The sequence below is a fragment of the Micrasema longulum genome, unplaced genomic scaffold, assembly GCF_059751315.1.
Source record: "Micrasema longulum isolate JH-2025_06_02 unplaced genomic scaffold, ASM5975131v1 h1tg002312l, whole genome shotgun sequence".
Classification (NCBI taxonomy): Eukaryota; Metazoa; Arthropoda; class Insecta; order Trichoptera; family Brachycentridae; genus Micrasema; species Micrasema longulum.
This window is the reverse complement of record NW_028279464.1, coordinates 8,409-250,053: the sequence shown is the minus strand read 5'-3', so window position 1 is coordinate 250,053 and position 241,645 is coordinate 8,409. Positions and strand designations below refer to the sequence as shown.

General features: G+C 32.7%; 4 protein-coding genes across 4 annotated transcripts; 2 read left to right on the top strand and 2 right to left on the bottom strand.

The window, feature by feature from the left end:
* The first annotated feature begins 1,874 nt into the window (after positions 1-1,874).
* On the top strand, positions 1,875-7,128 carry LOC148272509 (peritrophin-1-like). Its single transcript, XM_088239958.1, has 3 exons — positions 1,875-2,020; positions 4,974-5,164; positions 6,597-7,128. Exons 1-3 carry the CDS (start codon positions 2,014-2,016, stop codon positions 6,651-6,653), a joined length of 255 nt encoding a protein of 84 aa, XP_088096084.1. The 5' UTR covers positions 1,875-2,013; the 3' UTR covers positions 6,654-7,128.
* Positions 7,129-10,806: 3,678 nt separating this feature from the next.
* On the bottom strand, positions 10,807-15,563 carry LOC148272508 (uncharacterized). The gene is made up of 3 exons (XM_088239957.1): positions 15,498-15,563; positions 12,903-13,093; positions 10,807-11,140 (listed from the first exon to the last, which is right to left on the bottom strand). Exons 1-3 carry the CDS (start codon positions 15,502-15,504, stop codon positions 11,009-11,011), a joined length of 330 nt encoding a protein of 109 aa, XP_088096083.1. The 5' UTR covers positions 15,505-15,563; the 3' UTR covers positions 10,807-11,008.
* Positions 15,564-29,757: 14,194 nt separating this feature from the next.
* Positions 29,758-37,685, top strand: LOC148272507 (peritrophin-1-like). The gene is made up of 3 exons (XM_088239956.1): positions 29,758-29,814; positions 35,903-36,090; positions 37,275-37,685. The coding sequence occupies exons 1-3, from the start codon at positions 29,781-29,783 to the stop codon at positions 37,506-37,508; spliced, it is 456 nt and encodes a 151-aa protein (XP_088096082.1). The 5' UTR covers positions 29,758-29,780; the 3' UTR covers positions 37,509-37,685.
* Positions 37,686-44,503: 6,818 nt separating this feature from the next.
* On the bottom strand, positions 44,504-228,959 carry LOC148272506 (uncharacterized). Its single transcript, XM_088239953.1, has 20 exons — positions 228,889-228,959; positions 224,256-225,478; positions 222,797-223,189; positions 218,977-219,162; positions 218,068-218,421; positions 210,559-210,806; positions 208,393-209,123; positions 112,988-113,110; positions 110,083-110,185; positions 64,721-64,837; positions 60,449-60,615; positions 59,661-59,845; positions 57,219-57,405; positions 56,072-56,238; positions 55,404-55,695; positions 52,448-54,135; positions 51,726-51,818; positions 50,511-50,698; positions 50,199-50,357; positions 44,504-49,866 (listed from the first exon to the last, which is right to left on the bottom strand). Exons 1-20 carry the CDS (start codon positions 228,957-228,959, stop codon positions 49,780-49,782), a joined length of 6,762 nt encoding a protein of 2,253 aa, XP_088096079.1. The 3' UTR covers positions 44,504-49,779.
* Positions 228,960-241,645: the final 12,686 nt, after the last annotated feature.

The following is a 241,645-nucleotide window of genomic DNA, read 5'->3' as shown; positions in this document are numbered from 1 at the left end:
TGTGCACCTATCATACATCGTTTTACCACATATTCGCCTGAGAGATCGCATTTCGACAGCATTTAACCTGATTTCATAATTATTTTTCCAATTCCATTCTTCGCTCCCATACATTAGGGTAATAAATAAATCAAAAAATATAATTAACATAGGACATATACAACCTATTGTTATTTTAACCAAGTTTTAAAAAAATAGTTTTATTTTACCGCATTAAACAAATATAATGATATAATTACAATAATTTCAAATATGTACAAAATATTAGTATTTCAACTGAGTTCGATAAAAACAATTATTTTTTTTTACATTGAACAAATCAAGACACATAATTAATTAAAAATAGGTGTAAAACATTGTTTTTTTAACTGAGTTCTATAAAAATAGTTCAGATTTATTACGCGGCTAAGGTTCAGAGAGGTTTTGGCTAGTTTAATATTCTTTCACAAAATAATTTATAACTACGAGATTAATTCTTTAATTAATAAAATAAATTTATTTATCTTTAAAACACACAAAACTACCCATTTATAAAAGTTGCTTTGACTGTCTAAGTAGGGTTATTCACCCCGTTCTAAGACACTAAAAAAAGTATACAAACAAACAGTAATCAATACACAGAAAGAACAAAAATAACGGTAGTAGACAAAGTAACAATATGGTAAAAAACATAGTGAAATAAATAGTAAAAATAAAGGGGTAAAAATAAAGTAAAAGACACAGTGTAAAACCTATTTTAAACTCCAGTAAAATACATAGTAAAAACAAAATACATAGTAAAAGATATAATAAACTTTTAAAAACATTGTAAAAACAGAGCAAAAGTTACGAGGATCTCCAAAAATTCAATCAACAAAAACAAGAGGTATATTTATAATTCAAATAAGAACATGCATTGGCCATTTAACAGCCACCTGCATTTGAACGTCTTTGTTTTTAATACTTATATTTTATTTTTACTACCGACCGTTTTCAAAGCTACATAAACTTATTTATCATGGTATATATAACTAATTAATTCTATCTTTTTTTTTTTACCGTGATGACTAAATATTACATCGAATATAATGAGAGAATAAGTCAGTCTTTTTGTTATGTGGTTTTTCTACAGACGGAAAGTGTGAAGAGAAATGGGCACGATCTTTCTACTAGTCAGGAGTCTTCTTCTTCTTTTCTTATCTGCCAAGGATCCTCAGAACAGTTTAAAAAATCTCATTAAACAGTACTGTGGATGTGCTCCTACAGCAAAGGCAAGCATATAAGAAACAAGAGGTGTTATCCCTTCTGACTTGAGATGACACACTTGCCATGCCTGCATAGATCAAAACGTTTCACTATACGCCCAACTAACTGAGCAGGACAGAGACAGGAGATAGCTTACGACTAGTAACATGTTAATAAATATTTTTTTAAATATTAAAATAGCTATTTTTAACAAGTATTGATTAACATAAAAACATTGCTTACCGGTGAAAGGTTATACCATTGCTTTTCCCATCTTTTTCAGATAGATTTGTGCAGTATTTTAGCGTACATAATATGGGCATTTTAGTAATTACGAGAAGAAAAGTAGCCGGGAAATGCTCGCAACAGACTAAATTTCGTTCTATCAAACATTTGCCAACTGGCCGCAAGTTGAAAGAACATATTTTGAACGATCATGTTTACTCTGATTATATACCTTAATGGGTATACGGCGGTTCAATTTCATTGCTAACATTGAAGTGGATTTCAAATTAAAAAAATCTACTCACTTTTAATATAGCTATCACAACTCTCTTTATTCATATTTTTAAATAAAAATAAAATAACACCGTTAAACATTTAAGAACACCTTGTGTTTATTATTTTATTATATACATTTTATCAATACACATTGTACTTAGAATCAGTTATGTTTGTAGGAATTATGCTATTATTTGCAACAAACTGCTATAAATAACGATAGAAAAAAGTGTTGCCATTGCTAGTTAAGTTGCCTATCTGAAGTGAGTCGGTGCTTCATCTAAAAAAATGAAAAGTAAGTTTATTTATGTTTTTATTATACGGCATATTATATAACAGAAGAATACTTTGTGCCCGACAGGACAAGACTCCAAATTAGATTCGATTTGCCGATACCCAGGACAAATTCAAGAAATAATGTTTTTTTTATAGAGCATGTCATTGTTACTATACCGTTCTCTCCGGTCAGGCAGACATTTTTCATCTTTCCTATACTAAATATAAAAGATTCCTTATAGGCGTTGATAATACGTAAGTATAATTATATAAGTATGTCATTCTTCTTCTTTGTATGGTTCCTCTCCCCGATGGAGGTTGGAAATCATCGTTGTGATTTTTACTTTATTGGCAGCTGCCCTGAACAAAGACTGAGTGTTGCAATGGAACCAGTCGCGCAAGTTCTTAAGCCGAGAGATGCGCCTTCTACCTGCACCGCGTCTTCCTTCAATCCTTCCCTATAGAATGACTTGTAAAATTTTATATTTTTCGCCTCTCATCACATGCCAAAAGTACTCAAGTTTTCTTTTCTCTATGGTCTTCAGTACCTCTTTATCTTTTTCCATCCGTCAGAGAACAGCATCGTTTCGGACTCTATCCACCCAGGAGATTTTTAATATCCTCCTGTAGCACAACATTTCAAAGGCTTCGATCTTTTTTGAAGTGTTTTGGGTGAGTGTTCACGTTTCGACGCCGTTAAAAAGTACTGAGAAGACGTAACATCGAGCAATGCGCATTCGGAGGTCTAAATTAAAGTGTCTACTGCAAAGAAGGTCACGCATCCTGAAAAAGCAGTCTCGCGCCATCTCTATTCTGACTTTGATCTCTTGCGAGTGATCCCATTTATCATTCAGCCAGCATCCTAATTATTTATATTGATGAACTAGCTCGATAACCTACGCTCCAAGTTTTAAAGTCATTAGGAAAGTTTGTGGCTTTTCCGAATAACAATACATTTAGTCTTAGAAATATTCATTAAATAGTCATTAAAAAATGATGTTCATGTTTATTTTGTTATTTTATTTTTATTTTATTTTATTTATTATATATATGCCCCAAGTCAATTACAACAGCTTCACGAAGAAACATAAATACAAGAAACTGAACAAAAATATTGTAAAACTACTCGTATGTAGCAAAGACAAATACGGGCAATACAATAATGGTATACAATATATTCATAAAAACAAAAGAACTAAGACTTCGAGCTAAACCATCTCATTCCAACTTTATCCCACACTGCTTTAGTCGCGAAGAGATCTACAAAAAGCCGGAAAATCTGTTTTGTTTTGTAGCTTCTTCAGTATTTTTACACAAGTTGTTTTTTTATTTTTAAAATATATTAATAAATGTACTTATTTATTATACATTTTTTTTTTTTTTTTATTGTTGTTATTATTTTATTTTTTTACTTTTATTTACTACATTTTTATTATTATTTATTATATTTGCATATCTTATTTGCAGTTTCTGAATTACTAACATTTCCTCTTTTTTTTTTTTAGTTTATTACTAGGTTATAATAATGAGTCCGCTTGATTTATAACTTTTGTAGCCGTGGAAAATTATTATTGACTGTTTAAACAATTTAAGTATCAACGTACCCTTTTTCCATATCTATTATAATGTAAAAACTGTTGTTTTTTTCAAATAAATCAATAATGAGTTAAGTTATTCAAAAATAAAAATCAATATAGAAACATGTATATATAACAAGAAAAAAATGTGTATTATATGAACGTCAGCATACAAAAGATATTAAAAAAGTCGGTAAATTTTGTACCTAAAATAAGTTAACAGTGGTTTGTTAGCAAAAGTGCTTTTGCTTATCAATTGTTAGCATAGAAAATCATAAAATATTTACACAGAGATGATTTAAATTCCGAGACTTAAGTTAAGAATGTCGATATCAGATATTAATGTACAATGTACATTCATTCCCTAGTCTGTGTATACGCGGTAAAAGTGAGTGACAAAGAAAGTTGGTTTGAAAGGGGTGACAATAATACATAGTGTTTTTTACGTGTCGGTATGTTAATATTTATTAAAGGAGTTCGCAACATCAAATTTAGAATCAATGATATCTATTTCTTTTTTTTGTATTTAAATTTAATTAATAAACCCTTACGGGTTACATACATTTAACAAAATATTTTTACTTTTAAAATTCACATTCTACTGTTAATAATAATATTTTTAACATCTTTTGTAAAGGTTGTCTGAGTCTTTGTTTGGTTTTGTCTGGTAGTTTATTGTATAATTTCAGTCCATGGTTTATTTGTCTCGATTGTCCTTTTCTCGTTTTAAAAGGTTTTATATGATATTTTTCTGATATTCTCGTATTGTGTTCATGTTGACTACAGTTTTTTTCAAGTTTTAATTCTTCGTCTACAATTACATCAGTGGCTAATTTATAAATACATTTTAAGGATTCTAGTTTAAAGAGTTCAATTACATTTAATTGTTGAGTTTTTTTAAAAAGTTCTTTAGTTGCTGTTAGATAGGGAAGGTCATATACTAACTTTAATATTTTATTTTGCTGTCTTTATAGTCTGTTTATGTCATTTTGATTTCCTGTTCCCCATAGTAGTTGCATATAACATATTTTAGTTTTTACATAGGCTTCCTACATTAAAAAAAAATTCCTTTTTGGAACAAAGTTTTTGATTTAAAAAAAAAACTCGATAAAGTCGCCACTTTGCTAATTAAATTGTTGATATGAATTGTCCATGTCAATTTTCTGTCTATTGTTAGTCCTAAGTATTTAAAACGTTCAATTTCAGTTTCATTTTCAGTTTCTTAATTTTAGCTAGTGACATTTTAATCGTGATTTAAATGTAAATAAAGAAGGGGCGCGTCTCTAACATTAGTGGGTAAACTATTCCACAAGCAGCTACTACTGTGAAAGAGGAAGCAAGATTAGAGCGGTCATGGAGTATGTCAGTAGTTAAATAAAAATTATTTCGTTACAGTTGCTATTATTATGTTGGCTGTTTTGGGGGTGGCTTCGGCTGTCGTTCCAACTTGTCATCTGCCAGGAGAAGATGACCTTGCAGTCCAGTTTCCCAACCCCGCTGACTGCACCAGCTTCTACAAGTGCCTCGAGCTTACACCAGTTCTACACCAATGTCCAGCAGGACTGTGGTACAATCCAGAACTTCAAGTATGTTATATTTGTTCAGCTAAATAAAATATCTCCAACCTGTCTCCATACAGAATGCATAATGCATGAACCTTTACCTTTATCCTATTGTATTTTCATAAAAACTGTTTGTTAATTTTATAGATATCTTACAGATACCAGAGTGAAAGAAATATTGAAAAAACTTGTTTAGTTTTATGTCGACAAAGTCAGAAATCCAACCCACATTTGAAATAATGGAAAAATGTATTGTGTTAAGGAAAACAAATAGTTTTTTTCTTAATTATTTTAAAGGAGTTATCAGGGAATGTTTTAAATCTAATAACTCATGCTAGATTGCAAAAGAACGTAAGATAACAAAACCAATAACAGCAAAAACAATATAATAATTCCCTTGTCCGGGCTAAATTAAGATAAAAGTTCACAGATGTTCATCAACGTGGTAATAACCGACGCGATAAAAATCTCTCATCATGATTGTTTATCATTTTAGCGAATAAAATGTGTAGGATTTTCTTGTTGAGGGTTGGAGCTCATACCCCAGTTAGAGATTGACAGAAGGCACGAGGTTGTTGTTTGATGTTTATTTATTACATGGAAAATAAATAATAGATTGTGTTGCGCGAGTGTTACGTCGATGCTGGGTCAAGACTGCACTTGAACTGCGTGCTGGAACTGAGTGACTTCGTCGAGCTGGACTGACTGACTGGTCGACTGAACTTGTTGGACCGACTGACTGGCGTTGCGTCCTGTGATCTCTTTATAGACCACGTTTCTTTGTTGTTCATTTCTTCATGGTAGAGACGATGTGAATGTACTGCAGAAATATACTCCCGATTTATGTGCAATACTGTTAGAGTTGCATTATAATTTTGAATTGAATTCTATAGAAAATGATGACATTGCTCTCTTCGGTCATCACACATTTCAGGTGAAACAATTTAGCACGTGTGTGTCATCGATCATACTTTTTTTTTAAGTTTTAATTATTATTTGTGCATTATTAATCATGCGCTACCGTGGCCACGTGACGTTTGACCATGTGAGCACGATAAATAAATTATGTTCATTGTGATCAGTCAAGTTGCCTTAAGACTATTTAACCACGTTGATACACATATGTGATAGAGTTACTGGATATGAAATAGAACAAGGACCCTAGACGAATGTTATTGACAAGTTTAAATCCTGAAAAAGGAAATAAAGTAGAGGTTAGTCTGCCTCATAATTGGTTCCTGCCTAAGGTCTCAAGTTTGATTCCTAGCAAGGTTGACATGAAACATGTAGTCAAATTAAATTTTTGTCTTAATTCGTTACAACCTTTGTTTTATTTTTTTAAACTGCAACAAAAAGTTATCATATAGAAATATCAGTTAGTAAATATATTTTTTTAAATTTGCAAATACAAAAAAAAATAATTAAAAAAACATAATTAAATTACTTATTTTCCTAGGTATGTGACTACCCTTACAACATCCCTGAAGGAGCGTGCCAACCACCCTCAAAGTAGACAAACATCCTTCAAGGAAGACAATTTTTGATAGCATAGGCACATAGAAATTGTGGATAAAATTATTTTAAGAATAAACTAGGTACTTGATTTATACCAATCAACTTCAGAAACAGTGGAATTAAATAACAATAGATTAAATATATAAACTAAATGCTTATTATTATGAATATATAAATTCTCCAAAACGAAAGCTGCCTTCAGAAAGAATAATTTTAATTTAACTGTATCCAATTGAAGAGGCTACTAAGCAAGACTGCTGCCAGACAATGCATAAATTAAATTATTTTGATTCTTAAAATATTACACATATTCAATGTGAGTTCGAATATTATTATTTAAAAAATATTTTAAAGAAGTACTCTTGAACATTAAGGTTATTTTTTAAAATACTTCTTATTTTGTAAATATTATTTTTCGAATTGCATAAAAATGACTCTTTTATAAAAAATAAATAAATGAATTATTCAATTAACGTTATTATTCTTATTTTTTTATGGTGTTATGTGTCTCAACTTTTTTATTTAGTCCCAATAACAATTATAGATGTATTGATAGCTCTAACCATTTTATATTAGCATAATATACATATTAACATATTACAACAGAGATGAAGAATATTAAAGAGAAGGTAATATAGAATTCTAGGTATCAACAAGGCTTATGACCTGTCAATGGCTGGTTTAAGTGGCCACTTTACACACTGTGTAACATTCACCATTCTGCCCATATTTGAACATTTTTATTCGTTCAATTCTTATAAAGCCCTGTATATGCCTAGACTACTATATTTCTTCTCTTAAATGTTCTTTATCTCTGTCGTAATATAATAATATAAACAGCTCCCCAGGGAGTTAAATCCAGTCCTCGTCGTCAAAAATTTGGACAAACTCAAACTATTGTTAATATACATATGTTTAAAGATGATCATTTTTTATTTAAATAAATCCAACAACATCATTTTCATCATTATCAACATTGTAAAACCGTGACCTGGATTCAATTTAAACAATTGAAAAAAAATGGTTCCTGGGTTTAGGTCGAGAAAAATCGGAAAATTTACTCAAAATACATTCGTAAATAATAAATGGTAAAAATTAATATTGTATAACTGTATAGTAAATTAACTAGTAGATAGTAATATTGTAGTTTATTTTTGCACAAAAATGTCTGCCTTAAAACCGGTTGTACCTAGTTAGGCAGACTAGACATGATCCAGAGAAATCTATTACCTAAGTGTGTGTGTAGTAGATAAAGTAATTGTTATTTTGTTAATAAACTATGATTATTATTATTATCATTATTATTCCCTTTCCGCACCTAATGGTGCATAGGGCACTGTATTAGAACACAAATCGCAGCGTATTTTGATCATTTTTGTTACATGAAGGTAAGATGATCAGTCTTACGCTTCAGGTGTCAGTCCAGGGGCTATGAAATATTTTAGTGTAAAAACACCATTTTTATTTGATATTTCATATCAACCATGTCGGGAATCGAGCCCGAGACCTCTTGCATGGTAGAAAAACGCGCTGATCATTACACCACGAGGCCGACAGCAAAAAACATGAATAATGTTAAACACATTTTTTTTCTTCAATAAACAGAATTGTATATTATAAAAATGTTTTTTTTTTTCATGTAAGAACCTATGCATTAACATATTACAAAAGAGATGAAGAACATTTAAGAGAAGGTAATATAGAAGTCTAGGTATCTACAAGGCTTATGACCTGTCAATGGCTTGTTTAAGTGGCCACTTTACACACTGTGTAACATTCACCATTCTGCCCATATTTGAACATCTATTTTCCTTCAATTTTTTCATCTGTTGATGTTTGTGAAGTTAAAGAGCTGAAACCTTTATTTATGCGGGTGAGATTCATCTAATATAATTATTTCACCTACATACTAGGCAACGCCTGAAAATGTTATTTTTTCAATTTCTATACTTCTTCATGGACCAGGTGGATTTATCAACAATATTTTGAGTTTTATCAAAAATTTGGACAAACTCAAAATATTGTTAACCTATACATTATTTGAACTAAAAACTATTTGTCCCCTCGAACTAGATTTGGAGTGTAAGACCGATTATTGTCTAGCCTCCGCGTATCAAATGATCGCAATTCGCAGTGAAAGGAGTATTGATTATTGTCTCTATGTACAATATTAAAAAATATTAACATTTTCCCTTCCGGGGATGTTTTCTTCTGGTTGTTTCTCTCGACACTGATCACATTTGCTCACCCCCTCTTCAACATTTACCGGGTAATCACAACCCTGTAAAACATTAAGAAAACCTAAGTTAAGTTACTTGGAAAAGCTATGGTTTCCTTGGAAAGCGGTGCCATTATCTAGCGGCCGTAATATTTAGTGATGCGGTGAGTGTTAAAAGGCGGCCATCTCAACGGTGCGTGTCTAGACAATATGAACATGTAAGCTAAGAAAGCGGTGTCATCTAGCGGGCGTGAAGGCTAATCTGTCAAAAATACGCGATTCATATTTGTCATTTTTTTCAGTAGTCATATTAGACGGCCTCCATGGTGTAGTGGTTAAGATGCTTGACTCATACAAGGAAGGTTCCGGGTTCGATTCCCGGTGAGAACACAAAAGAAATGAAATGTGATTTTTCTCAAGCCTGGGTATTCTGTGATGTAATTCACCACTGTTATTGGGCCTCCTGGCTTGTTGTGGTGCAAATTAAGTTTGCCAGTTTTTTTTTTTTTTTAATTATTAAGTCATGCTTGAAATTTGATGCATGAAAATCATGTAATTTCGTTGTTATTTACCTTTTTGTACATACCAGTAACTCAATCACAAATAACTATCGACGTGCTTAAAAACATGCTTAGCATTTGAGCGATCACAATGAACAATATTAAACATGCTTAAGCTATCGCAATCATAAGTCAACGCGTGTGTAATCTCTAAGTCAACGGTCGTGTCAGTTTTTTTTTGTTTTCCTCGTAAATAAATACAGTTCACTGGCAAAAATTCGGCTATTACTATAAAAAATAATACAATATATTGCATTTGCAAAATAAAAGGGAAAATCAAATTACAATGGCGACTGCTTTTCTTAATATTTGGATTGCAATAAATAGCATGATAAATAATTAATTAATTTATTAAAAAATCTGTTTTGGAATATTTTTTATATTTACACTAATGAAATTTAAATATGTGATTAGGCAGCAGGATTATACGTCACTAAACGTAAATATTTAAGTAAGTACATTGGTTTGTATCGACGGGTCTAGAACCCCTCGATTACATTTATCTACGCATTAAAAGTGCCAAAAATGTAAATTTTGAAGCCGAATTCAACTTATTACGTTACTTCATAAATATGCAACAAGATGATCTAAAAGTATAATACTAGAAAAGAAATCAAAACCAATGTCTCAGAACTGCCTTATGAACAAGGGAATACAATTATTTGAGGAAATGCCAGAAAGCATAAAAAATGAAATAAATGTAAATATATTTCAAATTGAATGTAAAAAGTATATGTGTGTAAAAGATTAGGTAATATATAGTGTGAATAGTGAATATAATTAATGGAAATGTACATATGAAACAGTGAATATTATAAATTAGGATATTAAGTGTATAATAGTGATAAATAATGTTAAATAAGTATAGAATAAGTATAGATGAAAATATTGTGTTGTAAATATATATTAGACTATGTTTATCATAGAACTAAATAAAATAAATAATAATAAAAAATATAAAAAAAATTGTCTTATATTTTAAGTTTAAAGTTCATTCATTTAATTACTCTCATTAATTGACCCTTACTTATCTACTCTGTTGTGCCAATCAATATTTCCGCGTGCATAATAAAATTTTAGAGAAATTAACAGATTGCTTTTTTTACCTTACATTTGAGTTAAAATTATATTTTTTTCCATCGTGCAACATTACGCGGGGACATCACGAATGCGAGCGGCGAAAGTCAGGCATAGTGGAGGAATTATTGGACACAGTCCGATGGATTCAAATATGATTCTACGCTCCTTCTGGACTATTCTTAATTCTATGGGCGCACGATTTTTTTGTTTAGTTTGATAGTCAATTTTTTAAAAATGAACATTATAATAATAATAATATAAATAAATAAAGGGGGCGATTGAATAAACACATACAGTTTTTCGTAAATTTTATCAATAAATTAAAACATATTTTAATTGGGACATTTTATCTCATTTTGGTTTAGTAATTTCGTTTTACTTGAAATTACTATATTCCCGCCAAAGATAACTTGAACTTTTTGGAAAATTCAAACAGTCGCGTCAATTCAATATGCTTCATGATCGCTGGGATTGTTACTTATATTCAACTAGGAGTTATTGAGTTGTTAGTATATCTACTGGTGTTGTAGATACTTCTTGTGGTGTAGTTTGCACATTTTCTGTTGTAGTTTTTTCCACTGGTGGTGTACACACTCCTTCTGGGATGTGATTGGGATAGTCGCAAACCTAAAAAAAATGCAATAAAAAACATTAGATCACATCTACTTTGTGAACAAATATTTTGCTTAATTGTGAGGGATATAATTTAGCCATCTTTCTGTTTCGAACTCTTGAAGTTTACTAATTTTATGACCTGTAACTTTACAACGATTTACTTAATTACTTTATTTATTACTGGTATAAATATAATTAAAAATGGTGGCTAACTCCGCTGGAGCCAATGGTATAAAATCAAGGAACTTTAGACTTTTATAAGAATTTCTAGAAAGAGTCGTAAACTTTGCGCTCCAATTTGTGACATTTCAATTAACTCCGAACATAGGCGCGTGTTCGGTGTGACCGATACAAGAAAAACTAATATTAAATAATAAATAAGTTCTTAAATATAAATAATAAAAAAAACAATCGCATTTCTTTAGAAATATTTTTTTATTAATATTATTAATTCACAGTTTTCATTAATAGAACATTTTTTGAGACGGAAGTTCCAACTCCATGGACCCAAAGTCCTGTGTTGAGTTGGATCAAATAATTAACTAAAAGAACCGGTCACAACAAATATTATTCAAAATCAGAAACATAATAAAAACATTAATATGGGAAGAACGAAGACAAACATTTGATTTATATAAAAAAAATAAAATGAAAGAAAAAACTAAATTATTTGAAAAATCATTAATTAGTTTCCTACTTAAATCCATCCCGCTAAAGAAAATCCAGCCCTCAACCCCGCTGTTGAAAATAGGTTTTATCCTTGAGAGCTTAATTTGCTTTTCTAAAATATTTAACACTCTCGGTGTGATAGAAGAGAGGTGTCTCTGATCAAAAGTCATACGGGTTTTCGGTTTAACATAATTCGTGCTCTGAGAAACTTCGTACGATCATTATACTGAGATCTCTTCTTATTGTTCGACCAGAAGAAGTGTATCAACGCTTCTTTTAGGCAGAGTTGTCTCATATATATCATAATATACATATAAAGAAATGATTGAAAATGTTCAACGAATTTTTTTTAAATACCTAGATTATAATAACAATAAAACGCTTTGTACTTACAGCCAATCTGCCAAACAAAATGGATTTTTTACCCTTGAAAATAGACGCACTGTATCTGAATTATGCTATTTACATCAATTATTAAAAAATAAAGTAGAGTCTTTTAACTTCAATATCAATACATAGATGGCGCTCCAACACGCTTGTGAATGGTTTCTCATTTAATAACATATATACAAAAATCAAAAAATGTTACCTGTGTCGATATTCGCTAATAAGCGGAATGGGGAATGTTGTAGTACGTAAAGTGGCTACTTAACCCAGCCAATGACAGGTCATAAGCCCTGTAAACGCTCGAATATCCATAATCCTGAATTTGAAAAAATTCTACCTCATCTCTGTAGAGATATTAATAAAAAATAGAGTCTTTTAACCTACTCTCCAAAACTAATTCTTAATGTCCCCTTTCGCGTGACAAGAAATAAGTATTAATTCCATCTGCCAGTCTGTAGCACTAACTATGCACAACACTCTTCTCTCTATCGTCCTTGCTTTAACTATAATGCTTTTTTTTCATGTATTGATATATTTTACATCCCCCTTAATTTATTTAAAAATAAATTAATTAAACCGCTCTCCTGAATAATTTACCAAATGTGACTTCCAGCATTTCAGCTATAAGGTACAAATATTAGTATGGATCTGTAATTTCGATTAGTACAATTTTGTTCGCTATTACAGGTACACAATAAGAAAAGAAGGCGGGACTCACTCCAATATCAGGGTTGAACCAGAGTCCAGGGAAGCAGTCCATAGACACTGGATCTAGGTCGAAGCAAAGGTAGAATTTAGAGCAGTCGTCCTTGTTGGGGAGAGAGATAGCGTTACCGCCTGGGATGGGCTCGGGACATTCGGGAACATTCGCCAGAGCCAATCCGAATAAAAGGGACACAACGAAAGTAGCTGTAAAAAATACATGAAAATTTCTATGAATGAGGAAGTTCAGTGTCTTTTTTAAATTTTTTTATTAAACTAAGCCAATTATTTTATATTTTTATTTTTATATATAGTATTATCAGCGCCATGATTTTTAAAGTTTTAAATTTCTGAAATAACTCCGCGTGTGACGTCAGAGGTTGTTCTGTAACAGTTCTTCCGATTGGTTCGTTTACGGCGACCAAACCGGATATCCTTCAATGCCCTCAAATCATTGGATGGTTCATATGAACCATCACTGGTTCACTGGTCATTCAAAGTAGTGCGTTTTTATTAAAATATGTATTATTATTTTTTTCGTACATTTTTCTGAAATTTCAGCGTACAATTAAATGTTTTATTTTTTACCGCTCGCAAGAAAACATTTTTTGTAGTCAATTTCCCGTAAGGCTGAAGTTCCTCATTTAAAAATTATGTCAGATTAATCGGCATGCGTGCATGAAGAGTTAAATATATCAAGCTATGATCGCCAAAATGTCGTAACCGACAAAAAAAAAACTTTATCGACGAATATTTCTGTTTATTTTTTGAGGAAAAAATTAAGGGCTAAAAGTAACTTCCTTGGAAAGTAAAGAATAGGGTTGTGGTCCTGCGGCTAGTGTTGCGGACTCACAGGTCCGAGGTTCGAACCCTACTCTACCCCAACTCGATTTCCAATTTCTAATAGTGAGTAAAAACTCGTTGAAAATAGCCACCAAAATTGAAATATTTTGGTAAATTATAAGAAAGCTGATTTTTATTTTTATTTTTAAAAAAAGACAAAATCAGTGGAAAGACGGCTTAATATAATATCTCACTTTTTTGAGAATATTGAGTTATGTAAACACAAGAGCCAGACTCTTTTTTAGCAAGTTCAACCTTTAGAGTTCCATTTTTTTTATGTATGTATTTTTTTTGCTGATAAAGGTTTTTATTTTTAAAAAAAAATATATATATCAACAGATTTGTCTCGATGGAAATGAAAATATTTAATAGGCTTAAAGAAAATTAGCCGTGTCACTTAATTATTTGTTTTTTAATATTTTCAATGAATTTGAGATATGTCACTTAACAACAGACGTGAAATACTATCTTTAGAAATGGAGTAATAATTGACAATTTATTATATGTTTAATCTTGCCGTCTTTGTTCTAGATAGCAAAATATGAAATATCATACATATCTTGTTGTGTCAACCATTACTCTATTTCTGAAGATGGTATGTCATGCATGTTGAAAGATGGCTAATTATGGTATGTCAAACATATTTACTGTGCAGTTTTTGTACTAAATGGCTAAATATGATATGTCAACCATATCTTATTTTGGCGTCTGTTTTAGGTGGCAAAATATGATCTGTCAGGGAAATCTGGATGAAAATTTTGGAAAAATTATTGTTCAATGCATCTACTGACACTAGAATTAGGCTTGTAAACTAAAATTTAGATTTTTCTGGGCTCATTAAACTTTAAAATTCCTCTTCTTCAAAATCTATAAGAAGCGACATACTCGTATACCCACTAAAATATTTTCCCGTAAAACATTATGTTTGTCGTTTACGATGTTTTGGTGATTATGGCTAGATATGTAAGAGGTGTTTTTTTTCGCGTGATACAACATTAAAAATTGAAAACTCAAACAAATTAATGTCTGTTAAAATTTGGAATGAGTTTTTTTTATTGTTTCCTAAAATAAACATGAATGAATGAATGAAAAATATTGTTCGTTTCTTTTTTAAAAAATAATATTCGACAAATAATGGTAAAAGAAGCAAACTTAGAAATCTCCATTGAAGGAGTTACTGAGATATTTGCGAAAAACTTAGAAAAAATAATATAATTGAAATCTGTGATGTGCCAAGATTTAGAGACGGCATTACGCTATTATTTAGATAAGTAGACTTTTATGCAGAATTTATTTTGGCATCAATTACTAATTTTCCGTTTTTGGTGGAAATTTCAAAGTTTGCTTCTTATACCCTCCAAACGTCGTCTTCGACTAGAATTTACGTTGCGCTTTTGTCGTTCGACTTTTCAGGTACATTTTTCAACAAATTCGGCGCTATTTCCAAAATGGCACATCCTCAAGAGTTATTGCTTTGGTTGCATCAGAGAAAATGCGGTGACAGATAAATTTGATGAATTCGTACATAGTTTTTCTGTCACTTTCTCGCAGATGTCTCCTCGATATTGTACAAAAAAGGCAACTGCACGTTGGACTAATTATGCCTAACATAAATCGAAAATTATTGAGGATTCGTTGTCCCGTTTTCCGAACCACAAAATTGAACCGATTTGGTTATTTTTTTCAAGAAAAAGTATGAAAATCAAATTTGCTGTGTCGGCATTTTTTATGTTTTTCTAAATTATATATTTTTTCTAAAAATTCTTACCTTTCATTATTGCGGTGATAAGTAATTTTTCTTTTAATTTAATAAAGTTACTATGGGTAATTAATTCAAGATTGATACTTTTATACAAATTATGTAAATGATTCATTCATCAAATGAAATATGGATGAAATAATTACGAGATGTGTTGGAAAAATTAATGATATGTTAAGTCCTTTCTCATAAGACTTTTTTTTTTAATTAATTATAATTACCTAACCTACGGAGTTATTTAAAAACTTTCGAAATCATTTTTTTGACAAATAAGTTTTGAGTTATTTATCGTTATTTTAAAATAACTTCGGTTGCGAGTGGTAAAAAAGACTTTAAAAATAAATCAAACATTTTTGAAACCTTATAAATATATTTTTTTACATAAAAAAAACAGAAATAAACGATTCCTGTTATTATTATTAAAACATTTACGTATACTTACCATACCAAAAATGATAATGATATTTAAAAAAAATGCTTTTACAGGAAACAGCTCCTACTTGAAACAACTCCCACGGATGATAAATTTCAAAAAATGCAAACAGGGCAGTTTGTTTACGATACAAAGTTTGCTTGCAGTAAACCAGTAAAAAAAATACGCAATTTCTTTGCAAATTATTTTCAAAGTTCGAGTTATTTTTTAAAAATTAGTTTTTTTTTTGGAATTTTAAACTCTCTTCAAACAGTCAACAACAATACAATGTGACAAACGTATTATAACAACATGTATGAATTTATTACATTGCTCCCTGTATTTTGTTGGTTTTCAAAATAAATATTTTCACCCTTTTCTTTTCTTGGTTCCTCTTTCTCTCTCCTTCCAAACTCAATATCTGATTCCACATTATTCTTCCTTTAATATGTATGGTATAATGTATTTTTTAAAAGTTAATATTTATGTGCGAGCCTTATCTTCCCATTAAAAAACAGCGTTTTTTAAAAATTAATTAAGCTTGGTTTTTCTCTCTCTTCTTCAGACAGTTTTGTTTTTGGTTGGCTGGAAGATATGGTTTTTACCAACCAATTACTTATTCCATTGTACTTAAAATTTTAAATAAATAAATAAAGATAATCGACAGTCCGTTCAGTCAGTTCAAATCCCAACTTGCATCTCATTTCTTTAGTTTATACCCTCAATATTAAATCAGAAAATATAATATGTCAGTTTAGCTTAGTTAGAATGCAAATTTAAGTATACAATTGTAAAGCGCCTTTGAGGCGATTTTTCACAAAAATGGCGCTATATAAATCAGCCAATTATTATTAATGTTATCATAAAACAAAAGAATGCTCTAATTGGTAGAAAAATTAATCGCTTTATGAACCATTTCGTCCTGAAAAGGGGACAATGTTGAATTTAGAGACCTCTTTTGATTGAATTATGGAAAAAAAATTATTTAACAGTGTGTCTCGATGATTTTTTTCTATGTCTGTACTTCAGAAAATTATACCTTTCGCTTGTGGTAACACAACTTTACATCACTGCGTGTGAAGGAATTTTGTAGCACAGCCCTAAGAGTTAAGACAGTTTTTGAGACATGTGTACCTATCCATTTATTAATATATCCATGCATTCGGCCTTGATTGATAACAGGGTATCTTTTGAATCAAATAATTGATTAACATTATGACGATAAGTTAGTAGATAATCATTTTAATGAATCAATTTTGCAACCATTATTACCTGCACAAAAAAGATTTGTTTTACAATATTTTCGACGTATATTTTTCCAATTTATTTTATGATTAATTTTAAATGAAGATTAAATAACAATTATTGCATTTTTTTTAAAAATTCAAGATAACGTACTTGGAGTTGATACCCGGCAGTTCTTAAAGTACATCGGGCTGAAGAAAAAGACTGCCGACTTTGTAGAGCGTTGTTTCTGTCGCACGAGTCCGGTAATCCGGACAAAGACGAAGCTCCGCAAAGCCAAAGTTAGCCGATTAGACTGGCAATTAAAGTAGTTTATTTATTGTAGAGTACTGTACATTTGGTTCTGTAGATATGGAATGTACTTCTCAAACGTAAAATAAATAGGAAAAGTAAAAGAAAGAAAACGAATACATAAATAAATAATAAATACATTTTAAATCATCACCTTATACGAACTGTTGGTGCATAGGGCACTGAATTTAAGTACCAAATGTAGCTAATCTCCATAGCTTGTTGCATAATAAAACTTTTTTCAGTAATGAAAGAGACATCAAAAACATTATAATTCCACGGCACAAAGTAATGAAAATAATACCCAAAACAAATGTTTATTCAAATTCAGAAATACCATAATCAGGTTGTGGTTCTGTGGCTAGTGTCTCGGACTTACGGACCAAAGTTCCGTGGTTCGAACCCTACTCTACCCCAACTTGATTCCCATTTTCTAATAGTGAGTTATTTACAACTCATTGAAAATGGCCCTAAAAATTAAATATTTATAATGATGCAAATATTCTATTCAAAAAATAAAAAAAAACAATTATAATATAAGGAATTTAATTATCTCGCAGTAAAGCTACAAATAAAATATAATGTTGCAATTTTCATTCATTAAAAAAGATAATTAGATTTAAAATCATCAATGTCATACATACGCAACTAGAGATAACAAAAAACGATGAGATTACTAGTATCGAGATAAGCAGTATTAAAACTTCATTTCTTGTAACATTGGCCTTCTTTAAGTGGCCACTTTACACACTGTGTAACATCCATCATTCTGCCCATGTGTAAATATCCACATTTCCTCAACTCTTCCATCTGTTGACTTTTGTGAACTAATGGAGCTAAAACCTTTATCACGTGGGTGAGATTCATCCTGCTGAACCAATTCACCTACTGGGCAACGCCTGAAAAACAATTTTCCATTTCTCAATAATGTTTTCCATCTCTGTTGTAATTCGTTAATCTTAATGACTCTCTCTAGGGGGTGAATCCAGTATTTTGTCCACAAACATTTGCACAAACTCAAATTATTGTAATAAAACCAACTGGTCCAAGAAGTTTAAAAATTTGAAATTTGTTTTTAGGCGTTGCCTAGTATGGAAAATAATTCGAACAGATGACTCTCTTCGCAATAATAAAGGTTAAATAAAGGCCAGTTGACTACTGCCAACAGGCCAGCTTCTCTTGAAGAGTTTTAAGTGGTTTCCTCTCCACGTGAGCAAATGCTGAGAAGTTCCTGATTAGCCCACATTAATATATCCCTCCTGATTCCAACAGTTAAGATAAATTTTAAGATATTTAATTGCAGAAAAATTAACTTTTTAAAATATTAACCTTGTATATTATAAGCAAGGTAAATAATAAAGCAACTCCCACCTAAAAAAATAAAACAATAATAGTTTAAGCTCTTTAACTTCACTAAAATCAACGGATGGAAGAATTGAAGAAATATTGATGTTTAACATAGGCTAAATGGTAAATGTTACAGTGTACAAAGTGGTCACTTAAACTAGCCAATGACAGGTCATAAGCCTTGTAAATACTTAGACTTTTATATTCCCTTCTCTAAAATGTTCTCCATCTCTGTTGTAATTTGTTTTTGTTATTTTTTAAGGAATAACCCGCTAAGCCTCTAAGGCTTGTCAGTAGGTGAGATAGAGGGGATATGGAAGGAGGTGATGATAAATACACCACAACACCCAGACCAATTGAGGAAAAAAAAAAACATTTTTTTTCTTGCAACTAGCGGGAATCGAACCCGCGACGCCAGTTTTACAGTTGACTGTCTAACTAACTGCACCACGGCGCCAGTCAAAATGTTAATATCATCTTTACCTTTTTCTGTGTAAATAAGTTTATCTAAATTGAGAAATTTTGTTATTTTGTATAATACATATATATATACAGAAGAGCCAATTAATGTTTTTTTTAGTAACAATAAAAAAACTTATTTATTGTGTATGCAGACGATTGGTAGAATTCCATATTAAATTTGGTAATGTATCCAAAATAAAACAAGTTTATTGGATTATAATTCTACTGTCGGCCTCGTGGTGTAATGGTCAGCGCGTAAGCCTGCCATGCAAGAGGTCTTGGGTTCGATTCCCGACATGGTTGATGTGAAATATTTATTTAAAACGGGTGTTTTCACACACGAATATATCATTGTCCCTGGACTGGTACATGAAGCGTAAGACTGATCATCTTACCTTCATGTGATTGGTGTATGAATGCAGTGCCCTGTGCACCATTAGGCGCAGAAGGGGAACGATGATGATGATGATGATATTTTGACGCGATTTGTTTTGTGACATTTTCAAACAAACTCTATTCTCATTACCAAAAATAAAAAAAAATAATTTTTTAATTAGGTAGGAATCTCGCGAAAATAATGCGTATGTGTGAGATTTTTTTGTTAATAAAAAATAAAAAAAAATTTAAAGGGCTCTTCAACAGAAAAGTTACAAAGTTGCTACATATCGCCTGGTTACTTTTCCTTTCCAGCGCAGCGACGACATTATTTAATTTGAATGCAAGGTTTGTAAAATTTGTTGTAAAATAATGAGATGAGTCAAAAACTGATAGTATCTTCACCGTATCCTGCACAATATCAAGAGCAGCTTTGGCAGCTTTATTCCCTAGATTAGACGCGAACAGAACGAGGTGTCGAAATTGTTCACTTTCGTTTACTTGACATTCGGTTTTGAAGGCTTGTAATCAAATAAAATAATACATGTGACGTATGAAAATACAGCATCTCGTAGAGCAGAAAGACTTTTCCCATTTTACATTTAGTGCTCATTTTTTAATTTGTAAAAAAAACGAACACAACTTATGTTAACTCCTAATAGATTGCCAGAAAACAAAATCCACTTGTGAAATAAAACTCTCGTTCATTATAAGCAAGGTGCTGTAACTTCCACATAAAAATCTTGATTATTGTTTATGGCCGGATGAATGGAGAACACAGTCTTGCGTGAGAAATAGAACTAGAATTTTGGACAAGTGTTTTCGACTGGCTGGTCTCAGATGAAAATTCTAAAATAGAAAATCGAATGGTAAAAAGTATGTCTCGTAATGTAGTGGTTGGCACGTTTTCCCACTATGCTTGAGGTTCCGGGTTCGATTCCTGAAAAGGTCAACTTAAAATATTTTTTTTAAGGTGGTTTCACATTGAATTTGCGCCTGAAACGCAATAAGATTGATCAATGTATTTATTAATTAAAAATTATTTTTTTTATTTATCTGTATAAACCAGGTTGTGGTCCCATGGTAGTATTGTGGACTCACGGGTCCGAGGTTCAAATCCCACTCTAAAGCAACTCGATTTCCATTTTTCCAGCACAAGTTATTTACGACTTTAAGGAAATGGTCTGAAAATTTAAATATTTTAGTTAAAAATAAGAACACTCAATTATTCATATTTTTTCCATAAAAAAAACCTATTACTCCGCTTTATCATTGATTGATTTCGGAAAACTAGTGACGTCGTTCAAAGTAGTTCATTTTTATTGAAATAATTTTTAATGATTTTTTATACATTTTCGAGATCAGTCATTCGCCTAGATTTATACATTACATTTAGGAAATGAATTCTCTATCTTTGCCAATCAATGTGTCAATCCCATAATCATATAAGAAAGTTCTTATTGGTTGCAATGGTAGATTTAAAGACTTAAAATATATTTTTAATATTTTGTAATTAAAAAGATATTTTCATTATACGTATAAGTCATAGATGAAGAATGTATTTTACTGATTATAAAGTATTGGGAAATAAAAATTTAATTAAGATAAGATAATTGTTGTTAGTTGATAGAATTGAATAAACCGTAGAGCGATAGATTCTTTTTTTATTTGTAAAACATTTACCAAATTACAAACTTGATACTGATATATTAAAAGTAAAAATTTACATAATTTTTGTTTGGATAAAGGCCTCTTCCAAACGTCATGGAGACATTCCTTTCTGTCACCGGCTTTTTTTTTTGAGCAAACAAACAGTATGTACACAAATATTGACAATTTCTTTGTATATTAGTGTAGGACACTCGTGTGTGTGAAAATTGTTCACACTTTATGCAATAATTTAATTTATGTTGAATATAGCAAATGTAAAAGAAAAGAAAAAATATGAAAATAATAATAAAGTTAAATATCTGCTTCTCTCAACATTTCTATGATTTTTTACCTAAATTTACATACATCGTCATTGTAGAAACCTCAGGCAAAACTTACTCTTTCATACCGATAACCATAGAACTAACTATGATTTTCATTCCCCTATGCCCAGAATTCTTAAGTCTGCCAACAAACATACCAGTCTTGATTTCTTTGAAAACAAGTTGTCTTCTTTCAAACGATCACTGAATCAAATTCACAAAAACACATCTCTCCCGCTTCCACTCCCACAAAGTCTACTATAAACCATCGAGTCTTTCTTATTTTGTTGTAATAATTTTCTATGCATAAATGTGTCCATAAAAATGCCCATTGGGCGTATATGTTAATTAACAAAATAAAATAAACTGTAATCCTCAAATTATAATGTTTTTTTAAAAAATCTATTGATATATTTAACAGGCCCCTTAATTGATATAAAAATAAATTAAGAATTATGCTTTCTGGCTGCGATACGCTCTCACTTGCTATTTAATTATGCTCACGCTAACACACACCAGAACTTACTTTCATACAAATACACACAAACGCACCCTTTTGTTGTACCACAATTTAATATGCATTATTTTTATTTAGAAACTTCGCTGGTCTGTCTTTAAACCATTTTTTTTTATGTTATTCCATCATTTATTAAACTTCAATCCACAAATTTGTAATATCCATTGACTGGATTCATTATTTTATATTCAAGTGCCAAGCCATTCCTTCCTTTGATTCCGGTGGTCCTTGTTTTGAATCCCAATGTACCTACTTCTCCCTGACGGCGAGTCAAGAAAGCAACGCGTGACAACACAACAATAAAACACAACAACGAAAACCGTACCGCGAGCGTGACAGTGATTTCGAATCACCAACATACAAGGAAACGTTCAAAGTGACCAGTGCAAACGATAACGATGTTTTTCTGGACCAGTGCCAAAGGGAGGAAATCGTAAGTCCTTACTCCTTTCATTAATTCCAGGATTGACACTCAAAACCATAACGTCAATTAGTTTACCTTAAATCAAACGTTCCCTGTTTTCTTCGAACACGCGTATCGCGAGAGGGCAGGTCGTGTTTACAGTCCGGAGGTCGAAGGTATCGAGCATCCAACATTGGGTCTATCTTGCGAACCGGATAATTAATATATTCGGACATTTTGCCCTTTCGCGACACGTCGTCGATGAAAATAAACCTGCATTGGTTAACGATTAAATTCTAATCGTATCATAACATATCATTAATTTATATTTATATATAATATATTATTAACCTATAATCATCATAAAAACATTAACAACATTCATTTACATAAATCTCTGTGAGCCTTTTCGTCATTCTCTTTTTTTATTTGCATCAAAACTTTTAAACTACCTTCTTCGCGCGTCAATAATATCCCGTCCCGCAAAGCAAAGGATAATTTTTAGCATTAGCAACTTCAAAATCATTTTCATTCATTTAACTTAGAATCATGGGTGTTAGCGTAAATGTCCATACAACTAGGCGAAATCACGCGCTAAAAAGATTGAAGGATGCTTTACGATCGGGGAAAAACGCTATGTCCGATCCAGAAAACATTCCACGTTTTTTATCGTGGTGCGAGCGGCTATATCCAATAATGGATATGTTTAACGAAACGCAAATAAAAATTTTGTGTGAAATTTCTGAAGATGAAGTTGCCGTAAGGGAGAACAATGAGATACAGGAACAAATGGGTGAAATCGTGTGTGAGATTTTCAACATCAAGCGACTGGTTTTCCCACAATTGAAAAAAAAATCCAGTCCGAATCGTGTGAAAAAAAGCACTACGCAAAATTGTCGTTAGTAAAATTACATTTATGTACAGGTAAAATAAAAGAGTTTCCTGCGTTTTATGATTCATTTTTAAGTTTAGTGCACAGTAGAAACGACTTATCGAACGTGGAAAAGTTCCAATATTTAATATCGTCACTATCAGGGGAGCCTGTAAACATTATGCGAGCATATCCAATCACGGCTAATAATTATCGTGATACATTTGATGCGTTAGTAGCGCGATATAATAATAAACGACATCTTGCATTTTTATGTTGGGAAGAGATTTTATATAATAAACAAATTACTACTAATACTCCTCAGGCGTTAAGAAAAATTCTAGACATTTTCATGGAAAATATTTCTATCCTAAAGGGATTGGACTTCCGACATCTGACTGGGATTTTATTCTCTTTCACACTCTTTTGACTAAACTCGATAAAAATTCACGCGAAGCATTTGAATTATCCATTAAAGGGATAGATTTTCCAGTGTTTTCAACATTACAAGAGTTTCCTGTAGAAATATGTCAGGCTTTGGAGAGATCGCGTCTTTCCAAAGATCGTTTGTAATACACAAACGTGTCCTTTGTGATTGGAAAATCACTTTATATATTCATGCGAACGGTTTAAGAAGAAACCCACGAAAGAACGTTGGAAGGTCGTTAAGCAACTAAAACTGTGCGTAAACTGCCTGAGATCAAATTATAACGTATCAAATTGCAAATCAACTTTCAATTGCAAAAAATGCAATTCACGTCACAATACAAACTTGTGTTCTTCAAACGTCTCTAAGTTCATAATTCACCAGAAGTTATCACTTCCACTTCTAAAAATATTTATATCATTCCAGCTATTTATATATTTATTTATTTGACACTTTATATACATATACAATAAATATACATATAAGGGCGGGCATATTGCCTTAAGGCAATTTCTTCCTACCTACCCAAACCGTTCAGTTTGAGAAAATTATAAATACATGGACATATTACGAATCTTACAATTTTATACAAAAATTAAAAGCATAGATTAACAAAAATAAATATATTTAAAAAAAAAAAAAACACTATACTATGAAGAGAGGAGAGGGGATGGGAAGGAAAGAAGAAGGATAAAGGAACAATTGAAATATTTAGATGGTGACATTTCAATCTTGACTTAAATGTCCGTGAAGAGATAGTCCGTGTTTTGAAAGAGGTTAGATGATCTCTCTCTCTCTTTCCTTAATTCAGAGACACCATTATTTGTCAATTCTTATTCAATTGCCCTGCGGCGATTCTATCATCTTGAAAAGCGGCTATTAAAAAATCATATTTTTTATAAGGCTTACAATGATCATATTTATCAAGCAATCATATGAAGTCCATTCCTCTCGGTGAATGTCAATCCTCATCTGCATATTATATTCCTCACCACGTAGTCGTGAAACCCGAAAGTCTTACGACAAAACTTCGCGTCGTTTTTGATGCTTCGGCCAAGGATGAGCGAGGTTCTTCATTTAACAACACCTTGTTGACAGGGTGTAAACTACAAACAGATATCGTAGAAATCCTTTTGAGATTTCGTCTTCACGCAATCGTCTTCCTGGCGGACATACGTCAAAAGTATCGCCAAATCAAAATGACTAAAAGTCATCAAGATTATCAACGTATTCTATTCCGTTGCTCTTCTAATGAACCCATTCAAGAATATCGACTCAAACGAATTTTTTTTGGAATTTCTTCGGCTCCCTTTCTTGCTATTAGAACTATGCATCAATGAGCACAAGATGAGAGAAGTTCGTTTCCCCTTGCATCTAGCGTAATAATGAAAGACCTGTATGTTGATGACGTAGTATCGGGCTGTGATTCGCTAGAATCAGCTCGGAGTCTCCAGACTCAATTAAACGGTATCATGTCTTCTGGAGGATTTGAGTTGAGAAAATGGTCAAGTAATGAACCACAGTTTCTGAATGCTATACCCGAAGAACACAGAGCTTCGTCACTACAATTCGATTCTAGTCGTGATTTTATCAAAATTTTAGGACTTGAATGGAATTCTGTAGAAGATCCATTTATTTATCACATCAATCCGCTTAACCGATCATGCACAAAATGGACTATGCTTTCAGAACTAGCCCGTATATTCGACCCCCTAGGATTTTTATCGCCTCTAACATTCTTGGCCAAGTTATTAATACAACGACTTTGGCTGCTCGGGGTCTCTTGGGATAACCCCGTCCCGAGTGACATACATAACCTATGGGTAAGGTACACTACGCAATTACCTAATCTTACACAAATTAAAGTAAACCGACGTATAACTAACAACGGATCTCATGAATACCAAGTTCATGGATTCTGTGATGCCAGTGAATCTGGTTATGCCGCAGTTGTTTACTTACGCAGTTCGACAGCAAATTATCATCACCAGGTGGCACTTGTATGCGCCAAATCTCGAGTATCGCCCGTGAAGCGCATGACGTTACCGCGTTTAGAACTCAGTGCAGCTTCATTATTAGCTGATCTCATGCACTACATTCTTAAAACACATTCGGAAATCAGCAATATAACAAAAGTATATGCATGGTCAGATTCAACTATAGTATTATCTTGGATTCAATCACAATCAGCCCGATATAAGGTTTTTGTTGGAAATCGAATTTCCAACATTCAACGTAAGCTGCCGTGTGCTGAATGGAGGCACGTGCCTACCAGTCAAAACCCAGCTGATTGTGCTAGTCGAGGCTTGTTGCCAGATGACCTAATACACTTTGGTGGATTGGCCCCTCATGGCTGAAATTGGAGCTTAACGATTGGCTGAATTTGATAATTGGTAAATCTAACGACAGAACAATAAATATTGAATTAGAAAAACGACCTAACGTACTTGTTAACGACTCATGTCAGCGTCCATTAGAAGTGCTAATCACACGTTATTCTTCACTAAGAAAAATACTACGTATCGTAGTATACATATTACGTTTCATAAATTCTTCTCTTATAAAAGATAAAGCACTTCGTCAACCTACAGATCAGGAAATGCATAAGGCTTTGGTGTATCTTGGAAAATCTGTTCAAAACACCCGCCTTCATTGGGGAAATTCAGAATCTGAAACTGGGAAAAGATTTACCGAAATCAATGAGAAAATTAAATCCCTTTATTGACAGTGAAAGTATATTGCGGGTCGGTGGGAGAATAAAATTTTCAGATTTATCAGATATTCATACGACGCAAAACATCTAGCTTTATTGCCTCGAAAACATCTTATAGTATCAGTGCAAACAGCAAGTGGTTTATTATTGTTATCAAAAACATTGTTCACTTTGTGGTGTGACATTTTACACTTATTTGTTTATAAATTTGTATAATTTTTTTTTTAAATTACACTTCGACCGGTTTCGAGGTTACTACCTCATCGTCAGGAATTTAACTAACTTATAATTACACGCGTTGCTATTTATATAATAAAATATTGTATGAAAGAGACAGAAAATTGAAAGAAAGAGAGAAAGAAGATAAAATAAATCATAACATTAATTCATTTTCTAATAATATAGCACAAATTATTTTTTTAATACAATGCTTGAAACATAAATCAACATTAACATATAAAATCAGCTTTAAAGCCAAAAAAAAAAAACTCATTTTTAACGACGTTCTTACAAGGTTACATTATTTTGCAAAAACGTTAGAGATAGGACAAATTAATCAATGTAAATTGATCGAATAAAAAAATAATTCATTTGATGTTGTTCATTAAAAAAGTACAAATGTCTCATTTTTACGTAAATAATCGTGATAAACACACTATAATAGGCTTGTTTCTGCGTTTTTTATATCAATTTTCGGAAACAGAGTTTCATGATTGCATGAAATTACTGATAAAATCGATTTGATCAGTGATTAGCAATTTCCCATCAGTAATGAAATTAGTTTGACAGCTGTCATTCTAATCAATCTATATTTTAAGAACTATAGACCATGATTGTATATGCTCTATTATGCGTGTTTTAAATGCTCTACCCGTTTGTCCTACGTAGCATGTATTATATCATTGTTGACTATTTGTTTCTGTAAAATAAATAAACATATTGATGATTTTAAGAAAAACAGAGATTTCCATAGGTTTAAAACCAGAAATAAAGATATGCTAGTTGTGCCCACTACTAGACTACAAAAAAATCATAATTCTTTTGCCTCAAACTGCATATGTATTTATTTATTTATTTAAATGTTCAATGCAGCACTACTGCCAATTACAATATTTATATATTATACAATTAGGTATCTACGAAAACATGATTAAAAAAAGACAATATACTGTTAAGGTCCATATAAACAACCATATGATTCTACAACAAGGTACCTCTTGAAATTCAGGTTTTGCCAACAATTTTTTTTTAGATTTTGTCAAGCACAGGCTGTTTAGAAAGAGCTACTATAGAGTCGAAGAATATTTGCAAGACAAGACAGCTTCGAGTTAGATTCGTGTTTATTGATTTTAGTCTGTTGATTTAAATTTCATCGCTCATTTAAATTTATTCGTTTGTTAGGTTAAATTTATTAGCTATTGAATTGCATTATTCAGTTTTAATTTATTGACGTTTTTAAGTGATTCAATGAATCCTTAGTAAAGATGTACTAAACTAAACTAAAACAAAGATTATGAGTCCAACGAGGAAAGATATTTTCATTAACAATAGTAAAATCGAAGTGGTTGATGGACACATATCTAAGACACAAAATCAAACTTGGTAAAGTGGAGTTGCTTTCGGCAAGCCAAAGTATATTTTTGAAAATAAGAAGTCCCAGTTTGGTTAGAAAGACAAGTTTATGAATCGTGTTGATCGCAGCATAAAACAAATAACAAAACAAACAAACAAACAAACCATCACTCCGTTTCCCCGTAGGGATTTACAGAGAGGATAGAACGCCACATGACTCTGTCATTGCATACAGATCTCGCTTCTTCTACATTCATACAACTTTTCACGAACGCGCGTCGATTATTCCTACTCTTGACATATCCATCTTCAAGTATTTGGACTTGATCGTGAGATGTCTTTCTCGTTTTCTGCATCTATCCTTCCCATGGTAGATCCTTTTAGCTGTTTTTTCGCTGCCATTCGCTCTACATGTCCAAACCAATGCAGCGCCCTTTTCTTGATTCTGTCAATAATGCTAGTCTCAGTCTTACGTAGATCACGGATCTCGACATTTGTGCACCTATCATACATCGTTTTACCACAAATTTGCCTGAGAGATCACATTTTGACAGCGTTCAACCTATTTTCATATTTTTTTTTCCAATTTTATACTTCGCTCCCATACATTAGGGTAAGCACTAAAACTCTATTGTGAACTGCTAGTTTTGCCTGCTGCGATAAAAAAATATTTGCCAAAGTGGATTTCTATGCACCGTTCTATCGTTTTTTGTTTATTTTATGCAATGAACTTTTGTTTTTTGTTAGTTTAATGAAATGAACTATCTTTTTTGTTTATTTAAAGTAATTAACTTTTGTTAGTTTAATGTTATGAACTATCGTTTTTTGTTTATTTCATGTAATTAACTTTTGTTAGTTTAATGTTATGAACTATCGTTTTTTGTTTATTTTATGTAATGAACTTTTGTTAGTTTAATGTTATGAACTATCGTTTTTTGTTTATTTTATGTAATGAACTTTTGTTAGTTTAATGTTATGAACTATCGTTTTTTGTTTATTTTATGTAATGAATTTTTGTTAGTTTAATGTTATGAACTATCGTTTTTTGTTTATTTTATGTAATGAACTTTTGTTTAAATTAACTTGTTAAGTTAAAGTTCAGCCGGATGAATTTCACCCACATGATAAAGGTTTCAGCTCATTTACTTCACAAAAGTCAACATATGAAATAATTGAGGAAACGTAAATGTTTAAACATGGGCAGAATGGTGAATGTTTCAGTGTGTTAGGTGGCCACTTAAACCAAACCAGCCAATGACAAGTCATAAGCCCCGTAAATGCCAAGACAGCCATATTACCTTCTTTAAAATGTTTTCCCTCTCTGTTGCAACAAATTAAGATCTAAATAACCATCTTAGGAGGATATCCAGCATGACTGCAAACATTTGGACATACTCAAAACATTGTTGTTGAAAAATATTTGATTGACGACCTGCTTTTAATTCATTAAAACTTTGTTTTAAAAAAATAATCACGTCACATTTATTTAGATAATGATAATAATATAAGTATTTAAGTTTTATCTAAAACACTATGAAAGTATCAGCGATTTTTCAAAGGCATTATTAATAATCATTATTAATTAACTACCTCAATCAGGTGAAAAAAATAGATAAATTAAAGATAATTCTAAATTTAGTCATATAAATGTCCGACTAAAATATTTCTAATCAGTTTTGTGCTTATGTCTCGTGTAAATATAGTCAACAAAATGAAAGGTATTTTATCTGACATTTATATTTGAACCACTAACTTTGTTGTCATTCATTATATATTAAAATAAAAACCGTTCGCGTTTTATCATTTAAATATTATTTATTTTATTATCTACAATATACTACTTGCCTTGATTCATTTCCGCCATTTTTTTTTATGGGAGTTTTAGGATCATTGGCCTTGCTCATAATGTAAAAGGTTTATATTTCACAAGTGGATTTTGTTTTCTGGCAATCTAAATATAAGAAGCGTTGGGAAAGAGAGGAAATTTCGGAGCTGGACGTGGACCTTTATAGGAACTTCTCCACATTTGTATAATGAAGAGAAAACCACCTAAAACTCGTTCAAGAGAAGCCAGACTTTCGACATACATCGATTTATCAATGCAACGTCCGTGAATACCTAATATTAAATCACATATTTGAATTTCACTTGTTTAAAAAAAGAAAAAATCCAAAACTGCTATTTTTATTTATTAATTTAATATTTATCGTGCTATTTATTGCATTTAGCCGGCGGTTGGCAAGCTAAATGTCGAGAAAAGCAGTCGCCATAGTAATTGTAATTTAAATTTCACTTTTTTGTATTTGATGCTGCTTTCATTATTCATTCATTATTCCTTTTCCGCACCAAATGGTGCATAGGGCACTGCATTGGTACACCGATCTCGGCGTATCTTAATCATTTTTGTTACATGAAGGTTAGATGATCAGTCTTCCGCTACAGGTACCAGTCCAGGGGCTATGAAAATATTCTAGCGTGAAAACACCCTTTTAATAAATATTTCAAATCAACCATGGAAATCGTTAATGAATACGTTAGTTTTTTTGTATAACAAACAAGAATCTAATTATGTGTTTGACCAGTTTTAATGATTTTTAATGTACCGTAAGATTTTTCTAGTGTTGTGGGTGTTTTCTGCAAATTCAGAAATGCCATTTTTGTGATCGACGCTATTTTTCAGAAGGTGATTATTACTGTTTTTTTTTGTATGAAAGCGGTCTGGTTGATTTTAGCAGAACATAGAATTGACCTAACTGCACCCGATATCATCAATATCATTTTTTTCAAAATTGTTGACTGGCTGCTTTCTGCATAACTACGTTCAATTTGTATGCAGGATTTTAGTACAAAAAATATTTTTATAATGCGAATAATAATTTAAAATTGAAAGTGTCGCGAATACAACAATAAATCTGTCTGTATAAGAGAAAGCACGAATCATTCCCATCATTATCATTACCTTTCCGCAATTAATGGTGCATAGGGCACTGCATTGGTACACTGATCGCAGCGATCTTGATCTTTTTTTTGTTACATGAAGGTAAGATAAGTCAGTCAGTCTCATCAGTCTCGGTCCAAGGACCATGAAATATTTTAGTGTAAAAACACAAATATTTCATGTCAACCATGTCAGAAATCGAACCCGAGACCTCTTGCATGGTAGGCATTCGCTCTGACCATTACACCATGAGGCCGTTTAAAACTCTAAAATAATAAATATTTTTGAAAAACCAGCTGAAACCTTTTTTTATCGGGTCAGATTTTTCCGAATTATTTTACATACTGGGAAATGCCTAAAAACAAAAAAAACACACACGTTTATACGTTATATCTTCTGTTTCCTATTTCCATAGCAAAAAATAATTATTTAAAAAATCTACTATTTCATTATCTTTCCCATGTTATTGAACTACTCTCTCATTATTATAATGCATGTTGTTTAACTAACCGCTTTGTGCGGCATTTACTCTTTGAGAAATTTGAAAAACAAAAGCGTTTTAAATTACAAACACATTTTCAGAATTAATTGTACTCGCACTGCAACCCTTTGGACTCTAGACTACGTTTCGTACTCATTTTAAAGATTACTTTTTTTTTTTTTAAATAGTTACAGTAAAAATTGGAAAATTGTTTTTAGGTGTTGCCTAGTAGGTATTGGTTCAGCAATCTCACCCACACGAGGTTTCAACTCTTTTACTTCACTAGTCGATTGTTTTGTTGGGTGTTTTTTTTTTTTTCTTTTTTCGTTTCTCTTCTTGAATTAATTTATAAGTACGAAATATTTCTCTTCATCATTTTTTTTACATCATTATATATTTTTATACATAAATATATACTATTTACCTAAGTATTTGTTTTAAATATCAATACATTTTTTTAAATTTTATTTTAAATGTTATTCAAAATAGTTTTTTTAGTTTTTTTTAAAATGGTTCAAAGTATTTTTTTTCCAAATTATCATTTTTTTTATCTATAATTCTATAACTGGTAATATTTTATTATTTTATATACCTAGTTTATCTTCTTTAGACTTTGAATTTGTTAATTAATAATATTGTTTTAAATGCTCTGTATTACTTATGCTTACATGTATGTATGTATATTTAATTGTATTTGTAACTAATATGTAAAAGGTACTAAGTGCCGTTTATTTCAATAAAATAAAGTCATGAGGACGAATAAACATAGGCAAAATGGTGAATGCCACACGTGTGTAAAGCGGCCACTTAACCTAGCCGGACCGAAGGGAGGAGTGTGGATATTATCCATGGCTTTATCCCACTGAGTTTCTCCAGGGTATGCTCGGTTACAGCAGTTTGAAGACCAGCAGGAATGTGGATCTAACTACGCACTTCTTTCTATTGTTACGCGGTGTTATTAACAACCCTGAAATTATGCGGAGCATTAGCTTTTATGTTCCGGATACTTTCGACAGCGTCAGAATAGACTGTTTCACATTCCAATATACAGGATCAACCTGCCAATGGTTATGCCTGTTGGAAGGGCTATCTCTATGTTGAACAATATCGCTTTGGACATTGACATTTTTCACGTCTCTGAGGGAGTTTTCGTTACAAGATTCTCTTACTATTTTAATATATTATTATCTTGATAGTATATATACTCATGTGTTGTTTTTTTTATATATACCAAATTATACATAATAATTTTAATTATTTTTATATGTACGAATTAAGATATTCCATTTTAAAATGTACATAAATATGAATAAAAGAAATTGAAAATTGAAAAATTGAAATGGAATTCGCATTTCCCATAGACCAATTTTAATTCGATAACTCAAGTATTATTAAAGCTATTTGCCGTATATTTTTTGTAATCGTGAAATTAATAGATACAAGCATTTTCCTGTTTTTGTTTATAAATTTTGAAATATATATGTATTTTTTTTTAATATTAAAACTAAAAAGACGTAAATAATATAAGGGTCAATTTCACTTTATGTACATAAGCACTCGGCAAACCAAAAAAAAAAAAATACATGAATGAGTAAAATATGTGTACGCGAAAACATGAATAAATTATTGCACGGCCATAAACACTTCCAACGTTTTATTCTCCTGACGCCATATAAAAGTAGGCGCTGGGGTCGTTTGGTCCCCCGTTCGGACCATGTGTAATTTTTGGATGCTTAGTGAGGGAAAGGTTAAACCAACCAATGACAGGTCCCCATACTTCTTAAAATGTTTTCTCTCTCTGTTGCAACAAATCTAATAATAAAAAAATAGTACCTATTAAAAAAGTGACATTTCTTCTAGGAAAGTTGCAGTGATAAAGAAATTATTGTGGTGTTATGGTCAGCGCATTTGCCTACTATGCAAAAGGTCTCGGTTAGATTCCCGACATGTTTGATATGAAATATTTATTTAAAAGGGTGTTTTCACATCAGAATATTTCATAGTCCCTTGACTGGTACCTAAAGCGTAAGACTGATCATCTTACCTTCATGTCACAAAAAATGATCAAGATACGCTGCGATCGGTGTACCAATGCAGTGCTCTATGCAACATTAAATGTGGAAAGGGAATGATGATGATGATAATACTCAACAGGAAATAGCCAAGAAGACACACGTTTTGCTAAAAACTGTCAACAAGACGCTGAACGCATTAAACACGTCTGTATTATCATATCTACGATTATTTTAAAGATTTGTATTTTTTTCTCTTAAATAAGTTGTTCTAATTGGTGGGTTGATTAACTCCCGGAAACAAGAAATCTATCTTTTTTTTGCCAATCAACAGGCTTAAGTAAACCTTAATAGATAGGCGTTAATAAGTAAAACTTAATCTTAAAAGTCTTAAAATCGACTTAAATTTACAAAATGTATAAATATGTACAAAGGGTATAAATATGGCAAAATCTAGGCGGAAATGGCAGGGGTGACATCGCGAGTCAGGAGAGACAATACCGTTTGCTTCTTAAATGCCTATCACAACACCATATCATTGGTTGATTTAGAAGAACTTGTGACGTCATTTAAAGTAGTTCATTGTTATTAATTTTTTCGTACATTTTACAAAAATTTCGCCTTATAATTAAATGCTCTCATTTTTACCGCGTCGATGAAAACATTTTTTGTATCCAATTTCTAGTAGCACTGAATTTTCTCATTATCTCCAATTGATTCCTAATTCAGGATTCATACTTGAGTTCAGTATGTTCATCCACCTGGAATTTTCCTGGAAAATTTCGCCGATAGACAGCAAAGGGTTAAATTTCATTACAAAGCAAAAATCTCGTAGCAAACATTTCATAAAAACGGTACATTACTGCATAGGGATATAGTGTTGCCTTTCTAGCCCTCGTTTTTTAAATTGTCAAAAGTAGTACCTCAATCTTTTCTCTGTGACTTGATAACCTTGGTGATGTAAACAACCTTTAAATAGGCGGTGCTAAACACATGGTTATAGAATTTGTATTTTGGTGAATTGTATGAAGGGCGTCGGAATGTAATTTGGTATCATTAAATTTATAAAAATACTGTAATGGACATAGATTTTTGAAATTGAATTTGATACAAGAAAACAGTATTCAAGAAAAAAAAGTAAGCACATTCTTTTTTTTGTAATGCTTTTCCATGTCGTTTGCAAAACGCACAGTGAAAGGGGCAGTGAAAGTAATAAGAGTTAAATTCAATTAAAATTGCGATGTACGAAACTAAAAAATTTGTATGAGTGAAGCCAATAGGAAGACCCATGACAATGGGTCAGAAAGACATTCAAAAAGATTTTCAGGTATCTGCAGGACGTACTTTCTTTGGTACTTCATCTCGGATTATATGCATTCATTTGCGTATTTGCATTTATGCAAATTTAGGGTTCCTTGTCCATAATTGATGACACACACGTGCTAAAAAGTTTCACCTGAAATAGTGTGATGGCCGAAGAAAGCAATGTGATCAATTTCTATAGAATCCAATACAACATTATAATGCAACTCTAACAGTATCGCACGCGAAATCGGGGGCATCGTTCTGCAGTACATTCACATCGTCCCTACTATGAAGAAATGAACTACAAAGAAACGTCGCCTATAAAAAGACTATAGGGTGTGGCAACGCCAGTCAGTCGGCCCGACAAGTTCAGTTCAGTCAGTCAGTCCAGCTCGACGAAGTCACTCAGTTCTAGCATATAGTTTAAGTGCGGCCTTTTCAACTCCTAATCGCCGTAACACTCGTGCGACATAATTCATTATTTATTCGCCATGTAATAAATAAACATCAAACAGCAACCTCGTGTCTTCTGTCAATCTCTAACTGGGGTAGGAGCTCCAACCCTCAACTACCGAAATCCTACATAAATATAAATAATCTGATTTTTGTGACAGTGGATAATTGAGCTAGGTAGAAGTAAAATGGATTGTCTCATTGTCCCAAACCAATATTGAATCAACTGCTCCGCAAGTGTATAGCTTATGTTGGGTTTGTGTTATTTTCATTGTGCGTTTTGTAATATAAATAATATAGATGTACAATATACCTAGTTTTTAAAACTGACTGAATATTTTGTTAATTTATCTCTGTTTACTTAGTTACTCTTCTTTATTTATGTTTATTGTATATTAATGTAAAAACATTTCAAAAAAGTATATTGTTAATTGTCCTCGGCACGGGGTAACCCAGTAAGGTAACATTATTTTTATCATTTATTGTAGTTTGTGAGAGAAAAATTTTAAGAAATAAAATAAAGGTAAAATAACTTCAACCTGCTAACTACTCTTTTTGGCGTGTGAATATTTAAGGAAGTTTGAGTTGCTAATTGAGTTGTGTCCATTGCATTTTAGTATTCCTTCTCTTGGTTTTGATTGGCGTGACAACAGGCCAGGTGCCCACCTGTCCTGAGCCTGTAGAGGGCGAAGGGGCCACATACCTTCCCAACCCGAGCGACTGTTCCACATTCTACATCTGCAGTGGACAAATACCCATTCTACAATCCTGTCCTCCCGGTCTCTGGTTCAACCCTAAAGAGAGTGTAAGCCAACTGTTTTCTTCACATCTGTATTTTTAATATTTCTAAAATCTTGCAGAAAATTCCTCTTAGCATTCTGACTCAGAGGCTTAGGAAAAATGGGAAATTAAACACTGTTCTTCAGAAAAAAATACAATTTTATATGTAAAAAAGAACCAGCATACTGGATGGTGTTTTCGACTTTATGGCTACGTAATGCCGAATCAGAATTAACGATGTCGTCACAGATTGGTTTGAGGTCACCACCGGAGTTTGCCAAGGTTGCGTCCTTGCACCGTTCCTTTTTATGATCCTTATGGACTTCATCTTTAGAAAGTCAATTCCACTAGATCGCGGAATATCCATCTCCCCCTCCCAAAAACTCTGCGGCCTAGAGTATGCCGATGATGCGGTTATAATTGACGATTCAATCGGGGGTCTTCAAGTCACTGTAGATAAGGTAAATAGGTACTCGACATGCATGGGTTTAAAAATCAATATTGCAAAAACCCATGTACTGTGTAATACTTCGTGCCTTGATGCTCGAAATCCCCTGACTCTATCAAACCAAATCGTCGAAAGGGTCGAGAGTTTCAAATATGTCAGAACTTCAGGACGAGAACTTGACTTAGGAGGACGCAAAGGAGATAGCAGTCGTTAAAGATGCACTTCGTGAATAAATAAAAACATGTGTTTGGTGATCTGATCTGACCTAATAAAAATGTCCCTATCTTATTTATCAAAGTGCTTTTGCTAGGTTTTTTTTCAATCTAATAATGACTCGTTAAATAAATATATCGTTTAAACTTAAAATAATTTATTTTTTAACGCTTTTTTTTCATAGATTCTCATAGCTGAAAGCCTTCGGTATAATTTTTAGCTCAAAATTTGGTGCTTACTTCGAAAAATACGAAAGTATCGACGAAATACTACGAAGGTGTCACAATTTATATTATTATTTTGCAATTTCCCAAAAAGTTGTTTTTTTTATTTGAGTCGTTTTTGTCCTAAAGGTGCAATATGAACCACGGAAACGCACGAGGTACCGGCAAATTTCAAAAGGCGTAACTGTATCAATCTACTAATCTATCCACTAATACCACTAAAATAATTAGCTCTTGGCAGAGATCCCAACAATGATGGTGAATTTGAATGCTGTCTTACATACTCGTAGTAGCAGTTAAATGTAATTTTCTTTACACTTTCAGACATGTGACTTTCCTTCAAATGTGCCTGAGGGAAGTTGCATTCCACCTGAAGCAACGACAACCGCGGAACCTCCAATAACCACGAAACCCCCGGTAGACCCAACCACGAAACCCCCGGTAGACCCAACCACGAAACCCCCGGTAGACCCAACCACAAAACCCCCGGTAGAAACAACTATCATACCCATACAAACAACCACAGGGTTACCAAATCCTACTACGGATGCACCTTAAAATCCGACTACGGTCAAACCCAAGTGAACAAATTATTTCACTTTCATCAAACCTCCCAAGAACATCACTAATTTAAAAAGAACATGCAATACTATTTTAAGTATGCCAAATCTTTGGACATGGAATGAGAAAGTTTAGTGGTTTTTTTTATTATTTATTAATAAACTATAAAACTAAGACGATTTTTCATTTAAATATTTTTACGTATCTTATGATAATAGGAAACTTCAGCCCTACGGGAAATTGGATACAAAAAATGTGTTCTTACGCGCGGTAAAAATAAGAGCAATAAATTTCTTTAAAATGTACGAAAAAAATAATAAAAAATATATTAATAAAAACGCACTACTTTGAATGACGTCACTGGTTTAATGAACCATCTAATGATATGAGAGCTCTGAAGAATATCCGGTTTGGTCACCGTAAACAAACCAATCGGTAGAACTGTCAGAGAACAACCTCTGACGTCACAGGCGGCCTCCGTGGTGTAGTGGTCAAGACGCTTGACTCACGCACGGAAGGTTCCGGGTTCGATTCCCGGTGAGAACACAAAAATTAAAAAAGTGATTTTTCTCAAGCCTGGTTGTTCTGTAATGTAATTCCCCACTGTAATTGGGCCTCCTGGCCTGTTGTGGTGCAAAAAAAATGAAAAATGAAAAAAAATAAAAAAATGAAAATGAAACGAAAATGAGATATTTCAGAAATACAAAACTTTTAAAAACCATAGCGCTGATAATACGATACATAAAAATAAAAAATGATAAAAATAAAATTTAAAAATCATTGCTCTGATAAGCGCAATGATTTTTTAAAGTTTTGTAATTTTAAAATTATTTCGCACGTGACGTCACAAGAGAGTGTGAGTTTACACAATTTAGGCTGGTTTAAAATAAATAAATAAATATTTCCTGAATGCAGGAATCGTTAGATAATTTAGAAATCTTGGCATTGACAGGACTTATGACCTATCATTGGCTGGTTTGTATCACCTTTCACACTGTACAATCTCGGTTGAGATATTCATAATTAACATTAAAAAGACCGATTTCGTAACACGGCTGTTTCTTTATCAAGGCGTATAAATTAAGTGTATTTAAATTAATTTTAATCAATCGACATTTGTCACATTCCATCTTATTTTAAACAAATACAAAAACCAATTAATAAATAATATGTTTTTTTTTTAAAATAAATAAATGGTTACCTACATAATTATTATTGTTATTTTTTCCTCTACCCATTTTGGGTGAAATCTAGCGAATTGGATCACAATTTTACCGATTTGTAAAAATTTCAATTTTTCCCATGTTTTTTTAAAACTGTTTATTCGTCCTCTTTATAATATAGGCAATCCACTTATAAGTGAATAAATACTTTTTTTTTATTTGTTCAGAAAGCTACTTTTTCTGCTATCTGCTTATTAATATAAATGCCCACTACTTACCCTTCGGCCGGACATACGTAGATTAAGTATTGGTAAATAGTGATTTCCGGTTATTTTCAAAGTTTTTTTTTATATTTTAAAAAAATAAAATGGCTTTGCATAGTAAATTGTACGCTTTTGTCAATGTCATGTCAAATTATTTTATAAACAAACTGGTTCGCAGTACGCAACCAGCAACCAGCAACCAGCAACCGGCACAACCGTCGGGTCTGCAAGCAACATAAGCATAGGTAAGTTTAATAGTTCCGAGAAAGTTCTCTTCTTTCTCGTTTCTAAAACTATAAAAAAAAGAACCCCTCCACCAAATAATCAATCCACCCATACTCATGCTGCTGTCGCTGGGTCACCGATCCAACAACAGACCCCAGTCGAGAATAAGGTTGTATGGAGATGGATTCCTGCTCGCCAAGATGAGTTGGATATTTGTAGGAAGAGAAATTAGTGGGGCCAAAGTCTTGAAAAAGGTTGACATTGGTCATTTATTGGGCAAACAAAGGATAAGCGGTTGAGATCTTCTTCTTCAAAACGACAATCGCAAATAGGGAGTCACAGACACCGATTATCAAGGCAAGTGCCAGCCGTTAGTCCAAGGGGGCCGCCTTTGGTTTGATAAAAAAAACCACGAAAAAAGGGAAATTTTGCAATGAAAAAATTTAGGAACATTTTAATACACCCCCCTCCCCCCTTCTTCCACCCACCATTCCCTAATAGGACATTGAATCTACCCAGATAGCAATTTAAACTTGCCTCAAGCTTGTATCAAGTTTGAAGTATCAAGAGTTCAAGCTTGACCCAAGTTTGAGATTGCAGCTCTGTAAACTTGAGGCAAGTTTAAAGCAAACTTCCTAGTTACCATCCAACAAACTTGCATGATGTTTGTTTTTTACAAAAAAACAAACATCCTGCAAGTTTGGATTTATTTAGAAACAAAAACAAAAAAATTAAAAAAAACAAAAAATTTGAGAAAAAAAAAAACAAAACGAAAAAAAACACAAACCAAAAAAACAAAAAACACTAAGCTTCTTAAAAATATTAATATTAAATAAAATATCTTTTTATTATTACTCGGTATATTTATTTTGAATGAATAATAAAAATTACGGGCTATTTTTGCCAAGAAAGTCAGATGATGTGATGTCAAATAATTCATGTCAATTGACTGGAGATCAGATTTCGGTGCATTATTTTGTCTCTCAACCCTGAAACAAATAAATAAAACTATTTTATGACTTACTCGCATTTTGACTAACGGGATTTCTCATGGTAAAAAGTATCCGATATTCAAATCAAAATTTGTTGCAACAAAGGGAAAACATTTTGGGAAGGAAATATGGAAGTCTATTTGGTAAGGTATTTACTGGGCTTATGTACTGTCATTGGCTGGTTGAAGTGGCCACTTTACAAACTGTGTAACATTAAGCCTACGTTTAAACATTTTCATTTCCTCAACTCTTCCATCTGTCAACTTTTGTGATGTATAAGGGCCTCTGGGGTTAAAGTATTGGTTTATTATATCGATATACTATCAAAAGCCTGTAGTTTCTGTAAATAAAACATAATTCAATCGATTCAATTTAATAATAGTATAATGTTTGTGATATTTAATAATTAGTCAGTTTAAACTATTGTAAGCACTATGCAGTGGATGATATATTAATATCATACTTACTTTTAAAAAGCTCTTGACAAGACGGTTTTGTCGAGTGACAGTGCAACAAAAACTAATTTTTAATGTTTTTTCCTCAGTGGCATATCAATAGTTTATCCTTTAAACTGAACAATATTAAAAGTTTTAAAATCGCCGGAAAAACGTCCAATGATAAATGCGTAATTAAAGAACCGCGCATTAAAATGACATGAAACATGAAACCCACGGACAAAAACGGTGAAATATATAATTTTTCCTTGACTTTGATAGTATTGCCAATTTGAATGTTGTTTGGAATTAACCACTTTTTTGGATATTTGTCATGCACTAATTTAATTCGGCGGCCTCCGTGGTGTAGTGGTTAAGACACTTGGCTCACACATGGAAGGTTCTGGGTTCGATTCCTGGTGAGAACACAAAAATTAAATGTGATTGTCTTAAGGCTGGGCGTACCGTGCTGTAATTCACCACTATAATTGGGCCTCATGGCCTGTTGTGGTGCCAAAAAAATGTTTTTTTAGAAAAGTCCTGGGATTAAATATAACAGTTTATATATAAGAAAATAAAAAAAGAAATTCTCTCTATATTTTTATGTATATGGCAATGTGTTGATCATCACAATATGACTTTCGGAATCTGAAATACCATTCTTGACATAACAAGTTTTGTCACTTGTCTCTTCAAATTTGTCATAACAATATTCCAGCAACTTTTGATAAAAACTTGTCGCGTCAAATTTTCCTTTTCAACCTTCCATCAACCCTTAATCAAGTTTGTACTAAGTTTCACTTCTATCTGGGTACCGATATATTTTTTGTATCTACCGATTTTCGCATGATGGATGTTGGCAACGGTGTCAATGGAGCCTTGTTACTCCATGGGGTAAATGCGTCAAATAACACTGGTCCACAATGATTTTGTTACATGAACTATTGTCGCTGATTCTTATGAAAGTTTTCCTGCTAAATCCGAATATGTGTATCACACTTTGTTTTTTCGTATTTTTTTTCTCTCAAGTTACCGTATCTCGCCTCTCATATTTCATTTGTATAATTTTATCACAAAAGGTTTCTAACAAAAATGAATTTATAATTTCAAACATTTTAATACTTTCTGCATTCTCAACTGCTCAATATTCAAACATTCTGACATACCTAGGAATTGTAAGTAACATTTTTTAATAGGTAGGCAGAGAGGATAGAACGCCATTTCACTAAGTCTTTAGACAGACCTCGCTTCCTCTACATTCATACTTCTTCTCATTCACGCACGCATTATTCCTACTCTTGACATGTCCATCTTCAAGTATTTGTGGACTTGATCGTGTCATGTCTTCTCGGCCTTCCTCGTTTTCTGCATCCATCAGCATTCGCATCGCAATTCCTTTTAGCCGTTCTTTCGCTGTCCATTCGCTCTACATGTCTGAACCAACGCAGCACCCCTTTCTTGATTATGTCGATAATCCATGTCTCAGCCTTACACAGTTCACGGATCTCGACATTTGTGCACCTATCATACATCGTTTTAACACATTCGCCTGAGGGATCGCATTTTAATAGAATTTAACCCACTTTCATAATTATTTTTCCAATTCCAAACTTCACTCCCATACATTAGAGTTGGCACTAGAACTCCATTGTGAACTGCTAGTGTTGCCTTCTGCGATAAACATTTGTTTGCCAAAGTAGATTTCAGTGCACCCTTCACCCTATAGTCCTTAAAATGTAACATGATTAGAATGACAGTTGTCAGAAAAAGTGACGACATAACTTTGTAGTAACGTCAAAGTAGTTATTTATATTGACACACGAAAAATCATTTGTATCTGGCGTGTTAATTTATTTTTTTAATACAATGCTTGAAACATAAATTAACATTTATATATAAAATCAGCTTTAAAATTAAAACAAAACTAAAATAAACCTAATTATGAAGGACGTTCTTACAAGGCTACATCATTTTGCAAAAACGTTAGAGATGGGACAAATTGATCGAATAAAAAAATAATTCATTTGATGTTGTTCATGAAAAAAGTGTATGTCTAATTTTTTGGTGAATAATTGTGTTAAACACACTATAATAGGCTTCTTTTTGCGTTTTTTATATCAATTTTCGGAAACAGAGTTTCAAGATTGCATTAAATAACTGATAAAATCGATTTGATCAGTGATCAGTAATTTCTCATCACTAATGACATTAGTTTGACAGTTGTTATTTTAATCAAGCTATATTTTAAGGACTATACATATAATAATAATAATAATAATCTTTATTTTGTTAACCATAATGTTAAAACAGTGCTTTATCTTTTCGTTTTTTTATTGCTTACTTCTTGGCATGAACACTTGACAACTTTACTACTATGTTGTATCTTTACGTTTATTGTTTTAAATTTATTGATATCATTTAAAGTTGCTAGAATTCCACTCGTCAATGTGCTTTGTAGCTGCACGACGATTGGTAATCTAGGTAGATTGGAAGCTTCCATATGTAAATGTTATCAACTATAAAATACCTACATTTTGTAAATGGGGTCCAGAATTTCAACCGTCCGTGCGCTTAGTAGCTGCAAGACGTGCTGTAATCTTACTCTGTTTTATTATTTACTTTTTATAAATTTCATTAATACACTAAATTTCTTTGTCAATTTAAAAAATGTGTGAATGGGCGAGAGGTTTCTTACCCTCCATGCGCTCTGTAGCTGCAAGACGTGCTGTAATCAAGCTCCTATCTGTTATAAATTGATCTTAATCGGAAACGAGGACCAAGAATCCCAACCGTCCATGCGCTCTGTAGCTGCAAGATGTGGTGGGATATTTAATTGTTGTACAGCGCCCTTGAGGCGATTTTCCCCAAAATGGTGCTTTATAAATTATCTAACTATATATTAACTAACCAAATTTGTGAACCACTCAAACTACGTGCAATATATTGTTTACCGTTACAATACCATGTAACTGTGTGAATAGTCCCGACGTCTATTGCGAAGTGCCTGAGTCACAAAAAAAATGTAACCTCACAATTTACTTAAGTTATGAACTGAACTTCGGGTGTAAAATTGGAGATCAGGATAAGATTTGGGTCCCGTGTATCTGCTGCTCACCATGTGTTGAGAGATTTCACAGAGATATCAGTCATATGGAACCGCAAACTATTATTGGAACCATTTATTATTCCATTATTGGTTCAATTGATTGTCCTGAACCACTATGCAAATTCTCTATCAATGTTCCTTCCAAAGTACTAAGGAATAACCTTCTTCTTCACGTTCCTCTCGTTTCATCTAATTATAGACAAAATTCATATTTATGGCGAACATTTAATAATTTTAATGTAAAAATTAAATCATTATACATAGATTTATTTTCAAATAATCATAATGACGTGGGGCGTTTGCTTTCCAAACAATTTGTAGTGTTTTTTCTTATCTTTTCGATTTACATTAGATTACTGTTTATTTTATGTTTGAGAATCTTTCTTAACTTACTGTGATGCTACTTGTGAAAACCTGTAATTGGCTTATTAGTAATTTGTTTTGTTTTATATGTAAGATAAATGTAGCTCTTGGTTATCCGAATAAATAATAATTAAATAAAATATGGCAAAATCGAATAAAAATATGTTTAAATAAATCATATTGTACCATTATTTCTGAAAAAAACTATTTTCTGAAATTTCTAACACGTTTTACTCGAAAACCTTACGTGCGTGAAAAAATTTAAACACCGATTCGGAATAAGCAGAAAAAATTCAATAAGAATCGTCTTATTTATTTCTTGCAACATTCAACGATTTTAATTTTGTCATTCACTGTAATAATCATAAATTATTCTAGAATAAAACTGCATTTCTCCAAAATAGGACAGTAAGAGACCGGGTAAAACAAATAAAATAACGCTGTTGTCAACTTTAAAAAATCCAATTTTATTTACGTACGTTCCATTACATTGGTACAATATCCTGGAAACAAAATAATAATACAATTTGCAAATAAAATTTGTAAATACCAGTCACGATTATTACAAGCACAACATAAATGTATCGTAATATATTATTACTTCATGTTATCTAATTACATGGAAAACATAAATATGCACTAACTGAAGAAGAATCACGTTGAATAATTGAAGTGACAATTTTCTTACAACAGTTGAAAAATTTACAAACCATTGCACATACAATAAGTTAACTATATTTACATATTCTGGTAGAAAAAATTAGTAAGTCTTAATTATGATAAATTGTATCCACTGGTTTTCCAACACAGAAAGCACGATGCAACTTCTTACATTACATTTGATTTGTTTATATTATTTACGAAAAGCATTTAAACCTCTATAGTAAAAGGGTAAAAATTTTAGAACGAGTTTACATGTCATGTTTTTATTAACCTTACTTCAAAGCGTGTTTTAAAAAGATATGTATAAAAATATTCATAGAACGAGATCTAATTTCGTTATCAAACTACAATCACCCAGATAGTAAGCATTTTATGTTTGCTATCGGTAATTTGGATTGGTTACTCAATTCCAAATTCATTGGCAAATTCCAAGAATAAATATAAGTATTCTAAATTACCAATAGGGTCATTTCGCAATTAGGATGTTAGCAAAATTATTATTTTTTCTCTGCGATGTCGGATAAATTTTCTACAAATACGAATGTTCAATTAGCTGAAAACTAGACGTTTCGCGCACAAACATGCACGCAATTTTTGTGGATGATGAGTGACATCAAAGTAACATGATGCCAACTGCGAGCCATTTTGTATTTGTGTGCTCGTTTTTAAACCTGAAAATTATTAATGATATAATAATTAGAATTGTAAAATCTGCTTTAATATGTTTTCAATGTTATTTCCTATTTGCGAAAACACCCCATTGAGAATATTTTAAATCCTAATTTAAAATCGTAGTTTTTCAATCTCGTTCATCTTGAATTTTTATTGATTAGTTAGTACATAATAAGTAGGTATATATTAGATCAGTTAAAATTGTAAATGTCAATTGCCCAGTTTATTAATCGAACATCTTTAAATTGCATGTTTCACGAAAATTAGAAAACAAATATTTAACTGGCTATCTGATATTTAAATACACCGGAACCTCTTTATCATGGTTTTAAAATAACGCCGTATAATAATTCATTTAAAATTGCTTCTTAAACATTAATTCAACAATGTGAATTGGTAATAAAATATAATAAATTTTTGGAATTCCGTACATCGCCCTTTTACTTCTTTTTTTTATCGCAGAGAGGTTTGACCACTTTTATGGCTCGTAACCAAGAGTCATACAAGAAAACAGACACAGCGATCAATAACCAATTTTTTGTTAAAATCCTACTATATCAAAAATTTCGGTGCAAATATTGAACAAGCAATATCTCGGGCGATGAAAGTGATGTCGAATCAAATGTGCGTAAACGAATACGTCTGTCGTCTAATAGTGATAGTGAATAATCTATGCTATGATTATTAAAAGTATTTGGTGATCATTTTCTATTATTTAATCAAATTAAGGTACAATAAAAAATAAATAAATCTCAAATTGATTTTACCACGAAGAAACCTATCTACCATTGATGTTTTTTTAGTACACGGTACTGGTATAGAGCGATTCCAGTGTATTACTGATTTGTGTCTGATTTTATCAACAGTGATGAGCATTGGCAAAATACAGCTTTATATTTATAAATTTTTGTTGCAATTTTTTGGCATAAGATCGATCAAGTTGCCTTTTGCAATTAATTATTTAAGTGAAATTAATCAAATAGAGGATAATTTTACGTAAAACTGCATAGCAAACTGACTTGTCGGACTAATAAACCAGACAATCGATGTATTCAAATCTCTTTACTGAAAGTTTTTATAAAATACGTTAAGATTAAAAAACGTTTTTAATGTTAAGAATATAATGTAAATAACTTAAGATTTACTGCAGTAAGTATTTTAGCCCATTTAAACTAAAGTTTTTTTAAGAAAGCGTTGAGACGGACATGTTGTGCGTATTAGGTGACACAATAAGCATCTATGTAAAATTATTTTAGAAAATAAATTCCAATCCGCAATCAATTCAGTCAAAATCCCATTTTACTGACCATGAGTGGATAATCCACCTGCTTCGGGAATAAATCACCACCTTCAACTAATTAATTTACACTTGAATTACTTTTATTAAGATTCTATTGATAATCATAATTTAAATAAGTTTATGAAAATATCATTAATTGTATTGAGGCGGACTTTTAAAACACCTATGTGAAATAATACGCATCAATGGTGGATTTTAGTAGAATGGAAAACGCTATAATAAAATGGCTTTCAATGCACTAACAAACATATAATGACTTTAAATTGCTAGTAAATGCCACCTGATGATAATTTTGCAGAATCGTGGTGCAGTGGTTAGCTATTTGCCTACCATTCGCGAGGTTTGTTTTCCAATTAGACTGACCCATCGCAGGTGAAGTGAACCGACTGACATTTTAGAAAAAAAAGTGCTAGATGAGTTTTGACATTCTACATATCCTAAAGTTTTGTAGTGGTAAAGTGATCCAAGTGGATTTAAAAAACGCATATGACTTGTTAGGAGCTGGAGTGGTGAATTTGTCAAAGTAGTTTGCTTACTTCACCATTTTGAATGACTCGACTGATTCATTGTCAGCCAATAGAAGTGAATACAGCTAACATGCCGGCTACGGTAACAGGTAGCACATACGTAATAATATGAGCCGAGTAACTATGATTACAATTTTTATTGTAATGTTCCAAAAAGGTTAATATGACAGAGAAAATTTAAAGTAAGCCGTGTGACATTAATAAGCAAAGGAGAATATGAGTAATATGCTAATATAAACATGTCGATCGAAGCTAGACTGGCAGTGCACAGTGGGATTTTAACCCCAGCGCTCATGTGTGGAAGTGAAACATGAAATTGGCACAGGAAGGATGAAAGCAGAGTGAACACGGTCAAAATTCGGTCTCTTCGATGATTTCTATCTGCGGGAAATCAATGTATGACAGGGTTACAATGATGAAATCAGGCGGGAGTGCAAATCTGGGCCCCGATTACAATGGGATGTTAACAGAGTTGTCTTCGGCTGTCTAAAAAGTAAAATCAAAATTGATGTACTTAATTTGCGATATATTTGCATGAATTTTTTTTACATCTTCATCGGTGACATGTAATTGAACATGTTTAGGAAAAAAATATTTGCACAAGCTATTTTTCACACAGAAAACTTAATTTTACTTTGTAGATAAAATTGAAGATAACAAACTTCCCATTGCAGTCAGGGCCCTGAGACTGCTATAATTGATAAGATCAAGAAAGGGTCGTTGAGATGATTTGGTCATGTCTACGGTTCTAATTAATGGATGATGAAAGAATGATAAAACAAATATATATGGGGAGAATGGATTGTGACGTAGGACAAGAACGACCAAAGAAGACGTGGCATGATCAGATAAACCAAAAACCAAAGTCTGGTCATGTCAAAAGCAGACTCAGTTGCCCGAAGGGCATGTATGACAAGATGTATGAATGTGGAAGAAATCTATGTCCGGATAGACGTGTGTGGCGATCCATACTCTGCCTACCCCTGCGGTGAAATGCATTATGGTAGTAGAAAGTAGTAAGGAGTAAAGTGAGCTCAGCGACAGAAATAACGAAAGGTGAAGTAAATGAGTTTTTTCCTGGTTATTTACGTACAAAACATCCACGTTAATTAAATTTAAGTTAAAAGCTCGTGGAGTTTTGAATACAAAAGTGTGATAATTTTGTCAGTTGGTTCACATACCTGCAATGGGCTCTTATATGAAAGAAAAAACATTTAATTATAATTTCATGCAACATAAATGATTGGTAACAACAATATATATTATAAAATAGGTTTACTAAATAATTTGAGCGTAAACTCAGATTAATAATAATTGTCAAAAAAATAAAAACAATGCAGCATTTCCGGATAAAAAAAGACCAAAGATAGAAACACAATATTACGCTAATCTTTCACAGAACACCTTTATTTTATACACAACTGCATGCCTGCATGCTCGTCTCATATTTACATGGTGTATCTGCCTTTAGCGATCAAATTGTCTTCCACGATCCATAATAATTGATAATCAGTTATACATGAATTAATACAACATTCAACATCATAATATTAGGAATACCTTAATTTAAAATGGCATAAACTTAAGTTGTTTTAAGGTGTTAATTACATATATTAAAAAATGGCAAATACGAAAAAGGCATTTTCAGAAATCGTTTTTTTTTTACAACAGTTTGAAATTACATATTTCATTAACAGATTAGTCTTTAAAAACGTTTTAAATTTTTGACAGCCACCTCTTAAATTTGCATCGTATTAATCATTTTTTTTTTTAAATTTCCATTTACCAATGAAAATATTATTTGTAATATAAATATAGTTACACAACCAGGGCTGTCTTTAATTAGAATAAGATAAATATTTAAATATATATTAGTAAATTTCGATTAAATTATTGATAGGAAAGGCAAACATGAGTGGCAGTTACAATAAGTCACCTTCGCAACTTCTTACAACAGTCGCAACTCTTTACAACAGGTGCAACTCTTTACAACGGTTACAATCCTTTGCGATATTTGCAACTCTTTGCAATGGTTGCAACTCTTCGCAAAAGTTGCGTATCTTTACAAAAGTTACAACACTATACTAATATTTTCAACTTTTTATAATAGTTGCAACTCTTTGCAACAGTCTCAACTTTTTGCAACACTCGCAAAATTGTTTCCATGAAGTTTCAATTATTGCATACAGCAAGAACAGGAAGGCGATATGCTCCTCTCTTGGTCGTTGAAAGGTTGGCGTAAAAACGCGCGAGTGATATGACTCCTTTTGCCCCTAGTAAATTTAGAAAAACCATTGACAAAACAGTACCGACTCGTCGCGAAGACGACCATGTCTTTTTTACCATCGTTCTTATGCACTGCATCGTTGACGAGAGATTTAAAATCATCCGCATTTTGGAAACTGGATGATACGGGGAGCTTGGTTTTAATGTCAGACTTCCGAAAATTTAGACTTTTGGAGCGCGGTGTTTTTCTCAGTGAAGCTTCGTGGCAAAATCCTCCCCTATCGCCGGTTTGGTGATAGTCAGGGTCATGGAAGACCAGGTCGTGTGGGCTGGGTCAGAAGAGACCGAGGTCTCTCTTGATATTGGCTTGCTTCCACGCTGGAAGCTCGTAGAACTCTTCCTTTGTCATGTTGAATGTTTCCTAGAAATTGAATAAATATTACAAAATAAATAAAACCAACTTTGCTTTTAAACACTTATTTTTTATTTTTCTACCGACCGGTTTCAAAGATTTTTACAGCTACGGAGTTCCGCTTTCAAAAATCAAGAAAATTCACCGATGAAAACTGGCGAAGCCACGGGAGAGTGATTTCAAAATGACAAAATTCAAAAAAATCATAGCTATGAGAATACGATACACAAAACCTATTTTTTTGGCTTAGTTTAACAAATATTTTGCTTTTTAAAAAACACTGAACTTGCTGATTGGAACCCTCTTATTCCCAGGTGACTAATAAGTAGGTGTGTGCATACCTGGAACTCATCAGCGATGAGATATTTCTCAATATGAGCCGGGTCAACGGCCTCCGGCAGCGGCCTCTGCCTCAGGACGGCCAGGGGGAAGCTGGTGCGAGAAAGGCGGCACAGCTCCACGGCCACGCTCGTCTCACCTTCTGCCACCTTGTGGCCGTACTGGAAACCAACAGAATTGGTAAACAAACAGCGTGCACAAACAGATTGTTTGTATTACAAGTGCGGGGAGCTTAAATTGAAATGTCATCTTGTGAACGCTCGTAACGTGTCCATTTCATTATACATCATCGGTTTCACGATGTCAAGACTTACGGCGATATTGAGCTCCGCGATGTCGTCTCGGTCTCGCCAGTCGTCGAACATGTTGGTGAAGGGCAGAGGTTCGAGCCCAGCCACGGCGAGATACGCCCGCGCGACGGCCGCACTCGGTCTGGACAACTTCCAGTACTCGAGGACGGTCTCCATGGCTGCGCGTCGACAGGCTTGCCACCTCTGGGTGCCTGCAAACAACCAAACACCATCTTTAGACAATTACACTTTGATAACAAAATTGCATTGAACATTTTGAAAACTATGAAATTGACATCATTATTATCATTAGTTTCTGGCTAGATTTCTAACTGTCCATGCGCTCTGTAGCTGCAAGACGAGCTGTAATCTAGCTCCTATATATCATGATCACTTTTTAGCATGAACACTTTAAAAATTGACTATTACGCTTAATGTTTATTTTGTAAATTTATTGATAATTTTAAGTCGCTAGAATTTCACTCGTCCATGCACTTTGTAGCTGCAAGACGATTAGTAATCTAGCATGAATAGGTAAATGTTATCAACTATCAAATGTCTTAATTTAGTAAATGGGGTGTAGAATTCCAACCGTCCATGCGCTCAGTAGCTGCAAGACTTGTTGTAATCTAAGTTCTATTTTTATTTTAAAAAAAATATTTCATTTTTTAAACTTCATCTAAACTCATATAAACTTCATTGTCAAAAAAATAATTTTTAAAAGTAAATATGGGCTAGATTTCTTACTGTCCATGTGCTCTGTAGCTGCAAGAAGTCCTGTAATCTAGCTCCTATATATCATAATTGGAAGTGAGGAACTAGAATCCCAACCGTCCATGCGCTCTGTAGCTCCAAGACGTTCGGGGATAGTTATTTATTGTATAACGCCCTCCTTGAGATGGTTTTCACAATAATTTGTTTTTTAAGTTAGTCTTCTTTGTTTTATTCTCAAATGTAATTTCAAAAAACTAAATTGTTAAGTGTCCTCGGCATGGGAAACCCCAGTGAGGTCACATTATTTTTATTATTAATTATAGTTTGTAAGCGAAAAATGTGAATAAATAAATATAAATTATCCAAATATATATATATAGATAAATATGCAATATTATGCACAAATAAATATTTTATGTCAACTTTGACAGGAAGCGAACATAGATCCGCAAGTATGACATGCTTAACCATTTCACCGAGACGCAGACGAGAATGAAAATACATTTTTTGAAATCATTAACTTACCAGAACCAGTTTCAATACTCTCAGAGTCTTCTTGCTGCGGCCACCAGCCCTGCCACAACCATAGTCTATCTCCACAGTCTAGGAGATAAAGACCTGAAAAATATTCAATTTAAGGATGGAAAAAATCAGCGCAAAAGAAAGCACCAAGTTGTTTATTTGTCAAATGAATGAGAAGCTCACATTACATCTTCGCCGAGAAAGCCATGTCAATAATTTATTTGATTAAGAAAGCATTCCAAAATATTACTCCAGAGATATTCCTTATACCAAGTATGCAGTCCATACTTCACTAAAGACGTCGAGCTACTGGGAAAAGCCCAAAGATGTGCTACGAAAATCCAAAAATTACTCAAAAGGATGCCCAACCACAGTAGATTAAAGGCACTAGGACTTACATCATTGTAAGAATGACAGAAGAGAGGGGACTTGATATAAATTTATAAGATACAAACGTACCAATTAAATACCAACATTAATTTACTGGGTCATAACTGGAAGCTCTAACGTCCACAATCTCAAGAAAAACTACCTTTCCAGCGAGGTGGTTTCAGACTGAAATAAGTTGCTAAACCTTATTGTCCGTTCCATTTCAGTCAACTAGTTAAAAAAGCTTTTGGATGCTTTATGGATGGAAGAAAAATGCAGACAAAAAGCAGTACACGAGGTGCAGACCAGCAAAGGCTGCCTAGATATAACAAATAATATTAATAATGATAACTTACCTGGTTGAGAAGCTGAGTATAGCTCTTGCTGGGAGAACGGATAAGCGGTCACAAGAGATTCATGCCTCAGTGGAGAGAGGACTTCTATAGCATCAAACTGGCCAGAGAGATCCGTGAAGTGGAAAAGTCTAGGTGTCGTTGCGACTTCCATCTCTTCAGTCTTATTCTGTTTGTTCACAAGGGAATGGTACAACTCTCTATTGGCCCCACCCAGAATATCTATCACAGACTTGGGTTCATCGTCTTCCTTCACCTCTGTCACCTCAACTTCGGACACATTGGAATCGAACAATTCGGAATTCTTCTTCAACGCCATTTTCTTAGCAGCCTCTAGAGCTATAGCCCTCGTATGTTTCAGGCTCTTGACTCCGTGCCAAACGTATATCTTGCCAGATTCAGATTCGACGATGATCATTGAAGCTCGACTTCTGAGTTGCCTCATTGAACAAGCCACTTGGACAAGATGAGATTCACTTTCGATGTTACCACGGACAGCGTACAGTCTGTGCTTGCTTTTCTCTAAGCCTTTCTTTCCTCGGTGGATGACTAGAGAACCTTTGAATAGGTTCAAGAATGCCAGAGGTTCGCAGCTTTGTGTGACGCGAACTTGAGGTCCTTTTTCGTGGTCGAGCTCCACAGTCAAGAGAGCTGCTGCCCCTTTTTCGTTAGCTGTTGCATCCTTTCCTTGCCAACAGAAGTATGCGCATCTATCTCTTCCGGTCAGGTTGTGTTTGGAAGGTTTACCGTTAAGTTCTCTTCCTGTGACAGTAATCTGATATTCCCACCTGATGATATAACTATCACCAGAATAAAACTCATTCAAATCTTCGGGATCAATTTTCACATAATCATACTCTTGAATTATCCATTTGGTAACTGATTTAGTTTTCACTTCGAAATGCCTCATGGTTTCTTTGTCATAGTAGTGAGTTCCCCTTCCTACATGAGATCCTTCTAATACGAGACTCGGATCTTCGTATTCTCTATTCCACATGACATCAACATTGCACGGCTTTATTTCGGCTGCACCTTTGAATGAATCTTCCTCTTCTTTGACTCGAATAACCCTGGTGAAGTCAGGCCAGTCCAAGAACTTTTCTTTAAAAAGAATAGTCTCCATGTGCTGGGTGACTTTGGTAATCATAGTCCAGGGCGGCCTCTCGGTATCTTTTTGAGATGTTTCCTTGAATTCTTGTCTGGCTCCGAGAACTTGATGAATATTTAAAGGACAGATGTGACAATCCTTATAATCATATCCTTCGTCCCACAGTTCTTGGGCAAGTTGAAATGCTCTCCTTCTGTTCTCGAGGATGGTGTTTTTTCCATTCCAAACATAGAGCTCTGATCCAAAATCAAAAACTAATATTTTTGATGGGTCGAGCATAGCAATCTTGGGTGTTTGTCCCCAATATTCTTGGATTGGAACAAGCTCGTCATCCGAGACTTCGTAACACATGTTTGTAGACATAATTCCAGTTTCGAAAATCTCATCTTCGTCCGCATTGCCAGCTGGAGTCGGGACAAAGTCCTCCACATCATTCTCGACTCCCAGAAGATTCCAGAACTGCTTCCACTGCCTCGGAGAGCGATGCTTCACCTGCTCATCTAGAGTAATGATGCTGGTGGAATTAACGCATCCCAGATCTTTCTTAGTGTGGATATGAAGGGCAATGTCTGAAGCGCGAGATCTAGAAATAAAGACAAAAAAATTCAAATAGAGTTTTTTATTAAAAGGTATGATATAAATGGATACAAGACAATAGTAAGGATATTATTATATTTTCCGTGCAACATCGGATAAAGTTTAAAATACGCAATTACTGAAAACAAGACCGCTGTGTTCTATGGGATAAACTGCGAGAGATTTCAAATAGAAAAAAAGAATATTCATAGGCAATAGGCTCTTATTATTTATAGTTCAAATCAAAAGTGGTAATAATTTAAATCTAATTGAAAAAAACATGAAAAAAATCACTCATATAATCAGTTCCCCTTCCTACATGAGTCCTTAAAATATAGCTTGATTAGAATGGCAGCTGTCAAACTAATTTCATTAGTGATGGGAAATTACTGATCACTGATCAAATCGATTTTATCAGTTATTTCATGCAATCGTGAAACCCTGTTTCCGAAAATTGATATAAAAAACGCAAAAAGAAGCCTATTATAGTGTGTTTAACACAATTATTCACCAAAAAATTAGACATACGTTTTTTTCATGAACAACATCAAATGAATTTTTTTTTTTTCGATCAATTTACATTGATCAATTTGTCCCATCTCTACCGTTCTTGCAAAATGATGTAACCTTGTAAGAACGTCGTTAATAATTAGGTTTATTTTAGTTTTTTTTATAGTTTTAAAGCTGATTTTATATATTAATGTTGATTTATGTTTCAAGCATTGTATTAAAAAAATAAATTAACACGCCAGATACAAATGATTTTTCGAGTGTCAATATAAACAATTCTTTTGACGTTACTACAAAGTTATGTCGTCGCTTTTTCTGACAACTGTCATTCTAATCATGTTACATTTTAAGGACTATAGCTCACGCAGCGCGAGCGAGAGAACCTCCCCTAACGAAGCTCAAAGAGCTACTGAGAGCAACTGGCAATAGTACTGGCTGTTGGCCTATGTGATGTGTTATGAGACGTAAAGAGTGTGTGAGACAATCGCATATTCGGTATTATTTTACTTCATCTAGCGCGACTTGCTACACATAAGTTGAATTGGTGATTTATTTCCGATTTCTAATATTTAATGCTTTTTCTGTGCCCAACAAGTATTTATTATTTGGTAAAAAATTGTTTTAACCAATATGTAAATGCATAATGGAGGAATACCGAAAATTTTAACCCAGTATTTATTGCAAGGAGACAGTGACAGAATATTGGATAGGTTTCATAAGAAACAGTGCGTATCACTTCAAGTTACTAAACTCTAAATACGTTACCTTTCGATGACATTGGAGTAGAGTCCAATATAGTTGAAGACTTGGTCCGGAGTAACCAGCACAAAGCAGTCTCCACTATTGACACTGTTGGCCACCGGCTCCACAAGGCGAACTTGCACTCGGCGCCTTCCCTTGACATGGATGAGCAGGATGCTCCCCGCGTCCCCGCCTGATCCCGCCACACCGAGTGGGAAGACTCCTGACGCCGTCTTCTTCAGGTGGACGGCGGTGAAGTCTTCGCGACTGGCGAGGCCGGCGAGGGCTTCGACTGCCATCGGAGAATTAACAGCGACTGAAAAAAAAATGTGCGAGAATAAAGTATGAGTTTTCCAGTGGTGCATACGGCATTGAATTTTCACTTCAATTGTAGTGTATCTGGATCATTTTTGTTTTCGACCAGTTTCAAAGCTACACAAGCTTCTTTATCAAGGTATACTTGACTAATGAATTCTATTCTATTTTATTTTTACAGTGATATTACATTATTGATACATATTATGGAGCTTATAAGTCAAGTGTTTTTGTCATGTTGTTCTTTTAATGACGGGAAGTGTGTAGTGAGATGGATACGATCTTTAAAACTAGACAGGGGTGGACTTGAGGAAATATTGTTTATTTGTTTATTTACAAAATGTGTGATGATGAAGTAAAAAATATTTGAGACTTACTCTTATCTTTTCTAAGCCTGGCGGCTTCCTTGTCGGCTACTCCGGTGGCTGGCGGCTCGGTGTACTCCTGGCGCAAGTCAGTACGCGCGGCCAGGGCGCGGAGCGGATTGCGTGAACCACCAGCGCGGCGAGTCGCGCGCACTCTATTCACCCCGGTCACGCTCAATCTGAAAACGTATTTCATATTTTATGATATTACTACTGTTTTGGTGAACAGTATTAGTACAGTTCCTCTGCTTGCACTTGTGTATAACATTGAAATATGTTTAGTCTCCCACCAGTCTGACGATGTCGGTCACGATGAAACCCGGTCACTGGTAAAATTATAATTAAGAGAGGAATAAAACTATATACGTATATTTATTATTCAAATTAAAATGCAGTTCTACCAAGAAATGTCAGTAGAAAAATTTTATCTATTTAGTACCATAATTTATACATTTCCTTAAACAAAATATTCGACAACGACTTTTTAAGGTACTTGTCGTTCTTGTTTCATAGTACAATAATAAAGTTCAGTGCTACAGGAAAATGCTAAAAAAGGTTTTCCGACGTGTGAAAAAAATTGGAGCATTTAATTATATTGCGAAGTATCTCAAAAATTTATAAAAAAAATAATAAAAATTAACTACTTTGAACGACGTCGGCCTCGTGGTGTAATGGTCAGCGCGTTTGCCTATCATGCAAGAGGCCTCGGGTTTGATTCCCGACATGGTTGATATGAAATATTTATTTAAAAGGGTGTTTTCACACTAGAATATTTCATAGTCCCTGGACTGGTACCTGAAGCGTAAGACTGATCACCTCAGCTTCATGTAACGAAATTGATTAAGATATGCTGCGATTGGTGTACCAATCCAGTGCCCTATGTACCATGAGTTGCAGAAAGGGAATGATGATGATGAATGACGTCACTAGTTCTCCGAAATCAAAGGATGATAAAGTGTTGTGATAGATTTCCGGTTTACGGGAAACCAACCCACTAATCAGCAGAACTCACCGAAGAGAACTTGTGATGTCACAGGCCAAGTAATATCAAAATCACAAGACTTTAAAAAATCATAGCGCTAATAATAAGATACATAAAAATATTTTGCCTTAATTTTTTTAATAACACTGAACTTCCTCATAAGCTTATTAAACTTACAGTTGCCTGGCTCCGCTGTCGATGGCATCCAGATCAATGTCCTCGGCGATCTGCTCCGTGTTGTTGTTATTGTATGGGATGAAGTTAGAAGCAGGAGAGTCCACCATAGTCTGGGACGCGCTGGTGAAGAAGGAAGTAAAGGTCTCGTCATCAGCCCGAGGCACCGGAACCGATGGGGCCACGCGACCTACAAAAATTATAAACTGTTTTACAGACTTCCTCATTATACGTTTCAGTTTGTCTCGATGGAGCAGAGTCCAAATAACACTAGTCAAGCTGTTGCTTCGCTTGAACAAATTTGAAAATGACAAAAGTAGCGTCATTAAAACCACTGTAACTTATAAAATAAACATTGGATTGTTGTGACATTTCAACACATAGTATTTAAAGGTTGGTCGTTTCTTAAAATCATATGCCTCTCACTGCCTCCACCTTCCATGGAATCATTTCTCTACAATACCGCAGAGTGTGTGCGGACCAACTACTGCTTACAAAATTATGACAGGAATGGTTGACTGTACAGAGCTGCTTGGTTTAATAACAATACATGTGCCAGCTAGGATTTGTAGACGGTACCACCTGTTTCATGTACCAATGAGTAAAACATCGTATGTTAAAAATGCTTTTTTTCGTAGGACTTTTTCAATGTACAATACAAAATTTAAAAATATAGATTACACAAACATCACTCTGTCAGATTTAAAATTTACACTAAAAATGTATTATGTAACTTAGTAGACATTATAATAATAAATATGTACATCTCCCCTCCCCTCCTTATCCTCTCTTCAAGCATTTTTGTCCTTATACCGCCCAATTTACAGTAACTTAATGTTCTTAAAATTAATATTTAAAAAATCTTTGATTATTGAGTACATGAAAATAACATTTTGATATGTATAAATTGTATGTATTTATTTGAAATGTAATATATTTTCTTTACTAACTTTGTATACTATGTGGAAATCTGTTATTAGTTCTGAGTTTATACACTATATCTGTTTGTTTACTAAAAATATGTATGTAGAACTGTTGATTTCCCTAATAAAATAAAATAAAAATAAAATATGGATTTGTCGATAGTAGCATTATTATTTAGTACAAAAATCAGATTTCAAGTTATTCAGAACAGAGGTCTGAGAAACATCCTTGGAATGAAATGAGATTCCCATGTCAAGGATATTTACCGACAGACAAAAATACTTCTATTCAAGGTAATGATGGCACTGCATGGCATCACCAACACTATTTTGATTATCATGAACTTTTCTGCTCACACAAATTTAAAATACACATTTAATCATGATATTCACAACCACAATACAAGAAACTCAAAAAAACTTCATGAATCTAAATTTTGCTCAAAGAAGTTCGGAACAAAATCTCTTGAAAATATTGGCCATTCCCAATTTACTAAAAATCGAAAAGTCATATAGTAAATCTAAAAGTGTAAATTAAAAAATATTACTTAAATCTTTAAGATAGCGATAATTTCTATAAATAGTCTAGACTATTGTGTTTTACGTTCCTAATATTAAGTTTTCCTTGTTTATATTTCATTTAAAATTGCTTTATTTTTTTTTTTTTTTTTTATTTATTTACACCTTTTATCAAAAATACAATTTTACATTCACTTTGCCAAGCCAACAAGGGTACATACCCCGTTCCAAACTAAGCAATTACATTCCAATATATGATTACAGTTAACAAATTAATAGAGAGCACAGACTAATAAAAAAAAAAAAACATACTCGTATACACATTTTGATACATATACATCCACACATACACATATACAGGGTGTTCTTTAAACCCTGTCACATCCGAAACCACGATGATCAGTATGGGCAAGAAGACATATTGGCATTTTTAAAAAAATATTTAGAACGAAGAAAATTTGTAAAAATAAAATATTAAAAAGAACAAATGGTTGCTAACTTCTGCAGGGGAGAAGCGAGAGGAGCGGTGTTAATGTTAACACGGTTAACGGTGTGTCAGACTCCCTCCTCCCTCCTCCTCGTTTCACTCTAGCAAAAGTTAGCAACCATTAGCTTTTTTAAATTATTTTTTTAAAACTTTATTCATTCTAAAAATTTATTTTAATGTGCCAATATGTCTTCTTGCTCATACTGATCATCGTGGTTTCGAATGTGACAGGGTTTAAAGAACACCCTGTATACACATATATACATATACACACATATATACACATGTACATACACACACACGTACATACACCCATGCGCATACACATACATACATTCATAAAACATAAGACAATTTATTTATAATGCGAAACTTCATGGTTACCATCTGTATATATATTTTTTTTAATTATTCTTTATTTTCATATTTTTTTTCGACATCCAGTAAGAATCTTCAATCCGTGGCATGCATCAGCTTTTCTTTATATTTACTACATTTAATTATTTTTAAAATTACCTCCATCAGATTTGGTCATATTATCACCAACACTATTATCGGTGGCCATGTCATCCACACCAGATACCGAGATGCTCCTCTTGAAGTCTCCGATTCCCGGTTTCTTGGGGGAAACTGGTTGGGACACGGCCGCTGTGGATATGGACTTCATCAGTCCGGCGGACATACCCTCGGCTCGACGGGACCTGAGAAATGATTCAGAATTCAGAAAACCATTGGATGACCAATAATCCAATATTACTAAATGTTATTAAATATTTATATATGACCACTTAACGACTTTTCTATGTCTACTGGTTTCGAGACGCACCCGTCTCTTAATCAGTGCATGTGCTTATTAAAATGCATATCGTGTTGGTTATATATGTTTGTGCAACAACTATGGTGAATATTTAAATTTGTTGCAACAGAGAGGGAAAACATTTTTGAGAAGGGGATATGGGAGTCTAGGCATTTACAAGGCTTATGACCTGTCATTGGCTGGTTTAAGTGGCCACTTTACACACTCTGTATGTAACATTCACCATTTTGCCCATGTTTGAACATCCACGTTTCCTCAACTCTGTTGACTTTTGTGAAGTAAATGAATTAACTACCTGGTGAAAGAAGAAGTATACAAAATTGGAAGATTGTTTTCAGGCGTTGTCTAGTAGGTGAATTGGTTCAGCCAGATGAATCTCACCCGCATGATAAAGGTTTCAGCTCTTTTACTTCAAAGTGAGCGGAGCTTCTTTTTCGTCTCTTTCAGCTAACGTCTGTGCCTATTTGTCGATGGTCATATCCTTTACCTGAATCTGTTGGCTTGTGGCGTTTTCTTCTCCTGTGCCGTGGTGACCAGGGCCGGGGCGAGGGGCGAGGAGGCCAGCACGCTCGGCAGGGAGGGAGAGTCCTTGCCCATGCGGCCCGCCACCGAGAACAGGGTCGCGTCGTGCGGTCCCACTCGCTTCCTCCATCCCTGCGGGGGAGAGAAAGAGACAAGACGTTAGACCCACAAAGGTGAAAAGTACATGAATCAGAGGTAAAACACATTTTCGTAAAGTTAAAGAAAAATCATTCATTTATATACAAAGAAACGTGGAGACGTGTCTAAACTCCGTAAGACTTGCACTTGTCTTATTAATTACTAGTATAACTAGTTTCGAGCTAAATAAGCAGACGATTATAGGACTTGCTCATCAAAAATCAAAACTTTTAAGTGTAAAAATGTGTGAACTTTATTTCTCCTTTTTTATAAATTCGCGGTATTACTTTTAACATTTTTGATACTTATAGCTGTATTGCTGTGTTTATTTGTTTTTTTATGATAACTTCTCAATATTTTAATTTGTATTTTAATTTTTTTTTTTTTAATGCACAAAATACACAATTTTACATAGACACAATTATATGTTTTTTATATCCCGACTTGTTAGAAAATTCCGTGTTGAGTCGGGACTCTTCGATATATAAATCAAAAATATTTATTTACATATTAAAACAATATTACAATCAAAACAATATGCAAAATAATCAAAACAATATACAAAATAATAATAGAAAAATAAAAATAATAAAAATTTATAATACATGTCGAAAATGGAATCAAAAGTTATGTAATAATACGTATGACAGTGATGACATACATATATACGATATACGTATATGGATAATAATGAAAATGAAAACAGCAAAAATGTTGACAAAGATTAAAAAAAAAAAAAATTAAATGGTTAATGTGTAATAGAGCATTATATTGATTATCATTTAACGTCATCTATTTTAATTTTTATAAATAAATTTTGTGTGAAAATTAGGTATGATTTTAGTTCTTAATTATGTTTATATTACTTTTTAAATTTATATAATTTCTCTAACGTTTCTCTTTGTAAAGGAAAAATAAGAAACCTGCTGACAAGCCAATTTCGCGGTTTAGTGGGTTTCATTATTTTTCCTTTTATATTTTTCTGTACATGTTTTTACCTTCGTAAATAAAAAAAAATAAAAACAAATATTAGAAATGCACGGATAAACTTCGGAGAAAAATCGGAAATTTTTCTCAAAATACATTCTTAAATCGGGGGCTTAGGGTCATAAGGGCGAAACTACAAAAAATGCTGTTTTGTGTTAAGTACTAATCTGATATCCAAACAAAATATCCTGTTAGTGACAAAAAGATGAAACTCATCCGATAAGTAGTTACCTAGATAAATTTGTGTGAAACTACAAATGAAGCGTTTTGTCTAAAGTCAGAAGAATAAAACACCTTTTACATCATTTTGTTAATTTACTAATGTAAGCGCAAGTTAGGGTCATATAGACGAAAGCGTAGTTTCATATTTTTGTCTCTAAAACATTTTATGCTCTATTAACTGTATTTTTTATTTTCTTTATTTGTTACCCTTAAAAGACAGTATTATTTTTTGAAAACTGTTTTATCATTTATCTCAAAACTGTGTTTTTGTAGTTTCGCCCTTATGACCCTTAACCCCCGAAATAATAAATGGTATACATTAATATTGTTTAACTGTATAGTAAATTAACTAGTGGTAGTAATAATATAGTTTATTTTTGCGTAAAAATGTCTGCCTTAAAACAGGTTGTACCTAGTTAGGCAGACTAGACATGATCCAGAGAAATCTTATTACCTATTGTGTATGTAGTAGATAAAAAATTGTTATATTCGTAAATAAACTATGATTATTATTAATATTAAGGAGTGAGACATACGCTTAAATTATGGCTTATTAAAAAAAAATAATGTATTAATGATAGTTTTAATTTGTAATAATATAATCAAATGTAAAATATGGTATAATATACTATGTTTTTTTTAATAAAATAATTGTTAATATAGGTTATGTATGAAACATCCGAAGCAATATATAAGAACTTGCTGACGAGTTGTATGCTTAAAATTCGGCAGGACTTTCATTTTATAATTATTGTCTAAAAAAAATTAAAAAATTTAATACATACACGAACAACGTTTGATGACACACACATGCCTAAAATTATTTTACAAAGAATCTAGAGCGTCGACCGAAAAAAGTAACAAAGCATTTTCTGTTTAACACAATACGTAATATTAATGAATTTTTATTTATTCAATTTTACAATACACCCAGGGGGCATTTACATAAATAATACAGGTAAGTAAAAACATAGTAAAAATAAACATAATAACATTTTTAACAATAAAGTACGCTGCAATCCAAAATAAAAAGTAAAATAAAGCGTTACAAAAAAGAGAAAAGATAGGTAAATGCAACATTATTAGTTATGTACAAAAAAATGCCTTTTTTTAAAAGTAGGTATACAAAGTGAGCACAAGACCGTTCCAGATGGAGAAAGACTGTTCACACAGTTCACAGACGAGCCATGCCTGGAGTCAGGCGTAATCACCATCCTCAGACATGAGGCACGGATTGAAGAGATATAAAGTGGAGAAATATTGTGCAAAACAAATTTATTTCAACAGGACGTTGACTTTTTAAATTCTTATTTAATTTTTGTGGGTGAGGGTCAGTGTCATGTAAGTTCCTGGCGTCTCTGCGACCTGAGTAGGTCTGCTGTGATTGGTCCCTGTAAATTAGTTTTTGACCTCTAAGTCCAGGTCTTAGAAGAGCCTGGCTACTGCCTAAAGGGCAAATGGTATTATTTTTTTTAATCTACTCTTAGTAACGAAATCGGATGAAAAATTCAGTGCAACGCTCTGGGGTGCATCAACTTCACCCCATCGTGGAAACATCCAGAACAAAAGAGCCAGACCTATAAAAGGACCACAGGGCTTGGTAACATAGTTCAGTTCGGTGTTCACCTAGTCACATCATCTAGTCACTCGTCAACATCTTGCTCAACTCCAACTGGTAAAGGCATTAAAAATAAATATTCATTTTTTTTTTCGAGTTTTCTATTTTACACATGCATATATAAAATCTTAAGAATGGAATGAAAATATTCTCGGTGCCTTAGATTTTATATAAAACTAGCGGACCCGACAGACGTTGCCTTAACGTTGGCTTGCCTGTTATTAGCTTGGAAAAAGACTTTTGATTGATAAGTAGGTACCTAGGTACTTGTTAACGATTGAATTCCAACACTAAAAATATATTTTTTTATATGGAATTCTTTTTGCAAATGTCAAACTCAGCTTTTCTCACCAACAGGGGTGCACTTTATTCATAAATGCGATTTTCTTATTTTATTTTAGCATTTTAAAAATTATTTTAGTATTACCAAAAATCCAGTAAAAAGACATAAATGGGAAGAAATTATAAGGAATGTAAGGAAAAAAACCTGATTGGGATCTATAAAAAGTCAAAATTGTTAGTAAACATTCAAAACCAAACTCTTTTTAAACACAAAAAAACAACATCCTTCAATTTTTTTTGTATATGCATTCTCGTCGAATGCAACCCTGGTAGGTCGATGAAAAAAAGATTTATGCTACTAACTTTTTTTTTACATATCCGATTGAAAAGTGCAATCACGCGCAGCGCAAAGATCTACATTTCGCTGAAAACCGCACGTAAATCAGTTAAGCCGTTCTAGTTCCAACTCTAATGTATGGGAGCGAAGTATGGAATTGGAAAAGTAATGACGAAAGTTGGTTGAATGCTGTCGAAATGCGAAATGTGTGGTAAAACGATGTATGATAGGTGCACAAATGTCGAGATCCGTAAAGTGTGTAAGGCTGAGACATGCATTATTGACAGAATCAAGAAAGGGGTGCTGCGTTGGTTTGGACATGTAGAGCGAATGGACAGCGAAAGAACGGCTAAAAGGATCTACGATGCAAATGTTGATGGATACAGAAAACGAGGAAGACCGAGAAAGACATGGCACGATGAAGTCCGTCAAATACTTGAAGATGGACATGTCAAAAGTAGGAATAATCGGCGTGCGTGCATGAGAAGATGTATGAATGTAGTGAAAGCGAGGTCTGTATGCCAAGATAGAGTGTTATGACGTTCTATCCTCTCTGCCTACCCCTACGGGGGGACGGCGTGATGGTTTGTTGTTGTTGTTGTTCAGTGACATCACACGTACATAATAATTATATATTTAATGATTATTTGTACCTGAGCGGATGTTTCCAATTTATTTCTTCTGTCAGAGATAAGCAGGTCTCCGGTTAAAACCGTCGAGTCCAACTCAGTTGCAATTCTCTTGTCATCTGCCTGTTGACTCAAAGTCTCCTGAAATAAATGTAAAAAAGCAATTAGTCAAATAAAACAAATTAAAACACAAAAAAATTCAGCAATTGATACATTACATGCCTTATACAAGAAATAAAATAATAAAAACAGAATAACTGTCAGTTGGATAAGGGAAACTGAAAATGTTTTCGAAAGATAAATTTTAAATCTCAAAAAGTTCATCAATCAATTGATTATAAGGAAAAAAGTTTCTGAGCATTTATTAAATCAATATAAAAAGTGGGTGACGAGGAATTCGATTTTAAATTCACAATGGTATTAAGAAAATTAATATTTTTTCCGGCCTAATTCGTATTCTGATAATTCCATTAAATTATTTGTTAATGGTAAGGATCAGTTTAAATTAAGTTCCTACTGTCACTGTGACTCGTGTAGATCTATTGTGATGGGTCCGCAAAAGTTAATTCTTGTCTTCAAAACTTAGGCCTTTGGAGAGCCCGGGCTGCGCGGAGGACGAGTTCTCTCAAATCTATTACAGCTTGCCCACCACATACCGCGCACCGCATCTGAGAACATGAGTCTCCTTAGCGATGCCCACATACACAAAAAAATAGCTCGTTGCCGAATGAGAGAAGCTGCCCAAAGGAGCTCTCTTCTGATCTTTGTGCTGAAAGAAGGTAATCTAGAAACACATAATATGCAACATCAATGAATTGAGTAAAGAGGGAAGTAAATTCTTCACTGACTGGGATTAAATTGATTGATCAATTCGCTGAAATGATTACAATGTTTTTGAAAAGCCTTAATATTCTTTTTGGAAGCCACCAGATCTGTTTATCCGACAGATAGTAGTGAGAAGCTCCATTCGGTTATAATAGAGCGGGGGAAAGGGATGTATTTCTAAAGCTCCTCCTCCAAGCTCAAGTCTTTCAAAGTATCGAGCTATTAGGTACGGGACGAGCACTCTGACATTCTTGGTTGAACCAGTGGTCCCCCGAAGATGCGGCTTGATATCAAACATCATAATTAGTTACCGCCTTGGCAATTTATTCCCTGAAAAATATTTGCTGCCTTGTAATCTTATCTTTGGAGCATATAAAATTTTATTTGACGCTAAAAAATATACCTACTGTAATTATTATTTGAGGATTTTTTAAATCAGAAGTTTGAATAAGGGAAATTTAAATCCTAGGTGTAGCATTATGAACCTATACAGTGCTGTTAGAAAATATTTATGTAAATTATTTTTAAAAACTCAAAACGTCTTTCAAAAATGTAGTTTGGAAGTTGATGAGTTTTCTTAAATAAAGAATAAATTAAATATGGCACAAAAACTATAAATCTCTGACAAATTTACCCAATTAAATTATTATTCATATTTAAAGCGTTAACTTTGTGGTCAAACGAGTCGAACACTTTTAAATGTCTTAATATATTACAATATTTATGAAGAAGATTTTAGAAAGGGGAATATAGAAGTCTAGGCATCTACAAGGCTTACGACATGTCATTGACTAGTTTAAGTGGCCACTTTATACAGTGTGTAACATTCACCATTCCGCCTATATTTTAATGTATATATTCCTTCAATTCTTTCATCGGTTGATGTTTGTGAAGTTAAAAGCTGAAACCTTTATTTATGCGGGTGAGATTCATCTGATTGAATTATTTCACCTACATACTTGGCAATGCTTGAATTTATTTTTTTCTCTTTCAATTTCTATACCTCTTCATGGACCAGATGGATTTATCAACAATATTTTGAGTGTCCATTTTTTGTAGCGTTAATATTAACAGCTCCCTCGGGAGTTGAATCCAGTAATTGTCTACAAAAATTTGGGCTAGTCAAAATACTGTTTTAAATGTCTATCGGTTTGGAGACATACCCGTTCCTTTGTCAGGAAACTTATTACACCAACATGCAAATCCCGACGAAGAGACGGGTACATCTCGAAAGCGTTATACACCGAAAAGTCAGTATGTGGTTATATACATAAAAATATTTACTGCCATTTATTAAGGTGTGTTAACTGGTTAGAAATAATTAATTTGACATAAGTAAAAATAAGACTCTGTTCACATCACTCAAATAATCCACTCAAAACATAGATATTCATTAAAATAATCACAAACAAAATGATGGAACTTAATATATTTTTCTTAGTGGTGGGGGTCAGTGCTATGCAAGCTCCTGACGTCGCTGCGACCTGTGAAGATCTATTGTGACGGGTCCCCGTGAACAGTTCTCGCCCTCCAAGCCCAGGTCTATAAAGAGCCTGGCTACTATGTGGAAGGCGAGGGTTTACATTTTACTAAATCTCCCCCTCCAAGCCCAGATCTGTAAAGTATCGGGCTATTAGGCAAGGAGCGAGCTTTTTAACATCCTCAGGTTTAACCAGTGGTCCCCCGAGGATGAGGCTCCTTATATTACAGAAAATCCCATATTATGGGCCTCCCTAGTATGTGAGTAATACCATCATGCATCGAGTAATTATATGCATGTATTAATAAAAGATTTTGATCTTGTTAATATTTTTTTCTAACCGATATTACACAAAATTATGAAGCTGTTTTACCTTCCGGCTTGCAGAACCAGCCTGCCAATGGTAATGCCAGTGGAAGAGCAATGTCTTTACTCGGGCGTACCTCTTTAGATATTGACACCTTTACTTAAAGAAAGTTCAGAGAGAATAGCTTACGTTTACTCTAATTACTGGTCTAAATTAATTGCATCGTTAATTTTACACGAGAAAAACTAACAATTCAATTTAAATGCAGAAAATATTTTAATAAACATAAAAGGAAGCTATCGTCTCTGAAGTTTCTTTCAGTAACATGAAAGATGTACATATCCGAAGAGAAACGATTGAGTAAAGACATTGCTCTTCCTACATAAGTATAGCATGCCTTGAAATTATTTTGTAATGTACATATCAAATGAATAAATTAAAAAAAAAAAAAAAATGTAAATATCGATGGTGGAAAGGAAAAAAGTCCCAAAAGCGACATGTAGCAGCTTTACATATGAGCCAATTAAAGCTTTTTTTATTTTTAATTAATTAATAAAAAAAATTGCATGACATGTGATTTTTTATATTGTATAGTTATTATTTTAGGGTCCACATAATTTAAATAAAAATTTAAAATAAGGGATTTTCTATTGATTATAAAAAAGTTTTATTGGTTATTCAGTAAAGTCAGCTACATGTCCCTTAGGACCGTCGATATGAGCAATCAAATCAACATTTAAAAAAACTTGGTAAATTTCAAAACTCTGGTTAGGTACTGTTAAAATTACATAATGGAGTGCCTTCTGCCAAAGAATTGTAACTCCGACTCTCGCTTGGGGTTATTTGTATTATTGTATGGACCAAACGTTTACAATATTATTGTGGCTATATTAAGCTCCAGTGCACAAGCAATGACCGGCTCAAATCCGGCCAAGAACAGCTGGCAGATGGATACTTGTGCCAAATTTATGAAAGCAATCATTTTATTTACAAGATATATTTAGCAACGCTATTCTTAAAATTACCTCCTGTAATGCGGAGAGCAAATCTTCCATACTCTGTGATAGTTTTACATCGCCAAGATTCTCAATAGGTTGAGTTATTTCCGTATCGCTTATAGCTTCAACAGATGATGATTCCGAATCGCTGGTTTCCTGAGTTTCTTCCTCTTCTTCATCTTCCTCTTCAGAAAGAAGTTCGACAACTTCGGACTGACTAAGATCTTCCGATTTTGTCAAAGTAAGTTCGTCAATATTTTCATTACTATTACAATTTTTCTCTGCTCTAACAACTGACATATTACCTTCGTCTGTGGAATTTGCTATCTTATCGATTTCTAACAAATTACAGTTTTCAGAAACTGAAGAAATAGATTCATCTTCACCGCCAGAACTACAATCATTACCACTATTAATTTGATTTACATCTTCAGATACAGGTTCTTTTATATCTTCATTTTTCGAATGATTGCTTTCTCTGTCTTCTAATTTTGACAATGATGAATCGTCAATTTCTTCTTCACTAGAATCAATTTCTTCATCAGATTCAGTGTCTTCATTAGATTCAGCATCATCATTACTTTCGATGGCTTTATTATGCTCAATGCCTTTTTCATTAGAGTTAATGTCTTCTTCAGAGCTAGATTGATCCGAATCTTCTGGTGAAATAAGTTCTTCATCAGAAATAAGGTGATTTTCAATTGCTACTTTATCAGTATCCCCGGATTCCGATAAATCAATATTAACTTCATAAATTCCTGTTTCTGTTGTATCTATATTACTTTCCGGTACGATTAATTCTTTTATATCGGTTTTACACGGTTTAAGTTTTTCAATATTCTTAGATTCATCAATATCTTCAACACTACAATTTATAGTATCTTCAGTTGTTATAAGGTTTGTATTCTCAGAACTTAATGATACTTTAATATCTCCTTTAATGAACTTCCCTTCAATTTCGGATTTCAATAAAGAAGCTCCATCAACTTCTTCAACACTTAATTCATGTGACTCTTCTGATTCGGAAAGAACAAGTTCTTCAGCATCATCATTGGAATGAGTTTTTGTTAGTATTATTGGACTAGAATTTTCAGGTTCAGATTTCAGAGTATCTTCTATATTAGTAGTATGATCTATAATTTCATTTTGTTCAGTCTTATCTTTAATACCAGATTGAGGAATATGAATACTCTCAACAACTTGTTTATTTGGTAAGTCAGAATCCTCAACTTTATTGATTGTAGCGCAGCTGTCAAATTTAAGATTATGCTCTTCAGCTTCTCTTTGTGATATCTCTCCAAATGTAATTTCCACACTTACATCGGGTGAAATTTTACATTCCGGCTGAACAACTTGATTGTCTGTTGCTGACAAAATTTCTGTGCCTTTCGGTTTTGAAAGATCAATAGTTTGTCCACTATCATCTGTTGCTGAATGAGGAATTACATCAAATTTAGAATGCGCCATGTAAAGTCGGTCAAACTCACTTAAATGACATGGTTCAGTAACATCCGCAGTCATTTGCAGATAAAGACTGTCGAACGCGGCAGGGTCAATATCTTCATTGAATAATGTTTCAAAATGATCATCAACTGGATATGTTTTCGAATTCAACCGATTATCGTGATTCTCTAATTTGGTATACAAATCATTACTGACAGACATTTTGTCAGATTCATTCATAGAATATTGAGTCGACTCCTTAATTACACACTGATCTGGACCTATCTTGGAATCCTTTTTATCTATTACGGGCTCTACCAATTTATCGATATGACATGGTTTAGTAACGTCGGTGGTCATTTGCATGTAAATATTGTTCAATTCAACAGGCTCAACTTTTTCGACCGCCAATACATTAAAATTATCATCGACTAGATTTTTCCCATAAATCGAGAGTTCTAAATTTAAATCTAAATCATTTCCGTTTGTTGTGTCACTAAACTCATTAATACAATGTTGGGTTCGATCTTCAATTTTACGGTGATCAAGAATTATTTTATTATTTGAACAATCAGAAACCGTTTTGGAATCCTGTTTATCTATTATGGGCTGTACCAATAGTTTATTTGAACATTGGTCAGTTACATCAGCAGTCATTTGCATGTAAAGATTATCAAATTCAGCAGGATCAATATCTTCTTCAGCTAATGCTGCAAAATGATCGTCGATTGGACATTTACTATCAACCAACGGAGTAACCTCGGTTTGAGATTTAGAATATAAACTATTTTTAATTTCTTCAGTATTTGACTCGCCAACGCAAGATTGGATTGGATCTATATTTCCTTTTGGACATGACTCTGTTAGATTAGCAGTCATTTCCATATAAAGTTGATCAAATTCACTCGGATCAATATCCTTATCGGCTAATTCTGAAAAATGATCGTCGATTGGGCATTCCTTAGAAATTAACTGATTATCATGACTTTCTAATTTAGAACAATTATTGTTTTCCTTTACTGTATTGCTAAGCTCTGTAATGTTAGATTGGATTGGTTCCTCCATAGTATAGTTATTTGTAATTACTTTCATATTTAGACAGTTATCAACATTTTTCAAATAATCTTTGTCTGTTGTGGATTTTCTAATTCCACAATCCTTTCCTAATAAAGGGTTTGTTAAATCTTGATCCTGATAGGCAGTATTTAGTAAAACTTCCGATGTTTGATCACAGGGTTCGTTAGAATCACCAAAATCAACAGTTTGTTTATTTACGCCATTAACATTATCATTTATTGTTAAACATTGATTCAGCTCAAGGTTTTGTAAAGCCTTCAACGATCTATTTAAATCATTAATTTCTTCAATTTCATTAGTATTTTTATTTTTTGAGCCAAGGTTAAGGTCAATACCCTGCACATGATTTTTTATATCATTTTCATGAACGCGTTCAGAATCGACCTCAGCATCAAGATGATTTTCCAATATACAGTGGTTTTGGCTTAAATTATCTACAACTGAATTGTCAACTGAGTTAAATTTCTGAGAATTACAAGATTCATCGCCATTTTTAAGGTCGACAGCGTAAGCATCAAGAATGCTTTCCAATAATTTGTATTTATCATTTAGTTTATTATTTGGAGTTTCTTTCTTGTTTGAAATATCTTTATGCGAAGCTAAAGGCTTGGATGGTTCTCGAAAAGACTCACGAAACTGTTGTTCTGCAATACGACTTACAGTGCTTTGCTTTTTCGTAAAAAATGATTCAATCTCCATATCAATCTGAGAATCATCCTCAAAATTACTTGTATTTTTTGGCGTAATCTTTTTGGGAAATTTATAGGCAGCATTTTTTTTCGCGATCTTTTTGACAACAGGGTCTGTAAATTGTGCAATCATACTCGAAACGCCTTTCTTTTTTGCAAAGAATGATTCGATTTCCTTGTTTATTTGAGTATCGTCAACAGTATTCCTAGAGTCATCGTATACATTTTTATCAGTAATTTTATGGGAGGTACTTTGTCCAACAACCGTTTTCACTTCAGGCTTTAGTGCGTTACAATCAAAGCTTTCATTATATAGCTGTAAGAATTCATCGTCAATACTCGGCTCCAATTCAACACTGGAAACATCTAATGTTTTGTCAATCACGTCATCAATTTGGCTAACATGTTTGAATGTGTTATCAATTTCTTTAACAACATTTGTGTTTATATTTTCCGGGCACTCGGAAATTTCAGTCTGATCTATTTTTTCCACTAATTCAACTGCTGTGAATACAGTTGGTGCTTTAACACATTTTTTTATTTGACTAGTATTATTATTTACCAAAACCGTTGAATTGATTTCGGGTGAAGTGCGCCCATTGGGTGGCTTTTCAGATTTAACAATATTATTTCGCTTAGATGCGGATGTATTCGGAGAACCAAAATACTTTTTTATTTGACTAGCGCTGTCTTTTAGTAGAGCGTCTCCAGATTTTTTCGAATTGAACAGAGGTTTTTTGAGTTCGGGGTTAAAGATTTCCAGTGGTTTATCGATTTGCAAACTTCCACTTCTCTTAACAACAGGAGTTGGATTCCCAAAATATTTGTGTATACTCATATTGTCCTTGAATGAACTGTCTATAGATTTTCTAGAAGCGGAAAGAGGTCTTTTCTGTTCGGCACTCGGTTGATGATATTCCGGTTTCTGGTCTATATTATGAATATCATTTTGCTTATGCGCAATTATTGAGCTTAAAGTTTTGACACTATTATGAGCTAGATTAATCCCTTTGGGTGCGTTACTTTTAGATTTCTTAATCGGTACTGGTGCAGTTTGAAGATTTATTTTCCGTGCATGCACGTTTAACAACTTATCAAATCTAGAAATATTGTTTTTCTTAGAAACGTCAATATGATTTGTATCACTTACACTTTGTTTAAATTTTGCTTCTTCAGTTTTGTCGGGATCATTGTTACGAGATTTATATTTATGGATTAATTTATCAAGTCTGTCGAGATCTTCTTGGGTGATTGAATTTTCTGAAGAATCGTCGTCTTTATCTTCTTCTTCGTCTTCGACAACGTCTAATTCTTCTTCCTCGGTCTCTTTTTCTTCAATTATTTTATCACACGTGTCAGAGAACGAAACACTTTTACGTTTACCCCGCTTCACTTTCGCTACATTTTTCTGTGGAATATATGTCGTCTCATCTGTTAGTCCATACCCAAAGAACTTTCTTACACAAAACACTATTAATGCGAGTGCAACTAGCATTTCAACGATGGCGATCATGTTGTTTATTTTCAGTCACATGACACTTAATGTTTGTTTGTAGTTGTATCACATTGCAATTTGTTTCACAAATCATCAAATAATTTTTTGTTTCCAAAACACCACAATATTCTTACTCATTACTAAATCATCGTAAAAATAAAATATTTGAATTCAATGAAGAGGCATTTACTTTGTGCAATTAAAAATTAACTACCGCAAACACGTAATATAATTTACGGTTTGGCTTGTCGCCAATTTCGATCAACAAGTTCGCTTTTTGAAGGCATTTCAAACTACGAGATGAATCGCGGGTAACTTAAGTTGGATTTAATTTATTAAGTGAAAAATCACACAAAGACTAAAGGCATCTGTTTTTTGTAACGACTGGGATGATTTTTGACTACCACGAATGGATATAATTGTGAACTTCAGCGAAGTAATAGAGATGGATTAAATGCAAAAATAATTAGAAGCATCGCGAATTTCACTCTATCAATTTCAATATTATGTAAAATCAATCAGCATTAGTTATATCTTGATGAATTAATTTCACAATCGTGATATAATCAAAAACCAATATTTTGCTTTCGGAATAATCCACAACTGTAATAATCGCAGTGATAAACAAGTGCAGTCATCTCAATTATCAGATGCATTACATATTTTAATTTGAGCACGGCAGACATCCATTCACTAAGAAATCTACAAATCAAAAATTTTATTTGCTTTTGATTGAATTAAGATTGAATCGTAATTAGCCACGCAATAGATCAGTTTCAAATCTTGATCAATTTAATAATGAGCTCAGAATATAATTTATGACTCTCATTTTGAAATAAGAAGACACGCATCAATTGCTTAAAGAACAGAAGTGGTATTTAATTAGTGTACAATTTTGCAGTCACATTAACAGTCAACATACAAATGACATATCTGACAGTATATCGCATAATAGGTTACGGCTGTTTCATCTCGTCGTGTGCGTTTAAAAATGAAAATTAAATTCAAAGTAATAAAATCGATCAAAAGAAAACATTCACACACTTTATTTTCTGATAATACTTTGGGAACGTGGTCCAAAGCCGACGTTTGTATAAAATTACAACGAAGAATCGGAAATATATTTTTTTACCATATTTTAACACAGAAAAATTACAATTATGGTTAAGTCTGATAAAAAGTAAAGAAGTCGTACTATTTTGCAATTTTAAAACGCCGTTTTTCGAACTCACGCAATTCAAAAACATATATTTATATAACAGATAAAAACAATCATTTTCTAAGGTATAAAATCACTTGAGAGTTTTATATAACTACTTTTCAACCGGGAGATTACTTAGACTTTTTTTTTTTTAATTTGAAAACTTACGGATTATTACATTCATTTTACATAAAATAATATATACATTTTTCATTTATACTCTGTTGTTTAAAATAATATTTTTTACATCTTTTGAAAAGTTTGTCTGAGTCTTTTGTTTAGTTTTGTCTGGTAGTTTATTGTATAATTTCAGTCCCTGGTAGTCTTGATTGTCCTTGTCTTGTTTTAGAAAGTTGTATATGGTATTTGTCTGATATTCTCGTATTATGTCCATGTTGACTACATTTTTTTACAAGTTTTAGTTCTTCGTCTACAATTACATTAGTGGCTAATTTATGAATAAATTTTAATGATTCTAGTTGAAAGAGTTCAGTTATATTCAATTGCTTAGTTTGTTTAAAAAAAAAACTAAATTTAGGTACATAACTCATATAAAGAAAATTGTTCCAATGATTTGAAGAAAGTTTTTATAGAAAAATTACAATATCGGTACGTATTTGCAAATAAATGGAAGCATTTTTTTGAAATTTATTTATTTATCAACGGACATTGTCCACGTATACAATTTATAGGTTTTAAATATAACAATAAAAGAATAGTTAAAAACATTTTAAAAAAAAAAGAAAAGAAGCGTTGACAAACATAAGGGACATCAAGACAAGATCTGGACTATTTATTTAGTGCTCGTTTAAATCGTTGTAAACTTAAACCAAAAAAGTCCAGATCTTTTTTTAGTTTAACAATACGACAAAGACGGGTCATTAGATAATTAAGGACATAGTTTGTTTTATGCTGATTGAGGAACAGTACTTCATTGTTTTTCAACCTACGAGTCGGATTATGGAATTTTACTTGTCCCAGCAATGATGGAACATCGATTATACCATCTACGTTTTTGTAGACTAGAAATATTTAACATTGACTCTATATCAGCATAAGAATAATTATCTCTCTTTAGTCCAAGCGTCCACGCTACTTCTCGAAGCAAACGATGTTGGACTGATTCAATGTGATTTATGCGATTGACATAGAATGGAGACCAGACCACGGAGGCATATTCTAGAAGAGGGCGAACAGTTGAGCAATGAAGAGTTTGGATTGTACGGACATTAGTAAAATCAGAGGATATTAATGAAGCCAAGTAATTTATTTACTGTATTATCTATATGCTCGTTGTATGTCAGTTTATAGTCCAAAACAACTCCTAAATTTCTGATGGACTTAACCACATCAATTTCGGAGTTTTCTATTAGGTACTCGAAGGAAATCGGTTGCTTTGTTCTATGAAATGACATTATTTTGCATTTTTTAATATTTAGTTCTAATTTATTGACTTTACACTATTGGTTAAAAGATTTAATGTCCGATTGAAGAAGAAAACAGTCTGGTAAAGTTTGAATTATTTTGAGAATTTCGTTGTCGTCCGCAAAGAGCCAAAAGCGAGAAAAGCGAAATCACAAAAAATGTAGTATTTTTCTCAAAACCTAAATTAAAGTTGCTTTCTTGTGAATATTTCGCTTCTACAGTATATTTCCCGAAACATTTTAAAGCCGTTGATTCGGCGACATGATTCTTTTTATTATTGGCTACAAATGATACAAAAAAGTACTCCGCAATTTTAATAACATTTTTTCACTGCTACAAGTACAAGTGATGTTATTACGGAACCAAACAAACATGGATAGTTTTATACTTTTACTTCCGATAATTGATTAGTAATTAATTGATCGTTAAACCGGTAATTACAAAAGCGAAAATTCTAATGGGCAGTTAGCGGAAACAAAAATGCTGACAAGATGGCGTCACAAATGCAAGTTCATAAATTGATAAATTTTACTTTTTATGATTAAACATACAATAGGAAACATTTAAAAGTTTCGTGTTTAAGTGGATATCTGAATGGGCAAACATCACTTTTTTTACATTTTTAAAGTAATAAAGGTATATGAAATACTGTCCAGTAAAAAAAATATATTTGCTTATTATTCGTAGCTTGAAAAATACTTTTAAAATTGTAATTTTGAATTCCAGCAAACACTTACTAAAGGAATTATATGAAAAATTTTGTTACATTTTTTTTATATTTGAAAATGTATTTATAAACCCTTGCGGATTATTACATTCATTTTACATAAAATAATATATACATTATTCATTCATACTCTGTTGTTCAAAATAATATTTTTTTGAAAAGTTTGTCTGAGTCTTTTGTTTAGTTTTGTCTGGTAGTTTATTGTATAATTTCAGTCCCCGGTTCATTAGTCTCGATTGTCCTTGTCTTGTTTTAGAAACTTGTATATGGTATTTGTCTGATATTCTCGTATTATGTCCATGTTGACTACATTTTTTTACAAGTTTTAGTTCTTCATTAGTGGCTAATTTATGGATAAATTTTAACGATTCTAGTTGAAAGAGTTCAGTTATATTTAATTGCTTAGTTTGTTCAAAAAGTTCTCTAGTTGCAGTTAGATAGGGAAGGTCATATACTAACTTTAATATTTTATTTTGTTGTCTTTGTAGTCTGTTTATGTCATTTTGATATCCTGCTCCCCATAGTAGTTGCGTATAACATATTTTAGTTTTTACATAGGCTTCATACATTAAAATTTTTTCCGTTTTTGGAACAAAATTTTTGATTTAAAAAAAAAGACTCGATAACTTTTTTAATCTTTTATATTTTACAAATTAAAATGAGCAACGCGTTTTAAACTGATAACAAATCGAAAAAGATCGTTTAACGTGTGTTATTATCTTACAAAGTATGTTTATCATCAGGTGCGGATTAGGGTTTGACGATGTCGATGATGATGACCGTTATAAAGCGGAGATTTCAAAATTATTTCTAAATATGAGAGGTCATTATTATTATGGCACTGAACGTCGCTTAGGTCGCAGGTCGCACACGTGCAATAAAATGGGTAATAAGTAAAAATTGATTACATATATTTAGAAATTATAAATTCAAGGGTCAAACTTTTCGATTTAAACGTTTACTTGACTATCCGTTTACTAGTTTAAGCCTACGGTAGTAAAATTACTGCGAAAGCAAAAGGCCCCGTATCACTAGATGAAAAATAACGCTCAAAAGTGATGTTATTTGAAAGGGCAAGTGAGGTTACCGAATGCGTAATAAATGTAAACAACGAAGGTCTTGAACAAGTGCAAGAATTTGTGTATCTGGGAAGCATGTTTTCAAGAGATGGAAGAGTAGAAAAAGATGTTGAAAGAAGAGTGAATGCGGGCAACAAAATGAACGGCGCACTAAGCGCAGTAATTGCTAGTAAAAATATGTCAATCGAAGCTAAACTGGAAGTGCACAACGGAGTTTTAGTCATAAAACTTATGTATGGAAGTGGAACATGGAACTGGCAGAGGAAGGATGAAAGCCGAGTGAACGCGGTCGAAATGCGATCTCTTAGACGAATGCGTGGGAAATCGATGTATGACAGGGTTACGAATGATGAAATCGGGCGAGTGTAAATCTGGGTCGGGTATAATTGAAAGATTTAGAAAGGGTCTCTGAAATAGTTTGGCCATGCAGAACGAATGGATGACGAAAGAATGGTTAAACAAGTATATCTGTATGGCAAAAATGAACGGTAACGTGAGGCGGGGACGACCAAGGAAGACGTGGCATGATCAGATAAACCAAAATCTTAAGTCTGGTCATGTAAAAAACAGACACAACCGAAGGGCATGTATGTATGTGGAAGAAGCTAGAAATGTATGCCAGGATAGACGTGTGTGACGATCCATTCTCTCTGCCTACCCCTACGGGGAAATGGCGTGATGGCAGTTGTAGTAGTAGTAGTAGAAGAAGATATCAGTGGCGAATGGTGATTTTATTTACAGGTAAGCTATAAAAAATATCATTTATTTGTACCTACATAGAAAGTACATAATATAATGTAAGTAATATATACTATAAATTGATATTTTTTTGTGGTTCTGTGTGATACAACAACTGTTATCCATGAAATCAACTCAAGCGACGTAACTTTGTGTTATATTATATTATAAAGATATATTATCCATTACTTTAATACATAACTCATTAAAAAATAAAAAGTAAATATAACTATGAATTCAGTCGATATAAGGTATTTAATTAAACTGTCAACTGGCCGCATTGTTCTAGAAATTAATAGTGCAAAAAACGGCCGCGTCGAGCGCCACATGTCCTGCAATATGACGCATGAAAGTAATTATAGTCTTATGTCGAAAGTACCATCTCAAAGAAAAATAGTCCTTAAGAAATAATGTTTGAAATACAGTTTTCCAAATCAAGAATCTTCAAATAATTCGAGTAATCTGCAAGTTTTATCTAGGAGAAAAAACCCACACTGCGGTTAAGACATTCAAAATATGGTATGCTTATTTGTATGAAATTAATAATCGCTTCTATACACGGTTCGCCCCAGGAAGATACTGGAAGAAATCGTACAAAAATGGACATTTCGCATTATTCGTGTGTGACAGATGGGGCCGTATAGGGCTCTGACTGAAATAATAAATATATTGACTACGCTTCGTGTCAACAAGTTTATTCATTAATGATTTCTAGGCCATGTCACCGTGTTTAGTTATATTTTTTAATGGCAAGTCAGGTGACAGGTGGTCGTCAAATCGGAATAAATAATATTCCTTATAAGTTGTGTTTTATAAAGTCGAGTCGTGATCTGAATCGACCCATTGAAAGAATAATGTATTTATTTCTCAAACCAGCTAACGGCAGCCACTTCGAATCTTAGCTGGCGGGTACTAACAATTATTTGAAATATTTTCGAATGCGAAAATTAATATTTGTTTGTAAACAACAATGCAAACTCATTATCTTGTAAAGCAGAAATTTTTCTTTGGAATGACATATAACTTTTATTTAACTTTTGGTGCCAATTTTTCAATTAAAAAAAAAACCGACAAAACTTATGTAAAAACTCAATACACGTCGATAAGATTAAAAAATAAAATATACTTTTGAATTCCTAACCGAAAGTATATAAATTTCCAAAAATGTTGTAATAAAGAAATATTTTTTTTAAATTAAATATTTATATTTAACGTTAAAGGAAGAATTTTTCAGCCTCGTGGTGTAATGGTCAGCGCGTTAGCCTGCCATGCAAGATGTCTCAGGTTTAATTCCCGACATGGTTGGTGCGAAATATTTATTTGAATGGGTGTTTTCACACTGGAATATTTCATAGTCCCTGGACTGGTACCTGAAGCGTAATACTGATCATCTTACCTTCATGTAACAAAAATGATCAAGATACGCTGCGATTGGTGTACCAATGCAGTGCCCTATGCACCATTAGGTGCGGAAAGGGAACGATGATGATAATTTATTTATTCGATTATTGATAGAAAAATGTTGGTAAATATTCGTGTACTGACATTTCCATATCTACCTGTTTCGTGAGGACACAAACATGCAAATCCCTTTAACGCGGAAAGAAGGAGGTGTCGAAAACGCTCACCGTCGTCTACTTGACATTCCAGTTTGAAGGCTTGTAACGTAAAAGCAAACACAACTCATATAGTGTCCATGCGGCTCGACTGTGGAATCATCTCCCATCCACCATCAAAAATGTTACTGCATTATCTCTGTTTAAATCACGTCTAAAGAAACATCTCCTTTCTCTTCCTTAATCTCTCCTCCTTTCCTTTTTCCTCTTTCCTCTTTTTTCCTTTTTCCCATTGAGTAATAGTTTTGATTTAAGGTAATTTATTAACAAATACGTTCATTTCTATTTTTATGCATTTTTTACTTTTTATTATTTTTTTTTTCTATTGAATATGATTTGTAACATGAATTATAAAAATAAAACTTTTATTTTATTGGTTGGTTGGGAGAAATTGCCATTTGGCAATAAGCCCGCCAATGTACAAATAACATTATGTAAAAAAGTTAAATAAATAAAAAAAAATATCTTGTAGAGCAGAAAATTTTCTTTCGAATGACCTTGAGCATTTTGTTTTACTTTCGGTGCTCATTTTTAAGCGGACTCAACTAATGTTAACACCCAATAGTTTGGAAAAAAATCCTCAGTAAGAGGAAATTATCTTGTGTCTATAAATAATTACAAGCGCTGAAAATCTTGGCGTCCTACACAACTGTTGCACGCCAAAAATCATAGCAGGAAAAATCCAGCGATATTTATGAACGTCCAAACTTGAAATTAGGTAATAACCAAACTGTTTGCAACTTTTTATTATTATTATACATATTATTTATGCGATTAGACAAGTACGGTCAAATAGATGCGTATATTTTCACGGTCACTGTTATCAATATAAATTAAATTGACTGATTTCAATTTGAGATTGATTGATTTCAATTTCAATTTGACTAATTTCAATTTCAATTTCAACTCGCAAGAGATCAAAGTCAGAATAGAGGTGGCGCGAGACTGCTTTTTCAGGATGCGTGACCTTCTTTGCAGTAGAGACTTTAATTTAGACCTCCGAATGCGCATTACTCGATGTTACGTCTTCTCGGTACTTTTTTACGGCGTCGAAACGTGGACACTCACCCAAAACACTTCAAAAAAGATCGAAGCCTTTGAAATGTGGTGCTACAGGAGGATATTAAAAATCTCCTGGGTGGATAGAGTCCGAAACGATGATGTTCTCCGACGGATGGAAAAAGATAAAGAGGTACTGAAGACCATAAAGAAAAGAAAACTTGAGTACTTTGGGCATGTGATGAGAGGCGAAAAATATAAAATTTTACAAGTCATTCTACAGGGAAAGATTGAAGGGAGACGCAGTGCAGGTAGAAGGCGCATCTCTCGGCTTAAAAACTTGCGCGACTGGTTCCATTGCAGCACTCAGTCCTTGTTCAGAGCAGCTGCCAATAAAGTAAGAATCGCAATGATGATTTCCAACCTCCATCGGGGAGAGGAACCATAAGAAGAAGAAGATTTCAATTTCAATTTTATTTATTCATATATATGAACACAAAATGGAATTCATACAGAAATAATAAAAATAATTAGGTAAAATTAGGTACATACAAAAAAAATACATAAGTTTACATAATATCCAGAGAATAATATGTTAAAAAAGTAAGAGAATCTTGTAACGAAAAACTCCCTCAGAGACGTGAAAAATGTCAATGTCCAAAGCAATATTGTTCAACATAGAGATAGCCTTTCCAACAGGCATAACCATTGGCGGGTTGATCCTGTATATTGGAATGTGAAACAGTCTATGCTGACGCTGTCTAAGGTAATTATCCGAAACATAAAAGCTAATGCTCCGCATAATTTCAGGGTTGTCAATAATACCGCGCAACAATCTAAAGAAGTGCGTAGTTAAAGACACACTTCTTCTAGTCTTCAAACTGCTGTAACCAAGTATGGAGAAACCCTGGAGACACTCAGTGGGATAAAGCCATGGATAATATTCGCACTCCCTCATGTAGAGAAACCGAAGAAATTTCTTCTGAACCTTCTCCACCATAAAAGAGTACTTCAACTCACGCGGTCCCCAAATCAACCAACGAATTAATTCTGAAGACAACAAGATACTTAAACTTATCGGATCTCCCAATGATTGTCTTCTTTTTCAACGGGATATTGATTGTTTAAATGAATGGTGAATTAAAAAAATGACAAATTAATGTAAAATAATATCTTTCTCGCGACAAAAAAAACCTGTATAATTCAACTACAAACTAAAACATATTTTCCTTTCAATGGTCAATAAAGGATCTCGGCATTACTTTAGATAGTAAACACATTGATAATATTGTAAACAAATCTCTCAAACTATTTGGTTTTATTAAGAAAATGACGATGGACTTCAAAAATATGAATACCATCAAAACTCTTTATTGCTCACTAGTTCGACCCCATCTAGAATACGCTTTTTCTATTTGGCCTCCATTCTACAGGACTCATATTGACCATATCGAGTCTGTCCAACGCCGTTTTTTTAGAAAAGAGGTATGGTTGCTCGGATTGCAAAGAGGTAATTATTCCTATTTTGAAATAGAGCAATCTCTTAAACTGAAATGGACCTAATGTGCGTTTTCAAAATACTTAATTTTTATTTTATTTATTAAGGATATCAACAGTAATACATGTAACAAAAATATAACAAATAAAATATACAGAGAATAAAACCAATGACAGATATCCACAGAAATACATTAAATACACGTACAATACATACTAGTGTGTTTGTGTGAGTGTAAGTGAGTGAGAGGGTGGGTGAGTGGGTGTTATATTGGAATGAGGGTGTCAAGTGTCTTAATAAAATATAAATATATATAAAATATTAAGAATTAGAGATAAAATATAATAAAATAATATAAAATAAAATAAGATAAAATAAGACTTTATTATTGAAACTAAGTATAAGACAAAAAAGTATGTTTTAAGACGCGCATTTTAAATGTTATTTTTTTACAATCAAATGGATCAATAGTTCAAATTATATTCACTAGCAAAACGTATAAGTGGAGAGTTCTGGGCATAGTTCGTACGAACTGCTGGCACATGAACTGAAAACACCTATTCTTTAAATATATTTTTACACTTTCGTATATGATTTATTTATCATATTTCAACCAAAAAATTATACATTAATATAAAATAGTGTGAACTGCTAAAATAATTCCGTTCTAAGACAGTCAAAATATAAAAACAATAATCAAAAACAAATAATTAAAGAAACAAATTAAAAACAATATTTTACACTTAAATAATAAAGATCTCCAAAATTTAGTTCAAAATTTCCCTAGGGAGGAAATCCAGCCAGTCTGCAAGCATTTGGACATAATCAAACATTGTTGAATTACTACCTGGTAAAAGAAGAAGTATAAAAATTGGAAAATTGTTTTCACGCGTTGCCCAGTAAGTGATTTGGTTCAGCCGGATGAATCTCACCCACATAATAAAGGTTTCAGCTCTTTTAAATCACAAAAGTCAACAGATGGAAGAGTTGAGGAAATTTGGATGTTCAAACATGGGCAGAATGGTGACACAGTGTGTAAAGTGGCCACTTAAACCAGCCAATGACAGGTCATAAGCCCTGTGAATGCCTAGACTTCCATTTTCCCTTCTCAAAAATGTTTTCCCACTCTGTTGAAATAAATAAAAAAATATTTATTAAAATATAAATCATTACCTAACTTCAGATAGGTTTGAAGCATTGTGAATAATAACAAAATACTAATGTTTAAGTCCTGACGATAGGAAAGTAACTTCAAAACCAGAAAATTTTCACTCAAAACTTAAGTTATTTATATTTGTTTTTAAAGAAAACGTCATACCGCAAAGTAAGAAATGATTTGTGTACTAAAAATATAATAGAAAAAAAAACCGATTTTAAAACAAAGCAAATTCCACCTCATTTAACAAAAGTAAAACCTAAAACAATTCATTATGCCTGCGTATATTTCGTAGGAACATGAGAGAAAATAAATTAGGAATCACTGCAAATGCATATGTAATATTCTGAAATCATTTGAAAGGACTAAACATCGTTTTATAAGAGCTTTTACAACGTAACTCAAAAAATCGTCATGTATCTAAATTTTGCTCAACGAAGTTCGGCAAAAAGCCTCAGTAAAATATTGGCCATTCCCATTCAATAAACCGCCTGATGAACTCAAAACCGAAAAGTCGAATAACAAATCTAAAAGGGTCGCAATTAAAAAATATTACTTAAATCTGTTTAATAGTATTATTTATTCATGTAATTTATATAGATGGTGTATAATACTGTGTTTTGGGTTTTTTTCATTTTATGTGTTCTTACTATTTTGGATTGTATCAACTGATATTATATTAGCTTTGTCTTCAAAGGTGTAAAAAATTATACTAATCTTCCCAATGAACTCAAAACTAATAAAAATAATAAATCAATAAATAAATTTAAAGTTAATCTAAAGAAATTTTTTGAACACTTGTAAAAACAGCATTAAATTTTAATTAGCATGAATGTATTATTGTTTTATGTTTTTTCTTCTTATATCTTTTGTTTTTGTTTTTCTTCCTCGTGTATTCGTATTTAAAATTATATTAACTCTTATAAATAAACAACTAAAAAAGTGTAAGTCACTCCAAGCACAAGAGTTAGTCTCTTTTTTTTTGAGAGTTACAGTGAAAACGTTTACTAGATGTGTAAAAGCAGATATATTTATTTGTGCTTTTTATGAAATTTATTAATAAATAAAAAAAATATAATGTATTGTCACAAAAATATTTTCTTTTCATGTACGCCTTAGATGAGTTTTTTTATGACTCCTGGGAGTATAATATCTACTTCAAGTAATATAAGTTTTATCAATAAAAAAAAACCTTAATTGCACAAAGAACACCAGATTAAATAGACGTTATTTTGTTTACATTATGAAAAAATAAAATATTATAAAGTCACTTTTTAATCGTTGTATTTTTTTCGCACACACACTAGCACATAATGCAAGGTAGGATAACCTTTGACCCGTGACCAGATACAACTCCGTTTTATAATAAACAAAACAGTATTTTCGATTTTGTTCGTTTTTCGATAGTTCGGATTTTCGATCGATTCAGAGGCCGAGCGGAAAAATTCGCCAGTACAACTATCTCGGCGACGCGGTGACCGAAGACTAACCATCGCGAATTGTCTATGAAAAAATCGCGGTATGTTTGTGTTTGAGAACATATTACTATGCGCACACACACACGTACCATTATAACCGCAGGCGGGAGAGAGCCAAGTCATAACATTCGCACATACATACGTAAATGTTATTTTTTATTTATTTATTTATTTTATTAATTTTTCATTTTAAAACAAACAAACCATCACGCCGTTTTTCCGTAGGGATAGGCAGAGAGGATAAAACGCCACATAACTCGGTCTTTGCATACAGATCTCGCTTCTTCTACATTCATACATCTTCACATGCACGCACGCCGATTATTCATTTTTTTAATTTTGAAAAAGAGAAATACTTGAGTTCTTATTATTGACTCAAATATTTAAATAATCATACCATTTTCTAAAAGGCATAAATAACTTGTGCTGGAAAAATGAAAATCGAGTTGTGGTTGGCCCGTGAGTCCACAATACTACCTTCTCTTAACATGACCATCTTCAAGTATTTGATAGACTCGAACGTGCCATGTCTTTCTCAGTCTTCTTCGTTTTCTGCATATATCAACATTCGCATCGTAGATCCTTTTAGCCGTTTTTTCGCCGTCCATTCGCTCTACATGTCCAAACCAACGCAGCACCCCTTTCTTGATTCTGTCGATAATACATGTCTCAGCCTTACATAGTTCCCGGATCTCGACATTGGTGCACCTATCATACATCGTTTTACCACACATTCAACTGTGAGAGATCGCATTTCGACAACATACAGCCTATTTTCATAATTATTTTTCCACTTCCATACTTCGTTTCCATACGTTAGAGTAGGCACTAGAACTGCATTGTGAACTGCTAGTTTTGCCTCCTGCTATAAACGTTTGTTTGCAAAGGTAGATTTTTGATCACTCTATTCCCGGCACTTACCATCCTTTCAATATCGTTCTCAGTCTTTCCATCCCTAGTAAACATACTTTCCAGATACTCAAATTCTTATACCTAATTCAGAATATCTCCGTTCACATTGATTTCCCATTAAGTTACATTTTCATCCCTTTCAAAAACCATCACTTTCGATTTATCACATTCATAAGCAAATCGCTTTTCTTGCATACATCGTAGACTTTTGTTACCAAGAATTGCGGGTCTTCTTTGCTGCTAGCAAGAAGCACGGCATCATCCGCATACAGAAGATGGTTAACAGTTATACCATTAATTTTTGCTCCATTCTTAAATCTTTCAGTTCTTTCATACAGTTATCGATGTATATGTTGAACAACCATGGTGACATTACACATTTCTGTTTGACTTCTTTAGGTATTTAAAACCACGATGGAAACGACCTATTTACCCTCACATATAACTGCTCATACTGAAAAGAGGTATCTGGTAACAGTTTCTCAAAAAATCAACTATAACGAAGTAAACCTTATAAAATACTGCATTTTAGACTGAAATAATAACTAAAGTAGCTTTTTTGCAATACCAAGTTTTAGTATTTCATTTTAACTAGTTTTAGGCAACTTTTCATCTGCAGCTGATGCGAGCTTGAAATATTTTTCTTCTATTTTTTTAATAACTTTATATGACACGCTTTTTTTACAATTAATCGTCACTATCATAGTCTTATGGCGAAATAAAAAAAAAAAGTTTTTATGACTATCATTGCGATTTACGTGTTTGAAAAGTTTTTCGCGTTTTTCTCGAAAGCGAAATATATATTTAAAAAGAAAACTATCTAGGTACTAACTTTCTTTAGTCTGATTAATCTTTGCACTCACAACTTGAATGAAAACTCTTTCAACGTATTTATAGGAAATGAAATAAACACATTACTGCGTGTTTTCACACTTCACCGAAATCAAAATGAAAAAGTGAGTATAAACAACGAAATAATGAGTAATTTAAAACTAAACACGTCTTCGTTTAAAATTAGGTAACAAGAGATTTTGTATTCATTTTTAACAGACCAAAATAGCATCACAAATATAACAGAGTATTTAAAGCGTTAAATTGGGTAAACACATCAGCCCGAACCCTTAAACAGGAGTCGGCACTCAAAGTGTTAGCAATTAAAAATTCTGTAATTTTGTAAATTTGGATTTTTTCAATTTAAAAACTTGAGTATAATATCGTTTTCAAGTATTTGATGGATTTGATGGTGCCAATGTTTTTCTCGGTCTTCCTCGTTTTCTGCATCCATCAACATTCGCATCGTAGATCCATTTAGCCGTTCTTTCGCCGTCCATTCGCTCTACATGTCCGAACCAACACAGCACCCCTTTCTCGATTCTGTCGACAATGCAAGTCTCAGCCTTACACAGTTCACGGATCTCGGCATTTGTGCACCTATCATACATCGTTTTACCACACATTCACCTGAGAGATCGCATTTTGACAGTATTCTACGTGCTTTCATCACTATGTTTTCAGTTCCGTACTTCACTCCCATACGTTAGAGTTGGCACTAGAACTCCATAGTGAACTGCTAGTTTTGCCTCCTGCGATAAACATTCGTTTGCCAAAGTAGATTTCGGTGCACCGTTCACCCTGTTCCCGGCATTCACCCTCTTTTCAATATCGTTCTCAGTCTTTCCATCTCTGGTAAACATACTTCCCAGATCCACAAATTCTTCTGCCTGTTTCGGAATATCTCCGTTCACTCTGATCTTACATTAAGTTATAATTTCATCCCTTTCAAAAACCATCACTTTCGATTTATCACATTCATAAGCAAATCGCTTTTCTTGCATACCTCGTAGACTTTTGTTACCAAGAATTGCGGGTCTCCTTTGCTGCTAGCAAGAAGCACGGCACCATCCGCATACAGAAGACAGTTAACAGTTATACCACTCATTATTGCTCCCATTCCTTAATCTTGCAGTTTTTTCATACAATTATCGATATATACGTTGAAAAATATGGCAACATTACACAACCCTGTTTGAATAGCAGGTCTTCTTGCCGCTTCAATATTTCCTTCTCAAAAATGTTTACCGTCGCTGATGCAACAAATTTACATTTAACAGAATGATTTTTTGCAGTTGATAAGAAAATATTCCAATTTCAGTTATGCCGTCTTTGTAAAAACATCCTTCAATCGAAGTGTTCTATGTATCGCTGGGAGGTGATAGGGAAACCGTGATGATGATGTTTCGTGAGCACAGGTGTTGATTAGACGAAAAGTTGTATAACGTACAGGTACCGATTAACAAATTCGCGTGATTAATTGTGCGTAAAAATACGTAAGGTAACTTTCACTAAACGTGTTTGGTTAAGTTCCTAATTAGAGCTTTCACCTTATTCCAGGCATAGAGAGAGGATTAGTAAATTTAAAATTTCTCTACAATAGGGGATTTCCACTAATCAGAAATAAAACGCTAAAAATATATTTAATACTTGTACGAGATTTTAACGATTCTAATGATAAAATTATAAATGCATAAAAACTAATTTGAGGCAATAGGAAAATATCACTTTTTTTACACTTTTATAGTAAAAGGTGTCTACGAAATACTGACGAGTAAAAAAAATGTATTGCTTATTAGAAGAATATATATTTTTGTTCCCGCGAAAACGCCATTGCATTGACTACGCCCCTCATATGTCACTTCTTCTTCTTCAGCCTTATTCTCTCCACTGCTAGGTGGCGGATGGCGGCCTCTTCCAAACGTCTCCATTCCTTCCTATCACCCGCTTTCATCATCCGTGTTTTACCGGCAATAGAGCCAATGTCGTCGACCCATCTTTTCTGTGGCCTTCCAGCACTTCTTTTGTTTGCCCATGGTCTCCACTTTATTATTCTGGGTGTCCACCTGCCATCATTTTGCCTCGCCGAGTGTCCTGCCCACTGCCATTTCAATTTCGCCGCACGATCCATGATATCCACGACTCCGGTTCGGCGCCTTATTTCTTCATTTCTTACTCTGTCTCTTAGACATACACCGAGCATCTGTCTTTCCATGGATCGTTGCGTGCATTTTAATTTCTAGCTAGCTACTTTTTTGTGTTACAGACATGGTTTTTAGTCCGTATGTTGTCATCATAAACTTGTCTTTTAAAGCATACAGGGACTTCTTTATTTTCAAAAATATATTTTAGTTTGATGTCACGACTCGTGTTAATTTAGAATTTTTTGTAACCGTTCAATTTTTTATAGAAGATCGTCACGAATCTTGACGTAACAATTATCCATGCCAAACATTTCGCTTTTTTCTAGGGACATACTTTTTTATAAATACCAGCACCGGTAAGGGCAGGTATGAAGGTAATAAAAACTTAAATAAGATATTGTTAGAAGATGAATATTACAACCAGAGTTATCTTCTTTAAAAAAAAAAGATAATACAATTCTATAAAAAAGGTTTCCACTAAAATATTTCCATAACTATTTTTTTTAAGTATTACCGAAGGTATAATTTTACGTAGAAATAAAGGAAAATATCACAAAAACTTATGTGATTTAAAATGCTTGTATTTGTTTTCGAAAACCAAAAATGAAGATTTTGCTTCGACCACGTTCGTGTTCAATTTATTATCTTTAAATCATGACGACAAATTTTAGTTCAATACTTAGTCTTTATACGAGAACCGTCGCCCCAAAGTTTAGTATAAATTTGAAATGGCGTAATCTGCCGGTCGAAAAGTAATTATATTTTAGTTACATAAAACTTTTAAGTTTATTTTTTGATAGAAATACCTTTAAAAATTATTTTTCATCTAATTTATGCTTTTTTTGTTTTTTTTATTACTGAGCGATTTAAAAAAAATATTCGATTTAAAATGGCTAAATCGTATGATTTCCTCATTTTTCGTACGTTTTACCCGACAACACCCTTAATGTATGTACGAGTTAATACTCATATCTAGCAGCAGCAAAGCGTTGCCGGGTTCAGTTCGTCACTTATAAAAACCAATGTATGTACGAACATTCAATATAGTGTTACGTTGTATTTCATTAAAAAATAAGTATAGTGGAACCGTCCATTTGCATTTTATGGAACCGATTTAAATTCGTAATATGTCTGACCGTTTTTGAGACGCTTTGGCATCCGAAAACATCGGTTGACCTTCAAATAATAGGCACCATTCGATACCCATAAACCCGATTATGACTAATGTATACGATGTAATCACGAATCGTGGTTTAGCGGTTAAAATAACGATAAATTATTATGAATATGTGTATAGTCATTGATAAGGTTGGTGTTTGGCAGACACAAGCATACATTACTGAGTAAGCATTTAAAAAAAGATACAAACATTATTAATTATTGCAAAATTATTTTGAGTTTGTGCAAATTTTTGTAGACAAGGATTGGATTCAACTCCCCGGGGTTATATGTTAATATTAACATATAACAACAGAGATGAGGAACATTTTAAATAAGGTAATATAAAGTCGTAGGTTTAAGTGGCCACCTTACACACAGTGAAACATTCACCGTTCAGCCCATATTTGAACATCTATATCACTTCGATTCTTTCATCCGTTGATGTTAGTGAAGTTAAGGAGCTGACACCTTATTTATGCGGGTGAGATTCATCTAATTTAATTATTCCACCTACATACTAGGCAACGCCTGAATATTTTACTTTTTTCAATTTTTATACTTCTTCATGGACCAGGTGGATTTATCAACAATATTTCTAGTTTGTGCAAATTTTTGTAGACAAGGATTGGATTCAACTCCCTGGGGTTATATGTTAATATTAACATATAACAACAGAGATGAGGAACATTTTAAATAAGGTAATATAAAGTCGTAGGTTTAAGTGGCCACCTTACACACTGAGTAACATTCCCCATTCAGCCCATATTTGAACATCTATATCCCTTCGATTCTTTCATCCGTTGATGTTTGTGAAGTTAAGGAGCTGAAACCTTTATTTATGCGGGTGAGATTCATCTAATTAATATATTTCACCTACATAGTAGGCACCCCATGAAAATGTTACTTTTTTCGATTTTTAAACTTCTTCATGGACCAGGTGGATTTATCAACAATATTTTGAGTTTGTCCAAAAAAACAGCCAATGACAGGTCATTAGCTCTGTAGATGTCTAGACTTCTATTTTACCATTATAATATTTATTTATATTTGAAGCACTAACTTTGTGGTTATTCATTAAAATTAATTAACTTTTTTACATATTTTTTTTTCTACCGAACGAATTCAAAGCTACAGAAGCTTCTTTATCAATGAATAATTGACCAATGAATTATAATAAAAAAATTTAACAGTGATTACTTAATCACATCGATACATAATTTGTAGTTAATAAGTTAAGTCTTTTTATCATGCTATTCTTTTAAAGATGAGAAGTGTGAAGTAAGATGGATACGATCTTAAAAACAGGACAGGAGTGGACGAAGGAAATATTGTTTATTTGACAACAATGTTTAAATATGTCGATAGCGAAATGGTTCAGCCGGATGAATCTCATCCACGTGATAAAGGTTTCAGCTCTTTTACTTCACAGAAGTCAACAGATAAAAAAATTGTGGAAATGCGGATGTTTAAACATAGGCAGAATGGTGAATGTTACAGTGTGTAAAGTGGGCACTTAAACCAGCCAATGACAGGTTGGAGCCCTGTAATTGCCTAGACTTCCATATTTCCTTCTTAAAATGTTTTCCCTCTCTGTTGCAAAAAAATTAAAGTCAACGAACATGTTAAAGAAAATATTTATACAAATTTTCGATTTCATTTCGCAAACGAATCGAAAACAAATTAAACACGAATAGAAAATTATGTAAACTTATCATTGTAATAAAGGCCCGTGGCCAGGGCCTCGTTGACCGTACCCGAAGACAGGTACTGTCTTATTCGTGAGCGTTTCTTTAAACACGCGAAACGCAAAAGAGAATACTTCAATGAAAATGGTGAATCTCATCGTTCCGCGAGGCGAAAATAGAATCAAAATAAATAAAAATCATTGCCAACAAATGGGCAGTAATTACGCACGATATAAAAATGCAAAAATAGAATCATGGAGAAAATAATTGAGTCACAAATTATAAGTAAGTTTACACTGTAGTAGAATATGACTAAATTAATAACGACAAAAAATTTAAAGTACAAAATAAAATTAAAATAGTAAACCTACGGTCTAATGGTTAGCGCGTTTGCCTGCTATGCAAGAGGTCTCGGTTTGATTCTCAACATGGTTGATATGAAATATTTATTTATTAAAAATGTTGTTTTCACACTAGAATATTTCATAGTCCCTGGACTGGTACCTGAAGTGTAAGACTGATCATCTTAAAAAAAATGATTGAGGTACGCTGCGATTGTTGTACCAACGCAGTGCCCTATGACTATGAGTTCGTCCAAATTGTCGTAGACAAAAGACTGGAAGAAGTTTAAAAATTGAAAAATTGTTTTCAGGCGTTGCCTAGTACGTGAAATAATTCAGTCAGATGAATCTCTTCACAACAATAAAGGTTTCAGCTCTTTAACTTCACATAAATCAACAAATGGAAGAATTGAAGAAATATGGATGTTCAAACATAGGCAAAACGGTGAATGTTACAGTGTGTAAAGTAGCCACTCAAAACCAGCCAATTATTATTATTTTTTTTATTATAGATAAATTATACAGCGCCATTTTCGTAATAAAATACCTCAAGGGCGCTTAACATAGTGATTCTATTGTTAAATTAATTTAATTGAAGCCTTTAAATTCGTAATTTAATTAAAACAATTTATTTTGCTGTCACATGCTACGGATTTATTCAAATGATTTCGAGAACAAGTTGGTTTTAAGTTTTTTCCGAAACATCACTTCACTTTCACAGCCTCGCACCTCTGCTGGGAGAGCATTGCATGCCATAGGGCCTGCGACCGCAAATGCGCGTTCACTAAATTTAGTGCGCTGTTTGCATAGAGGTATAATAATGACAGGTCATAATCCCTGTAAATGCCTAGACTTCCATATTCTCTTATTTAAGGTATTCTCCATCCCTGTTGTAATTTGTTACATCTACTATTTATGAAATATATTAATTAATGAAAGAAAATATATATATATATATATATATATATATATATATATATATATATTATATAAATATTTTATTTTTTTAAAGTTTTTCTTTAACCTTAAGACTTAAATATTTAATTCCTGTAGACATAAAAATATATATTGTATTCTGTACTTTCTAAATAATTATTTGATAAATGTTGGTATACTTAAAACTATTTTTATCTTTTATACATTAAAAAATATTTCAATCAAATATTTAATGAACGACATGTCTTATACTGATAATTAATCAAAAAAGTTCATAAAACATGTGTCTTACAATGTATGTTAATTCGATAAAATAACTTTAATTTTAGAGAATAATATTGAAAACTTAGCTTAAATATCATTCAAAGGACCGTTCCAAAACAAACAAACCAGCCAAAAGTCAGCAATCAAACAAACAAACCAGCCAGAAGTCAGCAATCAAACAAACAAACCAGCCAGAAGTCAGCAATCAAACAAAAAAACTAATTTTTCGGTGTGATTCCGTCTACCAACTTAAGCAGGAAAAAATAGAAACGTACCAGGGTATATCGGTAATTGAAAATAAACTCGCCGCATTTTATTTTGTTAGGTGTGGGAGCAAAGAAATCTTAAATATGGGGTATGTTTGAATAAACGCCAGGGCTGAAAGGGAAAGGGAGGAACCGTTCGCTGAAAGAAGCCGTAAATTCAGAGGGGAGCTGGTCTCGTACCAGAAAATCTATGACGACCTTTCGAGGAACAGCAGGCAAACCAAAATCACAAATTTTCAAAGAATATTCCATCGAGATTTCTTCTTCTAGTGCCTTGCCGGGTCCCCCCGACGTTGGCGATCGCTACAGCGAAAGCGTATGTATCTGTCCTGAACCGCGATTCTGTAACTTTCCTTACCGTTTTTAAGGAATCCTTAAGTAGGGATTTTATCCCTTGCAAAAGATGTCTTCAAAAGTTTTATGATTCTCGATCTACTGTTAATAAGGAAAGATCCTTACAATTTGTGGTAAGGATAAATCCTTAATATTATATTTGGCTACTGGAAATACCGCGTTAATTGTCTATGGTTTTCTGTTTTAGCCATAGAAGTAAGAAATAAACGCTCAAAAGTCAAAATTGTAGTAATTGTGGCCCTAGATATTCTAAATAAATTTTGGAACTGTTGTTCCTCCAACTCTAAAGGGTTTTGACTATCTCTTAACAGCCTATAATGGGGCCTCAAAGAATTTGCTTCCTTCTAAATATCCTGCAGCCATTATATAAATATTTTTTATCTATAATCCTAGCTAGAATGAAAGAACAATGCATAGTTAATAATAACATGATACTGCCGTACGTCAAAAACCTATAATTGTATGCAAACTTCGATGTGGTTGACATTATTAGATTAAAGTTCATTTCTTTGATAAAAAATATTTATAAGAAAAGAATCATATAAATACATAAGCGATCCTTAAGTAAACTCGATGTAAAGTAAACATCTACAATAAATCAATTTTATGAGGTATTACAAGGTTTCTTTTATCAACATTATTTATTTTTTTTTTTTTTTTTTTTATTTAATATAATCATACAATGCATATACATTATACTCCCAGGAGTTATTAGAACTCATTCCGGGACTGAGGAAAATATAACAATTTTATAAAGTACATGATATAAAGAGTTACAAGAGACATCGCATTTCTGGCTAATCTTAAACCAGTTCATACAAATAGAAATTTGAAGATCAACCAGATCAGATTAATTTCAATAGAGATATGCCAGTTTAAAGTGTAACAATTATACAATTAAAAATATACATCCTAACTACAAACAAACATCTTACCTTAAAAGAAAAATCTAACAATTATACAAAAAGTACATCATTTAAAGATCAACCTGAAATGGACCAGTTTAATGTATAACAATTATAACAAAATACATAATATGATAGACTAATAAATTTATACTACAATATACAATTATAAAATATACAATATACATCCTAACCAAAAAGTACATAGTATGAAGAACAAACAAGAAAAATACTATTTTATCCTACAAATATGCAATTATAAAATAAAAAAAACATACATCCTAGCTAAAAAGCATTAAACATCAGATATAGAGAAACCTTAAATAAAACAAACCATTAAAAAGCAAGCAATCAAAAAGAAGGAAAACAAACACAATTTCTTATAAATAGAAACAGTAAAACATCAAATTAATATCCAGTCAAAAATAACCTTTATATTTGTTTTCTATAAAAAGGTTTAGGAAGAAATTCTTAAGGGCCACGCTTTGCACTTTACGAATTTTGTTTTCTTTAATTTTACTTGGTAGCTTGTTATAGAGAGTTCGAGAGATATTCTCCAAAGACTTTTTTCCAAACTTCGTTGAATTAAATTTCGGTATATGTAGATTTCTTGAGCTACGCGTATTGTGGCTATGTATCTCGTTATTAAGGGGGTGTTTTAAATTTGTAAGAGCTGAGAAATTTAAAATGTTTAGTATGGTGCTGGTGATATCATGCATAGGTATGACTTTAAAGGGAAGTATTTTGGTTTGCCTGTATATATCTTTTACATGTGTATCCCAAGGCAGACCGAAAATACTCCTCAAAGCTCTGTTTTGGAGAACCTGGATCTCTGAGATCAGTTTTTGTGTTGCAAAACCCCAAATACATGATAGATAAATCAAGTGTGAGTGAATCAAAGCATAATAAATTGAAAGTAGAATAGGTTTAGGAAGTAAACCCCTAAGTCTATACAGAACTCCAGTTACAGGTACAATTTTGTTAGTTTTTTTTAAAACAGAGTATTGAAAAAATAAAGGATAATTACATAGCAATAAAACGAACTAAGTACATATTAACAGTAAAAATAGTAAACAAAAAAATCTCACAGAGGCATGGCCTGTTCGTGGGTATACAAGAAATGGTTATGAATTTTTGCTCCTATAATAAATAGACAGTTATAATATTTTTGTGTAAATTGAGAAAGATAAAAGAAAATATTCTGTAAATGATTATAAGGTCCTTTTTTTATGGTAATTAAAAAGATAAATTAAAAATACAAAAAAAATAATAATTGAAATACAAAGTTTGACAAAAGCATAAAACATAGTAATTATTTTACGTAGATAGTAATTTAAAATGACAAAAATACAGAATAAAGTAACAAAAAAAGTTGATTTACGTTTATATGCTAAATGAACTATGTATTAAGAATACTTTTCTGTTCAAAACAAAATTGCACAAAATCCTTAGCGTTAGCGTCGGGTAAAATGCGCGCCTTAAGTTAGGGAAAGTTTTAAGGACTTTGGCCTTCGCGGAAGGAATTCATCTGTCAAATTTTCGATCGAGAATGGCAAACATCTTTAACTAAGGATTTGATCCTTAATAGTCGTCTTAAGTTAAGGAACATAGTTACAGAATCGCGGCTCTGAGCTACTTTTATATTTCGCAGCCAGGACGACTGCTTATTGATTTACTCGCCGTGGTGATTTCTGGGAAAAGATGACCAGAGTGGTTTCCCGTTGCCTTCTCTGGTAGATTTTCTGTCAGGGTTACCTTCCCTTAGCCTTTCATCTTCGTTATCGGCTGCGATCACACCGTTATGAGTGTGATCCCGTTGCCCGGGGTTCACGACGTGGACGCTAACGAGTTGGACTAGGCAGTAGTGTTGCCGGTGGAATGAAACTGGGCGTTCGCAGCATTTTATAGAATCACATCCTCCAGCAAGATGTGACTCACTGCGACCCTACTGTCAGTTCGAACCCCAATAAAGATTTAACAAATTGAAAAAGTAATTTTTCACTATTTGACACATATATGTGATATGTGATATTATTTTAATAATTTATTTTATAAAAATAAATCTTTGAGTCTCATATAACACGGCATTTTATAGGAATCCATCAACCGTGTTGTAAAAGGGGTTACCTGTACAATAATTACTATCAATATATATCTTTATATTTAAAACTAGAAACAGCGAAGGATTTCCGGGTTCAGTTAGCTTTGTATAAAAAAAATACAGTCATAAACATTTAAAAGCCATTTTGCAAAAAAAAACTTTTAACAATTTCAGTTCCTCTAGCTCTGAGAGCCTCATAATATTATATTCTCCTTGTATCATACATTCAGCACCAAAAACATTATTTAGGGTCTCCTCTGGCGGCCAACTTTGCAAGTAGATATGTATGTGCTGGTTAGGAATACGTAGATGTAAATATTTTGAAAATAGAATGAAACAGAATGCGATGTTTTTTAACGGGAGGTAATTAATTTATAACAAGAGAAAATGCTTATCTTTGCAATATAGACAATGAAAATGTTTTTCAAATATTTTAGAACACTATAGAAACATTGGAACAGAAAATGGAGAATTGAGTTCTTCTTATGTTGTCGTTTAAAATTGAACAAATTAAACAAAAAAACGCTGTTAATACTAAACTCTTTCTTCACGACTGAAATCTTGGGATTTCATCATTTTAAAACTATTTATAAAATTAGTGTAAAATAAAAACGGAAAGAAACAAAAAAAAAACACAAAAATACGACCTTTTAAGATAGTGTCTTTTTTACCAAAAAATGGATTGATTTAAAATATAAAAATGCTGTTTATACGAAATCTGTTGAAAGATGGCAAGACAGGATATGTCATTTTTTATAAATTTTGAAAAAGAGTTTTGATGGGCTCTAAAAAATCAGAATTTCAGTTTACAATCCTAACAATTCTAATGTCAGTAAATGCATCAAATATTTAAGTAGGATTTTTTTCCACATAGCGTGTGTACTACAGATGGCGATTCGGTTGTTTGAAAAAAAGTAACAGTTACCATTTCACAAATTAAACAGTTTCATAAAACGATTTCTTAATGAGAGTTTCAAGCAGTGTATGTAGAAAATCTGGTACAAGCAACTGCTGAAACGGTTTCACAAAATTTAATCGAACAGTTACTTGTAACGAAAAACAAGTCAGGTTATGTGAATCTGTTTCTAAAATAACAGTTTAGAGCATTATGGGCAAAACCAAATTTGTAAGTTAATAATGTCCTGACTAGATGTTCTTTACAATGATTGTTAATTTTTTTTGTGAAACTGTGTCAGCTGTTTTAAAATAACCTTAAAAGGGGATATTTAATATTTAGCCATCTTTCAACGGAAATACACTTTACAATCTAAAAAACTTGAGTTTTTTTTCAACTGATTTCGAATAAGTTTTTAAAAAGTGGAAAGGCAAAAAACTAATTGTTACGCATACATAAGACAAGGTTTATTAAATATTTAATGGAGTGTACCGATTAACAAATAAAATTAAGATATTATTATCAAATAAAACAAACTAAAATGTATTCCGCAGACAAGCCTCGGCTTTGCGGGGATAAAAATACTACATAACATGCTGATTATAAGAAATTTTTTGGAAAAAAAATAATTAAAAAGATATTTAAAGGTTATTTTTATTTATAGTACAAAATTTAGTCTCCATATAAGTATAACTGTTAACTGTCTTCTGTATGCGGATGATGCCGCGCTTCTTGCCAGCAGCAAAGAAGACCTGCAATACTTGGTAACAAAAGTCTACGATGTATGCAAGAAAAGCGATTTGCTTATAAATGTGATAAATCGAAAGTGATGGTTTTTGAAAGGGATGAAAATATAACTAAATGTGAGATCAGTGTGAACGGAGATATTTTGAATCAGGTAGAAGAATTTGTGTATCTGGGAAGTATGTTTACTAGGGATGGAAAGAACGAGAAAGATATTGAAAGGAGGGTGAGTGCCGGGAACAGAGAGAATGGTGCACTGAAATCTACTTTAGCAAACAAATGTTTATCGCAGGAGGATAAACTAGCAGTTCACAGCGGATTTCTAGTGCCAACTCTAATGTATGGGAGCGAAGTATGGAATTTGAAAAAATAATGATAAAAAGAGGTTGAATGCTGTCGAAATGCGATCCCTCAGGCAAATGTGTGGTAAAACGATGTATGATAGGTGCACAAATGTCGAGATCCGTGAACTGTGTAAGGCTGAGACATGCATTATCGACAGAATCAAAAAAAGGGTGCTGCGTTGGTTTGGACATGCAGAGCGAATGGACAGCGAAAGAACGGCTAAAAGGATCTACGATGCGAATGTTGATGGATGCAGAAAACGAGGAAGACCGAGAAAGACATGGCACGATCAAGTCCATCAAATACCTGAAAATGGACATGTCAAAAGTAGGAATAATCGGCGTGCGTGCATGAGAAGATGTATGAATGTAGTGGAAGTGAGGTCTGTATGCCAAGATAGAGTGATATGGCGTTCTATCCTCTCTGTCTACCCCTACGGGGAAACGACGTGATGGTTTGTTTGTTTGTTTGTTTGTTTGTTAGTCTCCTTGCGCCACCCCGTGCGAGTAATTAAAAGATTTGACCATTTTAGAAGTTATTTTAAATTTCGTAAATGTTAAAACATGTCCTTGTCTTCATTTTCGACGCTTATCTTGCTAAAATAATAAATCTATGAATTTTCAATTACTGCGATTAATTTAAAAATAATATTAGTGTGACAGTTTATTAAAGGCGAAATCAGTTCAAGGCAAACTAAAAAAATGTCCCAATATTATGTTCAAGCGTTTACATGTCGACGACTTCCGCAGTTCGGTGGTCAGCGAGTTATTCCAGTACGCGTTAGTTCCTAAACTAGTGACGAGAATAATTGCTTTTACAATTGTATTAATACATTTCGACTCGTCATAGATTCCGTATGTAAAAAAAATAATTATTTGCAATTTGAGTTTTTTTTTACCTTTTATATTTAAGGCTGTATAAACAAGTCAATCTGGTAAAAAATAAGTCAATCATACTGCCATTTTAAAAAACGCCGTATTTTTTTCAAAACCGGGGCATTAAAAAAATTATATATATATTTGATAAAAACAATCATTTTCAAACTTACAAAACATCCATCTACTTAAGTTTTATGTAACTAAAATATTTATTTTAAAAAAATTTAAAAAAAGAAATATATGCGTTCTTACTCGTATGATTTACCCAAATATTTAATTTTGAGGGCCATTTTCCAGTCGGGGTAGAGTGGGATTCGAACCACAGACCTTTGGTCCGTGAGTCCGAGACACTAGCCACAGGACCACAACCCGGCATATTGAAATTCAAACTAATTTTTTTTACATTGGTACTCATATAAAGACAAACCATTTTTAAGTAAAACTTGTTCTAATAATTTGACAGGAAAGTTATGAAACCATAATTTTAGTTTTTAAAAATAAATACAACTATTTTTCCTTTAAACATAATTTTTGAAAAATTGATAAAATATTTTTTATGGATTTACGATTTTTTTTTTGTTTTTTAAGAAGAATGTTTTGATTATAAATATTAAATTTATACAGAATGTTTTAAGCAAAAAAAATATGCTTATATCGGCCGTCAAATGAGAAATATGAAATTATCACTTAAACCGGTTAATTAAAGATCAGTAGCCATGTAATTGTTCATACTTTAATATTTTCTACTCGATAATATTATATGTACAAACAGAATAAATATTGACATAAATCAATAGGTAAGTGGATTCCGCCTAAAAACAATAAAAAATATTTGAGTAAATGCCGCAACAATGAACAAATAATGTAATTTCAGGGCGCTACAGCGTGCATAGATAAAAAACTTCGAACAGCGCGAAAAAAGTTCGCTCAGCACAAACTTAGAACGTGTTGCAATATTTCGAATTCCGCGCGACTTCAAAAATAGGGATGAGCGATTCGGTGCCGATCGCCACCGGCGCGACGTCAGACTGAATCGGAAATCGGAAACGAAGCGCGGAAAAAGTGCGGGCGGTCGCACTGGACGCGTTTATTAATAATTAAAAATTGAAATCGCGGCGTGCGACAAGTCATAATATTAGGTACGCTTACCGGGGCGGGAAGCGGCCGGCTCCAGCCGAGTCGCGGATTCAAAATTAGAACGGGAATACGCGCGCGTGATGGACACGGCGGAGTGACAGATCGATGCAGTCGCAACTAATTTTAACAATATTATTATTTTACTTATAAAGGAACTCAACAGTAACACGGAGAATTAAAAATAATATAAGAAAAAGAAAATATATAAAAAAAAACAATAAATCCACAGATACACAGCAATAATGTCTTGCCTCTTGTATCTCGGCGATAATGTTTTTTTTCGTATATTATGTTGTTTACAATATGTAACATTTGTTATTTTTAACATACTTTTTACATATCAGTTTAATGAACTGTTTATATACCAAACCATTTATTTAATAACTTGTCGATTTTTTTTAATTTCTCATTGAATACACCTTTCTTATTTTCTTAGGTTAACCTTTTCATTTATTTCTTTCTTATTTTATTTACATTTTTTTTTCTTAATTTTAATAGTTAATTTTAATTTTCTATTTTTTTTTTCTGTAGATATGAATATAATTTTTCGATTTACTTTGTTTTATTTTTTATCTTGTTTTGATGATAACATTTATGAGCACACACATATATGTGTTTTTATTTTTTTCCCTATATTCACATAAATTGATGTTCTTTAATTTTAATTTTATTATTTTACTCTATTTTCTTACTTTTAAACAAATATTTCTTTAAACCTTTTTTATCTGGTTTTGTTTAGTTTATAATATTTTTGAAAGCATTAAAAACAAAATAATATATGCTCATTATTTCATACATATACAGTATTATGTCTGTACTCTTTTATTTGATTATTAATTAAAACTAATGTCTGAGCACCCGATGACAAACTATTATTTATTGAAAAGTTTATCGGGACAAAATATATTTTAATACTTTGTTTTCTTTATAATGTATTAATATTGTAATAATGTGTATATTTTATTGAATAAAGACTTTGAAAAAAAAATATATGGAAACTAAAATTGTAAAAACATTCGGTATAAAATTTTCACCGTGATGTAAGCTGTTCATTAAGTACATTATAGTTAATTGAGTTTTTCTACTGATATTTCTTGGTGGAACTGAATTTTAATTAAAATAATCATAATAAAAATACGTGCATAGTTTAATTCTACTTTTATTTATAAATTTTACCAGTGACTGGGTTTCATCGTGACCGACATCGTCAGACTGGTGGGAGATTACAAAATGTTATACACAAGTGCAAGCGCGGGTTGTAAATCATGATTTTATATAATTATGGGAATAAAAGAGTTTAAATTAAAATAATTTAAGTATAAAGTAATAACAATTATATGAGTTTAAGTTTTGATTGAATGTATATAATGAAAACAGATGTAAATCATATAATTTACAACAACAACAAACCATCGCCAACAAACACATACCCCGTAGGGGTAGGCAGAGAGGATAGAACGCCATAACACTCTATATTGGCATACAGACCTCGCTTCCTCTACATTCATACATCTTCTTATGCACGCACGCCGATTATTCCTACTTTTGACATGTCCATCTTCAAGTATTTGATGTACTTGATCGTGCCATGTCTTTCTCGGTCTTCCTCGTTTTCTGCATCCATTAACATTTGCATCGTAGATCCTTTTAGCCGTTCTTTCGCTGTCCATTCGCTCAGCACCCCTTTCTTGATTCTGTCAATAATGCATGTCTCAGCCTTACACACTTCACGAATCTCGACATTTGTGCACCAATCATACATCATTTTACCACACATTCGCCTGAGGGATCGCATTTCGACCGCATTCAACCTACTTTCATCATTATTTTTCCAATTCCATACTTCGCTCCCATACATAAGAGTATAATATATAACATAATAACATATAATTTTATGCAGTTTTATAATTTAATTACATCAGTTATCAAAATAAAAGCAATTTAAAAATTGAGGAATGTTAGGAATTTAGTAGTTGCAAATAAAATATATATGTACATTATAATAATAATAATAAAGTAAATATAAAAAATAAAAAAATTAAAGAATAAGAAAAACATACAGTCATCTAAAATTATTGTAGAAGGTACAAAATATAATAATAATAATACATATTTACTGACATTGTATAGTAAAACAGGCGTACTGTCTATAAGAAATTTTCTATATTTCGTATAGGAGAGATGAAAAATGAGATGGTATTATAATAATGACTTTAATTGCATTCAAAAATCATTTTATTAAAATGTTTACTTTAATAGTGTAATGACGCTTTTATTACGTTTCAAACTACTACTACTACTACCATCACGCCATTTCCCCGTAGGGGTAGGCAGAGAGAATGGACCGCCACACACGTCTATCCTGGCATACAATCCTAGCCTCTTCCACATTCATACATCTTGTCATACATGCCCTTCGGTTCTGTCTGCTTTTGACATGACCAGACTTAAGATTTTGGTTTATCTGATCATGCCACGTCTTCTTTGGTCGTCCTCGTCTAACGTTGCCGGTCATTTTTTTTTTTTTTTTTTTTTTTAAATTTGAAATAAAATCGAAAAAAAGTCATTGGATGGATAAATAATGAATAATGTGCAACAAGTCGCACACAATACGTAGGTAACTACAAAATGCAGTGCGTACGGTGCAGTGTTTTATACCAGTTTCTAAAGCATGCGTATCAAAAGACAGCATAGAGCGAATTGAATTACCAAATTTATTGATCCCTAATAAGTTACGGGGTAGGCGTTCAATGAATCAATGTTTCCCACCGAATGTTAATAATTGTTGGCATGACGGAATCCAAGATGGGCCTACAAACTTTTCACCGGATCGGGTATTTTCGTTTTTTACAGTTTACTATGGATTTTATGCATACAAAGATATCTTCTACATAAAGAATAGTTAAAGAATATACTTTTTACATATATTATATGAAGAAGTAAAGAAATTGAAAAAATGAGATTTTCAGGCGTTGCCTAGTATGTAGGTGAAAAAATTCAATTAGATGAATCCACCCTCATAAAAAAGGGTTTCAGCTCTTTAACTTCACTGTGTATCTTCATATGAATAGAATTTTTTTTTGTAATGTGTATCTTTATATGAATAAGTAATTTTTTTTGTAATGTATATCTTCATATGAATAAGTCATTTTTTCTGTAATGTGTATTTTCATATGAAAGAGTATTTTTTTTTAATTATAAAAGTAACGTAAAAGCAAAGACAACATCTTGTGTGACAGAAATTTTTCTTTCGAATGACGCATAACTTTTAACATTTTTCTTTTACTTCCGGTGCCCATTTATTAATTTGGAAAAAAAAGGGCGCAATATAAACACCAATATACGAGTATATTAGATATAAAGCAATTATATATATCTAGAAAAAATATGCTTGTTAAAGCAAATTATTCTACCGAATCCCAAAAGGAACACTCCCACACTACCAGAAGTCAAACTAGAGGATGGGTCATGGGGTCTACCACAAACTCTGAATTCGGGCAAAAAAATCAGGTTTCTGGGCCCCAAAATATTTAATATGTTACCCGAACATAACAAACGCATGACCCGAATTATATTTAATAAATTTGTAAAAAAAAATGGTTACTGGATTAAGGTAGAGAAAAATCGGAAGATTTACTCAAAAACATTCAAAATAATAAAGGGTATATTTAAATATTGGATAACTCTATTATAAATTAACTAGAAGTAGTCATTTTATTTAATTTTTTTGCATAAAAATGTCTACCTTAAAACAGGTTGTACCTAGTTAGGCACACTAGACATAATCCAGAGAAATCTATATTACCTTAGTATGTACGTAGTAGATAAATAAATTATAATTTTTGTTTATAAACAAACCATGATTATTATTAATATTAGCATTAATATATAAAAAATGTCTGTAGCCGCATCGAACCAGTTGTGCGATGTTGTTATGAAAGATGAGGAAAAGATTACAACTGCGCAAAGTAGCTGCGCATTGCGCTAGTCGCGTTCCATTCTTCAACATGATCCATTATGGACAGTACGATCACTGATCACATCACTAAAACAATAATTGCTTTCCCAGAACGCGAGTAAACTTATCATATGAGTAATGTACGATCGAGTATCGCATTCCTTGGGTAACAGTTCAAACGATAAGACTTTTCAGAATTTGTATACTCGCTTGGTTTCAGCGGTTGAAAAAAAAATACAAACCATCACGCCTATTTATCGCAAAGGTACCCAGAAAGGATAGAACGCAGAATCACAGTGTCTTTTATTTATTTAATCATAAGAAGACACATAATAAAAATTGACAAAACGTATTCTTAACTCTATGAAAAAGCCCTGGGTTGAGTTGGAATACAACATAATGGAAAGTAGAGGAATGCATATTATTAAAGATTATCAAAAATATAAATTATAGCATAAACATAAATTTTGATAAATATTAGGACAACACAGTCAATAGTACATAATATATACGTTTATGCAACGTCTCGCAGCAGTTTTCTGCAATGATCTCTTCCCTTAGACAAAATCCAAACTTGTACACCACTCCTGAAAATGAATTTCGTTTTTCAGAACGTAATATGTTCATCCGGGACATTTAAAACTCTTGGGGCGACAAAAGATAAATTTTTTTGAGCGAAAGTCGTACGTGTACGTACGTTATTTATTCATTTACATACATTAGTTTATTGCACATTATTTGAGACATAAGTGCCAATTCCATGAGATGCAACTCCTTTGAATGCAGATCTCACTTCCTTTAAATTCAAAACGTATGTAAGTGGCGTCGCGAGTTTAATGAAGGAAGAACTAATATTCGTGACGAGCAAAGGAGTGGAAGACCTTCAATTGCGACCGATGAGTTCATGAGTTGGTGCGAGAAATCGACGAAACTGTTCGTGAAGACCGCCGATTGCGACCGATGAGTTCATGAGTTGGTGCGAGAAATCGACGAAACTGTTCGTGAAGACCGCCGATTGCGACCGATGAGTTCATGAGTTGGTGCGAGAAATCGACGAAACTGTTCGTGAAGACCGCCGATTGACAGTAGATGAAATGTCTGCGATGTTTCATCCAATTTCCAGATCTCTGTTTTACGGAACAATGAGGAATTTCACTGTTTTCTAATAAAAAAAAATCTATTAGCGTATTATTTAACTAAGCAAATATATATATACACATATTTTTTTTGTGCGTTATTTACAAAGATATGATTTTTTAAAGTTACATTTATCAAATACCGCGCCAAATGACTGTAATCAGATTGTCACTTTTCAGTAATGACGTCATGAAACGGTTGGCGTTCTTACTTTCACTGACCGCGGTAAGTTGTATTTCTCCAGCCAATAACAAAACTGACAAGAATCTATGGAATATTGCTTTGATTACTTCATTTAGTTGATCGTAGTTTGCTCATTTCTATGTTATGGTTGTTTTTACGAACGTTTCGATTTAGAAAAACCTAGAAAGTTGACATAATCTCTGGTTGAAATGTCAAATTATACAAATTATACTTTTTTTTTTCTATGGTCAAAACGTTCCTTACAAGGTGCGGGGGCTTTAAAGCGGAAACCGAAAATACTACACGTAGATATAAGGAGTGGCGTCATTATTTACGATTTTAAAATGAATACTATTTTTAACCTATTTTATTTATTTTTGCGTGCGTTTTTGAGATATTTCATCCTACTCCAAATTTTTTTAATATTCACGTGTACACGAAAACATTTCTAAAATTTAATTCCGGGTTGGGCGGGAATTCCTCATTACAGACTCACATGGGTGGAAAAAAAATTCTAACCGATGAGGAGGAGGAAAGATGCTCTGTTTTCCTTCTCCAGCAACAGCAGCACCGAAAGATGTTTATTATTTTTTTGGTAAGTGAACGCAAGTTTGGGTCTCGCGATTAAAGATTACTTAAACTGGTCCCGCAAATAGCCAGCCTGACGTAAAGCGAGAGCGTGGACGGCGTCATGCGCGTCTATCGTCATAACTATTAACATTTTCGGGAGTAAAACTGCTTGTAAATATCGCGTACGCACAGTTTTATATCATTAACACCTATTATCTCAGGGAGACGAGAGAAAAGCGGCGTAAGTGTCAGGCGCCTTCTGGCCCATACATACAGTGGATGCGGCGCATTCCTTACAAAATTTGAAAATATATAATCAAAAAATTACAACCATTACTTAAATTACATCAGAAAATGTTCGAGTGCACGCGATTTACAAATTCAAGCAAAAGTTTCAATAAAAATACCGATATACGCACGCGTATTTTCTTCAACAACGTACTAAATATTAAGGTTCTTTGGCTTTGATAGCATTCACTGGATACGCTGAAATCTGGATACTACTCTTCATTTTGAGTACAATCCAATTACAAACGTTCGGATTTCCGCGCACGCGCATTAAGGTTCGTATCGTTTTCGTATTGTTCTACGAGACTCGTAGAGATAAGAGCATCCATCGTGTATAATGCAAAGATAAAACGACTCTCATAACGTATAGCATGAAATTTTAAAGAGCGTATTATAAAAATTTGGCTTAAATTTAACAACATCTCGAGTTTTAGGTATTTTAGTTTAATTTATTTAAATAAACTTGTAGAGAGAGATATCATATTCTAATGAGATTGTATTTTATACAGGTTCCTTTTTTTCTCTACTTTTTTTCTCTACCTTTTTTCTCTACCTTTTTTTCTCTACCTTTTTCACCTTATTTTGTTTTATTAACTATACTACTTTGTCCGATGATAAAGAGTTTACAATGTAGTATATTTACTCCATGATTCGAATGGATCACTAATTATTACGAAGTTTATTCGTAAATATCTGGAAAAGTCGATGTCAAACTTATTTTCTTTTTATTATTGATCACTTTTTTAATTTCTAAGATTTCCAAGTTGTCTAATTTTAATATTTTATTTTTAACATGAAGTACTTTAAATCCAGTGTCTTTATTGAAATTGTGATTATTTTTAGATCAGATTCAGATTATCAGATGGTTTGCGAATTCAGAAAAATTATTATTATTTAGGCACCTTAAGTGTTCTTTTACTCAAATATTAAAGTTTCTTTAAGTTTTTCCAGTGTAAGTAGATTGAATCGCAATCATTACAATTTAATTGGTATATGATTTATTATATTTATAGACTTTGTCTTTGTGATTTTTTAACAAAGTTAGTTCTTAAAATATAATTGTTTTAGATATAAAACTTTAACAATGTTTGAGTATGTCCAATTGCTTACAGACTGGCTGGATTTCCTCCCTAAGGAGTTGTTCATATTTAAATTTATTGCAACAGAGAGGGAAAACATTATTGAGAAGGGAATATGGAAATCTAGGCATTTACAGGGCTTATGACCAGTCATTGGCTGGTTTAAGTGGCCACTTTAAGCTTGAGGCAAGAGTTGAGGAAATGTGGATGTTCGAACATGAGCAGAATGGAGAATTTTACACCATGTGTAAAGTGGCCACTTATACCAGCCAATGACAGGTCATAAGCCTCGTAAATGCTTAGACTTCCATATTTCCTTCTCAATTATGTTTTCCCTCTCTGTTGCAATAAATTTAAATATGAACAACCCCCTAGGGAGGAAATCCAGCCAGTCTGCAAGCATTTGGACACACTCAAACATTTTAAAATTATTACCTGGTAAAAGAAGAAGTATAAAAATTAGAAAATTGTTTTCAGGCGTTGCCTAGTAGGTGATTTGGTTCAGCCTGATGAATCTCACCCACGTGATAAAGGTTTCAGCTCTTTTACTTCACAAAAGTCAACAGATGGAAGAGTTGAGGAAATGTGGATGTTCGAACATGGGCAGAATGGTGAATGTTACACAGTGTGTGTGTAAAGTGGCCACTTAAACCAGCAAATGACAGGTCATAAGCCCTGTAAATGCCTAGACTTCCATATTCCCTTTCAAAAATGTTTTCCCTCTCTGTTGAAATAAATTTAAATATGAATAACTCCCTAGGGAGGAAATCCAGCCAGTTTGCAAGCATTTGGACATACTCAAACATTGTTCTATTCATTTTTTTACTTGAAATATCTTCAATTGCAGGTTTTTAGGTGCATTTTCGTAAAGAAAAATTGGATTTTAACTTCATAGACAGTTGGAGATACTCTGTTAATTTCTCATTATAATCGGAACCCTCGATAACATTAATTTTGCCACTGTTATTTACTAAGTTCAAGCGAAAAATTATAGTACCACATTGACATTTTGGCTTTTAAGGCCACATTATTGAAAGAATTTATGACGTTAATAAATCGAACAAATTTATTCGGGATCATTTCTGCGTTTTTAACTCAAATACATCAATTTTGTTCTTGTGCCATCATTATCGTTCAGGTACGATATGTACATAAATACGGGCAAAATATATTTTACACGGGGTATCTAAAGTGATCACATAAATAAGGCAAGCCTTGTAAATACCTAGATTTGCACATTCCTTAATAATTATTGTAAATAATAAAAATATTTTTTTAAATCACGCGAACAGTTACACCGCTTTAGAGAACATTCGAACAAGTTATCACAAGGCGTTTCTCCCTAAAAGGTTCCCGAAATGTTATCCGTCAATAGTAATTATTTAGATGTTGGAGGCTTGGTTCGGATAGAAATAGACACGCGAAGGGGTGTGGAAGGTCGCCGGTCGGATCCCGCGATCCGGAAATGGCGGAATGTCACGGCCCACCCCTAATGTCGCGTCTGACGTCAGACTGACAGTCAAAGTTGACAGCGAACGGTGCTTGCGAATTGTGTATACTCAAAACGCCAAGTCACGGTGGTCAGTTGGATGCGAATAAACTATAAAAAGTTCGTCAAAATAGGTTCGCAGGTTTTCACGGCCTTTCAGATACTTGTGATGTTTTTCTGGGATATTGGGCCGTGTATTTATTATATTATTCTTTTTGCCGGCGTTTCGAGCAGCGTGACAGCAAAAATTATGCAGTAATTTACTACATAAATTTGTTATTATATTAATAGTTTTCCAAAGTCCATTTATCACATATAGAGGAGACGTGCCGAATATGGTATAGGTCAATAATATGAGATGACGGTGTTCATTTCACATTATTTTTAATTTTTTAATCGATTAGTATAGTTATTTAAATTACAATAACAATAATTCAGATCGTGATTACTGTTAACAAGTCTGATGATTCTCTGTAGAGTACTGAAGAGGTGCCTGGAAACTATAGAGAACAATAAAACATAATTTTATTATAAAAAAATATATAAACTTACATTGATCTTGTTTTTCGTGGCGGTGATGACATCTTGGTCAGGGCTGATCCTCGCTACCCTCTTTCTCCACTCATTGTTACCACTCTGCTGCAGGGCTGCCAACCTAAAAAATATATACAAACATTGTATATTTTCCTACAAATCTTTGTTTTGATTTCCCGGTTTCAAATAAATCATTCAGCTTGCCCACTAGGTACCGAACACCGTATCTGAGGACTTGAATCTCCTTGAGGGTCCTAACAAAAGGAAAAAAAATCGGAAGGTACATCCGTATGTACCGACAGGTCTAGTACCACATGGAACACATATACTCATCAAGTGACAAAAATTTTGTTCCTTCGAGCAGTGCTTTGATAACAATTTATGATTACAATCACTCTTTGATGCGCCTAAACTACTGAGCTCAATAAAATTAAATATTCTAACTAGAAACCTCAGACAAAACTAACTCTTTCATACTGATAGACACAAAACTTACTATGGTTTTCATTCCCCTATGCCCAGAATTCTTAGGTCTGCCAACAAACATACCAGTCTTGATTTCTTTGATAACAAGTTGTCTTCTTTCAAACGATCACTGAATCAAATTCAATTATAAACACCTCTCTCCCGGTTCTACTCCCACCAAGTCTATTACATAATATTGTATCTTTTTACTTTCCTTTATAATAGTTTTCTATGTATAAATATGTCCTTAAAAATCCCCATTAGGCGTATATATAAACAAATAAATAAATCCATTTGAATTTTTTTAATCGTTCTGAGGTGGCCTGTTTTTTTCTTAAAAGCCTATTTAAAACATGAAAGAGAAATAAGTAAATGGCAAAGTATAATTAAATTCTGACATAACTGTCAGTTTTTTTTTTTTTTAATTATAAATATTTGTGTTTTTATGATTTCCCAAATATTTCATTTTGAAGCCCATTTTCAACGAGTTGTAAATAAATAACTTTTAGAAAATGGGGATCAAGTTGGGGCAGAGTGGGATTCGAATCACGGGCCTTTGAGCGGTTATTTTTGTTTGACTAAAATCGTAAGCAATATATCAACATAACACTTTTTTTGTTCACCTGCCAACAAAATAAATTGATACGCGGTATTTCAGTATCACCAACGACTTGGTGTACCGATGTATTTCCCTATGCACCATATTACGATGATTTCGATATAATATTTTATTATTTTGTACGTAAGACTATTAAACATATAAAACTTACTAATAAATACTTTTTTTATTATTAATATTCAAAGCATTAACTTTGTGGTCCAACATTTTAATATTATTTTAATAAAATTTGTATAAAACCACTCACCGACTTATCTGTCTACCGGTTTCGAGACGTAACCCGTCTCTTCGTCAGGACAACAACACTACACCAACATGCAAATACCACTACACACCTTCACCATAGTAGATTTGCAAAAATATAAAATCGACATGCAGGTTAGACACATGCTTCACTACGCCACCACCGAGGGTTAATGACTTATGAAGCTAATATTTCAAAAGGATTAACAATCGGAAAAGGAGGAAAAAGGGAGGGGGAGGGTAGGGTGACCATTACAATGAAATATCGAATAATGGACTATATTGGAAAGTTACTTGATTATTAATTAATGGGACATTATTTTTCAAAGCCTTCTTTATGTAAAAAATCTCCATATTATTTATTCTCCATACATTGCGTAAAAAATCTCCATACATTGCGTAGTTGTTTTAATTTTTTGCATGTTGGTGTAGTGTTGTTGTCCTGACGAAGAGACGGGTTACGTCTCGAAACCGGTAGACAGATAAGTCGGTGAGTGGTTTTATACAAATTTTATTAACATAATATTGATACTTTTTTTGTTTGTTTTGTTTTTTTTACAATATACATAATATAAGAGCTAAAACAGAGTATTTAAAAAAGAAATAATAATTACATAGCAATGAAATACATATAAACATTAAAAATAGCAAACAAAACAATTCCACAAAGGCATGGCCTGTTCGTGGGTATACAAGAAATGTTTATGAATTTTTGCTCCTAAAATAAATAGACCGGTATAATATTTTTGTGTAATATAAGAAAGAGAAGAGAAAATATTCTGTAAAAGATTAGAAGGTACTTTTTAATTGTATAGTAATTAAAAAAGGAGATAAAAAATAATAAAAAAACATTCAAATATTCCTTATCCGCAACAAAATATATCATAGAAAAAATAAAGTTAATATCTTTAGTTTGAATCCAGGACAGTGCGTGTTTTTCAAAAGGAGGAAAATTTTGAAAGTGTGATATCAATGAAATATCATCAGTAAAAGAAGAATTAAAAAATTTTGGGCCTATAAATTATGCGCGTCTCTGTGCTAGCCTCGTTTTACAATGTGGTATTTCTAGCACACGATTCCTTCTTTGACTTGATCTATTCGAATTACTAGTAAATACATTTTGGTTCTAAAATATATGTTTTAAACATTGAAAACAATATATTTGTCTTATTTCTAAAAGTTTAGCTTCTTGGAACAATTAGAAAGAGGGAAAAGTGCGATTTTTGTGAAGCATTATTTTTAAGATAAGCTTTTTATATAATTTTTAAACAGTTTCTAATGGTTAAATATGGTTGTTAAACGCTCACGCCCACCCAATTATTCGATAGGAAAGCCATGACTGAACAAGTGCATAATATACCATTTTAAAAGTATTTAGCTGGGCGTAAATACTTTTATGTTTTACGTTTGGACACATAGGTTAAATATTTCAGTTTATTTGTAATTACTGTTTTAAATTAAGCTTAAGTCTTCTCAGATAATCCTTGAACACCAGATAATCCTTGAACACACAAGTAGTGCATCGTTCTTAGCTCTTATCAGCTCCCAAGATAAATCATATGGCCTCCACAAACTAAAGATAAACGGTTGTTTTACCTTTCGGCAATGCCGCCGCTGCAGTGTTGGGAGAGGGCCTGCGCCGCCATGGGCTGCGTGGCGCTCCGCCTGAGGCCTGGGGGCTCAGAGGGCGCGATTTGGGTACCGGTTGAAGGGGGCCCACTGTAAAACGAAAAAATATACAGTTAGTTAAAAAATACATTTAATGAGGACTTTGTTCATTCCTTTGTTTAGTCGATCCATATTGTAAGGAACCGTGCCACGATCAAATTGAAGTAGTTAGGAAGAAACACGGTCTGACTTTTCTTCATACAAACATAGTTCCGCATTTTCTCCCTGGATTATAACACTAGAGCAATGATTTTTAGACACATTATAGATATTACTATTTTCGTGTTCCTATCGTTGTTTTTTTGATAAATTGTTTACTATGGGAACTAGGACCATCCAAAAACCCGTAAAATCATTCAGTTTTATCTGCCCTTTTCGGACGTATGGTATACATTATGATAAATAATTATGAAAAACGGAAAATGTAGTAACACAGAAAATTTCATTCTAATCATTTGGCTTAAAAAACATCAAAATCGTTTCAGTTTTGGGGTGCAGAAAACGGGACAGCGTAACGTTGATTTTGTCGATTTCAGTTGGCCAAAATGAGTCCGACGTGCCGTTGTCTTTTTCGAACAGTATCGAGGAGACATCAGCGAGAGGCCGCATCCAAGGACTTGAGTCTCCTTGGCGATGCCCACACACACGGAAAAATAGCTCATTGCCCCCGAAGGAGCTCTCTGGGATCGGGTGGCCTTAGAATCTGTGTGCTGAAAGAAGCTAATCTAGAAGTACATCAAATGCACTTCATCGGATCGAGAAAAGAGGGAAGTAAATTCTTCACTGACATGAAATGCAAAAAGTTTACACTCCGCGGAACTGATTCCATTGAGCGCCTGGCTAATATTGACGAAAACAATGGCTAATTAAAACAATGCTACCAATTTATTACAAAACAAAGTGCAACTCACGCCCTTAGACGCTTATTTAATAAGGTTTAATGCACATTATAAAATTTAATTGGGCTGATTTTCTTACTTAAATACGCAATGACAGCCGGTTAAGCGCAAAAATCGACGTTTTCGAAAACTTCAAGCTCTGGTTGAGGGTCAAAAGTAGTATCGAATATTTTTTTAAATATTTTTTGCATTCCGAGTAACCCAAAGGGCAACTTTAAAGAGCCTTTTAATTTTAAAATTCAGAGAAAAAAATATCGGTTTATTGTACATGTATTATAGAATGTAAACTTTGTATTGGTTTTAAATTTATATTCAAAATGTTCGATAGTTTGCCAATTTTCCCACGGTTACAAAAGTCGATAGATTGAATCGAACTTCCAACTGACACAACAAAGGGTCACGATTTTTCTAAAACGTCACTGAACACAACTGAACTAATGAATCGTCACGAATCCTCATTATGTTTGGTAAAAATAATAAAAAAGCATTAACAAAAGACGAATCGAGATAAAAAAAAATACTCTGAAAACAATAACTAGTGAAATTGTTTTATTTGTCGCCTACCTCGCAAGAGGTCTCGGTTTCGATTCCAGACATGTTTGAGCACAGCTATCTAACAAGATTTACATCTGTTGATGGCCTAGTCGTACCAAAATTTAAAAATAAATATGGACAACGTACGTTGGATTATATTGTTCCAAAAATATTTCATATAGCGGTAGGAAGACAGAACGCTTCTATACGGATTTATTATTTATGTTAAATTTTCGCATTATCAGAATTTTTACAACAACAACAACAACAACAAACCATCACGCCGTTTCCCCGTAGGGGTAGGCAGAGAGGATAGAACGCCATAACACTCTATCTTGGCATACAGACCTCGCTTCCTCTACATTCATACATCTTCTTATGCACGCACGCCGATTATTCCTACTTTTGACATGTCCATCTTCAAGTATTTGATGGACTTGATCGTGCCATGTCTTTCTCGGTCTTCCTCGTTTTCTGCATCCATCAACATTTGCATCGTAGATCCTTTTAGCCGTTCTTTCGCTGTCCATTCGCTCTACATGTCCAAACCAACGCAGCACCCCTTTCTTAATTCTGTCAATAATGCATGTCTCAGCCTTACACACTTCACGGATCTCGACATTTGTGCACCTATCATACATCGTTTTACCACACATTCGCCTGAGGGATCGCATTTCGACAGCATTCAACCTACTTTTATAATTATTTTTCCAATTCCATACTTCGCTCCCATACATTATATCTCGTTAAATACATTTTTACTAATTTCGTTTTAACGTTTCCATTTCTTATTTTACTAACATATTTTAGACCTTAATTTTAAAAGGTAGTTATTTAAAATGTTTGTTTTGCAGATATATATACATTTTTTATATTCATATTGTTTTATTTTCATTTTTGATCTTCTTTTGGTTGCATTTATCAGCATCCGCTACTTCAATATTTTTTGTCTTAAGTTTCATATATATTTACATGTCATAATAAAAATAAAATTATGTTTTTATTACGAAAGTGCTAAGTAGACAGAACGTTACTTTACTGATTTATTTTTTTTGTAAAACATTCTTTAACTCAGTATTTTTATTTATCATCGTATACATTTTTGTTATTTTCTTGGGTTAACCATTTCTTTTATTTTTTTCTTATTTTATGTACATTTTTTAAATCTTAATTTGAATAGATACTTTTATTAGAAAAAAAATTCAGTAGATATGAATTGAAATTTTTTAATTACTTTGTTTTATTTTTTATCTTGTGTTGATTACATTTATGAACACACATTATTTAAATATATTCAAGTAAATGGCTATCCTTTAATTTTAATTAAACTATTTTTCTCTATTTTCCAATTTAAAAAAAAAACATTTTAAATAATTTTATCTGGTTTCGTTGAGTTTTTTCTTTTCTATCTTCTTAAAAATATTTTTAATTTTTCAAAGCATCACAAACAAAATAATATATGTTCATAATTTTATATGTATACAGTATTATGACTGTACTCTTTTATTTGATTCATAATTAAAACTTATGACTGAGCACCCGATGACAAACTATTATTTAATAGTATATCGGGACAAAATATTTTTTCAATACTTTGTGTTCTTTTTATAATGTATTAATATTGTAATAATGTGTGTATTTTATTGAATAAAGACTATTAAAAATAAAATTAAAAAATTATTTAAAAGGGTGTTTTCACACTTGAATATTACATTATTATTATGGATAACTTATATAGCGCCATTTTCGTAATATAATACCTCAAGGTCGCTTAATAAAGTGATTATATAAAGATATATATTTAATTTTAATTTTTTTAATTTCAGAAAAACAATGTACTTTATCACCAGTCCCTTCACTAGTACCTGAAGCGTAAGACTGATCATCTAACCATCACGTAACAATTTTTTTATATTTTTTAATTTTAATTTATTTCAACAGAGAGTGAAAACATTTTTGAAAAGGGAATATGGAAGTCTAGGCATTAACAGGGCTTATGACCTGTCATTGGCTGGTTATTGGCCTTAGCCACTTAAACCAACCAATGCCAGGTCATAAGCCCTGTAAATGCCTAGAATTCCATATTCCCTTCTCAAAAATGTTTTTCCTCTCTGTTGAAGTAAATTTAAATATGAACAACTCACTAGGGAGGAAATCCTGCCAGTCTGCAAGCATTTGGACATAATCAATATTTTTTTATTAAGATACGCTGCGATTGGTGTATTATCACTTAATCTGCAAAGGGCCAGAAAAATCTAATTATTTTAATCAATAATTAATTGGCGGCCTCCGTGGTGCAATGGATAAGATACTTGACTCGCGGTTCCGGATTTGTTTCCCGGTGAGAACTCAAAAATCGAATGAGATTTTCTCAAGCCAGGGTGTTCTATGCTTTAATTCACCACTGTAACTGGGCTGCCTGGCCTGTTGTAGTTCAAAAATTTTATATATGTAAATAATAAAAAAACAAGCTTATACTACAACCACTAAGCCACGGAAAAAATAAGATAAAAAATATTATGAAAAACCATTACTCTTCTTGTTCGAAGAAAAACGAGTCAACTTCTAGAATCAACTGCTCCAGGTCAAACTCGGTTAGATCTTCGTCGAATAAAAGGTCATCGTAATCCATACTTTTCTGCTCTCCAGCTTAATACGTATCACAGAACAGTCACAGGATAGATTTAGAGCGAGGATAGTTATTACTACTCACTAGAACTATGTAGGGAAACTTAAAATAATTAATTTCTTGATATAACTCCATAGTTAATCCAATGACGTATAATTGAGTGATTGGCCATAGTGGCGAGCGTTTTGGGGAGTTCTTGCCGCGCCCACGCGGTCACTATGGACACTTTGTTACCGTAAGCTTGAGTTCTGCGCCGCGCCGCAAATAACGTAAAAGGGGTCTAAAAAGTTTCATTTTGGATCACATTGTAAAAATTATTTAAAATAATATTCCACGATACTTTTGGCCCTCAACCGAGGTTTGAAGTTAATCACAGTCTGAATATTTTGTTAATTATCTATTTTGATAAAATTATTTTTTTGTTTTTATAGATATAACTTAATCACATAACAAATTCTAACACGTTTAAAACTACCGAAATGCAAAAAGTTTACACTCCGCGGAGCTGATTCCGTTGAGCGCCTGGCTAATATTGACGAAAAGAATGGCTCATTAAAACAATGTTACCAATTTATTACAAAACAAAGAGCACCTCACGCCCTTAGATGCTTATTTAATAACAATATTTTGAGTTTGAACATTTTTTTGTAGACAAGGACTGGATTCAACTCCTTAGGGAGCGGTTAATATTAATATATTACTACAGATATGAAGAACATTTTAGATAAGGTAATATAGAATGCGAGACATCTACAGGGCTTATGACCTGTCATGTTACAAAGTGTGTAAAGTGGCCACTTAAACCAGCCAATGACAGGTCATAAGCCTTGTAGATGTCTAGAATTCTATATTACCTTCTCTAAAATGTTCTTTATCTCTGTTGTACTCTTATTTAATAAGGTTTCATGCACATAATAAAATTTAATTGGACTGATTTTCTTACTTAAATACGAAATGACCGGTTTAGCGCAAAAAAAACATTTCAAGCTCTGGTTGAAGGCCAAAAGTAGTATCGAATATTTTTTTTGATATTTTTTGCATTCTGAGTAACACAAAAGGCAACATTTTAGACCACTTTAATTTAAAATCGGAAGAAAAAATATCGGCCCATCGTACTGTACATGCCTAGACTTCCATATTTATACCCTTCTCAAACAAATTACGGTATTTAAATATCTTTTGCATATGTACTGTGATTTTCAATCTTAAAAAAATGTTAAAGGCAACGCATGTAGACAGTATGGGAATGAGTTGTCTATTTATTATACATCAGTGTGTTAATCATTTTTATACAAAATGTCCATTCAAAGTGTTTTTATGTAAACGTATTTTGTGCCAAAAAAATAAATTAACGTTTTTGGCGTAACAGGCTAATCTTGACAAGTCCAACCACTTCACTTTGGCTGGCTAACTCTTCCGAGTCTCGCCTGAAAGCAACGGATCCTGAATTTCAGGAGAGAGTCTAAAAGAGGAACATTATCTTCCAGAAACATTTCCGTTGTCCTACAGTATCTGAAAAGCGCTGTCGGTACGCGTTGTCATACACGTATGAAATAAGTATAAGATATTAATTACTCATACTTAAATAAATATTTAAATGTACAAACATTAGAAAATAGAAAAAAAACGTAATTATTTGTTATTTTTATTTAAAATATTAAATTCAATATTTGATTGTTCCGAACTGTTACAACTGATTAATTTGCTAGTCCCGGGCCGGGTTACCCGATTTAATAAACTATTATATGTAAATGTATCTACAACAAACTACAGTGCACACTCGCCAATAAGGAGAATTCATACATTTGCAAATGAATACGCGAATGACGTAGATACGAGTATATTTAATATAATACTTTTGAATTTTAAAAGGCATTGTATCAATTTACTATCTTTAAATTGTAATACCTAAATAATATTATGTTGATTTCAATTGTTTATCGTTTATTGACTTATATATGTATTCTACATAAGTATTTTTCTAACTTCTTATAATTGTAAGATTATTTTAATACAAAATTATACGCAAAAATGTACTCCTGTTCTCCTCTGCAATATATGTATGTATTATTATGTATCCTCATATATTTTCTACTAATATGTATGATTTTTTAAATTTTTTAAATTTAATTTTTGTTTTTCATTCTCTTCTTAATTCATTTTTATTTTTGCTCCTTTCTTTGTGTAAAATGCATTTCTGTCTTCATATTTAAAAATGCACTTCTGTTCTTTCCACTTTAATACTAATATGTAAATATGATATTTTTGATATTTTTCTTTTTCTTTTAAAAATCATTTATATATTTTTTGCTACTTCTTTGTAAAATACATGTCTGTCTTTATTTGTATATATGTATGTAAAACATGTAAAACCCTAAAAGGCGTTTAAATAAATAAATAAATAAAATAAATATTTATAATCAAACGGCACTAAATTCACTAGTTATTGACATGTTTCAGCCCTGTATATGCCTATGCATCCGCACTTCGCTCTTATCTGTCTCCGTTTAGATGTAAATCGATATAATATGACGTCACTTTGATAACCGTATTTAGCACAAGGCGAGGTATCTGTTCGCGTTCGCGATCGTGACTGGAGTAGTTTGTTTGGTCAGAGTATGAGACAGGGGCGGTCAGTTTATCACCAAGGCAGGGCCCTGATTACAATAGGAAGTAAGCATATTTACCCTCAGTTGTCAAAAAAGTAAAATCGAATTTTCGCACATTCATAAAATTTAAAAAAAAACATTTTTAATGACATACGACATATTCGTATTGCCTACCGACAAAAATACTTCAAATTTATAGACAAATTTTCACATGATGTTTGAGTATGTCCAAATGCTTGCAGACTGGCTGGATTTCCTCCCTAGAGAGTTATTCATATTTAAGTTTATTTCAACAGAGAGGGAAAACATTTTTGAGAAGGAAATATGGAAGTCTAGGCATTAACAGGGCCTATGACCGGTTATTAGCTGGTTTAAATGGTCACTTTACACACTGTGTAACATTCAGTTGAAATAAATTTAAATATGAATAACTCCCTAGGGAGAAAATCCAGCCAGTCTGCAAGCATTTGAACAGTCAACAGATGTAAGAGTTAAGGAAATGTGGATGTTTAAGCATAGGCAGAACGGTGAATGTTACACAGTGTGCAAAGTGGCTACTTAAACCAACTAATGACAGGTCATAAGCCCAGTAAATGTCTAGACTTCCTAATTTCCGTCAACAAATTTAGATCTTAATAAATCTGCTACCAAATGGTGCTTTATAATTTTACGAGTTTAAAATAAAATTATAAATATAAATCTAATAAAAATTGACATATAAATAACAAAAATGCTTAATCTAGAGGAATTTATCTACACAGAAAATTAAAAATGGTATTTAAGATGAATAATAATAAAATAAAAACAAATAATAAATTAAATTTTAACTACAACATACACCAAATAAATACAAGAACATCAAATAATTTAACTTGCGAACAACCTAAGACAAACAGAAAAAGTAACAGTTTTGTGTATACAGCAAAAAAAATTACAATTAACTTTCTAATGACCTAAAAAATATACAAAATTTATACGTACTTAAAAAACACCTAAATTAAACAGTTCTTACGGCTCGTGTTACGAGTGATATGTGTTTTTTTATCGACATTTTATCAAAACTATTGCGTTATCTTTATATATATATATAGTTCTTCTGTACGTGTGATGTCTCTGAACTTCTTCTAAACGGTTTAACCGATTAACGTACGGTTTTCAGCGAAATGTAGATCTTTGCGCTGTGCGTGTTCATAGATATTAAAATTTTCAATCAAATCGGTGAAAAAAAGGTAAGAAGAATTCAACCGTAAACAAGTATCTAGGTACCTTCTTATCAATGATAAGTCTTTTTCCATGGTAATAACACGCAAACCAAAGTTCGGACAAGACAACGTCTGTCGGGACCGCTAGTTATATGTAATCCCCTCCCCTCCTACCAGCACTTTTGCTGATTGAGAATATTTCGTATAAATAAAATATTTAATGTAATTTAATATGTAATAATAATGTTAGTTTAAAAATACTTGTGTTTTGTCATAAATAAATTAATCTAAATCTAAATCATAAACAAATGCATTCATGCAATATGAATTGTATTATACAAACTATTAATATCCATTCTCCTCTGTTAACAACACCTGCCATGCACCTTATCTTATCTACTATGTTTTAATTACTTCCCGATAAGAAGATAAAGCGGCGAGGAGAAAAGAGTAGATAAAATTATAGATGCAAAACAAACGTGGAAAATGTAATAATAACAGTTCCAATACTTTAAGTTTGTAGACAAAAGACTGGATTTCACCCCCTTGTGAGTTATTCATCGTCATCATCATTCCCTTTCCGCACATAATGGTGCATAGGGCACTGAATTGGTACACCAATTGCAGCGTATCTTGATAAAAAATAGTTTTATGAATAAAATTAACATATTACAACAGAGGTGAAGAACATTTAAGAGGGGGTAATATAAAAATCTAGGCATCTACAGCGCTTATGACTAGTCGTTGGCGGGTTTACACACTGTGTAACATTCACCGTTTCGCCCATATTTGAACATCTACATTCCTTCAATCCTTTCACCTGTTGATATTTGTGAAGTTAAAGAGCTGAAGCCTTAATTTCTGCGGGTGAAATTCATCTAATTGAATTATACGATTGAAAAAATTTCCTCTTGATTTGAAATTGAATACAAATAAACAGAAATTGAATTTATTTGTTTAAAAATGGCTTCTGGATTTGGGACCTGAAAGCTGCCTTGAGATGGTCACTCCACCAAAACAGTAGACTATGTGAATTTGGAATTATTGTTGCATGTCTGCTATTTATGTTTATATCAATACAATGTTATTTTTTTTTTTTTATTATACATAAAATAAAAATAATGTAAATGAATGCCTCGACACGGGTTATGTCCAGTGAGGTGTTTATTTAGAAAAGAAAAAAAAATGTTTTATGTGAATTAAATAAATATCACCTAAATACTAGACGATGCCTAAAAATTTTATTTTTTTCAATTTCTATGCTTCTTCATGAACCAGGGCCGCGATTATGAACGGCTATCTTCACCGGTATGTACTGCGACGGTATTCATATATTTTATTTTTATATTATCTATTACATAAAACAATTAGTAGAAATACATTAACAATACTAAAGCCAATAAAAAAAATCCAATGTAAATCTAATAATATATAATACATAAGAGAAAGAGTTTACATAATTGTGAGTGTGTGACGATTGTATTCATGTGTGTGTATGTGAATGTGTGTGAATGAATGAGGGAGAGTTTGCATGTGCGTGTGTGAATGAATGAGGGAGAGGATGCGTGTGTGTGGGTTCGTAAGTATAAAAATATAAATAATTCAAAACTTGTAATTATTTTGAAAAGTATATAGGAAAGAAATTGGTTGGAAGTTTGATTATAAAAAATAAAAAACTAATGATTTATGTCTACTTTCAAAACCTTTTTGTAAATACCTAAGTCAAGAAATGTTATAAATTTTCTTTTTTTAAATTATGGTAAATTTCTATACCTTATTTTTTTTTTTAAAAAAGCATTTTATTATGCAAACTAATATCGATATTTATGAACAAAAGTGTGTATATTTGTATGAAAATTCATCAGTAACAGGTAATTTAGGAAAAAAATGTACACATATTCTATTTATCATAAAGAAAACTTAATATTACTTTGTACATAAAATTGAAGATAAATTTCTAGAGATAAAAACTTCCCATCAGACTTCCCACTTATCAACAATATTTCGAGTTTGTCCAAATGTTTGTAGACAAGGATGAAAAAAAAATTGACAGATTTACACTTCAGGTGCACCAGTCCAGGGACTGTGAAATATTCTAATTTTCAAACACCGTTTATTTTATATGAATATTTCACAACAACCATGTCGGGAATCGAACCCGAGACCTCTGACCACAACACCACGAGGCCGACATGAACAGCGAAACAAACTGCTAGAGTTAATGTAATTTTTTTTTCAAAATACCCACCTTGGAAAAACAATACATTGAGCGACCATCTTGAAATAACCACCGGTAAACAAAATAATTTAATCTTTTTTTTACTGCACAAAAAAAATTCAACATTATTTCCTGTCACTTAATCTCAATATCAAAACAGTCACTCATTACGCTTATCAATAATAAAAATGATAACACAAGTTACATATGTAGAAAATTGTATCTAGTATTCATAAATCAATAATTTTGTATTGAAAAAGGTATGTTTATACTATTGGTTGTAAATTAAAACTAATCACTAAAGCTAGGGTTTCCTAGGACAGCGGTGCCCGTATCTTAACGGCCGTAGTGAACGGTGATGCGGTGGACAGCCGTCGTAGTGGTAACTAGAGAGTGGTTTTATTTTTTAACGGTGTTATCAACTCCATTTTTATAGGAAACCACTCTCTAGTCACCGTTACGACGGCTGTCAACCGCATTAATGTTCACTACGGCCGTTAAAATACGGGCACCGCTGTCCTAGGAAACCCGAGCTTAAGCGAACTGAAGAACGTCAAGCACAACCGACTTAAAGAGCTAAACTAATCATTGTATTAAGGTGTTTCTTTAATGTTCTTAAATTAACTTGTCCAGGTAAACTATTTACAACGGACGAAAGGTAAACTTCCGCGAATTGAAAATATTTCCCAGCATTAATGTATACTTTTGAAAAAACGTAGTCCTGATCGCCGAAGCTACCGAGAATTTATACAGATTTCAGTCACTTTTAAAATCATCCATAAACCTGTTTATAACAAACATATCACATACAAATAATATAATCACGAGATCCTCAACACAAAGACAACTTAAACAAATACAAACTAATACCACTTTCGGACAAAAGGATTTTGAATATTATTCAATTTAAATCTATAACCTACTTTCACTACCTATTAAAACAATAAGTAACGAGAAAATGCTGAAAAAGGCTATAAAAATGTATAGTGGAGCTAGGTAGAAGTAAAATGGATTGTCTCATTCGCCCAAACCAATATTGAATAAACTGCTCCGCAAATATAAAGCTTATGTTATGTTTTTGTTCTTTCATTGTGCGCTTTGTAATATAAATAATATAGATGTACATAAATAAATCATTAACATAAATACGTAGTGTTTAAAACTGTCTGAACATTTCGTCAATTTTAATTACTCTGTTTATTAAGTCTTCTTTGTTTATTCCCAAATGTAAAAATATTTTTTAAAAGTATATTGTTAAGTGTCCTCGACACGAGTAACCCCAGTGAGGTCACTTTTTTTTATAATGAATTATAGTTAACAATGGAAAAAGTATGAATGAATAAATAAATAAAACCTCATTTAAAAAAAAACCGTAATCAATATATATTATGTAGGGTTTTAGATATAAAATCGTTATTTAAAAATAATTGTTTACTTCAGATCCATATAGACAACATTAATAGTAGTGTAAACCAATTACAACAGAGATGGAAAACATTTTAGAGAACGTGATATGGAAGTCCAGGCAAGAATCTAAGAAATATGCATGTTCAAACATGGTAAATGTTACACAGTGTGTAAAGTGGCCACTTAAACCAACCAATGACAGGTCATAAGCCCTGTAAATGGCTGGAATTCCATATGACCTTCTCTAAAATGTTCTTCATTCCCGTTGCAATTTGTTAATGACTCCTTAGGGGGTGAAATCCCGTCTTTTGTCTAGAAACATTTGGACAAACTTAACTAACTAAATATCACGCCATTTCCCCGGAGGGGTAGGCAGAGAGGATAGAACGCCACACCACTCTGTCCTGGCACACTTCCTTTGCTTCCTTCACATTCATACATCTTCTCATGCACGCACGTCGATTATTCCGACTTTTCACATGACCACTTTCAAGAATTTGTTGTACTTGATCATGCCATGTCTTTCTCGGCCTTCCTCGACTTCTACAACCAGACACATTCGCATCATAAATCTTTTTAGCCGTTCTTTCATCATTCATTCGCTCCACATGACCGAACCATCGCAAAAGACCTTTCTTAATTTTGTCGATAATGCTTAACTCAGCCTTGCATTCTGCTCTAATTTCGACATTAGGGCACCTATCATACATTGTTTTTCCGCACATTCGCCTGAGGGATCGCATTTCAACAGCATTCAGTCTACTTTCGTCCCTTTTTTCCAACTCCATGCTTCGCTTCCATACATTAGGGTTGGTACCAGAACTCCATTATGAACTTAAAATACAAACATAAAATATGTTATAAAACCAACTGGTCCAAGGGGAAGTTTAAAAATTGGAAAATTATTTTCCGGCATTGCCTTGTATGTGAAATAATTCATTCAGAAGAATCTTTTACAACAATAAAGGTGTCAGCTCTTTTACTTCACTAAAATCAACAGATGGAAAATCTAAGAAATTTTGATGTTCAAACATAGGCAAAATGGTGAATGGTGAATGTTACACAATGTGCAAAGTGGCCACTTAAACCAACCAATGACAGGTCATAAGCCCTGTAAATGCCTAGACTTCGACATTAACTTCCCTAAAATTTTCTCCATCTCTGTAGTGATTTGTTAATCTTAATGACTCCCTAAGGGGTGAAATCCAGGCTATTGTCTACAAACATTTCAACAAACTCAAAATACTGTAATAAATAGTAGTGTTTCTACGTCACAAAACGTAAGTACGCGACCTAGAACAGGTGGTAATATCTTAATTCCCAAATTAAAAACAGCTACAGCCCAACATCATTATACTTAGAGAGGAATATTTTTTTTAATGAAATGAACTAAGGAAATAAAAAATGCAGGCAGGAGACATATTTGAGAAAAAAAAGTAAATTGATATTTATAATTCTGTTTTGTGTAGCACAGATTATTTTTTTGTAATTCATATGTAATACTAAAAACATTTACTAGTTAAAAATAAAATAATTATTGTAAGTCGTCACTTTTTTCTTTTACGTAATGGGAAACGTTAATGTAAATATATGCATTAAATTTATCTAAAAATTGTATTTACAAGTTTACTGTGTAATGCTCTTCTTTGAAATTTTACTATTTATTATTTATACTTCGTTTTTCTGGATTGTTATTCTATTGCATCACATGCTATAATAAATTTATTAATTCAACTACGTATTTTTCATTGTGAATTATTATGGCTTAGCAGGAGCACGGCTTAAAAAGCCTTTATAAATTCATAAATATGTAAACTAGTGTAATTTTGAACAGAAAAATAAACAATGTTGTCATTTAACTAAATCACGATTTTTTGGAAAAATTATAATTATTAATTGAAATTCAAATTGGTTAACTAATTGTAAAACATTTTTGAGAGAGGAATGTGAAATTCTACGCATTTACAGGGCTTATGATCTGTCGTTGGTTCGGTTTAAGTATACAATTTATACACTATGTAACATTCACTATTCTGCCTATGTTTGAGTATCCTTATTTTCTCAACTCTTCCATCTGTTTTTATAAAGTAAATCATTATTGATGTGGGTAAGATAAAACTGGCTAAATTCATTTATCACCTACTTAGCAACGCCAGAAGATATTTTTCATTTTTTATGCCTTTTTTTACAGTTTTTGGGTAAATCAACAATATTTTGAATAGGTTCAAATGTTAGTAAGCAAAGCTGGATTACAATCCATTCAATGTATTGTTGAATATATTTTAACAAAGAAAAAATGTATTTGAGGAGGGAAAATGAAAGTCTAGGCATTTACAGAGCTTATGACCTATCATTAGTTCATGTATCATGGTAAATAGAAAAAAAAATTGTATTACTGATAGTTTTTAATTTTTGATAATGTTATATGCTTTTCAAGTAAAATTATTATTAATGTAAGTTAAGTGTGAATAATCGATGCAATTTATAAGACCCTGCTGACGAGTTGTATGTATGCAACTCAGCAGGACTTTAATTTAAGACTATTTTGTAAATATTTTTGAAAACAAATTAAAAAATTATTTTTTTTAAAAACCAGAATCCTTGATTAAAAACTGTCAATAAGTTTTTCATAATAAAAAAGAAAACAATGAACACTACACAAAATAATATTTTTTTAGTGACAGTATTTTTACAAAAAGGCAATGTTGAAAAAAATGTACCTTCGTATTTTATGACAAATCAATTAAAAAGCGGATAACTACTTACATTAAAATATCACAGAAACAATTCAAATATAAATGAAACGATGTACTGAAAATGCTTGCTATGTAGTTTGAAACTAAAAAGCTTATTGATAGACCGGTTTCACTGAAAGCTCCCTCGTGTTTCAGAGTCGCCGTCGCGACGTCGCGCGGTAGACTGGCGCGCCGCGACGCCTGCACTTCGCTTGCAAGTAGTGAAGCACATTCTATGGGCGAGACGCGGCGGTGTGTATGTATGGAATGAAAGCCTTCAGGTACTTTAGAAGGCTGTAACAGGACTATATAAGTTTCAGAACTACGAGCTGCGTACTTATAAAAGGTATTTCGTACAAGGGTAAAATTAAAAATTATTAATAAATGTTGTATATAACCGACTTTAGTTGTCTTGATGTTCCCGTCTCTACTTCGAGACACTAATTCATTTTTTTAGTTTATTCAGAAAAAAAACAATGATATTACAACTAAATAAGCCTATTACAACAGAGATAAAGAACATTTAAGAGAAGGTAATATAGAAGTCCAGGCATCTACAGGGCTTATGACCTGTCAATGGCTGGTTTAAGTGGCCACTTTACACACTGTGTAACATTCACCATTGTGCCTATATTTGAACATCTATATTCCTTCAATTCTTTCATCTGTTGATGTTTGTGAAGTTATGTTTGTGAAGTTATCAACATCAACAGATGAAAGATTGAAGGAATATAGATGTTCAAATATAGGCAGAATGGTGAATGTTACACAGTGTGTAAAGTGGCCACTTAAACCAGCCATTGACAGGTCATAAGCCCTGTAGATGCCTGGACTTCTATATTACCTTCTCTTAAATGTTCTTCATCTCTGTTGTAATATGTTAATATAAACAGCTCCCCAGGGAGTTGAATGCAGTCCTTGTCTACAAAAATTTGGACAAACTCAAAATATTGTTACTAAATAAGCCGTTTACAATGGAGTCCTGATCCCGACCCCGATGTATGGGAGCGAATTATATTAATCCAACGGAAATACACTTTTCTATCTGAAAATCTTTGCGTTTTTTTTTAAAAAACTGATTTCGAATAAGTTTTTTAAAAGTGGAATAGCGAAAAACCTATTGTTACGCATACATAAGACAAGGTTTATTAAATATTTAATAGCGTGTACCGATTTAAAAATAAAATTAATACATTATTAAATGAAATAAAACAAACTAATATATATGCCGCAGACAAGTCTCGGCTTTGCGGGGACAAAAACAAAACATAACGTGCTGATTAAAAGATAATTTTTTGGAAAAAAAAAATTAAAAGAGGTATTTAAAGGTTATTTTTCTTTAAAGGACAAATTTTAGTTTCCATATAAGTATTAACTGTTTACTGTCTTCTGTATGCGGACGATGCCGTGCTTCTTGCTAGCAGCAAAGAAGACCTGCAATTCTTGGTAACAAAAGTCTACGATGTATGCAAGAAAAGCGATTTGCTTATGAATGTGATAAATCGAAAGTGATGATTTTTGAGAGGGATGAAAATATAACATAATGTGAGATCAGTGTGAACGGAGGTATTCTGAATCAGGTAGGAGAATTTGTATATCTGGGAAGTATGTTTACTAGGGATGGAAAGAACGAGAAATATATTGAAAGAAGGGTGAGTGCCGGGAACAGGGTGAACGGTGCAATGAAATCTACTTAAGGAGGCTAAACTAGCAGTTCACAAAGGGAGTTCTAGTGCCAACTCTAATGTATGGGAGCAAAGTATGGACTTGGAAAAACAGGGGTGAAAGTAGGCTGAATGCTGTCGCAATGCAAACTCTCAGGCGAATGTGTGGTAAAACTATGTACGATAGATGCACAGATGTAGAGATTCGTACATTATGTAAGGCTGAGATAAGCATTATCGACAAAATCAAGAAAGTTTGGACATGTAGAGCGAATGGACAGCGAAAGAACGGCTAGGAATATTTGCAATGCGAATGTTGATGGATGCAGAAATAGACGAAGACCGAGAAAGATATGGCATGACCAAATCCAACAAATACTTGAAGATGAACATGTCAAAAGTCGGAATAATCAGTGCGCGTGCATAAGAAAATGTATGAATAAAGAGGAAGCGAGATCTGTATGCAAAGAGAGTGTGATGTGGCGTTCTATCCTCTCTACCTACCCTTACGGAGAAACGGCGTGATGGTTTATTTGTTTGTATAAATTTAATACGTTTATTTACATTCAAGTCAGCACGTTTGCCTACCATGCGAGAGATCTCGAGTTCGATTCACGACATGGTTGATATTAAATATTTATTTGAAAGGGTGTTTTCACACTAAAATATTTCATAGTCCCTGGACTGGTACCTGAAACGTATAATTGATCATTTTACCTTCATGTAACAAAAATGATCAAGATACGCTGCGATCGGTGTACCAATTCAATGCCCTATGCACCATTATGAGCGAAAAGGAAATGATGATAATGATAGTGATATGAAATTAAATAAACGACACGTTAAGTTTGTAATATGTACATAAATTATTTACATATTTTTATTAACATTAGATAAAAAAAACACACTTGAGATGGATTATTTCTGAATTTTATCTGACAAACGAATGACGGCCATAAATAATTAAAATATTATAGTAACACCCAGTACGGTAACAGATAATTAATTTATTAGTGTAATAAAAACTGAAAAATATTTCAAAATCGGTGCCAAAATAAACGGCGCACTTAGCCAGTAATAGAAAGTAAAAACAATTGAATTAAAGCTAGACTGATAGTGCACAACGGGGTTTTAGTCCCAGCACTCAAGTATAAAAGTGAAACACGGAACTGGCAGATGAAGGATGAAAACAGAGTGAATGCGATCGCTTAGATAAATGTGCGGAAAAATAAACGTATAACCGGATTACAAATGATGAAATCAGGCGAGAGAGTAAATCTGAGAAATATGTAATTGATAAGATTAATAAACCACTAAGTGGTTTGGTCATGTAGAACGAATGGATGACAAATAAATGGTAAAACAGATATATGGCGAGAATGAATGGTAACTGTAGTAGTGAAGAATTCACACTCGCTGCTCGAGAGATGTCGCTGCGGTGCCAGTCATGACGTAAGAGTGGGCGGAGCCACGTGAAACGTGGCAATCGGCAGTAGGCCTAAAATAATCACTCGAACGGCACTCAGATTCAGCGCTTCCTGGCTATAGGACGTATTTTTTTATATTAAAGGCTATCTCTACAATAACCATCTTTTCTTTAACCACCGACACGGCACGATCAGATAAATCAAAAATTAAAACCTGGTTATGTCAAAAGCAGACACAACCGAAGGGCATGTATGAATGTGGAAGAAGCTAGGAATGTATGTCAGAATAGACGTATGTGGCGGTCTATCCCCTCTGCCTATCCCTACGGAGAAATGGCGTGATGGTCAAATAGCTGTAGTATCTAATAAATAGAGAACGAGACGGGTAAACCCTGACTACTTTGATACTGCCGAGTCCAAAATTTAAACAACGGACCATCTATGTAAATATAGTTTACGTCAAAGACATTTATGACGCAATTTTCTTACGTAAAATTGTCTAAAATTTCGTATATTTCAATATTTTTTGCTTTTTTTATTCATTTCACTGTTTTAGGAATGTACAGAGGCTTTGTGATTAATGTCCTGCCTAGCTGGGAATTTCCGGTGTTGAAGCAGGATTTTTATTGTAACGTGTGTTTTATCATTGAATGATGCTAAAACAAATCAAATAAATAAAAATTGAAACGAATATATAGATTACAAAATGCTCAGTTGTTTTAAGATAATACTTTAAAAATGAACGAGATTTAATTCAAATTCATTAAATATTGCCAAGGAAACAACTCACAGGATGTTAAAGAGTCAACTTTCTTTACACAAAATGCTGTCATATAAAAATTGATTTTTTAGTGTCCTAATTCAAAAAAGATAATTTAGAGAAAAACAGTTATATGTGTTCGGTCCGTTTTTATCAGATCAAGTGATTTTTTCTATATGACATATCAAAGTGATTTTAGATTCGAGTCATGCAATCAGATCAAATTTGAAAAAATGGTAATTTGCCATCGTCAAAATTCTTATTAAAATAAAGATTTTTGTTGGCACTATGTGGAAATACGTGAAATTTGGTGACAGTTGGTAAACAAGTTTTCTTGCCAAGTTATGGAGCTTTCAATTTCTTACGATTACAATGGCATTATTACTTTAAAATTATATTGATTGATTAAATTTATGATGAATTTCGACATAGGACTCTTTGAAAAATCACCCCTAGATAGACGCATTTATCATCATCATCATAAGCTCGACAGCCCTGGGTGGGCCTTGGCTGAATCCAGGAGTCACCTCCACTCTTGCCGGTCTGCTGCCCTTCCTCTCCAGTTCCTCATTCCCAACATTGTCATATCTGCACTGTTGCAGTCCATCCATCGCATTTTTGGGCTTCCTGGTCTTTGTCGTCCTTGTGGGACAGAGAGAGTTAGGCATTTTATAGGGTTTTCGTCGTCCATTCTAATTATATGGCCAGCCCACCTCGAGCGTCCCACCTTGATGGAGTTGATTACATCGGGCGCTCGGCACATATCGTATAGCTCTCTATTGTAACGACGGCGCCAATTGTTGTTTTCTCTCACAGGGCCAAGGATAACTCTTGAGGATTTTTCTTTCAAAAGCTGCAAAGGTTCCTCAATTGTCTTTTAATTTTTTTTGTTAAATCGAGTTCTTTATGTCGGGGTCTAAAATGGCAAAAAACCTGGGGCCTAATACTGTAAAATGCCTCTGAAAAAAGGCAGATTTACTTTGAGTTATCCTATAGGTCCTGTTGCATCCATTCGATAATCAAAAGGATCGCATTTAGGACGGGTTGTGGTCCCGTGGTATGTGTCGTGGACTCCAAATCAGAAAGTCCAAAATTCGGATTCCACTCTACCACAACTTGTTAGCTTTTTTCTAACGCGTTTATTTACAACAATAAGAAAATGGTCCCAAAATGGAAATATTTGAAAAAATCAGAAGAACGCAGATATTTATTTTTCTTTAATATTAAAATGTTAGATGAATAATCTAGTCAGTACAGTAAGAGTTCTGTTTCAAGAATATTTAGATAATTGTATATATATTTAGATGTAACATTGTCTTATTTATTTAACTATTTTTCAAAATAAACCTTTGTAATTGAAATCAATATTTATTTTTAAGCTACCCCTACAAATATTTTAAATAAAAGAAGGTTTTCCCAATATACCCATAATGTACCTTATAAAATGGAATCAGTATACTCTAATTAATTACTTTGCTTTTCTTGATCTACGTAAAAACCCTCAATACTTGTTAAATACCCCCCTATAAACCATTAGCACAATTATGCGAACTAATTGTATCTTATCTATCTATAGTTAAAAAATAAATTTAAGGTTAAGTCGTATGGGTATCTGGTATTTTATTCAGGCTTAAAGTTTTAAATGACTTAATATTTTCTTCATATTAAATTTATAAACGGAAAAATTAAAAACATGTTCTTAAATAAGCACTTACTATATTTAAATAAGATATAAAAGAGTAAAATTAGAAATAAAACTTAAATGCTTGATTTCTCTAAACAGGGATTTGAGAGTTAACGCTTTTTGCCAGTATACCCACGACATATAATAACATTGTGATGCCAAAATATGATATTTCAGAGGCGCAAAATTTCATCACAAAAGTAAATGATTTGCATCATCAGTTACACATGTTACGTAGATTAATTACATCAAATTCTCTTAAGACAAATACTTATTAGCGCGATGCACTTTGGCAAGCGGTAATGCTGGGTTCGTGCTATTAATGGATTGACTGGCGGATTTATTTATACAACTCTGAATTCAGGTCGGGTACGCGTCACGATCATCAATACATGAAGACGGAAAATCATGAAGCTGATCTTATAAAAAACTGTACTGGTAATTTTACTCAGAGTCTGAACGGGTGTAGAATACAGTTCTGTAACAGGAATCCTGGGCCCGTGGTGCAAAGGGAAGTTAACAGTTATCTTCGATTTTATCCACAAAGAATGACTAGACAGGTGCCACCGTTTTGTAGCAACAATTCACGGACAGTGTATACTTGTAATGCCGTATTAAACAGACTTCATGAACTCGGCAATAGTTATTCCCACGTATCCGATATATTTAGTGTAGGGTATTGTTCTTATAGAACAAACCTTTTGAACTTTTTCAAAGATGGTGTATGGTAATTATATTTATTTATTCATGCATTTCATAATATACACAGTTTAATGTTCACTTTACCCAGCTTTATGAAACAGTACTAATGATTTTCTTGTTGTATTACTGAAGAATGTTTTATTATTTAAACTTTCTACTGAATATGCTGTATAATTTTTAAGTTAATTTTATAAATGTAAATCTTGTATAATTTTTAGGTTTATTTTTTTGAACATAAATCTTGGATATAAGGAAATTTATGTTTTTAAAAAAATAATATATATATTAAGCCAAATATGTATTATAAATGTTTGTAAAAGGCAAATTTGCCGTTTATGTTAATAAAATAAAAATAAAATAATATAAAGTAAAATTAAAATTTACGCACGAAAATCTAAATATAAAAATAAATAAATATAAAAATGTCTTTTTAGGCGTGATTTAAACAGTGCTTTTATAGACATCTTTGAAAATGGATGGGAGATGATTCTACGGCTGAGCCGCATAGACAATATACCTAATCAGTGCATGTAGCTGTGATGGTGTGTAGTGGGTTTTGCATGTTGGTTCGATTGGTGTCCTGACAAATAATAAATAATAATAAAAATAAAACAAAAAACTTATCAGACTCAAGAGAAAGACGTATGCTGAAAATCTGGCTTTTAGAAAGTTTTTTTTTAAATTGAAATATTTTTGTGTTTTTTTTGACAAATTTTTATTTTCTACGTGTAACATATTTTCGATGCACATGAGAATATATATTTTATTTTTTTTCCATAGCAATAAGTGTTTTAATATGTTATCGAATTTAAGAGATAAGATAATGGAATATATTATAACTTAACCATAAGCACCTGCTGACGAACTGCATTTTATGCAGTTCAGTTGGACTTAATTTGTATTTTAATTTTTGTAAGTTTTTGATAAATAAATAATATTTAATATTAGGTGTTCACGGATGTTCTATTGTGATCGCGAAAACGATAATCAACCATGGTGAGAAATTTTTTTCGCGTCGCTTATTAGCACGTCGAAAGTTATTTGTGATTGAGCTACTAGAATGTATTGAACCTAACCTAACCTAACTCGGCTAGACTTGGGCAGGGTCTCGAACAAGACAATGAACTACACAAATACGACATAATTAAAATAACGATATGCTAAATAAGACATATCTCGAATAATTGCATAATTAATTGCATAATGGCACGATGAACCGACGCCAAACAAAGACAATCCGATTCCCAATACTGATATAAACAATGAGAGTGTACCCAATACACATACACACACACACACACACTTAATTTATATATTCTCACACTCACAAGGAACCACGTGGTGATGTTTTGGCGCGGAAATTGCAGACATATCGATCTGACTGCCAGACAATGAGAACAACCCGAAAATTGAGGAAACCAGCAAACCCCGTACCTTAAAAGGGTCGATTCAACAAGTCCATATAAAAAGGATAAACGTGTTATTGAAAATTTCCATTTACTCGAGAACGCGTTGGCACTCGCTGCCAATTTTGAGCGGTCATGGAGTAAATTTTATAAAAAAAAGAAGCCCATGTAAACTGTGGTACAAAAGTATTCCATACATCAAGTTTTTTTAGGAGAGCTGATTTAAAACGAGTATATCTCATCATTTTTTCCAATTGGTACACAAACTGCAGCGTACCTTGATAATTTATTTGCAAACGAAAGTAAGATGATCAGTTTTACGCTTCAGGTGCCAGTCCAGGGTCTATGAAATATTAACTGTAAAAACACATTTTTAAATAAATATTTAAATATGTCAACCGTATCGGTAATCGAACTCGAGACCTTTTACATGGTAGGCCAACGCGCTGACCACTACACCACGAGGCCGATTTTTACCTGGAAATAAAATTAAATCAAACACATTTACTGTTGCTATAATTTCAATGATATTGATTTGATTATATAATATTGTACAATAAATATTAAGTTTTTTCGCTTTTACTTATAATTTCCACCATCTACCGGGTTTCGTCGTGACCGACATTTTCAGACTGGTGGAAAACTAAACCAATTCTTATGTTATAAACAAGTGAAAGCAGGGGTTGTCAATATTCAATACTTGAGAATGGGCAAGTTAAAAGACGAAATTATTTTCGTGCGCGCATGAAAAAATATATGCATATAGAGAAAGCGAGGTCTGTATGCAAAAATATATTAAAGTGGCGTTCTATAACCTCTGGTTACCTCTACTGGTAGTATTTTACTGGGTTGAATACGTTTTTTATTTAAACTTATTTTACTGTCAACAAATCAAAACAGAGAGGAGAAGATTTTAGAAAAGGAAATATGAAGGTTAAAACTCATTTACAGGGCTTATTACGAGTCATTGGCTGGTTTAAGTGGCCAATTTACACACTATGTAATATTCACCATTTTGCCTGTTTCAACATCCATGTGTCTTCAATTCTTCCATCTGTTGAGTTTATTTAATTTATTTATTTTATTTCATTTGGGATTTTTACAGCTATTACATTAAAATAAGTAGAAATATATTAACAACTTGCGGACCCGACAGACGTTGTCCTACCCGAACGTTGACTTGCCTGCTATAAGCTGGTTCAGTGAACGTTTTTTCGATACGCGAATTCTCGATAAACTATATACTAAGTGACGTTTGACATTTGAGTTTGACATTTTAATCTTCTACATTTCATCTACCGGCTCCCATTGTGAATCTAAATCATCCAGGGACAAAAAATGTTCATCAAAGTCGGTCCAGCCGTTAATTAGGAGTTCAGTGACATTCACACGTACAGAAGAATTAATGTATAGATAAACTAGAGCCAATAAAAAAAACCACCGTTAATCTGATAAAACATTACATATTTTAAAAATATACATAATTAAATTGGTGCGACGTTTTTAGTGAAGTTAAAGAGCTAACACCTTTATTGTTGTAAGAGATTCTTCTGAATGAATTATTTCACAAACAAGGCAACGACTGAAAACAATTTTCCAATTTTTAAACTTCTTCTTGGGCCAGTAGGTTTTATTACAATATTTTTGTTGAAATTAACGCCATTTGATATCAAGCTGTTTTACGATACTTCTATAGGATTAACACCATTATATTTCAACTTTTTTAAAACTGTATTTATATTGACAATATTTTGAGTTTGTCCAAATTTTTGTAGACAAGGACTGGATTCAACTCCCCGGGGAGCTGTTTATATTAAAATTTTACAACAGAGATGAAGAACATTCAAGAGAAGGTAATATAGAAGTCTAGGCATCTACAGGGCTTATGACCTGTCAATGGCTGGTTTAAGTGGCCACTTTACACACTGTGTAACATTCACCATTCTGCCTATATTTGAACATCTACATTTCTTCCATTCTTTCATCTGTTGATGTTTGTGAAGTTAAAGAGCTGAAACCTTTATTTATGAGGGTGAGATTCATCTAATTTAATTATTTCACCTACATACTAGGCAACGCCTGAAAATATTATTTTTTCAATTTCTATACTTCTTCATGGACCAGGTTATTTATCAACAATATTTTGAGTTTGTCCAAACAGATGAAAGAATTGAAGGAATATAGATGTTCAAATATAGGCAGAATGGTGAATGTTACACAGTGTGTAAAGTGGCCACTTAAACCAGCCATTGACAGGTCATAAGCCCTGTAGATGCCTAGACTTCTATATTACCTTCCCTTGAATGTTCTTCATCTCTGTTGTAAAATGTATTTATATTGGGTTGAATACCAATCAATAAACCCTTTTTGAACCGTATTTTGATTTGATTAACTACCATTTTATTTAAAGCTATGTCACTGTATTTTATTGGATTAAATACCGTATTTACAGTTTTCATACACCCTTCTGCAGAACGTATTTACCCTGGACAAAACATCACGTGGTACTATGTTATAAAGCTCTATGTAGGTGTTGCTTCTATCAACGCGCTGTGTATTGCGGACATGCAAAAGCTGCACCGGGGTATTATGAATGCATTTCCTTTGCAATGTGTGCATACAGGATGCACTGAAGCGAAGGATAGTATGATGATTAGTTTTATCGGGGAAAAGTATATCGAATGACGGAGAGATTAAGTGTAATTTGAAACGAATATATTGGATACTAACGGAGCTTTTACACATGAAAAAACGTCGAATTTAAGGCAATTAATTATGCAATAGTTTTGTATGTTAAACTCCGTAATGGACATACGTATTAAACAGCATCGCTTTGAAATTTTCCGACAAATATAGCAAATACGATCGAAATTTTGTACCTCTGAATGTTACCAGTCAGCTTATAAGATCACAAATCATCATTATCATTCTCTTTCCACGCCTAATGGTACATAGGGCACTGCATTGGTAAACCAATCGCAGCGTATCTTTTTTGTTGCATGAAGGCAAAATGATCAGTCTTACGCTTCAGGTACCAGTCCAGGGACTATGAAATATTCTGGTGTAAAAACACCCTTTTGAATAATCATTTCATGTCAACCATGTCGGGAGTCGAACCCGAGGCCTCTTGCGTGGTAGGCAAATGTGTTTTTTTTCTTTCTATTTTTACATGTCAAACATTTATTTTGTTATACGTTTTATTTTTTTGCCGATAAACGCCGTATTTCGGCACTGAACTGAACTGAAAAAAAATATGGCAGCTTTTGGGTCCCTCTTGAACGGGGGTTCACTGATACACATTCTCTATGCTTTTTGACCGAGGCTGTGTAAGCGCCATAAACAATGGTAACATGGCGGTTTGATATTATGTCTCGAGGCAACAGAAAAAGGCTTTTACCCTCACGTCTCACATACTCTGCGGCGTTTCAGTCGGGCTTGAGTGTAGTCGCTATGAAATGATTTTTTTTAACCAAAGTATATGCATATTGAAGTACTTTAACCGGTAAAAGAGCATTACCATAGAAAAGTCTGAAAAAAAAAACAAAATGATATTTATATATACCACGATGTAAGCTTTTTAACTTTCTTTTTAAAGAACTTTTTAACTTTTTTATTTGGTTCTCTTCTTCTTTTTTAAAACTGCTTTTTTCTTTAATTTACCTTTCTTTTATATAGGTAAATATTTATGTTTGTTACAGTTGTAATTTTTAATTTTATACTTTTTTATGTTTTTGTTCTTTTTAAATATTACGCTATTTTTTGTTGTATTTTTTTCGCTGGTTTTACTGTAATTATGTAAAAGGTCCATGGAACCGTAAAAAAATAACAAATATAATAAAATTGCAAAGCAGGCTCTTGAACGGGTATCTTTTTTATTATTATGGATTACTTATATAGCGCCATTTTCGTAACAAAATACCTCAAGGGCGCTTTACATAGTGATTCTTTTAAATTTGTAATTAAATTAAAATAATTTATTTTGTTGTCACATGCTACGGATTTATTCAAATGATTTTTATGTTCTATTTTTATGTTACTATTTTTTTATGCGTATAAAAGAATCATAAGAAAGAAAGAAAAAATAAAAACATAATAAAAATTTGCGTAAAATATATAAAAGATGCTAATAGAATATATAAAATCTACGCTATAAAATCAGGAAATACACGCGGATGTAATTGATATATATGTATACGTACTTTTACGCACTTGTGGGAGATATGGTAAACGGTGATAGCGGAGCGGTCCGCTGTAATTCGGGGGAATATAAACATATTTGAGCGAGTGATTGTGGATCATCTTGCTGTCACTTCCAGCTGTACGATACCCTACCGATACCACACTAATCAAATACAACTTGCATCTATCTCAGTGCGGGTAAACCTACATGGATAGATGCAACAAAAAGCTTTATATATATGATATATTGAGTTTTTCTACTGAATTTTTTTGGTGGAACTGCATTTTAATTATACCTTTAAAAATACGTATATAGTTTCATTCCACTTTTAATAAATAATTTAATAATTAATAAAAGTGGCATAAAACTATTTACGTATTTTTATTATTATAATTATATAGATGATGTAAAACATTACACGAATATTTCAAATATGAATATTTTTTTACAGTCGTAAAAACCGTGTTATAAATGGGAAACGAGTCATGGCACAGCGGGGTTCGAACCTCGGAAATTTGTTCCATGAATCCGCGACACTAACACAGGACCACAACCTGTTCAATAATTAGCATACTAATGGACGGATAAATAAATGTATGGATTAGATAAAATTATCAATTTCATTTAATTTGACCAACGAGCGCTTTAAAAGGGGCATCTTCAAAATGTTGTAAACAATTTACCAGTACGGAAGATGCCTTCTTAGGCGAAAGCGCTCGTTGGTCAAATAAAATAGGAGTCAAACTAAACATAGAAGTTTTATTGATAATTTTATTTATAATTTTATCTAAATCATTAACTATGAAGTTTTATCAAGAAATATCTACAAAAAACATAAATATAGATATTTTTTTTTTTTTCAAGTTAAATCGTATTTATTTATTTATAATGTAAATTTACAACATAGCATAAATTTGCTTACTAGTATAACACCAAATTAATGGGTTATCAAAAAATAAACCGAACTTAAACTTATCTATAATTCTACATAATGTATTATTTATCCCTAATGTAAACAAAATATTTTTGGTCGAAAAGTAGAGACGCTTTCAGCTTTCCGAGATTTTCTGACAACAAATTTTTCAGTCTCACCTGAAGCCTGAAATCAACTACACTTCTTGTTTCATATTTGTGGAAATCCTTGTTGCATTTAATACCTGTTTGTTTAATATCCATGCCATGATATTTAATTTATCCAAAATGAATTATAATATATTTTGGTGCATTGACCAAGCTTTAATACCTCTCTCAAATCCATGTTCTGTGTAACTTGAATATTTCTTCAACTCCATATCGTTTCCAAGAAACGGGACTGAATTTTTTTTTTTTAAGTGTGACATTAGAATATATTAAAATATTAATTTACTCCGTTGAAATTGAGTTACATTACTGCTTTTAAAAAGTCCTGATAACTGCTTTAAAAACGACATGGTAGAAAATTTTAATATGCTTCGTACCGGGTCTCTATAAATAAATATAAATACTTAATGCAACAATTGGTTTGGAAAATTCAGCACGTGAATAGAATCGAAATAAAGCGTTTGATTCACGAATCTCGAAGGTTCGGTTGTAAATAAATGAACAACGCGGCAATGGCCGACTCCGACGCCGACCGACGCCTCTACTGGGCAAGGTGAACGGGCGCACGGGGCGTCTAGACGCCTCGAGTAACGACCTCCGAGCGTCTCCTTGCCGCATGATAGCGGACAACCACTTCATAATCATAATTGAAGCTGTTTTAAAACGAACTTTTCACTTTCCGTTTACGAATAATGGAAATTAAGTCATGTTGAATTCGTTTATTGCAAAATAAAAATAAATAAGCACATATTATTATATCGTCGCTGGAAAGGATAGTTACCAAGCGACATGTAGCAACTTTACAGAAGTGCCAATTATTTTTTTTAATTTAATTGTGATCAATTAGCCGAAACGTAAAAAACTTTTTAAAAGCTTTGAAATTCCTTTTGAAAGCCACCAGATCTGTGTATCCGACAGGACCAGGACAGGAACAAAACCAGGACAGTAAAAAAATGCTATGCATGCAGCATATCGAGCCATAATAAGCAGAACAACGTAAGCGACAATTAGTGAAATGTGCAGGAAAAGGTTTTTTTGTTGTTTCATATTTTTTGTTTAATAATTTGGTAAATGGGATGTATAGTGGTTGTTTACAGCCAATACTGAAATGACAGCCAAATTGTTTAAATACCTTCCACTTTTAAGATAATGGTGGTAACGATGTTTTGCCTATGGCTCTAACAGTGGTGCGAGTTAGCGTAACCGCCTACATTGTCGTCGGTTACGTTGTTTTGCTTAGCTTAAAAATAATATGTCAGCATATTTTTTTTCTTCAAAGAGTGTAATGATGCGGAGTGATTCATAAAAAAACTATAATTGGCCAATAATTTTGGTTTATTTGTGAATATTTTTTGTAGTTATAATGGCTGTTGTTTTTTTTTAATGAATAAAAATAAATATTCTTAAATGTGGCAGTTAAATTTTATAGAGTTATGGTGTTTTTAACACTTGTGCAGGGGGCACTCAGGAACACTTTTCCTTTAAAAAAACGCAATTCGCCAAAAATGTCGCTTACGTTGTTCTGCCGATTATGGCTCGACATATTCACAGAAATTATGTATATATAATAATTTTATGTATGAAAAGGCGATCTGGAAAAGTCTTTTATAGATTTAAAAAATCACTAAGATAGACCGGATCTTGTCTTGAGGTAGTAATTTTATTTTTTTTGTCCTAACTTTAATTTGATTTAGTTGTATTATATTTTATAAGTGCCTCTATGTATTATAAGAAATTGTATTTACCATCGTATTGCATAAGTCCGTCAAATAAATAAGTACCACTAATAAAATTATGCATACATAAATAAATTTGAATAGAAAGAATTAAACTACTGGTTGTTTATTTCAGAACGGTCACAAAAATACAAAGAAAAAACAAGAATCTAACTTCAAAAGTCAAATTTTCTATGACTCCGCTAAAAGCAATGAAGCCAGGGTGCACACAGCAATGTACATAATACATGTGTTTATGTACAACAACCTGCCTACAAGTTCCAATCCTTTCTTATGCGTCAAGGATTCGAAAACAGGAGACAACAAAGCGGCAGTCTTCGCTGTCTAAGACTGAATAATTTTTCATCCCCCCGGGCAAAGCAGACAGCCCTTATCTCGGCCATCTCATCAAGGTTGGAGGTTCTACTCTGCGCCGCTGAAACTGCATATTTGCGACGCGTACCGGAGACAAAGGTCTCCCTATTCCTAGCAGGCGAAGACGTCCTATATAATATTTGATATGAAAAGAGTTTTTAAGCCCTGATAATAATATTGTTCGTGTCTAGACAGATTAAGAATACAGTTCCGTGTGTGAGAATCCCGAATTTTGACTCGATGGCTACTCACAAATAAATGAAATCGAGTGGAGATAAGTCCGCCATGTAGTGCAGTCGTCGAAGCGTTCGCTAACGATGCTTTAGGTCCTGGGTTCGATTTCTGGCGGGGTGGACGTATAACACATTTTTTTTAGATTACCTTAAAGAAGGGAATATGGAAGTCTAGGCATTAACAGGGCTTATGACCTTTTATTGGCTGGTTTAAGTGGCCACTTTACACACTGTGTAACATTAACCATTTTGCCTATGTTTGAACATCCATGTTTCTTCAATCCTTCCATTTGTTGATTTTAATGAAGTTGAAGAGCTGAAACCTTTCTTGTTGTGAAGAGATTCATCTGACTGAATATTATACTAGGCAACGCCTGAAAACAGTTTTCTGATTTTTAAACTTCTTCTTGGACCAGTTGGTTTTATTATATTTGAGTTTGTCCAAACGTTTGTAGACAAAAAACTGCTTGTAGTTGTAATTTGTTAATCTTAATGACTTCCCAGGGGGTGAAATCCAGTCTTTTGTCTACAAACTCAAATATTGTAATAAAAATAAATATTTGCGTTCTTATGATTTAGCGAAATATTTCATTTTTGGAGGCCATTTTCAAAGAGTTGTAAATAAATCACTATTAGAAAATGGGAACAAAGTCGTGGTAGAGCGGGGTGCGAAACTCGGACCTCTGAACCGTGAGTCTGCGACCTAGCTACGGGACCGAATCCGGTTTTAAATGTGGTTTTACACTGCAGCATTGCTACCTGACAGTACATTTTTTTCCTGGGGCAAAATAACACATATCTCTTATATGACGATGCATTTGATGTAATTAATGACTGTCGGTACATATTTTGTCATTTTTAAATAGTTTCGACCATTTTGAAGTAATTAGTTCCCATAAAATTACTTCTGGAGATCAGTTTTGCGTAGAGTTGTCACCCGTTTGGATGTGTAAAATTTCTACTCCTTTACAAACCCAAATATTATAATTACAATGGCATGTAAGTTCTCTTTTTTTTTAAATATTTTTTGAGGTTTTATTATAATGGGGTATTTTCATTCATTTTTGTAAATTATATCGTATTGGAAAAAAAACAACTTTTTACATTGCAATTCCTTAAGGCAATATGCCCGTCCCTATATGCATATAAAGTGTCAAAACAAAAAAATTAATATATTTCACTACTGTAATTAGGCTTTCTGGCCTGTCGTTGTGCGAAAAATAAAATATTTCGAGTTTGCACAAATGTTTGTAGACAAGACTTGGATTTAACTTCCACCCCTAGGGAAATTTTCACTTTTTTTTGCCCCACAAAAGGCCAAGAGGCCCAATTATAGTCGTGAACTACACCACAAAATATCTAGGCTTGAGAAAAATCACAATTTTGCGTTCTCACCGGGAATCTAACCCGGAAGCATCCGCGTGTGGCCACGGAGGCCACCAAATATTACGAAAACTATGTTACAACAGCGATGGAAACGAATACGAAAGTCTAAGCATTTACGGAGCTGTCATAAATTGGTGGCTTAAGGGGACACTTTATACACTGTAAAATTTACCATTCTGTCTATGTTTGAACATACTTATTTCTTCGATTCCTCCATTTTTTATTTTTCAAATATCAATTGTAAATCAGCAAATGTAAGAAATGAATGAATACGGATATTCAAACATAGGCGGAGCGGTAAATGTTGCAAAGCGAGTAAAATGGCCAATTAAAAAAATCAATGACAGATTATAAGGCCTGTAAATATTAAGACTCCCATATTTCCTTCTCTAAAATAGTCTGCATTTCTGTTGAAAAATCTAAACTATCAATATTTAAATTTGATTTACAGCCAAGTTTAATCGTTATCTAGAACCTATATATTATATCAAATATATACGTAGGACGGTACCTACGTTATTGTTTATATTTTGCGTCGTTTGAACTTAAATCTGGCACCTACATGGTAACGCAAAGTAACGCCTCGGAAGGCGAATACATTAATTAATCGTTTTTCAAACTGGGGGTCGCGAAAGCGGGTTGATATAAGGCACGTGTATAAAAAGTCCATTAAAGTAGATTAAGCACAATCAAATTTATATCGTTGATTCCTTCGCTTCAAATAATATATTTGTACTAAAAAAATCTCAAAAGTTTATTCAAAAATAATTATTAAGAATTCGACATAATTTAAAACAAATATTCGAGGTTTCATGATTTACTCAAATATTGAGGGTGTTGGCTCTGGCTTTCTTTAATGGGATATGGCGTTCTATCCTTTCTGCATACCCCTAAACGGCGTTTTGGTAGGCAAATATTATACACAAAATTTATCATCATCACAGCCATTCCTGTTCACTGCTGAACATAAGCCTCTTCCATACTCCTCCATACGTCCCTGTCTTGCGCTTGCTGTATCCAGTCACCAGAAATTATCTTTATAACATCTGACTCGTCATCGTCATCATACAGCCATTCCTGTCCACTGCTGAATATAAGCCTCCCCATACTCATCCATTTGTCCCTATCTAGCGCTTTCTGTATCCAATCACCAGCAATTCTCTTTGTATCATCTGACCATCGTGGAGGGATCTTAATCTCCTTTTTTGTTTTTACACGTAACTCTTCTTTTAGTCCATCTGGTATTTTAATCTGTCAACATGTCGCGCAAATGACCACTTAAGCTTAGGCAATATTTCGACTACGCCGTTATTGCTGACTTTTCCGTATCTTGGCGTTTCTTATCCGGTCAGAGTTTTATATGTAGCGTGGCTCTTTCTTTGCGCTACTTGGAACTTCATTATAGTCAATTCGATAAGTGTAAGTGTTTTTGCTTAAAATGTCAATACTGGAAGTAAATATTGGTCATATATTCTGCGTTTCAGACTTTGGGGAATGTTGCGGTCGGAAAACTTCCTCAGATTGCCATATGCTGTCCACCCAAGAGCGATTCTCCTCTGAGACTCAGCGATCTGGTTATCCCTGGAAAGTAAAATGTTGTAGCCGAGATACATATATATTAATTGACTTCTTTTATTAGATGATTGTCAATATCAACAGCACCACGAGGATTAGATTCGTCATTATTTTGGTCTTGCTTGTGTTGATTGGAAGTCCAAATTTTATTGTTTCTTCTGTAAGCTCTTTTAACATGACGCGCGCATAAAAAAATAGCATATTATGAACACCTATACATTAATTTACAAAGATTGAAAAAAAATTACGTTTTTTCTCCTTTGCAAAATGGAAAATTAAGACATACCACAGTGTACTGTAATGTCCTGCCGGTAAAACAACTTTGTGAATACAAATTGATTGTAGATCACTTTGTTGATCCGGAATATAAAAAAAGAGTTTCCCACACTCACAACACTAGATTAAAAACTAAGGGCTCCCTGTTTGTTTCCCGAATTACAAATTACTTCGGAGAGCGAACATTAAATTGCGTTGTTCCAAGATTATTCAATGATCTCCCACAAACCATCATTAACATGAAAGATCTTCAAATAAAAAAAAAAGAACTCAAGAAATATCTTCTAGATACTTTAAAGTGCCTGTTTATAAATAAATTTGTAAAATATAAATAAAATAAATGTGATATAAACCTGTCATAAAAAAATGTGTCCCACCGAAAAGTCTTTAGAATTAGTCGGTAACAAATTCCTGTGTGTATTTTTTTAATTATAAAATAAACGCTGCTCTGCAGCACTGAAACTGAAACTGAACCTATGGGGTGCGAAACGTTAAATTTACACGGTGAGGGTCGTAACTTTTCTTACTTTTTTTTGGAAGAGGTCGCGACGCTAAAAAGTTTGAGAAACGGTGCATTAATTTACACTTAGAGTATTTTTCCTACAAACTAGTTATCCTTGACATCGCAATCAAATCACGTACAACAGATGTGATAAACCTTCTCAATCCCCTCTACTTTCACGGTCTACCCCCACCAAATACTCAAGCTCATTAGCCAATAGAAATAGGAGCTGTGAGTCATCATTAGCTCCATCTCGTAGAACTTGCCTCTTGATTAGCGCATTTTAGAAACCGACGTATTAAATTACAAAAATCAAATAAGGAAAATATTAAAGAAATAACAAAGTTTACATTGCTGAAGCAAAAAAAAAATTACGAATTTATAAGTATTTTAAGTAAATATTATGTACACTGGGTATAATATGGTCATCATCATCGTTCCCTTTCCGCACCTAATGGTGCATAGGGCACTGCATTGGTACACCAATCGCAGCGTATCTTGATAATTTTTATTTTATTTATTTTTGCACCACATCAGGCCAGGATGCCCAATTACAGTGGTGAATTACATCACAGGAAACCCAGGCTTGAGAAAAATCTAATTAATTTTTTTGTGTTCTCACCGGGAATCGAACCCGGAACCTTCCGTGCGTGAGTCAAGCGTCTTGACCACTACACCACGGAAGCCGCCAATTTTGTTACACAAAGGTAAGATGATCAGGTTTACGCTTCAGGTACCAGTCCAGGGACTATGGTCATACCTTATATAATATTTGAACTGTTTGTATATTTTTAAATAATTTTTTTTTTATATATTTTAGATATTCTGAATCAGGTAGAAGAATTTGTGTATCTGGGAAGTATGTTTACATAGGGGTGGAAAGAACGAGAAAGATATTGAAAGGAAGGTGAGTGCCGGGAACAGGGTGAACGGTGCACTGAAATCTACTTTAGCAAACAAATGTTTATCGCAGGAGGCTAAACTAGCAGTTCACAACGGAGTTCTAGTTCCAACTCTAATGTATGGGAGCGAAGAATGGAATTGGAAAAATGATGATGAAAGTAGAAAGTTGAATGCTGTCGAAATGCGATCCCTCAGGCGAAAGTAGGGTAAAACGATATATGATAGGTCCACAAATGTCGAGATCCGTGCATTACGTAAGGCAGAGACCAGCATTATCGACAAAATCAAGAAAGGAGTGCTGCGTTGGTTTGGACATGCAGAGCGAATGGACGGCGAAAGAACGGCTATACGATTCGAATGCTTATGGACGCTGAAAACGAGGAAGACCGAGAAAGACATAGCACGATCAAATCGGAGTGCGTGCACGAGAAGATGTACGAATGCAGAGGAAGCGAGCTCAAAGAGTTAAAGAGCTGAATTCTTTATTTATGCGGGTGAGATTTATCTAATTGAATTATTTCACCTGCATACTACTTTACCGTCAAACTCAAAATATTGTTGATAAATCCACCTGGTCCATGAAGAAGTATAGAAATTGAAAAAGGGAAATTTTTAGGCGTTTCCTAGTATGTAGGTGAAACTATTCAATTAGATGAATCTCACCCGCATAAATAAAGCTTTCAGTCCTTTAACTTCACAAACATCAACAGATGAAAGAATTGAAGGAATATAGATGCCTAGACTTCTAAATTACCTTCTCTAAAATGAGGGTACTACTTGCGAGCCCGGCAAAATCGAAAATCTAAAAAAGTGAGATATTAATTGAAACCTTTTTTAGAATACAATTTTTTACAATAATTATTACATTGTCAGTTAAAAATATGGCTTTATTTGTAAGAACTTGACTTTTAAATTATCGGGTTCGTTGCAAACATGGCAACCTCTACTTGAGTATTGTAAAGTTGGAATGTATAAAATTAAATTTATTATATCACTTCTGTTTCTTGACATAATCATGCTTATGTCATCACTGCTTGCGTATAAAATATTTACTGATTATAATAAAAAAATGAAGTTTGAAAAAAGTTGAAGTGAAGTATTGTATCAGTTTTTTTGTGATTTGGTCAAATTAAAGAAAGATGGATTTTGCCGGGTTTGCAAATAATACCCTCAAATGTCCTTTATCTCTGTTGCAATATTTTAATAAAGAGTTTTAAAAAAATTAAACCGCTCTCGTAAAAATACGTTTGAACACAACCACAAGCGTCATTGTTCACCTATCATGACGATTTGTGTAGGTTCGAATGTAAGCTGGTACTTAAGGTATGCATTAAACGGATGCGGAGATAGATCCTGCCACTTCCGTTTCAGGACGTCGAATGCCGGAAATGAAATCCAACGGAAGCAAAAGCTGTCTATGAAACGCTTTAAAGTTTAGACATGAAAAGCTTTATTGAAATCACAAGTTAGTCGACACATTTTCAGGTGGCTAATGCAATGGAAACATTATTGTTCAGTGATAGGTAACGCCGCAGAACCGAGAATTGGTGCACAACTCAGACTAATAATTATCTTTCAACAAAATTCAGCACTCAGCCTACGTTTGAATGTCCATACTTTTTTAATTCATCCAACTGGCCACTGGCGGCGGCCTCCGTGGTGTATTGGTTCAGACGCTTGACTCACACATGCAGGGTTCCGGGTTGGATTTCCGGTGAGAAGACAAAAATTAAATGTGATTTTTCTCAAGCCTGGGTGTACTGTGCTGTAATCCACCACTGTAATTAGGCTTCCTGGTCTTTGTGGTGCAAAAATACTGATGATTTTTGTGATGTTTAATTAAAAGTTGAAATCTTTATTGATGTTGATGAGATTCATCCGACTGGATTTTTCACGAACATACTGGGCCACGACAAAAAAGATTTTTTTAATTTTTCAATTTCTTCTTGGACCAGTTGATATGATAAACAATGTTTTGTACATAATGTTATTTGTACATTGGCGGGCTTATTGCCAAATGACAATTTCTTCTAAACAACCAATAAAATAAAAGTTTTATTTTTATAATTCAAGTTACAGAACATATTCAATAGAAAAAAAAAGATTAAGTAGCTTAAGATATAAAAGAATAGAAATAAACGTATTTGTTTATAAATTACCTTAAATCAAAACTATTACTCAATGGGAAAAAGGAAAGAAGAGGAAAAAGGAAAGGAGGAGAGATTAAGGAAGAGAAAGGATCTACTCTTAGGTCAGCATTTGATTAAGGCAAAGGAAAACTTATCGAAATCCGGCGCTCCCCAAACACTAGATTCGGGAATCGTGCTTTTACTGTTGCCGACCCCTCTGCCTGAAACCGATTGCCGTCAAACTTACGAATCATCGACAGTCCCAGTCAGTTCAGATCCCAACTAAAATCTCACTTCTTTAGTTTATCATATCCTTAATTTTAAATCAGAAAATTCAATATGTCACTTTAAATTAGTAAGAATAAATAAACATATTACAACAGAAATGAAGAACATTTAAGAGACGGTAATTTAGAAGTCTAGGCATCTACAGGGCTTATGACCTGTCAATGGCTGGTTTAAGTGGCTGTAGATGCCTAGACTTCTATATTACCTTTTATTAAATGTTCTTCATCTATGGTGTAATATGTTAATATAAACAGCTCCCCAGGGAGTTCGATCCAGTCCTTGTCTACAAAAATTTGGACAAACTCAAAATATTGTTGATAGTTAGAATGCATGTTGCAAAGTACAATTACAAAGCGCCCTTGAGGTGATTTTTCACGAAAATGGCAGCCAAGTTTATCCTTCATTATTTATTTATTTTATAGAAATATTGATTAAATAACGTAATAAAGATAATTATTTTAAAGACAAACCAGCAAAGTTAAATAAAAATCATAATTAAATAAAAATCATAAATATAAAATTGTGGTACAACAAAATGATGTTATCAAGATAAACATAATGCAACAGAGATGAAGGACATTTAAAAAAAGGGAATGTGGAAGTTCAGGCGTTTACAGAGTTTATGACCAGTCATTGGCTGGTTTAAGTCAATATTTTTAGGCATCGTCTTCTAGTATGTAGGTAAAACAATTTAATCAGATAAATCTCAACCACATCAAAAAGATTTTAGGGCTCGTATTACAATGGGAAGTTAACATTTATCTTAAATTGTATCTGCAAAAGTAAAATTTCATTTTCTATATGAAAAATATAATATTCATGCTTACATTTTTTCCTCAACATTATTTTACACAATTTTTGCTTTACAATATTTTATATATTTAAAAAAATACAGTCTTTCACAATTTTTTTGTTTTAGAGAAAAAATAAAAGAATTTGAAATGAATAAGTCACTCAGATACCAACATAATGTTAAAATTCCTAAATTCCATACAAGTCATGGTCAAAATAGCTTTGTATTCAAAGGTGTAAAAAATTATAATAATCTTCCTAATGAACTAAAAACTATTAAAAATAATATATCAATAAATAAATTTAAAGTTAATCTAAAGAAATTTTTTGAACTCGTGTAAAAACAACATTGAATTTTAATTAGTACGGATGTATTATTGTTTTATTTTTTTTCTTTATATATCCTATGATTTTATTTTTCTTTTCATGTACTCGTATTTAAAATTATATAAACTCTTATAAATAAACAACTAAAACAGTGTAATTTACACAATAAGTTACTCCAAGCACAAGAGTTAGTCCCTTTTTTTGGAGAGTTACAGTGATAACATTTACTAGATAAAAAAAAAATATATATATTTTACATCATTTTTGCTTTAGTATTTCAAAAGCAACAGATGAACGAATTGAAGAAATATTATCCACGTTTCTTCAATTCTTCCGTCCATAAACAAAAACATCGCCATTATATTTAATGTTTCCTTTATTTATTAGTTTTTACCGCAGAGGCGGGATATAAATAAAATTACGTAGTAAAAAAACACAACTTTTCTCTATTATGGAGCGATCCAATCATCATTATGCACATGTATCAGCCACGCGAGAAACAATTTGTTTTTTTTTATGTCGATACCGCAACCTACAATCAATAAATAACAGTAAATGTATACAGGGTGGCCAAATACTTGACATAAAAAAAACGGGGGGTAGAGCACCCCGAGGGCTGTAAAAATAGAATAATATTTTTAATGAATTATGAACCGTTTCTAAGATATTTTTTTAAAATTGTTTTTTTGTTGATTTTTTCTGTCGAAGAATTTTTTTTTTCAGAAGTGGTTACTTTTTTATTATTAATCGAAAATTAATTTATTCCTTAAGTTTTTTCTGGCTCTTTAAACCAGACCTTCAAAAAAATATCAGTGTCGGCGTCCCTAATACACTGACGAGAAACACTATTTATCAATTCAAAATATGTTTTTATTAATACTTCCGATTGAACGACACCTGACTTTTTTTTCTTTAATAATTTACACAATATTCAAGAAACGAAGAAAAAAAAAAAAGAATAAGTTAATATTTGTCCCAAAAAAAATTTTCAGGCGACAGTGGCAAAATCAATAAAAAATATATCTCAGAAACGGTTGACAATTTAACAAAAATATTTGCCCTTTTTATACAGCTCTTGGTGTGTTCTACTCCCTGAGTTTTTTTTTTATAATGTATTTGGCAACCCTATATACACTATACGTATATAGGTTTTATTTTTTTATTTAGATTTGATAGTCAGATTTGTAATCTAATCCTGTGTGACCTACTAAGATAAATCTATTCAACCAGCAGGGCCGCGTATACAAACGCTATCTTCATCGGTACACATCGAGACGGTATAAACTAACATCGGTATTTATGTACGAAAATGTGTATATTTGGATAAAAATTAAAAGTATCTTCGTCGATAGCCGGAAATTGAACATGTTTGGAGAAAAAAAATTGAAAACATATTTTATTTTTTAAAATTTACAGAAATATTTACAGAAAACTTAATTTTACTTTGTGGATAAAATGGAAGATAAATTTTAACTTCCCAACGGGCGATTCAATAAAAATTCACACTGTTTCCCCGTAAGGGTAGACAGAGAGGATAGAACGCCACTTTGTATACATATTTGTATAAATCTATATTTGTGTACAGATCTCGCTTCCTCTACATTCATACATCTTCTCATGCACGCGCGCCGATTATTCCGATTTTTGACATGTCCATCTTCAAGTATTAGTTGGATTTGGTCATGCCAATTCTTTCTCGGTCTTCGTCTATTTCTGCATCCATCAACATTCGCATTGTAAATATTCCTAGGCGTTCTTTCGCTGTCCATTCGCACTACATGTCCAAACCAACACAGAGCTCCTTTCTTGATTTGGTCGACAGTGCTTAACTTAGCCTTACATAATGTACGGATCTCAACAATAAAGCATCTATCGTACATGGTTTTACCACACAGTCGCCCGATAGATCGCATTTCGACAGCATTCAGCCTACTTTCATCCCAGTGTTTCCAAGTCCATACTTCGCTCCCATACATCAGAGTCGTTATATACGTATAATTTTGAGACCCAGATAGATAATATGGGTATTAACCTAGAATATGTCCATATGGGTACTTCTTATTTTTTCAAAATGAACGTTTTGGGTAGGTAGGAAGAAATTGCTTTAAGGCAATATGCACGCCCTTATATGTGCATAAAGTCTTGAATAAATAAATATACATCTTTACTATGTAAATTAATTCTAATAAAGTAATATCTCAATTGGGCTTCATCAATCTTTCCATTTAATTAATTCAAATCAATTTTAAACAGAAGGATCCATTATAATGACAGTCCTCATTTGATATTTAAAGTGTCAGGTGTTGATATTGCGTTTCTAAGATTCACCTGACGCTCAGCCAATTAAGAATTAGGTAAACTTTACGTTAAACAGGTTTGGCAAAGCCTTTTATAGGAAAATGTAGGTGGAAGTCGAAGGAAAGGAATTAAATCCGTAGGAGGCTCGTTTAAAGCAATTTCTCAAATCAATGACAACTGTAATTTGAAATTGTGAAATAAATATCTACCTGTTTTCACAACGACTGAAGGGGCTTCGAAAACAAACTGTGTATCTTCGTAGTTACAAACTTTATCGATGTCTAAAAGATATTCCTGGGCCCCGATTACAATAGGAAGTAAACATTTATCTTAAATTTTATCTACAAATTAAAATTAAGTTTCTTGTATGAAAAGCAGAATATGCATACAATTTATTATTCTAAACATGTTCAATTATAAAAAAAATTTAAGTTTGTAAGTGAAAATTCTTGGTGGAAGTTCATTGTAATTTATTATATAAATAAAAGACGAGTGGTACTTTAATTATTAATAAAGATAATTCAAATTTTGTCAATCATTTAATAGAAAATAAACATTCCTTTGATTTAAAAAATAATGTAAAATTAATTCATATGCACCTAATAATATATAATAATAAAATAATAAACTTGACAAAGTTCAAACTTAGGCAAAATAGCGAGTAATACACAGTGTGTAAAGTGGCCACTTAAACCAGCCAATTACAGGTAATAAGGGTTGCTGTGTTTGCGTTATCTAAAACATTTAAGTTTGTAAGTGAAAATTCTTGATGGAAGTTCATTGTAATTTATTATATAAATAAAACACGAGTGATACTTTAATCCACAAATTTTTAAATTTGTGGATTAAAGTATCACTCGTGTTTTATTTATATAATAAACAGGTAATAAGCCCTGTAAATGCCTAGACTTTCATAATCCCTTCTTTATTATTCTTCATCCCGGTTGGGATTTGTTAATCTCAATGACTCCCAAGGGGGTAAAATCCAGTCTTTTGTCTACAAACATTTGGACAAACTCAAATATTGAATGACGATTGCAATGAGTGTTGTAAAATGATGATGAAAGTAGAATGAATGATGTCGAAATGCGATCCCTCGGGCGAATGTGTGGTAATACGATGTATGATAGATGCACAAACGTCGAGATCCGTGAAGTGTGTAAGGCTGAGACATGCATTATCGACAGAATCAAGAAAGGGGTGCTGCGTTGGTTTGGACATGTAGAGCGAATGGACAGCGAAAGAACGGCTAAAAGGATCTACGATGCGAATGTTGATGGATGCAGAAAAAGAGGAAGACCGAGAAAGACATGGCACGATTAAGTCCATCAGTCAAAAGACATGTCAAAAGTAGGAATAATCGGCGTGCGTGCATGAGAAGATGTATGAATGTAGAGGAAGCGAGGTCTGTATGCAAAGATAGGGTGATATGGCGTTCTTTCCTCTCTGCCTACCCTTAAGGGGAAACGGCGTGATTGGTTTGTTTGTTTGTTTAGAGTGTTGTAATAGATTTCCGATTTCCGGATAGCCAAATAACCAATCAGTAGAACTTTCCCGCGAGAACTTGTGAGGTCAAGTGCGAGTAATTTTAAAATTATAAAACTTGCGCTGACAGTAAGAAATGTAATTTTTTATTTTTTTAAATTTGTCTTAGTTTGAGACTCTCTTAACAAATCAAACAAATTTTATAAAACCACTGGACTTTCTCATTGCCGAACGCTGTCATGTAAATTATTTTTTAGTTCATTTGTCGTATATTTATGATAATGCATAACTGGTGCATGATACAGCCAGTCGCGTCACAGGGGAGGTAATACGCCCCGTGGCACATACAAGTCAAGAGTGACGTGGTAGGGGCGAAGGCACTCCGTCAAGTTATCCTGTCACAAGGCTAGTGCGAAGCCCGAGAAGCAGGAAGCTACAGAGAGCTTGAGTGCGCGTCATGAGCACGACCCACTCGGGAAAAACGCTAAATATGCGAGAGGGTGAACAAACATCAACAGATGAAAGAATTGAAGGAATATGGATGTTCAAATTTAGGCAGAATGGTGAATGTTTAACAGTGTGTAAAGTGGCCACTTAAACCAGCCACTGACAGGTCTTAACCCCTGTAGATTCCTTGACTTCTATATTACCTTTTCTTAAATGTTCTTCATCTCCATTGTAATATGTTAAAATAAAATAAGATAAGTATAAAACAAAAAAGTATGTTTTAAGACGCCTATTTTAAATGTTATTTTTTTACCATCAAGTGGATCACTGAGGGGAAATTTCAAATTATATTAACGAGCAAAACGTTTATATAGCGGGAATCGTGTGCCGATAAAATCATGAATACAAGAGATTTTACTTCCAAGAGAAATCAGGATGAATCCATAGATACTATAATGTGTTCATTCATATAACATTCATATAAATCAGCTGTATGATACTAAAACGTGTTCTAGACTTAGTATCGAAAGCGGAAGATTTCTTGAATCAAGTTGTTCTGATAGATAAGCAGTTAAATCTCTATTCACAAGAACTAAGAAAACGGAAGGAGCGACAACGCGACACAATTCTGTAGAAATAATCTCTTCTTCTTTCTGTGCCATATCAGGTCTCCCCGACGTTGGCGATCACTCTAGAGTAGGCATTCCGGTCCTGCGCCAACTGGAACAGCGCCTCGACCCCACGCACTCCCGTCCAGTCGCGGATGTTTCTCAGCCAGGACATCTGTCGCCTTCCAACCCCACGCTTTCCCTCGATCTTTCCCATCATAATAAGCTGTAGAAGCGTATATTTGCTTCCGCGCATAATATGGCCCAGATATGCGAGTTTTCTCTGTTTTATTGAGGACAGTAGTTCTTTTTCGGCACTGGCTCGTCTCAACACCTCCACGTTGGTCACTAAATCTGTCCACGGGATTTTCAGCATTCTCCGGTGAAGCCACATTTCAAAAGCCTCTAATCGGTTCATGGAGTTCACCTTGAGAGTCCATGTTTCAACCCCGTAGAGCAGTATTGACCACACATAGCACTTGACCATCCTCTGTCTCAGTTTTAAATTAAGGCTATCACTGCAGAAGAATGATTTCATGCCATTGAATGCTGATCGTGCTATTTCTATTCTGCATCTAATTTCCTTATCCGGATCCAGATCAGAAGTGATTTGACTGCCGAGGTATTTAAAGTTAGTCACTCTCTCTATTGTTTGACCATTTATTCGCAATACAGCATTATTGTGAGGGTTTCGGCTAAACACTATCATCTTTGTTTTGGCCACATTGATGTTCAAGCCCATTACTCTACCAGCTTCGTCAATTTTATCAAGAAGTTCCTGAAGGACACATGCGTTGTCAGCCAGGATAACGGTATCGTCAGCATATCGGATGTTATTGACAATTTCGCCGTTAATTCTTATTCCCTTTCTGACATCAGAGAGAGCATTCTTAAATATCTTGTTCGAGTATAAGTTAAAAAGTAAGGGCGATAATATGCAGCCTTGTCTCACTCCACGCTTAATTGCAATATCTCTCGTTACGTTGTGACCTAATCTTATCACAGCTGTCTGCTGCCAGTAAAGGTTCTTTATGAAATTAACATCCTTGTCATCCAGCTGGCACTCCTGTAACAGTTTCAGTAATTCTGAATGCTTTACTCTGTCGAATGCCTTCTCGTAGTCAATAAAGCAAGCAAAAACGTCTTTTCGCTGATCTCGACATTTTTGTAGAAGGACATTCATTCCAAATAGTGCTTCACGTGTACCAAAAGCTTTCCTAAATCCAAACTGGGCATTGTCCAAATCCTGTTCACATTTGCCTCTTATTCGAGCATGAATAATTTTAAGGAGTATTTTGAGCATATGGCTCATAAGACTAATGAGTCGATAATCACTACATTTTTTGGGATGCTGTTTTTTAGGTAGTGTGATAAATATTGACTGGAGCCATTCTGATGGAATTCTATAATAATATAATTCTATAATAATCTCTTATGTAGAACAATATTTTGAGTTTGTCCAACTCCTCGTAGACAAGGACTGGATTCGACTCCCTGGGGAGCCGTTTATATTAACATATCACAACAGAGATGAAGAACATTTAAGAGAAGGCAATATAGAAGTCTAGGCATCTACAGGGCTTATGACCTGTCAATGGCTGGTTTAAGTGGCCACTTTACACACTGTGTAACATTCACCATTCTGCCTATATTTAAACATCTATAGCCCTTCAATTCTTACGGCCACTTAAACCAGCCATTGACAGGTCATAAGCCCTGTAGATGCCTAGACTTCTATATTGCCTTCTCTTAAATGTTTTTATGTGGAAGTTTACTGTTTAAAAAAAAACAATTTTGCTAATAGACTATCAAACTAAGTAAAAAAGTGTATGTTTAATACAAGTAAATTTTCAAATATGTCCTTGTTCTATTTGATTATACATGTTTTTTTAATGTTTTGTAATTTATGTTTATTTTTTCAACCATTAATGGTATATTTTCTAATGTCAGTTTATGCTTAAATTTTTATTATAATGTGCGTGTTTTCTTATTTATGTTTATGTTTCATTTTATAATTATTAGTAGTATATTATGTAATTTATATTTATGCTTCAATTTTTATTACTATCGGTTTGTTTTAAAATTTTTATTTATTTTTCATTTTTTAGTAAATTTATTATTATTTAAATTGTTTAAGCATCATTTACTGAAAGAAAGAAAAACTCAAGTAAAAAAAAAGGTCCTACCTAAGCACTGGAATTTCCTAACAAGAACCTCTTTACATTTTAAAACTGTGGAATAAATAAACAAAATAAAGAAAAAACATATTTTTATGTATCGTATTATCAGCGCTATGGTCTTAGAACTCTCGTAATTTTGAAATTACTCCGCACGTGGCGTCACAAGTTCTGCTGATTGGTGAGTTGGCTTCCCGCAAACCAGAAATCAATCACAACAGTCTAATACTGTTTTTTTTTGTTTTTTTAAATTAAAAATAAATAAATATTTGCATTCTCATGATGTACGCAAATATTTCATTTTGATGGTTATTTTCATCGAGTTGTAAATAACTCACTATTATAAAATGGGAATCAAGTTGGGATGGAGTTGGAATCGAATCACGGACCTTTGATCTGCGACTCCGAGAAACTAGCCAGAGGACCACAACCCGATTCCACAACATTATCCGAGTAAACTTTTGACGTCATATAAAGCAGTTCATTTTTATTAAAAGCCGAAAAATTAAAAGCTCTAATTTGCAGTATTTTTACCTTTTTTTATTTATCGAAATTTTTTCACATAAGCATTCTTTTAAACAATTTTATTAATTCCCGCCAAACTGCAAAAGAAGTTTTTTGCAGGGATTTCTCTCTTTAAAAATTTTGGTAACACAATATACTAATGTTTACATAAAATATAAAATAATCTTAAACATCTAAATAAAATAAATGTTTAAAAAAATTAAATACAAGTATATCAAGTCTTTTTTGATAACGAAATATATAATAAAAGAATAAACAAACACTTATTTTGACACTGTTTAAATTGTTTGGTTTCCCCATTTAAAAAAAAAAATATTACACACTAAACTTAGAATTGAAGAAAAAGATTTTTAAAACCAATTTTACTTTGTTTTTATTTACATCACTATTCTTTATTTCGTCCGGGAGTCTAATTACTATGCGAGGAAGTATATACGCCCTGGTCCTCTCTCCATACGCATTTAGAGCTCTTCTTTCTATGAAATTTCCTCTCACTTTTTGGCGCGTTTCATGCTTATCCTTAAACCTTAAATCAGTCTCTAAATAAATACAAAGAATAATATAAAAAACATCAAGCCACCATAATTTTACCATGCCGTGTGGATTTGATTTGGACTCACAAGCAAACATGAATTACAATTTTATTTGGTTGGAAAAATAATCGCAATTTGAAAATAAATCCACACACACATACGTCATGTTGCAAGCAAGTTTACCATTCGCATACCTGTTTTCAGATTTAAATACGTTCTGCAGGTAGGGTAAATTTCCATACGATTACAAGTAACCATTAAAACACGGTTTGCGCAAACTGCGAAATGTCAACAAACCTGACGGAGGCAAGCGGCACCCACCCGCTAAAATTAATATGCATTTTGCGAGGGATGAAGTCGACCGGAGTATCAACTTTCAAGTCTCTCCGCACGCTTTTGTTGTACGAGCAAATCAAACACTAACTATAGTCCTTGAAATATAGCTTGATTAGAATGACAGCTGTCAAACTAATTTCATTAGTGATGGGAAATTACTGATCACTGATCAAATCGATTTTATCAGTTATTTCATGCAATGATGAAACTCTGTTTCCGAAAATTGATATATAAAACGAAAAAACATGCCTTTTATAGTGTGTTTAACATAATTATTCACCAAAAAATGAGACATTTATACTTTTTTCATGAACAACATCAAACGAATAATTTTTTTCAGTCGATCAATTTACATTGATAAATTTGTCCCATCTCTAACGTTTTTGCAAAATGATGTAACCGTGTAAGAACGTCGTTAATAATTAGGTTTATTTTAGTTTTTTTTTTTTTAGTTTTAAAGCTGATTTTATATATTAATGTTGATTTATGTTTTAAGCATTGTAATAAAAAAATAAATTAACACGCCAGATACAAATAATTTTTCGTGTGTCAATATAAATAACTCCTTTGACGTTACTACAAAGTTATGTCGTCACTTTTTCTGACAACTGTCATTCTAATCATGTTACATTTTAAGGACTATAGGGGGCGATTACAATTACAAACGCTATCTTAATCGGTAAGTATCGAGTATACTTGACTTTTCTACTATCTTTATCTACAGAGGTATTACGAAGCCGGCCCCATCGGTATGTCGACACGTGTTTCAAGGAAGATATCAATACGATTTTTTTTATTTTTGTTTCCAAAAAGAAACAAAAGCACTAAATGTTATTGAATTAATCGGGCTGTGGTCATGTGGCTAGGGTTCCGGACTCACGGAGCAAAGGTCCGTGGATCGAATCCCACTCTACCCCAACTATTTGTAACCAAGAACGCAAAAAAATTTCATTTGAAAAAAATATATATGTATTTGTATACAATCACTCACCGACTTTTCAATGTTTACCGGTTTTCAGACGTACCCGTCTCTTTGTCAGGACACCAATTAAACTAACATGTAAACCCCATAGTCGACGACAATTACGTTGTTTTAAGTTAAATGTTTGACCACAAAGTTAATGCTGTAAATATTAATAAGAAATACAAGGATTTTAAATTACACACATTTTGTGATTCTTTTCTAAAATTTTAAGCTAAATTATGACTTCAATAATCGTTTAAAAAAATTAGATAGTTTATATCCTTTTAAACATTTCATTGGTTGATTTATATTTTTTATGTAATATGTAGTAAACTGGCAGTGCACAACGAAGTTTTAGTCCCAACACTTATGTATGGAAGTGAAACATGGAACTGGCAGAGAAAGGATGAAAGCCGAGTGAACGCGGTCGAAATGTGATCTATTCGACAGATGTGTAGGAAATCAATGTATGACAGGATTACGAATGATGAAATCAGGCGAGAGTGTAAATCTGAGTCAAGTTTAACTGATAAGATTAAGAAAGGGTCTCTGAGATGGTTTGGTCACGTAGAACGAATGGACGACGAAAGGATGGTAAAACAAGTATATATGGCAAAAACGAACGGTAACGTGAGACGAGGACGACCAAGGAAGACGTGGCATGATCAGATAAACCGAAATCTTAAGTCTAGTCATGTCAAAAGCCGGCAGAACCGAAGGGCATTGTGACAAGATGTATAAATGTGGAAGAAGCTAGGAATATATGCCAGTATAGACGTGTGTGGCAGTCCATTCTCTTTGCCTAACCCTACGGGGAAATAGCGTGATGATAGTAGTAGTTTGTAATTGCGTTTTTTTCTTTCGTTTTTAAAGAAGTATATTTTGGCTGTAAATATTTCATGTCTATGGTACGCTTTAAGCAAACTTTTCATGCCGTCGAATGGCCAATAGAAACACTTAAATTCTCGTAATAAAAAAAAACAAAGTAGTTTCCTTAATTTCTCGTACCAATATTATTATGTACAATTTTACGAATAAGTTATTGAGGGAAAAAGATGTTTTATTTTTAATTATCCTAGACGATTCAATGAGCACTTAACATTTCACTTACAGTGTTAGTGAAATCGGATACAATATTATGTTAGATGGTGCTATTACAAATAATTACATGTTATTAATGGCTTGTGCTATCCATAGCAAACGACACTTAGCCGATAGTTAGCCGGTTGGAAGCCGGTTATTATCGGTGCATGGCTCCCGTGCATTGCGCTGCAAAAAACCGCTAACAATCAATATAGAAAATGAGAAATCATCGGACGCCCAGCGCGCTACATTTTATAGATACGCCCATTAGTATGCGCTATATGCAATTCGATTATCTGAATCATGTGAAAGCTGATATTTAAATGCTTCCAAGAGTACAAAAATTAAGCTCTTAAGGAGGGCGGAGAAGCAAAATAACAAATAGCCGCTATCAATTGAATGAATATTTACAATTCTACAATGAATCCACCAACTGAATGATATTTTGTTTTTTTTACTACGCGAAGGTAAGAAAGACGCTTTAAGAAACCAGCAAAATAGTTGTAAACAAAAAATCTTGCTCTAGTATAATTATTGGGAACATACGAACTGATTTGATTTGATTTGATTTAATTTGATTTAATAGCATAATTATACATTTTTACAATTTAAAAAAATTTCACTTGTTATATTTTTACTAAAACTAAAATCCCACCAAGCCACTTTTTGTAGCTTGTTGGTGAAGATTATATTTATACTGACTTAATAATATTATTTACATTTATAAAAACAATGAATAACATATAAAAATTAACAGCCGGAAAGATCAGAATAAACATGTTTATACAAATAATAATATATAATTTTTTTTTTTAAATACAAGAAAATATATGAAAAAAATAAAATATTTACACCTAAGCTACTATTCATATATAAACTCTTGATCGAGTAGCCACTCTCTTATTTTGCTCTTGTTACAATGTGAGTTAAATTTACGTTCTATTGGTAATAAATTAAAAATTCTAGGTAATAAATATTGATTAAAACTGATTTCTTTCAGTATATTTGGATTTTATACACTTCCGGAAATCAGCCCATAAAAATGTTTCCCAAGAAAAAAATTACGACGAGATTCAAGGGTGTTGTAATCCAGCATCTCTGATAGAAATAATGAGGGATAGTTATTATTTTCTTTAAGATATAAGTATCGCAAAACTCGCTTTTAAACCTTATCTATTTCAAGAATGTGGCTTATTTCAGAAGGGTGCCAAATGAAGGAACAGTATTTTATTTATTTTATTTATTTCGAATACAAACAGATGTACAGGTTAAATGAATATTAAAAAAATATATATATATATATATAAAATGTATACATAGTAGGGCCTGCCATCCAATTATATGTATTCACTAGTATTCTAGTATGCTGCGGACTAGTGCATCATATAATTTGCGAATTGCAGTGGTATTATTAAAATATCTTTGTGTACATAGATATGATAAATTTACCAAATAATAAAATGAACTCTTTGGGCGTTTTGAAGTGACTTTCAGCTTATTTATATAAGTTTCGGTTCCGGTTTGACCGAAACTAGAACAGAAGCCGAAATTCGACGTGGGTTTCGGCCGGACACTAATATTTTATTTATTATGTATGCAGACAATTGGTAGAATTCCATATTGAATTTGGTAATGTATCCAAAACAAAACAAGTTTATTGGATTATAATTCTACTTTTTTTTCTATATATACAAAGGGTATATTAAGACGCGTTTCGTCTTATTAGGACATTTTAGAACAAACGAAGTTTTTAATATGTCTCTTTTTTAAGTGATACCGTGTGTGTTGGATTTTTTTCTGACGTTTCGGCTACCAATGCAGGAGCCAGCTTCAGGGTAAACTGAACTCATTTTATGCTGAAGATGGCTCCTGCAATGGTAGCCGAAACGTCTGAACAAATCCAACACACACGGTATCATTAAAAAAAAAAACATATTGATAACAGTGACCGTGAAAACCTTAGCGCCTATTAAACAAAGTTTTATTTTGGATACATTACAAAAAAAAAAAAAAAAACAAAAAACTAATATTTTCATTGTCTTTGGAATGCTAACGAAGCAAAACGCTACTAAACTTCCGTATTACCGGCAAATCGTTCTTACAACTAACTAGGGTATTTCTGTCTTTCACGCCCTCATTATTTTACGCTCCCCTCACTTACGCCACGAGGGATACGCCCCTCAAAATGCCAAAACACATTTCGGCAATACTGTATACAGTATACTGTACACAGTACACTATAATGGCCGTGTCTGTGCCTGTGGCGTGAGATAACAACGCCATGGCGTAAGGTAAACTGTCACAGAGGCACGAACCCAAAATCCGCACCATCAAACTAATGAGGAAGTCGAAACTTCTTGGTTTAGTTTTACTTTTTATTATTTTGACCAACGAGCGCTTTCGCCTAAGTAGACATCTTCAAGACTGGTGAATTGTTTACAAAGTTTACAGTTTTTTGTTTTTTTTTAATACTATTTACATAGAACGATTGCAGAATATTTGTATTCGTTATATCTTTAACCTTCGCAAATTTGACCACATAACCGAGTATTGCACGCAACTACACTGGCTCAGTATCAGGCATAGAAGAAACATTCACATTCTATCACTTCTTCACAATATTTCAAATAATCTTACTTCGCCTGTTTATCTGAGAGAGCTCGTCCAACCTCTTTCACAACACGGACTATATCTTCGTTCTAGAAACGAGAGAACCCTTTTAATACCCTGTCATCGCTCTAATTTTCTTGCCTCCTCTTTCACAGTAGTAGCCACTCGATTGTGGAATAATCTACCCACTAATGTTAGAGACGCCCCTTCTTTATTTACATTTAAGTCAAGATTGAAATGTCACTATCTAAATAATTAAATTATTCCTTTTTCCTTCTTCTTTCCTTCCCATCCCCTCTCCTCTCTTCATGGTATAGTGTTAAATTTTTTTTTATGTATATTTATTTTTGTTAATTTTTGCTTTTAATTTTTGTTTAATATTCTAAGATTCAATATGTCCGTGTATTTATAATTTTCTCAAACTGAACTGTTTGGGTAGGTAGGAAGAAATTGCCTTAAGGCAATATGCCCGCCCTTATATGTATATATATATATTTTTTATTTTTTTTGCACCACAACAGGCCAGGATGCCCAATTGCAGTGGTGAATTACATCACAGAACACCCAGGCTTGAGAAAAATCTAATAAAAATTTTTGTGTTCTCACCGGGAATCGAACCCGGAACCTTCCGTGCGTGAGTCAAGCATCTTGACCACTACACCACGGAGGCCGCCTACGGATATTAATTGTATATGTATATAAAGTGTCAAATAAAAAAAATAAAAATTATTTTTAACATTTTTTGGAAAAAAAACCACCAGAGAGATACCGTGTGTGTTGGGTTCGTTCCGACGTTTCGGCTACCATTGCAGGAGCCATCTTCAGGGTAAAATGAGTGTTTTGTAGAAAAAATAATCTGTTTAAGTATTAGTAATTTGTTCTGCGTCGAAGTCGGCAGTAGGCACATTTCTTTTTGTAGTATGTAGTGCTGGAAACCATGTAGAGTTTCATTTCGTCAAAATAAGAAACGTCGGAACAAATCCAACACACACGGTATCACCCATAAAAGAAACATATTGATAACAGTGATTGTGAAAACCTTCACCCCTATTTAATAATTAGTACATTTATTCGATTATTTTTATCTCTACACCTAGGTTCAGTCTCGATTTCAAGAGGCTTTTATGCATATTTTTTATCTGATAAACCTTAGAAAATTGTTTTTATATATTTTTTAAATGACGCCATTTTGAAAGAATGGCGTTTTAAAATAACAAAGTCGTATGATTTCCTTACGTTTGATCGGACTGCCTTAATCATATAAACATATTAACTATTTATTTTTAATTTATTTATTTAAACGCCTTTTAGGCTTTTACATACATATATACAAATAAAGACAGACATGTATTTTTCAAACCGGTAGAAAAAAATATATAAATGATTTTTAGAAGAAAAAGAAAAATATCAAAAATATCATCTTTACATATTAGTATAAAAGTGGAAAGAACAGAAGTGCATTTTTAAATATGAATACAAAAATGGATTTTACACAAAGAAAGGAGCAAAAAATAAAAATGAATTAGGAAGAGAACGAAAAATAAAAATAAAATAAAAAAATCATTACATATTAGTAAAAAATATATGATGATACATAATAATACATACAGATATTCCAGAGGAGAACAGGAGTACATTTTTTCGTGTAGGTTGGATTAAAATAATCTTAAAATTAAAAGAAGTTAGAAAAGACTTATTAATAATACATATATAAGTCAATAAACGGTAAACAATTGAAATCAACATAGTATTATTTAGGTATTACAATTTGAAGATAGATAATTGATACACCGCCTTTTAAAATTTAAAAGTGTTATATCAAATATATCTACGTCATTTGCGTATTCATTTGCAAATGTATGAATTCTTCTTATTGGCGAGTGTGCACTGTAGTTTGTTGTAAATATATTTGAATATAATAGTTTATTAAATCGGGTAACCCAGCCCGGAACTCGCAAGTTAATTAGTTGTAACAGTTCGGAACAATCAAATATTGAATTTAATATTTTAAATAAAAATTACAAATCATTCCGTTTTCTTCTATTTTCCAATGTTTGTACTTTTAAATATTTATTTAAGTAAGAGTAATTAATATCTTCAACTGAAATACCTAATTTAAAATTAACGGAACGTAAAAAAATATGTTTAACTCTTTCAATATTACTTATATGTACTTTATAATATGGTGATCATATAACCGAGTTGTATTCAAGTTGGCTACGTACTAAATCAATATTTAAAATACATAAACTGAGTCAAAATCTCGGATCGTTCGCAACAGAAATCCCAGAGTTTTCATGATTTTATTTGTTATGCTCTGCATATGTTTTTATTTATTTATTTATTATATATATACGGCCTAAGCCAATTACAACAGTTACATGAATAAACATAAATGCAAGAAACTGAACAAAAAGAACATAAAACTATTTAGCAAAGACAAACAAGGGCAAAAAAATAATAGTATACAATATATTAAAAAAACGAAAGACCAAAAACTTTGAGCTAAACCATGCCAATCCAACTTCATCCTACACTGTTTAGTCGCGAAGAGATCTACGAAAAGCCGGAAGATCTTTCCCAAAAAATTCCAAGTCGTGTGATGAATTGACTAATCTACACATTCTGGACATTGGGGCATAAAAACCAAAGTTGCTCTTAGAAGATTTTATAAATAGCAGATTTTGACTTCTGGTGACACGGTTGGGAACATGAAAATAAATTGATTGCAACAGAGATGGGACATCACTTAAAGCATTAAGTATTTTGAAAATGCATATAAGGTCCATCTCAGTTCTACGTCTCTCCAATGAAGACAGATTAAGAGATTGTTATATTTCAAAATAAGAATAATTACCCCTTTGTAATCCGAGCAACCATGCCACTTTTCTTAAAAAACGATGTTGGACAGACTCGATATGGTCAATATGAGTCCTGTAGAATGGAGACCAAATAGGAGAAGCGTATTCTAGATGGGGTCGAACTAGTGAGCAATAAAGAGTTTTGATGATATTAATATTTTTGAAGTCCGCCGTCACTCTATTGATAAAACCGAGAAGTTTGAGAGATTTGTTTACAATATTTTCAATGTGTTCACGATAGGAGAGTTTACTATCTAAAGTAATGCTAAGATCCTTTATTGACGAAACCATTGAAAGGGAAGTATTTTTTAGTTTGTAGTTGAATTGTATAGGTTTTTTTCGTCGCGAGAAAGATATTATTTTACATTTGTCAATGTTAAGTTGAAGACAATTGATGTCGCACCATTTATTAAAACAATTAATATCATGTTGAAAAAGAAGACAATCATTGGGAGATTCAATCAGTTTAAGTACCTTGATGTCATCAGCAAAAAGCCAGAATTTTGTATTTCGAAAAACATTGATAATATCATTTATAAAAATATTAAATAATAATGGAGCAAGGTGGGCTCCTTGAAGTACTCCAGAAGTAACAGTGATTGGAGAAGACAAGGAATTATTAATTTGAATCAACTGTTTTCTATCACTTAGGTAAGACCTGAAAAATGATAATAAAGGATCTCTTATACCAATGGCTTGTAATTTAGCCAGAATAATTGTATGATTGACTTTATCGAATTGTTTATATAAATTATTTAAAATTATGTTAAATAATTATTTTTTTTGAGTTTATAGAATTTGTGGTGTAGTCAAAAGCTATTAATAACTAACCACAATCACGTCATTTTCCTGGAAAAGCAAATGAGGAGAACGCTACGCACTGAGTAAACAAATATTTTATAAAATCAACACTCAAGTCCGTGTCTGTAATGAAAACATCGGAGAGTGTCACATCTGATCGTGCCGGATAGTTCGTGTGAGCGGACCCTAAAACGGTAAACGATTTTTTTGTCAGCCGTTGAAAACAAACAAAGAAGCGTGAGAAAGATGTGTGACGTGGCCAGACGTGTGTATTCACACATGCATACATGCACGGACATGGTAGTGTGTTGATAGGGAAACAGGTTCACGGGACGAAACAAGTCAATTCATGACGGAAGAAATGCTCGGGGAATTTTAAAGAAGATAATGATAAGTCTTCTGATGACTCATGATTCTATGAAACAGTCAACCCTCGTATAACGTACTGCGTACTAGAGCCTTATTACCGTCGCTACGGAACCTAGGTTCAAGCGAAAAAATAAGAACGAACTTATTAAACGGGCGAATTAGCAATGCGAACGAATGGTAGTTCGACAAACTCATATGTTGCTGATATTTTTAACTTAAAGTATAGATTATATAAATCAACTCTATTTAAAATCATTTCAAAGATAATGAACGGTAATATACATTTTTTAGATTATAGTGCTTTCTATGTTTACTTTTGTATGGGTACTATTGTGTCCCATATTTACGTGTATGCTAATTTATTTAATTACTTTAATTGTCATTATTATTATTACTAATTTTTTAATTATTTCTTTTTTGAGACAAAAAAAAATTATTGTATTTAATATACTTATATTGTGTACCTTTTAAAGAAAAATATATATAAATTCTTTTCCTTTTAAAATTTTATCTGCACACATTGTTTAATTATTTTTTTATATCTAAATATGTTCTTTATACAAAACTGCTGTGTTATATATATATAGTATTTATGTAAAATAATACTTTGGTATTTAATTTTAAGTTTTTCATATTATATTGAAATGTTTATATTATTTTTAATATGTATCTTTTTAAGGTAAAAGACACTGCGTGCCGTGTATATTAACAAATAAATAAATAAAACCCCGTGCAAATTTTCAGTCCCTTATTTAAAAAAAAAATGGTTTACTTTTGAGTACCTACCAAGCAATTTTTTTTTTTATTCAAGTGAAAGAAGAAATATTTGCGTTCTTCCGATTTACGCAAACATTTCAATTTTGGGGCCATTAAAAAAATGGAAAAACAATAGAACTCCAGTCATCCGGATTGCAAAATATCCAAATGGTTATCAGGAATTAACAAATTAAGACGTATTTAATTTTGATTCAATTGTGCAATTAACTTCGCTGGACATATTTGCGTGTTTTTAATGTGATTCAAATACGCTGCATTATTAAAAAATCAATAAAATCTGATATACACCAATCCGGATAGTTGGAGTTTTAATGCAATTAACGATTTAGTACATTGACAATACCATTTAAAAACACATGAATTACAAATTTAACACTAATCTAACACGACAGGACTTTTAAAAATATTAGTATGGATTCATATATAGACGTGCATACACATACATACATACACAAAGGATACACAATTGAAACAATATGGGCGAAACGTTATGATAACTATTTTAAAAATAAAAAAAAACACATATATTTTCACCATCCACCTTTCTGACTCCCTACGACCAATGTCGCGAAAGAGCGAGCACAACACTTTCACACATTAACTCCTAATTTATGTTTTTTTTTCAATATCTATTAATCATATTATACAAAGTATATCACAACGTATAATATAAATGAATTATGTTTCCAGGAGTTACAACAACTCAATTATGGACTAAAGAAACACTTAAGCATTTTTTTTCAAAGTACATATTCAGAACACGCAGAAAACGAGGAAGACCGAGAAAGATATGGCGCGATCAAGACCATCAAATATTCGAAGATGGACAGGTCAAGAGTAGGAATAATCGGCGTGCGTGCATGAGAATGCGTATGAATGTAGAGGAATCGAGGTCTGTATGCAAAGACAGAGTGTTGTGGCGTTCTATCCTCACTCCATACCCCTATGGGGTAACGGCGTGATGGTTTGTTTTGTCTGTTTGTATGTTCAGAACAACAAAAAAACAAAGTAAGTTTAAATATCCTAATAACTATACATTTTTTTAAAATTGTTTTAAACTTCTACTGAATGTGTTATATAATTTTTAGGTTAAATTTTTAAAATAAATTTCGAGTACAAAGTGATGTAATGTTTTTTTTTTTAATAAGTAAACCAAATATGTTCGTATTAAAAGTGTTGTAAAAGGCAACTTTACCGTTTATTCTAGTAAAATAAAATAATTATAATACTATGAAATAAAAACCAAAAAATAAACAGTTTCTAACATAAACAAAATAAATTAATAAAACGCTTTTGAAAATGAAGGAAGTGGCAAATCTAGGACTAAGGGAGATACGGTCGTTAACATCACATGTTACGCAGACAATGCAACCATAGTGACAGAATCAGAAGATGATTCACAACGCAAATTACTCTAGCATCTAGGATATTGAACATGAGGTTAATCTATCTGTCAGTAAGTTGCTAAGTTTTTTTTTTCAATAATTCATAATTCATATAAATAGTGACACGAGTAATTCTAAGTACATAAGTACAATTCCTGATGATGAGACCACATCTATCCGCTCCGGCAACTACACGTGGACCGGACCATCTTCTAGGAATTAAACAAACAAGATGTGTTTGCACTTGTGCGACAGTGACTAGTAACTACCCAAAAATTTTACGAAATTTACGAAAGCTACCCTTCGGATATTTTTATCTCTTATGATCCATAGTGTTGAAGTGCTTTATCTGTTTAGTTTTTTATTGTTTACTTTTTAACACGAACACTTTACAAATTTACTATTATACTCAATGTTTGTTTTTGTAAATTTATTGATAATTTTAAGTGGCCAGAATTTTACTCGTCCATGCACTTTGTAGCTGCAAGACGATTAGTAATCTAGCTTCAATAGGTATTTGTTATATAAATTAGGACTATCAAATATCCTAATTTAGTAAATGAGGTCTAGAATTCCAACCGTCCATGCGCTCAGTAGCTGCAAGACTTGTTGTAATCTAACTTCTATTTTTATAAATTGTTTTTTTTTTTTTTTTAAATATCACAAAATCTCTAAACTTTATTGTAAAATTAAAAAATGTAAAAAGGGGCTAGATTTCTTATTGTCTATGCGCTCTGTAGCTGCAAGACGTGCTGTAATCTAGCTCCTGTATATCATAATTGGAGACGAGGAACAAGAATCCTAACCGTCCATGCGCTCTGTAGCTGCAAGACGTAGTGGGATATTTGTTTATTGTACAGCGCCCTTGAGGTGATTTTCACAAAAACGGCGCTGTATAGATTATCTAAATATAAATAAAAATAGTAAAAAAATAAATTAATATTAGGATTTTAAAATCTCGAGCCACAGCGTCCTATACTGCGGAGTTTCTATCAAACAAATACATAAAAAAACAATGACAATAGGTACGCGTTTCCGGTACAAAACTCACGGTCAATTTAACCACCACGGTATTTCATACAATGGTGACAGTAGGGGACACACATTACTAAACGCACGTCTAATGTTTTGCTATCAAATGTAACAAAACCTGAATGAGCAAAAAAATAAAACGGCAAAAACCAGGTTCAAAATACCCTGTAATGTCCAATACAAAAAACCTGAGTCGTAAGCAAGCGCGGAATCGTCAAAACGCTCCATCGTCCGATCTTTCATCAAGCCTTTTTGTTGAATGTCAAATTGCGACGAATAACAAGCGTAATCGTTTGTAGTAAGTATCGTGGAAATCAGAGGACGAATTCGCACAGTTCTGCATGTGACAAATTGTAAATTCACTCGAGCGACATTTTTTCCTTAGCCTAATTATTATAGAAATAATGATGGTGCGTAAGTCTAGTTTCTAGTTAATATTTACAATGAGCTAATACAGTGGTATTTTTATTGTAGGTACTATCTTTTTACTATTTTTTTATTTTTTTGTTTAAATCTTAAAATAGGGCACACATATCATACATATTGTTATGTGTGTTCTAATAATAACATTGCAAATATATTTAATTTATAAATTGTTTATCACATATGTCTTGACCATTATTTTAAATTTTGATATGTTTTTTTCTTCATAAATATTTTTTTCCATTTCGTAATACTTTTTAATTGCTTTAAATAAAATTGAATTTTGTGACTTTGCCTTTTTCCTAAATGGAAGTCTAATTTTGTTCTTTTCTCTAGTATTGTGATCGTGTTCATGCTGGTTCCGATCAATTTTTTTCCAAAATTCTGTATTTTATTAGAGTTTATAATTTTATGAACAAATATCATTGTATTGTAAAATATTCTTTGTTTATATGTTAATAATTTCATTTCATTTACCATCGACTTTACCCTCGTATATCTGTTTTTTTCAAAATGATGATGATATTTAGACTATCAAACTGAGCCAATGAGAAAGTTCAGTGTCTTTTATTATTTTTTTATTTGATAATAGACTATTGAACTAAGCAAAAAAATAATATTTTTATTTGTCTTATTATCAAAGCTACGATTTTTCAAAATTTTGTGATAAATTCTAGCGTATTGTGCGTACAAGATTTTATTGAATTTGTCAAGAGAGACTATTTATTTGGTCAAAATCTGAACCGTTAATTGTCGGATTTTCTGTCCCACAAAAACTTTTGTTTTGTCCTCCCCTTACGGAGGTGCTATTCGGATCCTCTGCCTCTGACCACCCAGGGAGTCCTTCTTTATTAAAGCCGTTCTCTCATTGTAAATATCCGTGTTTATACTTATGTTTGTTGTGTAAGTTGTTTGTTGTGTTACTATAGTTTTAAGAAATCGTTTTTGTATATTTGGATACGTTTATTTATGTAAATTTGTATAAAAATACATTATTTTAATAAAAAGAAAACAGAGGCATTGAGGGGATCCTGAGGGGTGGGGACAACGTGTTGGCCTCTGTCCATACATCCTTCTCCCCCTTCTTAAGAATATTTATAAAAACTTTTCTCTATGCGCAGCTGACAGAGAGTCCCCCAGGACTTTATAATGAATGCGGGTGGGTGGTGGGCTTAAGGATCTCCCCTAAATGTCCCACGTGAACAGCGGCCGCTATCTGTTTTTGAAATCGATAAACATTTACTTTCAAATGTTGAGTTATAGCTTACCACCCCATTATTTTATGCTAACAAATAAACTGACTATCTCACCAAGAAATTGCTACGCTAAAAAAACACATAAAAAATACTAAAACTGCGTTTTTTATCAGAAGAAGATCGAAATAATTATTTTTTTTTGGTTATTGAACCGTTAAAAAGAACGCTCTCCAAAAAGCTACTAATAGACGTCTGATAAGCAGTGAGTGCTTTATCAAGAACTCTCTAGCAACGAGGAAGGGAGACCAGAACCCACGCGCCTATTACCTATTACAGCCTCGTCTCGAGAGGTCTCTTAATTACGCGAAGTCACTCCCGAACCGAACCGAAATGCATTCGTCAATCATCGGAAGCAACGCATAATGCGAGGTCGGTATTTTTGAAGTAGACCTGCGCTCATTAAGAAACACGATAAAAGCAAGAGTAATGCACGGTGATGAGACGGAGACAGAGGTGAATTAAGGTTTATTAAAAACATTAAAGTTTGTTAGTGAAAATTCTTGGTGCAAGTTCAGTGCATTTAAAATGTATGGAAATAAAAGACGGGTTATACTTAAATCCACAAATTTGGATAAACCGTCTTACTTACTAAGTGTTATCCCAATTTTTAAAGGAATTGAGAACACTCAACTCAACTCCCTCTTTGATGCGCCTGAACTCCTGAGCTCAATAAAATTAAATATCCCAACTAGAAACCTCAGACAAAACATACTCTTTCATACCGATAACCATAGAACTAACAATGGTTTTCATTCCCCTATGCCCAGAATTCTTAGGTCTGCCAACAAACATACCAGTCTTGATTTCTTTGATAACAAGTTGTCTTCTTTCAAACGATCGCTGAATCAAATTCAATTATAAACACCCCTCTCCCGCTTCCACTCCCACCAAGTCTACTATATACCATTGTCTTTCTACTTTCCTTTATAATATTTTTTTCTGTATACATATGTCCTTAAAATGCCCATTGGGCGTATATAAAAATAAACAAATAAAATGAAAAAACATACAAAATACATACATAATAATGAAATGACTATACAGCGTATTTTTTTAAATTAATTTAAACGTACAATACAGCACTCCTGCCAATTACAATTTACATAAATTATATAATTTGGTAACTACAAAAACATGATGAAAAAAGCACAATAGATTATTAAGGTCCATAAAAACAATAGTAAACAAAGACGAATAAGTCACTGATACATAGTTTAAAAGGAAGAGTCTAAAACTGGAAATCCCAGCATCGAAAAGATCCACCTCTCTCGGTAGGCTGTTCAGCAGACCGATAATTCTCCCCACAGGCATCATCAACGGTAAATTTGTGTTGCATTCTGAAAGGACCAATGATCTGCGTTGCCTAGTTCTTAAATAGTTGCTCGGTACATATAATTGTTTGCGCTCTGCTGCGAGGCAATGCTCCTTCTGGCCCGGAGATTTGTGATACCGAGCATACCTTAAAGGAACAATGCTGGGTAATGCAATGGGTAGTATCCATAGTCTCTCGCGTACAGGTAACGAAGAATCTTCTTCTGTGTTCTCTCAACCTTAAGGCTTATTCAGCTCCCTACACCACCGCACCGCTCTCCAGAATGCTACGCACTAACGTTGTATACAAAAGTTTGATGGTATTCAATTCTGCGAAGTGTTTAGAATTATGTCACTAATCCCAAAATCTTGGAAGCTGAACGACTCACATTGCCAATGTGACTATGAAACGATAGTGAAGTATCAAAGGTCACTCCCAGGTCCTTGGTTTCCGAGCTATGCTTCACCTGATAGTTATGGCACAAAGCATGATAATTTCTAGTGAAATACATCACTACGCACTTGTTAATATTAAAATCTAGTCCTAACTCCAGTTAATAATTTCATTGCTATTCTCTTGGATCATTGCACAGTAGTTAACAGAAAGAATATTATAAAATAATTTTAAATCATCAGCAAAAAGCAAAATTCGGAAAATCTTAGGCATTTACCTACATCATGTATAAATAAACAAAAAAGTAGCCTAAATGAGCCTGCAATGTTTTGAGTATGTAAAAATGCTTGCAGACTGGCTGGATTTTCTCCCTAAGGAGTTGTTCATATTTAAATTTGTTGCAACAGAGAGGAAAATCATTTTTGTATAGGGAGTATGGGAGTCTAGGCAATTACATATTTGTGGAAATGTGGATGTTCAAACATAGGCATAATGGTGAATGTTACACAGTGTGTAAAGTGGCCATTTTAACCAGCCAATGACAGGTCGTAAGCCATGTAACCTAGACTCTCATATTCCCTACTCAAAAATGTTTTCCCTCTCTGTTGCGACAAATTTAAATAAATGACATTATTTTTGGTATGTGTATTTTGTACATACACAAATCTGGATTTCTCCCGAGGGGGAGTAGGTATATATTTTTTATTAATATCCGTACAGAGATGAGGTAGAATTTTTTCAAATTCAGGATTATGGATATTCGAGCGTTTACAGGGCTTATGACCTGTCATTGGCTGGGTTAAGTGGCCACTTTACGTTTTACAACATTCCCCATTCCGCTTATTAGCGAATATCGACACAGGTAACATTTTTTTGATTTTTGTATATATGTTATTAAATGAGAAACCATTCACAAGCGTGTTGGAGCGCCATCTATGTACTAGTACTTAATTTAACTCGGAAGAGTCTTAAATACATAAAATAAAATAATATGCTAATTAAAAATACTTAACTTCAATATCAATACATAGATGGCGCTCCAACACGCTTGTGAATGGTTTCTCATTTAATAACATATATACAAAAATCAAAAAAATGTTACCTGTGTCGATATTCGCTAATAAGCGGAATGGGGAATGTTGTAAAACGTAAAGTGGCCACTTAACCCAGCCAATGACAGGTTATAAGCCCTGTAAACGCTCGAATATCCATAATCCTGAATTTGAAAAAATTCTACCTCATCTCTGTAGGGATATTAATAAAAAATTAAATAAATGAGGCTGGCTTAGATCTGGACCTCTAAATTTAATTTTTTTGTTTTCCGCTATACGCTAAATAAATAAATGAGCCTAAGCTGCTCTCATTCCTGCTCTGGGTGGAGAAGGAAACGGACGATAACGCAAAGTGAACCTTCAGTACGTCATGGGAACGCCGCGCCGTTGGTTCCGACATGACGAAAGTGCGAGTTATGCAAATAGCATCTAGAAAAGAAACACAACATTGCGTCGGATGGAAGGAGGCGCATCCGAGGATGACGAGACAAAACAAAGGGGAAAATATTGAGAAATAAAAGCAGAAATTCATAAAATACCTGTTTGAAGAAATATCTCATTTTTTCAATTACGTAGAAAAATAAAAATTACTCCACAGATAAACAGTTCAATGCCAGATTTCATATACATATACATACAAATAGTTTAGCGAGATTTAAAAGAAAAATATATGTAAATTAAAAAACGTAGTACTTTATATAATTGGTACACATATTATTTATATTTTTATGTATTTCATTGCTGTATGTTTTTGTTTTTATAGAGTCTTTATTCAATAAAATATACATATTATTACAATATTAATACATTATAAAGAAAACAAAGTATTAAGATATATTTTGTCCCGATAAACTATTCAATAATAGTTTGTCATCGGGTGCTCAGACATTAGTTTTAATTAATAATCAAATAAGAAGAGTACAGACATAATACTGTATACGTATAAAATAATAAACATAAAAATAGTTTAAAGATATTTTTTTTTTTTTTTAAGTAAGAAAATAGAGTAAAATAATTCAATTAAAATTAAAGAATAGTAATTTACTTAAATATATTTTAAATATAAGAAAAAAAAAATAATAGACACATATATAAATAGTGTGTGCTATATTTGTTTTATTATATATTATACTATAATATTTATGTTTAAGTAACATGTATTCTTGGCACATATATATACTTTATATTTGTATAATAACGGCTTTTAATTTCTTACATTTGATAAGCTAGGCATTTATAATCAAGTAGTTTAAGTTTTTCTTTTAAGTTATTGTTTTATTAGTATAGGACTACTGATGCTCTAAAGATAGAAAATCTCCATCTTAGAACAGGCTGTGCCATGTTAGATGGAGACTATCATAAACAGAGAACACTCCGTTTTCATTTGACATTAATTAGTTTATACAGATTCCCTGTTATTAAGTATGTATATTATTTTTTTGCAATAAATTTAAAAATATTTTTTTTTTTTAAATAAATATATAGGTACTTATAAATGCATGACTACTACGACTACTACTTCTACCATCACGCCATTTCCCCGTAGGGGTAGGCAGAGAGAATGGACCGCCACACACGTCTATCCTGGCATACATTCCTAGCGTCTTTCATATTCATACATCTTGTCATACATGCCCTTCGATTATGTCTGCTTTTGACATGACCAGACTTAAGATTTTGGTTTATCTGATCATGCCACGTCTTCCTTGGTCGTCATCGTTTCACGTTACCGTTCATTTTCGCCATACATACTTGTTTTACCATTCTTTCGTCGTCCATTCGTTCTACGTGACCAAACCATCTCAGAGACCCTTTCTTAATCTTATCAATTATACTTGACTCAGATTTACACTCTCGCCTGATTTCATCATTCGTAACCCTGTCATATGTACATTGATTTTCCACACATTCGTCTAAGAGATCGCATTTCAACCACGTTCACTCGGCTTTCATCCATCCTCTACCAGTTCCATTACAAAATAATTAATTGTATTTTCAAAATCAATATGAACATTGTGAAGAAATATTTTTCATACATAATTTTTTTTTTAACGTCACTAAAAAAACGCGACTTATTTTTGCATTGATAGTTGTAACGTCAAGATTCGTGACGATGTTCTATCAAAATTTTAACGGTTCGAAACAAAGTTGAAAATGAACATGAATCGTGACGTATTCTGGGCGTGGCCAATGCAATGACCGTATTTGCGGGAATTCAAAATTACAAATTTAAAAATATTTTTTATGCTGCTAATAAGTATTTTTTTACTGGAAAATATTTCATATACCCTTTTTACTTGAAAAATGTATAAACAAGCGTGATATTTTCCTATTAAAAAAATAAGTATAGAAAATTTCACACACAAAACATTTTTTAACTAGCAAACAAGCCCAAAACACATTTATATCAATAATTTATGATCTCAGATCATAACTGCTGACTACAAATTAAAGCATAATGAGTTAAAAATATTATTTATTTACGTCGGCATATAATATAAATCATTTATTGAACGTCTAGCACCTGTTCCAATACATTGCTAAGTGGAAGGTTCTATGTACACAGATCCATACACAAACGTAAAATAATGCCGATAGAATGAACATTAATTCTGGCGTCTTCTTGAGCGGACAATGCATTCCGATTAGTGGCAATGGGATAAATATTAATCACATATTATATCTAATGGACCATGCTCTAGGACCCGTTTCGTCTGCTCTAAGGTCTGAGAGATTGTTAGGACGATTAGGGTCTGTGCATAGGATTGTTTCTACTGTTGGTATTAGGATAATGGTTTTTGCAAGGAATTCAGTATTATGACGAGAAGTAATCGCCTGAGTTCGATAGGGATCATATTAGGATCTGTGTTAGGATTTTGCCAGTAGTATCTTGATACTTTGATGTTCCTCTGTGATTGCGTATAGATACGTATTGTTTTTCTTCTGTTGCTTGAGTGCATGTTGTATAGGGCAAATTATTCTAATGTTTCCTATGTGTATTTGGGTTTTGTGTCGTTTGATTTGTTTGTATTACTACGCTCTTCTTCCTTTCCGAGGCGGGATCTGGAGCGTGCGGCCGCGGTCTCAATTTGGAACTACTGTATTCCTTCACTGTCATACAGGGAAATTAGAAAAAGGTGATTGTGCTGACCATGTGTATTTAATTGATCACAAATTGACAATACTGCAGTGAGGGGTACAATGAAAGCTTTTCAAGTTTCTTTGTTTTGTTATTTCCGCGGTTTGATTGTAAAGAAATCTTAAATTTTCGCTAATTAGTTTTAAAAAAATTGATATTGATTTGCGAAACTGAAGATAAATGTTATCAACACCGTTTTCCTAAGAAACCACTCTCTAGTCACCGTTACGACGGCTGTCCACCGCATCACCGTTCAATACGGCCGTTTTGATACGGGCACCGCTGTCCTAGGAAACCATAGCTTTACTGACGATAATACATAAAAAAAGTACATTTTCGTACAGAAAAATCAAGTTTACCAGAGAGACAATTGAATATAACTCTGATCTTTTGCCATTGCAATTGGAGCCCCGCATAAAATACTATGGAACTGTATTATTACTGTAGAATAAGTATTTTTTAATTGAACTATTAAATATATTTACAAATGCAGGCAACGCGTGCCAAGGTTTGAAGTGCAGGGTTTTAATAAGAACGAGGGCAGTGCATCGCATTTTTATTCTTTAATTGATCAGATGTGCCGTAAAATCAATACATGCAGAGCGTCGAGTACTCGACTGTGAGGCGATGGTAAGTGCAAGTGAGGCCACCTTACAAGCAAACGTAAACAAAACTAATACATCAATATTGCAAGAGGTCATCGATTCTGGGGATTTTGGTAAAGTGGCACATGTCACGAAAAAGCAAATACCAAATAATTAAGTCGACCGTTGTATAACTTACGACCGAATAAAACTAGCAAACAACGGTAAGGACGATTCTAAAAAATTTAAACAAGTTCTAAAAAAAAATTCACTTTGTGTTTTAGACCACACAAGAGTCGGTCTAGGCGGCCTCCATGGTTTAGTGGTTAAGATGCTTGACTAACGCACGGAAGGTTCCGCGTTCGACAATATAAAGTTATTTTTACCAGAAGTGGGTTTTCTGTGCCGTAATTCACCACGGTAATTGGCCTGTTATATTGCAAAAAAAAAAGTAAACAGTCATTATTTTTTTTAAACTATCATTTTACCTGGCTTCATTTGGGATAGATTCAAACACAATCATTTTTAAAAATCTCGTAGCGTTTTTAAAGTTTTTATGCAATTTCGCAATCTAATTTAATCCCAAAACATTACGAAATTTTAAAATTTCACATAGTTATTTAATGAGTTTGATACCGATAAAGGCCGTGAAATAATTGGCTTAAAAACTCAATCATTAAAATAGATTTAAACTCAATCATTTAAAAAAACGCGTCGCTTTATTCAAAATTTCTACACAATTTCGCAATCTAATTTCACCCCAAAACATTACGAAATTTTAAAATTTCACATTGTTATTTAATGAGTTTGATACCGATAAAGGCCGACAAAAATTTGGCATAAAAACAATACGTTTGATGTATAAATTACATTTTAAATATTGTGTCTAAATTTCACGTCGCTAGGACTCACTATTTCGAAAGAGCTATTGTGACGAACAAACAAACAAACATGAATTTTCTTTTTATAATATGAATTTACAATCATTTCATTTCATAGAGTTGTGTAAGGCCGAATCAATAAATATAATAATGAGTTGTAATAGTGATGTAATAACTTATATTTCCATATAAGTTATTAATTTAAAAAATACTCGGTACACTTCCACTTATTTATTTTGACCAATTAGCGCTTTCACCCTCTAATGGGCATCTTCAGACTGGTGAATATTATACAGTGTAAGGGTAATTTATATAAAACTAAATATTATCTTAAGTGTAGGTAAATTTAAAAATAAGTTGAAAAAGATACAATACGCAATATTGCAATGGAACAGAGTGAGACAAATTATTGAAACATGTGCTGGCGGCGGTGTACTTTAAGAAAATATTATATTGAATGAAATATATTTATTGTTTTTTTACAATGTACAGGGTCTAACTAAGGGGAATAATAAGGGTGAGTTTTTAAATTCTTTCTGCTGATTTATTAAAATTCTATCGCTATTATTTTTTATCCTATTAATTTCTAAAATTTCTAATCTTAGGTTAAACTTTATTTTTAATATGACTCATTTAATTTATATTTATTTTATGTATTCGCAAATTATTATTATAATTTACATTTATCGAGACCACTTCCCGACTCCGTGGGTCCTGTGTTGAGTTAAAACGAATAATGTACGCCACGTTTCCTTTAAGAAAAATTCTCTTATCTCTGTCAAAATATCTAACACATATTTGATCTGATTTCAGTACAATGTGCAGTTATGTTAACACTCGTTTTACCTTGTAGGGCTTGACAAGAAACAAAACGAGAATTGATCAATTACTATGCATACGTGACCTGTCAAGAAATGTTTTTCTTTTATTAGATTTCATAACAAGATTAATTGGTATTACAACGGAAGTATACCAAAAGTTATTATTTTCGCCTTATAGGGACCTTTTTACACTACACACTTCGAATCGAAGAAAAAAATTCGATTCCACCTTAAGGACAATAGTTGAAGATAACTCTACAATGTTTGAGTATGTCCAAATGCTTGCAGACTGGCTGGATTTCCTCCCTAGGGAGTTATTCATATTCAAACTTATTGCAACAGAGAGAGAAATCATTTTTAAGAAGGGAATATGGAAGTCTAGGCATTTACAGGGCTTATGACCTGTCATTGGCCGGTTTAAGTGGCCACTTTACACACTGTGTAACATTTAGTATTCTGCTCAAGTTTGAACATCTACATTTTCTCAATTCTTCCATCTGTTGACTTTTGTGAAGTAAAGGAGCTGAAACCTTTATTTTGCGGGTGAGATACATCCGGCTGAACCAAATCACACTTTACTTCACAAAAGTCAACAGATGGAAGAGTTTAAGAAATGTGGATGTTCAAACATGGGCAGAATGGTGAATGTTACACAGAGTGTAAAGTGGCCACTTAAACCAGCCAATGACAGGTCATAAGCCTTGTAAATGCCTAGACTTCCATATTCCCTTCTCAAATTTTGTTTCCCTCTCTGTTGCAATAAGTTTAAAAATTGAAGGTAACTCAGTTAACTTCCTACTGTAAAACAGGCCCAGGGCCCCAATTACACAATGGGAAATTAAAAGAGTTATCTTCGATTGTCCATACAGTAAAATCAAATATTCTTTATGAAAAAAAATTAAATACTCGTATAAAAAAAATATATTCAATTACGGGTAATCGAAGACGTTATCTCAAAATTTTATACAAATTTTTGAAAAAAACATTATTTTACAGAAAATTCGATTCTAGTTTATATTCAAGATAACTCGGTTACTTGATCAAGGCATATTTGTTTGAAAATTTCATGCGTCATCGGTAGCAGAAAATTTGATTTATTTAATGTGCAATTAAAGATAACCCCGGGCCCTGGGTAAATCGGGGCCCTGGGCCCGTATTACAATGGGAAGTTAACTGAGTAATCTTCGACTGTCCATAAAGAAAAATCAATATTTGTGTACGAAAATAAGTACATTTGCATAAACATTTAAAATATCTTTATCGGTAATCTATAATTGAGCATGTTTAAAATAAAAAAACTGTATGCATATTCTGCTTTTCATACAGAAGACTCAATTTTACTTTGTTGATAAAATTGAAGATAAATGTTAATTTTCCATGCCTTAAGTGTTTAAAAAAAATGTAAGTTGTAGGTAGTATTAACATTATCATAACATATTGTAAATACGAATAAAGATTCAATATTAACTACATTTAAAAAAATAAAATAAGTATTTTTTATTTTTTTTTTATTATTTTTTTTATTAAGGAAAAACAACACTTGCTGTATAAAAATAAAAAATAGTACATACATCCAGTTAAGTTTTTCACAAATATAATGAGAGAACATGTTACACAGTAAAGAGAAAAATAATATATTATATAAGACATGAGGAGAAAAAAAAGAGCTCGTAAGAAGGTTAAGGGATGAGGAAATAGAGTGGAGGAGTGGAGGAGGGGGATTTCCATAATAAAGTTGACCAATTCAAAATTTTGATATCATAATAAAATAAACATATTTAAAGGAACATAAACCTATTACACACTGACAAATGTTTCATTTTACAGTGTTTCAAAAAGTTTGAATCACTTACTTTATAACTGTCTATATGGAATTCTTTTGTTAAAAATCAGTTTATAAAGAGGATCCGAAAGGAAAAAAAACATGTATTTTAGCTGCAGTGTAAATATCTATAGAAAATAAGTCTTGTCAGCTCTAGAATCGAGTAAGATAAGTTTCTGATTTGTTAGGCAATAGGTAGGCATAATTCGTTTAGATCCGTTATAGAGAGTGAATTCTCCAAGGACAGAAATTATTAACATTGTTGTTTTGTTTATAAAATTAAGATATCCTTGTTTTCCCTGAGATTTTCTGGCAACTTGTTGAATATTTTCATGCCACAATAATGACAAGAAAACGGTAAAATTTGTGAAAATGTTAAATATTTTTTTTAAACATGTCAATATTTACTGTCGGCCTCGTGGTGTAGGTAGGGGTCAGCGCGTTTGCCTGCCATGAAAGAGGTCTCGGGTTCGATTCCCGACATGGTTGATATGAAATATTTATTTAAAAGGGTGTTTTTACACTAGAACATTTCATAGTCCCTGGACTGGTACCTGAAGCGTATAACTGATCATTTTACCTTCGTGTAACAAAAATGATCAAGATACGCTGCGATTGGTGTAGCAATGCAGTGCCCTATGCACCATTAGGTGCGGAAGGGTAATGAAGATGAAGAAATATTTATTTTACCAAAAAAGTAAAATATTTTTTTTAAAAATTGGTCTCGGTAAACAAACTTAACAGTTTGTTGATGTGTGCTTAAAATTATCGTAAATTGTATAAAATACGAGAGCACAGACTTTACAAACAAAAGAACATATATATATATGCTTATTTCATTTAAATTATTTATTGACAATTCTTGATGGAATTCCATTGTAATGATGTAATAACTTATATTTACATGTATTCACATATAAGTTATAAATTTAAAAAATACTTGGTACACTTCCACTTATTTATTTTGACCAATTAGCGACCAATTAAAACAATAAATATTTTTCATAAGAATATCCTCTTTAAGTACACCGCCAACACGTGTTTCGATCATTTGTCTCACTCTGTTCTATTGCAATATTGCGTATTATATTTTTTTCAACTTATTTTTAAATGTACCTACACTTAAGATAATATTTAGTTTTATATAAATTATCCATACACTGTATAATATTCACCAGTCTGAAGATGCCCATTAGAAGGTGAAAGCGCTAATTGGTCAAAATAAATAAGTGGAAGTGAAACATTTAAGTTTGTAAGTGAAAATTCTTGATGGAAGTTCATTGTAATTTATTATATAAATAAACACGAGTGATACTTTAATCCACAAATTTGGAATATCCGTATATATCTGACCAGTTTCGAAGATGTCGCGAAAGCGATAAAAATATAAAAAAATTCATGCAGAAAATTACATTTTACTCTACAGACGAATGAAGATAACTCTTTTGACCTCTTCAACCGTCCATGCGCTCAGTAGCTGCAAGACTTGTTGTTATCTAAATTCTAATTTTATAAATTTGCTTTTTATTTCGTTTTTAAAATATCACTTAAACTCTAAACTTCATAGTCAAATAAAAAATTTAAAAATTAAAATGTAAATAGGGGCTAGATTTCTTATTGTCCATGCGCTCTGTAGCTGCAAGACGTTCTGTAATCTAGCTCATATATATCATAATTGTAATATATCATAATTGGAGACGAGGAACTAGAATCCCAACCATCCATGCGCTCTGTAGCTGCAAGACGTGTTGGGATATTTATTTATTGTACAGCGCCTTTGAGGTGATTTTCACAAAAATGGCGCTATATAAATTATCCAAACATTATTATTATTATTATTATAACTTCCCATTTTAATCAGTGTACTACTCTGGGTGTGTGTGGATAATATAAAAAATAGGAAATATATATTTCATACAAAAAACGTTGAATATTCTTTCGTACACAATTTTGTGAATTTGCCGATATTGTTTTGAATGCAATGGATGCAGGTTTTCAGGTAGACGTTTTATATACGGATTATTCAAAGGCTTTCGATAAAATAAGTCATTCGGTCTTACTTCGCAAGCTTTGGAACATTGGTATACGGGGGAATCTGTATCGTTGTATATGTTCCTACATTAGTAACCGCAGTCAATCGGTCTCACTCAAGGGATTTAATTCATCATTTAAACCAATCCCATCAGGTGTCCCTCAAGGTTCGCATCTTGGACCCTTATTTTTTATTATTTATATCAATGATATAAGTTTATGCATTCAAAACTCAAATTTTTTGCTATACGCTGATGACAATAAAGTATTTAAAATTGTGTCTTCAATAAATGATTGCGAAGTTCTTCAAGCTGACTCAGATAGAATCTGTTGCTATTGCAAGGACAATCAGTTATTATTGAATTCTGATAAATGTCTTGCCATGTCATTTAGTCGAAAGAAAAAAAAGTATACTATTTGACTACAAACTATCTGGGAAAATTGTCAATCGTTCAATGAAAGCGAGAGATTTGGGTGTACTGATGGATGATAAGCTTTTATTTAGAGATCACATAAATACAATAGTAGATAAGGCGTACAGACTTCTAGGGTTTATCTTACGAATCTCCAAGCCATTCTCATCACCAAAAACATTAAAACTTCTTTACTATACTTATGTGCGAAGTCAACTCGAATTCGCTTCATTAGTATGGTCCCCTCAATATAATGTATATATTAATCAAATTGAAAACATTCAAAAGAAATTTATAAGGAGCCTGGAATATCGTTTTGGTAACATTGAAAATGATTACGGCGCATCTTTGATCAATTTTAATATAGAATCACTACAAAAAAGGCGCCTTAGATTTGATTTAATTTTTCTTTTCAAAATTCTCAATAACATAGTTGATTCGCCGTATCTTTTACAAAATGTTGGTTTCCGTTGTCCTCTTCGCTATACTAGATTAAATTCCCTTTTTTATGTACAAACTTGTAAAAACAATTATACCTCGAATTCATTCATTAGACGTACCTGTAGAAATTATAACGGACTCAGTATTGATGTAGACATTTTTAACTGCACGTTGCATTTGTACAGAAAATTTCTTCATGGGGTCGATTATTTGGGATAGTTGCTGAATGTACATCTTGAGTGGTTTATGCTATGTATATGTGCCACATGTAATGTATATGTTTGTGTATGTTTTATATGTGCGTTCATGTGTGTGCGTGGATGGCTCGGAGTGTACATTCGGTATTTTTATTTATTTTAATTTATTACCTCCATGGAAAACGCAAATGTCAACAATTATCCTTTTCTCACTTAAAATTCTTATTTATTTTTTATTTTTTGTCACATCTTTTTAATTTATGAAAACTTAATTGGTCTTTTTATGTTAAAAAATTGTTGTTCTTAGTACTTATTTTGTATGACTGTATGTTTTCTAAATAAAATAAAATATAAAAAAAACAAGAAAATGCCAGGTTTAGATACATTTGGAGTAATTTCAGAACAAAGATTAACATGTAATCATTTTTTTTTTGCTCGTGAACACAGCCATTGGGAATGGGTTTTTTACTGTCATTCTACATTGTGTTATTTTCGTAATAGAATAAGGAAAGCCAAATAAACACCCATGTATGTGCAGTTGAGAGTTCGCAGTCGTATTACAACACTGGGACCTTGGGGCTTGGTTTATGAATATTTAATGGATTTTAAGCATCCTTATATCATAATTATCACACAATAACAAGGAACTTACATCAGTTTCCTGTCATCAGGAAATGGAGAATCCTTGAAATAAACTTTGAAAGTAAAACACACTCGGTTGCCAAAACACCACAATGAGTCATAAGACTGTAAAACTACAGTATTTTACAAGCAGTAACAATGATTATCATCGCGAGCACTACTAAGGTCATCGGAACACACTGCAGCTAACTAATCTAATAAAATATTCGTAATATTATGCATTAAAAATCAAGGTTGAAATCACCGTCAACGCAATTCAAACATTTCGTTCTGGAACTTAATTTGAATATACGAAAAATACAGTTCGTTTTTGACAGCTGGTGTTTTTCGGCCAAACCAGGAACCAAGATACATATATCGCGGCTGTCAACTGTCAACTAACGTTTGGCGCGCTTTTCGACGTCACTTTGACGTGTCGAACGCGTCCCGCACGCGGTAAGGTCCGCTGCTCACTGAGCCCGCGTTTTAAAACACAATATAAATAATACTAGAGCGTACTCGCGGCATATTGCAAGATGCAAGACGGTCCCTCCGACCGGTTATAAATTTTATCTATCTTCCGTGGATACACAACCGCGGTACGCTGATGTTTAGATTAGAAAGAAACAACCGAACAAAAAAGTAAAAGGTTGCATACTACAGCCGATATAAACATTAAGGGCTTTCCTCACAGGGCATTTTGCTGTTGGAAGGACTAGCTACGTCGGTCGATACAAAAGGTTTAGATAAAAATATATGTGGACGGTGTAAAAATGTGTCAAGCCACAAAATCGAAAAAAGTCATTTGGTGTCCGAATCATAATCCAAAAGTGATATTCTTACTTCGAAAAAATTGATCGATAAGCTAACTTACAAATTGTCTGTAATATATCTCGATATATAAGCTAAAAACCACGCAACAGTAGCTCAATCACAAATATTTTAAGCGTATTTTTGTAATTATATTTCTATGTAAATAATATGTGTATGGAAAAATAAACAAATATTTTTTTTTTTTAATAATTAAAATAAAAACTATCGACGTGCTTAAAAACATGCTACGCATTTGAGCGATCACAATGAACAATAATGAACATGCTTAAAGATGCTAAGTGTATTATTGCTAATTAAGATTTGAATCAGGTTGAGGTCCCGTGGCTAGTGTCTCGGACTCACGGACCAAAGGTCCGTCGTTCGAATCCCACTCTACCCCAACTTGATTCCATTTTCTAATAGTGAGTTATTTACAACTCGTTGAAAATGGCCCTCAAAATTAAATATTTGGGTAAATCATATAAACGCAAATATTTCTTTTTTCAAAAAAAAAAAAAAAAGATTAATGTGGCTTACGTGATGATTGCAAGAATGTGTTAACCCCACAAAAGACGCTTTCTTTGACAAAAGTGCCGACAAGTTTTGTTCATTACAAACGGCAGCTAATTTTCTGTAATTTGGGGATTCATATTCGAAGTACATCCCAAGATTTTAACATCTCGTATTTCAAATTAATTTTATTTTTTCAAATCAAATTTTCTATCACAATAAAATATACAGGTAGGTACTATTAATAATTTGGTATTAAAAAAACGATAAAAATTATATATTCAAGTATATTTTTTGGGAATAAATTGTTTAAAATTTTTTTGTCGTTGTTTCTACAAAGGTAATCATAATTTTTAAAGTGTTCACTAAAAATGTGTTTTCTCACTGTTTTGTTAATATTTATATATATAATTCCTCTGTACGTGTGATGTCACCGTACTCCTCCTAAACGGCTTAACCTATTTACGTTCGGTTTTCAGAAAAATATAGATCTTTGCGCTGTGCGTGTTCGTAGATATTAAAATCTTCAATCGAATATGTAAAAAAGAAGTCAGGAGCATTAATGTTTTATTCGTCGATCCACCAGGGTTGCATTCGAGGAGAATGCGTTTGCAAAAAAAATGGAAAGATGTTGTTTTTTTGTGTATAAAAAAAGTTTGTTTTTGAATGTTTACAAACAGCATTTGTTTTTTGTGGATCTCAATTCAGATTCTTTCCTTAAATTCTTTATAAGTTCTACCCATTTATTTATTTTTATTGGATTTTTGGTAACACTAAAATAATATTAAATTTAATGCATTTTTAAAAGTCGTATTTCTACATAACTACACCTCTTTGTTGGTGAGACGACCGGAGTTTGACGTTTGCAAAAAGAATGCCACATTTGAAAAAATATTTATTTTATGTTTTGGAATTCAACCATAAACAAGTACCTACTTAAATTAAATATTTTAATATTATCAATTTTTAGTTTTGGAATTTAATCACAAACACGTCCTTAGGTACCTACTTATCAATAAAAAAAAATTCAAGCTAATAGCAGGCAAGCTAACGTTCGGGCAGGACAACGTCTGACGGGTCCGCTAGTTTTTTATAAATATAAAAATTTTATCACCTTTTATTATGTATTCAGTACCTTTTATGTATTAAACTTAACAGCTAAGCCTAATTAATAATTAATGTTTTTTTTAGAAAAATGCGCCTGATGTTAAGCATCGATCATCTCAGTTTGAAGTTGGTGTGGCTTAACACATTTTTGCATAACACCATCCACGTAGAAGAAGTCGATAGTTGCACAAGTGCACAAAGGTAAAAAAGGCAACTAAATGTTGAACACTTGCATTGAAATGCATTCATATACGGTTGTAAATAGATGGCACGGCGTAGAAAACGCCAACGTGACTAGAATAAACTGATCACTACATACAACTCTCGTTGAAAACGCTTTTGAATACAAATGAGAAGAAGCACACGTGGTATTTCGTAGAGAACAGAAGACGAAAGCAGTTGGCATTTGGCTCAAAGAAAGAAATATGATAATTAGTTGGCCGATGTTTGGAATAATTTCTGAATCATCGTATATAATAGATGGAAATCGGGTTAAAGTTCTAGTACAGTGCATAATCCGTTAATTAAGAAAGCTACAAATTCATTATTTTGGGCAAATGACCTAAATTGTTATTTTGTTTAAAATCGTAGAAATATAAAATAATACCTTTCTCGCGACAAAAAAAACCTATACAATTACACTAAAAACTAAAAAATATTTCCCATTCAATGGTTTCTTCAATAAAGGAGGCAACAAAATGAACGGCACAGTAATTGCTAATAAAAATAAGCCAATCGAAACTAAATTGGCAGTGCACAACGAAGTTTTAGTCCCAACCCCAACGCTTATGTATGAAAGTGTAACATGGAACTGGCAGAGAAAGGATGAAAGCCGAGTGAACGCGGTCAAATTTTAAGGGAAATCAATGTATGTCAAAAATACTGACATACACAAATATAACACCAGACAACAACAACAACAACACTATCATATTGAAAAAGCAAAGACAAACACAGGACAGTCAAAAATACTACATAATGGACTTAAACACTACAACGACTTACCTTACTACTTGAAAACTTTTACTGGAGACAAATTTAAAATCAATCTGAAAAAGCACATGATGACTGAACTAACTAGACTAGACGAGGCATAAAATGACTAGACAATATTAAATTTCTAATGTAACCCTATAACGGGTTTTTAAAATTGTAAATAAATAAAAAAAATATATAAAAAAATTACAGGGTTACGAATAATGAAATCAGGCGAGATTGTAAATCCGAGTCAGGTATAATTGACAAGATTAAGAAAGGGGTCTCTGAGATGGTTCGATCTTGTAGAACGAATGGATGACGAAAGAATAGTAAAACGAGTGTATACGGCGAAAATGAACGGTAACGTGAGACGAGGACGATCAAGGAAGGTAAGGATAAATAATTCAAAGTTATATGAAAGTAAATTGAATAAAAGTTAATTTCATTCTCTGTTTTGTTTAAATAAATTGAACTCCTTAATAAAGATACCAGTCTCGAAGATGTCGCGAAAGCGATGAAACCGGCCACTGGATATTCCAAATGTGTGGATTAATGTATCACTCGTCTTTTATTAACCTAATATTTTTTTTATAATGTTGTGTATATTTGTTTGTATTGCTGTTGTTTTTCTGAATAAACAAAAAAGGTTAAAAGAACATTCAAGTGTAGCAGTGTAAAATAAGTATATAAATGAAGTTAAAAGTAAGAATAACATAAGAAAGATTAAATGAAAAAATATTAAGTTAAAATATGGAAATGTACAAAATAAATAAATAAAATATAACAATGAATAAATGAAAACAAATACATTTTGGAAATTAATTTGGCGTGTAAATTGATAACCCTTTCGTCTGGTGAGAGTTACTATTGACATGTGATTGAGATAACAATACACTAATCGAGTCGAGTTCATTTGGAAGAATACAAGGAAAAAATATACATACATACGTAGGTTATCGAAAATACTAAAATGTCATTAACGTGAATGATTAGATTCGGTGTTTTAAACGGTAAAAAAAGTTGTAGGTGTTTGAAGGTGTGTGTTGGCTGAGGAGTTCCTACACCAGTCGAAGAGACAGGGTTGCAAAACAGGTTGGAGTTCAGAATTACTTTCTGTAGCTCAATCACAAATAACTATCGACGTGATAATAATTTCTCACCATGGTTGTTTATCGTATTCGCTATCACAATGGAACATCCGTGAACACCTAATATTAAATGTCAAAATATTTACGTTTCGCGACGTATAATCCTGCTGGCGCAATCACATATTTGAATTTTACAGGTGTAAATATGGAAAATATTCAAAAACTGGTATTTTTATTTATTTATTTATTATTTATCATGCTATTTATTGCATTTAGCCGGCAGTTGGCAAGCCAAATGTCAAGAAAAGCAGTCGCCATAGAAATTGTAATTTAATTTTCACTTTTTTGTATTAAATACTCCTTACTATTTTGCAAATGCAATTTATTTTTTTATTTTTTTTTGGTAAACGCCGATATTTCGTCAATAAACTGTATTTATTTACGAGGAAAACAAAAAACAAACGGACACGAGCGTTGACTTATGATTGCGATAACTTAAGCGTGTTTATTATTGTTCATTGTGATAGCTCAAATGCTTAGCATGTTTTTAAGCACGTCAAAAGTTATTTGTGATTGAGCTACTGCTCTACACGATATTATATTTTCACGTTTCATACATTATTTTATTTGATTACAATACAATATTGTCAAGTAGACGAATGTGAGCATTTTCGACACCTCCTTCTGTTCTGCGTTCTGCGTTCAATCGAGGAAATAAAGCTGCTAAAGTTGCTCGCGATATTTGCGCCGTGTACAGTGAGGATGCTATGAATTATTAACTAATTAATTGTAAAAAAAAAATATTGTCTCTTCTTATTATCTTCATTTGGAAAAAACGACACAACTAATGTTAACTTCCAATACATACTCGAATTGAATTGATAACAAATTTCGTTAAAGCTTTCAGCGCCTCAAAAAAAATAACAAAAAACGATATATTTTGTGTCTTGTTTAGATTTTTTGATTGATTTACAAAAATATTAAAATTGTTTGTCATTGTCTTTGTAATAATTTTTCTGTCTTGACAAATATGTTTACTTTTTCTGCCCCAAACTGAGTTTTGATAACTCCCGATTACGTAATGAATTATATTTTTTAATTTGTGATTTTTAAATAAATAAATAAAACATGAACGAAAAGAGAAGAGAGCAGAACTAGGTGAAACGCAAAATTAGTTGGGGTGACACTCCCTTTATAGAAAAGCAGAGGGGTGACTTTAACCTTGAAACGGAAATACGCATATCCTGGGATAAAAATCTCCCACGATTCGGGCGTGCAGCACCCCAGGGCCTGGCTATGGGCTTAGGGTGCTCTGTTAAGAGGGCTGGCGGGGTATTTATTGGGGTATTCGTCAGTACACTGTTACCGACGCTAAATCCATGTTTAACCAAAATTGATCAAACAAAAACGTGACAACACCAAATATACATATATTTATATATATTCAAGTAATCGTCTAGTGCACACACTAGGTCGCATCATCACCACAATCGTCAAACCCCTGTCCGCACCCGATGGTGCATAAGACACAGACATCATTCTACGTCCGTCAATTTTGAGGCGCATTTTCAACGAGTTGTAAATAAGTCACTATTAGATAATAGGAACCGAGTCGTGGTAGAGTGGGGTGCGAACTTCGGACCTCTGATCCGTGAGTCTGTGACACTAGGCACGGGAACACAACCCGGTTTTTTCAAGTATTTTTTTATTATTTGCATTGTTATTTTTAATATTGCATCACAATATGTTATTATAACTTACATTCATTTATGAGTTTATTTTTTGGGTGATACCGTGTGTGTTGGATTTGTTCCGACGTTTCGGCTACCATTGCAGGAGCCATCTTCAGAGTAAACTGAGTGTTTAGTAGATAAAAGTATGTGCTTAAGTACTAGTAATTTGTACCGTGTCGCAGTCGGCAGTAGGCACATTTCTATTCATGTTTGTAGTATGTAGTGCTGGGAACCATGTTGAGTTATTTGGGTGTCTGTGTATTTCAATTACCTGTTTTATTATTTCCGCACTGTAAACACATACTTTTTTCTACAAAACACTCAGTTTATCTGCAGATGGCTCCTGCAATGGTAGCCGAAACGTCGGAACAAATTCAACACACACGGTATCACCCAAAAAAGAAATATATTGATAGCAGAGACCGTGAAAACCTTCGCACCTATTTATATTTATTGATTTACGGATATTGCCCATTTATACAATTCATAGGGATAAATACTACAATTTAAAAACAGTTAAATGTATTAAAAACGAATAAAAGAAGCACTGACAAACCTAAGGAATATCAAGACAAGTAAATGTTGTCTTAGTCCTTATTTCAATCTTCTGGTTTATTATTAGTATCGAATGTCCTAGTCTCGTTTTAGAATGTTGTATGTGATTCAAAGAGTTCTTTATTTGCTGTGAGATGAGAGAGGTTATGTACTAAATTTAATATTTTCTTTTCTTTTCTTTGTAGTATATTTATGTCATTTTGATTTCCCGCTCCCCCATAGTACTTGCATATAACATATTTAAGTTGTCTGAGTCTTTTGTTTAGTTTTGTCTGGTAGTTTATTGTATAATTTCAGCCCCTGGCTTATTACTCTCGACTGTCCTTACTTCGTTTTAGTATGTTGCATATGATCTTGTTCTGATATTCTCGTTTTTGTGTCCATGTTCTACAATTTTTTTTAAAGTTTTAATTCATCAAACTTCTTAGATTTTCACGGCCGTTAAGCTGCACAATAAGTTTTTCTGGGTTATTATGCCGTGTGTCGTTCGTACTCTCTACCGACGTTTCGGATCGCGTTACAGCGTCCATCATCAGGGTTGATGTAGGGGTGATGTAGAGAGTACGAACGACACACGGCATAATAACCCAGAAAAAACTTATTGTGCATTTTAATTCATCGTCTACAATTACATCAGTGGCTAATTTATGAATGCATTTTAAGGATTCTAGTAGCATAGAAAAAAAAGATTGACGTTAAATAATAATTGCGTCTTGATAAAAACAGGTTGTGTAATAAAAAGTCAACTAAAGGAATAAGCTTTACACAATAGAAGGAAAACGTAGCTATCTCTTCTCAGAAATGTTCATCTCTGTCGAAAGGTCTATCAATGTTTTGATACAAACTATATAATATACTAGTGGACCCGTCAGAAGTTGTCCTGCCCGAACGTTAGCTTGCCTGCTATTAGCTTGGAAAAATATTTTTTATTGATAAGTAGGTACCTAAGTACGTGTTTGTGATTAAATTCCAAAACTAAAAATTGATAATATTAAAATATTCAATTTAAGTAGGTATCTAGGTACTTGTTTATGGTTGAATTCCAAAACATAAAATAAATGTTTTTTCAAATATGGCATTCTTTTTGCAAACGTCAAACTCCGGTCGTTTCACCAACAAAGGGGTGTACTTATGTAGGAATACGATTTTTTTTAATGTATTGAATTTAATATTATTTTAGTGTTACCAAAAATCCAATAAAAAGAAACAAATGGGTAGAAATTATAAGGAATTTAAGGAAAGAATCTGATTGAGATCCACAAAAAACAAATGCCGTTTGTAAACATTCAAAAACAAACTTTTTTTCCCATTTTTTTGCAAATGCATTCTCCTGGAATACAACCCTGGTAGATTGATGAATTAACCATTTATGATCCTAACTTCTTATTTACATATTCGATTGAATATTTTAATATCTACGAATACGCACAGCGCAAAGATCTATGTTTCTCTGAAAACCGCACGTAAATCGGTTAAGCCGTTTAGGAGGAGTACGGTGACATCGCACGTACAGAGGAGTTATATATATAAAGATTTGTTTGTTTGTTTTTTATACTTGTTATACTTTTAAACTACTTTTAATTACTTATATTATATATGTTAATAAAATCAATATATTGCTGCTCTTACTATAATGTGTCATTAATTTTGAAGATGTTTTTTAAATTGACCTAAATTTAAATTTACTGTCTTATATTTCACTTAAAGATTCTTCTCATCGTTTCTTTGAATCCCTTAAAGTAAATATGTGTTTATGTTTTTCCTTTTTTAAAAAAAATGTTATTACTATTTTATTTTATTTTTACATCTGAGCATGTTTTTCATTCTTTATTTCCATTCTTAATTCTTAATTACTCTTACAAATTTTCTTCATTTTTAATATTATTTCCATTTGTAAATACTCACTACAAACTACAAACCTTAAAATATATTTTTTTTTACTTAAATTTAAATTTTTAAACAACTTTCATTTATGTTTTCTTTTTCCTTCTCTTTTTTATACTTTCATAATTAACATTAGATTTAATTGATTTTTAATATGGAAACTTCACTGGTCCATTAGAATTAAGTCCAATTGTGTAAAATATTAAACTTTGTAACTGTACTGTATGTTTCCTGAATAAAAGAAAATAAAATAAAAATAAAAAATAACCCGTTCATTTCACCTATAAGTTTGCTATATTTTACCGAAGCGCAGATAACTATTTTGTATATTAATTTATATTTTAATCAATGACAAGGCTGAAATATAATCTCTTCCTAGCTCTCGGGTAGGAATAAATGTTTCGTGTAACAGGATCGGAATCAGGAAGAATACAAGACTAGATAAAGATCCTATGTGTACAATACGAGCCTATGCAGTCTGACTGGTCAATACATACATACATAAGACGTTGCACTTTACTACCCCAGTGATTCTTAACTTATGAACTGCGCGATGGGGTAAAGGGCACCGACCTATCTTCAAAACCGGAAAGATAAACTTTAAAAAAAAACAATAAAAATTCAAACTTCGACGTTCGGGGAAGACGCTTCAATCTTTCACTATAGAATAAATTACTATAGTCCTTAAAATATAGCTTGATATAGCTTGATAGCTTGAATGACAGCTGTCAAACTAATTTCATTAGCGATGGGAAATTACTGATAACTGATCAAATCGATTTTATCAGTTATTCCGTGCAATCTTGAAACTCTGTTTCCGAAAATTGATATAAAAAACGCAAAAAGAATTCTATTATAGTGTGTTTAACACAATTATTCACCAAAAAATGAGATATTTATACTTTTTTCATGAACAACATCAAATGAATTATTTTTTTATTCGATCAATTTGTCCCAACTCTAACGTTTTCGCAAAATGGTGTAACCTGGTAAGAACATCCTTAATAATTAGGTTTATTTTAGTTTTGTTTTAGTTTTAAAGCTGATTTTATATATTAATGTTGATTTATGTTTCAAGCATTGTATTAAAAAAATAAATTAACACGCCAGATACAAATGATTTTTCGTGTGTCAATATAAATAACTCATTAGACGTTACTACAAAGTTATGTCGTCACTTTTTCTGACAACTGTCATTCTAATCATGTTGCATTTTAAGGACTATAGTGTACGAAGTAACATTCAAACCAGTGTGGACATACGGAATACAATAGGGAAGTATTACGCGTTTTAAAAAAATACGTGATTAAAAAGAGTTATTTTTATTTCGGATTCGTTTGTTTTTTACTTAAGATTTTATTTATTTTTACTTGATTTTTACATTCTGTCTTTATTATTATTTTTCGGAATAGTAATCAGGACTGTTGCTTGCTGGCTAGTAATCATTTATAACTAACTGTTCGCAGCATGCAGTTAAAAAAAAACTTTTTTTAATGAAGCATAAAATTTAATTTAATACCAAAAATATTAAGTAAGGAAATCGAAAATATGAAGAAAATGAAAGTAAAAGACAGATTTATACAAAAAAAAGATCTAGGACAACAATAATAATCGGAAAACCGTATTCAGGAAAACGCTTAGTGGGTTTATTTTTTTAACTTTGTTAACCACTAATTTATTGTTTTCATCGCACGGTTTCAAAGCTAAATAAACTTCTTTCTCATGGAATACTTATCAAATTAATTCTTTACTATTTTATTTTATCAGTGTGCTGCCAATGAAATTAATATATCAAGTTTTTTTGTCTTCGAAGAATGTCAATATGAGATGGATACGCTCGAAACTAGACACTAAAAGAAATATTGTTTAATTGGTTATTTTTTTTTCCTATTATGATTTTATGAATCACTTCTTCAAATTAAAATATTTCCATGTTGTCTAATTTTAATATTTTAATTTCAGCATGTTTTCATTCAGTGTCTTAATTGAAATCATGATTATTTTCCATCAGATGGTTTGCGAATTCAGAAAAATTAGGCACCTTAAGTGTTCATTTACTCTAATATTAAAGTTTTTTTTTATTTTTTATTAGGGAAATCAACAGTTCTACATACATATTTTTAGTAAACAAACAGATATAGTGTATAAACTCAGAACTAATAACATATTTCCACATAGTATACAAAGTTAGTAAAGAAAATATATTACATATCAAATAAATACATACAATTTATACATATAAAATGTTATTTTCATGTACTCAATAATCAAAGATTTTTTAAATATTAATTTTAAGAACATTAAGTTACTGTAAATTGGACGGGATAAGGACAAGAATGCTTGAAGAGAGGATAAGGAGGGGAGGGGAGATGTACATATTTATTATTATAATGTCTACTAAGTTACATAATACATTTTTAGTGTAAATTTTAAATCTGACAGAGTGATGTTTGTGTAATCTATATTTTTAAATTTTGTATTGTACATTGAAAAAGTCCTACGAAAAAAAGCATTTTTAACTTACGATGTTTTACTCATTGGTACATGAAACAGGTGGTACCGTCTACAAATCCTGGCTGGCACATGTATTGATATTAAACCAAGCAGCTCTGTACAGTCAACCATTCCTGTCATAATTTTGTAAAGCAGTAGTTGGTCCGCACACACTCTGCGGTATTGTAGAGAAATAATTGTTTCTATTGGTTCGGTATTGTTTCTTTTAGTTTTTCCAATGTAGATTGAATCGCAAACAAATTTAGTGCTTCAAATACAAAATTCATATTAAAATTATTTATAATTAATGTTTTTAAATTTGCATCATTTAAAAAAATATTTTTAGGTAGTTAATTTTCTAAGAACGTATTTTTTTTTTTTTAATTTTGTATTTAAAAGTGGAGTAGAATTTATGTGACAGGTATAATCTGCAGAAAAACCATTTTATAATGTTTTGATATGACTAATATGTTTATAATGATATTATAGTGTAATAAATTTTTAAAAAACTGCGACCCTAATGTTGACATTTTTCCGGGCATGGCCAGTGAACGTTGGAAACAGGTTCGGCGGTTCCCGTACGGACGATGTCGTGACCGGTTTCGGATGTTCCATATACGTAATGATATACGCCGCCGGAGGGTACACGGTGTTTATTTCAATCTGGATTATAAAATAAATAAATACAACAGGTAGAGAGCCGCACCACTGAGAAAGGGCTCGTTCCTGTAAGCTTTGAGATAAATATTATGCCGTAGAAAATTAAGAATACCGATAAGAGACATGTCGTTCAGTCTAACGATCGTGGTAATACCACGCACGAGTGCATTTATTTATTTAGATTGATTTATTTATGACAAAATACAAGGTTTCTAAACTTAACATATTACATAACATTACATATTTTATTTGTACGAAATATTCCCAATTAGCAAAAGTGCTGGTATGAGGGGTTATTATATGTAATAACACAATAGTTTAAATAAAAAGTCGATAAAAATCGGGGCTGTAAGAGCTGATTTATTTAGGTGTTTTTTAAGCACGTATATCTTTTGTGTATTTTTTAGGTCATTAGAAAGTGAATTGTAAAAATTTATTGCTGCATACACAAAACTGTTTCTTTTTCTGTTAAACCTAGGTTCGCAGGTTAAATTATGTGATGCTCTTGTATTTATTTTATGTATGTTGTAGTTAAAATTAAATTTCATAAGTGCCTTTATTTTATTCTTTTTTATCTTAAATATCTTTTTTTTTCTGTGTGATTAATTCCTCTAGATTGATCATTTTTGTTATTCTATATAAATCGGTAGTTCTAGTATATATTCATTAAAATTAAATGTTAATTTAAGTGCTTTATTCATTGTTCTTTGTATTGATTTATGCATTTGTTGACTACATTGCGACCATATTATTAATCCATATACAGAGTGTGGAAGTATAAAAGCATTGTATATCATTAATTTTGTACTTTTATCAGAGACTTCTGTTCTTCTCATTATTCCAATAATTGGACCCAGTTTTTTTATAACTGCTTTGATGTGCTTTGTCCACGCTAATTTTTCATCTACTTCTAAACCCAAGTACTTTACATTTTCTGTTTGTTTAATTTGCTCATTATTAGGTCAAGTTTTATGGGGCGTTTGTTGTTTTGTTTTACTATCATATATTTAGTCTTATTTGTATTTATTTTTAATGAGTTATTATCTGACCAGTACATAAAATTATTCGGATCCTCGTTGATGTTGTTTGGCAGTTGGGTTTCATTATCACCACTATATATCAATAGAGTATCATCTGCATATACAAAATACCCCCCTGATACATTTAACTGCCTTTTCGCTATACTGCTTTCATAAGCGAAAGGCAGCTATTGGCAAAAGCCATATTTTGTCTGCAAACATTTGCACATACTCAAAACATTGTGGATTAACCTAACTGGTATAACAAATTACAACAGAGATGGAGAACCTTTTGGAGAAGGGAATATGGAAGCCTAGGTATTTACATGGCTTATGACCTGTCATTGGCTGGTTTAAGAAGCCACTTTACACAACGTGAAACATTCACCATTCTGCCTATGTTTTTTAATCCATATTTCTTCAATTCTTCCATCTGTTGATTTTCGTGTAGTTTAAGAGCTGCTGAAACCTTTATTGTTGAAAAGAGATTCATCTGATTAAATTATTTCACATACCAGGCAACGCCTAGAAGCAATTTGTCAATTTTTAAATATCTAAAACGAGGCTCGCACAGAGACATGCATATTTTATGGGCCCAAAATTGTTCATTTCTCTTTTTACTGATAATAGTTCATTGATTCCAAACTTTCAAAATTTTCCTTCTTTTAAAAAACACGAACTATCCTGGATTCAAACTAAAGATATGAACTCTTTTTTTCTATGATATATTTTTTTGCCCTTTAATAATAAGGAATATTTTTATGTTTCTTTTATATTTTTTATTTCCTTTTTTAATTACTATTTTTAAAAAATACCATATAATCTTTTATAGAATATTTTATTTTCTCTTTCTTATGTTACACAAAAATATTATAGCTGTCTATTCATTATAGGAGCAAAAATTTATTAACATTTTCTTGTATACCCACGAACAGGCCATGCCTTTGTGGGATTTTTTGTTTACTATTAATAAGTATTTCATTGCTATGTAATTATCCTTTATTTTTTTAATACTCTGTTTTACCTCTTACGTATATTGTTGAAAAAATAAAAAAATCTACATAAAAAAATAAACTTCTTGGACCAGTTGGTTTTATTAAAATATTTCGAGTTTGTCTAAATGTTTGTGGACAATTTTTTTCAAATTTCAATATATTTCACCCCCTAGGGAGTCATTAAGATTAATAAAATATTTTTTTCATAATTATTTTATTTAAAAAATTGTTAATCTTAATTACTTCCTAGAGGGTGAAATCCAGTCTTTTGTCTTCAAAAATTTAGACAAACTCAAAATAATATAAAAGGTGAAAATATAAAAAAATGTTTTCAGGCGTTGTCTTGTAGGTGAAATGGTCCAGCCGGATGAATCTCACCCACATGATAAAGGTTTCAGCTCTTTTACTTCGCAAAAGTAAACAGACATAATAGTTGTGGAATCGTGGATGCTTAAAAACATAGGCAGAATGGTGAATTTTACACAGTGTTTAATGTGGCCACTTAAACCAGCCAAAGACAGGTCATAAGTCCTGTAAATGTCTAAGCTTCCATATTCCCTACTCAAAAATGTTTTCCCTCTCTGTTGCAACAAATTTAGAGTTTTTGATAACTTACTATCAGAAAATGATGAAAATGAAAAATAAGTCAATATATTTAAAAAAATAATATACAACTTATTAAAAATATAGAGAAAATTGAAATACTTTGGTAATTCAAAAGATAAAAATTTATTTACAAAAATTTTATTCCTAAAAATACGTCTGAAAAATCACGTTCAAATTTAAATATTACCAACACGAAAAATTTACCCGTTTATTCTGCTAAAGGAAGTTACTGTTTTTTTTATTCTTTTAACATAATTATATGAATTTATTTTAATATCTGAATTAGGAAGGTAAGTTTTATATTCTACGGTTGCGGTCATGAACAACTTGCATCGATTGAGTTTTTTTTAATAATCTGTGCATGTATTTTATTTTATATAAACAGAAAATATAGGGGTTGTTATACACCCTTTCGGAAATCGTCATAATTAACCTTCCCCTGCTTTAAGTAATCACTCACTATTTAAACGAAAATCCTCCCCAATGCCATTATAGACCAACTATGAATTATTACGAGTGATATTATAAAGTAAAAAGTAACTCAAGTAAAAACTAAATAAAATCGTTAAGTTAAAATTGGTATTAATGTTTAATAGGCACAAAGTGGACATTTTAGAGAAGGTAATATAGAAGTCTAGGCATCTACAGGACTTATGACCTGTCGTTGGCGGGTTTAAGTTGCCACTTTACACACTGTGTAACATTCGCCATTCTGCCCATATTTTAACATCTATATTCCTTCAATTCTTTAATCTGTTGATGTTTGTGATGGGAAAGGTTTATGAAAAGCTGATTAGGGGAAGACTTGACGTCTCCCTGTCGCCTCTCTGTGACCGTCAGTTTGGATTTGTCCGAAGGAAATCTACTGAGCATTCCATTTTATATGCACTAAATTGGGTGAAAGATAGCAGCGAAAAGTACGTCATGGGTGTATTTCTGGATATATCTGGTGCCTTCGATAACGCACGGTGGCCGATGGTTCTCTCAAAACTAAAGAACAGGCTCTGTCCGGGACAGCTTTTTAAGATTATTTCTAGTTATTTTGTTGACAGAGAGGTGTCCATCAGGTATGGCGATACGTGTGTGGTTCGGGCATCTACTATGGGCTGTCCTCAGGGTTCGGTTCTTGGGCCGACCCTGTGGAACCTTTTATTCGATGACCTTTTGTTACTTCCGCTGCCAAAGGGTTGCACGACGGTGGCTTATGCGGATGATGCGCTACTTTTTGTCTCTGGAGGATCAAGAGCTATGATAGAGAAGAAGGCTAATTAAATTATTTCACCTACATACTAGTCCACGCCTGAAACTTTTCATAAGCCCTGTAAATGCCTAGACTTCTATATGGTAATATTCTGTAAAATAAGGTAAAAGAAGGTATTCTGTAAAATGTACTTCATCTCTGTTGTAATAATATAAACAGATTTTCTGAATGCTTCAGCAATGTTTGAATTTTTGACAAACTGCAAGTCATTTTGGGCTTGAAATAATGCTTTCAAATCTGCCTCATAATGCCAAATAATTCCTTCAAGTCATTGACATGTTAATATGTAGACGCGCCCTATAGAGTAAAATATTTTTAAAAGTAGTGACACGAAAACGAACCATAGTTACTAAGTTTGTTTATTTATACCAGGGCAGCATTTAACAATCACGCATATGCTACCAAAAAATGGAGGATACTAATTTTTGGTGAATAAAAACCTTGGCATTTTAACGTTAACAATCAACATTATTTTTTATGGATACCAATCAAATTATTTCCTTAAATTCCTTATATTTTGACGCATTTATTTCTTTACACTGGATTTTGTGGAATGCAAAAATAATATTAACGCACATTTATATATTTTTAAAAACTTTTTCCTATCAGTACAGCGCTGAAAGTAAGAAAAGCTTCGTAGTTGCGCCGCTAGGCGTAGTTTGACGTTTACAGAAAATAATATTTATATTTGAATATTGATAGTTTTAAGCTTCGTTAATCACACGTGGACTAATAATTATTAATGAAAAATTACGCAATCCTTTTTACAATGTCTATCCGAAAGGTTTTTACACGCTTTCATGACACAAGCAAGCATTTTGGTTTCGATTCTAAATGTCACGCCTGAAGAACGACTAAACACGCGTTGGGCATGACTGAGCGTTTGGGTGTGAGTTAAGTTTCATATTTTCTGAGGGCTCAGGGCATGTCAATCAGTGGCGAACGGTGATTTTATTTACAGGTAAGCTATACAAAAATATCATTTATTTGTACCTACATAGGAGGTACATAATATAATGTAAGTAATATATATTATAAATTGCTATTTTTTCTGTGGTTCCGTGTGATACAACAACTCTCATCTATGAATTCAACTCAAACGACGTAACGTCGTGATATATTATATTGTGTAGCTATATAATCCATTAATTTAACACATAACTTACACAAAAGTTTATAAAAAATAGTACAATGAATTTAGTCAGTCATTTCGATTGAAATGTCAACTGGCCAATTTGTTCTAGAAATGAATAATGCCAAAAACGGCCGCGTCGAGCGCCACATGTGTTGCGAGTCATATGTCAAAAGTATAATCTCAAAGAAAAATAGTCCTTAAGAAATAATGTTTGAAACACTGTTTTCCAAATCGAGAATCTTCAAAGAATTTGTGTAATCTGCAAGTTTACTCTAAGAGAAAAATCCCGCCACTGGGTTTAAGATGTTCAAAATATAGTCCACTTATTTGTATGAAGAAATAAGCTGGAGTAATCGGCTAGTTTCTTGGCTCGTTGCTGGCGCTTAATAATATTTTTATTTATATTTGGAGAAAAATACAAATGGTGGCTATGTTTTATAAGAAATAGTAGTAATTTGTTTGTTTTTCTATAAATTAAGTTACCGTAAAACATTATTATGGATAATCAAATATAATGTTAAGCTGCGCATAATCGCTTTTATACACGGTTTGCCCCTGATGTCTATGTGTATTAATATGTCAATGTTTAAAGTACATAACACGACGCAAAATTAGAAAATCATAGACGTTTCGCCATTAAGCTTAAACAATGGCTGTCATCACCTGGCCATGGTTGGATGAGCCGGATACGTTTTGGAGTAACCTAAAATTGGCCTGCTTTTTCATTGCAATTTCTATTCTTCTATATTCTACGGTGTTTAGCCACGATGACGTCCTCGCCGTGTAAATGTCATCAGACAATAATAAAAATCAAGCCGTTTTGCCTAAGCAACCATCTTCGGAAATTTTAAATTATTGATTACATAAAAAAATTTAAAAAACCATACCAGGGAATGGTGTGTAAAATTATCAAGATACACTGCAATCGGAGTGCTAATGCAGTGCCCTATGTACCACGGATACAGATAGGAAAACAATGATGAGCTAATTAAAGTTTATCTTGTTTTTAAATTACTTCAAGCAATATTTTTATTATTATTATTATTTATTCACTAAAAATATTATACACACATTAGCTGATTACAGAGACAAAATTTATAGTGACACAACCAGAAATATATTATATAATATATTTGCTATTTAAAATACTTAACTGTTATTTTTTAAATGTAACTGTTTCTGACCTGCCTTTGGATATAAACAATATTTTGTATCCTGTAAAATCTAAAAGATTTTTTTTTTAATTTTTACTTTTCTATATATTTTATAATCTTGAATTTATTTATTTATTCATTTTTCCGCATTATAAACAATAATAAACAATAAAAATAATGTGTCCTCACTGGGGTGTTACCCTTGCCGAGGAAGCTTAACAATATACTTTTTTATTTTTTTTACATGTGAGAATATTTGATATAAAGAGAGAAATTGCAAAATGTTAAAGACAACTTTAAGCACTAGGTATTTATGTTTATATTTAATCTAAAGGTCAACAATGTTTTGAGGTTGTCCAATTTTTTGTACACAAGGACTGGATTCAACCCCCTAGGAAGCTGTATGTCAACATATTACAACATAGATGAAGAACATTTGAGAGAAGGGAATATATAAGTCTCGGCATCTACAGGGATTATGACCTGTCATAGGCTTGTTCAATAGGCCGCTTTACACACCGTGTAACATTCACTATTCTGCCAATATTTAACACCTATTTTTTACATTTTACATTTTTTTTTTTTTTGCACCACAACAGGCTAGGAGACCTAATTACAGTGGTGAATGGTGAATTACATCACTGAGCATCCAGGCTTGAGAAAAATCACATTTTAATTTTTGTGTTCTCACCGGGAATCGAACCCGGAACCTTCCGTGCGTGAGTCAAGCGTCTTGACCACTACACCACGGAGGCCGCCTATTCCTTCGATTCTTCCATCTGTTAATGTTTAAGGAGGAGGAGCTAAGGGGTTGAACTTTACACGATTGGTTAATTTTTAAATCAAAAAGTGGGCTATATTGAAAAGACATTTGATTATTCATAAGGGGAATATTATTTTTTAATGCTTTTTTAATGTGAAATACCTCCTCCATGTTGTATAATTTAAGAAGGATTAAAGAAAAAGATATTTGATTTAAATAATCAAATATCTTTTCAATATACAGTTACCAGTAGGAGAAGGCAACTGGCCGATTACTTCAGCTTATTTCTTCATACAAAATGTATACTGTATTTTATCGTCTCAAAACCCAGTTGCTGATTTTTTCTCTTGAAGTGAACTCGCTGATTACAGATATTATTCGTAGCTTCTCTATTTGGAGAATAGCATTTCGAATATTATTTCCTAAGGACCGTTTTCCTTTGATAATATACAGTTGACATATGACATCACTTCTTTCATCCGCCGGTCTTAATGTTATGTTAGTGGCGCTCCGCTCGGTGCATGTGTCAATTTTTGGCATTATTCATTTTTAGGGGTTATTAAAAGAAGGTCACGTGGCGGTGCTCAGTGTTAACATTTTTGTTCCAATATTATTTTGAATACATCTAATGAATGTCATTGTTTTATTTTTTTTAACTTTTGCATATACAGCAAGGCCTTGATAGTCCGAACACCCAAAATTTATACCCTGTTCGGATGGACGAAACGTTCGGATGCAGATATTTTAAAGGGCATTTTTCGATATAAAACAAAGTATGTTGGATTATATTGTTCCAAAAATATTTAATGTGTTGCCACTTGACATGAAAACATGTCATAATAAAAATAAAATTATGTTTTTATTACGTAAGCGGTTAGTAGACAGAACGTTCTCACATTGATTTATTATTTATGTAAAATATTTTTTTATCTCTCATTGAATACATTTTTGTTATTTTCTTAGGTTAACCTTTTCTTTTATTTCGTTCTTATTTTATTTCCATTTTTTTGATTTTAATTTCAATAGGTACTTTTATTTTCTTTTTTTTTTTGTCTGTAGATATGAATTGAAATTTTCGATTTACTTTGTTTTATTTTTTATCTTGTTTTGATTACATTTATGAGCAAAATCTTTCGCATCTTGGCCGAAAATGACAACTTATTCAAATAACAAGGCCCACAGAGGCTTCTCAAAGGTAGGGGGGTCGTTCGGACTATAGAGGCGTTCGGATTAGCTGGGGTTCGGACTATCGAGGCCCTGCTGTAATATGTATTGAATATAAATAATAGACAATATGCCTTCATATATAGCGGAAATATTAATTATTGTTTAAATTTAATTGGTTGATTATAGGTAATAATTATTTTAATTAAAAATAAGCCGGTTTTCTGTGTTCAGCGGCTGAAGCGGAGAGATGACATTGTATTCACACAAAACTATAGAGAAAGAAGCCGTATATATACTTTATTACTTATATTATGTATGGTATATGCAGGTACAGACCATTAAAAAAATATATAGCTTACCTATAAAAAAGTCACCGTTTGCCACTGATCTAAATGCATTATGCATGCTTACTAATACGACAAAAAATTATGTATTCAAAAAGTGTTTGGCTCAATGCAAGTTAAATGTACATTGAGAAGAATCAATAATGGTATTATATGGCACAAATATTTTTTTTATCTTCATATAGTAAATGTTTTATGTTAACAAGTGTTGATTATAATTTTCTTGCAATTAATTTGATAAATAAATACATCTTTAGTATTGATTATTATTTGTACCTTGAGTGCATTCAGATAATTTTTCAGCATCTGTATGTTGATGAAATAAATGGCGCTTTCAAGGTTAGGAAAAAACTGCATTTCATACATCAACTCGTTGAATGGAAGTCAAGGGATTTACAGGGCTTATGACCTGTCATTTGCTGGTTTAAGTTGCCACTTTACACACCTTTTATCTAAAAATATTTGGACAAACTCAAAATAACAAGGAAACGTTCAAAAAGGCTATAAAAAATGGAAAGTGGAGCGCGGTAGAAGTAAAATGGATTGTCCCATTTGCCCAAACCAATATTGAATCATTTGCCGCACAAATGTTTAGTTTACGTTATGTTTTTGTTCTTTTATTTTGTGTTTTATAATATAAATAATAAAGGTATACATATATGAAATATGAACATAAATACGTAGTGTTAAAAACTGTCTGAACATTTTGTTAATTATCTCTGTATATTAAGTCTTTTTTGTATATTCTCACCGGTAAAAATATATTTTTTTAAAAGTATATTGTTAAATGTCCTCAGCACAGGTTTAACCCTAGTTTGAGGGATGTTCCGACGTATTTTAATCACAAATGTTTATAACTACCAAAAAATAATTTTAGAAATACTAAAATAATGAAAATAAATAACATTCTGAATGCTTGAAGGTCAAATTTTGGAAAAATCTCAATAAACTATACAAATTGACATATTTCCCAAACTAAAAAACTTTAGTTACAAGCATAGTATTAAAAAATAATTAGCATGCCAGATATGAATGATTTTTCGTGTGTCAAAATAAAATAATAAATAAATCACTTTTTAGACGTTCCTACAAAGTTATGTCATCACTTTTGCTGACAGTCAATCTAATCAAGCTATATTTAAGGACTATAGTTACTTATTCGTCTTTGTTTACTATTGTTTTTATGGACCTGAATAATATATTGTGTTTCTTTTTTTTAAACATGTTTTTGTAATTACCTAGTAAAATAATACATATACATTGTAATTGGCAGTAGTGCTATATTGTACATTTAAATAAATAAATAAAATTATATAACTGTAATTTTAATTGAGTATGATAAATTTAAATTTAGTTTTCCCAATCTGTGGATTAAAGTATTACTCGTCTTTTATTCATATAAAAAAACACATCTAAGTATTAAAATATATTATTTTTAAATTGATACAAATTTTGGGCACTAAATTAATTTAATTTGTTCAATAATCATTAAAATTAATCTTTTTGTGTTTGGCATTAATTAAGAAGAAAAAAAGTAAATGTAAAACTAGCCCTTTGTTCAGTATTTTCCTACGGTAAAGAGAAAAAGGTCGATTTCCTAATAAATATGATTAAATAAAGTAATCGCTCTTATCGGAAGGTTGATTCTGCAAACGCTGAGATAAAACTCATGCAAAAGCTACCGATGCCTGAGGTCATCAAGAACGTACAAAAAAATTTGTTTAAATACAATTTAAAAAAAAAAAGAGACTTACCGGAACGCTCGCCTCTGCTTGGTAATTCTTCGAACCTCCCTTCCTCCGCTGCTCTCGCCGTCACTCTCCGAACCCTCTCCCTGCTTCTTCTCGTTCTTCCCGTTCCTCAACCGGCTGGCCAGAGAAGCGTTGAACACGTGCACACTCTGGGACTTGCTAACAGGCGGGATCAGCTTTCTTCCCCAGGGAGTTTGAACGACGTTTTCATTTTTATCCGCAGGTAAAACATTAGAGTTTGCAATGTTCAAACGGTTGTTTGTTATTTCAGCCATGTTTTTGCTATCGAGGCTTTTGCCGAGAGCGAAACTGCCATTTTTTAGGTTCTTCATTCTTATTGCGTTCGGACTTAGAGGATTTTCTTTCGGTATTTCACTTCCCGGTAAAACCTTCTTAGGAACTATCGGAACTCTCATCTTAGGCAAGTCTTTCTCTGTCTTCGACATGCATCTCTCCATTATTTTTCTCGCTTTCATTTCATCCATGCAAGGCAGTTTTATTCTTCCGTCAGATTTCGTGTTGTCTTTAGCGACTCTCGCGATGTCGGATTCTGTTCTTGAATTCTTGAGTTGCGACGGTTTGACTAGTGTAGGTTCTGGTGATTTCTCGTGGTCTACCTCGTCCTCGGATTCTTCGGAAGTCTCGGATGTTGAACAGCTATCGTCAGAAGAATGACTACTTCCTGAAGCACTCGCTTCATCGGATGAACTGTCGATTCCTTCGTCCTTCAGGCCCTAATGAAAAGTAAAAACATGTGTTTTAATATTCCAATAAAAAATACAAAGCAACTAAGGAGATGAATTCCTAAAATAATGTTTTGTCAATATATTTATAACATCAAAGTTTCAAACCAAATATAAACTTTTCAAACATTCTCATGTTTTGTAATGCCACAATAGATGGCAGCCATATCTCAAATACTTACTTTAAAAAATATATTATTTTATTGAAAAAAATATTCGACTACCTGAATGTTTATCGATAATAATAATCAGTTTATTTACTAAACGGTTCAAATGCAGATGACATTATCAGCAAAAATTAGAGACTCCACTTAACAATTAAAAACATTAAAATTTGTTTACAAACAAGGCCAATATTTAACCTAAATATGTAACATTGTCAAAAAATATATATATATTGGCCTCTATTACAATAGGAAGTTAACAGAGTTATCTTCATTGTCTATTAATTATAATCGTATTTTCTGTAGGAAAATGTGTTTTTTTTTAATTAAAATAAATTTGAAAAATTTAAGGCATTTTCATCAGTATCCTCTAATTGAACACTACTGAAAAAAAAGATACAAATATGAACATTTTTGTTTAGAAAACTTGATAAGATTTGGTCTCGTTTCTGTTTAATTTATTTATTACACGTAAAACTTTATATTTTTTTCGTCTCTAGGACTCATATTGACCATGTCGAGTCTGTCCAACACCGTTTTCGAAGAAAAGTGGCATGGTTGCTCGGATTGTAAAGGGGTAATTATTCCTATTTTGAAATAGAGCCATCTCTCAATCTGTCTTCATTGGAGAGACGTAGAACTGAGATGGACCTTATATGCATTTTCAAAATACTTAATGCTATAAGTGATGTCCCATCTCTGTTGCAATCAATTTTTTTTTTCATGTTCCCAACCGTGTCACCAGAAGTCAAAATCTTCTAATAGCAACTTTTGTTTTTATGCCTCAATGTCCAGAATGCGTAAATTAGTCAATTCATCACATAATTTGGAATTCTTTGGGATAGATCTTCTGGCTTTTCTTAGATCTCATCGCCACTAAAACAGTGTGGGATGAAGATAGATTGGCATGGTTTAGCTCGAAGTCTTGTATGTTTATTGTGATTATGAATATAATATTCACATTATTTTATTACCCTTGTTGGTCTTTGCTACGTAGCTTTCTGTTCTTTTGGTTCAGTTTCTTGTAAATATGTTTCTTCATGTAATTGTTGTAATTGGCTTAAGCTGTATATATAATAAATAAAATTTACTTTATAGACAATTAAGGATAACTTAACTTCCTATAGCAATTGGGGCCCTGTTATTACTAAATAAAACTAGTACATTATTTCTGCACCTACACAAAGAGATGCAGAGAAATAATGTATTTAGTATACGATCATAAAGTCTAGAGGACATAAAATAATCTATATCCTACTTACTTCTGAGCTCTCTCCTTTGGTTAGCGATTTCCCGATGGTCTGGCTGTTTTTGTCCAAATCACTCTTGGCTTTCAGCACAGGTGGAACGGTGGTCTTCTTGTCTGGAAGGGTCTTGACCTTGGCCTCCACAGCTGAGGGAAGGAGAGGAATGGCACTAGACCTGGACTTGAGTATTCCCTTGACTTCGGAAGTGAGCATCCGCGAGGCCTGCTCTGCCAACTTGTTCTGAGCCATGCGGAAATTCATTCCTGAACGAACAGTGAACATTTAGAACAGGAATAATATTGAAACAACTTTCATTTACGTATTTTTAGAAGTCATGCCCAGTAAGGCGGGTAATTTCAAAACGAACACATAACTAAAAATATTAGTACAGGTATCCTTCCTATAACACTTCTACAACACCGCTTTTTGTATTTTTGATTCACAGATGAGAGTGATAAAAGAATAAAAAAGGTCCATAGCTTTGGAGAGCGTAGGAGAGAGTATTATGCTCGTTTTAATTTAAAGACGTGTATATTTCCGTCCTTTTCCAGTAAGTGACAGAACGCTAGAACATATAAGATCTGGCGCTGGTCATACATTGCAAAAATCTAAATTTAAAAAGAACAACGGCTCAAACTATTAAGACAATGGAGAGGAAAATTAGCAATGTCGGGAGTGTACAATTTTCCATGTCTTCAAAATACGCATCTCATCCCCTAGTACGGATAATAGGAAAAATCACATTTTACAAATACCAATAAAAATATGTCAAATTAATTTACAAAAATTAATTGTATTTTCAGAATCAATATGGATATTGTGACAAAATGTTTTCATAAATAAATTATTTTTCAAATGAAATTGTTAAAAAATATTTCTTTACCAAAATGCGACATGTTTGGCCTGTGACGTCAAGATTCGTGACGATGTTGTATTTAAATTTAAACGTTCACAAACACAGTTCAAAATTAACCAGAATAGTAACGTATTAGGGCCATGGGCAACGCAATGGACCGTTTTCGCGAGAATTAAAAATTGTAACTTAAAAAATATTTTTTATGCTACTAATAAATACAAAAATTTTTTTTTTTTGCTCGAAAGTGTTTCATAGACCCTTATTAATTTAAATCGTGATATTTTGCTGTTATCGAAATATAAAAGTTTAGACAAGCAGCGGCGAAAGAGAAAATCATCAAATTTTACAAATATTCAAAGTTATATTTTAATATTTGACACAGAAATACATTTTTTTTAAATATACATCAATGCGAATCTTTTTTTTCTCTGAACCCACCAGTCTTTTTGTACTGCCCCGAGTCTCATATAACACTGTTTAATATAGCCTGGCCTTTTTAGGAACCTATCTATCATGTTATAGGAAGAATATCTGTATTTAATAAATATTTAAGATCATTTATTTATTTACCATCTTAGATTTAATAGACTGTGTTCAGGACAAAGGCTTAATCCATAATTTTTGGCCCAAGTTATTTTATTGTTTTAAAGGAAATATCTTAAAGGTTGTGCATATTCTAGTAGACGAATTAAAACCAAGAGATACTTCTTGTATGAAAAATGAGCATAGTTCGGAAACAATGAAAGTAAGACAGGTGTCAAACTATTAGGGCCATAAATGAAAGAAATAAATAGGATTAAAACCAAGATATTAATGTGAACCCAAAAGACAATTCGTATTCTAATTTATAGTGATAAAAATCTGTTGATTTTATAAAAAATGTCTTCAAAGAGAGTTTTTGACATAAACGACAAAATTTACAGCAGCTAAAAATTCTGAGCAAAGTATAACTTAATTTTGGCTATTCACATCACAACACACACAAGCGCATCAATCACATGCCTTTTTAGAGTTGAAAAGTTGATATTGTCGATGATACTGCAATACCACGTAACTATCGATTGAATTTTTTGGCAGGGGAACCTTAAAGGAGTTCTGTTAATTTATTTTTTTTTTTTTTAAAAGAAAATACTTGAGAGTTCTTATTACTTAATAAAACATTTGAATTTTCAGATCATTTCCTAAAAGTCGCAAATAACTTTTGCTAACAAAATGAAAATTGAGTTGTGGTAGAGTGGGATTTGAACCTCAAACTTTTGGTGCGTGAGTCCACAATACTACCATGGGACTACAACCCGGTTCAAATATATTATTTGTATTCTTATTCCTAAGAATCCTCTACAAATAAGGGTCAGTGCTATGCTTTAAGCTCCTGACGGCACTGTGACCTGTGAAGATCTATTGTGACGGGTCCCTATGAATAGTTCTCGCCCTCCAAACCAAGGTATATAAAGAGCCTGGCTACTGTGTGGAAGGTGAGTTATCATTTTTCTAAATCTTCCCCTCCAAGCCCAGATCCGTAAAGTATCGAGCAATCAGATAGGGGGCGGGTTCTTTTATATCCTCAGGTTTAACCAGTCGTCCCCCGAGGATGAAGCTTCTTTTATGATGTTAAGTATCACATTCACATAGAATGTGTACAGGTGTTTCCTCATCTGCACTGCAGAACCTACATCTAGAATTTTCAGATAGGTTCATTCTAGCAAGGCAAGTTTGTTCAATCTAATCAATAATAATGTAATCTAATCTATGTAATTTTAACCAATCAAAAATACCGCCAGGGTATCAGAACAACTATTATTATTTAGAGTAAAAATAGTAATAATTTAAAACTAACGGCTCTTAGTCTCTATTGTGGATTTATTGCAGGTAAAACGTTTTCATTTTTTTTTTAAATGGGTTAGGCGTTATTGCAGTATTACCGGTGATATTTAAAATTAACGGAATATGATAATAAAATTTATTTCAGAAAAAATTTGAAAAGTGGCCCATTTTAATTAAATGACATGTTTTAAGAAAAGTGGTGATAGTATTGGTAAGGAGCATATTATAATGAATAATATACATCATATTATTAGCCTTGACCAATCCATACCGAGAAATCCCTCCGTCACGCACAAACGGTGTAAAATTAGAATTATGGAGGATGCATTTAAGGAGTGACTCTTTAAATAAAATTTGGCACAGATTTCACACAGCCAAAAGCATAAAATTAAATTAGACGCTCCAGTAAAGTTTTTGGCAAATGGACAAAGTCGTGCAAACTGCAAACAAACATGCAAAGAGAAACGTCAAACAAAACAGAAAAATGCACAGTCCGGAACAACAGAGCATGCTTGGGGGGGAGTGCGGGAGAGTGAAAACATGCGAGGGAAAGATATAATCATGCAACACAAACAAAAAGGTACGATACAAAAAATTGATTATCAAAAGACATAAAAGTTCAGTTATATAAAAAAAATAATAGCTTCCTTACAAAAAAATAATAGTTAGAACGATTATTTGTTTCAGTTGGAATAATAACAATGAAGAAGTTCAGTGGTATAGGTAATTGGATAAAAAAAAATATTTCTTACACGCAGTAAAAATTGGACGTAGTTATGCAGAAAGCGTCCAACCCTCAAAATGCTAAAAATGAGTAATGGCAGTTTTACGATATCTTTATGAGATGAAAACGTCCAAGCTCCAAGCGTAATGCTTTTTTTGCCGATTAACAAAATTTCTAACCCAAATCACGGCTATCACTGTTTTATTAACTTTTTAAAAAAATTAAATTTTTAATTCTTTTTTTTACTTCCTTTTAAAAAACATGCACTATCCTGGATTCAAACTTGAACTACAAACTTGATAGGAACTTTTTTTTTCTATGATTTATTTTATTGCCCTTTAATAATAAGGAATATTTTTGTGTTTTTTTTAATATTTTTATCTCCTTTTTTCATAACTATATAAAAAAAATACCATATTATCTTTACAGATATTATAACTGTCCATTATTTATTATAGGAGCAAAAATTCATTAGAATTTTCTTGTATACCCACGAACAGGCCATGCCTTTGTGGGATTTTTTTGTTTACTATTTTTCTATTAATATGTATTTCATTGCTATGTAATTATGCTTTATGTTTTTAATACTGTTTTATTATTATGTTTATTAAAAAACAAAAAAAAAAAAAAACGTCCAAGTGGTTTGACTGTTTTCTAGAGCTATTTTTTTTAATTGGCAAAAAAGTAAAGCACTCGGAGCTTGGACGTTTTCATTACATAAAGATATCGTAGTAGGCTATCGAAATCGGCATTTAACTCATTTTTAGCATTTTGAGGGTTGGACGCTTTCTGCATAACCACATCCAATTAGAGCATTTTTGTACTGCGAAGTTTCTCAAAAACGTATGAAAAATAAATAAAACCCAACTACTTTAAACTACATCACAAGATCTTGAGAATCAATTACAGCGTTGACATGGGTTTAGTATATTTTGATAGCTACAGGGCGCTACTTTTAAATGTCACGACAACTCACGGACGAGAGCTAGTGTTGTCACGGATGTAGTAATTAAAAAATTACTAAGCTTAAAAAAATTACAGTAATGAGAATACGATTCATAAAATGCCAGACAAATGCAATAAACAGTACACCATGAGGCCGACTAATCTCCACTCGATTTCCTTTTGAAAGATTTTTGGCTGAAGCCGCCGTACAAATTTTAAATATAAACAAAAGAGTATGAAAATTTTCAATCCACCGTGATTTATTTGGGAATTCTAGTTATAATAAACAATCCAATTATCTGAACTTCGACATTCCGAGTCGCTGATTATCGGAATCGCTTTCAGAATTTCAGCAGTAAAAATTAAGACAGAAACGTACTGCAATTCGCAATACAACGACTTGGCTGCCCTAAAACCGCTGATGACAGTCAGCAAGCAATGACTTTCATTTTTGCACCACAACAGGCCAGACGGCCCAATTACAGTGGTGAATTACATCACAGAACGCCCAGGCTTGAGAAAAATCACATTTTAATTTTTGTGTTCTCACCGAGAATTGAACCCGGAACCTTCCGAGCGTGAGGTACGTATACTGTAATAATGTACAGTACTTGTAACTACGCTTAACATGTAAAAGTGCTGCCTTTTCATTTATTCAATTAAAAGCTCTTTTTCATTAAATATACTTTTTTGTCCCATTTTCATCATACATACAGTAATTAATTAAAAATGAACCTTTTTTTCTGAAAAAATCCAACTATCCGAATGAGGTCCAGTCCCATTAATTCAGATAATTGCAGTTCCACTGTACTTTGAAGGGGACAATATAAATATTGAGGAATAAATCATTTTTTCATTTAAATTTGTTGCAACAGAGAGGGAAAACACTTTCGAGAAGGGATTATGGGAGTCTAGGCAATTACGGGGCTTATGACCGGTCATTGGCTGGTTTAAGTGGCCACTTTACACACAAAAAAAGTAAAAGTCTTTTACTTCACAAAAGTCAACAGATGGAAGAGTTGAGGAAATGTGGATGTTCAAACGTAGGCAGAATGGTGAATGTTACACGGTGTGTAAAGTGGCCACTTAAACGCTAGATTAAAAACTAAGGGCTCCCTGTCTGTTCCCCGAATTACAAATTACTTCGGAGAGCGAACATTAAATTGCGTTGTTCCAAGATTGTTCAATGATCTCCCACAAACCATCATCAACATGAAAAATCTTCAAATGAAAAAAAAAGAACTGAAGAAATATCTTCTTGATACTTTATAGTGCCTGTTTATAAATAAATCTGTAAAATACAAATAAAATAAATGTAATTTAAACCTGTCATAAAAAATAAAAAAAATTAAAAAGATGTTTCCCCCCGAAAAGTCTTTAGACTTAGTGGGTAACAAATTCTTTTATGTACTTTTTAATTATAAAATAAACGCTGCTCTGCAGCACTGAAACTGAAACCAGCCAATAACCGGTCATGAGCCCTGTAAATGCCTAGACTCCCATATTCCCTTCTCAAAAGTATTTTCCCTCTCTGTTGCAACAAATTTAAATATGAACAACTCCCTAGCGAGAATATCTAGCCAGTCTGCAAGCATTTGGAAATACTCAAAACATTGTTGATTTTTTTTTTTTTAATATACACAAATCCATGTTTTCATTATTTTTTACCAAACCTCTTGTTTAATTTGTTAAAAAGACTGGAGACATCGAAGCTAAGCACAGTTTTGTTAAAATTACATAAAAACTAACAAGCAATTATTTATAATGACATAATGTTATGTAATTAGGAGAAGCTATCAATAAAGAAACTTATCATTGAGCTACTTACCATTTTTTAATCGAGAAACAATATTAATGGTTAATAAATACTCACAAATGCGGCTGGCCTATCTCAAAATCTGGTATCAGAAAAAATATAATAATTCTCTACGTTTTTGCAAATAGATAAGATTGTTAGAAAAAATGGTTTTTAAGTGTATTTTTTCACAAATCCATCAAACCGAACAAAATTCATTAAAATTATTTCATAGTACGATCGATCATCTGGTACATGAAGGCGAGGTGATCAGCATTACGCTTGACATTACGAGGGACATGAAATACTGCAGTGTAGAACCACCTTCTAAATCAATAGTTCATGTCGACCTTCCCAGGAATCGAACCTGGGACCTTGAGCGTGGAAGGTGAATGCGCCAACAACTACACAACGAGGCGGACTTATTCAGAATTTCTATCCGAGTGCAGCCGTCGAGGCAAAAACACTAATCCAGGGCTCTTGGTGTCCGCCTGGACGCAGAAAAAATAAATAAACAAGTTTTTCTAATACTAGCTACATCTAAGATAAAGTAAATAACTCATTATCATAGATATGACACTAGCTACCAACTGTCAATTTTTTTTTAAGTGTACTTAAAAAATTTTAAAATTGGGTATTTTACAAATGTATGTTTAATATTTAAAGCGAATTTTTATGATTCCAATTATAAAACTATGAATGTATCAAAAAAGTTTTCATTTTGACGTAACACATTGATTCTGCCGAGTGCACTTCTATCAAATATTATGTACAAGTATTTCGCGGCAATGTAATACATGCTACTTGTCCCATAGAGAGCGAAGCGTCTCATTTTTAAGTAATTCAAAATATGGATATTTTAAACCTTTTTAGAAAATTTATCGTAGGATAAAACTAAAAAAATATAATGAGATAATACACTATTATTTACTTATTCTAAAACCAGAAATCGAACCCGGATTTCCCATATGTGAGGCAAGATTTTTAGCCATTCAGCCTGGGGAATGTTATATATTTTTAAAACATTTAATGACTGAACTTAGGGTTGAAAATTGCTTATAAACACTGTTAGAAGTGCATATTGGAAAAAAATATGGATAATTTTTGGAGTAATCAAAGATGGCTTCGTATGCAAAATAGCTTGTTGGTCAATAAAGAAATAAGTAAAACTAAACCAAGATATTTGATTGGTACTTTGTATCAGAATTATGTACCAATATTACGAAGATTGTATTGATGGAAGCTTAATTTATTGTGGTCGTTTCGGTATATTTTTCACACGAGGTTTTGAGACAGGAAAGCCAAATATTAGTGAAATTAAGTCATTAAAACCATTACCTGTTTCACACACATGTCCAAATGTAATTTTAAAAATCTAACCTAATTCCGTATTCTTTGAATCTTCTGAACCCATTTTTGTAACCATCTTCATTTTGCTGTCGCCAATCACATTTTTCTTGTCAGCTGCATCCAAAGTGTCCCCGGGAAGAGACAATCTGATCATTTTATTCTTAGGAGAGAGAATATCAGCTGTGCTATCGTTTAGATTGATCCCTTGCTTCAAGTTGAGAAGTTTGGCATCGTCGACTTGGCTGGCCAGAACCGGCATAGTCTGGAACCTTGGACTGCGAGGTTTCTTGTTCCCCATCGGAGGCCTCGGTGGTCCGCTGACGCTGAACAGTTTCATCTTCTCGGCGAGGGTCAGTTTGGCGGGATCGTTTTCATCCAATTTGGCTGTTTCATTCAAAATTCACAAATAAAATCATTTTGAAGAAAGGGGTGTTTGTGTGATCGTTGGGGAGGTATTTTCAAGCAGTCGTGAATATGTACAAAGCAAACGGCGTTTCATATTGAAGGCGGTTTCATGCAAAAAATATACAAAATTATATTTTATAGGATGCAAAATACCAAAAAAATTCAATCATAATAATTTCAGTGATTTATACCTCGGATAAAAGTTAAATATAAATTTTCAAGTAATACACTAACCATCTAAGACCCAAAACATTATTCTATTATTTCAAAATTGGAGGCAATCAAAAGACATGGTTGGAATGTATTGTACATAAAAATTTATATAAAAACAACTGTATGCACTATAAAAAAGCTAATTACACAGACAATGTAATACATTTTGACATCTACTCCATAAAAATAACTGTCAAATTTCAAAAAGAGAATCAAAACATCAATTTCATTTTTAATTTTGTGCAGAGTGCTATATAGTTATAATTTTAAGTGCCAGTGAATTTTCATCTATTTACAATATAATTGAAATTACAATCTTACCATCTTCGTCCTGTTCTAATGACAGATTAAAGCTGCTTCGCGATTGGTTCAGAGGATTTGGCGCAATCTCATTAGCTGCATCCGTAACTTCACCTAACGTGATTGGTTGCGTTTTGAACCTATCAAGAACAGAGGAACCGTCTTTAGCACTAGATCGGGAGTGCCTCAGAACAGGCTTGACAGCAGCTGAAAATGAGAATGAAAAATATTATTAACAATAAATGAGAAATAGAAAAATATCTAATCACAATAAAAATATAATCGGGTTGTGATCCAGTGGCTAGTGTTGCGGATTCGCGGATCAGAGGTCCGAGGTTCGAACCCCACTCTACCCCAACTTGATTTCCATTTTCTAATAAGGGGTTATTTACAACTCGTTAAAAATGGCCACCAAAATTGAAATATTTGGGTAAATCATAAGTACGCTAAGACTTATTTTTTAAAAATAATTATGTAGCTACAAAAAATTCATAATTTTTTACATATTTTGTACTTTTTTCAATATATAACATAAACATCTCTGTTGTAATATGTTAAAATAAACAGCTCCCCAGGGAGTTGAATCCAGTCCTTGTCTCCAAAAATATGGACAAACTAAAAATACTCGATAAATCCAACTGGTCCATGAAGAAGTATAGAAATTGAAAAAATAAAATTTTCAAGCGTTGCCTAGAAATAATTCAATTAGATGAATCTCACCCGCATAAACAAAGGTTTCAGCTTTTTAACTTCACAAACATCAACAGATGAAAGAATTGAAGGAATCTAGATGTTAAATATGGGCAGAATGGTGAATGTTACACAGTTTGTAAAGTGGCCACTTAAACCAGCCATTGACAGGTCATAAGCCCTGTGGATGTCTAGACTTCTTCTATATTACCTTATATATTACCTTCTATATTACCTTCTCTTAAATGTTCTTCATCTCTGTTGTAATATGTTTTTTTTAAATGTCTGTCTTCATTATAACCCTTATATGTATATATTTTTAATAAACTTAATAGTGATGCTTAATTATTTGTAAATATGTATTTTAAATATTGCTATTTGAAACATTAAATTATTTATCAATCTGTTAACTAAACTATTAAATTATATATTGTACCATATAAGTGAGTTTCTACTTTTATTTTATTAAATAATTTCATTTTTATTTATACTATCAAAGTTAATTAGTAAATGGAATTAGGAAATTATTAAGAATTGAATTAAAATTTTAGATACATGATATTATAGCTGTAGTCTGGTCAAACGCAAGCAAAATGAGGAAATCATACGATTTTGCCATTTTAAAACTAATGTTTTTTTTTAATCGCGCAATAATAAGAAATAAAAAAATAATAAATTAGATAAAAATGATATTTTTTAAAGGTATTTCTGTTAAAAAATATACCTAAAAGTTTTATGTAACTAAAATATAATTACTTTTAGACCGGCAGATTACGCCATTTCAAATTTAGACTAAACTTAGGTATCTGAGATATCAATAAAAACTAAGTATCGAACTAAAATTTGTTGGAATAATTTGAAGATAATAAATTGAACAAGAAAGTGGCCGAAGAAAAATTTTAATTTTTTGTTTTTGAAAAGAAATACAAGAATTTTAAATCACATACATTTTTGTGACATTTTCCTTTATTTCTACGTAAAGTTATGCCTTCTTAAAAAAAATAAATTTTTTTTAAAGAAGATAATTCTAGTTGTAATATTTCATTTAAAACAACATCTTATTTACGTTTTTATGACCTTCATACCTGCCCTTAAGCTAGGGTTTCCTAGGAGAGCGGTGCCCGTATTTTAACGGCCGTAGTGACCGGTGATGCAGTGGACAGCCGTCGTAACGTCGACTTGAGAGTGGTTTCCTAGGGAAACGGTGTTAAATGGTGTTGATAACACCGTTTTCCTAGGAAACCACACTCTAGTCACCGTTACGACGGCTGTCCACTGCATCACCGTTCACTACGCCGTTAAAATACCGGCACCGCTGTCCTAGGAAACCCTAGCTTTACCGAAAACGATAAAACTAAAATATTTCAATATTTTTATTTTTTGGCAAAAAATTGATCCATAACAACATGAAAGGATTCTGATAATATTGTTCCTTATTATACTTTTCATTCACCCCTCTTAAACGCATCTATTGCACCATATGCCATTTAAAATAAACTAACCGGTATAATTCAAAAAATTAATTAAATCCGTAGTTAAAAATATGTTTGTATAAACAAAAAAAATTGGAATGACATTATTTAGGCGAAAAATTAAGTACATTGGCCTAATTCACTAATTTATTAAAAAGCATGTTTGCAAAATGATTTTTGGCGATAAAATATTTGCAAGAACATATTTTTTTTCTCTGCTGTTACATTTAAGTATGTGAGAACTATTCAGACTTACAATAAATCTGTTTTTTAAATGAGAGCAACTTTTTTGCACTGAGTTTATTCATTCCGCGAGGAATGTATTCATAAAATTGAAATGAATGTTCCTTGTGTGTTTTTCATGAGTAAATTCTTATTTCTAATACTTTGTCATCATGTACCCTATTTCCAACTAAACGGAAAAAAACATCCAAACATTTAATTTTTAAAAAAATACACACAATTATTATTCAACAGTGTTTTGAGTACGTCCAAATGCTTGCAGACTGGCTGGATTTCCTCCCTAGGGAGTTATTCATATTTAAATTTGTTGCAACAGAGGGAAAACATTTAAAAAAAGGAATATGGAAGTCCAGGCGTTTACTGGCTGGTGTAAGTGGCCACTTTACACACTGTGTAACATCCACCATTCTCCCTACGTTTAAACATCCACATTTCCTCTACTCTTCCATCTGTTGACTATTGAGAAGTAAATCGGGCTGTGGTCCCGTGGCTAGTGTCTCGGACTCACGGCTCAGAGGTCCGTGGTTCGAATTCCAGTCTACCCCAACTGGATTCCCATGTTCTAATAGTGAGTTATTTACAACTCGTTGAAAATGGCCCTCAAAACTAAATATTTGGGTAAATCATAAGAAAGAGCTGAAATCTTTATAATGTGGGTGAGAACCGAACCGATTCACCTACTAGGCAACGCCTGAAAACTATTTTACAATTTGAATACATCCTTTTTTACCGGGCAGTTAATTCAACAATGTTTTGAGTGTGTCCAAATGCTTGCAGACTGGCTGGACTTCCACATTCCCTTCTCAAAAATGTTTTCCCTCTGTTGCAAAAAAATTAAATACAATTATTATTATTTGAATGTTGCCACTTTACTAACCAATTTGGAAGTGCCAAAATTTTAAATTATTAATTTTTAAATTGCTTATTTAATTGAACTGATGTAATTATATTATGTATATAGAAATTTCTACTCGTATAGAAAATTATCTCTGTGTCCAAGCGGATGAAGAATACAGTTCTGTGTGTGAAATAGAACCAGAAGCCAGGATGAGTGTTTTCGACTCGATGACTTCTCTCGAGTAAAATTCTGAAAAAAGAAATCGAGTGGAGATATACCCACCTCGTAGTGTAATGGTTGACGTCTTTGCCTATTTCTTATAAGGTGGACGTAAAATATTAATTTTAAAGGTACACTGCGCAAATGTCATGAGTACTTTTGGCAGCTGTCAAAAATACTCATATTAATCTACTTGCCATTAAATTTTGAAGATTTGCTATACATAAAATAATACGTTATGTAAAAGCGAACACAATATCTTGTAAAGCAGTTTTTTTATATTTAAGTTTTTTATTTTTTAAAAACTTTTGGTGCTCATTTTTAATTTTGAAAAAAACGGACAATGCCTAGTACAATTTTTAAAGAGAGTTCAATGTACCTTTGTTAGCTTTTTGTTGAAGCTGCTGCCACATTGATGCTCTCGCTGACACACTGTTGCTCTTCATCAACCCGAAGAGCTGTTGTGGACTATCAATAGGATCGTCATCGGGGCTTCCTTCCATCTCCTGATTTTCCAACTTCCTGTAAACTTCTTGCTTCTGCTCGGTCAAACCGGTCGGAGGCTTCTGCTTGGAAGTCTTGATACAGCCGATGCCCATATCAACGACCTCGTTATCTTGAGTTTTCTCTACACTGGGACTTTTGGCTTCTCGGAAGAGTTTGGATTGGAGCCGGTCATCTGACAGTGGCGGTGGCTTGTCTTGTTGGGGCTGAGAATCCTTCACTATGTCTGGCTGCTTGGAGAAGTCCTGAGGGAGTGATAGTTCTTCTGCTAGAAACAATTTAAAAATAGATTACCAAGATAGACACTACACTTGGACATAACCCAATACGCGAATCAATAGTATAGTAACATTCTGATTAATCAAAAGTCGTTAAGTTATGTAATAAAACACATTTTCAAAGTATTCTTTTTGATGTTGGAATATTGGTTGCTCACTAATTTGTTTGTATTGTGCTCAATAAAACTTAAGCTATTTATTTCTAGACTGATACACGCCTATTTATAAATAAACTTGACATTTAAACCTTACCGATTTACAAAACAAAATTTTAAAAGCTTGTCTGACATTTAGCATTGCAAAATCTGGAAGCTTTATCTAAACAATTGAGTTTTCAAAGTGCTTTGGGTCTAATTAATATCAAAGCTTGCTCAGTAAACTTTGCTAAATAGCAAAAGAATGAGAATTTTAATCCTACTATATTAAAACAAACCTTAAGGAAATATGACTAAGCAGTTATGATAAATAAGAAAAGATAATCAATTACTCTTCACCATACACATCACAACGTATTAAGTTTTTAGTAATATTGCGTACAAAATCTTGAAAAACATGGACAATACATAAACAAAGTTTATTAGTAAATAGCAGTAAAAGAAAATCACATTAAAAGTATGACCTATAACATCCAAAACATCGAGAAACATCCGCAGTTGTGAATATTTTTAAAATAGACCTATCAGAAAATTGGCTTCATTCCAAAAATTGAATCTTCAGCATTGTGTCTGTACATCAATCAGAGAAAAGCTTTCTAGATTGTAAAACATTTGCAACAGATTCTCTTTCACTCAACCGTCAAACCGAAGACAAGGACCAGCCACTGAAGGGTCATTCTTGATTAGGTACCTGAAAGGGTATTGACTTTCCAAAATCAAAGAGTCAAAACAAAATTCCACTGAGTTGTAATTTATAAATACCCGGAAATTAAACATTAGCAAACAACAGGTAACATTGCTCATAAAACATTAAGAGAAGACCCACGCGACCCACAGATAAAGATCATAATGGGCGCGAGCAGTGCCAAGTAAACACAAAGATAGTATTCTAAAAATTTACCTGAAAGTGGTCCTGAATCACCCGAAGACATCCTGTTGAAAACTCCACTATCAACAGAAACGTTCAGACTCCAGTGGTCTGTGTCTACACCGCACAAAGCACTACTGTCCACGTCTAGGGCAGCTCTCACATCCTCTAACTCTCCTTCCAACTGGTCCAATTCCTGAAGAGTCGCTTCCCTACTGCCCTTTTGGTATCCTGTTTCGGTTTGAAAAAGACTTTTTGGACGCTCCACTTTCACTTGAACGCGATCATCAATACTCCCTTCCAGCTTCCTCGGAGGCACAAACTCGCCAAAGCTGAGAGCTGGCTCGAAGTGTCCACTCGCTGTGGCGGGAAGGTTACTCGAAGACCCAAACGAATCGTTTGGAATGGAAGTCTGATCCCAGTCAAGTTTGTTAAAATCGTGACTACCGAAATTTGTGGATTCTCTCGTGGCGGTTTCTCTAAATATCTTATTGAACTCTCTGGTAGTCGGGCTGTCTTTTTGGTCTTCGTAAGAAATTTCGGCTATATTATCAAAATGTCCACTTTCGTCCCTCCGTAAGTTTTCAACTACTCTATTTCTCAATGTTTCCGGTGTTGAATCGATGGAACTATTGGAGGAATTCCTGCGTTCAAAATTCCGCGCTGGCCAACAGGAAATATCTTCGAAGTTGCTCACCGCGGCGACTCGAGTAGGATCGGGAGTTCGTTGAGCGGCTTCAATTTCAGCCAAAATATTTCGACGTTCGGGAGACAGCGGTGTTTCTGAAGGAGTCAAAAAATTGCGGCGTGGAGATCGAGGATTGCTCTCGGAGTTATCCGACGATTTAGGGTGGTCCGGTGACCTTTCTTCGAAATCCGATGATGCGGGACGATATTCGGGAGAGCCCGCGGAAGCCGTCACGTTTTCAAAAGCTTTGACACGTTCTGGCGATCGCAGTAAATCACTATCTAAATATCTATTATTGAGAGCGAAATCAAAGTTATTCGAAGGGCTACTTCCCGTTCCGTATCCAGGGCTCCTGGCGTAGTTCTGGAATTTAGAGCTAATCCAAGATGGGTTGAGATCCGGAGATAGAACACTAGCTTCACCCCCAGTTCTGGCCTGAGTCAGCGAGCCTTCAGCCCTGAGACTGTTTTCCAGCGAGCTGTATGATGAAGAGTTGTCACTACTAGGTAGTGCCGACGATGTAGAAGCGGCAGTCAGTCGCTGGAAATCTACTTGGCCAACCTCCAATCTGCAAATAAAAACAGTGGCTATTAGTACGATTTCGCGCTGGGTATGCGGATATTATATTAACGGGAGTATGTGAACGTATTAAGAAGAATAGTCGTGGCATACCGTGCCAATTTCAATACAGTATTTCATATATGCACTGAATTAAGTAAACAAGCTTTTATTGACACTGACCCTGAAATTACATTCCGCTCATGACAAAGAACCTCACGTTAATATTGATATATTCCTAATTGTGTTATCCACACATGATTGAAAGAACGTACTCCTAGTTTTAATTTACAAAATTAAAAGCAATAAACAATCATCAAAATATTAGCATATAATCGTTCGACTGTATTCGATTTCCGATTATTTCTGGCCGTTACGCTAGAGGATGACGCATCAATCAAAACAAACAAATATCGGTTAATCCGTAACCACGCCGCGGCAACAAGTGTCTGCATATAAAACGAAATGATCGATACTCTTTAATAAAATCTAGGACAGATCCCAAATAGCATTTCCATACAGAGTTGTTCATGGCGGCAATTCGGCTGGTGGCGATGAGCAAAAATAGAAACTGCGACCTACAAAGTGACGGCAGTGGGGAATATATACATTACGAACTGTTCTGAAGGCGTTCCTACTTCTATATCTCGGCTAATATTCAGACAATGGACACGAAACATTAGAAGTGTAAAATGCAATAAGTAACAGCAACGTACATAAATTATTAATGATTTAAATTTAAACAATACTTGGGAACAATAAAACCAATTTCAAAACTAATTAGAACAAAGAAAAAATGGTTTATCCTTAACAGTTCGCTGCTTAAACTCAAAAGGGCCACATATTGAAATTTAACTTTTTGCTACACATCACCGGGAAGGGAGAGTTTATTAAAATTAAAATATTCACTAACGCATTCACAATTAAAAATCTGTTATAACTAAATTTTGTGTAAATACAAAATTACTTCAAATGTACAGTTTATATGAATATGTAGACAATACTGGCGGTTGCGCCACACGTACTATGTTAATTGTGTATTGCATATTAACTAGGTTGCTGTGTTGAATTTATTGCTACCCACTGAGCCCTGTAATTATCTTACTGTGGGTACAATCTTTTTCTCTCCGGCCCAATAACAACTGAACCGTCACGGAATGTACATGTGATTTGATATTCTCAGCGCGATCGCTAACAAGTTATTTTAGCTATCAATAAAACATTCCAATTCACTGTGTCCTTTTTTTGTATGAATCAATAGTCAAGAAACCGACAAGTGCCAATCTGACCACAGAATCTGATAGAGCCTGCCGCGAGAGAGAAGTTAGAACATTGGGTTGGAAGAATCCCAGTACAAGGTGGGTAATTGCATTCATTTGAATCGGGGTTCGGTGGCAAAATAAATAAAGATAACGCATAGCAACGTCAAGTCCGCGAACCAGTAAAACAAGCAAAATTCGAGCGTCCATCTGCTATCTGGCGAGTGGGGCGATCAACTGGATCTGAATCGAAATAAAATTGATTTATTATCACATACGTAAAATTACACAAGTATACAAATTGGTTTGACTGTCTAACTATGGTTATGTACCCCATTCTAAGACAGTCAATATATAAAAACAGTAATATATACTTAGAAAAAATTCATTAAAAACAATATTTTCGGAAAAGTAGACCCAATCAAATTTTTTAACATGAATGAGCTATTGATTTTTTAATGTTTTTAATATCATTAGATGCGTTTTTAAAAGCTGCATCTATCTAATTATGGAGTTTTGTGTTAACTATCACCCAAAGAGCGGCGGTGATGGCGGTTTCGCTCTGAAGTTAGACACCAGAACACAAAGATCAAAAGGGCTGTTGCGGGATTTGGGTCATTTATAATGCAAAATCTATGGGAGTCTTTTTCTTATAGAAAAATATGATCGATTTAAATCTCATTTTTGCAATAAAGCGAAATTTCTGGGTTTTTGATTTGTGGCCCTTTTGTTTTTAAGCAGCAAGTCATTATTTTAGAAATGAATAGCGGGAGACTAATTTTATAATGATGAAAGAAATCAGTGTTTATGTAAAAGAAAAATTCTGGTTTTGTAGCTGTTTGACAACCGATTATAATTAAAAAATATTTAAAAAAAAAACACAATTACTCAAATTGTGTATCATTAACCCCAATACTACGATTATATTTTACTTAAAGCGTAAAACTTATCGTAATTAACTATCAAAATAAACCTATAACTTTCCAATAATTACAATGCTCTAGGATCAATGCTGATGTGAAACTAGGCTGAATGAATAATATTTTGTGACGAATTTTTTTTTTTTCAATTTAGTCTTAAAATAGTACGAACATAATATATGAAAGTCTTAATATTAACTAACATCTAATTATCATACAAATAAATACTAATTATGAACATTTCTAAACAATATATGTACTCTTAAAAGATATCACGAAAAATATTGCAGAGATCAAAACATTTGAAACAAATTCACCATATTACAAAAAAAAGCTCCAAGAATAATCCCGAGAAAAAAAACAGATACACAAGGGTTAAGTCGATGATAAATTACTTAATCAAAGTACTTACTCATTGTAAACAAAGAAAACCCCTTCAATACAATGATTTTCGTTCAAAAAATCATTAAACCATTATTTTGGAAAACCAACAAAAAAAGACTTCTTAATTATTTTCTTCACAAAACATCAAAAAATTACACATGATCCGAACGGGGGGACCAAACGACCCCAGCGCCTACTTGTATATAGCGGCACGAGAATAAAAAGTTGGAAGTGTTTATGATCGTGCAATATTTTATTCATGTTTTCGCGTACACATATTTTACTCATTCGTGTATTTTATTCAATTTTGCTAGTTAGCCGAATGCTAATAATGTACATAGGGTGAAATCGACCATTGTATTATTTACGTCTTTTTTTGTTTTAATGTTAAACGATTTGAAGATTTCGAAACAAAGCAGGAAAATGCTTCTTTCTGTTATTTTCACATTATTATCAAAAATAAAAGGGCAAACAGCTTTAATAAGACTCGAGTTATCGAATTAAAATCGGTTTATGGGGGATTCAATTACTCTATAAGAGCTAACTTATCTGCTACACACACGTCATGTTTTTTAAACTTATTTTTAATAAAAAAAATTTTTGTTCTTATTCCTTAGGCAATGAAAATTAATATACAGATGTAAATTTTCTAAATGACTATCCCAAGAAAAAAACCGATTAAGGAGAAGTTAGGAAAGGAGGCGATCTGAAATCATCGCTTGATCTTGAGAGTTAGGTGTGAATTCGGCATTTTTGTCACTTCGCCAACCGTTAGTACTTGAGCTGTCAAGAGCACGCCGATCGGTTCGCAAGCAACAACTCGTTTGGCAGAATCAAGCGCAAGATCATAAACAGACATTGCCGAGGGGACAAAGGAGAGGTTCACGGCGGCTGCGGAGATGGCCGATGGTTTTATTTCACTTCTCATCATTATAAACATTTCCGTCGGTGCGAAATAGAACCAGAACCCTGGACGAGTGTTCTCGACTCGATGGCCAATCTCGAAATCGAGTCAAAATAAGTACCCGTCAAATTGTCTAGAGCCCCCTAAAAATGCTATCTGTTGCGCATCTTAAAAATAGCAATTGCGAAGATTTTTTCTAGTCTACCCCATTTGCTTGAACTTTTTGCAACAAATAGTACAACAACCACAACAAACAAACCGTCACGCCGTTTCCCCGTAAAGATAGGCAGAGAAGATAGAACGCCACAACACTCAATCTTTGCAAACAGATCTCGCTTCCTCTACATTCATATATCTTCTCATGCACGCGCGCCGATTGTTCCAATTTTTTTTTTTAAAGAAATATTTGCGTTCCTATGATTTACCCAAATATTATATTTTGTGGGCCATTTTCAACGAGTTGTAAATAACTCACTATTAGAAAATGGGAATCAAGATGGGTTAGAGTGGGATTCGAACCACAGAGCTTTGTCCACAACCCGATACATGTCCATCTTCAAATATTTGTTCGATTTGGTCGTGTCATATCTTTCTCGGTCTTCCTCTATTTCTGCATCCATCAACATTCACATTGTAAATATTCTTAGCCGTTCTTTCGCTGTTCATTCTTTCTACACGTCCAAACTAGCGCAGAGCTCCTTTCTTGATTCAGCGCTATGATTTTTTTTTAAAGTTTCGTATTTCTGAAATAACTCCGCATGTGACGTCAAAGGTTCTCTTCCGCTTATTCTCTGTCAGTTCTGCCGATTGGTCCGTTTAAGGTAAGCAAACCGGATATCTTTCTATCTTTCTCAGTGACGTCGTTCAAAGCAGTTCGTTTTAATAAATTTTTTTCGTACATTTACCGCGCGCAAGAAAATATTTTTGGTATCCAATTTCCCGAAGGGCTGAAGTTCCTCATTCTAGGGGGAGCGAGTTAGATCAAGCACCGATAATCATGTTGCGTTGCTTAACAAAAACTTGTTAGAAATTAATTCCTACAAACGAGGAACACGGGTTAAGAATAAAACAAAACTACATTAATTTTAATATGAAATATCAGGAAAACGCAATTTTCAGCCATTTTCAAAAAACTTCACCATGGTAAAAAAATTATTTTTTTTACTATGGTGAATTAAATTTAATAAGAGATGCCACGAGTAGTGATTTGGCCGAATATCGAATATTCGGCCACGCTCTCGGCCAAAGCGCCGAAAAGGGAAGTCTAAAAACTACAAAAAACCAGTTATCAAAATACTGATAAAAGAAAATGGTAATTGAAATATTTTAAGCACGTAAAAAAACTAAGAAAACAATACAAGTTGACTTTTAAAAATTTCTTTTAATTACATTTATTATTATTTAAAACTACTATTTAGGTACATAGTAAAGAAATTTAAACAATGTTGAACAATACTAAATGACACTAAAAATGTTATCTATAACTATTAGGTACTAGCTTCTCCTACCCGTGAAATACAGGAGAAGAGCCGTCCTGTATGTACTAAGCTTCACGTGCAATGAGTCACCAACGTCATGGTACTTATTGCCCAGAGTGTAAAGTCTATTGATGACTGCATTTTTACCGTATGAAGTCGAAGTATTGTTGCCACAGTATTGGTAGTTTGCCGAGTACCGCGTATTATGTACTTACATGTAATCTTGAATTATTTTATTTTTTTCATTTTTTTCATTTTTCATTTATTTTTGCACCACTACAGGCCAGTAGGCCCAATTACAGTGGTGAATTTCATCACAGAACACCCAGGCTTGAGAAAAATTCATTTTGATTTTTGTGTTCTCGCCGGGAATCGAACCCGGAACCTTCCGAGCGTGAGTCAAGCGTCTTGACCACTACACCACGGAGGCCGCCTGTATTAGGAGACTGTATTAGGTATAGATCATTTTGAATACATTTCCATACCATTTTAGCTTGTATTGCCTTGAGATATAATATATAGAGATAACCCTCCATACAAATCCGAGCTAACAAGTCGTCCCCATAGGGTAGGGATTGACCAGCGGAGATAGCAATTATCGTCACGTCGACTTTAACAGGCAAAACAAGTGTGCAATAAAAAGCACGAACTGTCTACATCGATCTACAGTAAGTTCTATTCAGTATGTCACTCCCTTCCGCATACGCGTCACTTTAAGATTTCAAAATATACACAATACAACATTGAGGTATATAACTAGAGTAAACATGAGCGTTCAAAATATGTTCCCTCAATCTGCGGTCAGTTGGCATATGTTTGATAGAACGGACTTTAGTCTGTTGCGAGAATTCCCCGGCTACTTTTCTCCTCGCAATTACTAAAATGCCTATATGTACGCTAAGATACTGCACAAATCTATCTGTAAAAGATAGAAAAAGCGATGGTATAACCATTCACCGGTAAGTAATGTTTTTATCTTAATCAATACTTGTTTAAAATAGATATTTTAATGTTTAAAAACGTCTTAATAATATGTTACCAGTACTCATATCTCCTGTCTCTGTCCTGCTCAGTTAGTCGGGCGTATGGTGAAACGATAAACAAAAATGACGCGTGTGCGGAAGGGAGCGACATACTGAATAGAACTTACAGTAGAGCGATGTAAACAATCCGTGCTTTTTACTGTACTAATTGTTTCGCTTGTCAAAGTCGACGTGATATGGCGTGACGATACTTGCTCCCTCCGCTGGTCATTTCTTTCCTATAGGGACGATTTTTTAGCTTAGATTTGTATGGAGTATTATCTTTATAAATATTATAATATATATATTATAAATCATAAGAACGCAAATGTTTTTCTATTATTTTAGTTTTTTTATTTTCCTTGTGTTTGTTCTATAAAAGTTAAACCTACAAAGAAAGTAATAGAGTTAAATTAAATTAAAATCGCGATATATTAAATTGAACATTTTAAAAGAGAAACACGTTTCTTGTCAAAAAATAATTGATTTTTGTATAAATGAAACCAATAGGAAGACTCGCGGTCTTTAAAACGGTTTCGAATATGTGGAGGAATGTACTTTCACTTTTTGTTAAAAAAAAAAATTGCGAAGAAATTGAACGTGGAAACGCCGAATTCTTCCAGAAAGATCTTCTACTGCGCATCTAATCAAATGACTATTTTTACCTCCCAAAGTTTCCAATCCTCGATATAGAAAACCAATCGATGATTTAATACTTAATTATTTTTATTTTAAAAAAAATACATAAACCACTTTAACTTTTGAGTTATACGTTGGCCGGTTTTCAGGTTACTTCTTCATCATCGGGACTTGAATTGACTTAGAATTGCACGCTTTGCTATTTGTATAATAAAATATCGTAAGAAAGAAACAGATGAAAGAAAGACGGAGAAAGAGAAGGAGGATAGTTTGATTTTATAACGGAATTTTTCAAATATTTTTTTTAAAGGAATAACCCACTAGGCCTCTATTTTGAGGCTTATCAGCAGGTGGGGTAGAGGGGATATGGAAGGCGGTAATGAAAAATACACCACAACACCCAGACCAATTGAGAAAAAAAAATTCTTGGATTTTGTCTTGCAACTGGCGAGAATCGAACCCACGACGCCAGTTTCACAGTTCGCCGTCTAACCAACTGCGCCACGGCGCCTGTAAAGATTTTAGAAAGAGTATTTGAAGTTAATTGTAATTGATTATTTATCACGTAATATACAAACAAAACCTCAGCTTTTAAAAATATTCCCGTTATGATATGGCTTAGCCAATTTAAACAACAACAAAAAATAATTACAATGATATTTTTAATGTTTTAAAATTACATCGCCCGTGACGTCACGAGTTCATTTGAAAGTAAAACCCTTTACCTGGCAAAACACGCTAACCGTCGATAAACATGGCTACCCGGAAATCTTTCGCAACGCTGTAATTGATTGGTAATTATCAACACATGCACACGTGATGTTTCAAAGAAGTTCATTTCTGTTAAATTTTTTGTACATTTCGGAGAAAAATCGTGATACAATAAACTGCTCTATTTTTTACCGCGTGTAGAAAATCATTTTTATATCGAATTTCCCGTAGCGCTGAACTTCCTCGTTCGACTAGTCATTGTATTAGTTGAGTAAGAATTAAGTGGGATGCAGTCGGAAAAGCAAAGTGGCAGTCTATTTCAGAAAATACTCTGGAACAGGTGAATCAGCTGGTTTGTGTTTATTTTTCAGACGCTATTTTGCAGCTCAGACGGGGCGCGAAATAAAAAGATAACAAGGATAGAGAGCGTCTTAAAATGTTTTCGCTTCAAGACTCGTGATGTTTTCACAAGCGACACTGTATTTGTGGATATATATATATATATAATGTTCTAGGAACTAAGAATATACTTGAAATACCGAGCTAAAATTTCGATAAACAAACAAACTATAACACTGTTTTGTTTTATGCTTAGTTTCTATAATAAGATCTTATTTTAAATCTACACATATTTACACACATATTTACACACATGTCCACCCCCATTCCATTAAAACACCCACTCACCCACCCTCTCACACACTTACACTCACACAAACACACTAGCATGTATTTATTGTATGAGCGAATTGGCGATGAACAAAAGTAAGTCAAAAGTGATTCTGAAAGAGGACGGGAGGTTACTGACTGCATAATAAATGTAAACAACGAATGTCTTAAACAAGTAGAAGAATTTGTGTATCTAGTAAGCGTGTTTTTAATATATGGAAGAGTAGAAAACGATGTTAAAAGGAGAGTGAATGCGGGCAACAAAATGAACGAGCACTAAGCACAGTAATTGCTAATAAAAATATGTCAATCGAAGCTAAACTGGCAGTGCACAACGGAGTTTTAGTCCCAACACTTATGAATGGAAGTGAAACATGGAACTAGCAGAGGAAGGATGAAAGCCGAGTGAACGCGGTTGAAATGCGATCTCTTAGACGAATGTGTGGGAAATCAATGTATGACAGGGTTACGAATGATGAAATCAGGCGAGAGTGTAAATCTGAGACGAGCATAATTGATAAGATTAAGAAAGGGTCTCTGAGATGGTTTGGTCACGTAGAACGAACGGACGACGAGAGAATGGTAAAGCAAGTATATATGGCAAAAATGAACGGCAACGTTAGACGAGGACGACCGAGGAAGACGTGGCACGATCAGATAAACCAAAATCTCAAGTCTGGTCATGTCAAAAGCAGACAGAACCGAAGGGCATGTATGACAAGATGTATGAATGTGGAAGAGGCTAGGATTGTATGCCAGGATAGACGTCTGTGGCGGTTCATTCTCTCTGCCTACCCCTACGGGGAAATGGCGTGATGGTAGTAGTAAAGTGATAAGATTTTTAAAAAAATATTAGAACGCACAATCAAAAACATGTCTAATAGCCGATAAAATAGATCGATAATTCTAAGATTATGATGAGCGTTGGTTTGTATGTTCCTGATAATTACCCAAGACAGCGTCAGCATAGATTGTTTCATATTCCGATATACAGGACCAACCTGCCGATGGTTACGCCTGTTGGAAGTTCTACCGCTATGCTGAACAACATCGCTCTGGATATTGATCTGTTCCATGTACCCGAGGGGGTTTTCAGGAGCAGGATTCTCCTACTACTTTGACACGAGTGTCTTTCATGTATTTTTTTCTTATTTATAATATGTGCATATTGAATATATGTTTGTTATGTATTTGTTATATTTAAAATAAATTAATTGAATTGAAAAAAAAAATTCAAATATTAAATACTTCTTCGATAATTATTTTACGATACGATTTTATCAAATTAATGTTTTTAACGATTTATGCATAATTCCGGGTAATTAGGATTGATTGCCTGACTGATTGTTTTAATACTGTTCAATTCATATCATACTTTAAATGCTTTTCGCTTGTTATGAATTTGTATGAATCGAATTTATCAGTCGATTTTTTCCGAAAATCCTTTATTTTACAGAGTGAACAAACAGCAAACACATTTTTCGTATTATTACTGTAGGACACCCATACCCATGCATACACAAAAAAATGATGACAATATATTCGTGTAGTGTGTAGGCGGACATGAAACACAGGTCCACTTCACACCACGGCGAAAATCCACACGACACGATAAATTACATAGGGTAAATTTATATTTATCGAAAAATAATTATTTTTATTCATTTAATGCCAGGCAAAAGCAGCAACCAGTACACCATGACGCTGCGACGACTTATCTCCATTCGATATCCTTTTGCAGAATTTTTCACCTGTGAGGGGCCGCTGAATAAATTTCAGATAAATACAAAATAATATCACAAATGAAAATCCAACTTGATTTATCGTGCCGTGCTGTTTTGGACGGCACGTGTTACGTGGACTATACATAAAAGAATACGTATTTACATTACAGTTACATATGTTTATGTTACATCGAGACTTAATTGAACAAAATTTAACTATTTTCACAGTTGTACAGATTAAGTTTAAATTATTTATAAATAATTGAATAAATCTGTAGCTCAGAGACAGACGGATGCAAATCCAGAATTTGATGTAATGACATTTCGATTTTCGTTTACAGTTTATGATCATGTCCATTGATTTTGAAGAAATTTAAGGCTTATAATGAAAGAACCAATGTATTAAGATACTGAAAATACAAATTAATGGTATAAATTGTTAGAAATCACTTAGAGAAAGTAGATTCTTTAGGCTATTGTTGAACATTCGACGTTTGGATTTGCATCCGTCTGCCTCTAAATACAGAAATATATAAATCATTTGAATAAATCCGTAGCATGTGACAAAATAAATTGTTTAAATTAAATTACAAATATAAAAGCTTCGATTGAATTTATTTATCTATAGAATCACTTTGTTAAGCGCCCTTGTGGTATTATACTACGAAAATGGCGCTATATAAGTTATCTATAATAATAATTATAATTGACTTTTATTTAACTAATCAAATTTTGTTTTAATATAGCCTACTTTTTTATTTAAAAATGAACCGATCGTGCAACTTTCAACCTCTTAACCCCTCCCCTTTTCAACCCCCGACCACTACCATTCTCCAACACACCACTGAATATAATTTACCTTTTTTTTAGTGCACGTTCGGACACGGTGATGTTTGCATCCCCTTTAACTCTGCATGTATTTTTTGCATTTTTCTTAATTACTATAAATACTACGACGATGGTAAAGGTGAAAGTGTATTTTAGTATTTGAATACTGATGTAGTGAGTGTCCTGACAAAGAGACGCGTCCGTCTCGAAAACGGTTTAAAAAAAACAAAAAAAAAAGACATTCAAAGTCGGAAAGTGGTTATACAGGGTGTTCTTTTAACCCTGTCACATCCGAAACCACGATGATCAGTATGAGCAAGAAGACATATTGGCACATTCAAATACATTTTTAGAACGAAGAAAATTTGTAAAAATAAAATATTAAAAATAACAAATGGTTGCTAACTTCTGCAGAGAGAAACGAGGTGGGGGGGGAGGAGTCTGACACACCGTTAACCACGCGCCCGCGCCCCCCTCGCTTCTCCCCCGCAGAAGTAAGCAACCATTTTCTATTTTAATATTTTATTTTTACAAATTTTCTTCGTTCTAAATATTTTTTAAAATATGCTAATATGTCTTCTTGCCCATACTGATCATCGTGGTTTCGGCTGTGACAGGGTTTAAAGAACACCCTGTATGTATATGAATTTTTAATTAATTGGTTTAAATGTTTGACCACGAAGTTAATGCTTTAAATATAAATAATGACATATTTAGCTTGTCGATTCGCTCTCAGCTTATTTAGGTTAAGTGTCAAAGAGCTTATTTCAGAAGCGGGTGTATGTGTGGTATGGACATATCGCTGTGAGGAATAAATATTTTTATATGAATCATTTTATGCTTTACCAATATCGAAATGAACACGCCCTGTCATTCATCAATATCGATATAAAATATTTATAGACTGACGACACAAATTACATTTAGGTTGATAAACGCTAATTAGTTGTGATTTATTATCTCATCAAGTAAGCGGGGCCGCGATTACAAACGCTATCTTCATCATGTACCGATCGAGACGGTATAAAGTAACATCAATATTTATTTACGAAAATATGTAGATTTGTATGAATATTCAAAGTATCTTCGTCGGTAACCTGTAATTGAACATGTAAACATATTATATTTTTCATACAGCCCCGACTCTGATGTATGGGAGCAAAGGATGGACTTGGAAAAACAGGGATGAAAGTAAGCTGAATGCTGTCGAAATGCGATCTCTCAGACGAAGGTGTGGTAAAACTATGTGCGATAGATACACAAATGTCGAGATTCTTACATTATGTAAGCCTGAGATAGGCATTATCGACAAAATTAAGAAAGGAGCTCTAGGCCGGTTTGGACGTGTAGAGCGAAAGGACAGCGAAAGAACGGCTAAAAATATTTACAATACGAATGCTGATGAATGCAGAAATATAGGAAAACATGGCATGAACAAATCCAACAAATACTTGAAGATGGACATGTTAAAAGTCGGAATAATCGACGCGCGTGCATGAGAAGATATATGAATGTAGATGAAGCGAGATCTGCATGCAAAGATAGAGTGATGTGGCGTTCTATCCTCTCTGCCTATCCTTGCGGAGAAACAGCGTGATGGTTTGTTTTCGCTGTTGTAATTGTTGTTGTCTAAAACTGATAAATTTTAATTTCCCATTAGTAAAACGGGCCCATGCAACCGAAAAGGTTTTAGAAAAGATTTTTTTTAAATATTAGGTACTAATAAAATCTTATAAACCGAATTCGTTACATTATTGATCACTTTCATTTATACTTTACAGAATTTTTCTTTTTATAAGAATAATAACAGATAACAAAGCATTCTTCTCTCTGTAATGTAATTAATATTTATTTTATGTTAATGTATTTTTTTCTTCTTTTGATTAATTGTTTATAGGTTAACATGGGCACAGTCTATGCCATATGTATAACCAAATGTACTTTTTTATTTGATTTATTTAATAAAAAAGTATACAATAATAATTAAGATACATAAACAAGGAATACAAAATATATTATTTTTTTGTAATTTCTGTATGTTTATTAAAATACAGTACTAATTAATAATTATTGTTTTAATAATAATTGTTATTATAATGTCGTATAGTTTATATATACAGGGTGTTCTTTAAACCTTGTCACATCCGAAACCACGATGATCAGTATGAGAAAGAAGACATATTGGCACATAAAAATATTTTTTTAGAACGACTAAAATCTTTAATTTATATGGAGGGTGTAAAGTACTGTGTTTTATAATTCTTATACAATAATGTTTTCTTACTATTTCGGATGTATCAACTATGTATGATATTATGTATTGTCACAAAAATGCTTTTTTTATGTACGGTCCCAAATAAGTTTCTTTAATAACTCCTGGGAGTATAATATGCACTTTTCGTATTATATGTATTATAAATAATAAAAACAAAATTAAAAAAATAAAAAAATACTTTTATCATGAAAAAAAACAATATATGGATATAAAAATTTAATTTTAAAAAAAATATTATTTATATTTTTCTATTATTATTTTGTGTATTGTTTTGATTATTTTGCATATTGTTTAATATGTTAATAAGTGTTTTTGTTTTATATATAGAAGAGAGCCGACTTAAGGCGGAAAGTCGGGACATTAAAAATATAATAGTGCTCTTTGATAAAATCGTGTATTTTGTGCATTAAATATATATATATTTTTTAATTTGAACACATTGTTTATAGACAATTAATATAAAAACTGTTGATTAAGAAGCCAATGAAATGAATAAGTAAATTATTTGAATAAAAAATACATAGACTGATACTGTTTCATTTTGAAAAACAATTAATTACAGGTTTTGATAGGAGGGTTATTTGACCATCGAGAAGTAGGCACCCCAAATTACTAACGAAACAGCTGTCATTATGAATAAATCTCTAGGAATCCTAAATCACGGTCGACTGATTCAGAATGCGATAAAAATAATTCGTTTCTATGGAGGCGGAAGAGTTGTAAATTAAGACCGCTTCGTGCTACCGTAAAAAGTGAATCAAATTTACAAAAAAATCAAAATAAATTTAATTAAATATATAATTATGAACGAGTGAACATAGTTTTTTAATCTAGGGTTTGAGTCTCAACACTCCCGTGCATGGAAGTGAAACATGGAACTGGCTGAGGAAGGATGAAAGCCGAGTGAATGCGGTCGCTTAAACAAATGTGTGAGAAATCTATGTGTGGCAGGGTTACAAATTATGAAATCCGGCGAGAGTGCCAATCTGAGATAAGGTGAAATTGATAATATTGCGAAAGAGTTATTAAGATGGACTGGTCATGTAGAACGAATGGATGATAAATAATGACCGGTATTTCTTATGTATCTACTCTCACTGCCTCCACCTTCCATGGAATCATTTCTCTACAATACCGCAGAGTGTGTGCGGACCAACTACTGCTTTACAAAATTATGACAGGAATGGTTGACTGTACAGAGCTGCTCGGTTTTATAACAATATATGTGCCAGCCAGAATTAGTAGACGGTACCACCTGTTTCATGTACCAATAAGTAAAACATCGTATGTTAAAAATGCTTTTTTTCGTAAGACTGTTTCAGTGTACAATACAAAATTTAAAAATATAGATTACACAAACATCACTCTATCAGATTAAAAATTTACACTAAAAATGCATTATGTAACTTAGTAGACATTATAATAATAAATATGTACATCTCCCTTCCCCTCCTTATCCTCTCTTCAAGCATTCTTGTCCTCCAATTTACAGTAACTTAATGTTCTTAAAATAAATATTTAAAAAATCTTTGATTATTGAGTATATGAAAATAACATTTTATGTGTATAAATTGTATGTATTTATTTGATATGTAATATATTTTCTTTACCAACTTTGTATACTATGTGGAAATCTGTTATTAGTTCTGGGTTTATACACTATATCTGTTTGTTTACTATAAATATGTATGTAGAACTGTTGATTTCCCAAATAAAATAAAATAAATAAAATAAAATAAAATAATGATAAAGCAGATATATCGTCGTCCATTTTTCACAATGTCGTATCTCGTATCGTCGTTGTCGATATTGTTTTAAGAATATTTTAGTAAAAATTAAGTTATATTCGTGGAATAAATTGGCATCAAACTGTCTTAAAATATATTTTTTTAAACCAGTAAAATTCAGTAAGATATTTTTTTTGTTATTTTAAAAGACGAAAGTTTTCCAAACAAATTCTAAAAAAGCCGTCTCAAAAATCAATTGAAAGATGGACGACGATATAAGGCTAGAGCAATTAGTAATTTTTCAAAAATTTGAGAAGATGTACGATCTTGACTTATATAACGACTCAGCTCTCCGCTACAAACGGAAGCTGAGTCTCATTAACAATAATAATATTTGGCCTTTCATGTTTAGCCTCTGTTAATAATAGTTAGCCCCTTTTTGAAAAAATAACAAAGATAAAATATACTAAATCCCCTATACATATAAAACAAATACCACATTTGACACACATCACTCCATAAGCCACACTCCTTATTCACAACAATGGAGGTACCAACACAAATAGAGTCGTGTGTTATCATATTCTCGTTACATTTGTTGTCCAGTTCAGAAATCGTATTTTTTTTTCATAGTCTTAATTCAATAACATATACACATTATTACAATATTAATACATTATAAAAAAAACAAAGTATTAAAATATATTTTGTCCCAATGAACAATTAAAAAATAGTTTGTCGGGTGATCAGACATTAGTTTTAATCAATAATCAAATAAAAAGAGTACCGACATAATACTGTATACGTATAAAATAATAAACGTAAAAAATAGTTAAAAGAAACCCTTTTTTTTAAGTAAGAAAATAGAGTAAAATAATACAATTAAAATTAAAGAATAGCAATTTACTTGAATATATTTTAAATATAAAAAAAAATTAACACATATATAAATAGTGTGTGGTCATAAATGTAATCAAAACAAGATAAAAAATAAAACAAAGTAAATCGAAATTTTAAATTCATATCTACAGAAAAAATAAAAATAATGAGAAAATTTGAAATGAATAAGTCACTCAAATACCAACATAATATTTAATTTCCTAAATTCCTAAGTCATGTTCAAAATAGCTTTGTAAGTTAATCTAAACAAATTTTTTGAACTCGTGTAAAAACAACATTAAATTTTAATTAGTATGAATGAATTCTGTTTTTATTTTTCTTTTCATGTACTCGTATTTAAAATTATATAAACTCTTATAAATAAACAACTAAAACAGTGTAAGTTGCTTTTTAAGTACAAGAGCTAGTCTCTTTTTTTGGAGAGTTACGGTGATAACATTTACTAGATGTGTAAAGGTACATATGTTTAGGATTTTACATAAATATGTACTTTTTATGAAATTTATGAATAAAAAAAATAAAAAGTAAATATTAAAGTTAAGTTCTAAAAAATGTAAATAAGATAAGAAAGAAATAATAGAAAAGGTTAACTAACCTAAGAAAATAACAAAAATGTATTCAATGAGAGATAAAAAAAAATGTTTTACATAAATAATAAATCAATATAGGAACGTTCTGTCTACTTATATATTGTGTTGTGTACGTAATTGGTGCTGTTTTAGGTTTATGTTTTTTTT

Bases quoted from the DNA above. Each gene is read 5' to 3' on its own strand.
- LOC148272509 (XM_088239958.1), top strand. The intron at 5,165-6,596 runs GTATGTTATATT...TTATTTTCCTAG, and splicing joins GGTACAATCCAGAACTTCAA to GTATGTGACTACCCTTACAA.
- LOC148272508 (XM_088239957.1), bottom strand. The intron at 11,141-12,902 runs GTGAGTCCCGCC...CATTTTTTTTAG, and splicing joins GGTTCAACCCTGATATTGGA to GTTTGCGACTATCCCAATCA.
- LOC148272507 (XM_088239956.1), top strand. From the start codon at position 29,781: ATGTCTCGTGTAAATATAGTCAACAAAATGAAAG. The intron at 29,815-35,902 runs GTATTTTATCTG...ATTGCATTTTAG, and splicing joins TATAGTCAACAAAATGAAAG to TATTCCTTCTCTTGGTTTTG. The intron at 36,091-37,274 runs GTAAGCCAACTG...TTACACTTTCAG, and splicing joins GGTTCAACCCTAAAGAGAGT to ACATGTGACTTTCCTTCAAA.
- LOC148272506 (XM_088239953.1), bottom strand. From the start codon at position 228,959: ATGAGAAGTGAAATAAAACCATCGGCCATCTCCGCAGCCGCCGTGAAC. The intron at 225,479-228,888 runs GTCTGTTTATGA...TTTTATTTGCAG, and splicing joins TCCTTTGTCCCCTCGGCAAT to ATTGGAGGTTGGCCAAGTAG. The intron at 54,136-55,403 runs GTAACGTATTTA...CTTTATTTCTAG, and splicing joins TACTCCAATGTCATCGAAAG to ATCTCGCGCTTCAGACATTG.